The 288358-nt window shown below is 44.2% G+C and overlaps 1 protein-coding gene across 4 annotated transcripts; it reads left to right on the top strand.

Moving 5' to 3' along the window:
* Positions 1 to 53595: 53595 nt before the first annotated feature.
* Pdzrn3 (PDZ domain containing ring finger 3) lies at positions 53596 to 284227 on the top strand. Of its 4 annotated transcripts, XM_028872710.2 has the most exons (10): positions 53596 to 54432; positions 67883 to 67969; positions 74884 to 74991; positions 261181 to 261428; positions 264802 to 264889; positions 276356 to 276454; positions 277562 to 277624; positions 279309 to 279410; positions 280899 to 281015; positions 281801 to 284227. In XM_028872710.2, the coding sequence occupies exons 1-10, from the start codon at positions 53710 to 53712 to the stop codon at positions 283355 to 283357; spliced, it is 3192 nt and encodes a 1063-aa protein (XP_028728543.1). In that variant the 5' UTR covers positions 53596 to 53709; the 3' UTR covers positions 283358 to 284227. The 4 variants fall into 4 exon arrangements, with proteins under 4 accessions (XP_028728543.1, XP_037059843.1, XP_037059844.1 ...); XM_037203948.1 differs by lacking the exons at positions 53596 to 54432; positions 67883 to 67969; positions 74884 to 74991 and adding an exon at positions 216285 to 217599; XM_037203949.1 differs by lacking the exons at positions 53596 to 54432; positions 67883 to 67969; positions 74884 to 74991 and adding an exon at positions 232322 to 232345.
* Positions 284228 to 288358: the final 4131 nt, after the last annotated feature.

Genomic DNA, 288358 nt, shown 5'->3' with positions numbered 1-288358 from the left:
AGGGTTGAACAGCATTCCCCATACTCGCAAGGCAAGCACTTTATTGGCTAAGTTATTCCCAAGCCCCTGGACTATTGGTCTTGGCCATTTAACATGTCAGGCACTGTAGCGTAGAGAAATTCTAGTTCTTTCCCATATCTAACTAACAAGCAAGCAACACCAGAAAGACTCAAACCAAACAGACCCCTCATGCTTGACCTGTGCTCCCGTGGCCCTAAACCTCCTATGGTAACAACAGAATGACATGAATTTGCACTTTCCCAAATATCTCCTGCCTCGCTTGCTGCCATGCCCTGGTGGAGTGCCAATAGATTGCTTCTAGAGACCCTTCTATGGTGCCAATTATAAAACCCAATGCAAGAGAACCCCCATCTGTCAAAATGTTTCTCTAGCACAGTTCTGTTTCTCTTCGCCCCCCACCCCAAGTCATTTATCTCCATTCCAGCATGGCTTGGATAAAAGCGGGTCATCCATAACTTGTCTTGCTCTGGGTTCTGCAGAGGAGGCAAAGAGACAGAGATAAATGCATGACCCCCAGTTCATTTTTCTAATAACAGTATCTTGTCTTGACACAAGCGGGCCTGGGACTACTCACCAGGTTCAAGGGGAAAAAAAAGAGTAATATAGTGGGGGATGGATGGGGCGAGGCAGCAGAAGCGGGAACTTTCTCTGAAAACCCCTAAGACAATAAAAGCATTCACCTCAAATAGCACCAGAAGAGTACCACAGAGGGCCATGCAGGTTCCTGGGGTGGGGGTGGGAGTGGGGGGCAGGGAGTAGGGCTTGTTGTTGTTGTTGTTGTTGTTGTTGTTGTTGTTTTATCCCTAAGTTCAGACTTAATTGTGAGATAATAGCTCTGAAAGTAAGATTAAAGACACAGCAAGAAAGTTAGACTCTGGAGGAGCAAGCTTTTGTTCTAATTAAACAGCTTTGATGTGATGAAAAAAAATATATATACAGGGCAGATGTCACTTGCTATTTTATAGCAGCCATGTAATTGCTACATTTTTGAAGTGTAGAGGAATATTTTGGGGACATGAGAGTGGAAGCAAGTTCTTCTGAGAAAATATTCCCAACCATCTCTAAGCCATCTTCCGTGTTGGGAAACAAGCTGACATGTGAGGAGAAAAATAGACTTTCTGTGTGTTGCTCCACACCAAAGCTCTCATACAGCTCTGTGAACTCAGTTCCATTTAATGTCTTGTTACATTTTTCTAGTTTTTAGAGTGATAGAGAGAAAGCTACACTTTCTCCTCCTAAGTAATAAAGCTGGGGAAGGGAATGCAAGGCATAATGTTCCATAAATGGGTCTAAGTTTATTGCTGCATTATAAACTATATTAGGCAATCCAAATCCTGCTTGTTTCTTCGGAGTCTATAAATTAGGCAGTCATGCCCCGTAAACAGCAAATGAGCAGCCACAGAATCACTCTGGGACAAGATGCACACACAGACTCTGCAGAACACTCTGCATCTCCTCACTTGCAGGCATTTTTAAATAAATCACCAGTAGAATGAAGTCCAGGCCCCCTACTTTAAAAGGCACCCAGCAGGCAAATGGACTCTTATGTCACATTCCAACCAGCTAACAAGGATGACTAAGGGGGCCCATATGGTAGAGCAAGTTTATCATGTAACAAACATCATCCTCAAGATATGACTGAGATTCCATCAGAGATCTCTGTGCGCAGGACAGGAGGCAGCCTTGCAGAACAATAACAACAACAAAAAGTGTGCTTCCTTCGGTCATTATTATTGTACAATGAAAATTGTTCAAGGCCCAGCCATGATGTTAAGCCCAATGCCTCAATTATTTGTTTGTCTGATAGCCCTAAAGCTTGCTAAATAGGGAAACTGAGGCTTGGAGTTGAAATCTGAAATTATCTCCTCCCCAGTAAAACAGCTAAGTCTCTCTGTTCCCTAAGCCAAGGCATTACTTAGTCTATAATCTGTTATTTCTAGACAAGTTGTGACCCTGTCATGCCTAAGCAGGTGATAAGATGCCCTAGGTCAGATTCTGTGCATTTTATCACTCATTATAAATTTACCTTAGCCAAAGCAAGAGCAATGATATCATAACAGGAAGGAGAGGAGGGAAGAACTCTCAGCTTCATTGAGTAAATTCTGTGTGCCAGGCACTGGGGTAGGTAGTATGAGAGGGGCTTTGTCTGATCTCTATCAAGCTGCCCAGGCTAGACCCCTCTAGCCCCTAGATTTTGTTGTTTATTTTTTAACTAGCATAGAAAATATTTCATTATGGTATTTTCATAAAAACTCTGTTTTAGTTGGGTTCCCCCCCCCAGCTCCCTCCCCCCTTCCCTTCTCCCTCACTCCTTGTCTCCTCCACCCCCCCAACCCCCAACCCCCCCCAGTAGTCCCATTTCTGATTGCATGTCATATGGAGTCTACCACCCTCTTTTTAAAATTAATTTTCTGTCCCTTCCTGAAGACTTGTTTTTCGGAGGCTGGAAAGCTAACCCACTGTATTGGAGAAAATTATAAAGGTCACTCCACGTAGTTAAAAGGAAGATTTATTTAGTGGATGACTTACAAATGAAGGAATGGATAGGTGGCGGGGGTCTGGGGAAGCGGTATCGCAATCCAGCGGTGTTCTCTGGAGCTCTGCACAGTCAATGTCCACCGTCCAGGGTCCAGGCGCAGAGAGAGCGCCCAGAGAGAGCACTGGCCCATCCAGCTCTCGGGTTTCCAGCACCTCCCCTCGCCCCACCTCATAGGCGTGACAGTTGCCAGAGTCTCAATGGGGGTTGGAACTTCCAGATCCAAGCTGGAATGGCTACCCACTACACCACTGGGTTAACTGGCCACTGCACAAGCATGAGACCCCAAGTTCGGATCCCCAGCACCCAAGTGAAAGCCTGGGTATAGAGGCCACCAGCTGTATCTCCAGGGCTTGAGGGACAGAGATGGGAAGTCTGTGGGGCTTATGGGCAAGCCAGTTTAGCTGCACGCTGTGGTGATATTGTGTTCCCCCAAATATTGTGCACCCTAATAAACTTATCTGGGGTCAGAGGACAGAACAGCCACGAGATAGCTAGACATAGAGGCCAGAAAATGGTGGCACACACACCTTTAATCCTATCACTTGGGAGGTAGAGATCCATCCGGATCTCTGTGAGTTCAAGGCCACACTGGAAAAGCCAGGCGTGGTAACAAGAGCCTTTAATACCAGGAAGTGATGGCAGGAAGCAGAAAGGTATATAAGGCAAGAGGACGAGGAACTAGAGCCTGGTTAAGCTTTTAGGCTTTTGAGCAGCAGTTCAGCTGAGAGGCATCCAGTCTGTGGAAACAGGATCAGCTGAGGAATTGGCAAGGCGAGGTGGCTGTGGCTTGTTCTGCTTCTCTGATCTTCCAGCGTTCACTCCAATATCTAGCTCCTGGGTTTGTTTTTATTAATAAGGCCATTTAAGATTTATGCTAGAACAGGCTCAGCAGACACAGTATCTTAAAAAGCAAGATAGAGAGGGTCTCTACACACATGTATGTGAGCCGCTCATGTGCGCACACGCGCTCGCACGTGCGCACATACACACACAAACACACCACCTGGGTGTGATGGAATGTACTTGTGCACTTTGTGCACTTACAATCCCAGTGCTGGGGAGGTAGAGGCAGGAAGACATCTGGGGTTCACTGGGCTACCAACCTAGCCTCCTTGGTGAGCTACAGGACAGTGAGAGAACCTGCCTCAAAAAAATAAAAAAGGTACCCACCAAGGAAGGCAACTTCTGAGGAACAACACCCACACATACGTGTGTGTATACACACACACATATATATACACACATGTGTGCAAGAGGGAGAGATGGATGGGGAGACTCATGGCCTTCTTTCAAGTTTCATGCATAATAACAAACAAGTGAACAAATTAACCCTTGCTGTGGATAAGAAATCTGGCAGTGAGAGTGGGATGATTTGGGGGATTGCATAGCCTAGCAGTGGACAGAATCGTGGTTTGAAACCTCACCAGGATGCCGATGAGACACACTCCCTTTCTACTGCAGCCGACTGTGGACACCACAGTCACAAACGGGACGAGATGAGACACCTAACCATACATTCTGCATATTCCCAAATCAAAGCTCTCCTATCCCTCGTGTGTGTGGCGTGTGGTTCTATGGAACGGGGGAGTCCTGGTTGTTTGGACAGACCTTTGCCATGCTGATCAGCCATTTCCACTCCTCTCCAACTATAAGTGGAATTTTCTTTTCTCCATTGCCTGGTTGTTGCCATCTTTGTTGTTTTGTTTTAAATAATAAGGCAAGGGTGGAAATGGTCCCTTTCCCTTCCCTTCTTGTCCTGCTCTGAGAAATATCCATCTCCTCTACCTCCCCTTCACCCCTTACCCCAAAACAGGTAACATTTGTGGAATAACTCTGACCTACAATTGAACACGTTCTCAAAAACCTCAAGTGGGCCCTGTGGATTTTTAAAAGGGAGCACATGAAATTGGGTGAATAGTGTTGAGAAGAAGGGGAGGAATTTGATTGAAAAAATATATGCATGTATGAAATTCTCGAGAAAAAAAAATAAAAAAAAAAAAACCTAAAGAAATACCTTCATAATTTCATTTCGGTCTTGGATCAGCCCCACATGAAGTGACTCTTTTCCCTTTGTGCTGTGAGAGACAAGAAATGCCCCTTCTTGCTTATGCCAATTTGATCTGGGACTTGTTGCCTATAAACAACATGATCCCAAGCTTTTCCAGGGCACAATTTCAGCTGAGAGGTTGAAATTATTCCTTATCTCAACCCCTCCCATCTCCCAAAGTCCTATTTAGCATTTCCAAGCAGTTGGCACAAGAGTGTACATCTTTCATAAGAGGCGATCTTATTTGTTGTATTTGGCAGACTCTGAAACACTGTAGACCCATCCACAGTGAATCCCATCAAGACCAGATCACCAACACTGCTTTTCTTCTTCCTGTCACTGGTAACCAGATCCCTTGCACCTGTCTGCACCCTTGAACCCTGCTATTGTCCCAGGGATTAAGGACTGCCCGTGGAGTGTGCTCAACATTAATAGCTGTGGTTATTATGAGTGCCATGTTCAAATGTTGAAAAGAACAGAATAGTCAGCATATGTGGGTGCCTCTATTATGAAAAACAAAGACTAATGGATAAAAACCAGGTGAGATTTTCTAACAAATATAGCAGTTATACTTTGAAGAAATTTTCCTAGGTGATGAAGTTGAGAAATTTCACAGTAATGGTCAAACCCCACAGATAGTATGACAGAGGGAAGGTAGTGGATTCATGGACAAGCAGCTTGAGTTAGTCACTGTTAACAATATCATGAAATCTGCAACACTGCCTTCATGCAAATTTACCCAAGTGAATATCAGCAGGGCAAAAATCTTCAGGATACTCCAAACTCATATGTCCAATTGCCTGCCTAATATCATTTGAATAAACATCTCACAAGAATTCTTGACTGCACTATTCATGCTCACATGTCTCCCAATTCATGAGCACCAGTACTCACCTGTATTCAAAACCAACATTAAAGCCACAGCTCTTTAGCCCTTTCCTTTTCCTCATATCCATATCCACTCCAAGAGCAAGCTCTTCCACCATACCTTCAAAGTTTATACATCACCTGACCACTGCCCACACACTTTCTGGAAGCTTCTCTAATGCAGAATGCCAACCTTGCTTATGGACAAGAGCCCCCAATTTTTTTTTTGTCCCAGTATCCTTCCCTGTGCTTGAAAATCTGTCCTACACACAAAAGACAACATCATCTTTGTAAATTTCCAATCACGTGATTCCCCTTTGACTGCTAATCTTTCATTTGCTTCCCATCAAAGTCCTGAATTCTCTATGTAGACATGTGTGACATGTGCCCTACCTGCTTCTCCTGCCTCTGCGGTTCCTTCACCCAGCATCCCTCCTCTGAGAGTCTACCTCAGGCAGTTCACTTCTATCTCACAACTCTGTACTCACTCTTCCCTCTTCCTGGAAATCGTCTCCTCAAGTTTTCACATGGCTGGTATCCAGCTCCAGGGTTCTGTTCACATGTCACCCCATCAGAGAGTAATACCCCATCTGTACTCTTAAAACAGACCCAAGTGTCCACCACATGCTATGAATATATGTAATTATTCTCGGTCCCTACTGAATTTCATTTATTGTTTTTCATGGACCATATTAAGTTATACCTTTCTTTTCAAGATCTATTTATCTGTCCCCCTCATGAAACACAAGCTCTGTGAGATCAGGGTAGTTGTTTTGTACAATACTGGATCTCCCAGGTCCCATAAAATCTGTACAAAGCAGGAATCAATAAACATTTGTTGAAATAGTCAATAAATAAACAAGTACCAACTTCAGCTCCAGTGCCCTCCAAGACCCCATTTTTACCCTCTTCTCCCAATGCCTTTGGAAAAATACATCATTGACCCAACATCCCTTAAAGGATAGGCATGTTCACCTGAGTTTCCTAGGTAACACATTGGAGTTCGCATGCTGAGCATTGTTGTAGCAGCTGCTACAGCAGGCTCTTCTGCAAAATCTCATGAACTCACAGAACAATCTATGAGGAAAGCCAATGCAATTCTCTTGTCTTGGTGATGAGAAAGCTAAGATATAAAAAGAGACGCTGCATCTAAGGCTTAGGATGTGAAGTCACAGTGAACCCTAGCATAAAGAATTCCTTTTTTATTTCCCCTTCATCTCTAACACGTTAAGCAAGTTTCTCTGAGTCATAAAAAATGAACAGCAAAACAGGATAGTCTCCATTTTTTAAAGTTATCAGTGTGTTTTGTTGGCTTTTCCACAAAGTGACAAAAGAGAGTGGAAAAGTGTGGAATCTTTAAAGTGTGTTCTGAAATCTCCCCTTTACCATGTAACACAGAGAAACCACAGTGCACTATAAATGCACTGTTTACAAGGTGCTAATAGGATTATTAAAAGAAGGTGGCAATTTCAGTAATCTACATGCAGAGACATGCAGTTATGGGACCATGTGGACGGCCTCATTAGTGATCATAATTTGATACATCGGGCTGGTGGCAGGCTCATGCTAAACAGCCCTTCCTCCTGCATTCCAGGTTTCAGTAGACCTGACAGTGATGGAGACACCTTAACTAAGAAGCCAAATGGACCAGAGGCAGGCGCAAAGGCAACAGTCAGAACTAGTGATTGAGTTCCACATCCCCATCACTGGTCTTTCTCCCCTATTAAAGCTGTACTGTCCCAACAGGGGGACACATACACGGGAACAAAAGGCTTCATTCTTTGAGTTCTTACTTGTCCAACCACATAGCCAAGCCTCTGTGGCCACAGCTCATTCAGACTTCAGCCACACCCAATCGTGTTCCACACAGGGAAATGCTAAGAGAAGAAAATTTTAAGGTTTCCCTTCACTATGACTCATGCATTCCATAATTTTCTTTGTCTGCCCTTTCTCAATTATTTTCAGTTAAGTCAGGAGTTCAACGAGAATGGATGGCTGCGAGAGTTTCACATGGCACACTCTGAGCATCATTCATGACTCCTGCAGTGGGTGTCTGTAGTTCTGGGTGTGGTGTTTTGTTGCCCTTTAAGCTCTGGAGCCTCCCTGTTTCATTTGAATATGGAGATGAAACCAGCTTTATGCATTTCCTGTAGTTGTTTGGAGTGTAGTGGAGTAACACGGGAAAGCATGCCTTATAAATTAGGAAGTGACTTAGAGAATGTATGCAAGTAGATTGATCAGCTACTTTTGAATAAGCAGAGCTTTCCTGGGATATGTGTTTTAACCTCTTGTTCCCCTATGATAGAGGTCCTGAAACTCCCCCTCTTCCCACACCAAGGGCATGCTTACCCAGACTTAGAATCAATCTAAAGAAGTGACATTTGCATACCACCCACCCCCCCAAAAATGTATGCTAGATAAGATTAAATAGTGTGGGCCTGCCTCAATCAATAGTTGACGCTAAACCAAATAAATGCTCAAACGGCATACTCAGAACTCTGGGAGATCTTGGAGTGGGCAGGTCCATGTCCCACAAAATGATCCTAACATGCTAATCAAGGAAATGTCTCTTTCAGTGCGATTTTTTTAACAGTAAAATAAATGTTTTCAGAATGCATTTGATGAAACGGATATACTAATCAGAAGAAAAGTGAAATAGCCAAGCAAATCAGACATTCCATCTTAGCCCAGGCCAAACCTGCCCAGAAGCAATGATAGAGTTCTGCCAGCAGACCTGATGTTATCACTAGGGAAATAAAAATTTCTTGAGCCCATGTTTTGACTCTCCCCATGGAAGAAAGAGCAGTGTGTTGTACCCAGGAAATGATTCAATGCCAGGCTTTGGCCATCTGTGTGAGTTTTAAAAACAAAAGTGCTCTAAAATTACATGAACACAGTCACATTTTGAGCTGCCATGCCTTAGTATTTTCAATTAGTGAAAGAGTGGATGATTTCAGCTGCTCGGAGTTCTCTGCTCAATAAAGGCAATTCACAGCTACATTATTTTTTTAATTGATCTTCATTCATTAGTGCCAAATGAGAGAAATAATTGGGCTCTAATTACCCTGGCATCTGAGTAAGTAGTAGTATGATTTTCCATTTGGCTCCAAAGTGTTCTCCATAATTAAGTCATGTCTCTCCTGCTATCTAATATAGGAAGTGGAGCGCAATCAAAAAGAGGTGAAGGAGTGGAAAAAAAAGGACAAAAACTTAATCACCGCTCTTATCGATACGCAACTTCTTCCCTCTCTGCAGCTTCCTCTTGGTTTTAATCAGTAGTGAGGCACAAGGCCAAGTTCAAGGAAGTTCAGGGAAGATAGCATACCACATACAATGAGAGGGTTCCTCAAGTGCTGATTGGAGATGGAAATTTAATGCTCATACTATCTAATGCTAAGATGGACAGAAAAACAGATACCATCCCACGGCATGCCTAGTTGTTTCTGTTTTGATTAACATCAATTTGATTGTAATCCAATCCCTTCAGAAACCTGGATGAAGATGTAACACAAACAATTACGATAGTTATTAACTTATATTTATATAACCCTGTACGGTTCTCAAATAACTTTAATGTGCATTATCTCATAGGGGCCAGAAGCATAAAGGAAGCATAACTCTATGCTTAGGATGCCAGCCTTGGGGTCAGAGGGCCCGTTGTCAAAATTAGAGTCTACTGTCTCCTAGTTAAGTGCAACCTTGAGCAAAGTAGTTCACCTCTCTGGTTTGTTGTATTCATCTAGGAAATGGAAGTGGTGCGAGGACCTCCTTCATACGGTGTCTGTGACTATCACAGTTGTCAACATGCAAAAAAACAGTTCACCACATACTATAGGAAATGGTTGAGCCTTCCCGAAGATTTACAAACCTGAAATCAAATAATGTGGTATAGAACAAGGGTTGGCAAATTTTGGCCCAGGAACCAAATTGGTCTTCTTCCTGCTTTTGTACAGCTCATGAGCTAAGAATGGTTTTACATTCTTTTAACGGTTGGGAACAAAACACAAAAGAATAAGAGTAATTAGTGACACGTGAAAACAATAAAAAATTCAAATGTCTGTGTCTGTGAATAAGGGGTACTAAAACACAGCTGTCTCCATCACGTATGTGCTATCCATGGCTTTTCAAGTCCATGTAGCAATGATGTTGTGACAGAGTTTTCTTGTCCTGAGAAACTTAAAGTATCTACTACCAGGCCCTTTGCAGAAAAATTTTAATGACTCCAATATGTAGGTTACAGTTGATGCAAGAACAGAATCACCTAAATGCAATTACAAGCAGGAAAAAGAAACCTGGGTAATACTCTGTGGAGCCAGACAGACCTGGCTAGGATTCTAATTCCACCCATACACAATCTATGTAGCCTTGGACAAGTTCCCTAAACCTATTAGTGTCCAGCCTCCTCATCTGTAAATTACATAATTGTTATTATCCTAATAATAACACTCCTACCTCACAAGATGATTTCAAGGATTATACTAGATAACATATGTAAAAGACACTGAATACTCAGTAACTCTTCGGCAACCTTTCATTGTGATGGTCTTACCAAGCTAAGGACAGGTACATAGTTCAAGGTCAAGCATAAATGTAGGACAAGAAAATAGAAGTCGAGTTCAGGAATTTGGATCTGGGATCCAGAAAACCAGGTTACAGCTGAGAAGAGACAGAACTTGGGGTTAGGAAGTAGAGACAAGGTACAGGGAAGCTGATGTAAGCTGAACTAGACTCAGGACAGAGAGGCAGAATTTTCCTGGACGTTCTCACAATGTAGCCTCCACCTCACCCTGAAGCTATTTCCCTACTTAGGTGTGACATGTGTGAGTGGTTTCGGCTGTTTCTATTATCCATGTTTGTCTCCAAGGGTGTAGTCCAGACGAGGAGCCTGGAGAGAGGGACTGGCTAAATAGACGTGTTCTACCTGGGATCTATTGGGCTATAGGTGCCAACCAGACTTTCAAGGATACTTGAGCAGCAGACAGATGGAAATAAAGGACTGAGACAGAACTGCAGACAGAATCTACTGAGGAAGTGGGGCTGAGGTACTGAAAGGTCCTATGAAACAGAAAGCATGCTTTGAGAAGACGCTTGAAGAAGCCAAGAAGAGAACAGGGACGGGCAGTTGCTGGCCACATAAAAGCCATTGCCGGCATCTGGTGGTCTACTGCTATAAAGTCTGGAAAGCTATGCTCAGCTAGCTTGGATTCCAAGTTTTGGAGAATTCTGAACTCTCTGAACTCCCCAGACAAAAACTAACTTCCAGGTAATAGGAGTTAAAATAGGGAAGCCTGATAAACAGAAGTCCTTCCTACTCTGTACCAACTGAGAGATCAGATCAGAGAATTGATAATTCAAAAACCAGTGATCAACATCTGTTCACATCATCCTCCAAGCCTAGCATGGAATCAAACACATAGGTGAAATTCAGAATCAGTTCATTGAATTTGAATGTTAAGTATAGAAATGAATAACATTTTTGTCATACTAGGAAAGAAGTGCTTTTTAATGTAAAAGAGTAAAAATTTGAAGGATCAACACCTAAGAACCAGTAGCAAGTAATGAGTACAATAAACTTCACTCCCCCTCACTCCATTGTACTTCTATAGTGTGCGTGCACACATGTGTGCTGAATTTTTAGCAACAGAATGACTAGTTGACTAGATCTCCATAAAGTTAGAAAGTTCATTAATATAGAAGTTGGGTCTGTTTTGATCATCAGAAGAGTGTAAATATTTTCATCTTAGACTATCTCAACTACTTCCATAGCTACAGTAGGACAAATGAAAATGTAGAACATACTCAGTGAGTGACTATGGCTGTGTTCCAAAAAACTATATTAATAAAAAAATTAATAAAAAGGAAGTGATGCATATATAGTCTGTGTGCAGACCCCTGAATTAGAAGCATCTGAGAACCTTGATAAGGAATATAGACAGAGGTGAATAAGACTTACTGAGTGAATATTCCATGTCAGCTTAGGAAGAACCACCCCGTGTCCCAACAGAAAACAGTGGAAATGGGGTCTTACTCCTTTATTCTCTACCTCAAACCACATCAGAACTTCTGGTTTCATTACTAAATCTTTAAATCTAAAGGTCATTTAAGAAGAGGACAGAGAAGAAGAAAATAAAAATTCATGTCAGGTTAGATGACCTACTTCTTCTACACCTACCACTAAAGCATAGCTTGAACCAAATGTGAGAGAATCATTTGGACCCTGAGGTTCCCTTCCTGCTACTTCCTAGCTGTGTGGACTAGTGGCTTCCCAGCTGAGCCATCCCTGGGTCAATACTATAGAAGTCTTGAGGCCTTCCTTGCAATAAGCTGTGAGGACCAGGCAATATCACAGGGGTTTAACTCCTCTGGATAGACTACCAAAATATGTTTGACAAGTGTCACCCCTGTTAGTGCTGCTGCTATGTTTTCTGTTCTGTTCTGAAACCCTTTTGGGAAAATAGATTTGTTCTTCTCCCCAAGATCTGTAAAATGCCATTTGGCCTCAACCAACTTTCATGAAAAATTCAAGACCTCTTCTCAATGTCCACGTCTCCTTTGCCATCTCTCCACAATGCAGAACATGTGTGTAGTTACAAAGGAATAAACAAAGCGTGGTGGCATAAATTATTGATATGTTTGGGAGCATATGCAAAACGAGACATGGGGGAGGGAAGTGAAGTGAATAAAGAGATGGATTTGAAAGAAACTCGATTTATAAGCACAATTAAATCCCTATGCAATGATCCGGGCCAAGTAAGAATAATTTAAACAGGCTGACTATAAATTAAAGGAAAGTAAGTTCACTGCACTTGTTTATTGGCAAGAGCAAGTGGGTCTGATTGCTCTAAAGCCATGTACCTCATGTTATCTTTAACATTAAAAAAAAAAGGCCTTATCTTTAGCATAAAATAGCACTGATGTAATTCAGCATGTCTTATTGGAGAAGGAAAGGGATATTTGCCTTTTGGGTTTTTGCAGGAGCAAGCCAAACTACAAATGGTAAGAAAATAAGGCATCCTTTGGCTAATCCCACCCATGCAGGCACGCAAACACACACGTTTTATTGTTGTAATTAACAAGCTATGCTGTTTCCCTGGAGCTCCTTTTGCTATAGAGTGTCTCAATTAACAGCAGCTCCCGGGAGGAACACGGTAGGCAACTCTTACAAGAGTTAAGCCACCCTCCAGTGGGCTCGTTTCCCTGCCAATTGTACATTTCAGCGACCTTTAGCAACAAATTTCCAAGTGGAGCCACAGACAAAGCTTCTCCCTAACGTAGACCTTTCTCCCCAGCTGGGAATAAGTGAATCACACCAAAACAAATGGATCTTCCAATAAGAACTGAATTACTAGTCCTACAGAATTTGGAATGCTGTTCATCTTAGTTTTGTTTTCATCATTTCCTGGTTTTCCTTTTGCTTGGAATCTGAATGACAACATAGGGAAGTGCTCCTGTAACTTCTTAGCCTGAAATGGGGAGAAAGAAGATCACACAGTGTGTGAGAAACTGATGGGAAGGGAATGTCCCTTTGTTTTCCCACGATTCTAAAGCTGCTCAGACCTCATGCCCAGGGAGACTGACGAAGAATTACTGGGTTCTATGCCACGTTGACTCTTTATTATAATCAGCAGCCTTTCTATGTGCAATGAGTCCTAAGCCGCAGAATTTGCCATTTGCCTTCATGAGTATGGATGGGGCTGTTTTGCTCCCCAAAAGAGGACCTCACAGTCAAAGGCCTACTGGGCCAGCAGAATGTAATGTGATAGGACGTGAACACAAAGACATCCTCTTCACTTCTTTGAATAGATTCTCATCCATCTTTCTTGAAAGATTTGGTTGTCTCTTTTATTTTGATAGTTGTGAGTCACGAATACAGAAAATATTTCTGTAGTCAGCACTGAAGATTTTCACAATCTGGGTGCAAATGGGGGTTCGTGCTGGGCTGTGGGACCAGCAATGATGAGTGAAGGGCTCCTTGGAAAGCCCAACCAGAGCATGGCCTTACCCAAGGAAGGCAATAGTTGTTCATAAAGCAGACTAACAGAGGAGACTGGAAGCCTTGGGCCTAAGATGGTGAGAGGTTCCCTAGTTACAGCTGCAGCTGGCATAAAGAAATCAAACAGAATTAGCTGTCATTATGGCTGTTGTTATCATAGTCACTGGTTCAGAATGGGTGGGGTAGTGATGAATCAGGGCTGAGTTTGGTCAGGGTCTGTGATTGATTTCCAATAAAGAAACTATTCACTGACTCCTTCCATTCATGTACAAGTTCTTTATCCTCAGATGCCTTGGCCTGATTTTTCTCTCTTGAGAAGACTCTTCACCCCTCCTCCCCAGTGTCAAGAAACTAGATTCTGCATATGCATTTAAGACTAACTGAGGAACCCAGCGGCATCTTTTTGGCATATCCCATTATCAGTCACAAATCTGTACTCTCATAGCCCCTTATCCAGCCATGTACTTGATGAAGCTTGTAGCAGCTTCAGAATAGCACTGCGAATCTTCTAATTTTTCTAAGCATATAGTTAAACATAACATGATTAAAAATCAAATTACATAAATGTAGAGTTTTTTGAATGATATTAAAGCCAAAGATGTTAATGTGATTCTTATTTATTTTGCTAGTTTATTCCTGTGTTCCTGGAACTATTAAGAAAAACTATGTAGCTGCAATATATATAACAGTCCACAGCATTGTTTCTCTTCAGCTCTGTGTTCAGTGATTTCAGATTCGAAGCTTGAAATTGGCCCTAATCGGAATATTTTCATATTGCTAATTGGCCAGTGCTTCAAACTGGGGCTTCCTCTCACCTTGCAGAAGAGAAGCAGGCAGTAGAGGCACACTAAACAGCACTGCTTTTTTGAAATACTTATCATTCATCTATCTGTGTTCACGTGCCTGCATGCACATGTTCAGGATGGCGCACCTGCATGCACATATGCACATGGAGATCAGAAATCAATGTCAAGCATCTTCTTCAATTGTACTTCATTTTCTTTGTTGAGACAGGGTCCCTTACTGAAGCTGAAGCTTCCTGACTTGGCTAGCCTAGCTGGGCAGCAAGCCCTAATGAGCCTCCGGTCACTGCCACCCAACACTGGGATACTGCCACACCCAAATTTTTATCTGTGCACTGTAATTGAACTCAGATCCCTCATGCTTGCCTGGCAAGCACCTTTCTGACTAAGCTATTTCCCTAGCACTCACTAGATACTTTGTGTGTGTGTGTGTGTGTGTGTGTGTGTGTGTGTGTGTGTGTGTGTGTGTGTTTGGTCTTGGTTTTGTTTTCAGAGAAAAGCTAGACCTCCTTTAGGATGACATATATTATAGATTATCAGTTACAAATTCATAAAAGTCCTTCTAAACTGAACTTTCTTTAAGGTCAAGTTACATACCTTGCTCATGTTTTTATTTTCCAAAGCTTCTAGCACAGTATGTGTTCAGTGTTTCCTTACTAGTGGAAATCATCCTAAGTTATAACCCAGTTCTAGGGAAGTAGAAAGTTGTACTCCAACGTTACATTTAAATGATATGCAATTACATTGATATCTGAGGATAGTTGGGTCCACCCCTCCTAAGTTACCAAAATTTTCAGATAACCAAGTATCTTTTATAAAATAGTGGAAATTTACTTCTAATCTTTGCACACAACCTATTACTTTACAGCATCTCTCCATTTATCTCCATTTCTCAAAATATCTGATACAGTATAAATGCTATGTATGTACTATAGAATAATGAAAGGAAAAGGGCTTGAACATGTTCAATGCAGATGAAAACTTTAAAATAATATTTTCCATCCATTAAAAGAGCATTTCTCATTGTGGATGCTACCAACTCTGGGCAGGAGGTCTTAGGGTCTATAAGAAAGCAGGCTGAGCAAGCCATGAGGAACAAGCCAGGAAGCAGCACTCCTCTATGGCCTCTGTATCAGCTCCTGCCTCCAGGTTCCTGCCCTGTTTGAGTTCCTGTCCTGACTTCAGTGATGAACAAACAGTGCTGTATAAGACGAATAAGCCCTTTCCTCCCCAGGTTGCTTCTGGTCATAGTGTTTCATCACAACAATAGAAACCCTAACTAAAAGAGTTGGTTAGCTCTGCAGATACAGAATGCATTAATTCAATGGACCAAGTACACAGTCCATTCCACATACATGGACTGAGTCCGCAAACAAAGAGCTGCCTACAAGAAGGCATGCAAGAAACCACCACAAAGGAAGGATCTGTGCAGAAAGGAACAGGAGAACAGTGCTATGTTTAGTGGTGCTTTATTGATGGCAAATGACAGAGGGAGAGAATGAATTCAAACAATATTACCTTGAGGACTCTGATAATAGAGAAATCTTTGGTTTCTGTTTCTCTTGTATTGAGACAAAAATTATCCTTCATAGGGGACTATGGGTATAGCTCCATCATAGGGTGCCCTGGGTTCCCTCCTCAGTAGCATTATACTCTCTGCAAAAAGTCACAAGTCTCTTTGCTTCTTCAGCAAATACTTGTGTCTTCCGCATGATTGTGCTAATGTAGGAGAATAGCAGCTGTTAGGATTTTCTCTGCCAATTCTCTCTCTTCAGATGTAATCTGACTTCAACTTCATCCTCATGGGAGTTACCCCATGTGACTCACTACAGCACTCATGGTAGTATTTCATGTCATGTGACTTCACTTCCACAGCTAGTTGGCTCAGGGATGGATATCTGGCCAGCACTGTGCCAAATCCAAAAGGGCCGAGGAACCAGTTATGCCGTTGCTTACAGAAATCTCACCTGGGATACATGGAGAGCTTGAGACAATTAAAATTGGTAGGAAGAGCCAAGCATGCTGCAAAGATGCTGGAAGTTAGAAGTGGTGTCCATAGCAAAGAGAAGCCATCTGGTAAAGCCACAGGATGTTTGCGGAAGCAGAAAAGGACATTTGATGACTGTTGAAGTTTACAACAAAGAAAAATCAAAATGGGGTGGCAGGGAGAAGGGGGGCAGGTCATGGAGCTCCTTAGCTCCTCTGTTTAGCAGTTATATTGCATAGTGTTAGACACAGAGACTGTGATTTACCCAAGGTCGAATTTAGTAAGCAGTTAGACTTCTCAAACCCAGATGGGTGATTTTCTAAAATAGATATGTGATATATTTGTTTCTCTCCCACTCCGTGCCCACAATAAACATGGCTGATTAAACCAGAGACACTCGTTACAAAACTTGAATTTACAAAACTTTTCTCATACTGAGCTCTTGGTATCCCTTCCCTCTGGTTCAGAGTTAGTGACCGAGTCTGCTAACTTAAGTGCATGTCTCCCTGGAGACCTCCTTTACAAAACATTGCTCAATACTATTTGTAATAAACTGTCTCTCAGAAGTCAAAAGGAAATCAGTGAAATTGGTCACCCAAGATCCAAACTGAATGTCCAGCAAAGAGATGTAAGATTGTTTTAACAAGACTGGTCTTGTCGTTTTTGGTTTATCATAAACCATTGAGCTGCATGTGTTAAAAAAGCAAAACTGTTTTTGGTTTGGAGACACAGTAAAGAAATAAAATTAAGTCATCATTACAAAAATGATACTAGAAAATCATCAGGAAAAAGCAAATTGTGGAAAAAAATATAAAAAATAAAAAAAGAGCTTTAGCAAACCTCAGCAAACAGTAAACAGTCACTCACATAAGTGCTACTGTATCGAAGATGAGATGACTCAAAAGAGTTATAAATCAGATAATAGTTATAAATCTTTTAGCTTTAAATAATTTGTGTAAGACTGTCTATACTGTGTCTTAATGGACTTCCAAGTTTAAAAATAAATATCAAATCAAACAAAAACTTTAAACTTATTAGATATTTTTCAGCTTTTATTATTGCTAAGAAAGATTTTCAGCTAGATATGAAAAAATAGTTTCTCCCATGATGGATGATATTCAAGATAATTATGTCAATATCCAAGGTTAATGCAATTTTAAATGTTTTTAGTACATTGTAGGTGCACATGCATGTGTGTGTATGAGTGTGTGTGTGTGTATTCATACACCAGTATGTATGTTTATATGCCATGAGAGTATGTAGATATTAAAAGACTGAACTCAGAGACTGAACTCAAATCAGCTGACTTGACGACAGTTGCTCTTACCCACTGAGTCATCTCGCCAGCCCAGTTAGTGTTATTTCGAAGCAAAAAATGACTGAGACCTGTGTTGATTTGCTCCACTGTAAAATTTGTATTGAAAATATTTGCATTCAGTTTTCATTTTCTTTTTCAGAATAAGTACGTGTGTATGGTTTGCTTGCAAGCATACATGTTTGCATATATGTGAGCACATGTCAGCAGGGTTCATATGTTATTGTGTACATGTAGTGGCCCAAGGTTGAGGCCAAGTCTCCTTTAAACTGCTCTCCTCCCTTATAGTGAGACAAAGTCTCTTGTTATAGTCAAGACTTGCCATTTTGGCCAGTCTTGCTAGCTAGTTTGCTGTAAGGATTCCCTGCCTCTGGCTCCTGCTTTGAGATAACAGCTGCCTACCAGGCCTACCAGGTGAGCTCTGAATTCAATCTCCAGTGCCCATTGGACCAGCAAGAACTTTACCCACTGCCCCATCTCCCAACCCTGTTGTCATTTTACTAAAGCCAAGTCTTTGAAGGTATCATTGGTACATGATATCCAAATATCGTTCTAAATAGTAAATATATGTATAAGTTCTAGGTGTCACTGTCCATTTATGAAACTACTGATGATAAGAGAAGATAATAATAATTTCTAGGGGTCTTCAGTACCTCACCATTTCATTGGTTAAGTCCCCAGAGAGCTTCACAAAGACGTCACACCAATTCAAGATTTTCTTGAAACAAAATAAATGTTTTAGAAATTTTAATAATCAAAATCAAAAAGGTCACAGGATTATTTCTAGAGTTTACTCATATCATACTCTATATGAATGAGTTTAGTTTAGAAGTTGAAAAAGCAATAAGATTTAAGTAATAACTAGGCAGGCAGGAGAATTAATGGTGAGGTACAACTTTATAAAACAACTAATAATGATGATGTCCCAGATTTTTTGACACTAATCACTGTGTAGAGCTTAGTCAGAGTAATTGTTAGCCTCAGATAAATTGCCAAGGGAAACACTAAGAAAATAATTAAAGACTGTTTATTGATATTGACAAAGTCTATAGTTGTCTTCCATTTATGGTATGTCCTTTAAAATGCGATGTTAACAGCCATGTCTTAGTTAAGGTTTTTATTGCTGTGAAGAGACACCATAACCACATCTACTCTTATAAAGAAAACATTTAATTGGGGTGGCTCACTTACGTTTCAGAGGTTCAAACCATTATCATCATGGTGGGGAGCATGGTGGCATGCAGGCCAACAGGTGCTGGCTACACCTTGGCTTGCAGGCAATAGGTAGTGACTGAGACATTGGGAGGTATCCTGAGCATAGGAAACCACAAAGCCTGCCCCTACAGTGACACACTTCCTCTAACAAGGCCATACCCATTCCAACGAAGCCACACCTCCTAATAGTACCACTCCCTATGAGATTATGGGGGCCAATTACATTCAAACTACAAAAAGCCATAAATTGATCCCAAATGGTGAATTTTTAAAATTTGGACAGACACAGAGATGACTGGAATAATTTTGATCCAAAATCAAATATATATTAAAAGGTATCAACCAATTCTATTTGAACACATGCAAGTATTAGAGGATATATTCTTATATTAGGTACAGTGTTTGGAAAACATCCAGGTATGTTGGATTAGGTTAATATATGGATCTACTTATTCAAATATGAATTTTAACCAATCTACTCTAAATATAGGTCAAGAATTTCCATAGCCTGAGGATATAGCTCAGTGAAAGAGTACTGGCCCAGCATATCTTGCCATTTTTTTTAATTTCAAATAACAATATAGTATTTAAATTGAAATGTACTTTTAAGTGCAAATATCAACATTCAAGGATTTGTTGTGAAAAAGCAATATTGGTATTGTTTTAGAAAGAAAAGAATCTAATTGGTAAGATTTTGTGTTGACTATGTAACCATTTGGTAAAAGTGTGACTATATATAAGAAAGCTAAATATATTTGGAAAATGAATGTTGCTTATTTCTCTTTGTGTCTTTGAAAATGGCTGCTAGGGAGTTTAAAATTATACCTATAAGTCCTATTATATTTCCAAGACATTGCAACCCTGGAGATACGACTTTTTCCACAACTTTTTCATCTTCTAAGGCTCAAGCTCATATATATCATGAATTCTCTGTTTCTATCTCATCTAGCCCCTAGCAATTTCCATTCCAATTCCTGTTTCTATATGGCTCCTCACTGTACCTCATGCACTGTATGTCATCTTGTGTCTTTGAAGGTTTTAATTGTATCTTCTAGCAATATAGTTCAAAGTTTGATTACAATCCCATTTCCAATGGAGCATCCATGATTCCAAAGAATAAAAATCTGTATCTGAGTAAATGTTTGTACCCAGTTTCTGTGATACATTTTTTTACTACAGAGACTTTGGGTTTAAAGTCAGGAAAAAAAAAATGCTACTATTTCTACAGTCATACAAGGGAATGGTGTTAGGTGGATCGACAGGGTCTTAGAATTACAATTGAGCTCTAATATCTCTTTAAGCTATGTAGCTCATTGAGCCCTTCATGCTTGTTATTGAAGGCTTGGGTTGTGTATTGGACTTGATAGAAAAATCACATTACTTAGTCAAAATGAAGTTGGATGGTAACTCAAAGGGTTATAGACTATGAGTCAAAGTGTCCTCAGTCTCAGCAGATGCAGCTGTGAGGTCACATAAGGGTTACAGTGCTTTGAATTCTCTGTGATAGCAGATGCTACCACACAGTCACATACATCAATGTCTTTTTTGTTAGAAAAATAGGCAGGTGAAAGGATAGATTACATTAGATGTGGACCATACTCTGTCATGTTTCTTTGTCCTCCCTCTTTGATTTCTTAAAGAGAAAAGTTACATACCCTTAAATGTGTCAACAACCAACTCATTTTGAGATTATGTCTTTTCTGGACTGTACAATAATGTTTTACATAGTTTCTGCCTGTAGACACTTAAATACTAGTCTGTAGATTTAGAAACAACTAAAAGACAGAAAGACAATGGACCAATATGAGGAAAAATCAATAAACCTCTAATTAAATTTCTCAGGGCACACATTGAGTTTTGCTTTGAAAGTTCACTCAAAGGTAAAAGAAAACATAAAGTTAAAGAAAGTGAGGTGATAGGGAAAGAATGGAACTGAGTTCCAAGTTAGTATACAATGACATGTTCCTATTACTTCTGTTGGTTTGTCTCCTCTTATTCTTAATTAACATACAGAGTAAGAGGTTTCCTCATAGCATTTCATACATTTGATGCAAGCTAGAGTTATCTGGCAAGAGGAACCGCCAACTGAGAAAATGTCTCTATCAGATAGTCTATAGGCAAATTTGTGAAGCATTTTCTTTATTAATGATTAATGGCAGTAAACATGAATATACAAGTATCTCTGTTGTAGTTTGGGGTATGGGCAAAAGAATGATGTAGCTGAGTCATATAATAATTCTGTGTTTATTTATTTACTTTTGTGACAGAGTTTCTCTACAAAACCCTGGCTGTCTTGGAACTCACTATGTAGACCAGGCTGGTCTTGAACTCACAGAAATCCATCTGCCTCTGCCTCCCAAGTGGTAGGATTAAAAGCATGTACTACCATGCCTGGCTATTTTTAGCATTTTAACAAACCTCCACAGTGATTTCCATAGTGGCTACATCAGTTTATACTCCCACCAACAGAGAACATGAATTCCTCTTCTCCCAAATTCTTGCCAGTATTATTCCCGTGATGATAGCCATTCTAAGTAGAGTAAGATGGAAATGCAAAGTCATTTTAATTCCCATTTTCTGAGTGGCTAAAATGTTGGACACTTTTGAAAATATTTTTTGGCCATTTCTAGATCTTCTTTTGAGAGCTGTTCAATTCATTGGCTCCTGTATTGGTTGGCAGTTTTGTTTCTTTTGTGGTTAGTTTTTGCAGTTCTTTATGTCTTCTACAATGAGTCCCTAATCTCTGATCTACTTGGCCAAGGTTCTAGCCTGCCCTGTAGGCTGTCTGTTAATTCTGCTGTAAGTTTTGTTCTGGTTGCAATGCAGATGCTTTTGCATTTCATATGGCCTCATTTGTCAATTCTTGGAGCTTCTACCATGCTATTGGGGTTCTATACAGAACATTCTTGCCTTTCTCAGTATTCTAAAGTGTTTTCCTTATGCTGTCTTCTAACATTTTTAGCATGTCAGTTATTAAAGACCTGAAAATTACAAGATAAAGCAGCAGTTCCTTGTCATGATAACTTGTCCGGCTAGAAGAAACATCTTCACCCCTATGATGAGCTGCTTGTTATTTAGAGACATTGAGGCCAGGGTCGGGGGAGTAGTTTATGTGAATCATCCCTGGTGCTAGAGAGGAGCCACAAGCCATTGTCAGTCATCATTCACTCCATCCCACATGGCCTTCCGTCCGCATCTGGACCTGCAAAAACAAACAGCACTTTCATTTATTTTTTTTTCCTTCATAAATGCAGGAAGTAGCTGCATCTCCAAGCAAAATATTTATGTGTCTTTAAAGTGGCTTGGGAGACCAATGGAGCAAACAGATGAAAACAAAGAAATGTATTCGCCTGTTAGCCGACAACTTTCTGAGGCTTCCATTTTAATATCCTCGTGAAAACAGACAAAAAAAAAAAAGATTTGATTCTGATGAAAGACAGATAGTTGTATTTTATACTTTTGTTTTCACAGTAACAAATACTCTTGTCTTCCCTTTATATTTTCCTCACACACTGTTATCCACATTACACTGAGACAGGAGTGGTTTGAAAACCTTAAAGTTTCTATCTCAGTTGTTAAAGGAAAAGTAGATGGGTGGGCCGTGAGCACGTTAGGGTTCCATTTTCATTTCAATCCAGGATGGCAGACTTGTTAACCCACACTGTCAGCAGAGATGCGGAGAGCCATTTTTCACTGAAGAATGGCCAGCTTAGCTTTTTTCACTTTAATGGAACAATTACAAAAGCCCATCATGGGGCCAGGACAATAACAACTCATTATCTCAGCACCATGTGACACCTTCAGGGTAATAACCAAAATAATCTTAAGAAACGAAAGAAAAGAATGACACCTCAATGCACTCCACAAACATGATTAAAGCCAGGGTAGGCAGGCATAGAATAAGTTTGAGGGTAAGGTTTCAGTGTTTGAATAGACTGTTGACTTTGTAGCTGTGAGAACATGAGGTCCGGCATCTTCCCCATAGACATGTTGATTAATTAATAGGGTAATGTAAATTCCTGTAAATTACAAAGAGTCTCATTAGTTAGATTTTTAAAAAATAGCAGCAGGTCATGTTAAGCTTTAAATTAATTATGGAGCATATTCATCAGTTACAACCATGAAATTTATCTTTGTAATATTTTCCAAGGGCCAAATAAAATAAAGTGTAATAAACAAGAAGCCATTATAAATATTTCAGGGTTGCTAGGCCTCATCCAGACAAGAGTAGAAATCTTAAAAATACCCATTTAACTGATATTTGAGTGAGTTCTTTCTTTTCTTTGAACAAGCCTGGAGTCGCATGACTACTCCAGCATTAGCTTCTTTATTTTGTATGTATTCATTGTCACCTGCCTTCTATCAAATCAGGACAAAGGGTGTCCATCAATAACTTCTGTCATTGAGGCTTTAGCCACAGCTGCAAGCTATGGTCTTTGCCTGACCCCACATACAAGGTTCGTTGCTGGATGGCCTTGGTCAGCCTGAAACCTGCTCAACAGAGTTTTCCTAGGTCTTAGTCATTAGGCTTCCGGCTCCAAATCTGTTTGGGTCAGGGTCAAGAATTTGATACACAAGTTATTGCTCTCACCAGCATGGTTCCTTGAGCTTTCCTTTGACTTGACAGGAAGCCATCTTGCAGATGACAAACCAACTCTTTGATGTGATGGTTGTTAAACTTCAGTCTTACTGGTTTTGTATGCATAAGAATATCTCAGTTCTATTCTCGTGCCTAAATGGTTCAATACCTATCCCAATCTGATATCATCTCTCACTTAAATGATCCAACGATTGACCTCCTTTCTCACTGGTCTTTTTGCTTACAGTACCTGAGTGTCTTTTATTGGCTTGGCCCTACTACCCCATTTCCCACCTCTGAGGCATTTGTTTAAGGATTAAGTCATTGTAGCATTTCTTTATGATGCTTTTAAAATATTGCAGTGGAAGGTGTTAATCGTGCTTGTGATATGTCATGCTGTAGCACATCCACTGGCATGCTAGTGTGTGACTTACACCAGCCCACATTTCAGGTTATACCTTGATAACCGTTTTGCAGGGGAGGGGAAAAGGGATGAAGGAAATTAAGAAATTTAACCTTTTGCCAATGGTGCAGCCAAATCCCTGCCAGCTGAGCTCCCAGGTCTCAGGTCTTTTCTGTGCTAGGGAGTGCCTTCCAAGTCTGCACTTCTGGAAAGATGGCACTGAATGGCACTTGCTGCCAAACCACCTAGGAGCTTGATGAAAGAACAGAGAAGCTTCCTGGCTTCTAGAGAATCATATTCTTCATGCTAGGATCCAAAGTGTCAGGGCCTAAAAAGTCAAGGTCTAGGATGTCAGAAACTAGGGTTTAGGGGCCTAGGATGCCAAGGTCTAAGATTTTGAGGTCTAGGGTGTCAAGATGCAGGATGCTGGGTCTGGGGTGCTGGAGGTCTAGAGAATCAGATCTAAGATAACTGTGTGTAGGATGATGGGGTCTAGAGTACCATGGTCTAAGGTTTTTGTATGCAGAGTGCTAGGGTCTAGGATGCTAGGGTCTGAGATGCCAGGGTCTAGGATGTCAGGATTAAGGTATCAAGATCTAGGATGCTGAAGATTTAAGGTGCCAGGATCTAAGGTGTCTGTGTGTAAGATGCTAGGGTCTAGAATGCTAGAGTCCGAGATACCAAGGTCTAAGATGTCAGTATCTAAGATTTGGGGGTCTAGGATGTCAGGTTCTAGGTATTGGAGTCTAGAATGTCAGAGCTAGGATGTCAGCTGCTGGGCTGTAGCATGTTAGGATCTAAGGCATCTGTGTAGGAAGCTGGGATTTAAGATGCCAGAGTCTAGGATATCCCAGTCTAAGACTGTGATGTCTGAGGTATCAGGGCCTAATATGTAAGTATCAAGGATATTGTTGTCTAGGGTGTCAGGGTCTTAGATACTGAGAACATGGAGCTCTAGAGTACTAGTCAAAATCTAGGCATCTATGATGGTAGGGGTCAGTGGAATTGGAGACTATAGTATTGGGTTCTGGGGTACTGTTAGTAAGATACTGAGGTCTAAGGTATCATAGTCCAAGATGTTAGGTCTGGGATGTCAGAATCAAGAATGCAGGATATAGGGTGTCAGTCAGTTTAGGATGCTAAGGTCCAGAACGCTAAAGTCTAAGATATCGGGCCTCCCAAGTGAATCTTGTATAAAATAGTTTGAAAATGGCTGTGTCTTCTTCATCCATTTGCTTTCCTGAAGAATCTTCCTCTTATCTGATCCTTTCTCGAGGTAGTTCTGTGTTAATGAACTTTCTTTCATCCTACCAATAGCTGATGTAATCTGCTTGGGAAGACAATGTGTCTGTATTGGTTCTGTTGGGAGGGGCTCCTAACTATGGCTACTTTTGGAACATGTGATAAAGCTCTTCAGTGGGCTATGTAGTGGAGCAAGAAATTTACCTTATCACACCCAGGAAGAAAAAAAAAAAAGGCAAAAGATCACTATTCCCTTCAAGCGCTTGGTACCTATGACCAGAAGCTCTGCCATGACACTTCTTTTTCAGGTTTCTACCATCTCCCAATAGCACTAGGCTATGGACTAAGCTTTAAATATATAGACTTTGGGGGGAACCATATATATAGAAATGGCAGCATTTGTCTTCCTTCAACCTTAGCTTAAGGCTAACAGACAGTTCAGTAAGTAATTAGCACGGATTCAATGGTAGTAGGCTGTACTATTCAACCAGATGCACAGTGATCAACGTTCACTAATCCTTTAAAACAGAACCAAAGGAGATCATTTTCCCACACATGCTATGAAGCAAAATATGCAAAAGAAGGTCTTCAAGGCAATGATGTGCGCTTTGCATCTGCCTCCATTCACAGACAGTCATTTGTTATAACACATGTGACATTCTACAGTACAGCCCAGGGCTCTGAAGACCATGGGCAGAATGGCAGAGTGAATCCAAGAAGGTGATGCAAAACAGGCACTGAGATAAGAGCGGTTTCTGCCCTCCGGGCTGTTCACAGCATTTCGAGATCAGCCGCAAGTTCATAAGTCATGCCAAGCTTAAATGCAGTTTGAAATACTGCCTCCTGCCACCGTGGAAGTCTGCAGCCTGTGCTTTCCTTCACCTCATCACTCCTTGTCATTAGATCCCAGTCTTGATGAACTTTCTAAATACTGCGGCCTGATGTCATGTCACTACAAGTGCATTCTATTTTAATTGGTCACCCCATTTCACCTATATTTCATTCTCGGGATTCAGTTGGATCTTGTCCTCTAGGGGAACTACGTGCAAGCTTTGATTACCTCTTAACTTAAATGAGAATGGGGAAAGAGGACTACTTTTCAGAATGTCTATCTGCCTTGTAAAGTCAGAAGAGAGAGATGAAGTAATGGAATCTGGCTCTGAGGTATTCAAAAAAGTAGTATCGAGGGGAAATAAAAACACTGCCTTGATCCAACATTACAAGCACACCTTGTGAGGTCAGGGTTTATCCAAGAACAAATAACAAATACGTAAGAGAGACATACTATCAGGTTTACATTTGGTTTTTTTGTTTTGTTTTGTTTTTTTGGTTTTTTTTTTTTGTTTTGTTTTTCGAGACAGGGTTTCTCTGTGTAGCTTTGCGCCTTTCCTGGAACTCACTTGGTAGTCCAGGCTGGCCTCGAACTCACAGAGATCCACCTGGCTCTGCCTCCCGAGTGCTGGGATTAAAGGCGTGCGCCACCATCGCCCGGCCAGGTTTACATTTGTTAATGAGAATTGAGAACATAAAAAGCTCTGAGAAGATCTAGAATCATTTCTGTGTCCAAGAAGAGACTGGGGTGGACTTGTCCAGTCTCTTTGCAGAAGGAACTTCACTCTCTCAAAGGGCATGGTTTACTTCACAGAATTCTTTTCCATGGCTCAGCCAACATCGTGGGTCTCCCTACTTCTGCGCTGTAGTATTTGTATGTTCTGTCCTAAAAGCGCTCTTGTCACACTTTACACTTATCTCAAGGAGGATAGAAACCAGAGGTCTCAGCAAATGTTTAAGAATGGAACAAATCTGACTTGACCAGAGCTCAGGAATGGGGAATTTCAGAGATGGGGGGAACTGTCTACTATGGAAGGCGTTTGCTCAGAGCTCTCATTCCTACACTCAACCTCTCTCTTAGTCTATTAAAGACCAGTTAGGACTGTGATCATTTTCCTTTGAGGAGCAAGGGAATGTTGGGGACACAGTAATCTTTCATTGTTTCTCAAAGGCTACATTGCCTGATTCAAAGATGCTTGCGATTAGAAAACCAAATATAGCCTGTTGACTTTGGTAACTTCAGAGAATGTTTTTTGAATAGAATTAAAATGGCACTCACTCTCCTTGAAGGCAAAAATACAATAAACATTGGTATGAAAGATTTCTGGGAATGACATGAACATTTATTGTGGCATAAAACATAAATTTAGAGCCTGGTGATGGTGGTGTACACCTTTAATCCCAGCACTCAGGGAGGCAGAGAAAGAGGCAGACAGATCTCTGAGTTTGAGGCCAAACTGACTGTCTACAGAGTGAGTTCCAGGACAGCCACAGCTATATAGAAAAACTCTGTCTCAGAAAACAAAGCAAAAAAGGAAAGAAATTTAAACGATACCTACAGTATCAGACAGTAGACCTGGGTACAGTACCCATGGCTTTAAATACACCTGTATAATATTTTAGTATGCTAAGGCATATTTATTTTGTTTTAATATAGTGAAATGCATCACACTGGAATGTGAAGAATTGTCGTGCTAAGGAAACAGGTTTGCAAACCTGTGAAAGGGTAAAAGACTTTCTCTCAGCAGGCAAATATCACCCATATATTCTTCACAGAGTATCATTGTTTTGCATGGTTTCTTCATAAAAGGCCGGAATTATATAACTAACATTACCCCCACACCCTTAACCAGAGCTCTTCATATAAATCTATTATCATAGCTTTTGCTGGGACCATGACTATGTCAAGTAGAGATACTGCATTGTTGACAATCAGATAATGTAAATTACATTTGCTCTGAAGTAGCACTGGCTATTGCTTTTGAAGTTAACCAAGGTCAAACTTACAGGATGGGGAACATATGCATATTAGCTCACGCACTGGAAAAATGTCTCTTTAGCATCTCAGTTCCTTGAACCTATCAAAAGACTGATGCTAATGGGAAACCCTCTTCCTCTAAAGTCCTTAAATCTGCCTGCTTTGGGAAGTAGTGCAACATTATCTCACCTAGTGACCTGAAGCTGGGAAGAAAGGGTTTGCCATAAGACAAGAAAAGGGACACTACCCTGCACTGTTGGCATCCATCAATACTTAGATACCAACACAGTACCTTTCTTTGCTTTTGCACTTCACTGTTCCAAAGGAAGTGCCTTCATTTCTCTTGTAGTCTTAGTTTATACTTTAATTATAAGTATGCTGGTAATGCAACACTTGTAAGATAAAATCCATATCAAGCTCTGATAAACCTCAATGAGTCCCATCAAACAAGACTGGGTACCATCAGGTAAGTATTAGTGCCAATTAGCTGTGTTATCTGAGACAAGGATTCATGAATTGGCTAGAGGAGAGCTGTGAAATGCTGTCTTCTGGACATGACATTGCCATTGCTTCCATGGACTCCAAGCAGCTGTGATTATCTGCACAGTAATGATACAGGATGGGGCCCATCGCGATCCCATCATGGATGGCAAGGGACTCATGAGACCCCACTTTTCAATGAGAAGCTGTTGACAGCTGGAGTAGGAGAAGTCATTTTCTTCACTGGTGTTACTATTGCTAAGTGTTCCATGCTCCAGCAAAGCAAGCCTACAGAATCACCTCCTCCAGGAATTTGAATCACCAGTGAAGTACTACAAGGACATAAAATAATGAACATTAATACTGCCGCTGTGTTGATATAAGGACATAGTCACACTGCTCTTGTTCCCCAAGAGCTTCTTTGTGCTAGACTTTCTGGGGTCTCATTTTTTCCATCATATTCTTTGTTTAGTCTCCAAGTTTCTACTATCTAATGATGAATCTATATTATTATAATTTAAATTAGTTAGATTGCTATTACTTATTACTCAAAAACTGGGGTCAAGGGACTACAAATGAGTGATGTGAACCAAAGATGACAAACCTCACAGATCAGCTTCAGAATGTTCTCTCTTAATATTTGCACTGTTACCAGATAGCTGGAAAGTTAAATTGAAATTTTCAGTACATGGAAGTACTTCATATACAAAAGTATATGAGCTGGTTAGGGAATTAGGATGAAAATAACCCAACTTCTGAGAAAATTGGAAATAAGAAGAGCTTACAGATCAAAGCAATTGGCGTGTCTCCTCAAAGCACTATTGTTGGGGGGGGGGTCTTCCCAGCTCACTACTTTATGTGCTTCTCTTGATGCTCTGCTCGTGAGAACAAAAGGGAGAGCAGGGTGGAAGTGTTTTATGGAGAGCCAGGATAGAAAGGGATGGTTTATTCTGGGAAGAGATTGATGTAGAGATAAAAAAAAATATCCTTTAGGAACAGAACATTCTTGTGGGGAAAAGAATAAAGAGGGTCTCCATTTGTTTATTTGTTGCTTTGGCAACATGATTTTATTGAGATCCTTTTTCAGACAGTAAAATTGCAGACATGAATAAAAGGAAACACTGAAACTCTTAGAACTTGTATTCTGCAATAAATACCTGGTAGAAATAAATAAATGAAATTGTAAATGATAAGCACTCTGGAGGTAAGCTAGGTGGTCACAAAGACCTCTCATAATATAATCAGACACATGAAGTAATGTGTAGGAAAGACAGGATCCCACCATGACATAACCTAAAGAAAGATCATTACAGACAGAGGGAATGGAAACTGCAGAGGCTTTTATTCAGGGTATCCAGGCCTGATTAGAGAATAGTAAGAGAGAGAGTCAGGAAATCTGTTGGAGGGCAATTCAATTGCAGGGCTACCAAGTGGGTGGGCTAAGATGCACTGACATGTTTTAACTGATGTAATAGCATAATAGAACCTATCTATTGTTTTTATTAGAATACAGTCATTGTGATGGGTTTTGTAAAGACATTTTTATTCAAGTGTATCCCATACTTTTTGAATGAATACTCTTTTGTGTATTTCATAGACAGCAGGAGAAGGCAGGCAAAGATGAACGCATGGACCCCAACTAGGAGATTATTGCTGTAGTCCAGGCATGAGAATGAGACTGGCTCATACTAAGGTGCCAGACATAGATGAGGATTTATGAAGTTTGGTGTATTAGTTTCTTGTCTTGTTGGTGTTTTGTTGTTGTTGTTCATTGGTTTGGTTTAGTTTTTTAAGACAGGGTTTCTCTGTGCAGCCTTGGCTGTCCTGGAACTTGCTCTGTAGACCAGGCTGACCTGGAACTCACAGAGATCCACTTACCTCTGCCTCCCAAATGCTGGGATTAAAGGCGTGAATGACCACCACCTGGCGGTCTTGTTCATGTGTTAAAAAATACCCCAGACAAGGGCAGCTTAAGAGACAAAATGTTTCTTCTGGCTCACAGTTTCTAGGTGCAGTCCATCATGGTGGGGAAGTAAGGCAGCTGGTCACATTGCATCTGTCATCAGGAAGCAGAGAGTGATTAATGCTGATTCTCCACTTGTTTTCTCCTTTCTATGTAGTCCAAGACTCAAATCCAAGAAATGGTGCTGCTATTTTTAGGGTAGATCTCCCCATTTCAATTAAGCTACTCCAGATAATGCCTTACAGACATGCCCAGAGGCTTGTCTCCTAGGTAGTTAGATCCTGTCAAGTTGGCAATCAATATGAATGATCACATTCGGAAGAAATTTTGCATATAGATCCAGTGCTATGTGTGAACAGATTGGAGAAGAGGAAACAACATAATGAGTTTCACATTTTTAATCTGAGCGACTGGAGAGGTGATGGTTTCTGTCACTGAACGGTCCAATAGAGTAAACCTAGATTGATGTTGGGTGAACTCGGATCCTGTGGTCTTCTCAGAAGCCATGCCTGGCATGGAGGAAATGTATTGTATCTCGAAATGAAGAGCTGCATACACAGGAGTTGTCACACAGAAGCTAGCTGACAGTTGATGGAAAGAGAATGAGATGTCAGCAAGCTATCGAATTGAGTGATCTGAAACAACCCTTCTAATGGGGAAAATCCTACTCAAGATGCAGTTTACAGAACTGATAAGTAACTCATCATCTATTATTATAGCCCATCCCTGTAGACGGGAATGAAAATACAGCTAAGTAGTGTTTTTCCTGTTTCAATTATGGGCCAGCTGGAGAACAATGGTTGGTACATCTGTCTCACAACACACTGTTTATTACTTAGACATAAGACAATTCCTTTTCAAGTCAGAGCATCCTGGAGAAACCACAGGGTATGGTTTGCTGTTTTTTTCCCCTTTGGTGTCCTCAGTATGAAGCTAGAAAATTTTATGCATCTGTGTAGTCTGCTTCTGCAAAGGTGGTGGACTATAAAAAGCAGTAGCCAGGTTCTGGTTATGCTTCATTCCTTATGTCAGCCATCCTTGGGACTGAAGATTATATAGAACATCCCAGACTAATGAAAGGGGAGAAATAAGAACCAGGCCTGCTGACTTCACTTTTTTTTCCCTAAGAGACATGCCTTTTATAAACTTGACAAATAGTATCTAGGATTCTGTAGGACACATTTAAAGATGATTCCATTTATCCAGGGATGGGGTCGAGAAACCAAACTCTATTTCCCATGGATTCAGTCAGTTTTTCCAGTTTACATTTCCCTCTGTAGACATCCATGTATACCCTTCCTTTTAGGAGAAACCTCACAGTAACTTGTGCTCTCAACTCCATCTCATCTCTTTCATGGCTCTGGACAGAAGAAATCAATGGACAAGCATGTGCCATGATTCAGTCAGATTTCTGACGGTTACAGTACCCAGTTCTCTCTTCTTGCTTCTGACTAACACACAAGCCTGTATCCATCTCTCCTTGGCTCTCCTTGGGAACATCACTTACCGCCCATTCTCCCTGACTCCTTTGCATTCCATTCACCTTGTGTCCAGTCCTTTTGAACCTCTAGTCATGACTCACACTGCGCTGAGGTGCAGAACAACAGAACCACTTCTCCTCATTCTCCACAGCCTCCCTTCTGTGGTGGCCGAAGAACTGATTCCAGTTTGAGTGTGTGAGTGTGTGACGTCAACGTGTGATACTCCTAGTTGCTTTTCAGAAGATAAGGCTAAGTACACATGCACACCCAGTGTCAATGGTCCTTGGTAGAGTATATGCAGGAATTTTAAACCTGCAAAGTAAAGTCTAGCTATGAAGTAGGGAGGTGAGAGGGCTCACTTGATAGACATAAAAAAAAATCAGTAGAATTTGGGAGCAGATGAGTACTGGGGTGTTCAACTGTGATCAGGCAGACAGTATCCCAGGGTGTTGAGTGGTCGGTAAGGGCAGGGACATCAGACATTGAATCTGGAGTCCTCTCTGCCTACATTCTGGGTCACCAAAAACGTCTGTAAAAATCAGTATCTTCCCATATTTTCCCCCTAGATTCTTTGAGAGAAGACAGAAAAGGGTCCTGTCCAGGTGAGAGATGATAGAGAGAAAGATAAGATTAGATTCAGCAGGAAAAGAACAAAACATAGACAGGTACTACTTTCTGCCTCTTGGGTCACCATTTCGTTTCATCCATTCATAATCCTGTCCCCTCAGGCAACTCTTAATACCTACACACGTCTAACTGTGCCGCTATCCCAGGAATTCCCTGAGAGCAAGATTAGTTATTCATTCAAAAAGCATTTACTGAATGCCTACTGTATACCAAGCACAGAGATAGCCTCTGGTTGTATAAAGATGAAGAAGATCCAAAGTCCAAATTGATATTTGATGAGCTTCCAATCTCAAAAAATTGAAAGAATATAAATGTTCTTCTCCTTTCTTGTGTCTGTATGTATATGGGTTCATATGTTCATGAATGTATGTGTGCATATGTTCACATTCATAGAAAGGCAAGAGGTCAACCTTAGGTATAATTCTAGAGGAAGTGATCATCTTGCTTATAGAGTCAGGGTCTCTTACTAGCCTAGAACTCACCAAGTAAGGCTAAGATGGCTGACTAATAGCCATGAGGGATCTACCCACCTGCCTCTGCCTTCCCAGTACTGGCACTGAGTGCACACCACCAGGCCCAGCTTTTTCAGAGGTTCTGGGGCTCCAGCTCAGATCCCGGTCCTGGTGTGACAGGCACTGCACCGACTAAGCACTCTCTCCAGCCCTCTACTCGTGGCTTTATGGGCTAGAAGAAGGTGTGACTACAATAAATACTGAAGTGAGTATCTCTAATGAAAGGGGCGTGTGAGGGGCAAAACCACGTATAGAAAGAGGAATCACTAAAGATGTAACATGTGAAGAGAGTGCACTGGCTTCTCTTCTTTGGTGGTATGTAGGGTTTACCTTGTTTGCAGAAGCTAATCTGTGAATGTTTTACATGTTCTTAATGTCACTTTCATAATTCCTGAGACAATCTGGCATCTTCATTTCTGTTCTAAATATCACCCTCAAGAGACCCCAAAGCCACATTTTCTATATTCAATTTTAAAAACATCCAAGACAACAATGAAAATAAACAATTTAAAACTCCACATGGAATAGATGACATAGTGCTACCAAATCAATGAAAATTTAATAGAGAGAATGGGACAAGCTTCTTCCCCGGCTACTGTGACTTGGCTCCCTCTAAAGAAAGTTTTACTCACATCTTTAATGAGAGTATTTTCCCTCACTCTTGTGGCTTTAATCCCAAGCTTCCAAAATGCTCAATATTATAAACCAGATGAATTGAATCTGGACCACATTATATGGTCCAAAAGAAATGAGGAATGCAAGAAAAGTTTAAGAAATAGTAGAGTTATTAATTAACAAGTTTGTTTTTTTTTTTTAAGAGACCACTAGAGCAAACGTGCAGGTCATTGTCTGTGTTTCCCCAAGGGTCTTATAGTGTTGGTTGTGGTTCAGTGAATGGATACCCTCGAGGCCAGGACTGAACAAAAAGGAACATCACCAGGCATGGTCCAGTTCTCCAGCTCTGGCACACTAGGTAGGTTCTTGGTTATAGTCAACAAAAATTCTTTCTGGTTAGCTGATTCTGAGAAGACATTTATGGGAAGGATATTTGATAATTCAAAGCATCATAGAGAGCAGAGTCACAGCCCAGTTAGGAACCAGAAGTCAGAGCAAAGCCAAGCTCAGCCAGGGGAATGATTACTTAGAGAAGTCCACTCAGGTCATCACTGCTACCACAAGAGGTGCTGCCACTGGCGCCTGCCTCCATGAATCTAGGCTCTCAATACTGGGACATGTCATCTCTATCTGATGCTGTAGCTCATGAGACCCTGCTACAGTGTCCAGGAACAAGAAAAGATATGTCTCACACTTCAGTCCTTGTTTTACTCTTATTCTGGGATCTTCTAAAATAGAATATCTAGTATTCTGCCAGCAAAATGTCAGTTCCTTCTCCTAGATCACTATTGTGTCTGAAAAAAGGGCAAAGGTTGAGCCACATAAGCTTGTACAAAGAGGAGGTTGGAGCTAGTTTATGCCTGTTCAGGAACACAAGACTTGATAAATGAGAGCAAACAGTCTTGTAGCTAAAACAAATAACTAGTGAAAGTCATGATCAGGGGTTGGGACATACTGTATGGCCAAGACTAAAGACAGCTACTCAATGATTATGAACACTATTTGTGCTAATCTCAGGTATTTTAGAGTAGATACTGGTGTGTGTGTGTGTGTGTGTGTGTGTGTGTGTGTGTGTGTGTGTGTGTGTGTGTGCCCATAGAGGACAGAAAAGGGCATCAGGTCCCTTGAATCTGGAGTTACAGGCAGTTGAGAGTGGCCCAACATGGGTGCTAAGAATTGAACTCAGGTCCTCTAGAAGAGCAGAAAGTACTCTTGACTGCTGAGCCATCCACCTCCCTAGCTTTAATCCTGAACATTTCAAGCGTCAAAACACACTGTTGTCTATTTTCTTGACACTTCCAGGCATGTCAGCACAGCATGTTCTCCCAGGGCACTGTCTCCTAGCTGCAGTGCGGCACCATGGGTGCTATTGGTACCAATGTGTAGGCCGCTGTTGGGTAAACTCCAGCTAGGCCTTAATTTTTATGGCATTCAGAGCTAGACCTATGTAATAGGAAATGGCATTGAGTCTGTCTATGCACACTCAGCATCACTTACTCTTCCTAACAACCAGATGAAGTGACCAAGACCAAGAACCAAGACCCAAAGAGTGTAGCATGCTCAATGTCATGGGTAGTGATGGAGGGAACAAGGACATCCACATGGGTCGACTGCCTATAGAACCCTTGATCTCTCTAGGCCATGGAGAAGGCCTTTACTGTAAGGTTAGCAGCTATGGTGAAAAGGCTGTAATGTGTAGATGTAACCAACCGTCTTATTAAATAAGAAACACAGAAACAATGTAAAAGAGAAAGCCGAGAGGTCAGAGCTCAGATCTAAAATCTCACCCTTCCTCCTGCTGTCCCAGCTTCCTGAAAGAGAGCTATTCCTTTGTGTGTCAGTCATTTCCCTAGTCATTCTGCCTTCTCATTGGTTGTAAACCTGAACACGTGACTGCCTCGTCACTGTCTGAATGTACAGCCCCCTAGGTCTTAAAGGCATATGTCTCCAATGCTGGCTGTATCCCTGAACACACAGAGATCTATGGGATTAAAGGCGTGTGCCACCACAGCCACACTCTGTCTATGGCTCTAATAGCTCTGACCCCCGGGCAACTTTATTTATTAACATACAATCAAAATCACATTTCAGTACAATTGGAATACCACCACAGTAATGTATTCTTTTTCTTTTTAATAAATACAGATCAAATCTTTCTCTTCACTAACAGCCAGTGGTAGTGGCAGGATCTAGTACGGACCTCAGTGTTGGAAGCCATGCCAGTCACTGCCACAAGCGATGCATTTATAGTCAGTCTCAACCCTGAGGCCAAGGCTCTCATCATTTTCATTTCCCAGAGCAGAAACTGAAGCTAGGAGGTGTAGCTGCAAGCTGAAGTAATACAGAATAAGGGACAGGAAGTGGCAGAGCCAGGCTAGGAGTCGTGGTTGTCTGTCTTCAGAGTCTGGGCTTTTGCCCATGTCACATATATTGCCTCGTTAACTGAGTGCCTTGGGGATTGGAGGTGTAACTATGACCACATTGTGTAGATAAGCAAAGTAGATTGTCCTGCATCAGGAATTAGCAAAATTTCCTCTAGAACACTAAACAGTAAAGACTTTTTAGCCAATTGAACCTTAAGTTTCTGTCCTTACAATGTAACTCTGCTACTACAGCACAAAATTAGCTTTGAACAAAGCACAAATGAATGGGCTTGTTATGCTATAGTCAAACCTCATGTGTAGACACTGGAATATGAATTTCATTTAATTTTCACATGTGACAGATTATAGCTCTTCTTTTGACTTCCTTCTAACTATTTAAATATGTAAAAGTCTATTATTAGCTTAGGCCATAAAAACACAGGAGACAGACAAGACTGCCCACAGGTCATAGCCTATGGACTCTTGGCCCAGGTCACATGGCTGAATACAAATATGAATACAAGCCAAGGGCTTTTCTGCTTGGTTTTGCTTTTTTTTTTTTTTTTTCATTGTATTAAATTTTCAGAGAAAGAAAAAGACGAAATGCCCCTTCATCTAGGGACAAGTGAGAGGCTACACAATGACAGTCCCTTGCTGGCCTGTAGCTTCTCTAGGACCAGCTGTTTATAGTCACAAGAGTTGGAGCATTGTGGTGGATGGAAAGAAAATGCCATGGGCTAAACCGACCCAGCCAAAAAGACTGTAAATTTCTATCTAGCTAGAGCAGATCGTGAAAACAAGATATAAGACCTACAAGTAAGTAGATCTTTGGTCTGTGTTGTATAAAACACCCTCTAAATCACAGAAGTATTGAAAATGGTTTTCAGAGTCATGATGAAATGGAGAGTTTTGAACCACAGTCTGCGTTCTCCCCTTTGACTCCAAAGCAAATCAAACTGTAAAGGCATGACTTTCCCCAAGAGAGCTCTTTGCCCATTCAGCCATATCTTCTAAGGGGGTTGGCTTATTGAAAAATAGAAACTACTTGTGGTTGTAAAACCAGTGAACCTCTTTCCTTCATTTCACCTCTTGCCCTTGAACATTTGCTTTTTTATGGTTTGCACGTGACCTAAGCAGCCTATACCCAGCTCTCCTTATGCATGAACTCTATATAGAAGCACTTCTATATAGAAGGCAGAATGCTGCAGAAATACAAAGGGGATGCGTGGCTCAAATGCAATAAGAAGTCATGACAGTGTACTCCACTACCAAGTGCAGGAAGTTACTGAGACAGTAAGTCCTCAGTGTGTGCTGTGCCAGGCTTCCTCTCCCCCTTGATCACTTTGCCATGTTTGTACAGGAAGAGTCTCCTCTTGTGCCCCTGGGCTAGGTGTGAAAGCTCTGCCTACCTGTCAGACAGCAGAAATAGCTGGGAATGTATGCATTTCTCTTTAGGGAGCAAGACTCAGTTGATGACCAATAGCTATGAGTCTATAAACACTCTACTCTCTGGTCCCTTGCAGGGACCACTGGAGGTATTTGGCACAATGTATTCAGCACTACTCCTTTAAGTTGTGCAGGATTTGGCAGGAGGATGTGTCATATGGTGGCAAACTTGTTTGATCTCCTCTCATTTCATTCCTCCACTGACTTTTTTTCTTTCTTTTGAGCATTTCCTTATGAATTGTTTTCACATAAGTCCTCCTCAAAGGTTTTGTTTCTGGAGAATCAGCCAATACCACAGATCTTCTAGTATTTTAAAGTTCCACCTTCAAATATATATATATATATATATATATATATATGTTCTAATTAAAATCTATTAGTGTGCATAGTACAGAATTGCTTATCAAATGCTTCTGTGTCCCTTCTGTGTAGCCCTTGTGACACAGGTAAGAAAACAGGCTCAGATAGAATCAAAGACCTGCTCAGGTCATTCTGACAGGAACTAGGGGACCTAAAAGGCTTCTGGGAGTGGCACTGTGGTAACCAGTCACCAGATTGCTGCTGCTGAAACAGTGATTGCCACTGCAATGTTTCAGCAGAACATTTTATTATATGTGTGTGTGTGTGTGTGTGTGCGTGTGTGTGTGTGTGTGTGTGTGTGTGTGTATGTGTGTGTGTGCATAAGACAAAAGAAAAGAAATACTGCATGTTGATAACATTCATTCCTATTTATTAAGGCATAGGTAGTTCCCAGACTATTGCTGTCCAAGAGGAACACAAGTGCAAGCCATGTGTGAAACGCGGAAGTTTCTAGAAGTTGTATTTCTTAAGTAAAAGTAGGCAAATTTATTTTTATAATAATTTTTCAGCCTAATATATTTTAAAATAGAACTTTTGATAAGGAATCAATTGAAATTGGAGGAGGGGATATCTTCCTTCTTATCCTGAATCTCCAAAATACAGTATGCTATATATTTGATACATCAATTTCAGTCATTCAGTGTATTTCAAATGCTTAATAGTACATATGTTTGTTGGCTACCATTTGGGGAAGCCTACTTCTAGATAACAAAAATATATTACAGTTGTGAAACTAGAGTGCCACATCAGTTCTTGGGGCAGAGTTTTCATGTTCCCATCTCCATAAATGGAAAAAAATCACAATAATTTGTAACATAATAAAATAACCAAGGGAATATAAAATTGGCTATGTGGAGTGTGAACACAGAAAGTCAATTTATTACCTCTTCAGTGGTTACAAAAGTTTTCATTTATTACCCCTGTCAAGATACACAAGGAAGCCAATAAATAAAAATGGAGGCTTTTGTATGACATGGTTGAAGTTCAGCCTTCCATCCCCCTTCTTTGCCTCATTCAAGTCTCCCTTTCCAATATCACTTCCTCAGCAAGGTCACCACCTCACACTTAAACTCTCTGCGCGATGTGGGACACAGATGTCTGCTCCATCTTTGCGGTTTCAGTCATGTGGTTTCTTCTTGTTAACCGACCACCTGGAGACTCCATCAATACGAAAGTTTCTTCCTTTCTGGCAGTCTCTCAAGGGCTGTGTGTCACTGACACCTCGATCGTCTGCAGGAGTTCAGCTCTGGGTGTCTTCCTCCTTCCTCCTTTTCCCCACCAGACTCAAAATTCACAGAATTTGGTACCAGCATTCCCAAGTCTCAAGACACAGAAGATGAAGCTGCCTTTTGTTGACGTTACTGGTGCTCTGGATAACACACTGTTGCAGCCTTGTAAGTTTCCCTGTACTCAATGCTCTAATAGAATACTCTGAGACCTTGGTTTCCTAACTCATAAAATGAGAATGTTGGATGGGTTTCCTTACTCATAGGATGAGCCAGCTGTTACCAGTATTTTTAGGGATGGGGAGTCCCGATCTGCATTTTAAAAATTAATCCATTTAGGACTGGGGAGATGGCAAGCCAGTCTAATCACTTGTTGAGCACTGGGATCAGTGAGAGACCCAGTCTCAAAAGATAAAGTGGAAGCTGGGTGGTGGTGGTGCACACCTTTAATCCTAGCACTCAGGAAGGAGGCAGAGGTAGGCGGATCTCAGTGAGTTCAAGGCCAGCCTGGTCTACAGAGCAAGTTCCGGACAGCCAGAGATGTTATACAGAGAAACTTTGTCTCAAAAACAACAAACAAACAAATAAATAAAATGGAAAGTGATGAATGAAAACATCTGATTTTGACCTCAGGCTTCCACATGCTTACAGATACATGTTCACAGGCAATAAGTACACAGATACACATACACACATATACATGTACACAATAGTAATAACAGCAATAATCTCAAAGCATATAAAACAACATAGTTACATACAAAATTTACATTATACTCCCAAATCAATGCAAATTCTCAGCAATAACAATCTAACACCCATTACACAATTCCATGCAGTATTCCTCTTGGCCTTGAATGGAATGGCATGGATGTAGAATGAATAGGAAAATGGACAATGAAATGAAGAACTGAGGAGAGAGGAGTAGAAAGTATGAGTAAAGAAGGAAAGCCCCTTATGAATGAAAAGCCAGCTCCGACAGTGGCCACAAAGAGCAAAGATCCTGAGTCCAATATGCTATCACCGCCTTGGGAAGTCAGCCTACGCTAAGGTCCCCCTTGCTTCTAGTTCAGAAGTTCTCAGCTGTCGCTTTGTAGTGGAACACTGTGGGGTACAAAATTTTGTCATCATGAATTCTAAAGTCCCTTGCTTAGTTGTGTTGGACACAGCCTCTGAGACGTGATTGCTTGAAGCCACTAATGTGATTCTGATATGTAGCCAAGGTCCTTGCAAAAAGCAAGTCCTCCACCATGTAAGCCTGCATTTCTCCAACTGTGATGCCCTTCTGAACTGTCAGGGGATCGTATTCAAATGCACATTCTGATTCCATGTAGCCAGAGGCCTGCAGTTTAAACAAGCTCCCAGGTGAGGCCAATGAGGCTGACGCTGGGTCTCACTCTCCGTGTAGAGAGGTTGTGAGCTGCTTTGGTCAGTTTCTGTGCCCTATAACTGAAACCAGCCAGAGACAACACTTCCCAGCTTGTTTCTGGATCTTTCCACTCAGGATGCCTACATTTGTCTTTTAAATGTTTAAATAGAGGCCAGTGAGATGGCTGAATGGGTAAAGGTGCTTATTGTCAAGCCAGAACCGTCATGGAGGGTCTCTAACCTCCATACTTGCACTATGGCCTTTGTACATACATAATACACTAGACAGATAGAGGGGGGCTAGATAGACTGAGAGATAAAAGAAAAATTAATGATAACCCCTCTCTGAATATCTCTGTAACTGCTATACTCTGGTTGTACAATCAGCAGAGGGTACTAACACAGAACATGTAGATAGACTTTTGGTTCATTGTAAAATATTATTCATCTAAGAAGACGGTGTGACCTTTTGTCTCCTGGTCCATGTGTATATTTCAGCACTTTCTTGCTTGTCTCTAAATGTGCACACTTGTGCACTTCCTGTCTCTCTCCCTGGCTTCCTCATTTATCATATTCTGTGTCTCCTTTGTCTTCTGAATCCACCATCTTTTAACTGCACCCATCTTTATAACATTGCTATGTTTTCATTTCATCATACAGAATTGTCCACGCCTATTGCTAGATTGGAGTTAGGATATTTTACGTGTGTGTGTGTGTGTGTGTGTGTGTGTGTGTGTGTTCTGATGTTAACTTCATTTTCTTTTTTTGCCTCTGATGTTGTCTTCCCCATTTCCCAACTCCTCTCTCGTGCCTGTAATCCTAGCTCTAAGGAGGTTTGAAGCAGGAGGATCAGAAGTTCAAGGTCTTCCTTAGCTAAGTTCAAGGCTGATCTGGACTACAGGAGACTCTGATCACCCCTCTTCCCAAAACCCCTCAAAATTAACCCCCCCAAAAAAACAAAAAACTGTATTCTAGCTGAAGTAGTGCTAAAACAATATGCCATCTCTCTCAGGTCTATCATTTGTTGTACTTTCTTACCTAATCTGTAATTTTCATTTCATGGGGACTCATCTTTATTTTGACAATCTCAAAGTTAGAATACCTCAGTGGGAAATCCTTCATGAGGAGCAATGTTTTCCATTAAAGAAAACAGATGGGTGGTAGTTCCAGGGCTATAGGCTTGTACACATTACCAAGACTTGCTGGTGAAGCTGGAAAGACTGCATGTAAATAAACTCAGTATTTTAAAAAAAAATAGCAAAACTCAAATGCCAATGTAATTCATTAACATGGTAACGACTTAAGCTTTGATGCCTTCACTAACATCTGCAGATTTTGACAAAGGGATTGTGTATATGCCACACATGCTATTATTGTGTCTATAGAAATTGTCTTGGAGTTCCACATGTCCACATTATATTATCAGGTGCTCACCATGTGCTTGCATGGTGTTTGGTTGAGTGGTGAGACAGAGAGTCAATTCTCTTGCTGTGACAAGATACTAACAAATTAACTGAGAAACCATGGGCTACCTTGGCTCCTGGTTGAAAGGGATACAGTCCATCATGGTGGAGATGGCAGGATGGAAGGAGAGAAAGATGTCTGTTAGCATTTCATTCAGTCAGGAAGCAGAGAGAAATGAATGATGCTGCTCATCAGGCCTTCTTACTCTCCCCCCTTTTATTCAGTCTGGGTTCCCAGTTCATGTTTAGGGCATGTCTTCCCACTTCATTTAAACCTCACTGAAAATGCCCTCAAAGACACGTCAAAAATGTGTCTTCTAGATGACTGCAAATCCAATCAAGCTGGCAATGAATATTAGCCACCCTATCTGCCAGTGTTATCTCAAATGGGCAGGTGGAAGCCAGGTGGCAAAGCCTCCTGGGGACTGGATATCAAAAGAGCATAGCCATATTTGTCCCCTGCTCAAATGTCAAAGATGCCTGTGACCTATCTCAGGGCCCTAGGGAAGTCAGAGTGAATGGATCACAGATCCAGATAACATTTATCAAATTCTACAATGTGCAAAGAGCAGTGTTATCCAACGTACCTGTCACCTCAGGGCAAAGATCATCAGTTCCATTGAAAATATGAAGAAATTTATGTTTGAAGAAATGTGACTTCTTACAGCTGTCCCAGAAATTTTAAACTGATGAAAATAAGTCTTCAAAATCAGTTCTGATTTCTGAATACATGTTCTTGGTTTATTGGTAAAGTATCTTTTACACACACACACACACACACACACACACACACACACACACACACAAACACACCTAGAGTAGATCCTATTAAGTGAAGGCAAGGAAGACCCCACTGTTCTTAAACAGATGTGGAGAAAGGGAGGGAGACCAGAGAAAACTCTGACTTACTAACCAGAAAGTAACATGAGAGAAGTGGGCGGCACATGCTGTCCATCTGAGCTTGCGCTGAGGCAGCATGAAATCCTGTCTGAATGGCTGCCCTCTGACCTCAGGTGGTAGGAGAGGCTGGAGGACATAAGGGCACCTATCTGTCTGCATGCAAATTTAAAATGTGGTCACAGAAATTATTTTTAACTTCACTTAGAGGAGAATATTACAGGGTCAATAAATCACCTCCCATACCATTTAGCCTGCAAAGTACAGGGTTAAGAAGCAAACGATTTTGAAATGAAAGGCAGAGTATAAATCCATATGTTTCTCTGGAATATGGAAATGTACTAACTTGAGCAGATGTTTGGTCTCTATGGAATGAAGGCAAGTCTCTCGGCTCCTGGGAAGTCTGGGAAGAAAACCTAACTCTCCCCGGTTACTTCTCCTTCATTCTCTGATCAGCACCACGAGTTCCTCTCTGACTGTCTGGACCACAGTGAGTCCTGAGTTTGTTTCCTCTGTAATTACAAATCTCTGCTTACTCTTCAAATGTTCAGTGTCACTGCAGCCAGCCAGCCACCAAACAAATCCTGCCTGAATGCCTGGACATTGGTCGTCTACGCAAGTAGACGATAGCCAAGTGAGGAAGGACCCAGAACAATCTACAGTATGAGTGAGTGAGAGCTGTGGAGATGGCCCCGTCAGTAAAGTGTTCGTTGTACCAGCATTGCTGAGTTTGATGCCAGATGAATTCATTTGCAATGAAGTCTTGGTCTAGTGGTGTGTATTTATAATCCCAATGCTGGGGAGATCCCTAGTGCTCCCTGGGTAGACAGTTTAGGCTATTCAGCAACTCCAGGCCAATGAGGGAGCCTGTCTTAAAAAATAAGATATACAGTGCTTGAAGAACAACAGCTGAGATTGTCCTCTGACCTCTAAAGACATGTGCATACATGTGCACGAACACACACACACACACACACACACACACACACACACCAGTGAGCAAGTGTGAGTCCTTATCATGGCTCTGGCAGGTATGAGGAGACAGACATCTTGCATGGCTGGTTAAATTGCTATAATATAGAAGTTCTCAAGTGGGGATGTTTTGAACCAGGGAACATTTTACAGTGTCTAGAGACATTTTGGTTGACACATCTAAGAGATGAATGCTATTGGCACCAAGTGACTAGGCATAAGAGAGGTGTGCTTATTTGCCTGCAGTGCACACCCCAGCCCCTTCAAGCAAGAATTATTGGACCCTAGATCCAAATAAAGCAAAAGTTGACAAATTCTGCACAGACATCTGAGTAAAGAGAGCTATCCAAGCAAGACAGGCTTATTTTCTCTATGTGACCCCCAAATGGGCTCATTTGGCTGAAAAGACCATCTCTGTAGGGATGTGAACCTCTGCCCCTATTTCTTGATATGTGTATGCCCTGCCCCACCCCCACAAAACATACAACCAGGACAGGAAGTGACAGAATTTTCCAACATGGCTTTGCTGGCCAAAGGGAATCTGTTGTATCTTCTCAGGTTTAAACAGCATTCTGTAACTGTAGTCATGGTGGCACTGGGGTAAAGAGGGTAAATGCCCCACTCACATAAACAGAGAATGGGCTGAGTTGGGTCTATGGGCTTCTGTTGGGGCCCTGCCTGGTCAAAAGGATTTGGTCTACATGGGAGATGGTGGAAATACAGAGGAAGCCTGCTTACTTTTAAGAGAGAACACATGAGTTGTTTGCATCCATCACATCTGTGTGTGTCCTACTGGCCAGAACTCAGAAAAGCGAGACATGTGGTTTGGAGCTAGATATCATAGTTAGGGAAAACTCAGATGCTATTCCTTTTTTATTTGATTTTTCAAGACAGGATCTTGCAATACAGATTTCTCTGGCCTACAACTTGCTATGTAGTCCAGGGTACTCTCAAAATTTAAGGGATCCCCATGCTCCTGCCTCCCCAAGTGCAGGGATTATGGGCATGTGCTCTCACACCTGATCTCATCTTTATCCTCTAAAACAGAGAAGAATGGCTATTAAGGGACAAATGTCAGTGTCTTCAATCACCAGAATGTGGAGGTAGGAGATGCTCGAGAAACGCCAAATGATGCTGGCAACACAGGAGAGTGGATTACATCCAGCCTTTGAAGTGACATAGTAGTTACAATTTTTCTCTCATAGACATAAACTGCTCTGTAGTTTTTAGTGTCAGGACCAATGCTTCATTTTTAAGGAGATTCCTATTGCATCAATATGCAGAGTAAAATGGAATGGCCAGGCTGGGATGTGGCAGGGTGGGGAAACGTCTTTGGAAAACACCGCCATATTGTTGGTGAAGGAGAGGACAGCTTGAATAAACACGGTGGGAGGGAAATGAAGTCACTGAACAGAGGAGAAATTTAGAAGGGAGAATGGACAGAGAAGGCGTGCTACAGACTAAACTTATTTAAGGAATTTAGGAAAAGCAGAATTAGTTATTAATAGTAATAAAAACATAAATAAAATAATAGAATAATACACTTGTGTCACCATCGTGGCCCTGGGTTAGCCTACACTATCTTCTCTTCCTCTTTCTGGTCTTCGGCACCGAGAATCACCACCATTCTTCATGAAAAGCCATCTGCGTCTCTGAAGTGCGGGACCCAGAGCTTAAGCGGCTCGAGGTAGATGCAGCATTTGCAAGCTCCGGTTGTAATGAGTGGGCAACCCCAGTGCTCAAGAGAAGCATACTGAGGAAGTGGCATGCATTTTGAGACTGGCTGGCACCAAGGGAGACAAAAGCCCATGGTGTAATTATGCCGAGTGGAGTATTCAATATGATGCAATCGGGAACTGTCTCCAATATGCCCCGCAGTGCCGTGAAAGGGCTTTGAATAACAGAATGCTCTCTCGAGCTGTGAGGCTGCTTCCCTGAGAGCCTGAGAAAGCTGCCTCAGCCGGCATCTTCTCTTCCCTTCAGCCAACAGTGCCCACGGCCATTTATTGAACATCTTCTGGATGCCAGGGTCTATGTTCAGTCTTAGGGACGCGGAGAATTAAGACATGAGCTTTCAACTTTCTCAAAGATTCTCTAGTTGCTGTCACCGGAGCCAGTGAACAAAGGCGGGACAAGTATTTCTTTGATTTGTTTAAAGCCCAATTTCTAGTAATGAGAGCGTCTTCTCGGTGACAAGGTTTCTGCAAAGTTCCTTTTGCATTTAGTGTGCTGGACACTTTCAGCCTTAAAGACGTGCCGTCCAGTCATGCACTTTCAAGGAATTGTCTGAAAACTGTTGGCACCATTTTTTCCTAAAGAGAAAAGACAATGTGTTCTTTGTTGTCTGTCTTCAGTTGTTTACGTGTTGTCAGAATCGCTATGGTGACAAGCTGGCTAGTTCTCTAAATAATAAATAACTCCAGGCAGGAGGTGGCTCATGTGGAGCACAGATAGAGCCACTTCTTACTCTAATTTGTTTCTGCTAAAGTTTGTCAACAAACTGTTTTTGGAACCTCTCCATAGCCATCATCTTTATGTACTTTCTGATCATCTTCAGTTCTGGGCCTCAGGAGCTTGGGCTGGGTTTGTGGGCACTTCTTTCAGAAGCACCAGCAATACTGATATCTCTCTCTGTGTCTCTCTCTGTCTCTCTCTGTCTCTCTGTCTCTCTCTGTCTCTCTCTCTGTCTCTCTCTCTCTCTCTCTCTCTCTCTCTCTCTCTCTCTCTCTCTCTCTCTCTCATAATCTCTTTAGAGCCATTCATTCATTCCTAACACTATTTATCTCAGAAAGTTCTAGTAGGGTGCCAAACACTTTGTGCATGTGTCCTCATTTAAATGTTACAACATTCAACCAACCTACATTCACTCTGTGAAGCAGTATGAATAAGAATAAGGCATAAAGAATGTCTCCAGGTACCAGTGAAGAAATCTGAATGAAATGAGTGACCTTCAAGACTGTGTCATTGGTAATTGAGAGAATAAACATTTGATGTAGGCTTTTATGACTCACAAACACATATACTCTATGACTCTAACAAGTAGGGTTTTTTTTTCTTTCTATAATACTTTGGATTGCTATTGTGATTGTGAGTGCATGATTTGGGGTGGAAATGAAGAGCACAAATGGAGGTCAGTTCTTTCTTTATACCTTTACCTAGGTTCTGGAGATCAAACTCAGATTACTAGACTCCTCTGCAAGTATTTTACCTACTAAGTCATATCTATTTTTTTCCAATAAGATCTTTATAGTTTTTTTTCATGATGATAGCCTTAATGTCAAACATTCAGTTGGTTTTCTGCTTGCCAAAAAACCAATATGTTCATTTATAACCACTTTTGGCAAACTAATACCTATGGGTCAAATCCAGGCTTTTAGAAAATAAAGTTTTATTGGCACATACCTATACCCATTCATTTACATATTGGCTCCTGCCTCCTTGGCATTGAGTACTCCTGATAGACCTTGCATGGCTCACAAAATCAAAAGTATTTACTGGCTGCATCTTTACAGAAAGTTGTTGCCAATCCCTACTGAGAGCACAATCGTGTATTGTTTCTTTCTTGAAGTTGTTTCTACTGCGTAGATGAGTGCTCTTCATGATTGTAATTAGCTTAGCTATAAAATGAATATATATTAATTTAGTTCAATACACTGTTCAAGTTTTCCAAGTTTTGATGTGTGTGTGTGTGTGTGTTTTCTTCTCCTTTATATCCCCCATCTTTCCTTCTTTCATGCCTCTCTTTTCCCATTGGTCTTCTTTCTCATCTTAGACAGTTATATTTCTCTCTCTCTCTCTCTCTCTCTCTCTCTCTCTCTCTCTCTCTCTCTCTCTCTCTCTCTCTCTCTCTCTCTCTCTCACACACACACACACACACACACACACGTTTATGTCATTTGTGGAAAATCAGAGGTGCAAATGAAGATAACCACACTGAGTGAACTAAGCCAATTACAGAAAGACAAATATTATATATTTTTCTCATTTCTACATTTTTATAGATGTGCATAAAATCAATACTTTTTATCAAATGCCAAAAAAAAAAAAATGTCAGGAGCCTATCCACAGAAAGAAATGCACCATTTCCAACTGAACTCTGGGATGTATGTCTTGTTTTGACCCTTCCCAGCAAGTACATGGATTCGGCTAGCCTTGGGAACTGTGTTGTTGGTCCCCTGTTTCTTTTACATACCTGAGTGTTCTTGCCATGTCTAGTCAGTGATGGCTCCTCCAGGAGAAAAAACTAAAACTAAAAACCAAAAGCAGACTGAAAAGTGAGAAACTAACTCTCCCTTACCCTCCCTAGCTTAAAGAAGTCCACAAAACTTTGGAGTTCAGTGTGAGCTCTGCAGGCCCGGCTTTATCTTCATCTTGAAGCTTACATAACCCTCAGATAAATTATAAGTTACTACAAAGATTCCCACCAATGACAGACTGAGTCACTGTCCTCCGAGTCCTTTCATCTTTCTGGATTCCACTTCTAAGCCTCTTTCTATTCTGTCAAAATGGAGTATGCTTTTGCCAACATCATGCAGTGTATGCCAGCACCTGGACACTTTTTCCATTTTACCTGGAGAGAAAAACATGACCATGGGTGAAGTTTTTCCACCACTACTTTTTTGTCCCCGGCTCCCAAAGTTCTGAGCCAGCTCTGGGAAACATTTCATGTCTATACTTGTGCAACAGTGGAGCGAGAATGAAAGGTTAAAGTGGCTTTTGTTTTCTGAAACATAACAAAAGCTTATCCTTAGAAATGCCATGCTGTCTGAGAACTAATCTAGTGAGTGTTTTGTTTTGACTTTTTAAACGCCAAGTGTCCATTTGATCTGGGGACTGAGACCACAGCTTCAGGACAAGATTTCAAAGAACACTGATGCCACAGTTTTCTTGGTTGGCTGATGTCTCAAAACTCATTTGCCCAAAGCCATCCCAGAAGAATAGAAATATTCTTATTTAAAAAAAAAAATGATCTTTAAAAATCCCTAAGAAATAAAGCTAACAGTAAGCCTTTCTCTGAGCATGTGGGTGCATGTAAAGAGATCAACACTGAATGTCTCCCACAACCACATGCCATTTTATTTATGTATTTATATATTCATTCATTCATTCATTCATTTATTTATTTATCTATCTATTGAGACGAGGTCTGTCATCAAATATGGAGCTCACTGATTCAGCTAGACTTGCTGACCAGAGAGCCTTAGGGGTCCACCTGTCTTCAACTCCCCAACACTGGAATTGCACCAGGCCTTTCCCTTGGGTACTCGGGAGCTGAACTCAGAGCCTCACCCATGGCAAGCACTTTACACCTTACCAAGGGAGCCTTCTCCCAGGCTTTGAATAGCATTTAACTTTTAATAAGATGATTGTGTACTGTATTCAAAGAACAGGCGGCTCTCCAGAGAGCTGCAACTTTGTATTATTGATGCTTTGATCCCTGCAGATGCCCACACCAGAGCAAAGGACACTCTGCTGCAGAGTTCGTAGTTGTCCATAAGGCTGGTTGTGGCAGGCTCTTCGGCAAGTGCCACCTTACTGCAGGATTTTGCTTGTCAAACTAATCGCCGAGGAGATGATGCATGGGATGGGCTTATAAGCTTCCATTCCCATGGAGGGAGTAGACAGACACTGAAAGCAGCCTCCCTCAAATGGAACAGCGTTCCTCCTCACCACCAGACAATAATAATGCCTAGCACCTCTGTAATGTCTTCACAGGTTTCTACATATAAAAATTAGTTAATTAGCAATTATTACCGTATGCTAGGTAAGCAATGATTAACATTATCATAATTTTATAGACTGAGTAGATGAGAGTGGAGGAGAAAGTGCCAGGAGAAAAATTAAAATTATTAAGTTCCTAGATCACAGGCTTCAGCTGCAGGGCTTTCAAGAGGGTAGTTTTTGTTTTGTTTTGTTTTGTTTTTTGCAAAGAAATAACTGGGGGATAATACTAGAAAGAAGGTTGGAAAAAATTCATTTTCCAAATAGAAATTTTCCTGTTTATTAATAGCTCCTGGGATTCCAGGTTTTGTTTTTAGGTCTGAACCTTCACATGCAAACTGTGTTGCATTTTTTTTTTAATTGAGGAACCCTTGTAATTGTTGATCTCACTCTTGATGTCCCTTACCTTGTTTTCCCCCAAACACACACACACACACACACACACACACACACACACACACACACACCTGAAAAATACGTACTTGGAACAGCAAAGAGGGGAGTGATTGCAAGGAATAAGTCTACTTGGTTTCAGCCATGAACCGGGTATCAGCTGAGCCCTGGGGATGGCACACTCACCCATGTCATTAATACTTGTTCACACTTTAAAATGGGACAAGCTTGAATGTGCCGTAAGAAACTGTACCATCCTGTGGTTTAACTGAAGAAAGAGGGCCTATTATGTATTATGCAGTTTTATATGTATTTCGAAGAGCATTAAGCTGTGTTATCTTGTAACTTTTTCCTGTACAGAGATCATTGCTTAGGGTCAAGTAACTAATAATGGTTAGAGAAACAGATACTTGTTTTTTGAGGTGCATTCCATTGCGATTGGCATAATCATAAACATGGGCGCTCACACGTTTTATAGGTAGTGATACCCCCTCCCCCAGGAGGCTTTGCCAGAGCACCTATTTGGGAAACACTCTCCTCTACCTTCATTCCTTATGATCCAAGTGAAACTCTCCCATTGTCTGGCTTGAAAATGGGCAGACGAAAGGAGGCCAGCTAGGATCCACACTGTGGATGTACCACCCTGAATGCCTGCCTGATCTCGGAAGCCATGCAGAGTCAAACCTGGTTAGGACTTGAATGGGAGAAGAAAGCACAGGTTATAAAAAGAAAGGTGATGGTAGAGATGGCGAAGACTATAAAGATTTGCAAAGTAACCAATCTATCTGTCCAGAATTGTCCATGTTCCAACACTCGGATGCTTCTGAGACAGTTGAGTGAGTGTGTAATCCAGGTCAGAAAAACCGGAGCCTTTTCTCAGGAGGCTTGGCATGCCTCGTCTTCATCTTCCTGTAGGTTTGCTGCGCGTTTGCTACCATGAAGCCCCCCGCTTCTCAGTGTAGCACTCGTTTCTCACTGTGCTGCCATGTGATCCTCCAGCCGGCTGAGGGTGCCGTTTCTGGCAGGGCCTGGCTTTAGAACGGTGACAAGGTTGCCCTCAAACACTGCAGCGGTTCTCATTCTGGGGCAATTTTTCCTCCGGGGACATTAGCAGGTGACCGGATGTCATACATGGTGGGTTAGAGTGGTGCTTTGCCACTGCCTCTATGGGCATCACCAAGAGACCAGAGACCTTGCTAACTACCCCAGAGTGCTAGAGGACAGCCCCACAACAAAGGATGGTCCCGCCTGAACGTGTCACTAGTGAAAACCAACCAACCAAACAACAAAAAGAAACCTGAATGATACCCTGATTTCTTCCTTTTCTTAATAGTTTTGTCTCTTGTTCCTCCTGTCTGTTCAATCCAGCCATGGAACAATATGCATGCCCCTCCTCCCGGCTCTCACATTCCAGGAGGTTTATTTGGCTTTTTTTTTTTTTTTTTTTTTTTTTTTTTTTTGCTGACCTCCGAGAATTTTAATACTAAAGTTAACTAATGAGGAGAGGTTTTCTGAAGACTTTGCCTTAGCCTGAAGGGGCAGAATCACAACAGAGGACAGATTCTCTGCAGCCTCATCTGTGTCTCTTCCTCTATAGCCCCTCCCCTCCAAGTCTGTCACCAGAGCCAAAGATGGGTCAAGGGTCAGCTCTGAACTGAAGTTCAGAGTAACTCAGGTAAGTGTTAATTTCCCGTTTATGGTGCATTGTGGAGTTTTCCCTGTTGCTCAAAACCAGTTTGGTTTGAAGATTATCACCCTGTTGACACTAGCTTGTCTATGAAACTGACAAGCCCACACACCTTGGCCGAAAGAATCTGATTCTTACCTTATGTGAGAGCCCATTAATAAATGTACCAATGGAGAATTTCCCCTGCTGGAGCTTATCAGAGCAATGGTCATGAATATTTCACATCACTCAGAATCCTAGAAAAGAAATACATTAATTGATTAAAGCAATGAAATGAAAAGTATCACAAGTAGACACCAAATGCCATTAGTAAGGATTAAGGAACACCATTGGGGGACCTCAACCGTGCACTGAGCAATCTGGCTAGCAATAGCTAGCAACAGCTTTGCAGATGTCTGTTCAGAACACTAATCCTTATAGACATCAAGGCAATTCTTTCCCTCCAATGAAGCAGTTCAATAGTGAAGGTCATGGGTCTTTAGCAGCTCTGTAAAGGACAGAAGTAAAAATAATTAGACAAAAGGAATACTGTAATCCCATATTCTTGGGTCCACACCAAACACAAAAACTCTTAGCTCTCTGTTTCCAGATTCTCTAGAGAATCTGGCAGCAGATTCCAAATGAGAATTCCAGAACCTGACTTCACTCTCACAAGGACTGACTGCGTGTTTCTTAGGAATGTCTACAGCCTTTGGGAGGTTGAAAAAGAAAAAAAGAGGAGAAAGGAAGAAAGGAAGGAAGGAAGGAAGGAAGGAAGGAAGGAGAGAGAGAGAGAGAGAGAGAGAGAGAGAGAGAGAGAGAGAGAGAAAGAAAGAAAGAAAGAAAGAAAGAAAGAAAGAAAGAAAGAAAGAAAGAAAGAAAGAAAGAAAGAAAGAAAGAAAGAAAGAAAGAAAGAAAGAAACTATGAAATGCATGGGATGCATGGGCGATGTTCTGAACTTTCCCACTTGGGGTGGAATCCCGAGAGCAGTGGTGTTTTGACACTCGCAAGGGTTGCTGCAGACTACAACGTCAGGCTTGCAAACTCTGTTTGAGAAGCTGCCCAGGAGTAAAAGAGAAACGTCCCGAGCAAGGGTTTTTCAATCAAGTTGAAATTCAGGGTGTCTATAGACCAGCAGCTTCTGCATGGCTGGTAGGTTCTTTCAACGTGGACAACAGGCTCCATGCGGACCCCTGGCTCACAATCTGAAACTACACACAATTCTCAAAAAAGCTTGTCGGCAGCATCCTCTGCAGCACTTCTTTGAACTTCTCCAGTGGGAAGATGGAGATAAAATCGGGGGGAAAAAAGTGCACTTAAGAAAAACCAAACAACAAAAACAAGCCGAGGGATGTAGTTGTTGCCGAGATGGCTGGGTGGGCGTTGTTACAGGGACTCGGAGTTCTAAGCTCCCCCAGCTCTCCTACCGCCAGAGTCAAGTCTTTCGTAATCGGGGCAAATAGTTTTCAAGTGGAGCTAATGTGCGCTCTCACAACACTGCCTCGCTGGTTTTTAAAGGGACTGATTTAGAAGCTCCCAGCAAAACGCATGCCATACTGTAGTGCCCTCTTTTCAGAGGTGTTAAGAGAAGTGGACCCAGCCAACCACTCTGGCCTGTCCCACCCAGACAGCTGGAGGGGAGGTCTAATTCCTGAAGTTTCGCCCTCTGGTCCTAGAAACCTCCGGCTGATAAACTCTGCAGTTCGCAGATCCTCTGGTAGCGACCAAAGTTTCAGCAGGAGCGTCCTGCAGCGGCTGTAACTTTCCCCCTAGAGAAATAAATAAATAAAGACCGTAAATACAGGGATAGCGGGGTCTTGGATATTTTTCGCTCTTAAAAGCAGACACAAGAGAAAGGAGGAGGTGAGGAGTGAAAAGTTCTGATGGGTTGCAAGAAACTTCTCGGTGCGAAAGCCACAGATGCAGCTCCAAACCCAGAGAGATGCTCTCTACTGTCGTATTTTGTCATTTTAGCGAAGCCTCCAAGAGAGCGGAGAGGAGACCCCCTTTAGAGGGGGTCCATCTCGCGTTCCTGGCAAGTCTCCTTGCTTTGTGATCTCCTCAGCCTTTTCGGCCTCGCGGCCCCCTCCCTTTGGCAGAAGGAGGGTCGCAAGGCCGCTGAGGCAGGATGTGAGTGCGCTCGCGCTCGAGCCAATACGGCCGGAGGAGTCCTGTTCCTCGGGCATTTTCCGAGGAAGTCTGGAGCAATTAGGCTCAGTCCTGGGAGAGCTAGCTGGAGAGCGGGCGGCGTAGCCGGCGTGTCTGGGCCGCCTCGCAGGGAGGGAGGGGGAGGCGGCCGGTCGCCCGGCGACGACACCGGGCCCCGGCCGCCACCATGGGTTTCGAGTTGGACCGCTTCGACGGAGACGTGGACCCCGATCTGAAGTGCGCGCTGTGTCACAAGGTCCTGGAGGACCCGCTGACCACCCCGTGTGGCCACGTCTTCTGCGCCGGCTGCGTGCTGCCCTGGGTCGTACAGGAGGGCAGCTGCCCCGCGCGTTGTCGCGGTCGCCTCTCGGCCAAGGAGCTCAACCACGTCCTGCCGCTTAAGCGCCTCATCCTCAAGTTGGACATCAAGTGCGCGCACGCGGCGCGGGGCTGCGGCCGGGTGGTCAAGTTGCAGGAGCTGCCCGAGCACCTGGAGCGCTGCGACTTCGCGCCCGCCCGCTGCCGCCACGCGGGCTGCGGCCAGCTGCTGCTGCGACGCGACGTGGAGGCCCACATGCGCGACGCGTGCGACGCGCGGCCCGTGGGCCGCTGCCAGGAGGGCTGCGGGCTGCCGCTGACGCACGGCGAGCAGCGCGCGGGCGGCCACTGCTGCGCGGGGGCTCTGCGGGCTCACAACGGCGCGCTGCAGGCCCGCCTGGGCGCGCTGCACAAGGCGCTCAAGAAGGAGGCGCTGCGGGCCGGCAAGCGCGAGAAGTCGCTGGTGGCGCAGCTGGCCGCCGCGCAGCTCGAACTGCAGATGACCGCGCTGCGCTACCAGAAGAAGTTCACCGAGTACAGCGCGCGCCTCGACTCGCTCAGCCGCTGCGTGGCCGCGCCGCCCGGCGGCAAGGTAGGCAAGCACTCCCTGTGGCCTCCCGCCTGATCGGGCGCCTTAGCTGACCCCGGACCCCGGTCCTTTGAGCATAGGGGTGCCAGGGTCTTCCTGGGTGCATCTCTGACACCTCCTTGTTGGCTGTGCCTGCCAGCTGCATCACTCCGCGAGGCGTTACTTATCTGACCTGAGAAAGTATGATCCCAACAGGCAGGGCATGTAGGGCGAGGTGGAGCTATAGCAGTTTTGAGGGGCTGAGGGAGCCTCTGGAAAGTGTCTGCAAACACCAACAGGAACCCACAGCCCAGTGTGGGGAAGTGTGGCTCCAGAGTGCCACAGAGTGCAGGCTGGCCTGGTGATCCTGGGGAAGCTGCTCAGCCTGTCTTAAGATCAGAGCCATGCATGGTCCTTGTGGACGTGAGGTTGCATGGTGACCTGGATCCATGGATCTGCTGCGATTCCAAAAATAATGACGGGAACCCAGAGCCATTGTGGTGCAGCTTAAAAAGGATGCCAGGAGAGAGGCCCCAGTGTAAAGGTTGGATTCAAACGTGTGCTTTCCTGCCAACTCACTGGCTGACCTTGAGCAAGCAGCTTAACCCCTCTCGAGTTGGAAACTGTGGTTCCCAAAGGTTTAAAGCAGGAAAACACAGGCAGACAGGCACCCTAGGAGTACTCATCTGGGCAATCCAGAAAGACGCCAAGGACTCCCTTGCTCCAATAACTAGAAAGTGATCGTTAAGAGCCAGTCCTCTGGAATTAGAACTGATTTCAGATCTCCACCTTTTGATAGCCAGCTTGCAGCTTAGCCTCCACAGGTGCCTCAGTTTACCTCTAATGTAAAAGGAGGCTGTTTCCATCGAGGTGAGAATCAAGGAAACGGCCTGGCACGGTGCCCGTCAGAGAGTACCCGCAATTACCTTAAACTACTCCTGTGCCATTCCTCTGCGCTGCTGACCAGGGTAATTATGTCAGCCTCCGCTCCTGAGGGTTTTCCCTCCTCAGCTCTTCCCGGTCGATTCATTTCTTTCTTCTTCTTCTTTTTCCCCCTTACTGGAACATAGGTACAATGTTTGCCTTTTTGTAGATGGAGAAACTCAGGCTTCTTGGAGGGACAATCTTATGCTCCGATCAGGGCTTTACAGTTCAGAAGTGGGTTTTGACGACATGTGTCTCTAGTCCAGTGGTTCTCAACCTGTGGGTCGCGACCTCGTTGGGAGGGGTGTCGCAGATTAGATATCCTGCCTCTCAGGTATTTACATTACAATTATAACAGTAGCAAAATCCCAGCTATGAAGTCGCAACGAGATAATTTTATGGTTGGTGGTTACCATAACGTGAGTGTATTAAAGGGTCAAAGGGTCACAGCTCTAGGAAGGCTGAGAACCACGGCTCTAGTCCCTGTTATTAGGCACCTTTGGGATGTGTCTCAGTCTAACTGCCAGTACCAGTTACTCTGTTAGTGGCCGACGACAGTGGGAGGTGAGGTACTTTACGCTTCATCTAACCCTTACAGATGAGGGAACTGACGGCGGTTGCGGGTGGGGGATTATATAATCTGTCCAGACCCCAGTAGTGATACTCACGAGAAGGGAGTGGATTCGGGTTCTGCCTCCCCTGACAGGTTTTTACTAGACTTTGGTTCAGTCTAGGCGTGTGTTGACATTTGGGGGCTTGGCAGCTCTTGGTTGTTGGGGTGGTGTTCTGGGAACCTCTGTCGGCAGGTACCCTGTAGAACACTGAGCAGTATTCCTGGCTGCAACCTCCCTGATGCTGGTAGACTTTCCTCTCAAACCCCAGCACCCCCAAAACATGTCTCCAGATATTATCAGGTGTCCTCTAAGGGACGACATCCCCCAACTTGGGAACCGCTGGTTTGCCTGCGAGCAAGAGTGCCCCACATTTCCAACAGCTGGGTGCTCCTGCTTCCTGGTAAGGGGTGTGGACCCTGCTGCTGCCACACTGCCTGCTTGCTCCAGATGGCCTGGCAGAGAGGGAGCATATTTGCCCAAGGGGGCCCCGGGGACCTGTGTCTGCTCCGTTTTCCCCACTCCCCCTCCCCTGCTCTTTCTTCCATGCCTGCACACCCGGCCTGCAAGTTTCCACCCTTCACCCCCTTCCTGGCTTCTGGCCTGTCTGTCAGCTGCAGTCTCCACAGCTGGCCAGCTCTGGGCGAAGGGCAAATATTTACAGCTCCGAGGCTCACAGAGGACCGCACAGGCGCACAAAAGACTGGTGTGAGCTCACAACTCACCCAAACAGAGAGTTGAGCTTGCTTTTCAGTCGGGCGGGCGCCAGGCTTGGGGTGAAGGCTTTCCCAAGTGTCTCTTGTTTATGCTGTCATCTGGGCTTCCTGTGTCGTTTTACGAGTGACGCTTATTTATAAATAAGCCATTCACTCCTTCTGAGTTCATACATCATTCATTGTTGAGGTAGTTTGTTATTTCTTCTTGCCTTTCTATTTTCTTTCTGGGATGTTTGGGTAAATTCTCTCTTAGAATCAAAAATATGATAGTTGAATCAAACTTGTGGACGTGTTTTGAAGATCTGTTGGGTAAGTGGGGCAGAGAATCGAGGGTGTTATGCTTAGGAACAAGATGTTGATTTTGAGAGACAGAAAGCACCATCCTGGAGTTGGAGCCCCGCTCAGGACTTACATGAAACTCTGTACCAGGCCTGGGGACAGCCAAGGATGTCCTGATCCAAAAATTGCCCTAGCTGCCTTCTCTGGCTTGAACCCTTAGCCAGTCTCAGCTGAGGTCTTAGGGAAGCTTGTTCCTCCTGTCCCCAAGTTAACCCTCCATGGCCTTTGTGGAGAGGGTCAGCAATCCCTGTGGCAGCTGTAACTCCTCCCACTGGGAGCTGTTTAAGAACTTGTGTATTTCATTGGGCCAACTTTCTGTCCCTCCTAGGTTCTGTTTATTCTTTGCCAGAGGCAGAAGGATTTAGGTTGCCTGGAAACTCTCAGATACAAAACTTTTATTTCATATTTTTCTAAATCCCAGTGTTTGTTTCTCCATTGTAAACCAAAGCATGCAATAAAACTTGCTTCATCAATGATCTGGTGTTCTTCATATTGTCTTGAGATTCAGTTTTTGACAACACCTGAGCACCCTGGTTTGGCCAGACTGTACCATGTGGTTTGCTCTGGTTAAAGTGTTATTACTGTTTTTTTCAGACCTCAGTGTTCTGGGAATCCTTGGAGAGTGTGGTACCACCCATATCTCACAGTCTCACCCACTGAACGGTCTCAGGAGCCCAGAGTCTTATACATGCTAAGCAAATCTACTACCACCGAGCTACATCCTCAGTCCTATTTTATGAATTTTTTTCCCCTCTGTGCAGTGTTGGTAATGGAGTCCAGAGCCTCATAAATGCCGGATGAATTAATTCCTCCCCTTCAGATCATTGTCTAAACATTTTAAGACCAGGACAATATTTTAAAACTGACATCAACAGCAGGGGTCTAGGAAGATACCTCTGACTTGCCGGAGGCCACATCTCTTGGTAGTAGGCCTGACATGGGTGTCATACTTCAGTTAAAGATATGTGCTTCCACCCTGAGTTTCCCATCCTGATCTACCTAACTATCTGTCAGAGCAAAAGCTGGGTTTTGCTCTCTGGTAAAGGAGAAGCTCTTGGTAAAACTATAGAGTTGTTGAGAAACTTGAGGCTCATCCCTGTGCCTCTAGAGGCCCTTTGACTCCTGGTATCTGGTCAGTCATGGAATTCTGTGGCTCTTACCTCTAGAACCCATCTTGCACCTAACTATTATACACTCTTCTCTAGGTCATCCGGACAGTCTCTTCCATCTCAGTCAGAGGTTTTCAACCTCAGCACAGCTAATGTTTGCACTGGCTGACTCATGTTGTGCCTATGTTACTAGTGGTCGGGCATACCCTGGCATCAACACACACAGGAGAGCAGCGTTCCTCAGGCTGTGGCCGTCAAATCTACCTGCAGCTACTCCACAGCGAGGATCAAGACTGGCCTTTCTTTCAACCACTGCCATCCCCATGTCATCTGCCAGGACTGGAAGTTCCTCATTATACCCTTTTGTTTCACACCATTCCTTACCTAGCACTGGCAATAACTTCTTACAAATGCAAATCTCCTCTCACTCTCCATTGTGCGCTCTCTGCCTGGGGTGGGAGGAGGCAAATGGTCCAGCAAACTGCATCCAACCTGTCAAGGAGTCCTCCTTTCTCTTGTGTCCGATTCCTCCTTTCTCTTGTGTCTGCTTCCTCCTTTCTCTTGTGTCTGCTTCCTCCTTTCTCTTGTGTCTGCTTCCTCCTTTCTTTTGTGTCTGCTTCCTCCTTTCTCTTGTGTCCGCTTCCTCCTTTCTCTTGTGTCTGCTTCCTCCTTCCTCTTGTGTCTGCTTCCTCCTTTCTCTTGTGTCCGCTTCCTCCTTTCTCTTGTGTCTGCTTCCTCCTTTCTCTTGTGTCTGCTTCCTCCTTTCTCTTGTGTCCGCTTCCGCTGATTTCTGAGGACTCTGTGGGTAAGCCTCCAAGCTCCCTAACTAACTACCCCTGGGCCTTTGCTTTTTCTCTCCCTGAGGTGGTGTTTCCAGTTGCTTTACTGGGGAACCTGCTGGTTTCCTACCTCTCTCCTTTTGCCCTGGGCCTTTCTGTCTACTTAGGTTTGTCCCTTGGTAAATAACTTACTCCCTTTCCTCTCTATCTTGGTCCAGCATCACCACATTCAGAAGCTAGGCTTCTCTGATCTTCTAGATGACATCTGGTGTCCTAAAGCTCTCCCTTGTTCGTGGAATGTAGTTATAACTCTATAATTAGAAGGGTCTGTCTGGTTGAGGGCTGTCTCCTCCCTGTTAGAGTCCTCCTTGCCGTGTGCCTCGTAAGTTCTCGATGGGGACTCTTATCAGCCATAAAAACCTTTCGGGTTGCTCATGAAGAATGGACTTGTGTTACAAACAATATGTTTTCCTATGTCATCCACCCCTCAAATTGTTTCCAGGTTTCTGGGAGACATCATTTTTCTTCTATGAGATCCACCCAGATCAAGTTATATAAAGCTCCAAATCCCCGAAAATGCTTTGGCCATTTAGAAGTGGAGATAAGTTAATTTAACAAATAATTGTATCAGAAAGTATTACAGATGTGTGGAGGCTTTGAAATGAATCTATACAGTGTTTGCCGTTGGGTGTTCTTTATTTCTGACAAGTGTTAGCAAATAGCCATTCCTTAGTGTATTTAGCAAACAGCCTCTTTCAGCTGAAAGAAATGTGAGCTGACAGTTGTATTCTGTTTCAGTGATTTATAAAGAAGGTGCAGATTTGGTTTACAGATATATTAGCTATACTGGAATCAGTATGTATAACTGGACAGTTGGGGTTGGCTATCCTCCTGAGATTTATGTGTGAGTGGATCTTTTAGTGTTCAGAGGTGATGCTTGCCTCTCTGGGTAAGTATTTGATAAATGAGAATCTTTGTGTCAGGTAGTTCTCACTGTACTGGAACCCAGAATGCTGAGTTGAAGGGAAGAAAAGGATCCAGCAGTTTTCACTGGTTGCTGACACCTTAGCGTGCCATGCGCACAGACATATGTTGGTGTCTTGAGGCATCACCTTCCTTAAGCAGAATTCTCCTGCTCTTTTTTTATGGAGAGATCATAAAACGTTTTAAGTGAGGAGCTGGGGAGGTAGCTTGGCTGGTCAAGTGCTTGCTGTGTAAGTATGAGGACCTGAGCTTGAGTCCCCAGTACCCACATAAAAGGTGACCACCGACTGCAGTGTACACCTATAGTGCCGGCATGATGGAGGCAGAGACGAGAGAATCCCTATTGCTCGATCACCAGCCAGCCTGGCAGAATTAAGTGAGAGACCCCTGCCCGTGTGTGTGTGTGTGTGTGTGTGTGTGTGTGTGTGTGTGTGTGTGGTGGAGAAAGGAAGACACTGGACATTGACATCTGGCCTCCACATACATGAGTACATACTTGCATATATAGGAACAGGTACACACATGTGCATATACAAAACAAAATGAAAAACAAAAAAAAAAAAAAAAACAAATAAACAAAAAAAACTTCCGCCAAACAGAAACATTCTAAATCAGCATGGTTAAAACTAGAAGTGGGATTCTAAGGGCAAAGCTAGCTTTAAACCTAGTATTTCCTAACTTCAATCTCATGCACTTTTTTTCAAAATAAGAACGCTTTGTCCAATATCAATTAGTTGCTCCTGAAATCACATATACACAATCTTAAGCAGGTTGTATTTATATATTTATGTACAAAGCAAAACCAGAGCTTGGCTATCAAAGACACTCAGGCAAAATAAATAAAAGGGAATATAATGATACTGTCCAGGATGGATATAGTACTTTATTTCTCTCATTTTTATCCAAGTTACTTTAAGATGGGTTCATGGTGGGAAGTACATGAAATCTTTCCCAATATATTCCATTGTTCAGTTTCTCACATTCTTGTATCCTGAGTACCAGGTACTGTGGTGGATGTTGATTGGTACAAAGGCAAAAGTGAGCATCATTAGCTCAAGGGAACAGTCAGACACCTATGTATGAATTGAAAACACTCCTAACTCTCACTCTCTGCCTATCCAAGCTTTGTATCTGTCAGGCCACCACTCTCCCCCTGCCTCCAGTAAAGGTGCCCTAATAAGCTAGTTCCAATAAGAATGGGATTGGTGTCACATAATGAGTACTCTTGTAAAGAAAATAACTAACAGATGGGTTTGGGTGGCCGTCTTTCTCACCATGCCACATGTATAATTACCGGTGTGTAACAGGGCAAAGGCAGTGTGTAACCTTGGTGTGAGCGTGGCCTGCAGCAACCACAGCCTTGGGAACTGGGGATGGGTGTACCAAGATGCGTCCTTGGCAGACAGTTTACCCTGTTTGCTAGCAGCTGTTCTTTTGTTTGGTTGGTTGGTTTTTGCTAGCAGAGGTGGCCATAGCGCCCCTGCAGGAACAATGAAGAGAGGGACAGCCTGACAGCCTGAGGATCAGGTTGAGGGGCAGAGTTGGATGAAAGAGCTAGAGCTAGACAGAGCAGAGCTAGTGTGAGATGGCTATCAGACCTTAGACTCTGTGATCTGAAGGATGACACGTGTCTTTTCCCCTGATGTTCAGAAACTCTGAGAGGAACTCCCAGTTCCTATAAACAAGAACATAATGGTCTTATAGCTGCTGAGCGAAGTAGACTTTTCTCTCTCTAATTTGGCAAAGAAATACTTTGAGATGGGTCTTCAGATGTTTAAATTTAAAAAAAAAAAAAACTAAAAAACAAACAAACAAAAAAACCTTTTACCATTGTACTCAGGAGGCTATGGCAGAAGGATCGCTTTCAAGGCTTGTCCTGTGCTAGGTAATGAAGCCCAGTTAAAAACAAAATCTCACCAACTCTTAACCACCATGTCTTAGTCCATCTGAATGTCATGATTTGGGTAGTTTATAAACTGTAGAAATTGCTTTCTCAGGCTCTGGAGTCTGAGAAGCCCAAGAAAATGATTGCGGCACATTCCATGTCAGATGAGGGCCTGGAGCAGCCTTGGTTCACAGACAATCCTTTTTTTTTTTTTTCTTTTTAATCTTTTTTTCTTTTTTTCTTTCTTTCTCTGCCTTTATAGAAGAGGCAAGACCCTCTGGGGCCTCTGATGAGGGCACTGATTCCTAATCACATTTCAACATGCCTCCCCTCTTCCATTGATCGAGAGACTTAGGATTTCAACAAAACCAATTGTGAAATGTGTCTGTGTGTATACATATATCTACGTGTGTAGAGGGGGGAGCATAGGGCAGAGAACAGTGGTCAGTGCGATTCCTCGGGCATGTCCATTTTGGTTTTTGAGGCGAGGTCTTTGAGTGGTGTGGAACTTTGTATGCATGGCAGACTGGATGGCCAGAGGGTCCCAGGGAGCTGCCACGTTCCACATCTCCAGCTCTGGGATTACAAGTGTGTACCACCAACCCTCGTGACAGTCAGTTTGCTTGCAAGGCAAGCACTTTACTGACTGAGCCCTCTCCCAACCACCTGACGTCTGAATATTGAGGGCAAACAAACATTCACAGCATAACACACTCTTGATGGACACATTAAGGATGTCGCACTTGAGGTTATGATGGTGGCGGTGGTGGTTTGCATTGCATTTGGTTATTTCCATGAATCATTGCTTGTGAATAGTCGCTGGGAAAGCAAGTGAGTCAGTGGCAAAAATTAGAGATATGGATTTGAAACTTAGCTTGTGGAAATACAGAATTAGACGCTCAGGGATTTTGCAGTTTGTTTAAATAATGTGGCAAACTTTTGAGTAGGGCAGAAGTGAGAACTCTGTCTCTGTTCCTTTATTTTGCAAACACATGCTGTTTGGCTTGCAGATGTGTGTGTGTGTGTGTGTGTGTGTGTGTGTGTGTGTGTGTGTGTGTGTGAGAGAGAGAGAGAGAGAGAGAGAGAGAGAGAGAGAGAGAGAGAGAGAGAGAGAGAGAGATTCTGCAGAACTTAAACCTCTGCAAAAGCTGTTCTTTGGCCCCATATACCAGTCTTCCTGGGCCCTTCATCTATCTCTGTTCTCCCTACACCTGTCTTGGTAAGCCACGCCTCCTGCTCTTGCTCCCATGCCATCTCATCCAACTGAAACTTACATTCAAGTATCATGTCCATGGCCCCTCCCCCACTGCCTTAGGCTCACACAGTGTCCCCTTCTGTTCTTTCTTCAAGAACCCTTTCTTTCAACTGGAATTTGAATCACAAGGAGCGTGTAGTCTACGCTGCTTCATTGAGAATGGCAAAGTCTGAACTACAAAGAGGACAAAGCCTCCAAGTGCAGGGAGTGAAGACATGCCCAGCCCTTCCTCACAGAACTGCTGGCAGACGGCTCCGTCTCCTGGTCCCTCCAACCCCCAACTCTGCACATTCTTTGCTTGGCGACGACCAAATATACAGCACTTTCATGTCACTAGTCAACAGATGGGTCTGTTACCCAGCTGTGTGAACCTCAAGGAACATTGCTAATCTGAAGCCGAGAGGTGTCCTGTCACCCCCAGACAGCCTAGTGGTCAGTCAGTCCCATTTCCCCTATACCCACTGGGCAACTTTCCAGTTCAGCAAACTCCATTCCACGAGGCCACAACTGCACTGAGCCAGAAACAGCCATCACTTGGCAAAAAGGAGTTTCAGAAAGAGTTCACAGTGACAGCGGCAGGGATGGATAGGAGAGCCGTACTGATTAGTGATGGCTGGCGTCCAAGCTTCTGAAGCCAGAGAAGAGTGACAGAATCAGACTGAAATGCATAGGGACTTCGTCCCTAGAGGGCAGGTCACACTCTTCAGTGCTGAAGAGTGGCCCTTAGGAGAGTGTCTCTCAGACAATCAAAGTAGAGCAACACATCACTTAACGAGGAGATGATCTGAGAAATGTGTTGGGCAGTTCTGTCACATGAGAACATCATAAGGTCTATTTATACTCGGGTGATGCTAGGACATCACATCACATGGGACCACTCATATATGTGCCCTGACTTTAAGTGAAAAGTCATTGGACGAAAAACATCATTAAGAGGGTCACAGCAGTATATGCAATAAGTAACTTCCACCTTGAAGATTCCTCCCCTCCCCAAATGCTTAAATATCTGCCTGTGGAGTGGAAAGCTGAGCAGCTGCAATTTCAGATGTTCCACCAGGTCCATATTGGAAGAGGGTAGCGGTGTGTATTTTAAGTAAAATCACCTTTACGTTACTGGGAAGTGAGCTGCTATTTCTCATGACCTGCTGGCCTGGGCTGTTTGAGTGTTTCATACCCTTGAGTCTTGAGAGCCACAGCCCCTTCTCGTGACTTACCAGTGTCTTACATCTTGCTAGTCATGGCAGCAGTTGGCAGTGGCTCTTTCTGCCTCAGCCTTCCACTTCCCAGAATCCTCCTCTCTCCTTGTCCCGCCTATACTTCCTGCCTGGCTACTGGCCAATCAGCACTTTATTTATCAATCAATCATCCACAGCGACCTTGTTGTCTGCCAGACTAGTCTATGCTCTGCTCAGAGTCTGAGCTGCCTGCCCCCTCCAGTGCTAAATGTGTCTGCCGGGCATTTCTTCCATCAGTATTCTAGAATTATTTTTCCAGTCTTGGGAGAGAGAGAGAGAGAGAGAGAGAGAGAGAGAGAGAGAGAGAGAGAGAGAGAGAGAGAGAGAGAGAACAAAAAAATAGTATCTTCCTTTTGTTTATTTTTAAAATTCCTTTTATTTTTAGGTGCCAGTTCTCCAAGCTTACCTCAGTATTGACTAAGCTATTCTCCACTGAATAGATTTGGTGGAAGAGTGACTGATAGGCTAAAGAACATCCTAGCTTCAGTGCTGAGCCAGGTTCATCTCAACATTCAGCCTTGGTTGTGTCTTGAGAACTTAATATTGACCGGTATACTTTGGCATATATGTATCCTTGTGAGCTATTACCTGCATCATCCATCGTCATGGTACCTGGGGCATGAGAAGAAACTGTTAGCTCTTTGCTGTGGATCAGGAAAATGATGTCAAGTCATGATTCATAAGTGGAAGATCTTATCTATGGTGCTGTTGGTGTCAGGGGCATAGGACTCTCTGGATTTACCAAGCTATGAAGAACATTCTCAATCGTTGTAGTTACTATTATAAAATCCAGTATACTCCTTAAACTTTAATTATACAGGTGCCCTGTCATAGAACCCAGGGGTGTCCAACCTTTTGACCTTGCTATATGGCATTGTCCTCTGCAACTGTGTGGGACCGCATTGTAGCTATCCTGGGAGGCATGCAGCCCTCGGGTGTCAGATTGACATACCTGGTGCAGATGGATTTAGGGTGCAAACATCATCCTGCAGAGAACATGGGTGCTGGAGTTTCACAGACCTCGGTTCTAGTGTTCAGGCTCCCACTTTACTTCATTTAACCTTGAGCCTGTGTGCGATTGCCCCTGAGCCTGCTTCTCCAGGTGTCATGTGCTAATGGGATGCCCGTGTTGACAGGTGGCTGTGCCATCCAACCAGCTGTTCACATAAGTAGGACTCTTTCCCACGTCTGATCCCCCACATTGAATTTTGAAGAAAACTGCATAGCATGGCTTGTGATGAACTCCCAAATGACCTAGTGCTGCTCAAATATTCCTTTGAAATGAAAGATGCCACTGTAACAAAGTACGAAGTATCAGGAGGGCAGCATGAGTGAGAGCCCTTGAGCTTCTCCCATGCATATCTCTCTGTAGTTTGGTGAAATGTAACTGAATGGGAACCATTTCCACAGCTCTATTCTGAAGTGTTTTGAGCCCAGGAGCAGATTACACAGTTTCTCAGAGATGAATGTTAGTATATCTGACGTATTGTGTGGCATCTGGTGAGGAAAACCACAATTCGTATTTCATCTGCAGACTGAGGGAGTGAAGGTTGTTGGAGAAGGCAATAGCAAAGGAAAAGCAGAATGAAGCTCTTGGGAAAAGAACAGAGAATGGCCTTTCTCCATGGGGTGGAGAAATGAAAGAATTCTGTTCATACTGAAGTTCATCTTAGCCAGCTCAGCATCCCTGGTGAATCTTCTGCACATTATTACTGCTGTGACTCAGCCCTAGGAGATGAACTGCCATCTGAATCCAGTCTAGGCAGTGGACTAGTTCAAGGTGATTGTAAAGCATCCTTCTTTCTTCCCTTGGATTGCCTCTGGCAAGAAAGTGTAGGCCAACTTGATTATTGGGAACGGTTCTTTGCAAGCTGCTGTTGGGCTCAGGAATATTGTATTTCTGGCATGTCTTTCTTAATCACTCAAAAGTTACCTTAAGGCCATGTCTCTGGACACCTCAGATAGCATCCTTTGGAGATACATAGTTCAATTCAGACAGGATTTTGTTCTGTTTCTGTCTCCTGGGCAAACCTTCCTACGATGAATTCTTTTCCTGGAACTTTAGCAGTTGAAGCATATGGGACAGGGTATAGATTTTGCAGACTTGCATAGGATTATCTTCTACATGCTACAGTAAAACAAAGAAGTGTGAGAGATGGATAGAATTGAAGGGTGTTCATCTAAATACAAGCTCAACTTAGTGTTAGCTCATTGATAGGTAACAACTTTGGGGCAGTTTTCCACCTGTATTAGGAAGATGGTAATAAGTTCATAAAACTATGTGGATTAGTAAATGAACTAAAGCACTTCACTTTGAGTATAGTTTCTGGCACATAACAAAAACTGAAAATATTAGCTGTTATCATTGGACATGCAGCATAATAAAATTCTTTGCTTTTTACCCCTCTCCTTCCCCTCTCTCTTCGTCCATCCTTCCCCTTCCCTCCCCCTCCTCCCCTTCTCTGCTCCCTCCCTTGGTCCCTCCCCTCCATCTCTCTTCATGGTTCTCACATCGTAGATTTGAAAATAAACTTTGTGTTCATTTGATCATGCATTCTTCTTTGTACACCATTTGAGGTTGTCAAAGCACAACCATCTGCCTTGGATTAGTGTGTAACTGTACAGTTTCCATCGCTGATTGTTATGAAAGCCAGGCATGTCAGCCATGTACGATAACTTGTCCAAAGTACCATGTATTTCTAACTTTTCACCCTGCTAAGAGAACACAGGAAGAAATGGATTTAGTGAATTTCCAGTGTCCAACACAGAGAGCTGCAAACTGTCTGAAGAGAAAACGTTTCAAAGCTGTGTTAGTGAGCTTAGTGTGTTTGTCACAGAACAAGGAGTAACAGTTTGTGCGTGAGATTGCATCTATTTTTACTTTGCTATCACGTGAGAGCATTAGCTGAGCATCTCTGTCCCTTTTGGCTGCTTGTGTGACCTGTCCTAGGTGACTTGAGCTTGTTGGAGTGAAAGGTGTCACGATGTCCAGCTCTGCCCCAGCATGATTTGTGCTAACTGGTTCTACATTTCATGTACATCAGACAGGAATGACTCTGGAAATGAGCCCTCCCCTTGGTAGCTCGACTCGGGGTTTTCTCTTTTTACGCCACATTTTGTATCGGACAATTTCCTCCACACATGCTCTCCCGGAGTTTCCCAAACAGAGATGACTATTGACAGGCCATTGCGTGTGCTCACATTTCTGAGAGGATTGCCATTTGACCCTCTGGTGACATGACATGAATGCCGTCCTTGAGAGACATAGAGAAACAAACAAGAGAGTGGCCGTCTAGACAGCCAGCGTCCAGCGGGCCACTCGAAAGAAGACTGCATCTGTAGCTGAAGGAATCATTGATAATGAGTGCTTGGGGGCCTGTCTGGACACCTCCAGACATTCTTCTGTGGTCATCCCAGGCTGAGACAGTATCCAGGCATGTCTGCAAGGTCTTAAAAACAGGGCTGAATTTCAGATTGGGTTCTAGAATTTTCCTTGGCTGAATTTCTCAAGAAATAAAGGATTATAACATGGTTAGCTCAGTAGTCCCAAGTTTCCTTGTATAAGGAAAAAAAAAAAAGACCTACCCTCAATTTCCTGTTTGTAAATCAACATTTCAACTAATTTGTTGTCTTGCAGGGTGAAGAGACCAAAAGCCTGACTCTCGTCCTGCATCGGGACTCCGGCTCCCTGGGATTCAATATTATTGGCGGCCGGCCCTGTGTGGTATGTGAATTGCTAGACTGTCTTTTCCTTTTCTCTGTGGAGGCTGGCGGAGAGGTTGAGGGCTGGGGGGGGGGGGCTGAGGACTGGACACTCACTAGTTTTATTCTGCTGTCTGTCTGTGGTTTGTTATATGTGTGATGTTTCACACTCAGGGCTGTCCTTGTTCATCAGTGTCATGTGCCTGATGTTTCTCACTCTTGCTTGACAGCATTGGCTGAGTGGTACCTCTCTTTCTAACTGTTGACCTTTTGGGTTGCCTCGCTGATTGTGTAGCAGGAGGGCTGAATGAAGTTGTGTGCTATGGATGTAGTTAGAAATGGGTGACCAGTTACCTCCCAGCTGAGCTGGATCGTGGGCTCCCCGTGTGGAAATAACACCTTGGACTCGGTTCTTCCACCTTGGCATTACCCATGGACAAGGTTCCATCCCATCCCATCTTCTCATCAGGGTAGCTCTTTGGCCACCCCATCCCTCAACAGCCCCTCCTCTAGATAGAAGAGACCAAATTCCCCTCTGTCAACTTAGCTTTGAAGAAATTGTCTGAAGGAGGAGTTCTGGGGAATAGCAAAGGATGTTTTTCAGGCTCGTATCATTCAAGGACAATTAGCTGAGTGTCTGCTGTCGATTTTTATCTTCTAGCACTGACCATTTCCTTGTTTACCAGCTAAAAATAGCTCAAGAAAACAAGGTTTGCTCATTCAACAAATGCATAGTAAACACAGTTATTTGCTAGGGATGGGTAAGTCCAGTAGAGGCCAAGGAGATTAGAGCTCTGTAGTCATAGGGTGTGATTGCTGGATGGGGGTTTTGTCGGGCACAGAACAAGTCCACGTGTGAGCTGTAGACTGGGAAAAGTGTGATGGCAAAGGAACCAGAAGGGTAAAAGCAGAGGTCGGCACTCATAATGGTAGTCAGGAAAACCTAGAGAAGATGGTCTGCTGAATCCCAAAGCAGAAGAAGGGGCCAGCCCTATAGAGATGGGTAATAATTCCCCCACCCAAACCCTCCTGGTACTCACATCTCCATGGAGAGACTGATGGGGTAGGAGAGGACTGCCACTAGAGATGCCCTGAAGGGGAAAGAGTTCTAGAGAAGGACCACTGAACTGAGTTCTGAAAGATGGATAGAACTTTGCTCAATCAAAGAACATTTAGCTTTAGAGGCGGGTTCTTGCTGTGAGTCCACTCTAGCCTAGATCATGTGATCTTCTTGTCTTAACCTCCTGAGTGCAGGTTTTCTACATACGCACCACTGTGTCCTGGTCCGAGATCTGTGTTTTATCTCCACACACATTTACCCTCCGCACGCGCGCGCGCACACACATACACATTTTTGAAAATATTTAAAGATCACTAAAATAGAAAACAGTGGATTTGGCAGCGCTTACAAGACCTAGCAGAGGGACAGGGTGGGATTTGGGGCAAGTAGACATAATCAAGTGATTAGGGTTGAGGGATATGCAGAGAAGTGATCAAAAGGAGATGCAGTCAGTGCTGGGTCTAGAGTTTGAAATAATGTGGGCAGTGACTTACTGCACTGTGTTTTCACTCAAGGGGAGTGACATGAGATTTATGGTGGAATTCCTCTAGCTTTTAGCCAAAACCACAGTTTCAAAAACAAAGTTTTGTTTTTAAAAACTGACAGCTTTGTCATAAACGATATGTAGTAGATAAAATGATGAACGTCATCTGTCTGAGACAACATTTTAAATGTTGGGTGGGAGCAACAGCCCTTCCCACTTTACCCAACCAGAGCAATGAGCTCACAGATTCCCATCATCTTTGTGGAAATCTTACCAAACTGGAGAGCAGAGCGCCTGAGGCTGGTGCTTTTCCGTTTTCCCTCTTGTAGCTGATCATGACCCCAGGCTGTGTGTCCTCAGGTTGTTCTGATCTAGTCCCTTGAAGCCCCAGCTTTGGGAAGTAGGGAGGGAAACAGGCGAGTCTCAGTATGTAAGTGTTTGACCTCAGCTAACAACAAAGAGGGTCCGAGAATGTGGCAACTTATAAAAGACCCATTTGTAAGGGTGCGGAGGTGGGGGAGCGGAGTTGGGGTATTGGTCAGTGCTAGAGCCCTTGGCCAGCATGCACAGCACCCTAAAGGAAAAGACAAAACAGTAAGAAAGCTTGTAAGCTACTGAGCATAGAGAATAGATGGGCTTCCCTTTAATTGCATTTTTGATGAGGGTCCCTCCTCTGCCCACCTTCTGCTGTCAGTTTTAAAACAACCTCTGTAAACTAAGATCCACTTAGCTTACTAGATGTTTCAGAAGCTTCGACAGCAGACAGAGCCTGAACTAGGAAGACCTTTTCTCTGCCCCAGGTGGAACCACATCAAAGCCCAGTGTTTACAAAATCCTGGTGTGGAGAGGTGCTTCTCTGGTGGTGATTGCTGAGAAACCCAGTATGCTGAGTCCGGGAGGCTGTTTGGCAGGCTCACCCCAGGAAGGATGAGGGGTCATGCCTCCTCCCTGGAAAGATGGTTTCTGCTATTTAGAGAGACAGAGACAGAGACAGAGAGAGATTCCACTTTTCCTTTTAAAAACAAGTCCAACCTGATTTTGTAGCCTTCCTAAGAGTTCTCTGTTGATTTGGTCTTGAACTAATGAGGTGCATGGGGACCTGAGTAGATGGCTGATCAGTTAAAGCACTTGCTGTGCGAGCATGAAGCCTGGAGTTCAGCCCCCAGCATCCACCTAAAAAATCAGAGGTTGTAGCCATAATCCTGGAAGATGGGGAGAAACAGGGATTCTAGGTTCTGTCTGTCCAGGACAAACAGCTTGGCTCAAATGGCAAGCTCAGGTTCAGTGAGAGACTGTCTCAAAAAAAAAAAAAAAAAAAAAAAAAAACAGAAAAGAAAATGAGATTTGGAGCTGCTGGTGAGATAGCCCAACGATACAGGTGTTTGCTGCTGAGCCTGGTGACCTAAGTTTGGTCCCTAGGACCTACCTGATGAGAGACCCGACTCCCGCAAGCAGTCCCCTGACCTCCACATTCACATCCATATAAAATAAAAATGTAACCATGTTTTTAAAATGTGGAAAGCAATAGAGGAAGACAATCGATGCCCTCCTCTGGCCTTGTACGCACATGCACGCGCGCGCGCGCACACACACACACACACACATGAGCCAGAGCACTATTACGTATAAGTGCACACAAATATAAACCACACATCCCAAACAGCAGAAACCAGAGGGAAGTTTCCTTCCACATGGATGTGTTTACCATAGTGTTGGTTGTAAGTTTCCCGATGAGCAGAAAAAAAACTTATCAAAATCTAAATGTAGTCTGCACTTCACTGGGGGGGTCTGGCAGATCTCTGGTACTCTGGTACACAGGAAAAGCTGAGCTGAATTCCAGGCACAGTGGCCCGTGTCTTTAATCCCAGCACTTGGGAGGCAGAGTCAGGCGGATCTCTGAGTTTGAGGCCAGCCTGGGCTACAGAGTGAGTTTCAGGTGAGCCAGAGCTGATCAACCAGGCATATACGTGATCAGGTATTGAAGTTGAAAGCAGTGTAAACGGTGAGTGTGTTTCTTAAGGAATTCCTGTGAGCTCCTTGTTTGGGCTGTGAAATAGCCCACCCAGAGACTCTGACTTCAGGACTGACATCGTACAAAGCTATATACCGTGCTGTCAGCCAAATCACATCACTTATTTATCAATTCTATGTCCCCTAAGAAGTATTAACTGGTCAGATGTGTCCTGTCACCTAGGCCTTAGGCAAGTGCATTTTATATCTGGATACTCCTGGGATGAAAGCAACCCTTCCTTTTTTTTTTTTTTTTTTTTTGACTCAAGACAATAATACAAATCCCATGGTACATTAGTTCACCTTGATAAATAAATTCTACTTGGAGTATGTTAGGGAAGGAGCCAGACAGACTGAGAGAAGACAGATACCCAAGGGGAAAATCTGGCTGTCAGAAATAGGCTCCAACTGGTTTTCTTTCATTTCATTTTTGTGCTTTGTGTGTGTGTGTGTGTGTGTGTGTGTGTGTGTGTGTGTGTGTTTTCAGGGGTTCCTGGGTATTAATCAGGTCCTCATGCTTGTAAGGCAAGTGCCTTCCCAAGCTGCAATATCACCACAGCCTCTTTGTATTTTCTGCATCCTGGCCTCACCCTTCACCACCGTCCTACACTAATTCTGGTGTTGGGTCTTGCTTGTTCCTATCAGATTTTCTGCTTAAACTTTCTTGCATCCCTTTATAATAATTATTTAGATACAGCATAGTATTTTTCAAAGCAAACCAAAGCCCAGTTCCCATCCTGTCTCTTCTCTGGTCATAAAATGTAAAGTGGGTAAACAAAGGTATGCCCTTTTCTTAAGAGATGTATGCACATCTCCTCTACAGGAAATCCAGCTTGTTTATAAACCTTTGGCAATCCACTGAGATTCTTCAGCTACCTTCATTAGAATGTCATGTGGATGAGATGTTGGACCTCTGCATCCCTGTTTTTCTCACTGGGAAAGAGGATTGCCTTTGAAGATCTTCTAGCCTCTGTGAACTAATGCTGCTTTTCAGCTGTGTGCATTTAGCCTTTCTGAATTCAGGCTTTCCTCTTGTGGGATAGATGACAGTAGTTCTTGCTGCTGTGGTTATTGTGAGCATTAAGTGATGCAGGTGCCTGCTGCCTCATAAGTCTTTGGGAAATAGAAACCTTCGTGCATCGTTGTGCGGGCATTTGTGATGCTCATGTAGGAAGCTGGATTGGGATGCAGGCATGACTGAGGCTGCTGAGAGAGAAAGGATACTTGTAGCTTTTTAGCTGGTGAAGGGTTAGTGTGAGCTGAGTGCTGAGATGGTAGGCAGTGATGCCTGGTGAAGAGAACTAACCTCATGCAGCACCCATGCCAATGCTGACCCATCTTCTAAGCATTGGTGGAACTCGGGTGGCACTTAGAGATAGGTCTGTGACATACAGGGATAGAGAATGGATGAACACTTAATGTTCATGTTAACTTGGTGTTTTTGCTTTGTTCTGGCATATATAACGAGAGAGAGACAAGGAACAGGCAGAGCAAGAATATGTGTGTGTGTGTGTGTGTGTGTAGTGTGGAGAGAGAGGTGGAGATAAAGTTAGAGAGAAAAGAAACAGAGAAAGAGATACATGGAAAAAAATGAAGAGATACAAGGGACATAGAAACAGAGATAAAGTCTGGTGTGGTGGCACACGCCTTTAATCCCAGCACTTGGAAGGCAGAGGCAGGTAGATTTCTGTGAGTTGGAGGCCAGCCTGGTCTGCAGAGCAAGTTCCAGGACAGACTCCAAAGCTACACAGAGAAACCCTGTCTTGAAAAACCAAAAAAAGAAAAAGAAAGAAAGAAAAGAAACAGAGATGGAGAGTAAAAGCCAAAGAGGGAGGGAGGGAGGGAGGGAGGGAAGGAGGGAAGGAGGGAAGAAGGGAGGGAGAGAGTTATAGGGAGGGGAAAACAAGCTGTGGAGTGTATTCTTTCAGCCTTAGTTAGTGCTCTTTAGAATAGTCTCCCTCTCTCCTCCCTTCCTCTTCGACTTTCTCTCCTCCCTCCCACTCTGTTTCCCCTCTACTCCCTTCTCCCCATCTCTCCTGTTTGAAGAGGAAAATGTTATATTCTCGTAGTTGTTTTGGGCCATGGCATTTTTATATACTTAACACAGAGAACATTATTAAAATAGATCTTCTGGCATTGTGGGAAGGAATTGAGCATGGCGCTGGCTTTGAGTTCTCTTGAGTCCTCTGCTTGCTTTTCAAGTCATCTTGTTTTATTGGCCTTTTGGGTAGGATCAAGTATATTATCAGATGCCTTTGTTTGGAAACAGCACATGTGTGTGCCATGTCATTTAAAAACCCATCTGTTAATCACTAGAACTTTCTAAACACTTGGAAAGGACTTGTCGCAGTGCTGTGTAGAAAGAAGTTCATGAACAAGCTGGGGCTAGAACGAGCAATAGGATCCTTTTCTAGTTAGGGAAAAGAGGGACTTTGAGAAATGAGCTGAGCACTTCGTCTTTATTTGTAAGTACCTCATTTCATAATTAGATTGTGACATAGTGACTCCCATAGCAATTCTTAGCGTAGGTAACTACTGGGGGAAGTGTCCTCTCTAGAGGGCCAGTCAACAGTGTTTGTCCCTTGTATAAATTTGACCCAGTGGTTCACATAGCTAAGGCTTCTTCTACCTTAGGTGCCTGTGAGTGAAGATGTTTCGGAATGCTAAATCAGAGGGGTTAGTTATCACACCACCTTGTCTGATGGCAGGAGCTGCCAACATGGCCCATCCTTCCCAAGCTAGTGTCCTGTTCAGTCTGGGGGAACAGGGCAGTGCCGGGAAGTGGGGCTTAGTTGCTCCCAAAGCAGGGAAGGAAAGAGGCGTGGAGGAAGGGGAAGAGAGAAAAGAAGGAAGGAGGGAAGGTGGGGAGAGAAGAAAGGAAGGGACTGGAGGATGGAGGAGACAGGAAGGATGGAAAAAGGAGGGAGTGGAATAGAAAGTGGGGAGGAAAGGGAAATAAATGGGAACGAAAAGAAAAAAGAAAAACCAGCCGGGGCTAAAGAGTGGGCTTGGTGTGTGTGATCCTGCTTTTGTGCATGAAGAGGCCCAGACTCGTGTTGAGGAAGGTGATGTGTTGAAATGTTTTGGACGGAATGCAGCGCGCTGAAATAGAAGCCTCGTGGAGAAAGAGGATGGATGCTCGAAGATAGCACCCTCCTCCCATCCTCTGACTTTGGCTCCAGTTTGGAATATTTTTACAATGCATTATGAGCCAGTTTCAGTTTCAAACAGAAAGGAAACAAACAGCTTCTACCCTTAACGCTACGGCTGACAAGCTGGGGTCGCAGAGCACAGAGTTCGTTTTTTTATTTATTTATTTATTTATTTTTTTCATGCCAGTTTCCATGCCTAGCATTCATGCCTGTGTTTTCTTAACCCAAAGGACAATCAAGATGGATCCTCCAGTGAAGGAATCTTTGTATCCAAAATAGTCGACAGTGGGCCGGCAGCCAAGGAAGGAGGCCTGCAAATTCACGACAGGATTATTGAGGTATGTGAACGCTGGCTGGTGTCTGGAGAGACTGCCTGCCATCCACCTTGGCCTGGCTCGCCGAGGGATATTTAGGGGCTGGGGTTGGGGTGCCTCGTGTGGGGATGGCTGGGCAGCAGTATGCTTTGCCGGTGGCGTGTAACCTGATAGGGTGTTGATTGCTTTGGTGTGAAGTTTTGTTCAGCAACGAGAGGCTTGGGTTTGGAGGGGACATGTTCACAATTTGGCTCTTTCCACGGGGGACCTACATGTATGTGTTTGCTATGCCTCTGTTCTAGCTCTGCGCAAGACAACCATCGGTCGCGGCGGGTTTGTATGCTAGTTAGAAGCAAATGAGCAGCCCCTGGTTGGACGAACTGGGACTCCGTAGTATGGGGTTGAGTCTGTCAGCCCCCTAAGTTCTCTTTTCCTCAGTGCTCACAGCACAGTGCAAACGTCTACACAGTTTGCACTTTCACACTCCCCTCTTGGCTGTTCGCCTGAGGTCTGTTGTGCGACTTGATTGCCTGGAGACATGCAGGTCAAAGTTGATGTTGGTATCCTCTCCCATCACCCCCATCTGCTCATTTCCAGTCACTCTGTAGCAGGCTTGTAGATTGTCCCTGGTAGATCTCTCCGTAGCACCGTACGGTGCTTTGGAGTTAGAGTAGCGCACGGTAGAGTTCTAGGATGCAGAAAGGAAGCCGATTGCCTTTCACCTCATCGCATGGGCTCTTGTTGCCAACTTTGAAATTTGCCAAATTTGAAAGACCCAACTCCCTTTGGGTGCTGTTTTGGATCATTCAGATTTCTCATTTAATGAGCATTTCTGGGAACTAAATTGTTCAATCCCCTTCTAGAGAAAAAGTTAATATGAGATTCCAAGGTGACCTGCTAGATGCCACAGGAAGCCCATCTGTGGCCATGTCTATTGCCATAATCACCGAACAAGGAAGCCAGTAAACCAGTAGAAATACCTGAGGAGTTTGCTGTCCCAGACATCTTTGCACAGCATCTGTATTTCCCGGGCATTTTTATGTTATGCCATAGGTGAAGTGTCCATCACCTATGGGCATGTGACCACAGGCTTCTCCTGGGGGTGCAAAGTACAGAGAAGATGGAGAGCAGAATTCTCAATGTTCCAGTTTTACGTGAACCAATTAAGCATTGTGTAGCGTGGTTTTCTTCTGGGTAATTTTATGTCGTCTGGGGAATAAAATCAATAAAAAAAAAAATAGTTGAATCTTCCTGGGTAAACAGAGTGCCTGAGTTAAGGCTGAGAATAAGAGCCATGTGGTCACTTATGTATTTGGAGGATACTTGATTTTGTCTTAAGGATACTATTAATATTGGTACATGGCATTTGACCCTCAAAAGAGTTCTAAACTTGGAGTTAAACCTTGTGCTTTGGACTTTCCAGCCTAGAGTAGTGGATTTTTCCCTAAGAGCAGCTTGCTTGGGCACCAGAGCTCAAACGCATTACCATAGCTTTTGAAAGCGAATACATTTTCTGAGACTATTGTTCAAAAAGATAAGTACAGCTCGTGTTGCCAAGGCATCAGTGGGACAGCCAGTTTCTCCAAGTCCCAGAATTTCATTGCTCTTAAGTTTGCGAATGAGAAATCTCCAGCTGTGCAGGATTTTCTCTTGGCAGAGGGTGATCTGTGTGTGAAATGTTCAGGATGGTTTCTGGGAAGTCACACTCCCACTTTGGACAGTATGTAAAATATTAATCATGTTCCAGTGTTGAGACATAAAGGAGGGAGATCCTGATAGAGAGCCGCCACATACATAATCACAACTGACACAGTGTGCCCTTCTCCACTGCGTTCTAATCCCTCCTGACATGATACAGTGATTCTCATGACTGCAGATATGTTCTCTGGTTCACCTCATCTGTGTCCGGGTTTCTTACGGGGGAGCGGGAGGGGGGGGGCGCGGGGGGAGTCTGATGGTGGTGGGGGTGGTTATGTGTGTGTGTTCACGGGAAGAGTTAGGCTTCCTGCTTTCCTACCCTAAATCTCCCATTTTCAAGGCAGTGAGGTTCCGCTACTAGCTTACTCACTGCCTTGAAACTTTAGTTCTTTCAAGAGGCTGCTGCTATTAAATCCAGAGAGAGGTGCAACCTCATCCATACTGCAGGGTGAGTCTGCACTGTTCTCTGCCTGGAGTCCGTTTCTGAAACCAGAGCAGCATCCTCAGCCACACACAGCCAGATTTGCCTTCTTCTCCCAACATCACCTTTTACAACCATTGAGTTGAAATGAAATCAGTGCTGTCATGAAATAAAAAGCCACCAAACTATGTGTGCACACATCCACTTAGACTTGTAAAATGATGGATGATAGTGTAAAAGAGAATGGAAGATTATCCGCCGTACTCAGGAGTTGCTATGTGAACACCCAGGCACAGCGGCTTTAGAAGATGTGGCGATATTATCAGAAGCCATGCCTCTGTGTAGATGTGATACGCCATGCCAGCTGCAGGGTATCAGGGCACTGGTTACCATGACTGTAAGGGAACAGCCATCCTCGATGCAATTTTTCATGGTGTTGAATGGGTTACATTCGAGCTGCTCAGGGACAGAGCGGTCAGCTCCTGTCTCTTCTCAGACTGCCCGAGTGACAGACAGTCCCCAGTGGAACCCTTGTCCTTGTGCTGCCGAGGCCCGGTGAGGAAACTGGAGCTGGGTGTGTTGGGCTCCTTGCATTAAATGCCCTCCCAGCACATGTGGCAGGAGCACTTGCTGTCTGCTAGCACCATGTGCTGGCCGGGGTGTGTATGATACATTGCCATCCTCACTCACATCTGCCTCAGAGACACAGCAGGCTCCTGCCTTGTGTAGTGGTGGCTTCTGATTGTGTTGTTGTTGTTGTTGTTGTTTGTCTGTGTGTTTTGTCTTCCCTACTCCTCCACCTCCAAACCTCCTGGGGCTTTGTCTACTCTTGGCTCCTCCTTGAGTTACATATAAGCTTGCTCTCATTAGGAGGCTACAGTACAATTCTCTATATATCTTAGAGTCCTCTCATGAAACCCCAACTTCCCCAATGGTTTCAGTTTTCTGCCTCTGAGCTAGTTTTTTTGAGTTGTCTGGTAAAGATAATGTAAGATCCAAACCTTAACATCCCCAAGGTTCTCGGAGGAACAGTACTCTTGTTATTTCCAGCAGTTGGAAATCTTTAGAAGAATCTCCATAGTGCCCAAAGTGTGGGTTAGCTGATGGAGGCAGGATCTTCACAACCAGAACACGTTCCTCTGTGATCTAGAGTTTAGACTTAATCAGATTCTGCCCAAGTCTGATGTAGTTATGTAAGAGAGGGCAAAAGTTGAAAACTCACATAAGATCAATATTAGCCTCAGAAATGCCTCAGGCGTGTGCCAGACAAGGTACAAGCCATTTTTCTGCAGTCCAGCCAACATTGGACCACCTCCCTGTTACCCCAGTTGCTACTACCACATGTAGTGTGTTTGGCAAGGTCTTTGAACACCTCCTGTGGCTGAATTATCCATTGAGAGGAAAGCATAAGAAAGCTGCAGAATGGAGAGCCCGGCAAGCTCACTTTGAAGTTTTGCTTATTCATTCTCTCTCTCTCTCTCTCTCTCTCTCTCTCTCTCTCTCTCTCTCTCTCTCTCTCGCGTGTGTGTGTGTGTGTGTGTGTGTGTGTGTGTGTGTATCTATATCTCAAATACATAAATTTTTTTATATTTTTATATCTATCTTTAGATAGGTGATAGATAGATAGATAGATAGATAGATAGATAGATAGATAGATAGAGTTGTATCTTGAAGCTTTATGAATTGGAGGACTGAGCTCAATCTACTGTTGTTTAGGGCTTATAACTGGTGGTGATAAAACCCTGTAGCAATTGTGTGGATATCCCTCACTTTGTCTTTCTCCGTTTCTTATAAACACACGTAGGTCATGCATCTGGGTCAAGAAGCCCACAGAAGGAAATGTGTATCTTTCTTGATCCACTATATAAGGGCTGACATATCCATTTGTCTTTGTATTGGTCATGTTAATTTAAACCACTAGTCTTGGGTCACATGTTTCCTTGTAATTAATAATTATCTCTATAATATTCTGTAACTTGTCTCTATACTTAATAAGTATCATGCAGAAAGACCCTCGAAGGCTGTGTACATATTCTGCCCATTTCCAAGATGTCGCCCACTGGTTTTTGCATTCATTGATGGGTTTTGGTTGAATCTGTTGTTATTGATGGTTGACACATAGTAGTTGTCTACAAGTCCCATTCTGAATTTATCTATTAGTTGGTCTTCCACTGTAAGAAGGTGCATTATTTTCTCTATTTAATCTACCCATTTGTCTGTCTGTTTCAGTGGGGTCTCATGCATCTTTACAATTTGGTGGTCACATGGCTGGTTCGGGCCAGATGTAGCTTTTATGAATGAAATTTCAGATTCTGTTCCTTTGACATGTTCCTATCATGCGTGATCATTTTTCCACCTTAGACTTTCCTTGCTCCATTTTTGCAATCTGGCATTCACTGAAATTTTGCAATCTGAAAATCCCATTCACTTGGGAATTATTAGAAACTAAAATATAGGTGCCCATTATGCTAGACTCTCACTATGATTTCCTCTTCAATACTTTTTAATTTTGTGATGATGGGAAATGAACCTAGGGTCTTGGGACTCTTTAGGAAATGCTCTACTTGTAGGCTTATTTTTCAGTTGATTTGACAGTCTGATACGTGTATGCAATGCAGTCTGAGGACTTCCACATCTGCCACCTTCCATCTCCCTCCCACCCCTGTCACACAACCCCCAGCCCATGTCCCACATTCATGTCTTCTTGTTTTGTTTTGTGACCCACTGAGCTCTGCCAGGGTTGTCTGTATGCATGGGTTGGGAACTATCTGTTGGTTCCTGGTGGGCTCATCAATCTACCATGAAGCTTTTCCCAGAGCCCTCTTTTTATTTTATTTTATTTTATTTTATTATTTTATAATAGGGTACAATTAAGTTGCTGAGACTGGTTTTGAACTTGCGCTTCTCCTTCCTTGGCATCCCAGGTAACTAGGATTACAAGCATATGCTACCAGGTCCAGCTGATGGGAGTTTTCGTTGCTTCCAATCATCCTTAGTTGACAGAGTTTTAAAAAAAGAAAAAGGTCACTGTGTATGTGTAAACACACAGACACATCAGCTATTCACTCCCTTCTGCTTCTGCTGCACTCATCCATATGCATGGCTTGAAACCATGCTGACGTCAATAAGTCTAATCTTAGCCCAAGTCCATGTGGTTGACTTTATTCTTCCTCTGTATAGATTTTTCAGTTCTGGGTTGAGAACTGTTGGAAATGGTGAGCTGTGCACTTTTCCCTTTGAATTAAATCTCTTGTCTTTCAGTGACGAAAACTGACTGATGAAAAATCCTTAAAATGTTTCCATTTAGAGTTTGGTTTCATTTTAGAGGAAAAAAAAAAAAAACCATTCTGTGACCCGAATGACACTTTTGATTATAGTATTCATTAGAGAAGTGAGAAAAACTGGGTATTCCTTATGCAAGAACATATAGCAAGCAAGCATCCTGGCTGAACAGACGCAAACATAGGTGATCTATTTTTAGATAATGTCACAAATAAAGCCATGGAGCTACACTGTTCTGCCCCACAGTGACAGATCCCCACTGACCACATTCAACAAGAGAGTATGAAAAATTCAATGAGTTAGTCATTTTAAAAAATAAAAAGTGGGGTAGGAGAGATAGCTCAGTCTGTAAAGCATTCACCATGCTGTGATAGCATGGGGACCCATGTTCACTCCCTAGAACCCACCAATAAAGTCGGACAAGTGGCGGGCACATACAATTAGAATACTAAGGAGTTGGAGACAGAAGGGTTCTTGGAGCTCACTGGACAGGTAGTCTAGTCTAACATGCAAATAGCTGGCAAAAGAGAGACCCTGCTTCAAAATATAAGCCAGACAGCTCCTGGGGAAGAATAATACCCTGGGCCACCCTCTGACCTACACACACACACACACACACACACACACACACACACACACACATACACACACACACACACACACACACACACCCCTGCATATACATAAACACAAACCTACACACAAAAACTACCTGAGTATGGTGGTACCTGCCAGAAATCCAGAGTTCAGGAGACTAAAGCAGGTAGGCTGTGAGCTGAAGGACAACTTGGGCTACAGAGCAAGATTCCATGTGCAAGCAAACAGAGTAAGCAGAACTGACTTGTGCAGCTTAGAAACCTTTATCCCTATGTTATCCGCATATTCTATTTTGATGGAAGACATATGGTATAACCCAACCTGTGTTCAGAAGATTCTCTGCCAGCTGCAAAGCAGGTGTGGTCGAAGGACCAGCTGTTAATGTTCCAACTGTTTCCAGCGGTCAACTTTGGAACTTTGTCTCATACACCAGCTTCTGTTGGTGGACAGTGACATCTGTGGATAGGATTATGAGTAGAAGAATCCCGAATCCATGCACGACTGCGTGTGTATGGGTGTGGTGACCATTCAGCAATGTCAGCCATGGGTGTGAAAAAGGAGGTGGGTAGAGCTTTGGCAGTGCGTTTTCCGTTTCTGTGTAGACTGACTTAAAGGAGGTTTTCGGAACCTCTCTGTAGCCATTTGTATGTGATGACTGTCCCTTCATGGTCATATCTTTGTACTCAATACTACTAATAAAAAGACCAAGGTTTGGTTTTCAGATGTAAAATAAAGTGATCCCTCGTACCCTGTAGTGTCCGTATCAGCACTTCACACCTACACTACAGCAATAAACCGCCCTAACAAGTTTGTGTAATACTTTGCCACAGTGTAACTGATCTCTTTAGTGTCAGAAGGGACGACACATTGGGGCAGGAAGACTTAAATCAGGGAGTGTTGGCTTAAGGCTCTGCCCACTAGTCTCTCTGTAGTTTTAGTCTTTAATGCTGATCCTCAGATTCTATCATATTGAGAATGGGACACGTACTTACTATCTGTCATGCTGCCTGAACAGGGCAGGGAAATGGTGCAGGTCAAAAGATTCTTGCTATCCAAAACAAATGAGAATTAGTAGTCCAGAATTAGTAGTTCTTGTATGGGTTACAAGAATTTATACCAAAGTTAAATGCAGGACTTTTAAAACATGCCTTGGTCTATTTTCCTCTGTGTGTTTAAGCAGGAACGTGGTGCTGCTATTGGACTGTGGAGAAAACCCTGGACTGTTTTAGAGAGTTACCCTTTCTAGAACCAACATGTGACCAGTTAAAATAAACATTCCCTCTTTATTCTGCACTTTCCCTTTAGACAAGCAGCATTGCGTGGTAGGTACCCTTTCTGAGTATGCACTGAACTCTTTGTTCATGTCTCTATACTTTAGTAACTATTTATTACTGTTGTTATTATTTTCTTACTATTTTGCTTCTAGATGAATGTCTTTGGAGCATACAGCATTTTATGCCAGCCATGTTAACAAGCATAAGAGGTGAAAATGGTATGTGTGGTATGAAGCAGTTATTCATTTTTAAGACATTTATGAAACCTAGGCTCTGCAAAGGAGAAGCAGTCTGAGTTAATAAACAGCTTTCTATTGATATGGGGAGATTTGTGTGGGGGGGATCATAGAAAGCTTAAAATATTCAAGAGCATATTTGTGATGCCAAATTCTCTGAAGTATTCCTGCTCATATAATACAGAAAATAGTAAAAGTAAAGAATTGGAGTATTGGAAGTTTCTTTTTAATTTTATCACAGATAGATTTGGGTACTTTAACTTGTTCCTGTTCATGTCTTTCCTTGTGTATTTTTTAACTACTTAGATTGGAGCCGGGGGGGGGGGGGTTCAAAGGTGGAGCACTTGGCTACTGTGATGGTTCATCTGCACTGTCGATGTGGTTGGATTTGGAATCACCTGGGAGACACACATCTCAGTGTGTCTCTGTGAGCTTCCAGAGAGGCTTAATGGAGGAGGGAGGGTCCAACCTGAATCTAGGTGACACTAGCCCACAGGGTTGAGGTAGGACAAGACAGGAGGGGAAGGGGAGAAAGCTGGCTGGGTGCTAGCACTATCCCTCCTAACTGTCTTCCTGGTCCTCTAAGATGTGAAGAGCTCCAGCCACATGCTCCCACTGCCAGGAATTCCACTGTGCCTTCTCTACTGTGTAGTTTTACAGTCTTTACTGCTGATCCTCAGATTCTATCATATTGAGAATGGGACACGTACTTACTACCTGTCATGCTGCCTGAACAGGGCAGGGAGATGGACACTTCCCTGTCAAACTTAGGGCCCAAATAAGTTCGTCTTCCCATATGCTGTTTTTCTCAGAAGTTTGGTCACTTAAAAAAGTAACGCAGCTAGCATGCACAGGGCCTTCCAAAATAAAAGCTGCATTTTTGCTTGTGAAAGCTCATAACACACACACTGCATGTAGAGATGGATGGATGTCCAACTCAGGCTGAAGCTCTGAGTCTGGGTGCCTTGCTGGCAGCTTCTCTCTCCCATCCTCTGCCCGTTAATCAGTTTGCTTCCTGTATACAAGTTGTGCTTCCCAGGGAGTTCTGACTCAGTACCTCTTATTCATATCTTAATAAGATTTAATTAGATCCCAAGGCATATTTAAAACTAAGAATAAATCAGAAGTGATTAGTGTCCAATTAAATTTCTCAAGTGAATATTGGGTCCAAGAATTAAATCTTAGATAATTTCCTAAGGACTAGAAAGAAAAAGAAAGAAAGAAAGAAAGGAAGGAAGGAAGGAAGGAAGGAAGGAAGGAAGGAAGGAAGGAAGGAAGGAAGAACAACAAACCCTTGATGACAATACAGATAAAACACCTTTTACATTTACTCACCTCCTTTGCATATGCTAGCTATGTATTCATCTTCAAGTATGGAGGCTTTGAGAGCAGTAACCCACATGTGCTCAGTAAAAAGTTAAGCTTTTAAAAGTGTTGTTGCCTTTTAAATTTATTTGTGTATTTGTGTGTGCATGTGCAGGTCACAGCACATGTGTGAAGATCAGAGGACAACTCTGAGTGGTCATTTCTTTCCTTCTGACATGTGGGTCCCAGGCATTGAAACCAGGTCATCAGACTTGGTAGTGTGTGCCTTTACCCACCGAATTAAGTTTTTGGGGTGTGTGTGTGTGTGTGTGTGTGTGTGTGTGTGTGTGTGTGTTGCTAGTTGGGGGAGAGAGTTACAGACATTGGTATTAGATCTGAAGGGCATGTTTAGATGGTCAGACTGGGGAGCCCCTTCAAAGCACTAGCTAGACGTGGTTTTGAAAGCTCAAGCTAAGCAGGGTGCAATGAGGGCAGGACTGTCTGATGTGGGTAGTGAGAAGGTAATGCTGACAATCAGAGCTGTCCGTGGGGATTGCAATTAGGAAGAATTAGAGCACAATAGCAGCTGCCAGCCCTGAGCTGAAGTTATGCCACTTTCCCTGGGCACACTGAGCCCCCGCCCCAGGGTGGTAGCTAACAGCACGATTCTTCTAATGAAGATTAATGATTCCCATGAGCGGTACAGGGATAGGCAGCTGGTATAGAGTTAGTCCACCATGCTGAGTGCCAGTCTGCTCAATGAAGACCTCTGACTTTGATCCTTCCTTTGTCTGTTTTGATAGTGACTGAACTTGGAGAAGGCCAGTCCGCCCTTTTCTCCTGGTGGTTGTACACCATGCTGCTTTTCTGGCTTCTTCAATTCTCTTCATTTCTATCTTTCATCATCTCTGAGAGGCAAGAGCTTGAGGGGCTTGCATTTCATAGGCAAACTCTCTCCCTTTAAAAGAAAAATCCTTAAAAATTGCTAAGTGTGTCTTATGATTTACTGTTGGAGGAACTTGAGTGAGACAGGATTTATGTACATGTCACTAATCAAAAGAGAGGAATTTTGTTCTTATCCTAGAACAATTTTTGCTTGGAAGTATATGTCTGCAAACATGTTGGTTTCTGAATTCATTAGCCCAATATATCTAACCTGCATTCTCTCAAAATATTATAAAAATATAGAGAGATGATTTATTGCTTTCTCTGGTTGGGACTTGTGAAATCTCCATAACTTATGAGTTGTTAAGGATAACAGCAGAAAAGCATTTGTTCCTTTGTAGGATTAGCACTGAGTTCTGTGTGATGGGAGGTAGACCTGGGTGTATAGGGTTGGGGTTAGCACTGAGTTCCGTGCGGTGGGAGGTAGGCCTGGATGTATAAGGTCTCAACTGTGGGATGTTTACTTGTAAGAGGAGTTCAGTTTACATGCACAGAGGAGGACAGGTGACCTCAGATCCACTGGAAGGTTGTTTAGTGGGTAGTGATGAAGAACCATAGAGTCTGGAATAGACAAGCTTTTGAAGTAGAATTCTACTCTTGGTTGCCTTTCGGCCTGTACTACCTTCTGTGGCTATCTCTGAACTTGGCCTTCTTCTGTAAAATACGGATAACTTTACTTGCTCCCATGGCTGCTTTAAGAAAGAAAATACTACATGTGTCTAAAGACTGTAATTTGGGTCCCAGAATAAATGCTAGCCAGGTTTTTTCCTGGAGGTCTTTGAGGCCAGCAGGAGGGGCCTTCCAGCAAGCCAGCACTTTGATGGTGGCTTTTGTGGCACCATTTCATAAACCTGAAATTACAGTCGTGAATAGACTGTTTTAATTTGTTTTACATTTCTTGTTTGAAATCAGTGACCCTCTGAATCTGGATTGAATAAGAGCTGTCACTTCCTCAGGCCATATAAATGACGATAATTGATCAATCAGAAGTAATTCTTAATTTGCTTTTTAGTGTGAACAACACAGTAATTCATCACATATGTGCCAACTTAAGTGTTCTAAAAATAAAGGAAAACAGTTGCGTGTTCAATATCAGCTATTTTTAAAGTGCCAGAGCAGATCAGGTTCTCCCTTTATACATGGCTCATGAGGAATATTGGTTTTGTTTTTTGGATTTAATTCTGAGAAGTAGAGCTGGGGACATGGTCAGCTCTTAGAGCACTTGCCTTGTGAGTCTGAGGACTAGAGTTCAGGTCTCCAGAACCTGTATAAATGCCAGGGGGGTTTGGTGACATGCCTGTAATTCCAGCACTGGGAAAGTAGAGAGAGGATACCTGGAGCAAACGGGCCAACGAGACTCGCCTGTATTGGCAAATTCTAGGTTCATCAGCGAGACCCTGCTTCAGTCAAGAATCTGGAGAGTGACTGAGACAGACTCCTGATGTCAGCCTCTGGCCGCCACTCATTTACACACACCTGTATACGCACATATGGGAACATGCATACCCTCTTGACAATAATGCAGTTTGCCAATGTAGAAAATGTGAAAAATACAAGAAAAATGAAAACAGCAATGCTTGCTGACACGAAAACTTGTTTTGACAAAAAGGCTTTTGGGTTGATTGTTTCAAAATGGGTATAGTGGCCTATGGAAAGACTCTGACAGGGCATGGAAATTGCACATGGAACACATCTTTGCCCTGTTTGAAATTCTAGCTGAAATGAAATGGGAGGCAATAGGATTAAGTCAGATTTTGCAGCAACATGCCTATTAGGTTCCTGATTCTTCCTGTCACTCTTGGAAATACCTGGACCACTCAGTGCACATGTAAGAAAGTTTAATGAGGTAATACTGACATGCGATGGGGCCTTGGGTGAAATTTGCTGCCATCTGTAAAGTGAAGAAGACAAAGAGTTGAGTGGAAGAAAATCCTATTTGTATGGAAATCTTGAAGCCTCTGAGTGCTCTCAGTTTCCTCGCTATGAAAACAATTCTTTTGAGAAGTGCATACAAAGTACTCCTTCCCCCATTCATTTTAAATCTGTACAGATGCTGTTGAAGCCACTGAGGGTGACGGTGTCTCAATCCTACTGCCCTTCTAGGGTCCCTGGTATCAGCAGATGAATGCCCGTTTCTCTATGAAGCTACAACAGAGAAACAAGATCCACCAAGGAGAGAGACAGAAATGTAGAATCTGCTAGAATCACAGAGAAATCTCACCCGGCTCTTACTATTTCCATTTTGATCACATTCCAAACCTTACCTCAGTAGTTATTTGCCAATCATAAAATATGCTGTGTTTGAGCAAATAAGATTTTTCTTGATTGCTTGGAGTTAGAAAGTTTATAAAAAAAAAAAAAAAAAAAAAAAAAAAAAAGTAGACGTGTCAGGGTGGGGCTGTAGTACAGTGGTAGAGTTCTTGCCTACCATGCATAAGGCCCTAGGTTCAATCCCTAGTACTGGGGTGGGGTAGGTGGGAATTTCTGTGACTATGCAAGTGAATCTGTGGTGGAATTTTCATACTTGTGCGTGTGTCCCTTGTTTTGGCTTTCACATGAGCAGCTTGTGAGGCTCATTCTACCTATTAGAGACCTGTGAGGAACTGGATGACCCTGAGATGCTGACCATAGTATATGCTTAATAAGTTTTGTTCAAACTATGTCAGAAATGGAAGGAGACTCCTTGGGGCATGCAGTATTGTATAAAGTGGTAGCAAGGAAGTCTTTGTCTTGACAAGAAGACTTCGTTGCCTGTGAACTAATCACGGGGAAGTTGAGCTTAATTTGCCTGACATGTTAAAAACTCGGAAGTGAAATACAAAGGGCCTCAGATTTACAAGATTTAGTAGCATATATTAGGGATTACACTGAGTCAGAGAGGGGAGAGTAAAGAAGGAAGTTGCTGTTTTTATTGAAATAGTATCTTCCTGTTCTTCCTTTGTTTGATTGAAAGTTAAATCCATATTGTGTTTGCTGGGTTTTTTTTTTTTTCTTTTTGCCACAGTTAAAATATTGAAGGCATTTAGAAACATGAATGTGGTGTTGGTTACAATGCACCCCAGTTATAAGTGATACTATAGAACTTAAGATTTAAGAAGAGAGAAATCTGGCCAGGCATGGTGGCTCATTCAGAAGGCAGAGGGAAAAGAGTGCCAGCCTGGACTATAGAGTGCAGTTTTGGACAGTGGAGGGAGGAAGGGAGAAGGGGGAGGGGAGAGGGGAAGAGGGAGAGAGGTCGAGTCTTTGTCAGTGACAAGCATTCATTTCATGTCTAGTTAGCTGTTTTCAGTCTGTTAGCATGGTGTGTGAGAAATATATGCTGGAGGGGCATAAAAGTAGTACTACATCGTCACTGCCCACTACACTGGGAAGACTGTAAAAAGAAAGCTTGGTTCTTCCCGCTCTTTTCTGTAGATTAGGGTGAGGATGGGAATGCACCTTAGTCCAGGGAAGGTGACTGAATGAGGAGCAGTTAGTTATCTTCACTGGCTCTTTCCACAAATCAGCAAACTGGGGCAAGTCATTCTTCCCATTTCAGGCAGTCATAGACCACCTGCTCAGTTTCGGCTATATACATCACCTGTTTTGCTAATACTTAACATTTTTCCTGAAGCAACATTCTTTTTACTTAAATTTGTTTTAAAAGGAAATTGAGTCCGTATCTAAGCAGAAAGCCTTTTCTCACATTCTATAAATAAAAGACAGTAGTAAAAAATAAAACCATAAAAACAGATTTCTGAAATACGTTGCCTGCTGAAGACTGTGATCCTCAGGCCTTGATTTTTTTTTTTTTTTTTTTTTCTGTTGAAAAGTAAATTTTGTGGGGTTAGAAGTGAGGCTGGTGATGGGGAACTTTTGGTGTGAGGACTTCATTCCGTGCATCTTCTGGAGGATAGTTTGAGGTGCCAAAACTGCACAGATGCACCAAGGTGTGCACTGGTGGTCTGCTCACTGCCTGAAATGTGGCAGTTCGTCTTTAAAAATGACACCGTGAATATGGATGGAGCTTCACATCTGGCTTGCCCACTGGATGTACAGCCAGGTTGGTTGGAGGTGGGCAGAATAAGGACCTGACCCTTGTGTCAATCAAACTCCCTGACAGCATGCATCTCAGGCACCTAAGCAATGTGGAGCTGTGTGAGTGTCCGGTGCTCCCTGGCTCTGTCTTGTTGGTTGCCACCATGTAGCAGTCTGAGCTGAAAGCTTTGTGTAGCAACTTTGATTTCTCTGGTCAAGGATGAAACCTTTCAAGATGAGGATCCACACAGAGAGGAAGAATCCCACCGCTGCCAAAGAGTTCTAGATGCAGGGGGCCGGCTGGAGAGGTGGTTCAATGTCCAAGAGAAGTTGCTGCTCTTGCAAAGGACCTGGGTTCTGGGTTCTGTTCCCAGCATCCACATCAGGTAGCTCACAACTGCCTATAACTCCAGTTCCAGGAGGATCTGACACCATCTCCTGGACTCTACAGACCTACTGCACACATACAGATGAGCAGGATGCCGGAAGGGAACTATTGGTGTCATAAGCCAGAAATCAAAAGATTGTATTGTTTTTAAAATTAGATTTACATTAATTTTTTTAAACTTATGTGATGTGTGAGTGAATAAGTGTGATACATGTTTACGTATGTTTACAGGGGCATGTACCTCTGCATGCATGTCGGGAGTCCTGCTCCGTCACTTGCCATCTTATTCCCTGAACCTGTAGCTAGGAAGTCCCAGAATCCTCTTGTTTACCCACTCAGTGCTGGGGTTCAAGGCACATGTCACTATGCCTGGTTTTTTACATGGGTTCTGGGGCTTTGGACTAGGGTGCTCGTGCTTACTCAGCAAATGCTCTTACTGCTGGGTCGTCTTCCCTAGTGCAGTGCCGTTTTTATAGATTAAAAAAAGCAACTGTGCTATCTTTATGCATCCCAGTTACATTTATTGACCATATGTGCATTTTCAGCTGATATAAATACAGATAGGAGAACAACGAAACTGCTCCCAGTCTGGACTACTTTTCTAAAGATCTTTTCTGTGCAGGCTTCTCTCATTCTTACCTATAGCAAGACATGTTTTATGTGTGACACTGTGCAGTACTCCCAAATGCCGAGTGGATCCGTTATAGATGTATAAAATGGAAATAAGTTTCATGAGAGAGATCTATCCAAACTCCATGCAATGTGGGCTGGTATTTCTATGTGGTTCTTTTTTCTTTTAATGCTGTCCGCCTCCCACTAAGTGGATTTTATGGCTCACTGAAGGGCAGTGGCCCACAGGTTGGAAACATTTTGCTTTGGAAGATGGACTTGTACTTCCTAGGTGGCCAGATTTCTTTTGCTGATATTATACCCCCTAGTCTGCCAGATCTGCTGCTAGCAACTGTGAGTCCTAGCCTGTTGCCAGGAGAATAGAGTCAGATTTGACATTAGAATATATGAGTGTGTTTTCAAAATAAGCTCCTCTGCCTGTTGGCTTTCTCCTTAAAACCTCTTCCTGAACACACTGCCAAGAGATGGATGGCAGTAGCCAGAGATCACATGTACCATAATGGACTTACCACAAAGGCTGAGTCCAGCTTTAGAAACCTGAATTGTTTCTAAGGATTTTGATGTGCAAGGTGATGCCTCCTCTCAAAGGCAGTCAGGTACTGTGATTGACTTCTAGAAGCTGTTGGAAAGTCCTAAGTTTCATCCATACTTGCTTCTGACTTCACCATCTGTTACCCTATGGTGAGGTAGCTTCTGGGAGGTCATAGAATGCTAGAGAAGGACAAGGAGCCCCTTGGATATGTGAGCTCCTGGAGTGAGGGTCACACTAACTGGGTTGTTGTATCTATTGTTCCCAGTACCTAGCCCCACTTCTGGTGAAGTGTGTCAGATCAGTCAATATCTGCTGCCTGGCTCAGGGCTAGATTAAGTCAGATGATCAACTTCTGAGGACATATTGGCGGGCCATCTCACATTAGAAGCATTCATGGTGGGTGACAGTATGTCATGAGGCCTGGGAGGCATTTGATCCTTTGACAGCACATCCCTCAGACAGGTGGAATCTGCCAGCTGTCCACACAGGAATAGCAGCAACTTAAAATAGATCTCTGTCTCAGAGCCAGGAGGGATTCTGGAGCAGGGCTCCTTTATGGGAAGAGAGAATTGGAGATAATAGACTTCCCAGAAAGAAATCCTGAGGAAGCCCTAACTTTGTGTTTAAAATAAAACAATAAATACAGTGGCAACATGAGAAAAATCAAAAGTTTAATTTCTAATATATAGCATTTGGCTTTATGAACTTAACTTTAAATAAGGAAGTCTCTATTCATGAATTCCCATTTTGCCATTATTATTATTAATGTGTGTAGTGTATGCACACGTATATATAAATGTGGTGCACTGGCCTGTACATACTCATGTAGAAGCTGGATATCAACCTCGGGTATCTCCATCCATCATTCCTCATCTTATTTTCTGCGATAGGATCTCTCATTGAACCCAGGAGCTTGCCATTTTGACTAGACTGCCTGGCTCACAAGCCCCTAGCACCCGCTAGACTCCATCCCACCCCACCACTGGGACTGCAGGTGTATACTGCCGTGCTTGGCTTTTACACGGGTTCTGGCTCTCTACATTTAGATCCTCGTGCTTCCGCATTAGATATGTCCCCTGGCTGTGCCCACCCCGTTTGTGCCGTATAAGTAAACATATCCCTAGCCCTCCTTTAGCACCAATGCAGGAAATGGCGTTGCTTCTGGGTAGGCTGCTTTCCGTGAAGCAGTCTGAGATTCCTTCAATGTTTGGGTCTTTTGGTCATGAGGCTGTGGAAGGTGCCACCGTACTTGGAGACGGGTAGGCACTGTCACCTCCTCTTCTTCCTCACTTTCCCAGCCAGGCTGAGGAAGGTCAGACTGAGGACACCAATGCTGAGCTGCTGAATTCAGGAGACACTGTGGCTCTTTCTCTTTTCCACGTGGCATTTTCTCCAACGCAAGTTCAGATACCGTTGTCACTGCAGAATTTTCAGACATGCTCCAGGAAACAGTGCCGTTCTAGAGTCACTTCATGAAACCAAGTTCTCGGTGAAGTGATAAACCATAGTGGAAAGTGAGCTTAGGGGCCAGGGATGCAAAGGAGAGCGTTAAACAAGGAGTTCCAGAAAGGTCTCCATGGCTCCTAACTGCCACCACCAACTGAGGGGTGGATTTAATGAGCAAATGATGTTATAAATAGATTTGTGTTTACCTTTTTCCTTCTGTCTACCACAGTGTTTGAGATTTCTGTCCTGTGTGACAAAGGGAAGCAGCAAATAGAGCAACAGCGTCATAGCATCTTAACTAGAATGTGATGCACGTTGAGAGATTAAGCAACAATCCCTTGCTCAGCCTCCATACAGAGGGGAGGGGCTTGGTCCTACCTCAACCTGATGTGCCAGGCTTCCCTGACTCCCCATGGGAGGCCTTACCCTTTCTGGGGAGTGAATTGGGGGTGGGGTGGGAGGAAAGTAGGGGGAGCAGGAGGAGGGGAAGGAGAGGGAACTGTGATTGGTATGTAAAATGAATAAAAAAAAATTTAAATTAAAAAAAGAGAAAGATTAAGCCGAAATCCCCTTGCAGACCTGTTTGCTGGCAGTGTTTGTTAGTAGAAACTTTAAAACTTGAATTCCCAAGCTTCAGAATAATAAACCTAATATAGAACAATGTTTTAATTTTTCTTTCTACACTTCAGCCAAGAAAGAAAACTAAAATTGTTTCATCATAGAACACCCATCTGCTTGCATGTTATGTGTCAACCAACCAAAAACTGAAATGCTGTGTTTTGGAGGTGGAGGAATCCCGGACTCACTTTAAAATAGTTTATTTGGGGGGGGGGGGATAAAGCTGTCTTTTTGTTGTTAAAATCTTTTAAAATTGTAAAAAGTATTACATACTTTTGTCTCTAGGGACTTGGGATTGCAAGAGTCTTCCAAATGAATTCTTTTATAGTGAGGCCTCAGTGAAGAAATTAAAAAGATGTTGGTAGCTCTGCGCCTACCTAGCCCCTTTTGCCTCTGTCTGTGCTGAAGCTGAGCATGCCGACTGTGTAGCATTTTGCTCAGCTTTGCTGTGCTTACTTGAGTGAACATATTAATGACAATGCGATGGAGCATCTCTATTTACATTAGAGGCCCTGCTTTAGAGTGCTATTGATTCAGGACAGGCTACTAGTAACATGAGCATCTACACCAGAAGAACTGTTCTTGTAAAAGCTGTAATAAACACTTGTAAAAAAAAAAAAAATGAAGGGGCTTTATTAGTAATTGTTTTTCTTCTTTACCCTAAATCAGTCTTCAGTTATTTATTTTCTATACACACACACAATCAACACTGTTAAGAGCACCCAATTAGGAAGTACAAGTGACTTATTTGTACCGGAAATGTAGCCATTTTCCTAATTGGACACAAAGTGGTTTTCAGAACTCAAGTTCAACTCCAGAGTGAAAGGGGTCTCTGTGTCTGTCTTTCATTATCCTCTTCCTGGGGTGGACTTGGGTATTTTTCTCCAGTCCTCTGCTTTTCCTCTCTTCCTGGCTTCACCTCTGTGACGTGTCAAGTTCAGGTGCAGCTGTGAATCCTACTGTATGCAACAAAGCTCCCAAGAGCCCTCCACCCTTGAAGGGCAGTGGAAGCAACCTCTGTATTTGAAATGTGTGTCTTGTTTCTCCTTCTCTCTTCTCCCATCCCTTACTGAGGCAGACAGAGGGAATGCCCTGGCCCTGTTAGAGACAGAAAAGAGCCATGGTGGCATTGGAAGCAAAAGCAGAAAGCTAATTGGTGGTGGTTTAACATTTCAGACCACCTTGGAGACAGAGCAAGAACTAAAGGATTTTATACTTTTAAAGAAACTGAAATGCCATTTTGATTCAATTTAAGGAAGTCCTGAAAGTGGCAGTACACATTACCAAATGTTCCTAGAGACTGGAAATAAGAAGCTGATTTGTGATGTGACGGTAGCCTGTAGATTTAATAAGGTGATTGTAGGTTTCTCAGGATGGATGGGGCATAGGTGTGGGTGGTACCTAACATGGAACCATTCATTCCAAGATAAGTAAATGGGACAGTCATTGTCATAAGATAGTACCTAGGATACATATTTCCCTAAAGACTGAATAAAGATTTCTGGTCTCAGATGGAAGCAGCCTAGAAGGGTGGCCCATCCTATGTAACTTAGGGAGTTTTCTTGCCTCTTGCTTAGTAGTACTGGGGCGCATATGCAAGAAAGAAAATCTGGCTACTGTGTAGCTTTACAGAGTGTTACTTGATGGGCATATAGGGAACACTAGGAGAAAATGCTGAGCAGAACAGGTGGACTGGTTTGGGCTCTCCAAGTGAAGGTCACACATGTGTCCACCAAGTGAAAAGATGTGGACCAGTGTTAAACCTTGACTCCTAGCCTGAGGCTTCTTTGGCCACACTAATTAATCTGTGGTTACATGGTGCACAGAAGTTCTTATGTGGGAAGAACTTTCTTCCATGAACTCTGTCTGCAGCCTGAGTGGGAAACAGTGGTGCCACCCTGTTATGTGAGCTGCCTACATGCATTTGACCTTCAGCTTTCCTGCTGTTAGTGGCAGAGCCTTGGACAAACGGCCTTTCTTCTGGCGACTTCCATTTCTCATTGGAGAAGTGTGAATGAGAGCCCCCACTTTATACATCAGAGGTGCTGATCGCAGTGAGTTAATGGTCTTAGCATATGACGAGACCCAAATTAGATCATGATGGGGACGTCGTTGTTGATAGTTTTCTCTCTTTGTTGAACACTTCCAGAAAGTCATGTGTACAGATGCAGGGAGCTCAGACAGTGAGTATAACTGCCCCAGTGTGTCCCATCATGCCATGGTCCCCGTTACCCTGCAGCAGCCAGTAGTCTTGTCTTCATTTTTTAAGTGAGACCATTTAACTTCCTCATTAGGTCACACCAAGGCAATCAAGGTGACAGGATCCAAGTCAACATCTAGTGTTATGTTCTCCTTTGTATGTCATATTTCACTGTAGCCCAACGCCATGCCAGCAAAAAAGAGGTTGAAGCATACATACAATCAGCAACTGTTATGAAAATACGTAACTATGAATAATCCAGCTACAGCTATATGGGTCTACATTTAAGTATTTAGGAGTATCTTTGAAATTCAGAAATGTAGTCTTTAGTAGACCCCAGACCCTCAAAAGAGAGTGTTTTATGGGAATAAAATGGGTTTTTTGGTAGCTTCTGGTGTGTTCTGTTACAGTTGTTGACTGGATACTGTGCAGGTGGCTGTAATGTATTTGGCTGTTAGTTTGAGGTACGTTTTTTTGTTATAAAGCAAGATAGAGTTCAAGCTACACTCTGGACAAATAACAGTAATAACAAAGCCTAGCCATTTCTGAGAAATGACTCATTGCTGTTGTGCATAGAGGTAGAAGGAAGGGCCATCTGCAGTTTTTGTAGACAGGCTTAAGTCAAGATTCAATAAAAGCCCCATTTGAGTCTAAGGCTACATGTCAAGAAATTGCCTCATAGAGAAAATGGCCACAAGCCACAGAGAAGGCCCTGACATTGCTTGAGTGCCTAGACCACTTGGAAGGAGTTCAGCCCAGCCTTCTTTGTATCCAGTTCCCCTGTGTAAGGAATGGTGTGGTGACATCATAGGGTCACTGGAGTCATTGGTGAGAAGGGCTTTTAATGCAGGGCAAAAGAGGAAACCCTACAGGCCTGTGAGGAGGGGGAAATATAAAAGAATGCTGACATGTTTGTTCGCTGCCTGAGCCAGCATAACCTTACAGAAAACTCCAGAAGTGGACTGTATCTCACATGAGGAGTTCTTTGTGGACTGGGAGTTAGATCTCCATCAAGACCTAGTGAGAGTTCTGTATCTTCTTCCAAATATTTTGTCTTTTCACTCCCTCCTCACTTCACATGTTCATACACTACACTATTTAAGGGCACTCCTTCATTCCTTGGAGACCATCTACAAAGTTTCTGCAAAGAATCCTTCAGTTCTTTGAAGGGTCCTAGACTAACCTCAGAAACTGGCATTCTCCCTCAGTCAAGATCTACTGGACCATAATCTGGCCTCTCAGTTCTCCAGCTGACTGAATCAGCACACCCCTGGAAGAACACTTTGTAAAATATAAAGATAATGTAAGGTGTTCTGTAACAGAAAAAGACAGGTAGTGACTTAGGGGCATGGTAAGGGCCTCTCTTTTATGGGGTAGGTTTGTTGAGAATCATTGCTTCTTCAGTAGACTTTGAGTTTATTACATTTTCTGTTCATGTTTGAAGACACTTGATGCAAATCATATGTAAATGTGCCTGCACAAAGAGATACTCTGTAACCTAACAGGACGGAGCTACCAAGCAAGCAGTGAGCCTACACACATTGACTGGGTACCATACTAATAACCTTTGATCTTTGGTTGCATCAAGAACAAATGTTGGGACATTCCTGAAGAAACCCAGCTAACGTTATACTTCATTGCAGGCAAATGATGAAGACTTCTTTCTCCTGTGTTATCAGTAAGGACTAGTTCATTCCCTAAACTGATCCAAACTGTGGCTATTCACCATACCCAAATCATTATGACTTATACGGATAGCCATTGTCACCGGGGTGAAGTGGAGTGTTCATGTAGCTTTGATTTGGATGTCCCTAATAGCTTAAGCACATTGGCCATGTTTTCATGTATTAACTGGCCATCTGTACCACTTTTGTGTTGATAAATGTCTGATTTGAGTCCTTTGCCAGTTTTGATTGGATTATAGGGTGTGTGTGTGTGTGTGTGTGTGTGTGTGTGTGTGTAAATTTTTGAGTTGCTTATATATTCTAGAGATTAATCTTCTGTCAGATGCCTAGATGGAAAAGATTCTCTGGTGATCTTGCTGGTTGTTTACTTTGCTGTGCAGCTTTTCAATTACATGCTTCCCATTTGTCGTTTCTTGGAAGTATTTCCTAAGCCATTGGAGTCCTTTCTAAGAAGTCATAGCATATGCCCTTGAAGTGTTTCCCTATTTATATTAAGGTCTTTAATCCATTTCCCGTGTGTGTGTGTGTGTGTGTGTGTGTGTGTGTGTGTGTGTGTACACACACAATGTATATGTGACTACAAGCAGTACACATATAGAATTCAGAGGACAACTTTAGGAGTCTGTTATCACCTCCTTGTTGAGTCAGGGCCTCTGTTTCTGCTGCTTCACTGTGTGCTTCAGGCCAGCTAGCTGGGATTTCTCTTGTTCCTGCCTTCCATATTGCAGTATGGATGCTGGGATTACAGATGACACATCCGGCTTTTTATGTGGGTTCTGGGATCAAAACTTTGCTTGTCAAGTTTCCATGGCAAGCACTTTACCCACAAGTCATTTCCCTAGCCCCACACTTTTATCTTTGAAACACATCTGACAACTTCCTTGTCCTAGCTACAAACATTTTCAAGTATATTCCTTAATTTTCTATTCTTTGACTGCTGTGTTTTAGTTACTACTTGAAACTCCATTTCTGGAAGAGAAAGAAGAGATTTGAGTTCTAGGAGCGGCTGTTGCCCATGTGGCACTTCATGGAGCTGGTTGTAGGTATTTATAAAGAAGACCTGAGAAGGGGAAGTTCAGACATCACCCCTGAAGGGTTAGTTACTGCACTGACTGACTCAGACTGTCAGATGAACAGAATAAAAACCCTAATGATTTTGAGAACATGCTTAGGTTTGGATGCCACACAAAATAGGAAAACACAAAGGAGGACAAGATGACCAAGACCTCACTCACTCCCCTCTTCTCAGACGAGGGTAATGGGGGGATATAAGTAATTTTACAGGAATAGTGCATGATTCCGGGGGAAATGGATAAGCTCAGGAAAACAGGCAGTGGCCTGGATGATACTTGATTTTCAGTCTCTTCCTGTGTCCTGTGGACTTCATATTCCTTTGTCAATGTCACTTTAGAAAGAAGATTAAGGACACCTGTGGTGATCCAGTCTTAGGTAGACAGGGAAGCTGGAAAAAGCCCTTCACTGGAAGGTGGTGTAACAGATTTCAAGGCTGCTGTAGTGGAGCATGTTAAAGCACTTTCTTTGGGGACTCTTTCTGAGTCTCAACCCTGGCCCTGAAAACAAGCTTTCCCTGCTGTCATAGAGGCAGGAGTGTGACAGAAGAGTTGGACATGAGGGATGGTGGTGGCATTTTCAGGTTCTAGATCCCTTGGTGATATGCTAACCATAAGCACACTATGTTTGCTCCAGAGTCCTCTGAGCAATTTCAAGAATTATCTCTGCAATTATAAAGCACTGCTCTTGCTTTTAAGTATAAATAGTGCCATTTGTGCTTGTTGCTTTCATGGGCGATTATGCTGATAACAGACGTGCTGGTTTTTTGAGGGGTGCAAACTTGCAGAGCTTAGAGGTTTTCTGTTGTATCAGTTTGCTGGCTTTAAACAAGTTTACTTCACCATTTTGTACCCCTCTTTAAAGTTGGGACACCTTACCCCAGCCCCTTAGTGATCTGGGGGGCTTATAGCTCAGCCTCAGTAAGGCTGCGGATGAAGAGGTTGTTCTGCACAGCGCTGCGTGGGCAGAGACAGGAGGAGGCTGGGTGGAGAAAAGTGTAATCTAAGCATTGCCATCATGTCTTCTTGGTTGAGTGAGTGCTGGCCTGTGCCATTAGGCCATGTTGCAGTGACACCTGTGTTTGTTTGGCCACACTCCTCAGCTTCGTCTCAGTGTTGTAAGCTATGTTTGGGGTGGCTAAGAAACATCTCTTGGCTGTATCAGTTCCTTCTACCTAGTTAGTTAGCGCAGCCAATACCCAGGGTGCTTTTCTAAACTTCATTCCGCTGTATAGAGGAATGCTTCTCTCTCTCTCAGAGCAGTTAGTCTGATGGGGAAGAGATGAGCCCTTCAAGAGGCTCCCAGAGAGGGGGTTAGAGTGTACTTAGAACAGGGTGGCCTTTAACCCCAGAAGGTAATTAATAGCTGACATATTTTTTTTCTTCTTACTAGCCGAGTGTCAAATATCTGACAGGACTTGAATGGATTTGTTAATCCTGACAACTGCAAGTTCTGGGGTCCCTTTGTGTTTAGGGCCTTCTTGCCTCCTGTAAACCACTTGTGTCCAGAGGGTTTGCTAAGAGGGAAGCTCCATGCTCCTCTCACAGCCCAGCATTTGCATTTGTGGGAAGGCAGATGCCATCAGCTTATCTTGAGTAGGGTATATATAGTCCCCTCTATTAGCCGTGACTTTTTTTTTTTAAGTACTACATGTCGTTTCCAGTGTGGTAACTCCTAAATGTGACAGGAGTCCAGTTTATGTGTCTGATGTATTTGCATGGAGCAGGGATTGGAAAACCTTTTCTATAAAGGAGCTCAGCATTTCTAGCTTTGAGGACAATGTCACTGCTGTGGCAACCTGACTCTGCTGCTGGGGAAGCAACAATATACAATATTGAAGCAAATGAGCACAGCTGTGTTCCAATAAAACTTTATTTAAAAAGGAAAATAGCAGTAGTCAAAATAGCCTGTAGGCTCTATTTTCCTAGATACAACCAAAAAGTTCTTCTCCAGGAGCGTAGCTCCAGCTTGGTGGCTAGGCTCTGACTTAGAGGACAGTTTTGCTCTCAGGCTCCCTGCACATCCTCTGGCATGCATGCATTCCATGCCATCATCTGCTGCACCCTCTAATAAACACATTTGATCATGGAGTACTTATGTAGGTTCTGGTTTTTCCTGACAATTGGAGGCTTCAGAGCCCTTGCCTGACTTCTATTTTGATCTGGGGTCCTGTCCTGACAGAGAAGAAAACTGTAAGACCTCAAAGAAGTCTTTTGGGCGGCTAAGATGGATCAATATTTCTGTAAGCCACCACTGGTTTCCAGTCAACTATCAGTAATCACACATCCCGCGTCAAGCTCAGTGATAAGCCCACCCCAACCGTGCCCTACCCCCACACTGTGTACACAAAGCAGAGCTGGAAGCCCTCTGTGACTGGCAGCTTGTGTGGTAGTTTCTTGCAGGTCTCCAGCCGGAAATGCAAATCGTCTTCCCAGAACTCTTAGTCTTCCCAGGTGTCCCACCAAAACATTAAAATCTAAGCAGTGTGGGTGGGTAGATTCCCATGTATGGGGTTGGTGCCCTGTTTTATTAAAAGGAGAGATACTCTTCCAGTGAAAGCTGCTTCGCTGCCCAGCCTCACTTGGTGTGATTGCCTACCTTCTGATCCTTCTGTGTCACCTCTCTGGAGCATCAGGATTACAGTCATGTTCCACCACATCCAATTTAAGAGAATGCTGGGGATGCCGTACATGTTTGCAAAGCACTTTACCAACAGAGCTATCTGCCATTGGTTGCTTTGATCTCTATGACCATTTCTGTTGGTGTCCAATGTGTTGTCATCTGGAGACAGTTCTTTGGCGGCACTGCTGTGTCCCTTTTCTTGAAGTGACTCAGATATGCTTGGGAACAGGACACATCTGACTGCGGCTGAGTTACATACACTTTGACAGCCGGAATGTACACTGTGATTTATGGGAGTGGTTCACGCAGAAAGCAGAGATAGCTTTTTTTGCTGGTACCCATGTGAGCTTCTGAGACCTGTGAAGGAGGAATGTGATATCAGAAACCACTGATAGGAGTTCATGATGCAATGAATTGAACCAAAGCTTCTCCTTTCCTCCCTGTGAGCCCCCTGGGGTGTACTAGACTCAAGCAGGGAACAGAGCTCCCACATGACTGAGTTACCAGCTAGCAGTTTAACCATGGGAACTTTGGAGAGCTTATTAGAGACAATCAACTTATTGGTTTATTGAACTGGAAGAAGGAGCTCTGGGCAAATAGATTGATTTTTTTTTTAAACTATTGAGTTTGAGAAGAAAATGGCTTTGAATGCCCAAATACTTGCTCTTCACTCCATCTTGCTTATCTGATGCGAAATGGCAGATGCTAAATGATTTCGAAGAACCGTCCTGTGAGTCACAAGTTGTGTAGCCTCAAATCTCATTAACTTTCTGGAAGCTATCAATCATGCTGCCCTTTGTCTGGGTGAAGTACAAAATTGCCTGGGGGCATGTTTGCTACACCTAACTCCCATCTTCTAGTCCTCACCCTGCCCTGTCCCAGTTGGAACTCTCCAAGGAGGGATGAGGGGAACACACCCTCCTGTCTTCTCAGAACGGGAGTCGGGCCAGCACGACTCTTACCTTCCAACACACTGCTCTTCTCTTTGGTCTGAGAAGCCACCTTAAAGGTTCGCTGCTGGAACAGGGTGCACGGAGCTGAGTGCCGCCTTCGAGGGGAGATAAAGGCTGGGGGGGGGGGGCCTCAGGAGGCCTTCCCCCTGCCTGCAGGCCTCTCCCATGAGTAACTGCAGCTTTGATGGAAAAGGTATGTGACCCTTCAGAGCTGACTTCAACCAAATGGCATCGGCCTTTGAAAAATGTCCTTTAGCACAGGCTCTGTAGAATGTGTTGACTTAAGGATTTTGCTCTCACTTAGAAGTGAGAATGTGACTATGGGGACCGCCCCTCGCTAGAGACATTTGCTCCGAAAGTGTCCTCTGCTAATATGTTCAGGGATTTATAATGAAAACAAAGCCACTCTTAAATAAAAGGACTCTGACATAAGAAAGCAGCAATGGCCGATGCTATCTGATTATGAAGATAGGAGTTCTGTCACAATGGCGAGATTTATGGTGGGAGTGCCGAGCAGAGGGCTGGTAGCCGGTGATAAATCACTTTTCTCACCCCTGGAGATTGAGGAAAAGGAGACACAAAGACCACTTAAAAACAGGAAAAATAAAGAGCCCCTCCAGAGCATGCAGTGTACGGGCATCCGTATGGTACATTCGCAGTTGGACTAAAGCTTATGTGAGCTCACTCTCTCCCTTTGCCTCTTTTCCCCCACCCCCACCCCCACCCCGCCATTGAGGAATGCATCAATGTAGCATCGTTTTGAGGAAACCATAGGAGAATTAGCATGAAAGGTTTTTCCACCTTTAAATAGATAGCATCTTCCAAAGCTGATGAGGTCAGGGGTTTGTGCCTGCTGTGCAGGAAACCAGTAGCAATCAGAGCTAGCCTCTTGGTCCCTTGCAGGCCCACTGTTCAATTCTGCTCACAGCCTGGAAGAAAGAACTTGGAAGTGAGGCCTGTGCTCCTGTAGGATGTTAAGGCAAGGGCAACACTAGGGTCAGCAGAGGTGTTTTAGGTCGCTCTTGGAAAGCCTGAGTGCAGGGAGGAGTTATGGAGCCTGGTTCCCCTTCCTCCTCCCTTTTCCGTGCTGGTTGGGTTGGAGCATGACTCTAGGGCCACAGGGTGATGCTTTCAGGGTCACTGCCCATGCTTCTTTGGTAGGGAGGCTGTGTGTGGTGTCAGGAAAAGGCTTGGAAACCTCAACCAAGGCAGCTGATCCCTTGGAGCAATGGGGGTGTCTTACAGAAGATCTATTCCTTCCTAGGGGACCCTGTTGGAGCCTAGTTTCTCCTGAAAATGCCCATGAGTTCATGCTGTTTATTGAATCATGTAGAGTGTGGCGCCAAAGCAACTGCCCAGTCACCTAATGTGAAGCCAGAAACCAACTGTCTTTCAAGAACAGCACTACCCGTACATTGTGACCCATGAGAAACATGAACTGCCCTTGTGAATATTGCCATGAAGCAACACCCCACGGTCTTCTATCTTAACATTTGCCAAGTCTCTTCCTGACCTTGAGCTTTTTGAGTTGGCCAGTTTTGTTCATCTGTTTAGTCAGTTTTACATTATTCATTTTCCCCCTCGTTGATTTATTTCTGTACTCAAGAGACACTAGAAGCATTCTGAGTACCAGTCCGTGTCCTGGATGCCAACACAGAGAAGGCAAGAGGTCTGACCTCCTTCATGCCATTTACATTAGGCAGAGGAGAGAAGACCTTGAGCTACACCATGTGTGTGCCCTCAGGGTGAGTCATTAGAAAGAAAGTGGGGGAGGGGACCTGAGAGGGAAGGAAGACTACAATGGCGTCATCCTCTCAGCCACCGTCAAGAGTCTGTCAAGAATCTTTGACCTCTGCCCTTCTCCGTCTCTTGCCTTTTATCCTGCCAACAGTTCTGGGTTGGGGTGGGCAAGACTGTCATCCTCATTTATAGATGTGGAAATCAAGGCAGAGTGCTCATGAGATAGCCAAAGTGACTCAGCAGGTGAGTGTCCAGTCACCAAGAGCTGGTGTCCTGAGCATGGCTAAAAAAAAAAACCCTGGGAAGGTTTGTGTTGTTGCTACTGTGGCTCCGACTCAGCCAGCCCTCTCCCTGGGCCAAGCAAAGGCTAGTGAGTATCTGCTGGGCCTCAGGGCTCTAAGGCACTCTGCTAATTCAGCACCAGAGAGGAGGAGAAACCTGAGTCCAGGTTCTGCCTGAAGACCCCAGACTGATGAGGATGATACAGGGGCCACCCTAGGACTCAGTGGTCCAGCATCCCTGAAGTAGCTCGGTGGGCCTTGCTGTTTGTCCTAGTTTGTGGGAATGGAGGACTTTCTTCTTGGCTGATTATTTATGTAATTGTATAACAAGCATCATGCATTAGGAGCCCGTGCTATAAAAAGGGTACTGCACAAACAGGGTTTGGTGGGCAGCCAGCAAATTCCAAAGTGTCTTGCTACCTCCTGCTGTGGTATCATATGAGTTGCCCTGGTGTCCTCAGCTCGCTCTTGGTTGGCCTCCCTTGAGGGTCTGGCTGCAAGGTCATTGTGGAGAGTCATTCTGCTTAACTTTGTGATAACAGTATACGTTCTCAACAGTTCTGAGGTGGTATGCCATTCTGCTTAGGTGTGGAGGCACAGCCCACTGGAGCTCTGGCTATCTTGATGACAATCTTGACATGAAACTAGACTCAGTGTTTTTGCTTCAGAGACACAGCATGAAACACAAGAAGCAGTGAGTGTCTATTTTTGGAGCAACTAAGTCTTAACAGAAAACTAATGATCAAGGTGCTTATTTCCCAGAGGGCTTTGAACCTTAAATTGAAGGGAAAAAGTCTTTCCCTGTCTATCATCATGACCATATCCATGGAGATAGGCAGGTTACCGATCTGTTCCTGTATCTTATCTCAGATGGTGTTACCATGGTGGCTGATATCTTTGGTTCCAGGGCTAGTCTTTCTTGGCTTCCCGTGGTTCCTTCTGGGGTTGACTGCTCCTCATCCCTGAGACCTTGTAGCTTCAATGTCAGCTAGCAGGTGCTCCACCTCGTTCCATGTTGCAAGTTAAATCTTCAGCCCCTTACTCTTCTCTTGTTGACATGGATCACTTTGTTTATTTTTATGTATGCATTTGGGCTTTCAACTGTTGAATCCTATTTAATTTTATTTTCAGGTCAGTGTGGCCCCTAGGGACATTTGTTGTTTCTTTTCTGTTGCTGGTGACACCCCAGGGTGTTAAGTTAATAAAGTTAAGAGATTTCCTTACAGTATGAGCTCACAGTCATGCATGTGGAAGGTTGAGGGGGCCTCATTTCTTGATATCCTTCTTAGAAGAATGGCAGAGATGACACAGGACATCACAGGAGATAAGGTGTGCATGTGTGTGCTTGTTTGCAAATCTTATGGTCTCTTCCTCTCTCCTCTTAAAAAGGTGTCAGTCGTCCAAAGATCAGGGCAGGTTTCATGTTGATGGTGCTATTGGAATCTAATTATCACTCAAAGGCCCACCCTCTAGACAGGCTTCTTCCCTTCAGGAGTTCACAATGGGGAATGTACTTCATCACAGGAATCCTTGGGCGATGCTCTGGCTACACCCAGACAAGAGCAGAGCATGAACATGTGTGTTTCTGGGAGCCAGGAGTGCTTCCCATGCCTGCTCTCTGCCTGGACACAGGCCACAGGCCAGATGGGCCTGGCTTAATTCTTATAGGAGGAGGAGAGCAGCTGAAGTCCTAAAGGCCAAGCTAGCCCCTGAATACCTATGTTCAAAGGCAGAAAGCAGACAGGGAAGGCTTTGAGCTGAGAGGATTGTACTCAGGCGCATTTCTGTACCCAAGTACACCTCACTGTGTGCAAACTGCAAGCCACGTTTATAACCTCGCTGTGCAGACTTCAAGCCACATTTATACCTCACTGCAGACTGCAAGCCACGTTTATACCTCGCTGTGCAGACTTCGGCGAATAATGATTAGCAGATGCCGTAGACTGGCTCTGGGGACGTTTCTGTCCCTGGTGGACTTTGAATTAGAAGCAGTTCCAACGTCTGTCCTCCTTGAGTCGAATCGATAAAATCTGTTAATCATCAGTTTTGCTTTAAACCTTGAGAAACTTTTCAACTTTGGGAAGGCAGGCCTTGGATTTGAACTTTCAAGTAACTAGACCTGGCGTTTGTGTACAGATTTTTCTAGTTGCTAATTTTTAAATCTTTATTGTGTCCAAATGGGATTTGAGAGTCCTGCCTATAAATCCCATTCCTTGAGATGGCAGTGTGACACTTGTGGGAAGTAGCCAGGTGAGCTGTGCAAAGCCCCTTTCTCGGTGACAGATGGCCATCTTCTTCAAAGCACCACACTCTTAATCTTGTTCCTTTACCACACTGCCATATGGGTTAACCAGAAAAATGCAATTCTAGATGACCTTTGTGCAAGGCATGTCTAATGAGCAACTAGGGTTTTTCCTTTGCTTTCCCACCGGTCCAATTCCATGGCATTAGTTATTTTCAGCTACAAGTGATAGAAGACTTAAATCCAGACAGATTATTCATGCTGTTTTGAGCACAAGAACCGAGTGATTCCCAGGACAATGAGTTGAATGAGTCAGTGGCCTCGCCACAGGTCCATGTTCTCTGTCGTCCTCGTCAGCCAGTGAGAGTATCTCATAGCCAAAATATGTCTGCCAGAGGTGCAGGCAGGCATTTCATCTAGACACAGCAAAAGGATCTCCTCTGTTATCTCCAACAAGATGACATTTTCTTGACTGTGTAAACAGAAAGGAAACGTTTTCTTTTTAAAGAAGCCTTAGGTGGTTTGTGGGCCAGAACATGTCATAACTGTGACCATAAATTTCTGTGACTAGGTTGGAGCAGTCAGGATTTATTCGGATTCTGATGGTGAACAAAATATGGTTTGGAATGGAGAGATGGATCAGCAGTTAAGAGCAGTAATGCTCTTCCAGATGTTTCTCACCCAGCACCCACTTGGCAACTCACAGCTGTCTTGTGACTCCGTTCTCGGAGATCCAGCACCCACTTCTGCTTTTGCAAGCACCAGACAAACATGTCGTGCATATACATCTATGCAGGCAAATCATTCATACACATAAAATAACTAATATATAAAAAGACATAAATAGTATATATTATATGATCTAACACATAAATAATAAAGTAAATTTGTGTATTTATTTATTTTGTTTATATATGTCTTGTAACATCAAAGATAAGAAAAAGATAAACAAGGAAGAAATGGTCATTGCTCCTGGATTTATCTTTCTGGAATCTCCCATCACGTATGTGACGTTTTCCTCATAGATAATTCGTGTTTTCTAAGATTGTGGCAGAGGGACGGTTCTTTGGATGGAGTGTTACGCACCATAAATCCAGATTCCCAGCCCCCAGGACTTCTGTGGACAACAAAGCTACTGCATCTGTGTTTTCTCTACAATGGAAAGGATGTCGGCTCAGAAGTCATGAGAATATTTTGATAAAACTTTAAAATTGCATTTTAATCCAACAATCTGAGTACATGTCTATGGATGAGTTGAGGGTCTCTGCATCCTTGTTACTAGAAGTATACAAACCAGAAAAAAAAAAATGAATTGGTTTCCGTAAGTCCATCTACAAAGGTGCAAAACCAGTCTACCCATCTGAGTCTCTCTGACAGCTAAAATCTGCCTGTAACTTAAAATCACCGAACCACCACCCATCCTATCTGAGACAGCCGTCTTGGGCTCATATCCCCTTCCTTTTTCTTCTCATCATCTTAATAACTAATTATTTATCATTTCCAATGTTGGGCTTTTCTGAAGTTGAGAAAAAGCACCTGCTTTCTTTGTCCTTTTCCTGCACACAGAAATCCCCATCTCAAAGGATTAGCCTCAGGAAATGATTTGAGGGATGAAGACAGCCTTTCTGAGAACAGGAAGAGTTTCCTTGAAAGTGTAGCTTCCGTAGGGTTGGCTTGGAAACTGGTAGGGTTTATCCTGCCTGCCCAGGTGTGGTGGAGGTTGTCATCGGCCTGTTGGCAGATTGACCTTAACTCTTTGAGACAATGTATAAAAATATTTACCATAGGTTCAGTGAACTTCATCCCTTCTCACATTGGGAAGTTAGACCTTAAAGGATTTCATGACTTGTTGATGCTTTTTAATTTTTTTGTATCTACCAAAAATCCGTGATGGAAGAATGTGCCTGTTCATGACAGTGTAGGTTGTTGATCATGATTATGGCAGGGACCAATGACCACCGGAGTGGAAGAATGTGCCTGTTCATGACAGTGTAGATTGTTGAGCATGATTATGGCAGGACCAATGACCACCGGAGTGGCTTTAGGTTCTGAGCCAGGTCACTGGACCCAGCTACCTGGACTCCTAACTCTGCATTTTCCTATGCTATTTCAAGCAGATCGCTCTTCTTCCCCGGGCCTCAGCCCCCTTTCTCTAGACTAGGCTGACCATTGTAAGCATGGTTTGTGTTGCCTGGGAAGAATCCTTAGCAGTTTCTTCTAGGAGAAATGAAAGCGTGGAGCTTACAGGGAAGGCAGACATGCCTGTGACGTTTTTCAAAGTGACTGTGGGAGCCATGTTTGCTTTCAATCTAAGGAAACACCTTGTCCAGCCAAGGGTTGTCCTGGATCAGGGTTCTATAGGGAACACATCTCATGGCCAGTCTCCCAGGGGATGTCCTTTGTTCACGAGAGTGTATGCCACACTCACCTACTGGATTCTTGTTACTGGTCTTGACCCTGGTTGAGGTGGTATTGTGTTCCCCAAAATATTGTGCACCCTAATAAACTTATCTGGGGTCAGAGACAGAACAGCCACAATATTAAACACAGAGGATAGGCAGTGGTAGCACACGCCTTTAATCCCTAGCATTCCAGAGGCAGAAATCCATGTGTTCAAGGATACAGCTAAGCATGGTAACTCACGCCTTTAATCCCAAAAAGCGAGCCTTTAATCCCAGGGAGTGATGGTAGAAAGCAGAAAGGTATATAAAGCATGAGGACCAGGAACTAGAAGCATTTGGCTGGTTAAGCTTTCAGGCTTCTAGCAGCAGTTCAGCTGAGAGCCATTCGGATATGAGGACACAGAGGCTTCCAGTCTGAGGAAACAAGACCAGCTGAGAAGTTGGCCAGGTGAGGTTAGCTGTGGCTTGTTCTGTCTCTCTGATCTTCCAGTGTTTACCCCAATACCTGGCTTCAAGTTTGTTCTTTATTAATAAGAACTTTTAAAATTCATGCTACACCTGGTGAGTCTAATAAGGTCCTTGTGACTTTTTGCTGTCTGACATTAATGCACTAAATGTCTACTAGGTAACTCCTATGCTACACAATGGAGAGAGGCTGGAATACTGATTGATCATGCATTTCTAGGATGGTAGATGTCGTGGAGATCAGGACTTTAGAGATCAGAAATAAGTGCAGGTCAAAAGGAGGCTTTTCTGGTCGAAGTGTATAAATCCCTCAGGCTGTGCTGGCAGTGGGGTTTGGGAAGCAGATGTGTCTTCTTGAAATTCAGCAAGCTCAGTGGATCCCTCATGGGAAAAGAAGAAGAAGAAACAAAGAGCTTTTCTAGCATAAACGGTGATGTGGGTTGATCTGAGGTGGTTCATCTACCATATAGTGAAGTTTTTGTTTATAGATCATTTTGATTTTTTTGTTTTGTTTTTTGAGACGGGCTGATATTAAATTCACATTGTAGCCAGGGCCGATCTGGCCATGCTTACTGCCTCGGCCATCCTGGTGCTAGGAATATGGGCATGTGCTACCCAACCTGTCTTCCCTTCCCTACCTCCTTCCCCAGTCATGCCTTGTTTCCTTCTTTATTTCCCTCCATGGTGGTGAGTATTGATTCCAAGGCCTTATTGTGCTAGGGGACATTCTACTGCTGAGGCTGAGATATTCCACCCCAGAGTAAGAAATCAACAAAGGGAATTTGGAAACTGCAGGTCTGCGAATGGAGATACAGTATTCCATGAGCTCCAGGTACAGTTTCCCAAATAGCTCGCTTAGAAATCAAGCCCAGAGTGGCTCAGGATATTTGCCTTGAAAAACTGAGTGCACTCCCACTACATTTACAATGTAAATGAAACAGTTTTTTTTTTTTTCAAAAGAAGTTCAGCTCAGCATTTCTCATCTAATATCTCTATAAGAAGATGGACCATCAAGGTCAGAGGCTGAGAAATAATCAAAGCTTCCACGATCTGGTACCAGACGTAGGACACACCTGAGATGCCCCCCTTTAGCAAATGGAAGCAATGTCTCTTGCTGTGGAAGTTTGTGGCCCCTGCATCTCAAACTTGAGCCCTGATTTTTCTCATCATGGGATGTTGAGGAATCAGGGCTGTGATTCTCAATTCATCATAGCCTCGAGATAACAGGTGCCTTGCTCTGATCCTAGCCATCATGGAGCCCGGGCAAGATGTGAAGTGCAGGGATGTGGCTGGAAGAGGATGCCTGGCTGGAAGCTGTCAGTATGTGTCCCACTTCATTTCAAAGCAGCTTTTCCAGAGCAGCATGGCAAATGCCAGGACGAAGTGATTATCTGTTGAAAATCTTCAGGTTTACATCACAGCCAAATCTTACACAAAATCCATACTTGCTCATCCATTCCTTAATCAGCAAGGAGCGAAGTGTGCTCCGCTGATAATAGGAAAGTCATTTTATAGTTTTTTTTTTTTTTTTCCATATCTGGTTACATCATGCTCACAGGCAAAATCCACCTGATTTTCAGTTGCTTGCACCCTGTGTTTGTCCCTCCCTCTCTGTCCCTCTGCTCTGCCTCCCTGTTTCTCTAACAAACTCCCTAGACCCAGCAAGGAGATAGAATGTGCAAATGCACCACGCCTACTTTGAGCACATGAGCCAAGAAGTTTTTTGATGGTTCCCAGGAGCCTGGGGGATTTCTGAATTAAGGAATTTAAACCAAGACTGTGGCCTTCAGACCATAACTGAGGCATGGCCCTGTTGCTACAAACATAGAAATATCTGTGACTTAAAGATTCCATGTCTGCAAAATTCACCTGATGGGCAGGAATATGTCTCCAGAGGTCCACCCTGAGCTGAGAACAGGAGCAGATCGTTGACAGGCTTGGCAAAGTTATGTTGATGGTGTTTTGAATGAGTGGAGTGAGCATTTCTGATTATCCAGCAAGAGGCATCAGACAGACCATGGACTGGGGTGTATGGACTTTTTCCCCTAATGTCTTTATAGGGATAAGGGGGAGGGGAGGGGGAAAGGGCACTCAGCAGCCCAGCTGACTTTTGCTCCTATTCCATTTGCTTCATCTTTCTTCCTCTCTGTTTCTTCATTGCTAAACTGGCAACATCAGCAACACTGGTGATGAACAATAGTCTTCTGGTGGCAATTGAATTTGGAGGATCGGGGCTAGCACAGAAATAGAAAAAGGTCCTCAAGATGGCTCGCTGAGTAAAGGTGTGTGCTACACAAGCCCAGAGACCTGAGTTCAATCCCCAGGGTTCATGTAAAGATGGAAAGTGAGAACTGGCCCCTGAAAGCTGTCCTCTGAGCACAGGCATGCCTTGGCATACACACACACACACACACACACACACACACACACACACTAATAAAACGTAAAAGAAACTGTGCAAAGTGTTCTTTTGTAATTTGAAAGGATAGTCTGGTGAAGGAGTTTAGCCTTCTTAATATCAATAGATTGCTATTTCCCTTGACATCACTGGAACAGCCCCTGGTAAGATGTCTCTTGCAGAGACCATAGAGACACACTTTTGAACATTATCCGTGGTACAGACAAGTAGGCACCGTAAGGTTGCTTCTACTAGGACAGAAGATATAACAAGTGTTTTGTAAGCAGACGATGTGTTTACACATCCACTGTGAATGTAAATATTGTTTCTCAAAACAACTAAGATAATGGTATGATAAAGTATTTTCTAGTTCTTTAGGCTTTTGTGAGTGTGTGTGTGTGTGTGTGTGTGTGTACCTGTACATATGAGGTATATGTATGAGTTGTGTAGACAAGTGTTTGTATGAGTGTATGCCTGTGCATGAGCAGGCCAGAGCTTAGTCAAATGTGCCTATTTCATTTTCATTCCACCGTATTTTTGAGACAGGGTCTCACTGAACCTGGAGCTCTCCAATTGCCTAGACTGGCTAGCTAGAGAACTCTAGGCATCCTTGTGTCTCCACCTCCCTAGCATTGTGACCACAGACATTTACTCCCATACCCAGCTCTTTATGTAGCTGATAGGGATCTGAACTCAGGTCCTCATGCAGTCATAGCATGTAATTTACCAACTGAGCCAGCCCTCCCTGGCTTTTAGTTGCATGCATGTTAAACTTGTATCCCAGTACTGATAAGCCCCAGTCCATCAGATATCACTATCAGTTCTTATGTCCATTTTACAACTTGATACTCTTGATGTAAATGCCCACTTAAAAATGCAAAAGCATTTTAAAAGAAATAGTCTCTTCCATTAATGGTATCAGCAGAAGGCTCTACCCAACTGAAACCCTTGTGAAAAGGAGATTAACAAGCATATGCCAAAGGGTGGAAGATGCTTGCTCATCAAATTGAGCATCTTTCCATGGAAACACCTTAGACAACTTGTAGAAGGTGACTCTGGTTTCCTGTATTAACATATTTGGGAGATCAGATTTCATCTGTTATCAGAACATCTTATTTTACTAATGGGGTAAGTTTCCATCACTTCTGAAACCCCTATAACACAGCATTGGAAATAAAATGAAGCTTTATCACTTCATTCATTGTGTGTGTGTGTGTGTGTGTGTGTGTGTGTGTGTGTGTGTGTGCGCGTGCGAGACTCCTCTCAGCAAAAGCTTCAGGTTGGGAAGGCCATTGTTAGTAAACTCTGTACATCCCAAAGCTGCTGAGAGATGGGAATTGGAGGGAGAGCCATGGCTTCTGGCTTATGGTGCTTGGTTGTGACTGCCTAGGAGTTCTGGAGACATGGTGTTTGTGCCTAGACTCACTGAGAACAGGACCCCTGGTTTAACACTACTGTAGCATTTCTCCAGAGTTCTTAGCTTTGAGATATCCAAAGTCACGCCTGTCAATTCTAATTGGGAAGACTTGGAACATGTGATAGCTGCCCTGGTCGTCAGATATATTTCTGTTCTTCTATCCATAGACTGTATAACAGTGCAGAGCTCAGAAAGTCCTGATTTTGTGGGATGGGGTTGTCAGTGACAAACCTCATAGGCTTTTGAGTTCACTCTTTTGAGAGTTTATTGTAAGGCTTATGTAGCATATTTAAGTAATTATAGCTTTGATTTTTTTTTCTTACCACTTCCTTCCATTTGCAATTGTAAGAAGTCTGGGGGTCCAGCTGTGTCTGCCCTTGGAATCCCTAAAATTGGCTAGTTCCTTCACATCTGACCTTCTATGTGGACTGGTGCTCACCCCTGACCAGTGTACAGAGTCTAGACAGGAAAAGAACACAGAGTGTGTGTTCACACTTCTGTGTCTGGACAGCTGTGCTTCTGTCTGCACGAGGCCAAGGATGGATGAGTCAATCAGTTTGCCCAATTCTGGACTTATTTCTGCTATGGAAGGGTGTGTATTCCAGTGTTTGCCCCAATTTATATGTAGAAGTATGTGGTATACTATATTAAGAAAATATCCTTTTCAAAATTCATGCTTTGAACCCTCCAGTGATATTTACAGGCAGCAGGAACTGTCTCAAGCTGTTAAAAATATTAGGACCTTTGAATTGATATTTAATGTTGTTACTTTTGTTGCCAGAACAAAATCTCTCTCCATAGCAGCTTAAGGCAAGAAGGATTTGCTGTAGCTCACAGTTTCATGGTGGGGGGACACAGCAGCCTAGCTTCGGAGGTGGTGGCAGGAGCTCGTGACCTGACTTGTTACATCTTGGTGGATCTTGAAGCAAGGTTTCAGGCTGGGACGGAGCCTTTCTATAACCCTCTAGCCCCACGCCTTTGTTTGCCAGCTAGGCCTAGTGTCCAGAAGCTGGCACAGTTTCTCTCAACGGCACTACCAGCCGAGGACCAAGTGTTCAAGTACGTAAGCCTGTGGGGGACATTTTAAACCCAACCCACAACACATCCCTTCTGGCTTTGCAGATATGCTTCCGAAGATTATTTTTCTTTCACATACCCAAGCAGTTTTCCTCCCATAACACGGAGCTCCAGCAAGGTTTTATGTTCCTTAGATAAACATAACTGGCTCCACTACAGAGTGCTATTTTGGGAAACGGGGTTTCTATATTTGATCACTTCAGCACTAAAGGGAAAACAGCTATTAAAGACAAGCACTTCTTCCCAATCATAAAATAAATATACATTCCCATTTTCCAAAAACAAAGGAAGGCTGTGTGACAAAGCGAGAATCACATTGTATTTCAGTGACGTCTCTTATTTTTATGCTTAGAGAAATGAGATCATCAGATCACACCATGTCATCTTAGTCCACAAGTTATTGTGTTGCTTCTTTCTCTTGCACAGTCTGTAAGACACAAGTCGAACTAAATGGTATTTAGTTGTACAACTTACTGTTGATGGAATCTAATTACAGGATTTAAAAGAAAACTTATTAAAGTGCATTTTTGAATCATTCTGACAATGCAGTTTCCCATGTTATTTAAATATTCTTCAGAAACAAAATGTCAACCCTAAGACATAACATATGACATTTAACTATTAAGTGGAAGGAAGAACCAGTGATAGTTGAACTGGTAACATGCAAATACATTTCAGATTTGTGATTACTTTTATTTTATTTATAACCATTAGTTCAGTTGCATAGTGCGAGACAGGAGCCCTTGTATTATTATTAACCTGAATTGGGAGTAAAGACTAACCCTGAAATTTTTATTGCTGGTGCAAAAAGAAAGAATTCAGATCATCAGAGAAGTAGTCACAGAATCCAGCTCTCTAACTTCAAACTGCTGATCAAGTTCCAAGTACAGATAATTCAGATTTTATTAACCTAATGCAGCTGTTGTCCCTGCTGGGGCACTTTGTCTACCCCCGGAAGTGGAAGAGGTCTTAGAAAATAAAGCATGCAGATGTCTTTTTGCAAGCAGCTGGCTTCCCAGCAGTAAGCTGTTTGTGAATGCAGGAGCACTCTCCGTGTTATGTTTATGAAAGGCAAGGCTGGGGTCTCGGTACCTTGGTAATGAACTTGAAGGGAAGAAGAAGAGGGACCAAGCTTGGCCAGCTTCTAGACAGAGTCTGGCTGCAACGGTGACAGTCACATGTTCTCTTCCTGAGTGAACGCCAGATGTGCCGCCATGATTCACCATCATAAATTCCAGGAAGCGGGTGGTCATACAGCAGCGGGCAATCCCAGGAGGAATGGATGGAAGAGGACCCAAGCAGAATCCACAATGCAGCTGAATCATTGACCCAAGCCTTCTGGAACGATAGAACTGGGATGCAGTTGAGTTCCTGGCCCCAGGACACACTACAGGACTAGGTATCCTTCTGAGGGCTGCTCGGATTCCATTTCTTTTCCTTTGACTTTTGGCAAGGTCATCTCTAAGCACTTGATAGTCATTGGACCAAGATTTCTGGTTCTCTTTTAACATAGTGTTCCTCCCTCACCGTTATCTAAGTTTTCACTTTTCACTTAGTTACATGTGGTCAGCAAAAGTATAAAACCATTAAAAGAAAACAAAAAATAATAAAATAAAAATAAATAATTCTCATGTTAGAAACCATGTTCCATTATGATTTGTGTGATGAAACTGTGCACTTCCCTGCTCTAGCCTACGTCAGATGTGAACACATCTCTGTCAGGCGTATCCACACTGTATATGCTGCCTACCCGTTAGTTACTTAAGACCCATCTTGGTTGTCATGGTAATGCTGCCTCTGGTGCTGCCTGTGTAAATCACTGTGGTGATTTGCAGTGCTTGTATTCAAATCCCCCTTCAGTAGTAGCCTAACATCACATCATTAAGCTGTTTTCCTCACATCATCTCATCCTTAAAGTATGATGGCATTTCAGGTCATCAGCATACAAAGAAAGGTTAATTAAGTAGAGTGAGTTATTCTGAGAACAAGAGACCAACCACATCCACATGGTTTTTGTTAGAGTATGTATTATAATTCTGTTTTATTCCTACCATTGATCTCTTACTATACCTAGTTTCGATGTAATTAAGCTTTTCCATTAGGCCTTTACATATAGGAGAAATTAGCTAAGGAAATTTGTTACTTACAGTACACAGCACAATTCCAAACATCTTTTTTGGTGTTACAATATTTTTGTGTAAGGGTTCAATCGTTAGATCCTAAAACCTTTTTTTTCTCCATTGTCTCTTTCCCCCCAGCCCCTCAGAAGTTTTCTTTAACTGAAAACATGTCATAGATTTTTTTGTTGCTGTTATTATATTGAAGGTTTTTATTGGTGTTTAAGCCACTCAAAATATCAAAGAGGAAAGGGTTTCCGGTTGCACTCATTGTAAAGATGAAGATGATGAGAGCAAAGAGGCATCATGTTCTGTCAGGGAGATTTGCAAAGAAAGTTGAGTAGTGGGGAACATTTCCAGGAATTTCCTCTTAGGGCTCCTTTGGCATATTTTCTTATTATGGCTTTTCCCGAGTCACCCTCTTTAGGGATATCGGCCCTGTAGCTATAAAATACTGGACAAGCCTCTGAATTTATGAATATGTTAGTTACGGGTAAAGGAAGACGTAAATCCAGCTACAGACAGTCTTGCATTTAAGCCTTTTCTTGATTATTGTTATGCATTCATCGTGTGTATGTGTGTGTTCCTGTGTGGGAAGGTGCACATATGTGTGCGTGCATGTGCCCATGTGTCTCTGAGGGCCAGAGGACAACTTTGGCTGTCTTTCCTGAGGAGCTATGCTTTTAAAGACAGAGACGTTCATTGGCCAAGATCTCACTAACTAGGCACAACTAGCCAGCCAACTAGCCCTAGAGACCTCCACGCCCCCACCTCCCTAGACTGGGATACAAGCATATGCCACCACACCTGGTTTTTCTCTTGTGGTTTCTGGTGGAATCGAACTCAGACCCTCCTGCTTACAGAGCAAGCACTTCACAGCCCAACTTTTTTTTTTTTTTCCCAAGCATCTTAAACGACAGCTACTTTACAAACATTATCACCGGCCCTGTCTTTCATCCCTTCAGAGTTGAGAGCCTGAACATGGATCTGCCCTTTTGCCATGTAAACTCAATGTACGCATTTCCTGTGAGAGGGCTTGGCAATGCTCTTGACTTCAGCCTAAGCAGTGTGGCACCGGTGTCTCATCCCAGAGCCAACATGTATTTCTCATAAGGGATGGGCGTGCAGAGAACATTCCTCTAAAGAAAATGTCATGGCTAAGTTCTAATTACTTTAGAGAGTTGAGCTCTTTCTTTTTTTTTTTTTTTTTTTTTTTTTTTTTTTTTTTTTTTTTTTTTTTTTTTTTTTTTGGTTTTTCGAGACAGGGTTTCTCTGTGTAGCTTTGCGCCTTTCCTGGAACTCACTTGGTAGACCAGGCTGGCCTCGAACTCACAGAGATCCGCCTGCCTCTGCCTCCCGAGTGCTGGGATTAAAGGCGTGCGCCACCACCGCCCGGCATGAGAGTTGAGCTCTTTCTAAGCATCCTGGACTGTAGGTCTCTCAGCAAATGAGAGTTCCCCTGTGGATTCATGCATTCCGAGTTGGGTTCATACTGTTGATAAGCACTGCAGCTGTTTGTTTGGTTGCTCCACTCTGAGAACAAAGGTGTCCTTCTGAGAGCCTCCCCCAGAGCCTTTAACTCAACATTTCCTTGCTATCCTGGATGCCACAGCTAGGTTTTAGTGTGTTTTGGGGGAATTAAGTAGGACTTCCAAAAATGTTCCTTAACAAATGTCAGTGATTATGACATAATCATCTTCTCTAAAGAAATAAGTGATCGCTGGCTCTGATTTAAAAAAAAAAATAACAAAACTCCAGCTATGAATTCCTAATTACCTCTGAAAAACAAAGACAGACATGTTTAAATTTTCTCTGCAACTCATCTCTTTTAGTGAGTAACATAAGCAACAGCCAGTTAAGCTCTCTGGAATCTAGGCTTTCACTCGCTACAGAGGCCTTTGTTTCAGGCTTTACTGTATGCCAAAACACCAATCTAGTATACTACCAGCCCTGCCGTGGAGGGTCTACAAAGACCCTACGGAGATATTACTTAACACGGAATGATTAGTCTGAAAATCGGATGGTCACTTCATTCTCATAGTTAGTGGGGGTAGATGAAAATTGGTTTGTTTCTTTTTGTATCTGAGAGTATTTTGTTTTGTTTTTCCCCAGATTGAGATATGTAGTTGTCAGTTTTCTGCTGCTATAATGAAATGTCTGGCGCTGGGCACTTTATAAAGAAAGGAGGCTCACAGTTTGGGAAACAGAATATCTAAACAGTACGGCCCTCATCTGGCAAGGGGCCAGCATACCAGTGAACACAAATGCAAGAAGTACTTAGGTGGAGAGATAGGAAGGCAGGGTGCAGTGAAAGCCGGGTTTATATTTTGTAACAGCTTGGTCTTACCAGAACAAACTCAGGGGTGTTACAAGAACCTTTTCATTCTTTTTAGTGTAGTCCCCCAAACCAATTACTTCCCATTAGGCCCGATGTCCTCAGAGTTTCACCACTTCGAACCACCCTAGGGACTGAGTTTTCAACACATGAACTTCTCAAAGGCCGTGACAAAATAACTAAAACTACCCCAGTTTTAAAAGTGCTATATGATCTTCCATGTTATAAATATTCAGTTCGCCATTTCCCCGGTGGAGGTAGACTGTGGTTTGCTATAATTTTTTTCACTGCTTCATACAATTCTACAAACCATGAACAGTGATGATGATAATAGTAGACAGACACTCTCAAAGCAATGACTGCTTACTCGGCATAGGGGTGTGTGTGTGTGTGTGTGTGTGTGTGTGTGTGTGTGTGTGTGTGTGTGTGTATGTGTGTATGTGTGTCCGTCCGTGTCCACAGCAATTCTCAGGTGCAGCTTTATCTTTAAGTAACATGAGCCACAGCGAGGTTCTGTGAGCGAGACAATATAACAGCTATTGAGTTGCACAGTTAGAATTTGACTCTGTATAGAACTATATAAGTATAAATGGAATAATCCTCGTTACTTTTTCCGGTTCCTTCTTCTGCCCTGAGTGGTGGCTACTCTCCAACCTGTTGTTGACTCTTAAAGCTACTTATACCATTCAGTCGTAAGATCAGTACCTACAGGGACCACATTTCCAGGATCCATTGACTTCTCCAGTAGCCAGTGAGATGTGTGTATGCCGCTGGAGGCTACTTATTTCCCACCCTAATCCTCCTCACTCTTGTTGCCTTGAGTGGCTCTGGTTACAACGAATTCTTGACATGTATATGCATCCATATTTAAGCATTGCCCCATCATGTGACATCCCCTCTCCACACCCCACCAGTCCTAAGTCAGAGCTCCAGAGGACCTTTCTGCCCACCCCCAAGCATCTACTTCAACAAGTGTGGGTGTTTCTCCCATGTGCTCTGAGATCACCCAAGTGAATGCTGAGGAACAGGACATGTCATCAGGAGACCTAAATTGAGATGCTGGGTCTGGGTGGTTTCATTTTACTGACCTTGAGTTTCCTCAGCTATGGGATAGGAATAAGAGTCATGGGGGATGAAGGCGATAACTGTGAATGATGGCAATTATGTCTGAACTGCTGTTTTGTTTGTCTTAGCCTGTCCTTAGTCTATTTCATGTGAAAGTTTCTCAAGTAATGGAGCAAGATCGGGAGGAAACCAGGCCACAGCCATAGCCAACTGATGTTATTCTGTGCAGGACAGAACCAGACCACAGTGACATACCCATAGTAAGGCTTGTTTATCTCTCTGTGATTGTGGTAGGTCTTGATAGGACCAGAATTCCCAAGTCATCCTGGAAACTCAACTGTGCTGTTTATCCTGCAAGGAATGCTGGCCTTCACTATGAAGGTCTGTTTCCCAAATCTCTTCAAATTCTAAACAGTTTATTTATCATGCTTTTCCATGCAAAGGTACCTATTTTCCTTGGGCAAATTATCTGTAAACAGGCATTTGGACAGATTCAGTTAGAGCTCACTAACACAAACAGTGATGTCTAATCATTCGTGATGTACGTGTTCTTTCTCCTGCTTCCTTGAGAATCAAATTAGTTTGATGGAGCCATGCCATTGAAAGCTGTTAGGGATACCTATTAGCACAGATCTCATGTGTAACATGAGGATCTGCTATTTATATTTCATATTTTTCCCAGGGAAGAAAATATCCCAGTTTTATCGGATCGTGAGGAATAAATGAAATAATCTTGTGAATCCGTTCCCTAGATACGATCACTACCTGGTCAAGATTAGTCTCACAGCAGGAGGACTGAGAGTTCAGGCTTTTCCAGTGGGCTTCTGGTGTTAGAAGTGGGAAAAGAATTATGTAGGTTTCCAATGGAGCTGGAAAAGCACTGGCCAGCTAGAGCTGTCCTCACAGACAGCGAGGGTGTGGTTTCTGCCATACTGCCTTTCCTTTGCCACCGACTCTTCTTTCTGTACTCAAAGACTTTAGAGCATGTCCTAGACAGTCGAACATTGTGTTACCCCTCCGTGGTTAAATATGCCCACAAGAAATAACATTTCCTCATCAACACAAGGGGTATGACTGCTTTACCCCTCCACTGACAGTTGTTAGGAGCACACCTTTGGAAATGATTTAAAATGCAATGGCTGCATAGTCCTTGGTCTCACATTTGTAATAATACAGTCGCAAGGGTGGGTATGTATCAGCTTTTTTTTTCATGCTTCTCTTAGTCATCTTATGTCCAGTTTATTTTTCCATAGAACATTTAAAGTGTATCAAAGTTCAATAAATAGGAACTAACATAGATGCGTGCATACTCTAGGAAGTGCTGATGGGGCTGTTGGGTTTTTTTTGTTTGTTTGTTTTGTTGGTTGGTTGGTTTTTTTGTTGTTGTTTTGTTTTGTTTTTTGGCACTAAATCCTATAAAGACAGACACTTTGCCCTTTCTGGGTTTATCTGATCCCTTTGTCTCCCTTCATCCAGATGTGTAGACTGCTTTGGAGTTGAGGATTGACTTTTTCACGTTGGTGCTTTTTAAATGGTTTCTGGAATCAAGGGAAATTTTCACATGTGTGCAGGAGACAATATTCTTTCATCACCTAGGATAACCCCAAAGTAGGTCATATCACTGTTCCATTTGAGAGATGCAAAAACTGAGGCTTTAAAGAGTCAAAGCAGCCTTCTTAAGGGTACAAAGATAACTGGGGAGCAGACGAGAATAGGACTCCAGACTCCGTAGATCCAACTTGAGCCTGGCCCCTGTCAAGAGTTGTATTGCTTCTCTTCCTTGTGAACTACAAACTTAAAATGAAGATAAACACTCATTGCATTAGAAGGAGTTGATGTGATCAGAGTGAGCCTCACAATGGGCAACTTTGCTAGGAGCAGCAACGGCTTAGAGATGGATACTGGGGAACTGGAGAGCAAAGGACCCATTGGCAAGGGCTTTTGGGCTATGGTGAGCTGATGTTAAAGTTAGGGACATTTTAGTTCAAAACAAACACAGCCTTTGACCTGAAGGAATTTTAAATTTAATGGTTGAGGGTTATGACAAGCAAAGCAAAGAATGTATTTGTTGGACTGGAATAGTCGATACGGAATTGATGGCCCCGATGAAGAGTGATGTTAAGAAATAAGGGAAAGAAACTGCTAGGATTTGCATCTAATTAACCTCACCCATAGCTTATGTGTTTGAATGCTCGAGTTCCAGCTGGCATTGTTGTGGGGGCCACTGTGGGGGCAATGGGAGGGGTTGTAGGCTGCGGCCTGGGTTCAGTCCCAGTCAAGTTCTCTGAGTCCTGCTTGGTCTCGGTGTGAGGACAGTAGCCTCCTGCCCCTGTCACTAGAGATGGAAGCCACTCACTTATCACCATGCCTTCTCTTGCACTCTCCTTCTGAAATCATGAATTGAAACTCTCCTCTCTTACGAAGGTCTTTTGGTCATAGCAACAAATTTAGCTAATAAAGAACGTTTGTACAGTGATGCATACAGGAAGCTCTTAGGAAACCTGCAGTGAACCGGAAGTGAGGCAGGTGTTCTGTTTGCAGAGCGGAAGAGGGCACTGCCTTCCTCTGTGTGACTGTTCTGCTCACACACTTTGACTTACATTGCTGGGCACGGCACTTACCGTGTGGATGGATGGTGGGCAGGAAGGCAGCATGATCACCTGTCCAGTCTCCGGTGCCCGAGCCAGCCAAGCAGTAGCCAGCTGGAACCCCAAACGTACCAGGATGTCTAACTGGTTACCTGTATCCTGTGGTATGGTTGCAGTTGAATCTCAGTGAGGGACGTTACAGTTCTGTGCACTTTCTTAGTTGCTTAAAAGTACCCAAAGCTCGTTTCTGTTCAACTTAAACTCCTTTCTATCTGCTATCTAATTATAAACATCTGCAAGGCAGTGAGTGACATTGAGAGCAGTCACCCACTGACCCTCTTCCCAGCAAGCTCACAGATTTCGGAGGCTGACCCAAAGCTGGAAGGGAATGTTCCTGACCCCCATTCCCACCCCTCTCCCTTCCCTCCCCCTCTCCTCCCCCTTCCCTTCTACCCCCTTCTTTGCTTCTGCCCCCTTCTTCCCTTCTCCCCCACTTCCCCTCTCCCCCCTCCCCCTTCTCTTCTCCCTGATCTTCCTCAGCCCTTGCCCTCTGTGTCTGGTTATTACTGGCATTTGCTTTTCTTTATAGTCCACAAATCTAACCAGGTCATCCTTAGGCAGAAGCCACAGGACATAGGCAATTCATTTACTTTGAGATCTCCTGCTTGGAGATAGTTACAGCCAGTGAGCAGAGCAAGCCTATCTACTCACAAGTGTAACTTCCAGTTCTGCTGTGGCAGGAAAATGAGCTGAGAAACCTTTAAAGACAGAAGCCTGGTTTCCACAGGCAAAGGCTGCTCCCTTCATTGACTTAGAATGGGACAAAGAACTCAGTGGTCTCAAAGCATGGTGCCTGTTTGTCACAGGCAGGCTGGTTAGAGAGAGGTGACCTAGTGCTGTCACTCTCCAACTTGAGTTCCATCACAATCCCCTAACATAGGTCATGGGGCTGCACCCTGAGATTCCTGCTTCCATGTGTGCATAGCCTGCACAACTGGGACTCTGTGTTCCTATCAGGTCCCCACTGATCTGTAAAGAACTTTCTAGAAGCTGTGCCTGATTTTTTTTTTTTTTTTTTTTTTGGTTTTTCGAGACAGGGTTTCTCTGTGTAGCTTTGTGCCTTTCCTGACTCTCACTCTGTAGACCAGGCTGGCCTCCAACTCACAAAGATCCGCCTGCCTCTGCCTCCCGAGTGCTGGGATTAAAAGCGTGCACCACCACAGCCCGGCTCTGTGCCTGATTTTATAATAAGAAAAAGAAAAGGAGGCAGTGCCAACCCAGATACATACCCATGATTCTTTGGGAAAAGACAAACAAAAAACAGCTGCCTAATGGGGCTGGAGAGGTGGCTTAGTGGCTGGAGTACTGGCTGGTCTTCCAGAGGACCCGGGTTTGATTCCCAGCACCCCGATGGTGGTTCACAACCACCTGTTACTCCATTCCCAAGTGAATCCTATGCCCTCTTCTGGTCACTGTAGGCACATGGTACACAGAAGACATGCAGACAAAATGTTCATCAAGATTAAAAAAAATAACAAACCTAAAAAAAAAAAAAGCCTGCCTTATGAATAAATACTAAAAGTTCTTGCTTCTGTGTTCATATGTAAGTTGGATGATTCCTTTTTTCTCCATAAATGAGTATCATCAACTGGCTGAGGCCTGAGTCTGAAAAGAACTGGGTAGAGGCAGATGGGGCTCAGCTATTGCTTGTACTCGGTCTTAGCCAAAGGCCCCAAAAGGTTATTCTTCCACAGCCTATGCCTCAAGAGTCAATAGAATTATTTCAAAGACCGAGAAATTCTTTTGGGGCTGCCTGATGTTGCTGAGGTGCAGCCTGAGTAGAAATGAATGACAGTACACCCAGGGCTCCCAGGAGTGGTCAGCATGTGGTCACACTGTCACCATAAATGCAGCCAGTGCAAACTCGTAAACTGACTTACAACATTATGAGGGTTTTTTTTGGTTTTTTTGTAACTCCGTCCTCAAATACAAACTTTGCATATATGACAACAAGATGCCACAGTGTCCAAAGACCGGACACCCCGAGTCAGCTTGCAATATGGTCAGAAGTGCAAGCTAACTCAGATGTAGTACCTGAGCCCTCTAAGAGGGCATTTGATCTGCAGACTATACAGACTGTATGGAAATGTATCCATCTTGAATTTAAATAGCACCCCTACACACATTTCCCTGTGTCCGTTACCTGGACCTTGACTGCCATCTCCCTTTCAAAAACTTCCCTCAAACTTTAAGTGAACAGACCACAGCCCAGTGTCTAGAGTTCTAGGACGCCGTCTTTGCTAGGTACCAGGTGTAAACCTGCTGCACAACTGTGTTTTTCTTCTCCCCTGACTGATGGGCACATGAATGTGTTTATGTGCTGTTCTGCATCCGGAGACCTTGCAGGACTGACCTTTGAACCCAAGCCCACACAGACAGTGCAGCTTGGCCCCCTCACTCTTCCCTTCCTTCCTACTGTGGCTCTTCTCTCGGTCAAGTGCCCTTTGCTCATCAATAGGGGAAAAAGGACCCTATTCTGTGCGTTCAACAGACCCCTAATTAGTGGTAATCATGAAAACTGACGTCTGTGCTGCCTTTCCATTCTCCATTGTTGTGTTAGCAATTCCTGGGCTTGGTGAACAGAGCTCGCCTTATTCTGCAGCCATGCAGAAATCACACTGTGGCTTCAGCTCTAAGGAAGGCAGTGTTGGAGTGCAACTTCTGTATAATTACGCCTAACATTATCAACAGAAAGTGATTGTGGCTGCATTCCAAGGCGTGTGGAGACGTGCCACCAGGCATTTGGGTTATCAGAAAGAACAAGTTTGTTGTGATGTGTGATGTTCTGTGACAGCCAGCTCTCTACTTCCCATGGGGTGGGTACCACTTCCCACACCGTTTTCTCTCTCTCCAGCTCTTTTGGAGTTGTTTCTTATGTATTCTCTGGACTGTTGGCCTCTGCAGTACTCACTTGCTGCCTTCCATTTTTCCTTATCTTTTCCTTACTCCTATATGTTTCACTGGTTTGTTTGTTTGTTTGTTTTCCTTTTTAAATATACGTTTTTATCTTTTTCTTCTTTAGGGAAGAATCTCCTGGTGTGGACACACTGGCTTTCTGACATGTAAAATTAAAATGGTCTGGTTAACTTTGTTTTTAAACAATGGGTGTTGAATGACTGGGCCTGTCATGTGGGCTCTCTCCAGAAACCTCACCTGCTCTGAGCTTCTTTATTGCCTCCTCTAAACTTCATTAGCTTAGTAAGATGCTTGTGTGAGGAAGCAGAGGGAAAGGTCCTGGTGTGTCCATCTGTCCTACTTGCTGCCCAGCTCACACCCCGGACATCTGAGTGATGCTGAACTTCCGTGGGACATCAAGGCTCCAGGCTAGACCACTCCTTGAGCCTCAGATCCATGGGTGCTCAAAAGCTCCTTCCCTGTGGCCCACTTGCTCACTGTACCTTTCTCAGTGATACCACCTTTATCATTTTACTGAGATCTTGACAACATGGAGCTTTTGGGTGTTCTGCTTCATGGTGGCCACCAGCCAGCACATTATCTGCTCTTTGAGGGACAGCTACAGAAAGGTTTCAAGAACCCATAGGTCACCAAAGAAAGCTGGTCCTCAAGTGCCCTGTCAACTTGGGAATGCCGTGCTTTTGTGATCTTCCTGGTGCCTCGGGTTGGCTGGCGTGTGCCGAGGGACCACAGAAGACGATGGCGGTGTCATCTCCTCGCCTTCATTTAGGTCTTGAACACCCTTTCTTAACCTTTTCCCAAGAATGTGGCTTCATCACCGTGAGCACTCTCCCACCTCTTCCCTCTGAAACCCTGGCGTGTTATGACGGAAATGAGAGCCATATGTTTCTGATTCATTTACATGTAGCTCATCAAAATGTAGTTTTGTAAGAGTTCTTTGGTGTCCAAGAAGCCTTTGGAGCCTTTTTATGAGACTGTTAACCACCCTCCCCCTTTCCTCTCAGAACCAGGAAGTTGGGAGTTGCCAAGAGTAAATAGAATCAAGCCTCGATTGACTCTGGCACTGATGCAGCCCACCTCTGCTGAGATTCCGTGGTGGACTCACAGCTTTAGCAAAAGTGGAGGAGATGCTATGGTGCTGGAAGTATACACAAAGCCTAAAATCCACACCGGGGGTGGAGTGGGGTGGGGTGGAGGGATGGCTCAGTCCATCAAGTGCTCTCTCTGCAAGCAAAAGGAGCTGAGTTCAACATTCGCCTCCCCAAAGCAATATATATAAGCCAGCTGCCTTGACATGAACTTGTAATCTCAGCTGTGGATGTGGACACAGGAGGACCCCAGGGGCTCCCTGGCCAGCCAGTCTAGCTAAGTCTTCAAGTTCTTGGTTCAGTAAGAGACTCTATTTCAGAAAATAAAATGGTGAATTTCATGAAGAAGATACCATATGAGGACTCTGGCCCCAACACACACACACACACACACACACAGATAGTCAGATAGCAATACACAGACCAGAAGGTTAGTGAAGAGGATTTTAGAGCTGTGCTGCCTTGTCACAGTCCCAGGTCTCTTCTGCCCAGGGGGTTTCTTTGCTGTGACCCCTGTCCTCTTCTTTCTTCGTGTACATATGTAGTATACATATTTAGGTATGTGCCTATCAAGTGTGCATGTATCTGTGGAGGACAGAGGTCAACTTCAGATGTATTTCAGGAGCCATCTACCCTGTGGGTTTGCTTGTTTGTTCCTTTATTTGTTTTCAGACAGATTGGCTCTTTTTTTTTTTTTTTTTTAAACCAGGAATTCACCAGTTTGACTGGGTTGACTGGCCAGCAAGCTCCGGGGATCTTCTTGTCCCCACCTTCCCGCTGGGACCACACCTGTCTTTTTATGCAGGTTCAGGGGATTGAACTTGCATCTTCATGCTTGTGCAGCAAGCACTTGACTGAAAAAGTCCTCTCTCCATCCTGGCTTCTGTCTGTTTGATGGGACAATGTCAGAGGTACCAACAACTACAAGCTAGACTGCAGGGTGGTGCGTTTGGCATTAATATAATTTAAAGACATTTCTGAGTATTTAGTTTCTTCAGCAGAAAATGGCTTATGAGCTTTCAGGAAAAATCTACCTGCTGCCAGTAAGACTCCAGCATTTTTACTCTGTAAAACCACTGAAATGAAATGAGTCAGCCTGCTCCCAGCCAACTCAAAGAGAAGCTGTGGGGTATTCTGTACTTTGGGATGATGAGTTGTGGAAATCCATTGAGAGGTTTGTATTCCTCACCTAGCTATTTGTCTTAAGCAGAGTGAGAGATATTCTTCTTCCCCGATGTTTGCATGCACTGGCTTGCTCCTTCATCCAGGATGTTAACAAACTTCCTTGGGCCAAAACCTGGCTGTGTGGAAATATGTAAGCATCCATGGGGAGAAAAGCCAGTTCTAGAACCTTCTTCCAACTGTTGAACCCACTCTCTTTCCAGAGTCTTTATTTCATGTTATCCATATTATGAGATTAAAAATAGACCCACTCACTCATAAACATATAAATAACCCTCAACATATATTCATGTTCCGGAATAGAAAATTGGATGGAGCCACTGCTCAGCCCCCAAATGAAGACATTATATTACGTGTATATGCTTTGTCTGTTTGTGTCAGCGAGAGAACCATTCTCCATAGACTTTGGAAATGATTCATTAACTACAAAGTGTTTTAGGTTCACAGCAGCAGTGGTTGCCTGCCCAAAATTAATCCATTTAAAATGTATTATGGCGGGGCTCCTAAGGCCGCACTCCTAGCTGAGGCGATGTTGGCAGTTGATGGTTGCTGAGAAGAGTGTCACTTATCTCTCTTGAGAGGTGTGGTCACCAGTAGGTTGCTTGTGCCCCAACAGATGGCCCCATACCCTTGCATATACAATCAGTACTAATTGGACTCTGGATTATTAAAATTAAAAAAGAAAAGAGGGCATGAAATTGGGTGGTTGGGTGGGAGGCATGTTCAGGTAGAGGTTTGGGGGGTAGAGTTGGAAGAGGGAGTAGGGATGGACATAATTGGAATACAATATATACATGTATGAAATTTTAAAATAATAAATCAAAACATTATTTTTAAAAAGAGATAGGAAGCAGTCTGAGTTTCATCTCAGGAATCCTTGAACTGTGAAATTTAACTTGAAATTCCATGGCCAGATGAAAACATTACAGAAAAATGTCTACCTAAGTGATGTTTACTGGGTTGTGATTATTTTTCAACATGAGGAAGCAAGTGTTTTTGTGAGATAGGAGACCAATAGAGGAAGATACCCCACATACTCTCAGCCTGGGCATATGCACTCACAGGTGTAAGTACCTGCACACTCATGTGCATATACACATGCAGTTCTCTCTCTTCCTCCCTCCCTCCCTCCTTTCCTCCCTCCTCTCTCTCTTACACACACACACACACACACACACACACACACACACACACCACAAACCACAAACCATTCTTTCCTGGAGCTTGCACGCTATTGGAAGTGATTATCACTGCATACAGTGGTGGTCAGATTTCGTCCTTAGGTGTTGCCTGCACTTGGCCACTACTGCAGAGTAACACCACTGTACAGTTAATGAAGTGCTGGCCACATCATCCAGCCTCCTCTGGGTCTCCCAGGGGACTCCCACAGGCAGGGAAACAGAACTATCATCCAGTGAATTTTTCCCAGGGCTGTAACCATTGTGTGCTCACTTATTCAACAGATAGTCAGGGTTCGTTGGTGCTAGACCTTACTTGGGTGCTACAGGAACAGTGCCAAAAAAATAAGTTCTGCTCTGCCCCTCACCCCGCTGCAATTGATTCCAGATCATGCCTTTGTTCTAGGCAAAGGAGCTGACTCAGATAGATGGTGAACTGGGCTCTTCAATTTCTTGTCAGTTAGCTTTGTGACACTGTAACAAAATGCCTGAGATCACCAACTTTGAAAAGAATGTTATTTTGACTTACAGTTTCTAAGAAAGACTTTAGTCCATAGCTGCTTAGTCCATTGTCTTGAGAGAGAGAGAAACAGAGACAGAGACAGAGAATATATACACACCGGGTTCTCAGTACTCTTCATCCCTTAACTTCCACCCTCTTGCCGCCCCCCCCCCCCCGTTAGAGGTTTCACACACAGAGACTAGGCATCTATTCAAACCATAGTCAGCCTAGTTTGAAGGATTCACAGTTTCCACCCCAGCCCCCAAACACTGATTTTCCACTGAACAGTCCTTCTGTTATTGTGTAAAAGAAGCTCAGCCATGTAAAAGCCACACACTGAAAGCATTCTTGTTAGAATATTCCTCCAGCCGGGCAGTCTGGGGATGTAGGGATTTTCACCAGTGTATTTCAGGTAGTTTAGATTTGACATTGTCTCAAAGACCAGAACTGCAGGAGTGTCCCCTGTGAAATCTCCTTTCTCTCGTGGGTCTGAATGGCCACTGTTGGCCGTTCTCCAGGGTCAGGCTGATGTATTGTCTTCTTTGTATCCAGTATGTGATTAAGTGTTTAATAAACGCCCATCTGACAGATGTCAGAATCATCTGTCCTTTGTCCACTTGGCATTTTACTTACATAGCTGATACAAGATACAAGACTTTTTATTAGGACTTGCTTTCCATGCCCTTTAAGGCAACAGCTGGTAGGATTTCTCACAGTGTGGTCCCGCTTCCCCAAAGGGTTTCTATAACCCTCTTACCCTGGAGTGATCCTTTCCTACTGCTGTGACCTCTTGAAGTGTTAAGAAAAGGATCCCTTAAGACTTGGGAGACAGAGCAGGTGCATAGGCAGCTACCTTACTCTCATGAGACTCTTCTCCTCTCCTCCAGATCTGCCAGGAGACAGTGTTTGACCCAGTAAGGCTTAAGAAAGGGCAGCAGGGATGCTGGGTATTTCTGTTCAGTGCTGTGAAGTGAGCAAGGTGGTCTAGGTGGAAGCTGAAAAATGTCTCCTCCTGCAGATTACTGCTGGCGATGTTGTTGTTTCTGTTGATGTGTGTCTGTGCTTGCATTTGGGGGTGGAGGTAAAGCTGTGGTGATTTTGGCTTGCAGGCTGTGTGGGGCTCCTTGTTCCTACAGGATTTCACACACAGCCTAGTCTGTAGTGCACTGCACTGTAACTCCTCCCCCAAACCAAAGTATTTGACTTCTAGCATTTTCCCAGTGTCCAATTTTTAATGATCATGTACTTTTTTTGAGAGTAACAGATAAAAGGTGCAGAGTCTGAGTTAAGCAGGTAAACTCTCTCTCTCTTTTTAGTATACCTGTTCGTCTCTGGTCAGTTTCACTTGTCTGCCGGAGAACCAGATAGCCTGTGTTGTGGCCCCCAGGATTAAGTTTTCTGAGCCCATTCTCTGCATTGTGTTTCGTTTTTGAGTCAAGCAGTTGGTCTAGTTTTATGAGGCATGTCTCTGGCACCTGTCAGTGCCAGCTGCATAGCAAGATTTTTCTTAAAAATGGAGTGTGGGAGATACAAAAACCTAAAAGGAATTTAAAAACCTAGAAGTATCCATTTATCTGTTAGAAATGCCAGTTAAGATTTAAAGCGCTGGGTGTGGGGCTCACACCTATAACCACAGCACATGGAAGGCTGAAGCTTAGCGCCTAGCTTTGCAGAATTTTCAAAAAAAGTTAATTGCTGGGATACTGTCCTTCAGCTTACCAGGCACCCGAGTGTTTCTAGCATTGTCCAAACCCAAAGTGGTATCAGGGAGTGGCAGATGAAAATCCGATGACGCTCCAGTGTACTCAGGGCACAGTGACCTGTGTGGCACACTGAGTTAGGTCACAGTGTGCCTGGAATGGCTGTCACCACATGGAAGAAATAGTGTGGGTTAGAAGATAGGTAAGAAGGCTTTGACAAAGACGAGACTGCTGTAAGTTTATGGAGTTCTCAAAAGAAAAAAAAATAATGCACTGTGGTGCAGTGTTTACCTGGGCGTGTATGAGGGCCTAAGCTCAGGTCCCAGCGCCACCACCCCTGGTGGGGGGGGGGCTGGGGGAACAATTACATATAGCAGACAAATGCCTGGAAAGAGGCATCAGGATGCAGGTAAGTACCAGTTTCAAATATAATGGCTCAGCCCTTGCGCTTGTTAGTTCTAGGCCAGAAATTCCACCTCTTCCCTTTGTGGCTGACAGGTGATGTAACCATGGTAACCCATGAGTAAGTTTCCTCATTTGTAAATGAGGTAACCATGGTGTATAACTCACGGGCTTAGGTAGATGAAATGGATTAATACACATGAAGAATTTAGGCCAGTGACTTATATTGTGTGCTTAATGAATGTGAGCTATGTTGAACTTATCTGAAAGGTAAGATTAAGGGAGATTAGATTGTCTTCAGTCTTAAAATGTTGATACTTTCTGTAATGGACATGTGTCATTTTGATAGAACAAGGTTTTTCAAGTCGGGGTTTGAAATATGTGTGTACACACACACACACACACACACACACACACACACATTTTGCAACTGAGTCATACTTGGATTACTGGAAAGGCATCGAGAACATATTTTCATCAAATGAAGCAAAATTTTTTTTGCCAACATTCAACCCAAATTACTTGCTAATCTCTGTAAATGGAATTAAAAAGTCTCAGCAAATTCTCCAAACATCTTTGCTTCTCAAAGAGTTTTACTATATGTTAGACTGTTTGATCCCTTGATTACTTCAAACAATAAGATATTTTAAGAACTGGATAAATAGACATTGCTCAGGAAGTAATTTAACTAGCTGAAATGGTTTCTGGAAAATAAATATAAGTCCTTATATCTCTATAAGAGTAACTTCATGCCAACTACAGTTCTCAATCCTTTATTATGCTCCGTTGCTTTATTGTTTTCTAGAATACTAGGTTCCATTCTGTAGGATAATCACATCATTCCTCACAGGAGAAGATACAGAAACAAGTTTGGGGGCCTTAGTTTTGTTTTAGAGGGAGCCAACCCGTGTGGTGGATACCGATTTCAGACAGATCCCATGCAGAACAGACTAAAGTAGAAACACTTGTCTTTTAAAAGCTGTATTTCATGACCAGTTTCATGGAAACTCCCCATGCATATTTAACCCCAGCATCTTCATCATCTCAGGACAGCTTCCTTTTCTCAGCCAACAGGTTTTCAAAGCCTGCTGGGCTCACTTCTGCCTAAGTGCTTAGAAGTAGCACAGGGCTTCTGAAGTGGAATGTATTGCAGAATTTTCTCCACAGCCATAAATCCTCACTCACATAGCATTCCAATGTCCTTTTTCTGCTCATCCTGTGAGTGCATGTGTGCCTCTCATAACGACTCATCGGTTTGCTTTGAAAATTAATCCTCTGAAGACTTGTTTTCAGTGGCACCTGACACTTGGGATGGTGTAGAAATTCACATTAGAAATAGTTCCGTGTCAGTCTTTTTTTTTCCTATCTTATTTCAGCTGTCCAGTTTGCTGTGTAACAAACCAGCCGCAGATTTGTTACTTAAAGCTCACACCAAGGACTGGGGAGGTGCTTGCTCTGCCAGCAGAAAGCCCCGAGTTCAGATCCCATGTAAAAGCCAGACACAAGCAACATGTACCTGTAGCCCCCATATTGGGTATATAGAGGCAGGTGGGTTCCACAGAGCTCATTGGCTAGCTTGTCTAGCCAATCAGCAATCTCTAGATCCAACTTGAGACTGTCTCAAAAGGGAAAAAAAAAGGAAGAAGATAGAGGAAGCCTCTGGATGTCAACTTCTGGCCTCTGTCTAGCTCACATATTTATATGCACCCACACAGGTGAGTACATATGCCACACACAGCAATAACAGCATAAGGGATTTTGTGAATATGGAAATTAGCTGTGCTAGCTTCTGCTGTCTTGTTTGGGCCCATTCACGTTACAGCTGGTATAGATGCTTTGACCCAGATGGCCTCGCCCCATGTCCAGCCATCTGTGCTAGGTGTCAGGCCAGTCCTTCTCTGGGGTCCTTTCTGCTCCAAGAGGCTCACACAAGTGTCTTGATGGGACAGCTGCAGAGCAACTAGAGGGAAGGCTAGAAGCCACTTGAAGCCTCACTGAAAGGTGAGAGAGAGGCTACTCGATGTGTCTCCAGGGTTCTGATGGTCCTGTTAGTTATGAGGCTAAGCCAGACTTCAGTGAGGAAGCAGACTCCTCTTTCTGAGAGGCCAGCAAAAGCATGGGTGGCCATTTTCATCCCACTGTGACCTTGTTTCCACAGATTATGTCTGGTGGTTTCTGTAAACATCTGAAACTTCCCTTGAGTAGAAATGCCTTCGAAGTGGGCATGACTTCCTCCAGCATGTTTAGTGGTTCAAAACCAAGACAGTCGAGAGTGACTTATGCCATGAAATCTGTTTTTAAGGATGCCAGCGAGCCAACCCTTATAGTGTGAGGAATCATTACGTTGCCTGACATTTAAATAAAGGGGAAGTTGGTGAGGCTGACCCACGTCTGTTGTCCGTCTTGAAGAGTGGGGACAGGTTTTATGCTGCCTCCCCACATGGGAAGTAGTGCTGTATACTTTTGTCAAAGCCTCTAGGAAGGTTTTATAAAGTTAACATTTCTTTAAGGATATACTTCGATACAACAGAGTGCTTTGGTTACTATTCCTCTTTTGTAAGCAACCAGATTAAGACACCAGAGACACCTTCGAAAACCCAGCCACTTTCTGAGGCAGGGAGCCAGCCTTTCATTGTAATTAGCAGACATCTCATGTGCATCAGTGGAGCTGCCATGAGGGCATAATTACCAGGCCTAGAGTCTGCCTTTACCTACATCATCATGTGAAATGAAAACCAGATGAAAAATCAAATGTTCTATGCAGGAGAGGGAAAAAAAATGGATGCAAAATGAGGCCTGCAAAACTCAGAAGTACTTGAAGGTTAGCTCATTGCTTTACAGAAGGAAAGGCCAGGAAACGCTCCGAGTGAGGAGTCGCTTCAAGAAACCACAGATGAAATAGCTTGACATCATAAATACATTTTTAAAATGCATAGTGTGCAGCATAAAAGGCGGCCTGCAATTTGTGAATTATGTATACTATAAAAGCACGTAGGTAAATACGTGTAATTGGAGTCCCCGGTGCTCTGGCTAAGCTCATTTTTCCAACCAGAAAAAAAAAAAAGCAACCACTCCATTGCCTCTTCAGAGTATTAGATTGATTTGAAAGGCTCCTCTTTGCCAATGCAGGGGTTGGGTTGGGGGAGGACAGTATTCATAGAAAACAAGATGACCATGTTGTACTTGAATATGTGGAGAGCGTGTGTGTTGTGTGAGAAAATGAGAAGTCTCTGCTTTGCATTGAAAAGCAATTAGAGAAGGCCTTTTTGTGGCTGCTGGAACACAGATGCAAGACTCCTCTAAGTCTGAAGTACAAAATGAAGGTGGAAAATTAAATCTGGACACATCTCTGGGTGTCTGAGACCATTGGAGAAGTGGTCCAGGCCTGGGACAAGTGGACATGACTGTGTTTGCTATGGAAACGCACTCTAGGGATTCATGCCTAAGCCCACTTGAGACTGGATGGAACCTCAGGAATCATTCTGGTCCACAAACCCCCTTCAGAGCAGTAAACTGGGTACTGATGGTGACTCTCACCCCTCAAATTCTGCAGAAGCTAATGGTTAGGTCTCAGTGATTTTTCCATCAGCTAGTACTGTCTACTATTCCAAAATACTCTCTAGGTCAAGGGTAGTTGGGGTCAATGCCTGGAATTTCTTGTTGCCAAGTATCAACACATTTCCAAATATACCAGCTAAGCATCACCAGTGGAAGCCGTGACAAAATCAGCCCAAACCTTCAGTAGCTTAACACTGCAGATGCTCATTATTTGTTCAAGATGGGGCCAACTGCAGTGCAGTAGGAAATGGGGATTCTGAACTTTGCAACAATTCTGAAACATAATTCTCCCATCTTGTGGCCCCAGCCTGCCTGGGTCTTCTGTATCTCTCTGTTTAGATAGAAAATGAGGATATAGCTAGAGTGGGACAGGGGTGAATTCCAGGCTTGGCTTGGAAGCAATGCACATCAATTCTACATATATGTATACCTGTATCACTCTAGGTACCTGCAAAGCAGTACAAGGTAGGTAGAGCTCAGAGCCACAGCAGTGAACAGTGATGGTCCACTCCGCCACTGCTCTGCTGAAGACTGGGCAAGGGGTAACATAAGCTGGGACTTTGGGTCACGGTATCAGTTTGAGCACCAACAAGAGGTTGGCCCTGTATAGCATGCATTGAATATGACTCTAGTCATGTAAGGAGAGACTTCTAGCAAACAGTCTTCAAGAGCATCCACCCTACCTCTACCACCCATACCTTCCTCATAGAAATTGAGTCATTCGGCCATACTTTTCTTGGAGTCCATTGCTTCCTATCTCATCTCCGAGACAGTAGGTTTGAGTATAGAAAACATATTCCCTTTATGTAAGGACCTGCCACCATGGGTGATTTAAGGATGGGGACAGCTGAGGAACATGTGCGGCATTCTAGACACAGGGCCCTCCTTCCAGTCTGTAAATTATGGATATTGGTTTAAAGAAGCCTTTGTCTCTTAAAATAAGTTCTCCATGTTCAGGATTAGAAGCAGCTGGAAGTCTCTGGGCCGGGCAGAGCTCTCCCATGAGCCTCTATGTATGTGTACAGTAGGCACAGCAGATAGTCTGGAATGACTTGCACACCTGTTGTGCCGACAAAGCCACATCTTCAGGTGTTGATCCTGGGAGAAAGGATGCTGGGCTGTCTAGTCAGACCATGAATTTCCTCAGGGTTCACCACTGGGGAGCCCAGTGTGTGCCCATTTCCATCCTACCTACTCATTTGCAGGCAAGATGCAAGGACTAGAGGCACGCAGGATGAGCTCTGGCATCAGAGTGTGTGTTCTCGGTACTTTATTAACTGGTTTCAGTTAATGAAGGTTTAATGCCTCTGGGATGCACAGTCGTTGTCTGGCAGTCACCAGATGCTACGCTCTGTCACAGATGGCTCACTCTGGAGTGTGCTAGCATGGACCTTAGTGATTATTGCCAGGAGCAAAAGTTGTGCCTCCCCTCCAAAAAAAGATATTAATTATACTCTTTAGGACCTCTGTTGTTATTTTATCTCAGTCACTTTTAGAGAGAGGAGAGAGAGAGAGAGAGAGAGAGAGAGAGAGAGAGAGAGAGAGAGAGAGAGAGAGAGAGAGAGAGTGAGTTATGGGGATTTGTCTAGATCATATCATAGATTTCTTTTAGATCAAAATTTCAAATATATAATTAAGGAGTAACTCTCGATTCCTATCCTTGTAAACTCTCCCTCAGCCTGCAGTTAAATGGCAGGCTGGCTGTCTTCAGGGCATTGCTGGAGTCAGCGGGGCTTAGGTGAGCACTGTCTTCCACATGCGGGTGCACAGTAACTGCTCCTCTGGAATTGCCTTCCAGGTGTCCATGACATGCCAGGTCTGCACTGTGTGAAAGGACAGAGTGCAAGGGAGTGACAGTCCAGGGAGTCCGGGTACAAGCAGGCAATTATGCTAATTATGGGGCTAAGTGGAACTGGTTTTCACTGTGCGCTCCCTCCATGTGAATTATCAAGTGAAACTTTCACAAGCTGCTCTCTCCTGGAAAGCCAGCCCTGTGGATGATCAGAGTGTCTGGTTTTGTTCTTCCTGGGTCCTGGCTCTCGGTGTAGATGTTTGAGCTTTGGGAGTGGAGAGGCTGGGTAGTGCATGACTTAGGTGAAATGCTTTGGCCTTTGCTTGGCTGGGCACTCGGAATGATTGATGTTCATCTAGTCTCCCTCCAGGTGTAGAGCAAGTAAATGCCTCTTAAGGCCTGGCCAAGGCCTGATTTGCATGTCTCGATAACAGACTGGAACATGGGGAAATGATCACCGCAGTAGCCGCTTATCAGTCCACTGACCGGAAGTTCTTCTGTGGCAGTGAGCAAGGGTGCTCTATTTCCTGCTCATGTTCTGTTTCTGGAGTCAGCAGCAGGTCTGACCTGTGTCATCAGCCTCCAGGTGCAGGCCAAAGAAGCTGAGCCAGTGCTGTCTCAAGGGAAAGAATGGGAGCGTAGAGGTGCTGGTCCTTAGCCTTCTGCTCAGTGGAACACAGCTTCCCCCAGGTGCATTTTATCAGTGAGTGCCTCTCCAGGCTGACATCATCAGGCTAGGGAGGTACTGCCCTCTTGAAGGAGAAATGGATGTTCTCTGAGTACGTGGCTAGGCAGGACCAATTTTCTCTGGACTTGGCTTAGTGAACTAGAAACCATTTGTGTTGGCCATTGGAGCCTGAGGCGAGCCATTGTACACCAATGGTAGAACGACGAGCATAGTTGAATGATGCTCATTGCTACACAGGTGACCATGAACCCTTGGGGTCAGGGGCATGGTCTTCAGCAGGAGCTAGTGGAGGAAGCATGTCATTTCCCGTGCTTCCTATTCCCATAGACACATTTCTTCCCACGAACATTCCTTCTGGGAGGGTGGGGTGAGCCTGCTCCTTCCATTAATCTCTGCAGAGTTAAAATAATAAAATCAACATTTAAAAGATCTAATTAGCTCCAGAATTTGCCTCCAAAACAGTGGGGGTATCATACACCCACCAAAACCCAGGATGTGACTTCTATTACAATCTTTAAAAATACAGATATTGACAGTTAATAATTGATACATTACAGACTATGGTAGGATACTTTTTGGCATATGTGTACAGTGTGGCACGATTGTATCCAGCTAACATATTAGTGACTATCTTTACCTGTTTTTTATGGTGAGACATTTGAACACATTCTCTTAATTATTATTATAATTATTCTTCTCTCTGACTGAACTTTGACTCCTCCCCCATCTCTCTCTAGCCCCTGGTATTCATTGATCTACTTGCATGATTTCTACTTTATTAGATTCCGGGTTTATGTGAAATACAGTTTATTTCATTTATTCAAGTATTCATAAATGGCATACTTTCTGCCCACCTTTTTAAAGCTGACTAGTATTCCACTGGGTCTGTTGTTTCTCCACTGGAAACTTGATTAAGCGTGAATGAATAGTGTGTTCTTGCCAGTGTAGTTAAAGAATCTTAGAATAAACTAAAGAATGCCCTTCATTTGCCCACTGATCTGGTCACATCACTACCTGTCAGTCAGTACAAGGGAGCTTCAGGGGAGGCAGTGAACGGCAGCCCTGCTTCTGAAGCAGCTATACTGTAGTGCATGGAGGAGATCATTGACAATCTGCCATTCTCTCCCTCGCATATTAGTTTATTCCATGAATGTGAGCTGACTGATATACGGCACACTCATAGTCTCAGCACTCGGGGAGCAGAGGCAAGAAGATCACAAGTTCTGGTCTACATAGTGTGCTCTAAGCCAACAAGAGCTACCCAATAAGACCTGTCTCAGCAAAGCTAACAGAAGAAAAAAATCTTGTTTCAATTTTACATACCAATGCCTTAGAAATGAACACAAGATATAAAGGCACTATGCTGGTAGGAATGCCATTTCACTGGGGCATAGATGAGAAATAAACCTGGAAGTCAATGCATGCGATGTCAGTGATGCTTAGCTAAATGGTCTGATAAAAACCAAGGTGAGCTGGGGGTAAGGTGTGTGGAGCTGTGTGCTGTTTGGGACAGGGGTCAGGGAAGCCTTGATGAAAGATGACCTACCTGTGTCAGACAGGAGAAGGCAGGGAAATGTTTTTCAAAGGCTATTCAAGGTTAATGGAACAGAAGGCAGAGACTGAGACACCAGATGGTAGCTCATATAGCTGTATCTTTGCCTTTCTCCTGGTTGGTTTCTCTTATGTGTTACACATTTATAAGCTTTTCCTGGTGCAGACACAGTGGATGAGGTCCCCAAAATAATAGTGGTGACTATAGACATTGGTCAGATGTCCTGCCTGGTGTGTGGTCTATGTCATCCCAGGGAGCACCTTTGGAGCCCACAGCAGTTTCCTAGTGAGATCTGAGCTTGCTTTACCAGCAGGGCTGCGTAAGAGGATGATTGGACCACAGGCCTGGGTACCTACCGGGTGTTTGGAAGGGTCTACACTTGGTTGTATCTAGCAAGGGAGTGGGCTTTTGCCTCACCCCTTGGCACTGTTATAAAATGCCCTTTTGAATAAAGTTCTGGGCCGTTGGGTATTGACCCAGGTTCTCCTGACTATCCCGTGTTTCTGTCTTTCTTCCCATCGTCTAGGTATCTCTTTCTATCTAAATAGTTCTCATTTCTCCCCCCTCAAGAGTTCCCTGGACACAAATGTGGGAGCGGGTCTCTCACAAGCACTTTTGCTTCATAAAGTACATGGCCATGAATGCAGCCCCATGTAAATCTTCAAATTATAATATGCCACGCATAGATGTTTCATCATCATTTTTTGCTACATTTGGACCTGGAAATAAGGAATGGTTTGGTGGATGATTGGAAGCTTTGAAAATTCTGCAGGTCCTGTATATAATAGGAGCTTGTTTTTGAAATGGTCAGAGCAGGAGGTTGGAGGTGGGAGTTTGGGTGAGGGGGGTGGGAGGTGGGGGGGTGTCGCACCCTTCACAGTGGCTGTATTGTCCTGTGAAACGAAAGCAAGCTATAATTACAGCCTGCACACTCCTGGATTCCAGTTGCTTTTTTTCATTTTTGAAAAAAAAAAAATCAAGGAATATGGAAACTAGATTAAGTTAATTTAATTAAGGAGAACTGCTAGATGAAATTGTGAGACCTCTTTTGTAAAGTGCTTGGTTTCTGACCCATTTGCTGTTGACCCCTCTTTTTCTCTTTGATGTTGAAATAATCAGATTAGAATCAGCCGGTTACATGGGAAACCTATAGACATAAAGATCATGGAGTTAAAAGCTTCTCAAAAGAGTGGCCCGTTTTTGATTTCTTGAATTCTTACTTTTAAAAGCAATTTTACTCGCAAATGAACTAAACAGCCTGATGTTGAGATTACTTGAGCCAATGACCTACCAGCCAGCAGTCACCCCACTGAAGGTCATACATTCAAAGTGTGGTTGAACATGCTTAGACTCCTGCGTGGGCCCACTGCCCCCCATAACAGTGGGTAGCACAGAACATACCCCACCAGATAACCTGGAGGTGCGTGGTACTGTTTCAGCTAGTCCAGTTAGCTAGTTTTGCCTTTTCTGTGGTAAAATACCAGAGAAAAACAAATTTTAAAATACCGTGCATTTTGGCTCATAGTTTAAGAAAGCATATACTCCATCCCAGAAAGGAGACTATGGCTGCAGAAAGCTGAGGTGTTTGTCAAAGTGTCCTTACTGTCAGCAAGTAGGAGACAGTCAGGAAGTGAGGCCAGACTGGAAAAATCTCAAGACCCACCCCTCCAGTGACACACTTCTTCCAGTGGGGCTTTCCCTCCTCCGGGTACCCTATCCCTACAAGATGACGCCACTAGCTAGGGACCAGGTGTTTCAAACATGTGAGCCTATGGGGGACATTTCACAATCAAACCATAGGCCCTTTCTTTGAGGTTTCTTAAGCTTTTTGTTGTTGTTGTGACAAGATGCACGCCATGGGACTTAATGGAAAGCGGATAGAGTTTAAAGCGAGGCTGACCCAAATCCAAGTCAGCCTGGGAAAACTTGGGCAAGGTTGTCTCTGAGTACTCTCTTCAGTGGTTCAATGAGAGCGGCTGCATCCCTGTCAGAGTGTGTAAGCAGGATCAAAGCAAAGATTACGTGTGCAAAGCAATGAGCACACACGGTGCCCGGCGGCGGCGGCGGCGTTATTAGTTGTTCCTTTGCACGTCTGTTGCATGCGCGGTTGCTCTTCGTGTTTCCTGACCTCTGGGGGTGCCACCTCCACAGCTGGCAGCCTGGAGGCTGCATGTGGCCAATAGAAGTGTTTAGGCAAACCAACACCATGTTTCAAAAACTGTTCAGAATTTGTTGCCAGAATTTAAGAATCAGATTTTTACAGGAAAGTCTGGGTTTCTGGCTTTATTTGAAAATTGAAAGTCTGGCAGCCCACTGCCTCCCCCTCCTTTCCCACAGGGCCAGCAGTCAGCAGGAGCTGGCAGCTTCCCTTACATAGAGAAGAACACACTGGGCTCTTTTTCCTACTGATGTACCTGCTTGTACCCTTTGAGTGCCTGAACTATTGGCACTACTCCATCTAGACACTGGGCTGAACTTGGAGCAGATTTTCTGTGTGTGGGATTGGTACTCCGGAAGTCTACAAACAAGCTTTGAGATAGATGTATGTGGCTCTAGCCTAAGAGGGAAGATCCCTGAACACCTCTGAATACTGAGCAATCGCCTACCTGAGGGGAGGCTGCTTCTTCGGTTGAGATAGCAGCCATGGCAGCAACTAATTGGAAGTTATTTGGGGGAAGGGTGTTGGGACAGTGGGTTGGTCAGGAAGAAGATGAGCCTCTGTAACCAGCCGCCCAGTCTGACCATAGACTAGTCACCTCCATGGGTAGCATGGGCAAACATGTAAATGGCTGTGATTGTGAATGGGGGAAATTAAAGCAGTACCATCAACACAGTGAGGCAGATGAGTGGCTGTGGGGTAGCCAGGAGGAAAGACAGAATTCAAGTGCACCAAACAAGCATGGTAGTTTGTTACCAAACACCTCTTGGAACAGAATCGGTGCCCTTAATAAAGCTGGGTGATTAAAGTGGTGTTCCCTTTGCGTAGGCAGGCTTTCTTCTCGTCAGTGTTTACCTCTGTCTGATCTTTATCAAAACCTGTTATACTTGTCACAACAAAGTGACCTATCACCAACACACGGCTTCAGCGGCTTTCTTCCCCAAATTCAAGACTTGGGATACATTTTCAAGGTACATATTCAGTGACTGCAAGCCAAAGAGTTCCTTAGTTTTCCTCCCTAGGACATGTCTCCATGTCTTCTGGTTTAAATTCACTTAAAGAAGGGGGTAAAAAATAACATTTGATCTGTATTGTTCGCACTGCAATTTAAGAGGATACGTTTAGCTCTGAGTGACATTTACAATTTTATAGGCTGTTTGGTTCTTATATTTAACCCAGATTTCATTTAACCAGGTGATTCAGGATTTTTTACAAGGTCTCTTTAATGGTTACTTTGAGTTTTTTGTGTTTTTGTTTTTTTTTTGTTTTTTTTTTTTTTTTTAATTCTCAAGACATCATGTTTTGCTTGGTTTTAATAACAACTTGAATATGTGTCATGGATGTTGAGGCTATGTGTGTTCAATGCTAGTTCACAGCCAATGTCTGTTCCTCTGAAGGTTTTGGTAGTGAACAAATACATAATCATGGTTTTGTCATTTGATAGTGGTCTTATGTAACCACTTAATTTTTATTGCCAGAGTGTTAAGTCATAAAAAGTGTCTATACTGTGCTCAGTAAAAGAGCCAGACCTCTAGACATCATTGTGGTCATTGTTCCAGCATGCCAGTGTTAACTTGGGGCTGAGAGAAATTTCTGCTCAGCAGAACACATAAGGCCAAGCCTTTTGGAGTGAAAAGAAAATTGGTGTCCTGTGGTTCTGCCTTGGGCTTTGGTGAAGTCATTGGCAGCTTAAGGAATTGTGGCATAGGTGGAGAATTGAGAAGAGGTAAAGTTGCACTAGCCATAGCAAGGGCCGTGATGTGATAGCTAACCTATACATTGTTTCTAGGTTCTAGGCTTCCTGCTGAGGGCTGCTGTGCACTAATGCTTGCAGCTTCACTTTCTCAGCAATCCGAAGAGGGAGGTGCTGAGTGGCATTGAAGGTCCAGAGACATTAAGTGACTCACTCAGTCTGGTACATTTGTACCAAATTTGGTACATTGGTAGAGTGGTAGAATTCACTCTCAACCCAGTCTGATGGACATTCTTCATTTCCATGTCTGTCTCCTCTCAAGGGCAGGTGCAAAAAAGAGAAAAGAAAATCTGTCACATAAAAACAGACTCACTGATGGTCTTGAATGAGGTTAGTAATCCCAGTCTTGATTGGTAAGGGAGAGTAATTGAAACTCCTTATGACGCACTGAACTTTTAACAGTTTTATTCAACTCATCATAATCTGCCTTACACTTCCCTGTTCTCTTGAAGAACATGTAATGGGTGTAATTTAAATATCTGTCCATCACAGTGGCTCTCCAGAAAGCACAGTGCCTGCCCTGCTCTGCCGAAGGAGTTCTCCAGTCAGTTGCACTTTGGCGTTCACAAGTCTCTGGTTTCTGATTGTTGGTGTTTGTTTTTGTGGTCTTCGCCCAGCTAATGGACCACTCTGGTAGTTTTAGCACAAACTTCCTCCTTCCCTTTGTGTTTCCATGGTTCCGTTTCCACAGATTCAACCGACCGCTGATCGAAGATACTCAAACACAAAATGTTCTGTTGTTACTCACACGTGTTACACAGTTAGGTGTAATAACAATTAATGCAGCCTCCCCGTTGTGTTGGGTAACGTAAGTCATCAAGAGCTGATGTACTGAAGGGTGCTGGAGGGTGTGCAAGCTCGACTGCATTGCATGTAAGGGACTGAACATTCATAGAACTGGGTACGTGAGGATATCGGTTCTGGGACAGAAGAGCAAGTCATCTGGCTTGTGTTTCCCAAGAAAAGAGAATGCTGGCCTCATGGGTGTGATTTTCTTTTTCGTTTTGTTCTCCCACCCACTTTTTCTTTCTTCCTTCCTTCCTCCCTTCTCTCCTCTCTCTCTCTCTCTCTCTCTCTCTCTCTCTCTCTCTCTCTCTCTCCCCCTCTCTCTCTCTCTCTCCCCCCCCTTTTTTTTTTTTCAGAAAGAACTAATCAGTAAGTCAGTTAAGATGATGTAGATGGACCTAGGCATTTGGAAGAAAGTTCTTTTGCTTTCTGTCTTGCCCCTTACCATACCTTTAAGGACAAGTGCTCACTAGTTCTGCATCTTCCTTTCCCTTGTCCCCATCCCTCAGTGTCCTTTGACTCTGAGAAGGCAGAAAGGCATATTTCCTGGATTGCCTTGGAAAGAATTATCTGGGCTATGTTGGGCGAGGCAGGAGGACCTAGAGGTCCAACAAATATTGTCAGTGTATCCCTGGTACAGAGGACCTAGGTTGGAGGAGCCAAGCAAACCTCAGGCCATTTGTTTGCGTCTCTGCTTACAAGGAGGCCTTTTCCAGGCTAGTTCCAAGCTGTGTCTCCCTGCCTTAAACCCACAGGGAGGTGTGCTGGTGGCAGAGTGGAGCGTTCGGACACCTACATAGCTTCTGTTTTGCAGTTAAGGAATAGGAAGGTAGATCTCTCAGCCCTCAGGATTTCTTAGTTCTATGCTCAGAAACATAGTGAATGAAATCTAACTTGAACATCAAGTCAGTGACTAGTATTCTACCCAGAGAGGGACTTCATTTTTATTTGCACATGTGGGTCATAGTTCTGAATTCGTTCTCCACAACCCAAGCCATGGAACATTAAAAAAAAAAAAAAAAATGTGGAGGTAAATTAAGCAGCGTGTTGAACTGTCCTGAGGTTACCCGTTTTAAAGCAAGGCCCTGTTAACTGTACCTGCTTGTCTTGAAGTCATTCCCTTCCCTCCTAGTCCCAATTGACACTTAAACATAGTGTCACATCCCCACCATGCCAGATTCTGTTCAAAGAATGTAACCTCCCGCAGCAGGCCCTCACTCCCTCAGGCTGCGCTGTTTGTACAGCCTGTGAAGCAGGCCCATCCTATTACCTGGCTTGGCTTTTTCATCTTCCCTAACTGGCCCTGTTATGCTGTGAATCTGACCAAGGGTGCAGCCACACACAGAGCGAGCAATGCTTGCAACTCTTTACATGTGCTGAATTTGAAATCACCTTCATGACCTCAGAGTCATGTGTAAAGCCTCTTCCAATGCCTAAGTCATTTGTTTAGTCTTCCTTTGTAGCCCAGGCTATCCTTGAACTTACTGTGTAGCTGAGGAATGCCTAAGTCTTCTGATCCTCCTATGGCCATATTCCAAATGCTGGAATTACATGAGAGTGTCACCCTGTGGGGTCGTTTGTTTATTTTTGACAGTTTCCTGAGGAGTCTCTATTCTTCCTTGAGTGAAAACGGGCCACATAGTTGTTTTTTTGTTTGTTTGCTTGTTTGGTTGGTTGTTGTTGTTGTTTTGCAACATTAGGCTGCTGAAAATAGAGCACATTTGTTTAGTTCCTAGTTTCCTTAGCCCTAAAGAGCTTTGTTTGGCTTAGTACCTGTCCTGTTGGTCATTATCCCACAGAAAGGTTTCTTTCCATAGTGGTCAACTTCAGACTCCGTTGGAAGCATCTCTAGCCTTTAGAAGGGACACTGGGGAGTTTAGCTTCCTGTGGTGCTGCATGAAGCAGACAGGACTTTCAGAATATTGAAGAGCAGCCTTTTAGGACCTGTTGCTCATGGTGCAGGTTTCTGAGGCAGATCTAAAAGCTTCCAAGGCAGCCACATCAGGAGGAAGGAGAGCATGCCTTTCCTCTCCTTGTCTGTGCTGAACAGTTCTTGACCTCAGATCTCTCTGCACTTGGCCCTTGATCTTGACAGGAATGATTTGTCTGGATTTGTTGTGTGTGCACATGGACCGATGGGATTTTGCTGTAGGGCAGGAAGAGATTTCATGAATGGAACCTTCCACATCTGTTCATCAGAAGAGTTCTTCCTCATTTTTGTTTGTTTGTTTCCCATTCTGATTAAATCGGAGTTTATTTTCTTCGGTTGGTTTTTAGGTCAAGAGGTCTCTCTGGGTGGTCTGGGCCATGACATGTAAAGTGGTGATTTAGGGTCCCTCTTGTCTTTGTAACAATGCTGAGCTCCAGTGACTGCAGCTCTGGCAAAGGCTGTCTGTCTGCTAATGAGAGTGGTACATTCTTCTCATAATTACTTAGACCATTCCAAAGAGCCCAAAGACGCAGCCACTTTCCCCAGGGCAGCTTTATTCATGGCCTTGAGATTTCTAAGACCAGCTCACAGTGTGTAGGATTTTTTCTGTGTGCATGTCCTCAGTTTAGAGATTGAAAAGCCAGCCTGGCATTCAGGTCCAGTACCGATGAAATCTTTGAGTCTTCTATTTTGCCACAAGAGATTTCAAAAGCCCTTAGGAAGAATTACCCAACATACTATCTATTGCAAGTTCAGGGACCTCTGTGCTCAAGCTACCCTGAGCTCTGCTAGCAAAGGTGCCCTTTTTTCTGAACTGTCTGTACAGACTGGATGAGATTCCTGATAGTGTTGCCTGTAGTATAAAAAGCCACACACTGGCTTGTCTTCGAGGGAGTCAAAGGCTGAGTAGGGAGACCTGCTCTCCCTGAATATGTGAGTTGAGTTTTTAGACCCAGCCCTGAGGTCCCCTCCATGTGCTGTCTCCTCTTTTATTACAGTGTTTTGCAGCAAGTCACATTGTGCCCCGGCCCTTGTTTCAGGGAAGGGAAAGAAGGAGGCTTAGAGTTTGGGGAGTGTGTGTGCACGCCATCCTCAGCTCTTTATTGCGTAAACATCATTTTGTGAGCACAGATTTGCTTTTCATAGTCTGGGCACTGTTTCCCACTGCCTCTGCCCCTGGCCAGGTTAATGAAGACAAAAGTCTCACTCACATAAGGGAAACAACCTTCTCAGTTTAGGCTGGTAGGGCTGAGACGTAGGCACCGAAGTCTCCAATTGCCGGTGAGACACTGAGGAAGGCTTTGGTAATCTCTGTGTGTTCATCGGCATGCCCATGAAATACTCTGATGTGATCATATTCAAGTTGACTTCACAAGTATTCGTTGAACGTCACAGTGGTGAGCAATAGTTGAACTTATTTATGGCCTGCTTATTGTTTAGGGGCCATACTCGGTGATTTGCTTACAGCATCACACTTAATTTTGAGAAGAGAACATAATGCAGGTATTATTTGCTTCCAATGAAGATGGGAAAAAAAAGTGAAAGAAAACCCTGCCCAGAGAGGTTCCGCAGCATGCTGAGGTTGCACAGCTAGTGTGTAGTGAAGTCAGGACTGGCAGCTAGCCATCCATCTCTAATGCCTGTGTTTTCACCATGGTGTCATGATCTCTGTGTTCTGCCATCGGGAAGCTCCAGGCCCAGTGAGGGCAAAGATAAGTGCAGCAAGTGTAAAGCTGGTGCCAGGAAGAAAAGGGACCCATCAAGAGAGATGCGCAGAGACGTGGAGGCTGCTGAATCTGGAAGAGAGGGGCTCCCCGAGGGTATGAGATCTAGAAAATTCAGCCATGCGCCATGTAGGGTGCACCCTTCTGCAATAAGGAGACGGCATGTGTAAGCCAGGAAACCAGCAAATCCCGACCCCAGGGCCTCTGAATAGCTCCCCGTCACCAGTGAACAAGGGTATGGATAAAGGAACTTCTAAGCTTAAAAATATCCATAATCTGTCTAAAAAGGAATCCACAGCTGCCTGGCGGATTTAGTATGTTCTCCATTTTATTACATATGTTCAAATTTATAAACATGAAAGAGAGCCAGCCTTTTCAATGCCCATAACAGGCCGCGTTTCACAAATCCTCTCCCTGCTCGCAAATGTGGGAAAACAGAAGGAAGCGGGTTTTTGAAGTTGTGCCTCCAAATATTCCCCGAGTCGTCCTTTATGAGGTTTGCTTCTTTCAAACTTGACATGCATCCATAAAACATGGTGTTCCTCTGCCTTTATAAACTTAAAATCAAAAGACAGAACAGGCTCATAATTCTGAGCAAAGAGGCCCTCAAAAGAACCTCGATGTTACAGATGCTGACCCGTGCTCTTCTGGGCAAGGTTAATGAATGATAATTTATTTTGCTGTTTGTAACAAAACAAGACCACCAAAAAGCTTTCTGATTGTTCTTAGCCATGACTTTAGATTCTAGGGTAGGAGGCTGTGTGTGTGTGGGTGTGTGTGTGTGTGTGTGTGTGTGTGTGTGTGTGTGTGTGTACATGAAAACTTAACTGTACAGGTACACATGCATGTATACATAGGCTAAAGGACATCCATGGGTGTCCTTCATGAGACTCTTTGTTTTTATTCTCTCACTGGGCCCTGGAGCTTCCTGATTTGGCTACACTAGCTAGCCAGAGTCCTAGGGACCTGCCTGTTTCCACCTCTCCCGCCCTAGGATTACAAATATGGCTACCATGCCTGTTTGGTTATTATGTTTGTTGCTTGTTTTGTTTTGTTTCTGGTGTTTGCTTGGATTCTAGGGATCAGATGCAAGTTCTACATGGCAAATACTTTACCAACTGAAGTATCTTCCCAGCCTGAGGCAATATTTTTCAATATATTTAATTTTTTAGAAATTATACTTTTAGAAATAATACTATTTAATACTATTCTATTGTTTAAAAAAACAACTCTTGCCTGTCTGTGGTACATTTCACCTCCAGAGACACACTGGCCATTTTCCCAAAATGTCCACTAGGATTATGTTCCCTTTTAATTTGCATGCCTGGTTAACAATGTCACCAACCTCTGCTATTTCTTCATAAATGGAAATTAATTAAATGGGAGCTTGCCAGTGTAAACATATCCTTCTAAATATAGATTTCTGCTCTGTAACCCTGTCTAGGGGGGAAAAAAATCCCCTTTATTCGAAATGGCTGATCTCACATCAAAGCATCATGAGAAGACCCAGTCCTCTTTCATTTTAATACAGAGGCTTTCTGAGCCTCAGAGGTGCACCTGACTACTGGCTCATGGCATGGCCATCCTAAAGTGATCGCCACAGGGGTCAGAGCTGCCCTCCATGGTCATTGCTTTTTCTAAACTCTATCTGTTCTTCGGGGCTAATTTGTTCATCAGAAGAAACTCAAAATCTCCCTGTGATTTCCTACAGAATGCTGGAGATAATTTCTATTATTGCAGTTTTCGTAAATGTCTTTTTTTTTAAAAAAAAAAAAATATATCTCTTTAGGGGAACGGAGTTGTGTATTTGCTACCTAGACTATCTTTTTCTTTGAGTTCTGCCAGGTAGACTTTCAGCCTCCACTGTTCTTTGGTACATTTTTAACTTTAACTGCATTAAGAAGATAATGCTATCATGTCACGTCTTCCTTTTTGCAAGATAATAAATATATTAAAGTAAAAGTCAGACCTTTGAATCCAAATGTTTCTCATACACCCAGAAAACAAGTGTCTGGTGACAGGCACAGTCCCAGGAAGAGCAAGGAAACCCTCTGCTGTTGGCAAACGAGAATTAGTTCACGGTATTGAAAGCATCCATAGCCAAATTGTAAATTTGGGAAATTGGCTCCCAGACTCCCAACTCCTTTTACAAGCGCACTCTGGACCCTTTCCCAGGTCTCAGCAAATGCATCATCCCCCCCTCCCCTTCATTTCCTGTTGCTTTCCCAAAAGCTTTCTGCTTCCTTTCTGCCAGCTGAATATGTTTGCTCCTAAATGGAGACAGCTTCCAGAAAGCATTCCCCAGCAGTGCCCCAGTGACGAGGATTCTCGTCGCCTGCTGTGCTGCGCTGTGCCTGAGATCTGTTTGAAGCCTTTCCATCCCTGCTAGGTCACCATATTGCATTCTGGACCTTTCACCACTGCTCTGTTTTTGCACTCCTAGTTTTTAGTTATTTGAAGTGTTATCATCCATTTTCCTTCATCACATTCCCCATGTTCTTCCATGAAAGACCATAGGCTTTTTCTCCTGGCAAAGAATTGCTACACATTTTATTTGCTATTTGATGCTTTATGTGTGTGTGTGTGTGTGTGTGTGTGTGTGTGTGTGTGTGTGTGTGTGTATGAATACATACATGAACATATATGAACAGCTATTGTAACTGATAACTTTTAAAATAGCTTTTCTGGTATTTTTTTTTCTTTGCAGTTTTTGAGGGGTAGCCTCTCATGTCACCTAAATAAGAAAAGTTCTTTCTCATCAAATATGTCTACCTATTTATTCTTGTCATATCACATTGGCTAGAACGTCTTGTGGTTTCCCAAGAGCTAACTTTCATCTGGACAGGTATCATTGAGGTGTGAGTAAATTCACAGTTAACACTTCAGTCCTAGAGTATTCTTTAAGTTATTTCATTAAATATAAAAGCTATAGCCTTATAGAAGTAATTGATTTCTGATGTAAATTTCCAAAGAGCATGTCTTCCTTAGGGTGGTGTCACCCTTCACAACAACATTATGAGATGACAGTTAATACAGTTCTATCAAATGCTTGCTAGATAACGGATACCACATTAAGAGGAAAAATTTCAGAGTCTAACATCAGCCATTTGGCTTGAGATACCGTGTTACACCTCTGTGCTGACTGGGCAGGTATAGTAGGAGATGGACATGATGTATTCACACATTTTTTTTATTCCACTGGTTATAACTAAGGAAGGGCTACCAACCACCACCAAGTAACGCTATCCTGAGAAGGGAAAATCCATTCACCCAACAGCAGGACTAAATGTAAAACTAGGCAAACAACCTGAATTTAAAAAAAAAAAATAGATCTCAAAAACCAAAAGAGGTCAGATTTCACTGAACCATCTAATTCTCACAACTGTCTGAGAATAGGTCCTTCCGCAGTGCCTGTGTTGCTGCTGCAGAGACTAAGGCCGAGGAAGCAGATAGCCCACTGGGCATGGTCACAGAGTGGTAATAAATCTGAACATTTCTGAATGGCCCCTGTACTCATTTAACCTTAGAGCATACTGTTATACCACCGTGATGTATCAGTGAGGGGAGAGTGTAAAGTTAGATCCAAAATGACTACATAAGAGAAGATGGTTGGATGCATACCTTACGTAGTTCTCATTTGCTCTTGCTCTCTACTGGGGATCAGTAAGTGCCTTCAAATAGTCAGAGAATGGACATTTTGGGTCGGGTGGATTATTACACATCCATCACAGCTTCTGGGCTTTCCCAGTGGAGCAGGAAAACAACAAGCCCTTGACAAAATGGAAAACAAGTAGGCGTGGCTGTGTTCCAATCAAAACTTTATTTCTGGAAAACAGAAATTTGAATTTCATAGAATTTCACACATCACAAAGTAGGATTATTTCTGTCATTTAAAAGCTCCCAAGCCCCATAAAAATAGCCCGCATGCCAGATTTGACTTGCTGGTATAGCATGTCATCCCTGCCCTCTGCGAGGCAGTCTTAAACATCTAAGTGGATATAGAAAGGTGTGTTTAACCAGCGCTTCAAACTGCCCTTACTTGGAGGCAATTTATCAAACCTGTGAGATGCTGCTCCTGAGTGACAGCCCCGGCTCGGGTGGTAGGATTGATAGATGGGTGAGGTCACCCTTTTTCTTAGAGAGTGTCCAATGAGGTAGTACAGTAGTGACAGGGTAGACTACTAGACAGTGTCCTCACAGCATGAAAGACGTTAGTCTCACCAGGACATGTGCCTCTCCCGACTAGTGTCTTCCCCAGGGCTGAGTGTTTTTTTGTAGAAACTGGCTTGTTTTTAGGTCATAGGATGGAGGTCTTGGTTCCACTCCGCTGTGTTGGAGGCGACTCAGAGACCACAGAGCAGCGAGTGAACCCAGTGTCTTTTTCATCTGGCGCCATCTGACCGCCCACCCCTCCCAAGTGCACATTTTAATCCTCTGAAGCTTGGCAAAGCTTTTGTCAGCTGATCTCAGCTTCTTAAAAATAAGAATTAATGGGGATGGAGGGGCTGGCTCTGGCTCCAGCCTTATTCAGAAGGAAACAGTCTCATCCATGGCTGAGCAGGGCTGAAAACAGGATGTTAGAGCTGTGGCCACACCTGCCAAGTTGGAGTCTCCTGAGGGAGAAAATATGTTGACAGTGGATCTCTGGAGCCTTCTACATCTCCCTTGAGTTAAGCTCTTGACTCTCTCGTGCCAAAGACTCCCTAGTTTGATTCCCGAAGTCTCTAACTGCTGTCCCTGGGACAAACCTAGACTCAGGCTCCTGAAGGTATCACCACTTTGTGGAAATTCTTCCATATGGTCCTTCTCTTACGGTCTATGTGGGACTATACCTGGAACACACTGAGCATGTTTCTAAGGAAGAAAAAGCTCACACTCAATCCCCTTTTGATCTCCCCTCTTCTTGGCTCCACAAGTCAACACTCTTTCCAGTTTGGTATATATCCCTCTTAGATTCCATTCTGCATTTCCCAGGAGGAAGTGTCCTTATGATGGACTTCCCCTTCTCTTGCCGAGCATGGCCTTGTGCAGGAACCCCATTCTACAGCTTGCTGTGTTTCATTCAGTACTGTGGTTATTTTCCTTGCCATGATGGCACTTGTCTATCTGCCTGAATGCTGATGCTGCTCCTGACTGCTTGCCCTTCTTTCCCACTTATTTCCTGCCCATAATGCCCATCTCCAGTTCAATGTTCCCTGGCTTCCAGGAGGTATGACCAAAGAGAACCCTGCAGAAGAGGAGAGTGAGAGAGGAAAGTGAGGTTGGGGTACTTGTCCTCAGTGTTGCCCTGGTAAAATGGTCCCAGACTTACTAAAGGTAGAGAGGGAAGTTCACTGTCCCATTCAAGGTGTATTCTGCAGGACACTCCAGCTCTCCTTTGTTTTTGTTATTATCATCATGCATGGTTTTGTTTTATTCTGAAATAGGATCTCACCAAATAGCTTACACTGGTCTGTAACTGGGATCCTCCTGCCTCAGCCTCCCTAGTGTGAATGCTTGGGACACCACGAGACACCATGTTGGCTGCTTGCTTTCCATTAGATCAGATTTTTGCTGCTGGCACAGTTCTCATTCTGTTCTCTGTGGTCATCCCCCTGCTCCTACTTTGCAAGGTAATCTGATTGATTGTAGTAAGTATGCCACCTGTGTACTGTGGGGGCAGTGATCACACAGAGGCTGTGGTCTGTGTGCATTTATACAATCTCCTATACTAAAAGCTGACAATGTCCTCATGCTAATTAGCAAATGGAACCTTTGTGGGTTGGTGATGCTATAAGGGTGCTATGAAAGAGGTCCGGAAAACTGCCCTGTGGCTCCCTCATGTGAAGACAGAGATAGGGCACCTTCATACACCTGGAAGCAGTCCTTCACAAGACCCAGCATCTGCTGGTGACTTGATCTTGGACTTGTCAGCTTACAGAATAATGAGAAGTGCTTTTTGTTGTTGTTACAATAGCCTGAATGGACTGTTACAAAAGGCATACCTATTTCCTTTCCTGCTTTTCCTCTTCAGGTTGTTTTAAACTATGGTAAAATATGCACAACATAAAATTTACCATCCATGCCATTTTCAAAAGATTTATTTTATTTTTAATTATGTGTATTGGGGGGGGGGTGTATGTGCACATGAAGTGCCTACAGAGACCAGAAAAGACTGTCAGACCCAAGAACAAGAATTACAAGTGGTTATAAGACACCCTATGTAGGTGTTGAGAACCCAACTCGGGTCTTATGCAAGAACAGAAAGAGCTCTTAACCACTGGGCCATCTCCCAAGGCCCCCATTAGCCATTTTCAGTGTCCAACTTAGGGCCATTAGGGGCACTGATACCATTGTGCCACCATGGCCATCATGCATTTTTGTAGTATGTATCTTCTCAAACTGAGCCTATATCCATCAAGTGTCAGTTCCTGTTCATCTCATGACCTTGCCATGCCAAATGGCCATTCTTTCTTTCACTATGACTGTGATCTGAACTTCATCAGAATCAAAGTATTTGTCCCTTTGTGACTGCTTTGCTGCACTTAGCATAACACCCTTTGTGTTCAGCCGTCTCGTGATGCATGTTAGTATCTCCTTCCTCTTGAAGCCTCAGTTCTACTCTGCATGTGATGTATCATATTTCATCTGCTCATTAACTGATGAATGTTTGGATTGCTTCCATCTTTTGGCAATTTTGAATAATGACTCTCAGAATGTGGGTGTGCAAATATTTCTTCGAGACCCTACTTGCAGTTTAGGAGGAGGTACATCTCTCGAAATAGAGTTGCTGGAGCACATGGTCATTTCACTTTTGTTTTTGAGGAAATGCTATATCTTTTGCCTTTCTTGTTGTTATTGTTATTGTTTGCTTTGCCCAGAAAGACTTCTGCTCATGTTCACTTTATGTGGCATTTTATATCAGAGAGCCTTACCTTAGCTATATGTGTGAGGTCAGCTGTTTTAGTCTTATCTCATTTTGTTACATAATTATTTTGAGTGAAATGCATTGCAGGAACTCATCTACATCATTGTGCTTGTGAAATCTGAAGCTGTTTTCATAGCAGATATGTAAATTACAGATATGGACTCAATTAAATAATACACTGAACGTTTTAACTGCCGTGGTTTAAGACTCCACAAGTACCTTCTTGCTTTAGGAGAATCTCTGAGATACGTCACAACCATCCAGCCTATTGAAAACTTCTCAGCATCCTTGCAGGCTTAAAGCTGTCTGTGACTTTAAATTTGAAGACCATTATCATCTAATGTCTATTCTTTTGTAAATAAGTTATAGATGTTGAGGGTATTAGTAAATTAGCATGTTGAGGGTATTAGTAAATTAGTATGTTGTGGCTGAGTTGTGACTTGATTGTAGGGAGACCTGTTTGAGAAATCATTCATAAGGCAGATTATAAACTAAAGAGAGACATTGAGCTGTTTGGAATTATATCATAGCTTTCCCTAGATTTAGCCCCACATATGAGTTATCTAATGAAGTAATGACAAGTGCCACTTAGGAAACATAGACTATAGGCCAAGCACCTAATCTAAGGCAATAGTTACTACTTTATTATCACTTTCATAAACCTGAAAGATAAAAGAATTGTCTTCTTCATTTGCCAGGTACAAGCATTGAGAATCAGAGATGTGAGCTTAATTAGCCAGTCACGGAGGCAGGAAATGGAAGAACCAGAATTGACCCTGATGTCTTCCCACTATGTCACACTTGCCATGTGTGTGTATGCCCACACACTCCTGTCCCCAGTTGTTTGGAGCCTCCACCTCCATCCTTCTGTGACCATGGGACCTGATGGGCCAGGATTAATGACGTCTCCGAAACCCCAGCACAGCTATGGGAACAGCCCAGCCTAGCAGCCTGAACTTGCTTTGCCATTGTGCGTAGCTTTTTCTGTGGACTGTAGGAAACCTCTGCGCTTAAATCCATAGACAAATGAGCACAGCCTGCACCAGATCAAGACCATAAATGGATCTGAAGCAGGCAGCTCTGGAAGGTTTGGGCAGGTATCCAGAACACTCTGTCCTGTAACAAGTGTAGACCTTTTCTGGAGTGTTTGTTTTAGATGTCAGAGCTGAGTGTAATTCTGGCCAGAGTCAATTCCATACTTCTTGTGGGTACCTATTTATAGGCCTGAACTTCTATCTATTTTTCATCCTGCCTACCCAAAGCTATAAAGGTAAAGATTGATAATTTGACTACCTAAAGCATAAAACTAACATATGGCCAAAAAATATAATAAAAATTAAAACAAACTGGCAAGGACAGAGGGAGGGTTGGTTTTCTGTTTCCTTAACATGCTTCTGCATGTCAAATAAAAAGACAAACTGCCCAGTAGGAACATAAGCCAAAAATGTGATCAATAAACTTGTGAAAAGTGCTCGGCCTCATCAATAAAGTGCAGAGCAAATGAGTTTGACAGCGATGCATTTGTCTGATACTAGGAAGCATTGATGAATGCATCAGAACATGCATGCTTGTAAATCATTGGTTGGAGTTTAAACTGGAGCAGCCTTTGGCAATACCCATAGATACTAAAATGCACATCCTGTTTGGGTCATAAATTGTGTAATCTACATTATGCATATAATCATGAAAGGGTATGCCAAGATGTGTACACACACACACACACACACACACACACACACACACACACACACATTGCTTGTAGCATTATGCTGTGAAATAAAACACTGCTATGACAATATAGATCTGCTTAAAAACAATCAAAATGTTAAGTGAATGACAACTTAGGGCAGGAAAAATGGATCAGCAGTTAAGAGCACGTGTTGCTCTTGCAGAGGACCAGAGTTCAGTTTCCAGCACCTATGTGGTGATTCATAATTATGGTTCCAGGAGATCTGGGTACCCTCTCATGTCCTTTGTGGTCACCATATGAACATGGTACACTTACATACATTTAGTCTAGACACACACATAAAATAAAATAATCTGAAAAAAATGACAACCTATCCATGAAATGGGAAGGTCCACTAAAGAAAATGAGGTAGATCTGTCAGGGCTCAGTTGGACAGAACTTCAGGCTTTGTGGCAAGGGTTTGTAAGTTGTCTCATCCAGCCATGAGTACTAGCACTTGCCTTCATCCAGAAGCACACAGTCCCCATTCACAGTGTTAGTTAGGCGGGTGTTGTTTTAGGGCTGTGCATAGGCCTGGACTTATGTCATTTAAGTTATTTCCTTGTGTGTTATAGTCGTTAAAAAATCAAATACATTTGAAATCTGTGTGAATGTGCTGTCATATAAGGTAACCACATGTAAACTGATCTGTTCTGGACAATGCAGTTGTGCCGAGCTGTGCTTCTGAGTGGGAAAATAAGAAGTTGCCCATTGGTGACTGCAAGCCTCTCTCCAGTGTGAACTGTGACCAACTCCTGGGCTCTGCCTCTGAATGGAAATACATCTGTTAAAAGTCTCCGGTCGAGTCCCACTTGAAGCCAGGGTGGAGTGATATCTGTGAGGTCATTTCCTTCTTACCAATTTTGTCTTTGGCATCTGTGTGTATGTGCTGGTGTGCTTATAGGTGTGTGCACATACAGAAGTCAGGGCACAACCTTGGATGCTGTCCCTTAGGAATCATCTGCCTTGTGTTTGGAGACATTGTCACTCGCTGGGATCTGGAACTCACTGACTCAGTTAGATGGGCAGGCCAGTGAAGCCCATGGATCTGCCTGGATCTGCCTCCCCAGCATTGCATTTACATCCTGTCACGCTTTACCAACTGAACCCACCCCACCCCCAGCCCCTTTATTGCAAGTTTCCGAGTACTAGGGGAAGTACATTTCTTTCTAGGTGTTTCCTCAGGATTAATTCTCTTGGCTAACCTGTCAGAAGGGGATACCTGGGCTTCCCATCCTGGAATTCCTGTGGTGTATGCTGTGGGATGTTCTTTATGGCAAATGTGTTGCTCTGATTGGTTAATAAATAAAACACTGATTGGCCAGTAGCCAGGCAGGAAGTATAGGTGGGACTAACAGAGAGGAGAATTGAGGAAAAAGAAAGACAGGGATATAGACCGTAGCCACCACCAGGACAAGAAAGATGTAAGGTACCAGTAAGCCACGAGCCATGTGGCAAAGTATAGATTAAGAGTAATGGGCTAAATATAAGAAAAAGAGCTAGACAATGATAGGCCTAAGCTAATGGCCAAACAGTTTAAATAATATAAGCCTCTGTATGTTTATTTTATAAGTGGGCTAAGGGACTGCTGGGGATTGGCGGGACCCAGAGAGAAAACTCTCAAGCTACAGGTGTAGACATCTAGTGAGATTTGAGGGTAATCCTCTCAGGGAATATAGTTTAGGGACCTGTTGCTTTGCAGTCAGGTTGACTGGGTTTAGACATAGCTTCCACTGGTCACACCCTGTGTAATAGTTCACCTTGCTTCCTCATCTATATTCCTGGCCCTCTTAGTTCAAATCAAGAGCCCAGAATTTGCCTGGAAAAGACCATTCTTCTCCAACCTGTCCTCCAATTCTACCCTTTTGGTATTAACTTCCTAAAACCCCAAATCTTGATTTAAAAAAAAAATTCTTCATTACCTCACACATAACAGATTATACACCTCATGTTCCAGTTTCTCTAGCCTGAGCCAGTGAAAGAGACTAATTGAGGATCACCCTCCCAGACCTTTATAGTGTCAGTCCCAACTTAAACTTAGCAGAACAACAGACCCCAGACCTCCTACCCTGGAGACCCAGCTTTTCAATCTTTAAAAAGAAAAAAATCTCCCTTTTGCCATGATCAAAGCAGCATCCTCTAATCCCGAAGACAACACAAGTCCTTCTAAGCAGCCATTGTTTGTCTGGCTTATCCACCCAAAGGTGACTGCACATCTGCAGGACTAATCACCCTCTTCAAATGCACTGTCCCGAAAACCAGATTAAATGCCCCAAATGGCTCTCTCTAGTGTTTGCCAGTAACAGTCTGGCCATTAAACATCCTCGAGGCCTATCAATGAAGGCACTAACTAGAAGGTCATAGAGGGTATGTGTATAGAAACAAATGGGATTCTTCCAAACAGCCCGTCATTCCTTATCATTATCAGTCTTACGGCCATCCATATCAATACCGTCACTCATCTCTGGTCCACACTAGTTTAATGGGGTCAACGGTGTCAGGAAAGATTGACGACTCCTCCAGAACCACACAAGCTCCCCATTAGTTCAGGACACAGGTGCTGGAAACCTAACCGAGGAAACAGCAGAGGCAGTTATAGGCATGTGAACGTTCACAGGTTTGCTTCCATAGTTAAACAACTTCTCAACTGGCCAGAGTCCAGCATGTTAATCCTTAACCTAGGCTGGGCGGCTGCTGCCTGCTCAGAACTGGCTTATCATTACCTCTAACGACCACCTTTTATGGTTCTGAAGAGCTCCTAAGCAGGGTCTTATCACCACCAAGCCTAATCGTCATTAATGGGGCAGTGCACTGATAATTCTCAGTTGCACCAGAGTTAAGCAGTTTATGGTCAATTGAAGAATTTTTAATTAGAGCTGTTGAGGCGGGGAAAGGGATGAAGGGAGGAAGAGAGGGGACAGCTCACTGGAGACCACTTTGGGGTTGTGTTTAGAGACTTACTGGCTCATGGAACTCTTTCATATTTAATTCTCGGAAACTCCTGGCCACTCCATTTTCTTCCTGCCTCCAAAAGGTGGTTAAGGTAAAGACAGGACCCCCTACAGGCAGGCCTGGTGGGTGAAGGCTCTGCCAGGAACCTTCTGAGAGCTGAGATACTGGTCCTGGGTACTTTTTAGACACAGCTTTCCAGACCCTTAGTTTTCCCACCACTCCACCCACAAATGCTCTTTTCCCCCTTTCTTTATTTAAAGTGAGCACAGCAAGGCATCTGTTGTAGATGCCCTGGATGTGTAAGATGTTTCCATGTATGCAGTTATCACTGTATCCATTAAACTACAGCAATGCACCCCACACCCATAGCCTGGCAGACAATTTGGAGACTACTAGGTTAAAAATGGCTCTTCAAAATTGAATTTTCAGCATGGAGACAGAGCACATTTTCATTTTTAGAGTTTAAAACAGCTTTGAAAACATTGTAAAGGGTTCAACATGTTGAAGTACAGGGCGTGTTGGCTCTGAGGCTGCCAGTATGGCTCTGCCATGTAGCCTTTAGTATGGCTCTAGCCTGTAGCTGGGTTTTAGTAATCAATACAGTAAAGCTTTGCTAAGCCTCCAAGATCGTGTTTCTGCCTCTTATTTACTATAATAGGAGCGTTAGGACAACTTGAGTTGAATGTATTTTTCCATTCTGTTTTTCCCTGCATAAAAACAAAGTAGGGCTTGATTTGAGCTTTATTTATAGATGCAGAGAGAGTTGTGTACCCCTGGAAAAAAAAAAAAAGCTGCACTGAAATTCCCTTATGACACTGTTAAATGCCTGCCTGTAGGTTTTCTATCCCCAGGATATTGTCCACACAAATATATGCAATGTTGAAAGAATGCGGCCCACTCGTAGTGTGTATGCTTTAGCCTTCTGAGCAAGGGTTTATGAAACTGGCCGCAAAGTGTTTTATTGAAGCAAGACAAATATTTATGAACAATTCCGAATCATCTGTTTTGAAATGTAAAGTGTGTTCCGAGTGGGGGTGGAGGCCCAGGTGTTTCCTGTCTGAACTTGGAATGAGTCTCTGCTTCCAGGGGTTTGTGGGACCCTGCCTTTTCCTAAGAAGTCCCGAGTCCCACTGCTTCCCTGTGAATGCCTGCACAGTGGACCCCACTCCCAGGAGCACTGGGGGTTCAGCACATAGGAAGGCTTCCTGAGAGCTGGGGAGATGGCTCAGTCAGAGTGCTTACAGTGTGAGCATGAGATCGTGAGTTTGACTCTTAGAACATACATTTAAAAAACAACAACAAAAAAAAAAAGTCAGGTGTGGTGGGGACGTACTTTTAATCCCAGCCCTGGGGAGGCAAAAATAAGTGGATCCCTAGGACTTCCTGGTCAGCCTGCCTAGCTGAATTGGCTAGTTCCAGGACAGTGAGGCATATATCTGGGGAAACAGACAAGGTGGATGGCTTCTGAGGAAAAAGCCTCCTCGGTTGGCCTCTGGCCTCCACAAGTGCAAATGTGCATGCCCGTTCTGTACCCTGCATGCATGCACACGCACACGCACATGCACACACACTCACACACACAAAGCTTTCCTTAGCCATGCATGGCAGCTATAGTCTAATCTGTTAAATGTGTCACTTAATTAAAAAAGAAAGAAAGAAAAACCATGAGCAGAAGCTGAGCGTGAACTTCTGCAAGGCCATAGCTCTGGTCTTGAACACAGTCCTGTTAACGAGGGGTTTCCATTCTGGCCTCGCTGGCTCCTGCCTTGTTATGTCCCTGGTTCCTGTGAAATGGAAATATTATGTATTCACGCAGACGTTTGGAAGCCATCCATGTCAATATGGGCCGTTGTGATTTAACTGTCAGCCCCACAAGGCCCTTCTTCCGAAGGGCTCCATTTAAACTGAGCACAATGAAGTATCTGTTTTAGATGCGCCCAACGAGCTTTGGTCCAAATACGTGGATTCTTTTTCCATTGGCCAGCGAGCTTTTTTTTTTTTTCCAACATGCCCTGCTTTGTCTGCTGGTGATGTGGATGGAACTTCAGGGCAGTGAGAAATAGGGCCGTGCTCTGTTTCCATTCCCTGAGCTGCCCTGCAGCCAGCTGCCCCGGGGATGGGGTTTCAGCGGGGTGGGAGTGCTGCTATGAATCAGGACTATGGGAAATGTTTGTGTCCCCAGTGCCGGGGAGCAAGTGAGAGTGCAGCAGGATTTGCCCACTTGCAGCCCAGCGTGGGGTTGCCTCCGGTCCTCTGGCTGAGAATACTGGACTTCATTGGTCATAGGTATTCCAACACAGACAAGATGGAACTGAGGGGGCAGGGCTGTCCCTGCTTCCTGTGTGGGCCCTTTTTTTTATTTTTATTTTTTTGCGTTGGCTGAGGTTCCTTCAGAGACTTCATTCTCCTCAATGCAGAGTCTGGGAGGGCACACAAGGCTAAGCGCTGGCTTACTCGTTTTTTGTTTTTTGTTTTTGTTTTTTTTTTTTTTTCTATTGGGAGAAAAGGATGGTTTTTAACCGAGAAAAGCAAATGGGAAAAATCAAGTCGCCAGGATGGTTAGCATGGCTGGTAACCTTTGCTGACCCATCTTCGGTGTTTGGCTTCTTTCCCTCCATTCGTTGAAAGATGAAAGGTGAAAGTATGTTTACATTTTTTTGTTGTTGTTGTTAGAATTGTGCAGTGTGTAGAACTTGAGCCATCTTTCCACAACCCACCATCCCCGCACTCCAGACTCCTCCCCACCACAGAGGTCAGTCCCCACTGTGCGTTTGACATGTGTTCTTTCTGTCTGTGTGGGGTACACACACATGTGATCTCCCAGCTACCTCCCTGGCTTGGGCACCTTTGTGGTCACCCAACACTACCCACTGGCTTGTTGCTGGGTATTGAGTTTGCCTCCACGCCTGCTGGCTTTGCCAAGCGGTGCTGACCGCCTCACACATTTTTCTTATGGCACTAAGGTGTTTCTTCTCAGGTGGACAGTGACAGATATGCTTGGGCCCTGGGTAAAACCAGAGTGTAAACACCAGCGTGTAGGACATTTGTCTTCCATTCTTGAGAACTGCATTCATTACAGCCATACTTGATTCCTGGCTAGTGGGCAGCAGGAGACGTGGAAGACATCCAGGTCAAATGGAACCTTAAGCCAAGAAGTTCACCAAGCGGGTTGCAAACCCGTGGGGGCAATTCTCCCCATTATCTAAATACTTGCCTTTGAGAGGAAACATTTGTCGGAGGCCCGCCTTTCCCTGGCCCCACCCCCAGGGCCCAACAAATGAATCAGTCACCAGCAGAAGAAGCAAATGGCTCTGGTAGTTGCCACTCCTTTCAAGATAATCTGCTGTTGTCAAAACATTTGCATCTGTGGCTCTCAAGGAAAGGGTGGGAGGGGGCCCTGGACCTTGTGTCTCCAGGTGGAAACATTTGCCATGGTTTTCATACCACCGAGTACAGCCCCTCGCCAGAAGGCAGAACCAACCGGAAGTGGCTGCTTGGTATTTATTCAGGTGTCTTTTGGCAAGAATTGATTGTCCAAGCAGAGCCGAATGAGACGGCTTAGAATTGCTCCTAAAGGGCACTCTGCCATTTGAGGGCATCGATGCCAGCATCCCCATTGTAAAAGGAAGTCTCTTTGTGACTCATCTCTTGGAGGACATGCTTGTGTCCTTTCAACTACCAGCAAGGCTTTTCAGTGAGTAAGTGTTGCAGTCAGGCCTGTCCTGAGCCGTGACACCACAAGACCCAAAAGCCTCCACCAGCTCTCCAGCTGTTGAGGAAATTGAGATGGGCAGTATGACATCAAGAGTTTTTCTCTCCGGGTCCCGCCAAGCCCTGGCAGTCCTGTAGCCCCCTTATAAAATAAACATACAGACACTTGTATTATTTAAACTGTTCGGCCATTAGGTCAGGCCTACCATTGTCTAGCTCTTACTCTTATACTCAGCCCATTTCTGTTCATCTATATGTCGCCATGTGTTCCGTGGCTTTACCTGCTGCCTTTACATGATGCTCCCTGGACAGCAGGCTGGCATCTCTTTCCTTCCACCTTCCTGTTCCCCCAATTCTCCTCTCTGCTGGTCCCGCCTATACTTCCTGCCTGGCTACTGGCCAATCAGTGTTTTATTTATCAATCAATCATCCACAGCAATGAGCTTCATTCACAAACAGTGGAGGCGTTCAAAAGCCTACGGAAGGCAGAGGACCATGCCTTGACCTCACCAAGGCTGTGATCACGTAAGTCTGTGGCCTGTGGAATGTCCCCTAGCACCTTGCTGGTGCCTGTCACCTAGAAGATGCTCAGGAATTGTGCCTTTCTGAGGTCCCTCCAAGCCTAGGGTGCTTGATTTCCGGTGTGATCAGGAAGGAAAGCCGCTTCCTCTATGGGGCTTGGAAAAGAAGAAAGGAAAAGTCAAACACAAGAGAAATGTAAACACCCAAGTAAGCCTGTGCGTTTTAAAAATTATTATTTATAGCTGTCCTCCTTTCATAAAGGCTTTGGGACAGGCAGCTTCTGAGAGCTACGCCCCCATAGTGAGGCCCCCACTGGGCAGTGAGGGGCTAATCGCCACAAAAAGCTTCCAGATAACGAGTGAGACAGGGTGGTGGGGGCCGGGAAGGGGGAAGTTAGAGGGGGGATGGAGGGGGGGATGACGACTTCTTTTAGGTCCGTTTCAAACCACAGACATAATATGTAAATAAAAACCTCAAAGGGACACAAGCTTCTCATTCGTCGGGTTGGTGGGGTTGGTGGTTTATTTTCCTTTCTTCCCCTCCCCACCCGCCCCGACCCACCCCTGCTGGTCCACCCCTGTTTTGGAAGAAGGGGCCTTGGTTCTGACTAGGGGAGTAGACAGGATAGAAAAAATACTTTTCCAACTTCTCGGTTTTAACTGCCATGTCTTCCCAATTTACCAGTGTGTAACAGGAAGCCCTTTCTGATTGCATTTCCAGTGATGTTAAAAAGGTAAAAGTATTTTTTTCATCATAATTCAAATTAAAGAAGTGCCTGTGTGGGGACTGATACCTTTAAGTGACAAGTTTGGGAACTGGTGGTTTCTTGGCTCATCTCAGGATGGAAAAAAACGCCCATTCATGGATCGCCCTCTAGTGGCCTCTCTGGCCCATGCTAGCGAATGGCCTGGCTCATCCCAACTGAAGTACATCAACCTATTGCCTCGCTCAAGACAGGGTGGAACTAGCTGTCATGTGACAGCATACGTGTGGAAACGCGTGAGCCAGCTTTTTTGTGCAATTTCACTTGCCTTTTTTTTTTAACCCATTCATTCCTGTCACCAGATTTTTTTTGTTTTGGGTCTCCTGTAGCCCAGACTGGTCTTGAACTCACTTTACAGCCAAGGATAGATAACCTCCCTTCTCCACATTCTGAGTGCTGGGATTACAGGCATGTATGACCATGCTCATTTATGTAGTGCTGGGAATAGAATTTAGACTATGTTAGGCAAATGGACTGCAACTAAGCCACATCCCCAGATTTTTGAAGACTGATGCAAGATTGGCTTAATGTGCCCAGCCCGGGATCAGAGTGAGGGATGCCTTCCCAGGAGATTACTTGGGCCAGCCTTGTTTCTAACTCACAGCAACGTGGTGAATGGGTTATGGGCTGGCACTACAGCTCAGCGGGGGTGTCCTGCCTGTGTCGATGGAGATTTTACATTGGAAGGTGAGGGGCAGGTCAGGGACCATGTCTCTGTTGCAGAGTCTGACTTGGAATGTCTCAAAGCAGCCTTCCTCGCCATGAGCGCTTGGAGATTGACTTGGGCTTCATATCAGCCCATCTCCTCTTCGCCAAGTGTCCAGCTGCCAGCAGTGACGTGTCCTCCAGCTGATTCTAATTAGATCTGTCATGGTAAAACTCTGTAACTTCCCCAAGTTACTGACACAGTGCAGTTCATTTTTTAAAAAAAAACATCAAAACCTCACCGTGAGAAACATCTCACGAGGCAGAAGGAAAAGTTACTTCAGTGTTTGTCTTATTGTGTGTTACAGGGTGCATGTGTTAAATGGTGAGGACGAAAATGGATGCTTGCATACATCTTGCAGACTAGAACAGCCCTACTTGTATGTAGCCTGTGTTTGGTTAGCAGCATACCATAAACCATGAACCGTATCTTTTGTTTCAGTTGGGTTTGGGTTAGTGAGTTTTTAGTGGCTACATAGTATTCATGTGCCCCCACTGAAGATTCCTTACCTGTTGCTATTGTAGTCATGACTGTGAGAAACAGAGCAGCCCTGAAGATCAGGTAAGCCTTTTCTTCCGTGTTGGGCATCTTCCTTAAACAAAGTGTTTAAAGGAAATAATCAGAGTCCTTATGCCATTAATATGATATCACCCCCAGAAGAGTAATGCCCTCCATGCTCCTGTTGATAACATCTGGAGCTGGACTTTTTCATGGGCTCAGGGGCACTTTTACTTTTAACCTCTGCCGTATTGTTAAGGGAAAAAGGTGTCCCTATTTAATTACTGGTTGTTGATAGCCTAGTGAATTCAGCTGTTGCTCCATTTAGCAGTAACCAGTTGCATTTCTTGTCTGCTGGAACACATGTTAGTCCTGTGAGTGGGCTGGTGAAATCCTCTTGTTTAGCTTTTGAAAAGTATTTAGAAAAGCTGTTTTTTGTGTTGGATATCACCCCTTTCACTTTTGCTATAGACATTTATTCTCAGTGTATACTTTTTCTGAAGTAGGAGGAAGGAAAATCATAAATTACATGATCAGATAACAGTTGACATTTCCTGTCCCTTGGCCTGCACATCAGAGGTATGCATGATAAGTTTGGCTCTATTAGCCTGGAACCTAGAGGTACCCTGCACACTGCCTTTGCAGTTGGCTTTCGTGCGTTGCCTCTAAAATTCAAATGTTGTCAAGGTCGTTGTGTTAAGAGTTTGGGACCTGTAAGAAGTAATTAGCCCATGAGGGCTTCTCCATCATCCACAGAGTTTCTCCTGCCTGTGGCTATAGCTCGGTTGATAGAGTGCTTGTTTAGCAAAGCCCTAGCGCCAATCCCTAGCACAATGTAAAGCATGGTAGAGTGTGCCTGTAACCTCAGCACTCCAGAGATGGACGCAGGAGGGTCATAAGTTCAAGGTCATCATCAGCTATATAGAGAGTTGAAGGCCAACCTGGGCTACACAAGGAAGGAAAAGGGTAGGGAAGGAAACAAGCTAACTTCAGAGAGCATAGGGCTGGCTCCCTTTCCATCCAAACATGTGCAGACACGGGGAAGACCTTCACCACAGCTAGTACCCACCCACCCCTTGATCTTAGAGTTGTGGGTGTCTGGAGCCTGGGGACATGCAGCGCTCTTTATAAATGCTATGCTCTGCCTGTGTGGCTGTTTGGCTTTATAATTGTCCCAAAGGCACCTTGAATGTGTTATCTCAATGGGTACCTTCTCCTGAATGGGAACCACAAGGGATGCCATCACATTCCACTTCTATTCCCTACCTGCTGGCACCACAAGCCCATAGTGTATGGCCATGTCAGTTGAGGTGGTCTTGGGGTGAATGTGGGTCACATATAAATGAGCGTATTTACCAGCTAGAAGGTGTCAGATGGTTCGAAGATGTTGAGAGGGTGTTAAGCGACTGGAACCAAGCTGAAAGCTGATCATTCATCAGGGAGAGATCGGGTTGGAGAGTCAGCTGCGAATCAGTGGTGTCCTAATCCACTGCAGCTTCTTCTGTTGCCTCAAATGTTGGAATGCAGTTCATTTTACCTCGTACTGTTAATATGTCCAACTTTGCAAAATCACTTACAACCTTTAATAACTTAAAAACTAAGGCCCTCCAATACCAATATGCATCAAAAACTTTTATTAAGTTATCCGGTGGTGGATGTGCCTCCCCATGGGAGGCCTTACCTTCTTGTGGTGGTGGGGGAGTGGGAGGGTTGTGAGGGGAGGCTGGGGGGTGGGAGGAGGGAAGAGGGGGATCTTTGTGTAAAATGAATGACAAATTTTTCTTAATAAAAAATAAAGTTATTCAGTGGTATGATTTGATAAGTTTATCAGAGTATTTTTCACAAGGTGTACAGTTGGGCAGTCCTGATTTAGGACCTCATGGATCTCCTGGTTTGTCAGATTTTCTTCCATAGTTTAATTCACTGGTATTCTATAATTTTTTATTAGGAAGGAGGTACTTTTTGTTATTTCTAGCTCACCTATTGTGGTCCAATGCTCTTAAAAATAGCAAGAAATTTAATATGGTAAAGAAATTATTGTTATCGAGGCTTGCAACTTTGAGTTGTGAACACAGCCCTACCTACACCTTGGACCCTGTAACAAAGGCTGTGAGTCTAAAAGACTTAGAGTGTGTTTGAAGTGTTCTGTCAGAGGGGCGCCTTTGATATCATTCATGGAAGCCAGCTACATAAAGTGGCATGCGTGTATAGAACGATAACTTATTTCTTAATTAAAAGAACAAAATCTTTGCCTTCAGCTCAGCAATCTCATACTCTTAAATTCTGAGCCTCAGCCTCAGGTGTCACGCTGTCTTAGAGGGCAGATGGGATTTGGCCATAAATCAAAACCTTGATGAAATATCATTTGCAAAGAGCCAGGGGCCATTGCAGCGAAAACTATTTTCCCTATCACAATCATATTCATTTAAGAATATGATTGCTGTGATTCTTCAAACTTATTTTGAGGGAGTTTTCCAGGAGGCCTTTCGTGGAGCCAAGCCCTATATCAATGAATTGTATTAATTAATATTATAAAGTACATGACCTGCACCTACTTAACTGAAGTGGCTACAAGTTGTGATTTTCATGTAAAATCTAGTGACTTAGATGGGTATCAGACATAAAAAGAAGATGGCAGCCAGGTGGTGGTGGCACACGCCTTTAATCCCAGCACTCTGGAGATAGAGGCAAGCAGATCTTTGAGTTCCAGGCCAGCCTGGTCTACAGAGAAAGTTCCAGGACAGCCAAGGCTACGCAGAGAAATCCTGTCTTGAGAAAAAAAAAAAAAAAACAAAAACCAAAACTGAGACTGTGTTGCTCATTGGTGGAGGCTTGCCTGGTATATGCCAGGCCATAGCCACGGCTCCATCCCCAGCAGTCACCCCTCCCACCCCTCTGCACATGTGGTACACTTTGGAGATGAGAAAAGTGGGTGGTGCAGGAAGTTGTTGAGTCAAACAAAGCCTTACTTCACTTCTAGAAAATGCATCATCACCCAGAAGTCTGAGTCGCTGCAGAACATGTCAGATCAGTAGCTGCTGCCCAGCAGCCGCTTGGCGAATAAGCGCCTGTTAATAATAATGGTTGTCCAGGAATGACTGCCGAGGTGCATGGCAGGCCCTAATCCAGGCTGCTGCCTTGTTGGAGATGTCGACTCCAGAAACATAACAGTCACTGTTTGGAACCAGAAAGGTTGTCATGGAGATGGAAATCTTCCTGGTACCATAAAACCCCACTTGTCATCAGGCTGAAGCCCCTGTGTTTGCACAGGTGGTTCTGCTAGCTGAGAAGGGCCGAGCAAAAACAAATCTCTTCTTCCTGAATGGAGCCTTTATGTGTCCAAGAAAATGTGATTCCTTTCCTAAGCCGTTCAATTAACGACCCATTATCAACTAATGAAATCACATGTAAATTTCATGTGAGTGCCTTTGCCCCATGCACCACACGGTTGCCAACAAACCCTGTGTTCTGTACTATCAGTGCATTTTTTACATAGAGCAGTAGTTCTCAACCTGTGGGTCGTGACCCCTTTAGGGGTTGAATGACTTTTTCACAGGGGTCATCTAAGACCATTAGAAAATACAGATCATTACATTATAATTGGTGACAGTAGCAAAATTAGTTATGAAGTAGCAATGGAAATAATTTTATGAGTGAGGGAGTCACCACAGCATGAAGAAATGTATTAAAGGGCCATAGTATTAGGAAGGTTGAGAACATTGTTATGGAGGGTCAGATGAAAGTATGGTGAGGAGAAAAATGATGCACCCATGAGACATGGACACACATAAACAACCAGCAGTGAGATACTCGTTTCCATGTATGAAAAAGGTAAAGGCATGAAAAGCTGCTCATCTCACACATGCCTAAAACCAGCCTTCTCCATCCTCACCTCTGCTCTGGAAAAGAAGTCACATGGTTGGGATTTCTACCTCCCTGGGTTATATCTCAGAGACAGGTGCTGTGTACACAATACAAAAGCACATCTGTTCATATTCTCTCCCAGCTCCCTCCTGCCTATGTGTTGGAGTGCAGAACCCGGTCTTTGGATAAAGTTGAGATAAAAACCCTAATTGTAGGGGTTTCACTTCAATCTGAGATGCTTTTCTGTCCCAAAGAAGTTCAAAGCTTTTACCAAGTTTCTCAAGACGTGTCAGTAGTGGTCCAAGACAGCTGACTTCAGACACAATAAACTCTGTGTTGTATTTTTGGAAATGTGCTTGTATTCTGTCATTTAACACTTTGCAAAGTGGGGGCACAACACCTGAGGTGATGTTCTCTATTATAATAATAATAATAAACTACCACACTAAGCAAAAAAAAAAAAAGTGGGGGGATTTTTATTGTTCACCAGCTGAGACTGCATGGATGTCAATAGGAATATTTTGAATAAAACATTATAGCTAAAAATTGATTTAAAATGAAGAGACCTTGATTCTTTGGAAACCTGTTGTTTAAAGAATAAAATAAAATAAAAATAAACCTGTTGTTTTAAGGTTTTAGAAATAAAGAATTATGTGTGTGTAATGCTAGACTTTGGTTATGCTTTCTCACATGGCTAGCACCCTCTCCCCATCACTTGTAAACGCCACTCCCACCAAACTTATGAGCTTTTTGGGGGGATGCTTCGGGTAAACACAGGACCACTTACGTGTTTGCTTGTAAAGATGACACCGAATAGGAAAAAAAAAAAAATCTAAAAGGCGCCATTAAATCAAGTCTAGATTTTGCTTATAAAGGACACCTAAGTGTTTAAGAGCAGTTGGTTTCTTTTGGAATTCTTTGGTGAGCAGTCTTCTTCATGGTGATTGTTAGTCATTGATGGTTAAACTTTAAAAATCACTAAAGCATGCAGATAAAATTGCTCTGTTTAAAACAATGAAACTACCAACTGTTCGTGTAACATTTTTTTACTGAAGAGGTATCGTTACCTACCTAGTCCTAGAAATGAAGAAAAGCAGCCTCGCTTCTCATTTGTCTGTGTGAAGAATCCCTTCTTCCTCCTGTTTTCCCTGAATTGAAATCCACATCCTCTGAGATCAAAAATATTGGCACAGTTGTACCAGAAGGTGGCGCTGCGATACCATATGTTTTCACAATTCCTTTCCCCATAAAGTGGGCTGTAAGGCAGTGAGGATCTTGAAGGATTCCTGGCCTGAGAGGCTGATTATGGCCCTTGACCAAGCTGCCTGTTCTGTGGTCATGTAGCTAAAGTGTGTCACTTCTGGCCCTTCCCTGATTTCCTGACACAAAGACCAGGATGTAAAACATATCACTTAGGAACTCTGCCTGATCTCTCAGAAAGTTCTGGAGCTGGCTACGGAGAGATAGCTCAGCAGGTAAGAGTGCTTGTCATACAAGCATGGGGACATGATTCAAATCCCCAGAACCTGGGGGCGGCGGTGGGTGAATATGCTTGCCTGTAACTCCAGAATTATGACAGAATGATGGCTGGAACTTGCTGGCAACCAGGCCAGCACCAGCAACACTGCCTCAAAAGAGTAAGGCAGAGTGTTAAAGCATGGCACCCCACAGCCTCCTCTAGCCTAGCGTGCGCACACGCGCATACACACACAAACACACACACACACACACATGCACGCACGCGTGCGCGCACACACACACACAAAGAAGATACAGAAACAGAGATAGAGAGGGACAGAGAGGGAGAGCTTCACAGTCAAACTTCAGGAAGATGAGTTTTAAGTCGAGGTAATGAATATCAAAGGGAATTTCAGTTGTTTCTAGCTTTAATTTACAGAGAACAAAGTGTCACTGGACAGGCCCCTGAGATAACTCTCTCCCGAAGCGAAGCCATATATTTAGACACTAAAGGACATCATTATGGAGCCTTCTTTTACTATGAAAACGTGTCATTCTGGCTGCAGCCACACTGTAATTTTGGCTGGAAACATAATAATTACCCCAGAGAAAGGTCTCACACGTGATTCGCGGCCACAAGCATCTTCATCGTTGGTCCTCTGTGCACCGGCTGACTCAGGACTCTTGTGTGTGCCTGAGTGCTGCGCCTTCTCTTATTGCTTGCCACGGTGTGTGTCTCTTCTAAATAACACGGCTCTCAGGAAAATGCCTCAGGTCGTCTGCCTGGCAGAGACAGCTGAAGGGGCATCATCGTCAGGGGGCAGGTGGTAACATTTAGATGGCAGTTATCACCAGCCATAGTCATACCATAGGGGGAGACAGAGGGCCAAATTTATTATAGCGTTCTTTCCCATCCATGGTAGAGAGTTTTGTTTTGATTCGCTGTTGTTGTTGTTGTTGTTGTCGTTGTGATAGCACTGGGAATCTCACCCATGTTCTTGTGCGTGCTTGGCAAGTATTCTGCCGCTGAGCTAGTCCCCTTGAGAGCACAGTATCATATCCACCTCACTTTCTGATATTGTTCATGCTTTTTACATTGTAGGCACATATGTGTACTGAGTCAGTCTTAGATTAGAAAAGGAAAAGGCTGAAAATTCAGGGAGGGATTGGAGTACATTTGTCCCTTCCTGTCTACAGGTTCTGCATTTGTGGATTCAGCCAACCTACAGTTTGAAAGAATTCACACACATACACAATACACACTAGTTGAGTCTATATTGCTAATATACTGACATGTGTCTTGGCATTATTCCTTCAACATTGCAACTATTGACATAATATTTATATTTTTATCAAGCACCTAAAGTATCCAGGAAATGTTTTTTTTTTTTTTTTTTTTTTTTTTTTTTTTTTTTTTTTTTTTTTTTTTTTGGTTTTTCGAGACAGGGTTTCTCTGTGTAGCTTTGCGCCTTTCCTGGAGCTCACTTGGTAGCCCAGGCTGGCCTCGAACTCACAGAGATCCGCCTGGCTCTGCCTCCCGAGTGCTGGGATTAAAGGCGTGCGCCACCAACGCCCGGCCCAGGAAATGTTTTAAAGTGCACTGTAAGATGCACATAGGTTACATTCAAATACTGTACAATTTTGTATAAAGGACTTAAACATCTCTGCACTTTGTGTCCATCAGAGTTCCTAGAACCTCTAAAGATCCCAATTAGCTACAGTGACCAAGGAGAGTAATGTAGCAGCCACCACAGAGATGTTAGGAAAGTTGGAGGCAAGATAATATGCCCAGGTCAGGGAAAAGCTTCTCCAGGACCTTTGAACATGCAACAAGAATGGGTTTATACAAAGTAGATGGGCTCCTGAGTGGAGGGCATCACATTGAAGCTCATGTGTGTCCCACTTGACAGGATAAAAACTTGGGTGGATGCCGACCAGCTCAGGCAGAGTTGGCATGGTTTCCATTGGAAATGGACATCCAGTGCAGAAGTTGGTTGTGTTATTAATAGCCCCACAGCAAACCAAGGCAGCTGTAGTTGGGTGTTTATATTTTACAGCTCTAATTAGGTTCATGGAAACATAGCCAAATCGTAGCAGGAGCTTATAATGATAACTTGTCCTTGGAGTTTGGAAGAGTTTAGATATGTCTGGATTGTCTAGCTGGACTTTGGTAAGGAAAAAGAAGAAGAGAAAGTGGCTTACCAGAAGAATCTATAGTCCCCGGCTTGATTTTGAGAACTAAAAGGTATGTCATAAGAAGCCAGATTTGCATTGATAAGTCAAGATCTGCTTAGAATAAACAAGGAAAAAAAAAATATGCTCCAGTTCAGAATTGGCAGGATCATCACTGAGTCGGTTCACACAGACAGCAGTGGTGGCTGAGACTTTAAGCAGAAATGAACGCTTTAGAAGAGGGAGTTCAGAGAAAGAGGTTCCTTTAAAAGGCTTGGACAAATGTGGAAATTGCCTGTGAAGTATTTGTAGGTGTTTTAAGGGGGCTGACCTGGGTAGAGGTTGCAATTGGAAGGTGGCCAAGCTAGAAAGATGTCCCGTGAAAGAACCAGGATTTTGCTCTTCATCCAGTCTGCGACAAGGAGCCACTCTGTTGGCCACAGCAAGATGGGGCTGTGTTTTAAGGCCTGAGCTGCGCTTCAAGGCCAGGGCTGTGTGTGTCAGTGGCGGGGCTGTGTTTTAAGGGGGTCAGGGCACTGGCATATCCCAAAGCCTTCATGGTTAATTCAACAATTAACTTCAGAGCCCAGAGTGGAGCGTGGCACATCTCACGAGGAAAGGCAGTAGGAAGTGATAATCAGAAGGAAGCAGGGAAGGCCAAGTTCAATCTTAATAACAGCCGTGATGGTTTTTTAAGATAAGAGCTTCCCCTGATGTCCTTGTGACCCCCCCCCCCTTTCCTTTGATGATTGGGTTTTCCAAGTAATAACAGAAAGCTCTTGTTCTGGATGACAGCCATGGCAGCAGGGTCAGCCATCAGCCATTATGCTTCCTGGATAGCCCGCCCTGGTCTAGGCACAGAGTGTGTGTGTATTAACATCCATCACAACCACACAAGGCAGAGAATGTCATTGAAAGCCCAGGAAATGGCTTTCACGGGAGAGATGTGGTAACTTTCCAGGTAGACACAGCCAGTGAGTAGCAGGACCTCACCCCAACTCCGGGCTTTGAACATTTTAAAAGAATCTATTTGGGTGTCACATCAGTTTCTTACCATCTAGGGAATGACTGGGATAATTTTAGAATAAGGATCTTTCTGGAACATCAGCAACTTGTACAGTTTTTGTACTGAGAGAACTCACCTCGGAGGTTTGTGCGAAGGGTGATAGGAGTTCTGGAGTATTTCTGATGATGAGTTGGTATTAGGACTCGCAGGGAGATGAATAACCGCAGATCAGAGCTGAGTAGCCATGGTTCATCCTCTATGTGTGAAAACAGTAGCTGGTGGCCATGTGAGTTCCCAGTATCATCGGGAACCAGACTGAGTATTGAAGATCCGAGACTAGGCCATGGGTAATCCTTCATCACTCTGTGGAGAGCTAAAACCAAAGTCAGTGAGGCCAAGATTAGTTGGTCTTGTTCTATGATGTATCTTTGTACCCACACTGAGAATAGTGGCTGGTGTTTGTTGAATGAAGGCCAGGAGGAGCCATGCTGTTGGCCAGTTGCTAAGGGATCCCAGGCCCTCAACTACAGTCCCACTAAGCCTAAGAAAGGGCTCGTGGTCACTGACCTCCTTCATGTGGTGACCCTGGCCCTGGGAATCCCCTAGTTTCATCTCGTAAAGTTAACAGTGTGGCTTCTGCTCACGCTGAGATGTTCCTCTCCAGTTTTACCTCAGAAAACAGCAGCAAGGCAAAGCAGTGACTCATACAACTACTGCTGAGCCCTACCTGTAGGTGTTGAAAAGGAAGATCATCGGTGGATTGCTTGGTGCCAAAGATGGCGTTCGATTATAGTGAAAATTAATGGCATATATTCTCTGTTTCAGATGAACCAGTTGGGCGAGCTTACATTTGCTGTTCTGTTTTTGGAGATGCCGAGTTGTGTGTGTTCGTTCTGGAGTGAAAGCAGCATTGGCAGTTTGTTTGGGCTGATGAGAGACAGTGGGAGTTTGGGTGCCACCATAAGGCCTGTTCTCACGAGAGGGACTGATAAACACCCCTCCTTGTGTGGAGGGAGGCTCTTTTCTGGGTTCTTGGGATATGCATGGGGCCCCTCCTGGAAGGACCTTAAACAAACAGTGGTGTGAGAGGACCAGGGAAGAGAGTTGGATGTAGCAGGCCTTGACCACTGGGGATGAGCCTCCGTGACTCACCACATGTGGGAACATGCCTGAAACGTGATTTCTGTGTCAGTGTGTGACAGAGGCAGACTGCCTCGATCTGGGTGCTCTTCCTTTCTCTGAGGTAAGCTTCAGAAACGGAAGATCGTCATGAGAAGAAGGGATGAGGACTTCCACAGGCTCAGGTGTCAAGTAAGTTGGTTTCTCGCCATATTCAGGCCATCATACCAAAATTCCTTTTCCCTTGTGGAAGAATGAAGAAAAAAAGTTCTTTATAGTGTGCGTGCGTGAGTGCGTGCGTGCGTGCGCGCGTACATGCGTGTTTGGGGTGTGTGGTGTGTGTGTGTGTGCGTGTGTGTGTGTGTGTGTGTGTGTGTGTGTGTGTGTGTGTGTGTGTTTGGGGTGTTGTTGTTGTTTATTTGTTGTAGCCAGAGGTCATATGTCCCAGGCTGGACTCACCTTGTTATACAGCTTAGGCTGGCCTAAAACTCCTGATTTTTCCTCCTTCAGACTTCCAAGTGCTGGCAGATGTGAGCCACCGTGATGGGCAGGGATGTTGAGGGTGTGGCCCCACACTGCACTCAGCAATGTGTGAGACATTCAGCAGTGTCCACTCTAGGAGTTTGCTGGCCTTCTTACGTTCGTAAAGATATTCACAGAGGCCAACAGATTCCTCTGTGGTATCATCTCTATAAAATTAAGGTATACTTGAGAAAGATTAGCAAAGAGTTAAAAATATTTTGGGATAGGTAATGGGTACATGGGATTTTGTTGTTTTATTCACTACTTTGTATGTTGAAATTTTCCATAATAATTTTATTATTTATCTGTTTGTTTGTTTATTATTTGAGAGTGCTGGGGATTGAACCCAGCATACCTCACATGCTCAGCGTGGTCTTGACCATTGAGCTACACTTCCAACCACCCAAATACTTTTTTATGATATCAATAATCACCATTAAACTGTGTGCGCGCGGTTCTTGGGATGGGTAGGTGTGATGTATGCACATGTGTGTGCAGAGGCACTGGCCCAGTGAGCACATGGAGGCCGGAGGTCGTCACTGACTATCTTGCTTCCCCTCTGTTTTTTGAGAGAGGGTCTCCCACGGAACCCAGAGTCCGCCATTTCACCTGGACTGGCTGGCCAGCCATTCCTGGGATGTTTGTCTTTGGGCCCACAGCAGTGGGGTCTCAGTCGCGCACCCCTGTGCCTAGCTTTCACAGGGCTGCTGGGGATCCAGACTTGGGTCCTCATATATGTGCAGCGAGCACTTTCCCTACTGGGCCATCTTCCCTGTTCCCGTCCTTTCATTTGGGGGCCTTTCACATTTTGTTTTGGGGTTTGCTTTTTTTTTTTTTTTTTTTTAAGTCAAGGCACATCTATACTTTCAATTGTAATGAGGAGCTTGCTTTTCTGAACAAAGTACTAGAAGTTACAAAAAAAAAAAAAGATTTTGATTATGTGACTTCAAGATGAATTTCCCTATTTTCCCTCACTCTTGATAAATCTGCCCAGGAAAGGAGAGCCAGCCCCCCCAGAAGCCTTTTGTCCCAGCTTTAACCCAACAATCTGCCTGTCAAATGCACATGTGCCCCAGCTCCGCAAACACTGGTATTTTCTTTCCTTGGTCCACAAAGCAAATGGAACAAGGAAGCAAATGTCCCTGAATGGCTGTGTTTAAATTAATCATATGCTTTCTCAAAGAAAGCAAAATAAACAAGCCCCAAACCCAGCTACTGTGGAGTATTTACCCAATTATTTTTAAGCTTGGAAAATAAGGCCCAGAGTGTCTATTAGTCACGTCGGTAACACTACAGGCATGTCATTTAGTTCATCTGTTGACCGCGTCCATACACTTGGGGATTTGTAAATCCTACCAATTGCCGTCCCCGTTCCTTAATGATTTGGCCGTGCGCTATGGTGGCTGCAGGTGCGGTGCAGAGGGCCGTGTCCCCTGCGGACTTCTTTGAGTAGTAGAGCTGGCAACGTTCGGCCAGCTATTGATTACATAGTAAAACTTCACTGTTGCATGTTATTTGAGGAGAAGATTGGCTCTTTGGGAAAGCTTTAAGTAAAATCTTTTTTAGACTAATACCGTGTTGGGTTTGTTTACTAGTTTGTATCCTGACTTGTTTACCTCGCCTTTTGACTGACCACGGAGAGCATTTGCATTCTTTGAGGAGGTCTGAGCATGGGCAGGCATTGGGTGAAACTAAGGAGTTAGGAATCCTGTTGTGTAACAATGTCTTAGTGGTTATTTATTTATTTTATTCTCCCATACTCAGAGACATGGTGGGAAGGATTTCTGCTCGAAACCAAAGGCCTCTGGTACTTGCCTTAAAATACTCCAAGAAATAAAAAGAAATGGGGTAAGGTCAGGGGTAGACAAGGCAGGATGACAGAATAATGAGATGGGCACATGCAGAGTTCATTACGCCATTCTCTGTAACTTCATGTGTACTAGAAGATTTTATAATAAAATTTAGGGTTTTTTTTTTTTTAAAAAGGTGAACGTAAGGTCAGAATAGCAAGTCCCCCTGTGAAGGCATGTGGAAAAGTTTGGCTGGACCCTTCAGCAGGCACCAGTAGTTCAGAGGACATTCTTATGTTGGCTGGAGAGCACAGAAGTTTATTGTCACCTTCCTTGTGCAATTGTTTATGTTTATTGTGTGTTTTATATACATAAAAAGTGAAATTTGAGCATGGTGGCTCACATGTATACTCAGTTATACACACACACACACACACACACACACACACACACACACACACATTTTTAATATAAAACCAGTCCATGAGAAGTACTTGACTCATATGTATGAATTTTTATGTGTACATGTGTGTGCCTATATTTGTGTATATGTGTGTATGTGTGTGTGTATGTGTGCATGCTTGTGTGAGTGTGTGTGCATGCATGTGCTCACGTGCTCTTTAGATGCTGTCTTTTGCGAGGGGAGTGAGCACAGAACTAAATAAGTAAATGGGACAATCTAAGTATCTTCTAAAATAATGCCGAAGAGAAGACCATGAGTAGATATAAACTGTGTAGTAAATTAAGCCCCTTAAGGAAACAAAAGAAAGCATTAGATCCTAATCAACTTCTCTTTAATATAATAAATTTAGAGCATACACAAAATGTAATTAATATACATTAAATATATTTCAATAGAAACAATCCATGTGAAGCATCCTGAAGCCCTTTTTTTTTTTTTTTTTTTTTTTTTGGTAAGGGTTTAGACATTTCCCTTCATAAATGCTGTATGAGATATTTGAGTTCCTTTATGGCGTTTTGGCTGACAGCAAATGACCTTTCATGAGACAGACATAGATCTTACACCTTCCCGGGAGCAGCAGGGTATAAATTCACCAGGCCTGTTCTGTTTTGAGCTTCAGACAACCAAGGAAAAAGTGTTATTTCAAGGAATGGCTAGATGTGAACATCTGGCCAAAATTACTTTTCTAATGAATGAGGTTAAAGATCTACAGCAACTAACACAGAGATAATGAAGCAGCCTTTGGCCTTTTAGTTCTCTGATTTTAATCTTTGTGGTTTGTAGTTATAAACATAGTGTGAATATAGAGGTGGCCAGTGACAAAAGAATAGGTTGGTCTGAAATGTATGTCACAACCCTAGTCACTGACTTTCGCCATGTAAAGATCCAAGGTATCTTTAGGTTCAGCTAGGTCTAGACAGCCATTGTGCATCTGTGTTTGCAAAAGAAGACCAAAATCTGAATGTTTCTGTTTTAGTATCCTACTTATTTTGTGTTACAAAGATCTTGTCACTAGACACTGGTCTCTTTGCATGCCTTAAGTGTGGTGAACTCTGGTGGCTTCAGGATATGGGGACACTTCTTCCCATAAACCACAAAAAGTGACCTCTGACACCTTCATGATCAATCCTGTCGGCTCAGCAACCTCACTGGTGAATTCAAACAGCTCTCTTACAGAGGATACCCAGTGCTTCAGTTTAGGTCATGTGCCATTCCTACAAACCAGTCACTACACCAAAGGTCTGTGACAATCTGACTGGCCAGGCCTCTGGTGATGAGCTATAAGCTTATCATTAAAGTTAATACCAATGGATGGACTCAGGTTCAGCTAAACCACGTGGAGAGAGGACGAAAGGATAGGTGCCCAGGGAAAATGAAGTGAGGAGCTTTTGGCTTGACTGACTCTGGGGCAGACAGAAATGAGAGGTTTTCCAGTCATAGCATAAGGACTTGTCAACAACCTGACTTCCACAGCATGTCACCTTCTCAAGTGTAAGTGTGAACTGACATGAACAAGTGAACTGACACATCCCCCTGTTCCTCCTCATCTGCTAGAGTGCTAGCTCACCCACACTTAGAGCGGCTACTTTACCCCACATTACTGTTTAGGGATCACATGCTCCATGTATAATAAGGCCATGAGTGTTATCACTCTCTGCCCAGTTACTTTCTTCAGTGTGGCACCAAGAAATTCTTTTTATAACCATGGCACGCCATCCCCCTTTCATGAAGCTTTCAGAAACAAGGTAGAGTATGGAGAGAGCGCAGCCTTCCCTGGGTCTCGGAATGCTCAGCCTGAACTTCAGAGAGCCTAGTGTTCCCTTGGGAGCCCTCTAGGGCTAAAGAAATGGAAGTCTGGCCACTCTCCTCCCACTCTGTCAGATTTCATTCTGTGTCACGCTTCCCATGAGAAATAAGTCTGCACAGTTTAAGAGGAAAAGAGAGTTGAAAACCTTACAGTTTACCCTGTACATCCTCATCCTTCAGGGCTCTGGGAGGCCAAGTAGGCTCGACTGCTCGGGCATCAAAGCATCAGGACCACACTGCATTCTCCACTGCCTCTCCTCCTAAGTAGGCCTCTCCTCCATCTGCCTCCCTCCAAGTTCCTACAAAGAGGAGGATTTAACTTAAATGCCCTAGGTCACTGACGGCAGCTCTGTGTATGCAGGCATTGGATGAAAATCCCTCACATAGCTTTGGGTAATCTGCCGAGTCCATATTTTCCAGGACAGGTGTGGAACCAAAGTCATAAGCTCAAATGCTTCTTAAAATCGCAGAGGCCAATCCCAAGTATGAGCATGGTGGGAAGATTGTGACAATGTGGGGAAAGTCCATAAGCCTGGACTCACAGCTAGCTGCTGTAGTGATGAGCAGACAGCCATTGTGCATCTGTGTTTGCAAAAGAAGACCAAAATCTGAATGTTTCTGTTTTAGTATCCTACTTATTTTGTGTTACCAAGAAATTTAGAAATTCTACAAGTCCCTTGAAACTGGTAGGTAGGGTGGGGGGGCTGGTGAAAGCTGGGAGAGGACTTGACTCTAGGGGTAAAAACGGAATAGTCACCCCAGTTCTCAGAATCAGCATGCTGGCTCTTTTTACTACTTTGTATGGTTCTCTTTTGGAAGAAGGGGTCTGGAGAGGGACAGATTAGATGGAGAAGTTCCTGGTTTGCTGTTGGAGCACAAAGCATCCTGAGCAATTGTGCCTGGAATTCTGGGTCTCTGGTCTGATGAGGCACCTGCTTCGTGGGGTACTGTATTCTTCCCAGTGACCATGAGGCTTCTTGACCTGAGTCAGTTCTTACCTCCCATGATGTTGTACTCACAGTTTAAAATCTCTCCCAGAGCTGGAGTGTGGCCCCCCGGCTGGCAGCTGATTTTATGTCCTGTTGAATGGGACGTAGAAAGCAAACCTGTTGTCCGTAGAACCCACCTAGAACCTAGTAGTGCAGCAGAAAGCATCTAGACACCAAGACTCCCCTCCTGGACATATGTGCCATAGGGAGAGTAGGAAAGTGTCCGTTCCCCCCCCCCCGTGTCCCCCCGTCCCTGTCCCCCCCCTCCCCCCGTGAACCACTGAGTACTTTATGGGCTAATCTGAGTTCAGTTCTCACAGTTGCAAATGGCATGGGCCGCACGAATTCCTCCTAAGTACCCCAGAGAGAATCATGATGTAAAACATGAGTTTGTAACATGAGCAGAAGGCTGCGTGGTGCAGGAGTTCTTGCTGCTTGTGTGCCAGGAGGCCAGAGGGCCACACTTGTGAACTGAGGAAATGGGGCAGCTGGGAATCACAGCCACATCCCTGAGCTTTCCTGGAGAGAGCTGAACTGACCCTGACCCTGGAGTGTTTGCCTGGCAGGTTCATACTGGCTCCTGATGTCATTTCAGCATGCATGTGAGGGGCAGGAAAGAGAGGCTGTGTGCACTGAAGGGCTGTGGTGCCTGGGCTTACTTCTAGCCAGGGAGCCCTTGAATGCTGCTTTCTTTGGCATCAAACTGGGCCGATTCCTTTGAAGTTCTGGGGTTTGGGGAGCAGTAGCCTGGCCTGCATTCCTTACTCCAGAAGGCAGGCACGAGGGTCTGGGGTTACTGAGCTGCCAAGAACCAGGTCTTTGTTGGAAAGGTCACTTCAGTGTGACTGTAGCTTCAGAGACTAGGCTTTCTCCCTCTGGTGGCTGACAGGCTAATTCAGCAGTAAAGCAAAGCCCATATCCTCAGGCCTTCCTTGTTGACTTGCTCACAGTAGAATGTACAACTGGAGAATTGTTGAAGAAAAACCCTTTGTATGCTCAGACAAGGAGAAGGATTTGCCCACTTTGCCTGCTGGGTAGGTGCTGATGTAGAAAGAAACCAGGAGTGTTCCTACCCAAACAGAGGGACTAAGAGAGGGCAGAACCCTTTCCTGCCCCAGCCCAGGAGCACCCAGCTCTAAACCCACCCACCACCTGTTGATTGACACACACATAAGAGCAGTCTGTGGAACAGCAGTGGGCTTGTGGAGTGAGAGGTTCACATGTGCGGCCTGGGAGTCAGCCTCTGGGACAGAGAGAGTGGACGGTATCACTTCAGCCTTTGAAAAGTATTGTACCTGGGGCCCTTGAAAGCCAATTCCCTGAGAAATTGCAGGAGAGGGAGGGGGGCCAGCCTGGGAGGGGCTGGTGCTGTGCCTTGGCATAAGGAGGCAGTGAGTTAAGAGAGAAATGTCTGTGGAGTTCATTCACTAGTTTGTCATTGTTGACTTGACACAAGCCCCCATATATCTGGGAAGAGAGAATCTGAATTGAGGAATTGCCTCCATCAGACTGGCCTATAAGCAAGACTGTGGGGCATTTTCTAGATTAATGATTGATAGGGGAGAACCCAGCCCACAGGGGCAGTGAGAGCGCTGGGCAGGTTGTGCTGGGTTGTGTTAGAAAGCTGGTTGAGAGCGCCTGTGAGCAGCACTCCTCCATGGCCTCTGCTCCAGTTCCGGCTTTGCCTTGCCCCAGTGACGGACTGTGATCGGGACGTGCGAGCCAAATAAACTCTTTCCTCCCAAGTTGCTATTGATCATGCTGTTTAATCACAGTCTTGGAAACAGAGAGAGTACAGTTCAGTAGGGCAGACAGCACCAATTAAAACGAATTCATCAAAGGATTTTATTTTTCTTCAGTGAGTCTGTACTTCTACATTGCAGGGTTGTGATCATAAGGGACACACCTGTTTCCACAAACTGTTCATGAAATTGGATTATCATTCTGTAATCACATGTGTGGGCTGGAGATCAATTCTGAGCCATCTCTTGTGCTGGGCACATGGAGAAGGTTGGGACCTGGCTTTAGGCCATGCTAAGAGCAGCCTCCTTTTGATTTTGTCTGCTGTTGAGTATCTCCTAGGTCTCCCTTGCTGCTTTGACCTGTTTCTCACAGGACGGTGGGGTAGGGTAAGTGACCCTTATTCACAGAGTTTGAGAATCAACACTGCTAGTTGCTCGCCATACAGGAGTCACTAGGGACCAGCCATACTATTTGCAAGCCTCAGCATGAAGTAAAAACAAGATGCTCCACTGTTTCAAAAAGCAGGGTGGGTAGGAGTTATGAAAGGTAATAAAATCTAAAGCTTTCTCTTTGCTTCCCTGGTCTGTCTGCTTGTCATGGTTTTGTTATTTGGTATCCTGCTTCCTTGGGCAGGGAGATAGGAATGAACTGGGCATGTGTCAGGGGCCCCTCCCTGCACCAGCCTACCTGCTGCTCTGTCCTGTTGGTGCCTGCCCCCTTGGTAGAGACTGGGCAAGTCTAGCAGGGTTATCTCCCCAAACCATGGGCTCTTGGCTGTGGTCCACAGTGTGTGATTGATCCCCACAACTGCTCCAACCATGTGCCAAGGGGTGGGAGGCTCACAGTGACACCGCCTGCCCCACCCCAATGTGCCACAAGTACAAACATCTGACCCCAACCATTTCCGTGCTCAGGCCCCACCAATGCTGTAGATAAGCCACAGAAGCAGGAAGAAGAGGCCAGGCAAAACCCGGAGGGACCTACCCAAGACTGTGTAGCCACTGTCTATTGCATGCTTCGTGGAGTCAATGAATTTCCCTTACAAACCATACATGTGCAGATAAAATTCGAAGAGTTTCAAGGAAGTTACTTTACAGCATTGAACCCGCACACAGGGTCTCTTCAAGTATAAGAAACCAGCTCTGTTGGTTAGAGAGAGAAAAAATGTACCAGCAGAGCTATCCACTCCAAGTCCAATGAATACAATTTCCACTAGTTAGGGCTAGATAAGTAGTAAGAAAGTTTGGACAAAAAAAAAAAAAAAAAGATTTAAAAAACTGAGAGACCTTTATAGCTGGTGGGCAAGCAGGCAGCCTCCTGGATATGTCATTTAAGGCAAGATCTAAGCTCAGGAGTGTTAGCCAGGGGAAGAATTGGGAAGGTTGTCCCAGGCAGCCAGCGGGAACGGCAGCTTTGACAGCCGTGATGTGGGAAAGAGCTTGGCTCGTTGGAGAGACCGGAAGGAGGAGGAGTTGTTTCTGGTCAGTAATAGAGAAGAGGCATCTGGGAGAGAATGGGATAGAGTGAGAGGTCAGGGAAGAACTGGGAGTCAGGAGTAGGTTTTATGTGAGCTGTGCTTCTCAACCAGACTATCCCCGCCACGGTGGCCGAATCCACTGGAACTACACTCACAAAAAGAACAGTTTTCATCATCAGTTTCCCTAAGTGGTCCCTCTGTCGGTCTACCCTTCCCACTTCAAGTTAATTTGTTCCTTGAGAAGCACAGCTTCCCATCCCAAGGAAATCTCTAGCAGAAACATTTAGAGTTGAGTTCATTTAGTTCTTCCTTCTAAAGGGGGTTTCATTGGATAGATAGGGGACCGGTGCTGGCTCATCTGTTAGGAGGTAATCTGAAAATCTGAGCATGCTCTGTGCCTTCCATTTACCTTCTTGAAATAGAAAAACCCCACGTCTCCATCGCAACCTCACAAGAAAGTGCTTATCTGAAATTGGAGAAAGTCAGCCCACAGCAGGTACACGGTACAGCTCTTTGCCTAGTGCTGCTGTGAGATAAGAGAGCAGTTTCTAGGGTTCCCACCAGGGGATAGTGCTGGGAGCCTTGCTCTGGTGTGAAGCAGCTCGAAAGGTGAATGCTTTGGGTAATGAGAAGGAAAGGTCCCAGTCTGGGCACGGGGTGAGAAAATGGGCAGATCACGTGGGCTCTGCTGAGGGCCTGCACTTGCCCCAAAGAGAGGCATGGAAATTACTCAGCCTGCACACAAGCTGATTTGAAGATGCTTGGAGAAAGTCGTAATTGTGGGTGCTTTGACTGTTTAATGGGATATCTCTGTCCTGGATTTGCAAGAGAACAAACAAAAACGATTTCAAACAGAGAAGAAAGTTTAGTGTCACATGAGAATGGGACTCTGAAATGGCCAGAGAAGTCCCCGAAGTAATTAACTGGGATCCAGTAATTGTTACATCTTCATCCTATGTACTGAAATGGACTGATGAGGGCATCTCTCAGAAAGTGGAGAGTGGTACTGCCTGGGCAGCATTAAAGAGCAGTTTCCCCAGCTCCATTTTAATTTTTAGGTTCTTACTTTATGGATAGCTTTTTCCTCCCATAGCAAAAGAATCATTTGTTTTCTCTTAAAGACCATGACCCCATAATCAGACTGAATTCAATGCTATTTAAAATCAATTCCATTTTTTTTACAAGAGAAGATGCCTTAAATTTAAGAACATGATACTATTGTTTAGAAAACACCTCTGTGCATTTACACATCAGCAAGTTGACACGTAGGACACCCTGTCCAAAAATAATTAATAAAATTGGATTTCATTACATTCACTATGAAAATCTATTTGAGTTCCATGTAGATGGGAAGTTTTGAGTGCTTATATGTTCCAGCCCATTTGTTGGGAAATTTTTTTTCATTAAATACACATTGGGCAACAGCTTTGGAATAAATAGAGATTTGGTTTATATTAGACCATAGGTTTAAGACTATTTATTAGTCCGATTCCTTCATATCTTTCCAACCTCTTCAACATAAGTAGTCTTCCCAACATGAATTAAATCAGCACATTTCAGCGTGTCTAATGGTGATGTTACATGTTGCTAAGTTGCCCATTCCAATCTGTTACTGGAAGCTTTGTGATCAAAATATATCCCAGCTCTGCCACTCAGCTTACCCAATGCTGTATTTTAGAAACTTTTACTTACCCAAGGAGTTAAATGCATGGTGTTGCTTTTATTGTTAAAAAGTAATGGTAAAATATAGGTAAGACTCAACCACCTTGGCCATCTTTCTGTGCACACTTCTGTGGCCTTCATCGCTTCTCTGTGGCCTTCATCACTTCTCGGTATTGTGCGGCCACAATCTTTTCTCTCCATACTCTCTCACACTGCCCCAAACAGAAACTCAGTAACCTTTAAGCAGCATTTTTGTTTCTGTTGGTTGGTTTAATGGGGCTGTTTTGAGATTTTTCTAAAAGCTGTCTTGGTCGGTAGAGTGCTTTTTTTGTTTTCTTCATTCTTTCTCCTGCCTCTCTGGTCTGTGTGCCTCAGGCGCTCACTCATGTCAAGTCCCAGCAGTCCACTTGTGCCTGGATGGGAATCCCAGCCCTCCCATCACGGGCTTGTACAGGCCATAGAGCTTGCCGTTATTGCCCATCAGAGTGCGGTTTGAGCCGTTGACCTAAAAGCCAGCCACTCACGTCTCCCAGGCCCCACTGTGGTCATGCACCTATTATTGGTAACTTCTTCCACCACTGCGTCAGCCAGGCCAGCCTTCCGCCAGCTTCATCCACTTAACCTCCTCCGATGAAGATGAAGGTTTTCTGCACAAGTGCTTCTCGGCCACCTCCCGTGCTGTGTGCTGGCAGGGGCATAGCTAATAGGTTGAAAATTCGCTTAAAGAAATTGAAAGCAGCAAGTCACGTGCATTCATTGCCAGACACATGGTTAATTACTTGACATAGATGTTTTGCGGACGGCCTCTTGGTTGCTGTTATGTGTTTCCATTATGTTTGCCTTGCTTGTGTGTTTTTCCTAATTCTTTGCTCGACATTGACATGGAGATAAAACAGCTGATTCACATCGGCCACTGTACTCCAGTTGACTTAATTTGTCATGTTTTGTACCCTACATACATTTCTGTCCAGCTTTTAAAAAAAATAAAAATAAACATTTTCATCATCTTACAGTTTAAAATGATCATTTTCTACTACCAGGGTATTGGTGTTGGCAAAGATCATATTTTGGATCTTGACAGGAGATTAAAGCAGTAACACTGTCTTCAGGTTAGAGCTTAATTCATGCATTTATATACATACATGCTTGGGTGTGCACATGTACACATCTGCTTAATCCATTTTGTGTTGTTCACATGTACATGCATTTAAGGCTGACCACTTAAGGTTGGATAACCTATCATGGGGACCATCTCTGGGGAAGACTGATGTCTCTCAGCAGCCATTGATGGCCTATAGCTCTTCATCTAGGGGGTCAGACCTTAGGATGTTTCCCACATACACATTGGAATGTCAACTGGCATTGTCATCGTCCAGGTCTTGTTTAGGCAGTCATGTTGCTGAGGCTCATGGGAGCAGCTTCCCTGTCCCGTATAGAAGACACTGCCTGGAAGCAGGTGTCCTGGTCCTCCAGCTCTTGCAATCTTTCTTCCCCTTCATCCTTGGTGGTCTCTGAGCCTTAGGTGTAGGGGTTGTGTTACAGATGTGTCAGCTGGGGGGGAGGGTGGACACCTTATGGTCAGTTGTTCCCTGCTTTTGAGCAGTGTGGGTTTCCATGGTAATCCGCATCTTCTGTAAAAAGAAGCTTCTCTGATGAGACTCGGGAGCCACATTTGTCTGTGGGTATAAGAGTAAGTGTTTAGACTGCAGTTCGAAAGTGTTCTGGCTTAGGAAAGTGGCAGCAGTAGCTCCTCCTCGAACCTAGGTGTATAGTACCAGACACGAATCCCTTCCTATTGATCAGCCCTTAAGTCCAATTAGACAACTCTTGATTACCCCAAGTTATAAGTGCCACTGTTGCATTGTGGCACTCTTGGGGATATCTTGCCAGGCTGAACTTCATTGTCATTCTTAGGCTTGATAGCTGGGTAGGAATGGTGGTTGTTTTCTTCCTTGGTGGCTTGCATAGCACCTTCTGATAGTATGAGGGCTAGTCCACAGGGCGAGGCTTCCGGGTCAGTTCCAGCCCAGTTCCCCCTCCCTCTCTGCCTCTTAGCATACTCTTCCAGAATGTACCACCACAACCTGTGCTGCTAGATGTTTCTAGTAGCCAGATAATGTAGGAGAACTCCTTCAACCAGGAACACCCTGGATTGAGGAGTGGTGTCTGAACTCCTGAAATATTCTTCCATCATTGGCTTGGATTCTGTAAGGATGCCATTCTGCAAAGAAGCTAAGGGAGTCGGAGTGAACTACCTGATTGTGAAAGCAATGCTATTGAAATATTAAAGGATAACGTTATCAAGTGGGTATGTGCGGATGCGTGGATGTCCTTTCTCAGGCTCCCAAAAGCCTATCAAGTCTCATTTCGTGCTTATGGCAGTCTTGAGGCAGGTGTCCTCATTCTCTGTTTTATAGAGGACTAACTCCAGCAGGCAGGCTGTTTTCAGGGCTCCTTTGGGGAAGAGGAAGAAGAGCTGGAATCTGTGCTTCTTCTGACTTCATGTCATGTTCAGCTCACTCTAATCTCACGTCCCTTCCTCTGGGAGATCATTGGCTCTCCCGATTTCCAGGACCATTCTCTGTACTCACAAAGAAGCCAGCAAGCACCCAGTTCTTGGACCTGAACACATGAGACAGACTCACTGTGAAGAGACAAGTTAGGTTCATTTCTGTGGAGGGCTTTGAGGTTCTGAATTTGTGACAAGCTCACGTGTGCAGCATATGCAAAACTAGACTGTATTCTGAGCATTGAGGCTCTGTACTTTGCACCTTCCCAAGGCCCTTTATTCCCGGCCAGGTAGGACTGCTCTACTGTCCTGCAGTAGAGCAAAGCCGAGTAAAGCCACTGACTCCTGCTTGCCTGTCTTTCTGTGCTAGAGTCCACCTTCCTCCCCCAGCATCTCGGAAGCTCTTTTGGTTAAGGACATGTGTGTCGGACCTTCTACGGTCATGTCCAGCAAGCACCCTGTGTCCTCTAGGGCATCTGAGCAGCTTCTCACTTCCCTGGACAGCAAGCCCTGACCTCATTACTCCCCTGCGTGTTCAGGTCATCTCATGGTATTTGTAGCTGCCAGGTCACCATAGCCTGCTCCAGAGCCCAAATCCAAAGTGCTGCCTGTGTCTGACCCATCTCTGCTGCCAAGTCGCCACACCTCAAAGGCAAGCGGGGTAAATACAGACTCCGCTGCTCCCTGCTGTCTTTCTCCAGTTCCTCTACCTCCCTTACAGAACACAGTACATCTTAGAGATGTTCTAGATTCTGTGTCTCACTCACCCTGTTTGCTTCCTATTTCCTATTGCCTTAGCTTTTGCCAGGACTATTATCCTTTCTGACTCTCCTCCTTCCTTCCTTCCTTCCTTCCTTCCTTCCTTCCTTCCTTCCTTCCTTCCTTCCTTCCTTCTTTCCTTCCTTCCTCTCTTCCTTCCTTCCTTCCTTCCTCTCTTCCTTCCTTCCTTCCTCTCTTCCTTCCTTCCTTCCTCTCTTCCTTCCTTCCTCTCTTCCTTCCTTCCTTCCTTCCTCCCTCCCTCCCTCCCTCCCTCCCTTCCTTCCTCCTGATTCCAGTCCTTCCTTCCATTTTCTCCTACCTCCAGTCTTTTCTTTGAAATAATCTCAAGCATTATGATTTCCCTAAATCTCCAATTTTCTGTCTCTTCCTTCTGAGAAGTTCTTAAGTCCCACTGGAGAATACAGTTGGTTACTTGTCACAACTTCCGAGTCCCTCCAGAGCCTCCCCCATCTCTATTTTCCACCCTTGCCTACTCTGTGCAGCCCAAACTTTATGAGGCATCCGCACTGACTCCCAAATGCAGCAGGGTATGTCCAGAGTCTTGCTCTCCTCCACTGGAGACACCCTTCCTGACCTCTCCTTACACCAGTCAGGTTGTACTTTTTGTTTCCAGAAAAGGGACTGAGCTCATTGACTTTCTGTCTTTCCCTAGAAAACAAATCAGACGGAAGCAGAGAGAGTTTGCTGCTAGCTCTGAGGCTTATGTGGGTCATGACTAGGTCACTGATACGGTTAGCGGCCGCTTTCCCACTACAGTAGCTACTTTGATCGCTGTGATAAAATACATGAGAAAAGCAACTTACAGAAGGAAGGGTTGGTTTTCGCTCACAGTTTGAAGGAAGCAGGGTGTGAGGTGGCTGGTCATATCTCATCAGGTCAGGAAGTAGAGAGAGATGGATGTGAGTGTTCAGTCTGGCACCCAGCCTGTGGAATAGTGCCACTCACATTCAAGGTGGGTCTTGTCTTTCCTGGTCAGTTAAACCATCCAGATACACCCTTACTGACACATCCAGAGGCCTTCTCCTGGGTCAAGTTGACAATGAGATTAACCACCGTCACACCCATCAACCCTCTTTTCAAGTGTGCGCAGTCCCCAAAGGGACCGTAGACAGAATTATGACTCTGCTGTCTCCTAAATCCTCCCACACTATTCCTCTGTGAGGTCTGTGCTATGAGTCATGTGATCAGCCAGATTACTTGCTTTACTTGGTGGCACATGTGCCTGTTTGGTGTCTCCACACCCTTTAATAAGTAGGTAGGTGCCTGATTGCATGGCAGCCACTTTCCCCAGACAAGAGAGCGGGGTGGGGAGCTTAAGAGAGCTTTCACAGTGGCCTCTGGGGAACACAAAATGAGTCTCTTCCCTTTGTAAACACTGCAGAATATGGGGACTTGGGGCACCCTTCTTTCCTGGGATGGTCAACAGTACTATATGGTAACATCCCTCTGCTTGAATTTATACGGGACTGAAATCCGTTTTCACCTTAAAACATCTCTTCGTTATGTTACTGCCCCAGATGGGGACAGTTAGGGTTACTATTGCTGGGATGAAACACCACAACCAAAAGCAAGCTGGGGAGGAAAGGGTTTATTTAGCTTACACTTCCACATTGTAGTTCCTTCACTAAAAGAAGCTAGGACAGGAACTGAAACAGAGTAGAAATCTGGAGGAAGGAGCTGATGCAGAGGCCATGGAGGGGGGCTGCTTACTGGCTTGTTCCTCATGATTTGTTCAGCCTGCTTTCTTATAGAACTCAGGACCACCAGCCCAGGGATGGCACCACCCACAATCGGCTAGGCCCTCCCCCATCAATCACTAATTAAGAAAATGCCCTACAGGTGGATCTTATGGAGGCATTTTCTCAGTTGAGGTTCCAGCCTTTCAGATGACTCTAATTTGTGTCAAGTTGACATAAAACTAGCCATCACAGGGACAGATCAGTTCACGAAAGCCCATGTCTGTTACATCCCACAGATATCTTCAAAATAAAGCTCTTTCCTTCATCCTTGTGGGGTTCCCCCCCCCCCGTTGTTTTCTCTCCTCTGAGTGTCCCAAGAAGTCACTGGGGTTCAAGCTATTTCTGTGAGAATCACGATCATCTTTCCTTCGACCTCCTCTAAAGCACGGAGAAGTGTCATCTTCTACTCTACAGAGTACGAAGTTAAAGCATGGTGGGGCATGCGTGTTTGTTCTCTTCTGCTCTCTAATGCACTAGAGTTTAATTTACTGTAGAATAAGTGCCAACAAGAGCAGTCCCCTAAGCCCTAAAGTGTCCAAAGGAAAGCTGTTTGTGTGTAATGATGAAAACTGGAAAGCCGTACTCATTCTGGATTGAGCCAGGGCAGGTACAGTGGCTCCCGAATCCGTCCTGCTGAAAGATGGAGTGACCTCAGAAACTTAGAGTTCATGACTCTGAGCTATTCAGTGTGTATGCTGTCTGCAGCAAACTCAGTCCTTCACTCTTACTGTTGAAGCATGGCCTAGACCAGTCCTACCCCAAGGTGTATGGATTTAGATATTTAATTTCACTGACCCGGCAGAATCTAAAAATCGAAGAGAGCTTTCTCTTCGTACATCTCATAGGTATTGAATTATCTTTGGTGCAAATAATGTTTCGTGGGTTTTTTTAAAATGAAGCTGAAAAGTTATCAGATGTTTTAAAAAATTATAAATTTGTGTTTTAAGAAATTAGGCATGAAAGTGTTTTTTCTATTCTGAAATAGCCTAAGTGAGTGATGGTGAAGTGTGGTAAGTCTCTTACCTTTTTAACAGAATGAAGACGCGTTCAGACTCTCCAGTGGGTTTGTTGTTAGTGATTGCTTCTCCTCCCAGAGTTCACTCTATGGATGAGTGCAGAGTTCTGGAGTCCTGTGGAACACATCAAATCTGTTTTCCCTTACTGAACTGTAGCAACCTTGTAATGATATTAATAAAAGTGCTCTTCTGATAAACTATGAAATTAATGCAGTCAAATAGGCATGACCCATTAATGTAAAACATGGACTTGATAGGGAGCAGCCAGCGTTCCCATCTCCTCCTTCTGTACCCACGTCAGACACAACTAACCCGTGCATGCGGAGTCCTCTCCTCTCGGTGTGTCAGTCCAAGCCCCAAGTGCAGTCAGTCACAGGGGCCTTTGGTGTTGAAAACTATTTATCAGCTTTGCAGAATGGGAAGAGCACTTATCTTAGACTTAAAAAACAAAATTCATTTGTTTTGTGTGTGCTGATGTATATGTGTGCATAGGCACATACTTGCTATGGCACCTATGTGGAAGTCAGAGGACAACCTGAGGGAGTCTAACATATGGGTCCCGGGATCGAACTTGGTTCATCAGGTTTAGCGGCAAGCCTCTGCCTGCTAAGCCATCTCTCTAACCTGACCGAGATGCTTTTTGAGCCGTACCCTCTAAGTTCTATGAGCAACTTGTTCATAATATTTGAATACTTCTCCCATTTTTTTCCAAAGATAAGGAATAGAAGTAGAAGACTGATGACTGAATGTACATCTGTGTACCCAGCAGTTTGTCCTGAAGAAAACAGAACCCTGTTGCCTCACCTTGCTATGTTTAATCAATTGTGTTTTCTCCATTCCTTGTTATTTTACAGTAAAAGGAAAAGACTTCTGTGAATTGATGTCATACCTTGGAATGTGACTGCAATTAAAGAAAAATCTCCAGTCCCTCTGTGTGTGTGTGTGTGTGTGTGTGTGTGTGTGTGTGTGTGTGTGTGTGTGTTGGGGGGCAGGCAGACAGTTTATGGATTTGATTATCTCCTTCTACTTTTACCTGGATTCCAGGGATCAAACTAGGCTCCCAGGCTGGTGCTATAACACATGTTGGGAGAGTGGGAGAACTCTCAGCCTTCCTTCTCAATGAGGTTGGCCATTACAGCAGGCATCGTGAAAGTGAGACAGCATGCCAGAGAAGGGTCTCTGTGGTGAGCGGAAAGCAGAGAACATGACAGAAAGGGGCTAGGGACAAGATACCTTCAAAGAACGACCCATAGTGACCTCCTTCCACCAACCCGGTCCCAGGTCCTGAAGTTTCACAATCCTCCAACACACGAGCCTATGAGGGACATTTCATAATCAGGCCATAACAAATATTGACTAGACAGCATGTCCAGGAAGGATGGAATATGTGTGGACGGCATGGGCTCGAAGACAACTAGACAGCACCCAGGGAGCTCTCCAAAGCATATAAACGCTTATGTTCAGAATGCCAAAGACATGAGCCAACTTTCTGGATACTGGGCTAGCTCTATTTCAACAGAGTCAGAAGGTCAGGTGAGATAGCATACCAGATCGCAAGGGGGCCACCCCAGGTGCAGACGCGATAGTCCGTGGGTCAGAATTTTAATAGCAGGAGCATCAGCCAAGATTGCCTCAAGCCCCAGTTGTTTGGGGACCATGGCTTTGTTTAACAGGCAGTCACCTGGTGAGGAGGAGTATTAATACAGTTATTAATAGTTAGCCCCTGGCCTTGGGTCTCACCCCAAGGATGGTGGTTTGAACTTCTCCATAATTGGATTGCTGCCAATAAAATTGCATTACAAACAAAGGGGTTTATTGGAACACCTGGTGCCTGTGTCTGTATTAAAATTATATTCCAATGCACTACGCTGTTCCTTGCACCTACCCTAATTATCTTTCCCAACCCCACCTGCCATCTTGGCCTTCCTCTTCCCCTACTACCTCTAGCCACGTGAGGATGACAGCCACTGTTTTTCTTTTTTAAATTGCATGCACTACAGGGCTCCCATGTTTGTGAAGATGGAGCTGAGCTGCCTCTACATTCCTTCTAGGAGCTTTGCTCAAGGCAAGACAGGACAGGGGACACAGAGTTTCTTTGAGTAGTGGGTGGAAGTGGAATCTACAGTAACAAAGAGAGGTTTGACCCCATTAGTCCCAGTTCTCATCACAGTGACAGTCTCCAGGTACTCATAGGTGGCCTCACAAGTTTCAGGTAGAGTGCACATGTCAATTATGGGCTTGACTAGTTCCAGCAGGTGCCTGCCCACAGCAGAAAGGGGGATACTCCTTCCCCAGGCTTTCTTGGTGTTATCGAATATGGTGAGTGATTGGGGGACAGTAAAAGGGAACACCCAGGGAAGATTATGCTTGCAAAGAGAGTGACCCGTCCAATGGATCCTTTACAACTGAAAAATGCTTAGAAACAGAGCAGAAAGGGTTTAACTGTTTGATTTGAAGTTGCTGGGTTATTCTGATAAAAATGATAGCATCTCAATGAGATGAGATCAGAGAAAGCCAGAACCTTCTCTGAGCTGTGTCCATGAAATGAACAGAGATGTCTGGAAGGTAGAAGAAAAGGGCAGGGTTAAGGTATCCCCAAGGACCTGCCAGCAGTGGCCTCCTTCTACCATCCTTGTCCAACCTCTGAACTTTTCCCCACAAACGCTCAAGATCAGCAAGCCCCAGTGGAGAGTAGATACTCTTTCAGCAGCAGGAACCTAAATTTCTGCTCTGAGAGTCAAAGCTGTGTTGACCTTAAAGACTTGCTCAAGTGTGCTCTTAATATGTCTTATTCCTGTTGATCTTGTAGAGTTTCTAAGGAAAAACTAGAATGGGGATGGAGATCTGGACCTTTCTTTTGACTGCTTCAAATTCTGCCACTCCCCTGAACCCAGGAATATAGGCTGTCAATCACAGTTTCTCTGAAGGTTTGAGATTTGGCCAGAGCAGTGATCTTTCATCTTCTGATGTAGGATTCCATCTCAAAGATGGCTAGCTGGTTCCTTGCTCCAAACATTCAATGAATTTCTCTACCAAATAAAAAGCTTCATGGTTATGGACTTGTTTTGCTAGTGAGTCCTTGCTTCCCCTCTTTTTGAATGTGAAGGACTGTTCCTGGAGATCAGGAATACTGTTGGCTGAAGACTTCAATGTGATGAATGGAGGGTGTGGTCCATCTGGTTGTTTGTCTTTGCTTGTTGGATGGATGCTTGCTTTCTTAAGGTGCCATTATCAGAGATGGTGTTCTCCTTTAAGTTTAGAGGCCTAAGGGAAAAGGGGCATCTGGATTTGTTGCTTCCTAGCTGTGTAGGCAGAGCCAGTGAAACTACCTGAAGGTTGGTTTCCTCCTCTGTCCATTGGGTATAACTAACATCAATAAGTGCTTCTTACTGTGTGCCAAGTATTGTTCTGAATGCCAAGCATGCCCCTCAGTTCTCTTTACGACCTCGTGAGGTGTGTCTAGGAATAATAATGACTCCTGCATGATCGACTCTGATGCATTATTAAGTAACTTCATGAACAGCACTTCACAGGCTGTCCGTTTCATTCTCTCAATGCAATATGTGCTGTCAACAGTAGTTCTGATAGTCATCTATTGCTGTGTAACAAATTACCCCCAAATGTAATGCTTTAAGAAACAAATGCCATCTATCCCCCACAGTTCCTGAGGGTTAGGAACCTAGGAGATGTTTAGGTGGGTTGTTAAGTTCAAGGAACCTTGCTGTAGACCTGGGACTTGAGTCATCTAAAGGTATCCATAAATGATGGCTTCCTCACAGGGTTGTCATGGCCTCAGTTCTTCATCACATGGATGTCTCCCAAGGACTACCTGGGATGCCCTCTGCTCTCCTCCGTATCAAACGATAAGAATAAAGGAGAGGAATGGAGGAAGGGAGCCAGAACATAGGATCGAGCAAAAGATAGAGCCACCATATCTTTTCTGACCTAATATTAGAAGCTGAAGACCAACACACCTGCCACCCTTCGTCATTCATGCAGAGCAACTTTGAGATACAGTGGGGGAGACAACCAAATGTGCACAGATGTGAACACTAGGCGTCAGGAGTCACCAGAGGCCTATGTGGAGGCTGACTACTGGAGTCACATTTGTGCACTACACTCCTAAGAATCACATACCAACCCGTGAAGGTCGGGAACTGATGAGACCTTCGGAAAACTTCCCTGGAGTCAGATACCTGCAGAAAGCCTGTTCGTCTCAGCGGTCCATGTGTGCGCCATCTTACAGTTGAAGCAACACCGCCCTGCTGTTCTGATGGATGCTCTCTGCGACTTGTCGTCTGCACCAGAGATGTGCACACGGATGTATTTGCCCCTGTGCTGCTTGCTCACCCTGGCTTATATTTTAATATTCTGGTCCATATTGTTTGATCTCCTTCCACTGTGGATGCTGCTCATCTTATAGTCAGTTTTAAAAGTATATAGTAACCCCTAGCTAACGGTTCATTTCATTACAGACTGGCTGAAGGCAGTGAATTTATATTCAGTCATCAGACTGAGCATTTCCCCCCAATTTTCTGGGGATGGATTCACTGTGATATTCCCCTAAATGGATTTTTTGGCCTTTCTCTCAGGCCTGCCTTTGACATTTTCTCAAGAATGTTTATTTTTTAATTTACAACTTCTAGAGGTTTATTTTGAGATGGGTTTTATGCAACAAAATATAATAGGTTCAGAGGTGGAGGGGGACCCTGTGAATTTGAAATGGACTGCCACGAGGGGGAATTACTCATTTCATTTGTAGGAGAAAAATGACAGCGAACATGAAAGGAGAAAGGTTTCAGGTCTCAATTCAGACAGAGCAAACCCCCTTTCATCAGTAAGCACGCTTGGTGTTGTGCGTTTGCCATGAACATCTATTTGTGAGGCTTTGGGAAGGCCATTGGGAGGGTGAGAGCCCTTGCTGGGGGACTTCCACTTCGTCCCCTTGGAAAAGAGGAACTTTGAGACCCTCACTTCATCACAGCCTCAGAGACTAGGACAGCATGGGCATGTGGCACCTCGCTTTCTTCTTTTCTCATGGATGAGGCTCATAGAAGACCCGGATAACGTTCTCTGTTTTCTTTCTCCTTTGGGAATCTCTGTTCCTTCTGGGATATCGCTTGCTTTGTTTTTCAAACAGAAGATGCTTGGGTACTTGATGGCTTGCAATGATAAAATATCACCTTACCAAAGTTTGGGTACCTAATCTGCCTGAATCTGATCCCAGAGGACGTAGGGGAAGTGTCCTGCTCCACTCCTGGCCCTCACAGCCCACATCACTCCGTTAATTTCCAGGCATCACCCTTCATTAGCAGCCCCGTGGCTGAAGGGCTGCATGATGAGGCGGCAGGGTCATGAACCACACCATCCCCTCCATGGTTCATTTCACAGCTTGCTTCTTTCTTAATACCTCACGGCTCATTTTCCCCCCTTCACTTGGCCAGAGGGACCTTTCTCGGGTCTGAAATGGATGGGGGCTCCTGCTGATCCTCTTTTGTTTAGTGCCTAGCTAGTCTCTGGGATTAAAAATTCACACTGTCACCACAACAGCAGCACCTTTTACTCTGGGCTTGTGGTCTAACTGAAGTTAGGATTTCGAGGACATTGGGACATTAGGCAGTGTTTTAACAGGCTTTAAATGAAGACAGAATACATGAGATGATCTTATCATTCAGTGAATTTGCTCTAATGTGTGAACCTCTTGGTAGAAGATGGTATTTGGTGAGCTGAATCTGCTCTGCCTTTTTTAATAAATGAGTTAATGAGGGGATGTGATTATATTTGCTTATTGGAGCTGTTTGCTGTAGAGAGGCAGCCTGTGTAATATAGCCCTCCTAACGTGATCAAGGCAAGAAGGCGGCACACCTGCTACATGCTGGGATTCCTCCCATCTGTGTGAATGATAAGCTGCCTTACCCCTGACCTTTACTTCGGTGACTGACAAGCTGGTAAAGACCAGAGCTACTTCTGAAAGTCCCTAGTTGGGTGGTAGTGGGAGCAGGATTAAACTGGGCTTGCCCTCACAGAGGTGAAGAAAGGGGTGGCTTAACAACACCGGGCGAGCCGGGTAGCTTTGTGAACATGAATGTGGGCCCCGTAATCAGCTAGATTTAGGGCTAAGTTCGGGGTTTAGCCTTTGGGAGATGTGTGACCATTATATTACTTATCTGTTGCTGCATAATAAGCTGTCGCAGCCCCTAGTGGCTTCAAACAACTGCCATTTATTGCATCTTGCAGTTGCTAAATGTCAGGAATCGGGATTGGCACAGCTCTGAGTGATTCTGTTGCATGGCCCCCATTGAGGCCGTGTTGAAGGCACTGGCTCGGGCAGCCATCACCTGCGGTTTGGCCAGGACAGAGGGATCTGCCTTTAGATTCATTCCCAAGGCTGCTAACAAGAGGCTGTCAGGTAGCTCTCTATATCTGTTCATCACAAGACTTTAGCCACCCAAACTAGCAGCCTCTGTCTCTTTACCTGTAAAACAAAAGAAACAGAAAACCTTCTAAGGCTCCAACTAAAGTGTAATGAAAGGAATTATAGTCGACCGCTATAATTTTATCACTTGTCTCATCATCTACCTGTAAATCCCAAAGCATTCAAATGGTCATACAAGTTTCATGTCCTATTTTTTTTTTCTCTGCTACCATGTATTTGCCCATTGCCTTGAATGGCACTGTCACCTACATCTGGCATGCTTAGACCTACCAGGATATTGATTGCCTGAAGATAGGTAGGGAGCTGTGCCCATCACTGCCAGGGCACAGAATATTGAGGGCACAGTTAACTACAGGATGCATGGAGAATTGCATAAAGTCAGGGGCTTGCCGATAAAGCAGCAACAAAGTAAAAACAACAACAGCAAAAACTGTCAAGAAATTAGTTTTCAAATCAGAGGGTTAATATTGGAATTTGAGAAAAAGAATCCAATTACAGCTGGAAAGAGTTAACAGGGAAGGTGTAAAACACTCTGTTGTCCGCAACACCCAGCCTTCGTTCAGGGTCTCATGGGATTTCTGGACCAAACATCTTTTAGAAATAAGATCCCCATGCACATATCCACGTCTTCTCTCAATTCCGAGAGGGCCCCAGGTCCCCTCATCCCTTCTCAGTTATCCAACACTGTCTGTATAAAAAAGGCAAGAATGAAGTCAAGGTCAACATACATGTCAAATTTTAATGCACATGTTTATTGGGCAGGAAAATGGCAATTTGGTGTTCCTCTGTACATGTCAAATAATCATTTATGCGCCCACACATATAAACTTCTGGTATTTATGACAACATCCTCGCTACTCCAGCATTCTGAATGATACCAGCTACCCCCATAATTTGTTTTTCTCGGCCATGATGTAATCATTAAGTTGCAGTAATGAAGATTGAAGGTTTAATAATGGAAAGTGTTACAAATTTCAATTTAATCATTCCTAAATTGATTAGCAACTTTCCCCCAAATGCCCGGCCATGGAAAAACAGAGCGCTAAGAGAGACAAAGTGCTGTGGCCCGAGTTTGATCAATGGTGCTTTGGTACAGCTGTAATTGGGTTATTGAATTGACTCATCTTGCAAATGATGTTTGCATTGTCTCAGCCATATGTGTTGAGGGCCAGGGAAAGGTCATTAGAAGCTTTAGACCGAGGGCACATGTGGGTTACGGGGGTTTGGAACAGCGACATGGAGGTTAGTCAATTAAAAGCAACACCCAGCAAAGTGTCCCCGGAGCTGATCACTGCAGAATGGTCAGTGTCAAAACCCCAAAGGTCTATTTAAAGGAGTCTGAAGATTCTGTAAGTAAATGTCTACTCGTGGCCTCGGGCTATTTAGCCCCTGACAAATGACATGGGTGAGCCCCTGCGGGCAGATTGGAAGGAAAGGACACCTATAAACAAATCCCAGGCTGGCAGCTCTAACAAAGCCAGGATTGAAATAATTAAGTAGCAGCAGCCACCTCGCTCAGCAGAGGAGCCATGTGCGGTGTTCTGCACTGCCCCAGTTATTCCAGATGGAAACTTTTTAACTTCTCATGGAAATTTCTCTTCATGGTAATATTTTAAGGACTAGTAAATCAGTATTCCATTATACAGTTTGAAAGTTTTTTGAAACAAAACGAAACAACTTTTTCACCCCTCCCCCCAATATCACTAAATCATTGCTCCCTGTCTTGACCCACTTTGCAACCAAATGTAAACAGGATTGTTACTGCACACACAACCCATTCAGTAGAGTCTTCTGTTTTTCTGAATCTATTTATGTGGCTCTCACATGTCTGAATTATTAAAGCAGCCTGTGGTTGTCGCACATCCCTCAGAATAATCAGCAAATGTTCTAGCCCTAGGAATGGCAGCACATGGGTTCTTTTGGCCTGGGAGCTAGTAAAGATAGGAGGGATGTGGACAGAAGAGGTCATGGAGGCAGGAGAAGATGGGGGCAGACAGAAGCTCTTCTAGAGGGCAAACTGTGGGGAAGACTGAGTGGGGCCCAGCTGCCAGTTGGCATGGGCAAGGGACCCGGGCGCCATGGCACTTTGCCAAGTCTTGCATATGGCAGGCACAGCTCATTGAGAAGCCCCCTCAGAATACTCAGTGTGCTTCATACTCATAAAACTACAAGTGCAGTCGTCGCTCTTATCCTAGGAACTGCTTCCGAGAAAGAACACTGATGGCTGCCTGAAATTACTGCTATTATCAAACGCTCCATAGATAAGCATGCCTATAAGTGCAAATATATGTGTATATACATTATTTTCTTACATTATCATGCCTAAGCAATCTTAATGCCTTTCCATCTTTTATTATTTCACAACACTGGCCATTGAACCTAGTTCTCACACATGCTAGGAAAGTTCTCTACCACTGAGCTGCAGCCCCAACCCTGCCTTTTCAATCCCAAGAAAGCACTGGTCATGCTCTGTAGCCGTGACTCTCCTTTTGAGGTATGATAGTAGAGGGAGAAAAAACACGAATTTCTTTATCTTCCTTCACACAAAGAAATTTCAGATGTGTATAGACCTTGAATACCCAGGAGACAGAAGTCATTCTGACCTTAGACCTCAGACACCTCAGCATCCTTTTTTTTCTTGCCATGGTTTTACCTCAGCTCTTAAAGACATCACCTTATAGCTTCTGTTTAGCACCACAGATTGCTGTCCTCATGGCTCTTGTGTTTCAAGGTCATTATGAAATAAAAGAGTGCTCCTTGAATAACACTCCAGGTAATCTGTTCCCAGTAGTGTGATAATTTAGATAGATAAGTGACTGACGAGCAGGTAGTGTATACAGGGTGGATACACTGGACAAAGAAGACAGCTAACATCTGCAGTGGAAGAGAGTAGAATGATGTAAGATCTGATCATGCTACTCAGGATGCCACATACCTTAAAACATGAATTACTTATTTTCGGAATTTTCCATTTAATATTTGTAGATGGTAGTTGATTGTGGATAACTTGGAGGCCAAATCCTGGCTGGAAGAACAACTGTCACACTTGAAAACCTCTATACATTTGGTATATAGAGTTTTCTGTCTCTGGTAATAAGCTACCATCAGCTGGACAGCTAGGATGACGGAACTTTAGTGTATCGAAATTCTGAAGACTAAAAATCCAAAATGAAGGTATTGGCAGAGCCGTGTTCTCCCTGAAACCTATAGGAGAATCTTCCCATGATCACTCCCAGTTTCTGGGTGCTTTCTTGCAGATTTGACGTGCCTCACTCCAGGCCGCTCTGCGCACTGTCTTCCGCCGCTCTTCCCTCACCTTCCCTGTGTGTCTTTCTCCACATGGAAATGTTCTCTTTCGGTGTCAGGACACCAGTCACATTGGATTAGGATACACACTGATAGCCTCACTTTTACCTGATAATTTCTGAAAAGACCTGACTTCCAAATAAGGTCACATTGTGGTAGTTTGGATTCACACATGTCTTTGGAGTAAGGGCAACACATTTCAATGTGTGATAGACACTCAGTTTAAAAATTGCTAAGTAGAATCTGAGTTCTTTTTTCTTTTTGTTTTTCTTGCCTTTTTTTTTTTTTTTTTTTTTAATGTGGATCGGTGTGATTCTCCAAAAATCATCATTGATGTTAAAGGGGAAAAGAAAGAAAAGTGAATACTGACACAAGATCCAAAGATGTTAGCTTATAGCTGCTTGGCTTGGACCACTGCTCCAGGTCTTCGGGTCCTGAAATTAGGCTTGAGTTAGACATTCAAATAGCATCATCTCCATGCTCTGGTTTACACACTGGACCTGTCTGGCTTGTGATACATCTGAGATACATGTGGGATGGGCTTGCCAAAGCTCTTATGTGTATCTCCTGCCAGACCATTAATGGCAGCTGTAGCATATGGCTGCCTGTGGATGGGAGACAATAGGCTTGATAAGTTAGAGTCCTAGATTCAGATCCTGCCACCACCTCTTAGCCAAGTGACCTTGCTCATCCTACTGGGCTTTTCTGACCTTCTGTTACTCCTCTGTCAAAACAGAGTCTGCAGCTCATATGAGCCTGTAGGAAGAAAGAATTTAGCATATAACACAGGCTTAATAAACAGTTCCTCCAACAGTCTGTCCTGCATATACTCCCTGAGTACACTGGTCTAATTTTAATACTCATTAACACTAGACAGTTTACAAAGCAATTTCATTTATCATTACATCTAATTTCTATGTATTGATTGAGGGGCATGGTTTAAATCTAAAAAATGCTTCTTTTAAATTATTCACAACTGTTGGTCATAACTGTGAATCTTCCTATGTTCAATATTTTAATTATTTTTTTAGCCAACAGCCATAGTTAGCGGCCGCAGAGCTGATGCCATGCCCTATACAGTAGTAATCAACTGGAGGGAGTTTTGCCTCCAGGGATGAGTGACAATATCTGAAGATGTGTTTGGTTGTCACAACATGGGTGTGGGAGAGTAGTGGCATCTGAACAGAGCCCAGGGATACTTTCAAATGTGCTCCCACACACAGTATAGCAACACAGGCGTATCTGAGGCAGCACGTTAACAGTCTGGAAGGCGAGACTCCTTGCAACATGGTAGCAAGGTATTTCCGTAAGGGCCCCCCTTCTGTCATTGCATCCAATCATAAAAGTAATTGGGTGATTTATTTCCATTCTGTCAAGAAAAGTATTTAAAACAGAGGTAATATTTTTAATATTTTGAAAGAAAAGAAAACCCTGCAGCATCAGTCAATAAGGATTTGATGAATACATCCCTCCAGGGAATTGTGTTGCTCAGCAGTGACAGCTGTGGAGAGACCTGGCACTCGGGCTGGCCTTTCAGCATGAAGTGGCTGAGGTTCTTGGGCTGGCATGTACATGCACAGTACACAGAGAAGTGGTGGGTTTCATTTGGCTGATTAAGAAACACAGTCATGTTCTAGAGTGTGTCTACCTGGCTTGATGGAAGATCACCAATCATGACTCCCATGATGCTTCAGAATATCAGAAGGCTGATGGCCAAGAGTACTCAGAGCTCATTCATATTGTGTGCTGAATCTATTTTTGAGACAAGGTCTCCAGTAGCCTGTGCTGACTTTAAACTCAATATGTAGCTGAGGATAGCCTTGAACTGATCCTCCTAACTCCATCTCCCCAGTGCTAGAATTTTTGGCAAGTACCACCATGTCCCAACCTCTGAACTTGTTCTTAAGAGAAAGAAAACTTATATTTCATAGACTGACAATAAAAATAACTGTAATCACATTAGAAGCCAGTATTGCTTGAATATATGCCAAATGCCAATTCTGAGTCAAGAGCTGATACACATCTTTTTGTTGTAACAGCTCGTGTGTGTGTGTGTGTGTGTGTGTGTGTGTGTGTGTGTGTGTGTGTGTGTGTAAGTATTCATAGCAGATACAATGTATGGGAGGGTGTGCATTCACATGTATACTTTTGGAGACCTGAGGTAAAACTTTGGTGTTGTTCCTCAGGAGCTTCCCACTTTGGTTTGGGTGGTGAATTGGAGGTTTTGTTTTGGTTTCCAGACAAGGTCTCATATGCAGCCCTGGATAGTGGAACTCCCTATATAGACCAGGTTGCTTTCAAACTCAGATATCCACTTGCCTCTGTATCCCAAGAGCTGGGATTAAAGGCATGGTTCACCACATCTGGCTGACCACTTTGTTTTTGTTTTTTTTTTTTTGTTTTGTTTTGTTTTGTTTTTTGAGATACGGTCATTCACTGGAACCTGGGGTTCTCTGATTGGACTAGGTTGGCTGGCCAGCAAACTCCAGAGATCTGTCTGTCTCCATCTCCCCAGCACTGGGATTCCAAGCACTTATCCCGACACCTGGCTTTTTTCTTGCATGCTGGGCATCAAACTCAGGCCCCCATGCTTGCTTAGCAAGCCCTTTTCCAACTGAGCCACCTTCCCAGCTCGTTTGGTGGAAATACTAACTATCCCATTTCAAAATTGCAGCAGCCAAGGCTATAAGATTAGGTGGCAAGTCAAATTTTGTTCAGCTGGTAAGTGGCAGAGCCAGCGTTGCTGACTACAAATTCTCAACTTAGCATGGACTGTACATCTGCCTCAGTCAACACAGTGGGAGATTTGTGGGGGGATGGTTCTTGAGGAGCATTTACCTACAGTTGAGTTGATGGGAAGCAGTGTAAGTGCATCTTAGCAATCTCTGTCCAAGGTCTTGATTTTACCTATTAATCCAGGGTGGGGAATTTTGTCAAATATTGGGGTGTCTCCTTGCTGTCCCCATGGTATCTTCATAGACGATTCCCGAATTAGTGGTGATTGACTTAAAGGCGGGGAGCATGGAGTGACTGTATTCGGGAGAGTGTGGAAGGTGCGTTAAACAGCATAAATCCTTAACACTGTAGTTCTGGAAGCCTGAAGTCAAGGTGTACTGTGTTAGCCAAAAGGTGTGATGGCAGAGCTGCATTCTTTCTCAAGGAAAGCACCTGCTTGTTTTGTCTGGATCCTGCGATCTGTCCTTACTTCCTGCCTCATCCTCCTCGATCCTCGGGGCTGGCAGTTTACGTGTCTCTTTCTTGTGTCCCTAGCCATAGCTTCATTTTGATTTTTTTTTCATCTGCTTCCCCCCAAACCCACTTTATTTTAGTAAGACACACACAAAATTACCCATCTTACATACCTTCACATCATTGTGCCACCAAATCCCAAGATGTTTTCATCATGAAGAAAATAGAACTTACTTCACACCCAAAAAATAACAGCTCCCGAGAACCCCCTCACCCAGCACTGGTGACACTTCCTGTGTCCATGAACTTGACTGCCGATATCTCCTGTAAGTGGAAGTGGAGTTAGACAGTGTTTATTTTGTGGTTGGCTTATTTCACTTAGCGTGGGTATTTTCAGTGACGTAGAAAAGCAGTTACTAGAGGGAAGAATCCTGGAAGTAAACACAATGGAAACAACTGATCAGTAAATGCTAGCTGGGTTCTGTATGGCACAGGCTGCTGTTTGTCTCCCCCTTTGAGTAACGGATGTTAGCAAGGTGCACTAGCTATTGAAGCGCTCAGCTGACCCTTCTCTAACGTGAGGGTGGCAAGGCATTGGAGAAAGCAAAGGCTTCTCCCTTCCCTTCTTAAAAACAGCCTGGTTTGGGGAGATTTCCTGAAGAAAGAACATTGGGCAGGAGAGAAAACACAGGGAATAGCAAACCAACAAAATAATGTTAAGTAAAGAAACACCAATTGTTCTTGGAGGGGTGTGTGTGTGTGTGTGTGTGTGTGTGTGTGTGTGTACGCGCGCGCGTGCACCTGTGAGGTGTGGGGAGAAAGAGAGAAAAGACCAAAGTACACTCTACAATCTTACCCCTCTCTTCACGTAGGCAGAGTCCAGTGCACTGCCAGTTAACCGTCACCACGTGGCATCAAGGAGTGGTTTAATTCCCCATGAAAATCAGGACTTCACCTGATTCCACACCTTTATTGCCCATACCCGGTGCTTGGAAGCTCCTCATTAATCCCTCCGTGTGATGCTCTTGAGATCTGAGGCTCTAATGTGACTCTGCTTCGTGCCTCATCTCTGCTGCTAGGGTCAGGCGGAACACCAACCAGCCAAGTCTGCTAACAGCCTGTGGCTGGTGACTGGAGGCAATAAACTCTGGGTATCTTAGCAGCGAATCCAGGATGCATTCCTGGGGACCCATTTTTGCCCCCTTTTAGAAGCTACCCACATGGCCTTCTGAGGAAGAATGAAATGATGCATCACTTAATATGCTCAAGAGGAGGGACACTCGTCAGGGTTCTTTTCCTGAAAACTGTGCATGCATTCCTGCCTAGCATTTTATGTACCAGAATATGCTTGTGTTCCTTGTGTCCCTTTGTGAGTTAAAACAGAATCCAGAGCCCTCGCTGGGATATACGGTTTTGAATGAAGAATTGCAATGAAGCAGTCCTTCTGGGATTCACACCAAAGCAATTCGACTCTTCCTCACATTGCATTCTAGAGTTTCTGTGTGCTTAGGAAGGAGAAAGAGATAAGCCCAGAACTTTTTGATGGGCCACGTGTGTTTCTGTAACTCCAAGTCACACCCATTCTAGGGACCCACCCCACCCCAAATGCCATGGACCCACTCAGACTTCTCTCCTGTGCCTCCGTCCTCAGTGGCATCTCATAGGCATGATCAACCAACGCTAATGACGCTTGGTAATCTAGGTGAGGTCCCGGCTGCCACGTCATCACTGGCTCTCAGAGACACATCCACCTGGGGTGTCACACCTCCTTCTCTTAGTGAGTGCGTGATTGTTATGATCCCAGATTGAAGGTCTCCCTAGAGCTCCAGGGGATGCTGTCTTTCTGCAGATCTCATTGGCCCTACCCGGGGGAAACTGTTTGCTGGGGAAGGAGGAGGAACTTTCGTCGGCCATTTCACGCACGATGCCATGTGTCAGATTTGTAAAATCCTGTTAACATTGTGTTTCCTCCACTAGAGAATTAACCCTGTAGCAGGGAAAGCAGAGCTGCCAATTACGGCAGTCTCCCGCTGTGAATAAACTGTGCTATATTCCCAAGCATCAGGCTGTTCGAGGACAGAGCCCTCAATTGCCTTTTCTTTCCTCGCTGATAAACAAAGCTTTTGAGTAAAGCATAATTAGCTTGACTGACAATCAGGAAAATACAGTCTTCAGTGTCTGTTTTTATTCCAAGGCCTTCTTGTTTTGGAGATATATTCTGAAGCCACTTGGTGATTCGTCTCTTTATGGAAGATTTAATCAATTTCAGGGCCTTATTTTGCTTAAAACCTTCAGTGAGTATTTCAAAAGATAGATAAATGAATCTACCTAGTGACCAAAGAAACTTATGGTATATCTGACCATACCTATTAAGAAAGCAACCATAAGTCCCTCTGACAGCAGAACCAATAAATTTTTTTAAGCTAGGTCCTTTGAGAGGTATTTGGAGCCTCCCCCAAGTTCTTAATTTTATTGAGGCAGAGTTATTGCAAAAAGAAAATCGTTTCTCTGGCACTAAACACAAATAATGTACAACAATAATTGTGACTCCCAGAAGATTGTCCTGCTCAGACCAGGTTAGCTTTGTGATTGCACAGACCTCAGGGTCTTGTTCTTCGATTCCTGGCCCATCCGAAGTTTTCTTTATGAAATATAGAAGGGGCAGCTTATTTTGCTTTTTCATTTGGGGTTTTATTTTTCCAAAAGCCCCCAGCAAACCCTGCAACACAGAGACAAGTGAGTCTCAGTGCTCACGCCACACCCTCTCTCACTGTGCCACGGGAAGGCAGTTTAGCTAAGAAAGATGCTTAAGCCAAGGGAAGTGCAGAAGGAGGAGGGTGGGGTTCAAAATGCAGACAGCGATAAAGGGCACAGAGCAGATCCATTTTATTCTCCATCAGACATCTAGTGAGGCCATACCATGGCCATACCATATCAGGCTGGTCTCTTGAGGTCAAGTGGTAAGTATTAAACCTATTCCACCTTTTAGGGGGCAGATCATACCTGCCTATTTATTCCTGTGGACTTTAGACTCATATGTAACAGTTAGTTTGCCCAGACACAGTTCAACAGCCAATACTCAAATAAATACGATCAATCATGTTCAGAACTTGACAGAATAGAATCAGAAATCCAGATTTAAGAAGATAAAGCTTAGAAAGGCTTTGCTGAGGTAGGAAATTGCCGTGTAGCAGATGTGTGTGTCTATGAAGTTCACAAATAATGAGGACTGTGGGTGATCAGGAGGAACATCTAGACATGTGCATGGCACATCTGCAAGTGACCCCTGGTGATAATGGTGTCCTGGGTCATCTTGGAAGCAACCGACTTAAGAGAAAGACTAAGCAAGTGGCTCCCGCTCTCTGTGTCTAGATGCTCGGCCTCTTCCTCTTACCCATCTGAGCTCTCCACTTTGTGCTTTCCCAGCCCTTTCCTCTCCAGGTCTCACAGAATAAGGTTGAGCCTGTAGGAGGCAGCCAGGTAGTGAGGTCCCTGAGGGCAGGAATTCTGTCATCCTCTCACCAATAACACAACCACCCCTTTTTGCAATCCATACGCCAACCTTCCTTGTCTTCCTCTTTTGTCTTCCTTTCTAGTAGTCATGATCCCCACGTTAACTACTCAGAAAAGGAGTAGAGAAAGTATATTGTAAGTAATACCTATTATTTTGTCCCAAGCACAAGCTTGGAACCAGAGCTGACCCACAGTGAATCTTGACTGAGCCTAAGGGTTCCCCTCTTGCCATTTGTGAAAGTCTAGCCAGTACCACTATAGCTGAAGGTTGTTGGGAAGAGTAGATGAGATACCACGTGCAGTGGGCTCTGCATCATGCATACTTGATACTATTGGTGACCACTTAATCAGTGACTGCAGCGTTGAACTGCTGTGAGGGGCGGGACCAGGGACACCCTGTACAGCATACAGAGAGGAATGAAAAACCCAGTCAAGGGCTTTGATTTTTCTTGACCTGCCATTACGCCCAATTGGAAATGTGCAGACTTACTTCTTGTGACCTCACACAAAAGTGAAGAAAACATCTTGACCTTAGATAGCTTCAAGAGCTCATTTTCAGACTCACAAACTCCATAATTCTTTGGTAACAATACAATTCTGTACCTCTAGTATGCCATTCCATTCACATGACTCTGAGCCGATTACCCATGCCTTTCAATTGCAAGCCTTAACAATCATCAATGTGAACATAAAGAACAGTTTCAATGCAACCTGGACCATGCAACATCTTGCTGTTTGGGTAACTGAAAGAGTATAATATGCCAATTTATGCTCAGACAAATGTATGGTACTGATGTAAAAAAAAAAAAATGAATGATGAACTCTAATTTTCCCTCTCCTTAATGAATATTGAGCAAATAAGTAGAGTATTTGAAGATAGCAAAACATATGAGACTCTGTGTATTTATTTTTTTCATTACTCTAGGCCCAATGTCACCCTGGAGTATCTGGGAGATGACAACCAGGCAATTAAAGACTGTGTCCAAGCACTGGCCCTGCCACAGTGAATCATGACCCTTTCTCTGGCCGACCCATAGCTGAACCCGTGTCCTTTGGGCTCTTCAAGCTGTGAATGGCTTGGCAGTAGCTGCAGCATGTACATCTTTCTTCGTGTGTGTGACACATCTGTGGCATGGTACATCTGCTGTCCTTAGAACTATCCAAATGCTTTAATATCCTCTCTAGGTCTTGCTTTAAGAGAGAATATAGCCTACATGAAAAGTTACGTGTGTTTATGTCCAGATTATCATGAGAACTTTGTGATCAGCAGATCCGGGTAGGGAACTGGTATCTCTAAACAGACAACTGAAGCCAACAAGCCATTTTTAATATAAACACATTTGTGCTGATCAGCACCTAATATATTCATGAGATGTCTCTACTGGCACAGATCTCCCTGGTGTCTATTTAATTAAATGGGAGAAGTGTCCAAATGATTCCTATTAGGATTTCAGCGGTTTCTAAGCTCACGTTACCTGTCCTTAAGTTTAAGTAGCTTCCTGAATTATCTACAAAATTGACAGTGTGTGGCTGTGATATGCTAAAAATAAAAACATATATATGGAACATAGGCCTGACTAATGGTTAGCTCTTTCAAGCATGGCTGTTTTCACTGAAGTAAATGACAGGATTTAGATTTCCAGCCATTTCCTGACACAGTTAGATGAGGCCCACTAACTGGTCTGTTGATTCTGAAACCAACTGTCACTCGTTACAATGAATGATAGTTGAAGAGAAATGAACGCTTGTATTCCTACTAATCCACAAAGAGCCTCTGTTAAGTTCCTTACCAGATGGAAACAGGCACCATTCATTTGTTGATCAATTTCTTATTAAATAAAATGGGCGGGCTACACTTGCTGGAAACCTACTGTGCTTTCTGGGAAGAATGTACATTTTTCTTACATCCTGAGATGCCTCTGGTTTCCAACCAATGGTCAAGATCAATCAGGATGCAGAGCTGCAGAGCGCTGTACAATCCTGGTCTTGAACTTGGATGGATGAGGGGGGCTGGATGGCTCGCAGACTAGCCTGGCAGAGACCTGTCAGGACAGGATTCTCATGCAGGCACTCAGAATCATTTGGCCAGCTATCATTCTCTCACCCTTCCTGATAAGTTTTATAAAAGGGCAGGACTCTTTCCTTGTTGTTAATTCTCACCATCAACAAGCTTTTACTTAAATAAGAACAAAAAGAACCCACACAATGTGTATGTGAGAGAGACCTCTAACGATAATGGATTCTACCTTCTTCCATGAAATTTGTCATGCACTTGTCATTTGAAAATGGATATGCAATGAGCTTTAGCAAAAAGGCATGTGTGGGCTCCCATGGACAGACATGTAACAGCTGAATAACCTTGGCAAGTTACCTAACTGCTTTGAGTCCCAGATTTGCATTCTGTCAAGAAAGAATTTTAAAGGATGCTAAACTCATAATGTGGCTTGGGATCTATTATCATGTAGTTGCTTCTGTGATCATCCCTAGCACATAGTAGGTGTGCAAGAAACACTAGTTCACCATAAAAGTTTGGGGACATTTTTCTTTAAGTATAGATTAAATGACTTAAAAGCATCGGTCCTTGGGTATAATAGCACTTATTCTCAGAAAGCAAGTAAACTCTGGGTGTTTTGTTTTTTGTTGTTTCTGTTGTATTTCCAAGCAGTGGAAGAAACCATTCTGAAAGACAGCTGATGGCATTGGCTTTGGGAGTGGTTAGTTGCTTGAAGTACAGGTGCCTGCTAGGTATCAGAGCAGATTCTAGGCATGAGGATGCCTGTGGTATTTGCAATTTGCTGAGCATATTGAGGAAGAAAGAAAAGCCAGTGTGAGCTGAAGGCCACTGTTAAGGGCCACATTTAGAGAACCCACCATATTCAGAGTCTTTCAAGGGAATAAAGGGTAAAAATTAAGAGCAGACCACCTTCCCCCACTGATAACCAGACCCTAAGTCCTGAATCGAATACACCTCTCTGGTTCCCAGGCTGACCCTGCCCTTCCATCTTCTGGGCATTCAGTCATACAACAGCATGCTAACTTGTGAAAATCAGGAATTTACCTCTCAGGCTAGAGGTGCAGGTAAGGGATCTGGTGTGGGCCTGTCTCATGCTTCATAGCTGATGCCTTTTCAATGCCTTTTCGATGCCTCCTAGTCTAGAGGAAGGCAGAAGAGAGCTCTCTAGTCTTCTATTAGGGGACTGATCCCATCCCAAAGGTACCACCTCCTAACTCCATCACGCTGATGATTATATTTAAATATACTTGTTTGTGGGAACCCAAACATTCAGACCATAGTGATATCCCTAGAATGTCAAACAGTGGATTAGCACCACTGGCCAAGATCTCAGTGTGGATAATAACATGAGAGTGAGTCCACAGGCACACCTATACAGCAGGCTCTGTAACCATGTGAAACCCAACATTTTCTCTGTTCTTAAACTAGTTCACTCTAAAACCAGACAGATGTCTGGTGGGGCCACTCTTCCCCAAGACTTTTGTTCACTGGTGCCATTTTTCTGTTCCAAGTCCCTGATAATTCCCTTAAATGTGAGCCAGAGTGGAAATACATTCCTCCTTAATTTGTGTGTGTGTGTGTGTGTGTGTCTGTCTGTCTGTCTGTCTGTCTTGCAGGTGTGTGTGTCTTGCAGGTGTGTGTGGGTGTACTCTGGTATGCATGCACCTTAAGGCCAGAGAACAATCACCAATATATTTCTCAGTCCCTATTCATATTCTATTTTGAAACAGAGTCTCTCATTGACCTAGACTTAAGTAAGCTAGGCTGGCTGGCCAGTAAGCTCCAAGGAGCCTCTTATGCCCACCTGCCCAACGCTGGGATTACAAGCACACAACAGCACACCTGGCTTTTGTTATGTGGATTCTGAGGTTTGAGCTCGGGTCCTTGTACTTGAAAAGCAAGAACTTTTGTAGCTAGAGTTTTCTTGCCTGGCCCACAGTCAGGACAAATCTCTCTCACCCGCCAGTCCCACAGCCGCTCAGACCCAACCAAGTAAACACAGAGACTTATAGTGCTTACAAACTGTATGGCCATGGCAGGCTTCTTGCTAACTGTTCTTATATCTTAAATTAACCCATTTCCATAAATCTATACCTTGCCATGTGGTTCATGGCTTACTGGCATCTTTATGTGCTCCTTCTGCCTTCCTGTTCTTTCTTTTCTCCTTTCTGTTAGTCCTGCCTATACTTCCTGCCTAGCCACTGGCCAATCAGTATTTTATTTAATGACCAATCAGAGCAACACATTTGCCATACAGAACATTCCACAGCAAACTTTCCCAACTATTTCCCAACACAAGGCATCTCCCCAGCCACCATTAATCTTGAATAGAAAAATAGTAGCAAAATACACATGCTTTAAATGAAGATATACATTATGTAACTTGATTTACATTCTGCTTTATCCAAATGAGGTATAGGAAGACAAGAAAACAAATGTGTAACACAGAAATCAAGTTATTTACAATATTTATTTCTTTGGCTAAATGTTATGTCATATGAGGTGATACTAGTGTGTTTAATATGACTATAACTATATTGTAAGCAGTTGGCCTACTTGTGAGTGTTTAGGCCCTAAATTGCCTACCCAACCTATGCACAAATGTCCCTCATTTCAACTTCTGTTTATACAGTGTTATTTTGATGGGTTACATAAATCTTATCAGCCATAAAGATTGTGAATAGCATCTGGCTCAAATTAGTAAATAATGACCATTTATTTCAACGTTAACAGTACTTAGGGCAGATTAGTTTTTCTTAATTACACATAATAAGGGGTTTCATTCTGACATTTCCATACATGTACATAATGTATTTCAATCATCTTCATCCACTTAGCCTTTCTCATCCCCCTACTAGATACAGGTTCTTGTTTTTTGTTTTCAAAGAATGATTTCATTTTTCTTTCTTTGTACCAACAGCTGCTAGTTAGTTTTACTTCTGCCCACTCTTTTCAACCACAAACAAATCTTGATTGTCTCTTAAAAGAAAACTGGCTCACTAATACTTGAGTTTTTGTCTGGAACAAGCAAGTTGAAAACCATGCTGATGTGGGGTAAATAAGAAAGTGTCTGCCAACTCTGCAGGTCTCACCATCTGACCATAATAACTGCACCAGTGGGGAGGGTACCGCTGAGAAACAACAGAGCACGCACACAAGCTCACACCATCTTTCATTGTCATAGATGCACAAGAAGCCAGTATTTACACCTGAGACTAGATGGACAGTTTGTTTGATTTTTGCCTCACCCTGTCCCCGGAAAGCTTGGACCATCTTCTGAAGCTCCTCATTTAATCTTCAAGTATATTTCTCTCATCTCCATAACCGCTGTTCTGAAAGACACTCAGAAGTGGTTATTATTTATGCAGGGTTTGTGCTCCCTCTACTGGCTTTGTAATTAATTAATAAGTCTAATTCCCATAACTATGCTGATGTCATTGATTATTTTTTGTTTGTGGACATGGAATTATCTAAATCAGTATGTTCTGGTCAAACAGCATCAGGAAAATTAGCAGGGGGTCAGATGAGGACAGTTGGGCTAGTGAAAAAAAAGTGTACATTTTGCCTAGTCTGAATCTAAGTTCAAGAAACTTAACAGGGTGTGGCAGCACACACTAACACTTGGGAGATGGAGGCAGGAGAATCAGGAGTTGCCTCAGCTACACAGTGAGTTCAAAACCCTCCTGGGCTGCCTGAGACAAAACAAGCAGGCAATAGAACAAAGAAAGCTCACTGTTTGTTTTGTTTTATTTGCTTGATGCTAGAGAAAGACGGTCTATCATTGTTTAAACTGATAAATCTACTACCGTGGCATAACATTGTACATGGGGGGGGGCTCATATTTAAAGCAAAATATATACTGTATAAGTGAAGAAAATAGAAATCTATATACCTGGATCCTGAGAGCTTCAACAGGCAAAAATAGATTTCTGTAGGTGGCAGGTGGGTTAGCCCTGTGACTTCCTGCATCTGATGTAGCCCTCCGCAATCGTGGGCGTTATGGAGTGGCCGTTTCTTAAAGGCCAGCCTCTCATGTAAGCATTAAGAATCACAGTTGGGTTAGCTGAAGTTACTTCTAGTTCTAGCTCTACGTGATCGTGAGTCATTTCCTCATCTTTCTGTCTACACATGGGAATAATAGCACAGACCAGAGTATTCCTATCCTGTGGAGTCATTGAAAAGAGTAAGGGAAGTTAACTCAGAGGACCATGCTTGGAGAAAATCAGCACAGATCACCAGGATGGGAAAGCTGTCATGGGCCAATACTTGTGATTTTTTTTTTTTTTTTTTACCATGTGAAAAGCAACTCTTTCCCTAATAATCTAATAAAAACTAAACTTACCATGCAAGCTTGGACAAGGCTCCCAAAGATATATGTTCAGTTCACCAGAAAATATTTGTGCATTTCTGAGCAAATAGCTCAAAGGAGGGTGGGCAAAGCTGGAGAAGATGGCAGGAGAAAGCAGTGAAGGAAGAGGGTAGATGATCAAGACACATGTCCTAAGAATAAGTCAGTCAGACCAAAATAGTGACAGGTAAGAACATTTAAAGAGACTTAAACTTGGCTAGGATCCCAATATTCAGAAATTAAATTTGAATAAATATCCTCTTTCAAGCATGTCTAACCCTTTGACATTGCAACGTGAAATTGTTCCCTATAGAGTTCATGCTTGAGAATTGTGCAATAAGTCATAAAATCAGTACACATAAACACACAAACACACACACAGAGAGAGAGAGAGAGAGAGAGAGAGAGAGAGAGAGAGAGAGAGAGAGAGAGAGTTTTAAGTCAGTTTCCAACTTACATTGGGTTACATTCATTGCTAAGCTTGGCTTTAAACAATCCAGGACTCAGGCTAGACATACCTGGATGTTATGGATTCATTTACTTATGATTATTAAAACAATCGTCTTTGTTTATCTGTAAGATAACTGGTTGCTTTCCAGGCTTGTTCTAGAGCCTCCTTTTTGTTCCTGACAGACTCTCAGTATATAGCCCTGACTGTCCTGGAACTTGCTCTGCAGACAAAGCTGGCCTTGAACTCATAGAGATCCACTTGCCTCTCCCTCCCAAGTTCTGGCATTGAAGATGTGTGCCACCACACCCAGCCAACTCCTTTTGGGTAGCAGGCGGGTTGTTCGGCCATCTTTCTATAATGGTAAAGGTAGTGCTTCGTCTGGGTTATGGTCACTATTATTCTTGTCCTGCAAGGTTATGTCACCCTTAGCATTTGTAGAAACTGCTCTATCTGGCTCACAGTCTTCTCAGCTCACTCAGATTGAATTTAGTAACAACCAAGGTAAGACAGGGGAAAAAAAGAGAAAGAGGGAAATGTGGAATCAGGGTGGGCTTCATGTATTCTTCTCACGATAGATATCAGTAAGTCTTGGGCTGTTCCTATGATTTCCTCCAACGGACCATTCTTTGGAGATGCTTGTCAGTACACTGTCTCCCTCTTTCCACAGGCTTTGGAGAGGGAAAGAAAGAGGCAGGAGGAGACCTGTCACTTCCTCCTCATACTCTGAGTTTCTTCCAGTTCTCTGTTTTCGTCTTGGCTGAGCCTCCCTGGGTTTATGAACATGGTGGTAATGTCAGCCATGTGTGTGAAACTCTTGTGAAACATGGGCGCCTGTGGTCCTCAAACCGAAGCTGGCTATCTTCTCCAGAAGGGGAAGGAAGGGCTACATGAACATTTGTTTGCAAGCTGGTTTTAAAATAGGGAATTATGTGCTGGAATGGTTCACCCTGACTGGGTTATTCAACTTTGATTTTTAATTTTTTTTTATGGTGCTTTTCATAGGCCTTGCCTACCCTCTGCCATGAAAATATTTGGAATTTCTACTTTAAACAGCATAGGCCACTTTGCTTGTTGATTTAAAGCATGCTAGAGGTTTTATAATGGTTATTTATATTGGCTGACACTGACCCCTCTCTGAATGACCTGTTGATGTTGGACAGGGATAAGAGGCACTGAGTACAATGCAGGAAATGGAATGAGATCAAACAGAATGAGCATGTTAGTTTAGAAACGATGCTGCACGCCTTTACATGGAGATCAATTGTCTGCATAGGGATCCTCAGAATTGCATTATTTGGCCCCACTTACAGGAATGAGGCATTCTCTTCAGGGAAATCTAAGAGGGGTCTTCAAGCTGTGTTTTGCATTACAATATCAATATGCTTGGCGTTATAAAATCTTGGGTTGTATAAAAATTATATGTAAATGTCATACATCTTTAAAGCAGGATGCAATCATTGTTGTTTAGAAAGAAAGACCATAGTGCCATATGGCAAAGCAAGCCATTCTGTGAAGTAAGTCCATTTCTATACACAGTGGCTCACTGGTGAGTATGCCTGCTGGGAAAAAAGAAAGAAAGAAAGAAAGAAAGAAAGCTCTTGCTTTCTCCCTGCCATCATCTCTCATCCTTGTCCTCCTCTTCTTTCATTTATTCAATGGCCCAGTGTCAGTTTGTTCATAGCCCATTTCCTATGTCATTTATCACCGTACAAATGTCAGTTATGAGACAGGGGGACACACATATTTGACAGCTGCCCAATAAATTATGCAGAAGAACAACTTAAGGACAACTGCAGATGACTTTTAAAACAACAGAGCTGTGGCCAGTTAAAGAATTTCCTTTGAAAGCTTGGCGCAAGCCCTTCCCTCGTGAATATCTTATAAAATACAAATTACTCATCCATATCCACTTAGTGATGGATGAGTATTGTTTGGGGACCACACCAGGGTTGCTTAAAATTTGGAAACAAGTAAAATGGAGTGCCCTGTAGAGAGAGAAAGGGAGGTATATGTGTTGGAAATTTAAGTATTAAATCAGTTTATGACTAAGAGCACCAGTTGAATGATTCTAGAAGCCTGTTCCCACAGATGCAACTTGGCCATACATAGTGTTATTTGGTGAGCATAGAGTTTCCATCATAATCTCTTACCTTTAGTGGAGTTACAGGAAAAGCAAATTGAAATAGATATATTTGCACGGTTAAAATATACACTGCCACACTAGTTTTAGAGAACTCTGTATAGTAGCAAATATGCAGTTCCGAGGAGGAAACATCAAGATGATCTTCACATTGGTGGCAGTCAGTTTTTCTCAAGTTCAAAACCCTGTCCTCACCCCACCTTGGCTGTAGATAGCATTACTAACCTAGCATATTGATGGTGTCTTTCTTTGTTTTCAGTTGGATAGCTCTTATTCTGCCTCAGTGTATGGACTTTCTGTAGCTATTCATGCAGTTAGCCAATCACAGATAGTACAAAAACAACAACAATAAAAAAAAAAACCCTAAATCCAGAGCTGAGAGAACATCTCAGTAGATAGAGTATTTGCCACACAAGCATAAGAACCTAAGTTCTTTCAGGTGCTGATGGCGCATGCCTTTAATCCCAGCACTCAGGAGGCAGAGGCAGGTGGATTTTTGTGAGTTCGAGGCCAGCCTGGTCTACAAAGTGAGTTCCAGGAAAGACACAAAGCTACACAGAGAAACCCGGAACCTAAGTTCCAATCCTTGAACCAGAGTAAATGCAGGACAGTTGCACATACATCTCTAATTCCAATGTTCTTACACCAAGATGGGAAGTGGAAACAAGAAAACCCCCAGAAGTTTACCAGTCAGCTAGCAGGGATTAAACAGCAGTAAACCAAGGAGATCCAGCCTCAGACAAGGCAGAAGGTGAAGATTGGTACCCAAGATTGTCCTCTGACCTATGAACACATGTCATGGCATGCACATGTCCATACTCACACACATGAATTTGCACACACAGATGTATCCCTGGGTAGAGGTCTAGCTCAGTGGTAGAATGCTTACTTAGAGTATGCAAAGCCCTTGATTTGACCTCCAGTAAAACACACACACACACACACACACACACACACACACACACACACACACACATCTGTATAAACATTTACAGATTTTTGCTTCTTACTCCATGAACAGCACTTTGTAACAACTATTTGCATAGCATTTCAGTTTGGTGTGTAAGTAATCAGAGTGTTCAGGGGGATAAGCTGAGGATATTATAGGCAGTTGCTAGATAGTTTATGTAAGGAACTTGTGCATCCACAGATTGGTATACACCAAGAGCCATGGAATCATTTTGCCACCACTAACCAAGATTTAACCAAAATTTGGGGTGATAGTTGAAGACCAGGGATTTTGTTTTATTCTGTAGGCAGCAAGCCATTTTTCCTCTTCCATGGGGGTCAAGAACATCACTGTGGCCTGAGATACATATGTCCATGGCTGCACCAAATCCACTAGAGGGCAGCCCCAAATCCAACAGATCACTTCCTATGTGTCCTGGTATAGATCTGATTCAGTTTGGTCCTCACAGCGTCCTTTCTGTATTGAGCACAGTGCAGGATCCCTGCTTCTCAACAAAGCCACTTCCCAACAAGCAGCTCGCGCATGTTTATCTTACCGTCTGTTGTTTATAGAGCTCTGTGTGTTGGGAAGTTTCAGTGTCTGTGAGATTCTATAGAGAGAAAGCTGATGACCTCATATAGAACATGCAGTGATTACAATGGGTGGAGTCACTTGGCGTCGGCAAAGCCACGGTTCCTTTAACAAATGGGAGGAAGCTGTGTTTTGACACAAGTGGGCAGCGGTGCTGGACAGGTAGTTGGTCACTCAGCCGCTCTCTGAAACCAACGTAGCTTTGGCGGGTTTGTTGTGTTGTGTTGTGTTTTAATCCCACTTATTTATTCTCTTTAGTGACCCTCTTCAATGTATCTTTGCACTGTGTCCTAAGTGGCAGGCCTTGGCCTCAGTTGGATTAATCCGCTCTCATCCATGTCATGTGTTCTCTGGTGTTTATGGTCTACAGTTCAGAATCACTCACGGGACTGATAGACTGGTTTGAGTATTTGCATCCCTAAGACTTCCCTCTCCATCCCACTCACACATCTATCCACACATCCACTCCCAACAACACAAATATTGACTGTACCAATCATTCATTAGCAGTGAAAAATTGGAGAGCAATTATTTTTTACTGCGCTTGCCCTGAAAGACACCATTAATTATTTTATTGCCTGTGGAGCTGAGCCAGTTTCGGTGTCCCAGGAGCCTGCTCCCCACCTCGAGAGGTATTCGCAGCTCGGAGGAACACAGCCCAGGGTGTCATCTGGCAGGCAGGGTGCTTACACTGCCTTCTGAAGTGAGATGTCCCTGCCTTGGTGGTGGAATCCTCATGATAGGGAGTTCACAGGTCTGGACCAGCAGTGACGACGGTAGGTCCCCTGAGGGCTCCACCCTGAGTGGAGGTGGGCATGTGTAAAATTTGGAATGTGTCAGCTTTTTAATTTTACTTTTTTTATAAAAGTGCAAGAAATCCTTGAAATCCCATAGATAACTGACGGCCAGGGAGATGCTTTCTGATCCTCAAGGTGGTCTCCTAAAGAGTGTCGAATGAATTCAGACACTTGCCAATCTTTCCTGAACAGCCTGTCACAGCTGGGCTTTTGCAGGTGGGCGTGACCCCAAAGCAGCCATCATGGTGTTGTTGGATGATTTTCCTCCTCTTCCTGTACTAGTTAGCAGACATCCAGAAAAGCCTGGAGGAATTTGCACTTGGAGTTGAAGCAGCCTGGTGATGCGTGTCTGTTCGGTCTGGAACCCCCTCCTCTCTGCATTGTATAGCTGCGCGCGCGCGCGTGTGTGTGTGTGTGTGTGTGTGTGTGTGTGTGTGTGTGTGTGTGTGTGTGTGTTAGAACTGGATAGCTCTTTGACACACAGATTTTTGCCTTATGTGTATGTGCCATCTTCCATGGAAGAAAATGAACTGGAGCTTGTTAATATTTCTTATTATACACCAGGGTCCAGTGTCTGTGGGTTACAGTGAACACCCTGAATCTGGCAAGGCCATACCATTTGTATTTGGTGTGTCAGTGGTTTGCAATTCCAGTCTGTCTGTTCACTAGCAGTGTTACCCATTTTTTACTATATGTTGAGATAGTCTGACAGCAATGGAACAATAGGCTAAGACTGCTGAATAAGCTCTGTAGGAAACAGGATGGAAGAGTTGATGGGGCTGATGGATGGCCAGGGTAGTCCTGGAGCACTGTGGAATGATTTACACTGTGAGCCTTACATCTTATCTGTTTAATTCAAAATAATTTAGGAAATGTTTCCTAAAAGTGAATGCAATAGCACTCAATTGACTTGTTTTCTTCTTTGTTTTATTTTTATTTTTTATTTTTTATTTATTTTTTTTTTTTTTTTTGGTTTTTCGAGACAGGGTTTCTCTGTGTAGCTTTGCGCCTTTCCTGGAACTCACTTGGTAGCCCAGGCTGGCCTCGAACTCACAAAGATCCGCCTGCCTCTGCCTCCCGAGTGCTGGGACTAAAGGCGTGCGCCACCACCGCCCGGCTTATTTTCTTCTTTGTAAAGTCTTTAATAAATAAAGAGTAAAGTCAGAAAAGGAAAATTCCTCCTGAAGTTCCTGTTTTGGCACTCTTTTAGAAGCTATAGGCACACCTTATGCCCTGGATTCAAACATCTTGTGCATGTCAGTAAAAGTCTGTACTAGTATCCCTTTGTAGCTCATGTTACAGGAACAAAAAGTTGAAGTTACCGCTAGTGACATTCAACTAAATGATCAATTCTAGCCTGCTTTGATTAAGTTACATACTAAGTTATTTTGTTTGAAATCACAAACTTGACTATGTCACCACATGCTATGTAATTTTACAGGTGCTGTTCACTTATTTAACAATAAGGCACCAAGGGTGATTAACAAGGTGGCTGCCAGAAGAAAGAAGCTAAATAATTATTTTTTCAATATACAAGTCCTCATCATGACTCACAAATCAATATGCGTCTGTGGGGATTTGTTCTCACTGTGGATTGGGGACTTCAGGGTGGCCTCCCCTCATTTCCCTATGAATGTAAAACCTGGACTCTTAAGCTTGCCAGGCAGGTTTTTCTTTCTCTCTCTTTTTAAAGACTGATGTTTAACTACAACCAGTGGGACCTAAATCAGAGCATCCTATGCCTAAGTATGAATATTAATCAGACACCAGGCCATAGAGTGTCTCGCCGAGTTTGACAGTTTAAAGGATCAGTTAGTTAATTAGAAGATGACATGGTGCACCAGGTCCCCAGGCTCTGTCCTGCATTCTGTCTCCTCGTCTCATTTTCCTTTTTGACAAGTTGGATTACATCATTACCCGCAGTTTCACTTGTTAGCCCCACCACGAAATGAGAATATTTTCAGCTTTAATTATCTGTGATCTCCTCCCCTACTTCTGCAAAGACGAGGCTGAAAACGAAACTCAAAGAAGCATAGGAGAATCAGAAGTTCAAAGGCCCGTAGAGATCAGCCCTGCTCATCCAGCTGTACCACTTCACAAGATGAATGTGAAGGTCTCTTCTAGCATTGGAAACGGGGTTGCAGTAGCCATGGTGATGGCTGTTCACTATGAAGGTACCACAGGTGTAGACATGTCATGTCAGGTGTCCCCATGGCTCCTCTGGCTTGAGGTGAGAATCTTGTGAATACCTTCACAGGATGGCCACCAATTATATTGTCCCATGTTCCTTATCCATCACTGTACCCACAAACATCACTCCTAATTATTTCTGGCCATGATCTTTCCCTCTTGGGAATCTTTACATGGCTCCTATGGAAGCTAAGTTTCCTCAAGGGAAAATAAGATGTAGATTGGCATTTAGTATTTCAAATGATACATTCTCTGATAAACCAAGTGTAATTAACTCCTAGGTCTTGTCTGTCCATTCCGTTCTCCATGCATCCGCCATGGCACACTGAAAGCTTGATTAGACAGTTCGTTTGTGTGTCTATGGGTTTGCTAAGATCCTGAGATTCCCAAGTGAAAGAGCTAAATATTGCATGTGTCACCCCTAGTGGGCATGGAAAAATGGAAAAGTTTGAAAAGAAAGAAGGAACTCTGAAATCTGCCGCTGGTGCTGGGAGCCAGGCACTCTGCTAAATAATTGAATACAAGCACTTCTATGCGGTTCTGTGTGGCTAGATGAAATGGTAACTGAGAGAGAGACAGACTGTGCTGAATAGTCTGGGGTGGGATTTATGAGGAAACACCCTGGGTCCAGATCCCAGGTACGCAGCCTTGCTAGACCTTGCTTGTCGGGTGATGACAGGTGTCTTTAGATGGCACCAGACAGTTCCAATTGCTATCCTCTCCAGGACAGAGCACAGAGATGAGAGAGGGGGCAAGATGACATGTGTGCTAGGTGTTATGCTGTGGAGAGGAAAGGTGGTGATTTCTGAGAGGTACCCCATTATTTAGACGGAAGAGGGGAGCCGGCGCATGTGGTCAGAAGGGCATATGTTGATCTGCTGAGATCTAACAGGAATCTATATCGTTAGAGGGGCCAGAGTGAAGATCTGCAGCTGACAGGAACCAGAGCTGGTAGTGGTGTTTAGATGGAGGCGGCTAAGGACACATCGCAATGCTGCCACGAAGTAGTGAGATGACCTCACCCTACAGGACCCTAACCATCTCGGACAGCAACTCAGTGATTGTTTGAGTGAAAGTGCAGGCATGTGTAGGCTGTAGAGAAGTGTGAGGGGAGGGCTGGGGGAAGAGGTGAGCCACTGCAGATGTGAATCTGGAAGATGTCTAGGGAACAGCTTTGGGCTTAAGGAGAGAGACAGACAACAAGAAACATAGTCAACAGTCTCCTCAGGATGGATGGTGGCCCAGGAGTGCCTGTCTGTTAATATGGAAAGCCTGAGGTCATGGGCATAAAAGGGAGCCCACCTTCCCGTGTGACTGAGTGTAATGGCAAATACTAAGAACTTGAAGGCATCTAGAATCGTGTGAAAGAAGAAACCTCTGGGCATGTCTTCGAGGAACTGTCTAGATTGTGCTCATTGAGGTGGAACTGGGGCAGCACCTCCTATGGGTTGGGATCCTGAACTGAATGAGAAAGAGTAAACAAGCTGAGCGCCATCATTCATCTCCTTCTGCTTCCTGACTAGCTATCTCTTGCTCCTGCAGCCATGAGGGGCGGTCCCCTCAAACTATGAACTACAGAGGCCCTCCCTCCCTTAGGTTGTATCAGGTATTTGGCCACATCGATCAAAAACAGAACTAATATCCTGGGTGAGCAGCACGGAGGAAGCCCAGTGCAAGAATGTGGGATTAAGAAGAGCCTCAGAGGTTGTTCCCCATCTAGAATAGCAACACAGGGCAGGGCAGTAGCTGAGGGACAGATACTAATACATGGATGGCAGAAAGCTTGCTGCATTTCAGGAGGTTGGCACGAAAGAGATGAAGCCCATGCCACTCATAATCAGTCAAGAATCCTGCCACTCTGCTTGCTGTCACCACATAGCAGACGCAAGTAGGAAAGAAATGTGGGAGAAGGTAGGTCTGGGACACTGCAAGATGGGGGACACTTAAAGCATGGGCATAGAGAACAGCGTGCCTCAGTATGTGGCAGAAGAGGCTCCAGAGCCTCCTTTCTTCATGAGCATCCCCACCCCTCCTTCGTCAGGTGGGGAATTTCCCATGTCCAGTAGCATTCTGTTCCTCCCTCTGCTCAACACTACTGGGTCGTGTTGCTTTCTACACCTGCCGTGGCCAGATGCAGAGTCAATGGGTCAGGCTAGGAAGAGGATACTGAGAATTTAATATGCAGTTATTTATACTCTTTTAAAAAAACCTTAACTTAGGTTGAGTATGTCTTTGGAGTTGGTTGAGTTTTTGGGATTTGGTTTTTTCCAAGAAAGGCACTGCCAAGTGAAGCCTTCTATGATGCTTATAAGACAGTGTGCTGGTAGATACATTCTTCATCCTCAGCACATTTCCTCTTTAGTTATGCTAGTCCGTGGTATCCAAATGATGGTGTCTTACTGCTCTAGAGAGCACAAAGCATCAGTAATAATTAGTGGATGAGGTGGTTTGAGTTGGGACCATGGTATGGCTTTCCCAAGAAGTACTCAGTGCCCACTTACCTATCAATTTGTCCCATTTCCTATAATAACATGGCTCACCCCAAGGTAGGTCATAGCGGGACACAGAAAAAAGTGAGGCGGAAATCATTGTCCTCACAGGTCTCCCCTACCATGAAAGGAAGATGGTAAAATGGGGTCTTAATGTTCTTCCCTTCCTTCCAAAAACTAAACTGTGGTTTCATAGAACCCACTCATCAGCTTTCTAGTTGATAATGCCCAGTGCACCACTGTCTGTGGGCACAGGCAGCTTCCCTGAAGGATGTCAGCATCAAGGCCTCCCAACATCTGAACGCACTGTAATGGCTTTCACACCTCTGTATCTCTCTGGTATTACTGTTTCGCTTCAGCAAGCCCACTAATATCAAACGTATCTTACCAGAGACTGTTCTAAATCACTTCCATTTTCCCTGCCTCTAGGCTCTGGCCATAAGACCAGAATCCTAAGTATGTATGTTGCCTGTGATCTAGTGTTCGGCTTCTCCCCATTTATAGTATAGAAAACTTTTATTAGTGTTTGGACACACATATATCAGTTTTTAAGATTAAATACAAATGTCACTAGTTCTTATCTGGCTCACAAATATACTAAATTGTTATATTTTCCCAGAGAAGGTTTAAAAATTAGTATGGCCATTTGTTGGCAGCATCTCCCTCTCAAAACAAACCATTGGTCATGATGGCATTTACTAACTTACTCTGCGAAGTGCTGTTTTATATAGAAAGTAAATCCAGGGTAGAAGCGTCGTAAGTAATTTCAGACTCGATGGCACTTGAACCTCATAGGTACGGGTGAGTTATGAAGCCTCAGTTGGCAATATCTTCTTCCCCCAAGTGTCTTTTGCCCCTTGTTTATCTCCTGAGAAGAGCTGTCTCAAACTACTGAGCCAGCTTCTAATGCCCAAGTCACCCCGCCAACACACGCTTCCCCATCATCCAGCTTCTTCAGACCTCCCAGCCAAGCAGCCCATGACTCAATTCCAAGCTCTTAGAAAGGACAGTACTATGGGGACATGTCCTGAATTCCAGAATCTGGCCAAAAGGAAAAGAGGAAAGCTGACAAACTCTCCGCTGGAGCTCTGGTCCCATCTGAGAGCCTCTGAAGAAAATACAAAGCTATTTGCCAGTGGGATGCCCAGTTTGAAATGAAGATTTAAGCTCCCTCTGCCTCTAGCTTCATGCCACTTTCTCACTCTGTGTCTGTGTGCACTTACGTGCCTGTGTGTGTGTGTGTGTGTGTGTGTGTGTGTGTGTGTGTGTGTGTGTGTGTGTTTGAACATGTGTACATATGGATGTGATACCAGAGAGCAACCTTGGGTTTCATTCCTCAAGACACTAGCCGTATGTTGTGGTGGTGACAATGTTTTGAGACTGAGCCTTTCACTGGCTTGGCTCTTCCCAGTTTGGCTAGGTTGGCTGTCCAGTGAGCCTCAGCAATCTACCTGGCTTTACCTCACTGGCACGGGGATCACAATAACTTGCCACCATGCCGGGCTTTTCCACACATGTTCTAGGGATCAAAGTCAGGTTCTCGTACTCACACAGCCGAGCTTTGGTTGATTGAGTCATCTCCACAGCCCAACCCTTTCAGTTTCTTCAGCCTTCTTGAGGCACCTTCACTCTAGCAGAAACAACTCTAGGCTCTTTCTCAAGCATCACTTCCGTCTCATTCTTTATCCTTCAAGTGCGCAGTTCTTTGAGGACTTCCTTACCTACGCCCCATGCCTGGAGACTCCAGCACCATCTCCATCAGAATGTTCTCTCTCTTGTTGGTCCCTGACTGGTCCTGGATGCCATTCTATCCCAAAGCCTTAGCGTAACCTGTGTCTCTTTGAAGTAAATGGTCAGGACTATAGATGGCCATGCCTCAAGAAGGTGGCAGAATGCAGATGGAGGCAGATGCTGTGGAGCTTCAGACCAATGTTGATGCTGAAGCTGGTGTTGGCTTTAATATGCATGTGGGAGCTGAAGGATGGAGTTCGGACTGCAGTGTGCAAAGGCAAGGGATGATAGCCAGTCCACAAATGGGTGGTAAAGTGAAAGAGTCCAGACATCCTTCAGGAAACAGACCAGAACACAGGAAGTTCTGGAAGCCAAACCTACCGAGCTGGTGAGACAGTGTGGGGAGAGTCACAGTGAAGCTGGAATTGAGCACCAAGTGGGAACTCCTCCTACCCCTGAAACTCAGCAGGCTGTCAGTATTATGTGGTATAGCATGAGTCTTCTTATTTTTAAATCCATACAGTCGCTCTATAGCATTTTCACACATCGCAAGTGATTATTTTTGTACATTGAAGAGAATAGATCTTACTTCACAAACACACATAAGCAAAACCAAGTGAGCAAATTCAAAGGGAATGATTACATAAATGGTAGCAGAGGCTCTGATGAACGATCCTAGCAGTTCCCCAAAGTTGGAAGTCACAGCAGGAGAAATGGGAAGACCTCACGGGGCAGGACACTGTGGACGTGTCATCTAAGCTGAGGACCAATGGAAGGAGTGTGACAACTGGGAGAGCATCCGCAGTCTCAGCCAGAGCAGCTGGGGCCCCACGGAAACCACACGTGAGATACAGTGGGCTGCAGCATGAGGATAGGGATTGTGCATGCCATGTTAGTCAGTAAACAATGGTGTCTGGTTCGCAGTGGGTGATGAGTAACGACCGTGAGCGAAGGGACGGAAGGATGAGAGAAGGCTTTGACTTCTATCCATGAACAGACAGCACCAGTACTTACTCTCTGCAGCCCTAGGCTGTGATGGAGTGAGGCTGGGAACAGTGGAGTTCTCACACTGTCTCGGAAGGAACTCCCAGGAGACACAGGAGCCTCCCTTTAGTGGGCTCTACCTGCCACCTGTGGCCTCAGACAGAGGTTTTATGTTTATATCATAATATATAACCAACCTTGCATAAACCCGGCACCTTGGCTCTCTGTAGTTTCCATAAGGCCACAGGACCTAGGAGCAGCTGAGCCGAGCAGTCAAGACCACACACCCCGTTTCTAGGGAACAGCTTTGCCCTGCTGCTACTCAGTTTTGTCACATGGGGACACAAGGTCCCATGTACCAGAGCAGAGGAACTTAACAAAAGATTTTTTTAACCCATATTTTAGATTGCAGCTGTTGATGTTTAATTGTTTCTGATTTTCTGAATTACCATTTAATTAAAAAAAATTGAAGAGGCTGCCACTGTTTGAAAACAGCATCCAGTTTGAAACCCCTAACTTAATTTTTAAAATAATGAGATGAGGTCACATCTGCTCTCCTGCCTCCCATGGTTTTGTAGCTTTTGGTTGTCTTCTGGGCATTCTTCACAAGCTTGTTACTCTGTGAATCTCCACCACACACCAGTGATGTTCATGTGCCCCCAGAGTGTCTCCCCTTTTCCTCTCTTGTGCTCTGATCACCCTGACACTTGCCTTCCTCCGTCCTCCGGCCAGCCCTCTATACTCATAACTAAGCCGGTCTTAAGTCCTCTAGACCCTAAGGTGTTGAATCTTGTCTGAGTCCCCACCACTCTTGACCTCTACTTCCCATCACTCCTCTGTCCCCATGACTCACGTCTCCTTTCTTCTCTAACCTGGGCTTTACTGCCCAGTGGAACCTCATATCCAGGGACTGGAGCACATATACAAGTTTCTCTCAGGTCTGTGATCACTGGCAAGATGGGCTAGGAGCCTGGGCAGAGGGTCCCAGAGCCTCTTTCTGTCACTTCCACACATCATGCAGAATGAAACCTGTGACACATCCACCATGCTCCCTAAGCCCAGAGACCAGAGGCAGATCTGAGACACTTCCTAGCTCCCATACTTAGCAGAGACTCCTGTGGACCCAGCTGTTTGGTGGCTGTACATGTGAAGAAGGAGAATTGTCCGGAATGAGACTCGATATCGCATAGTGCTGGCCATTCATGCCTGGTCCTGTTGGCCAGCTAGATCCTCACACAACACATGTGTTGCCTGGGATCATTCTGTGAGGACATTGTGTTTCTTGAGCTGTTTTCTTTACCAGACCCAGCCCTTTCCCAACAAGAAGGTAGTCTGTAAAGCCTGGTGCATACATCAGCATTCCTAATGGACAGGCAAGGTCTTACCTGCCTGAGGGGTAAGCAGTCCAAATTCTGATCTCATTGCTGCCAGGTGCATGCTGAGAGTTCTTGGGCACAGTGCTTTGACTCCTTCAGCCACAGTTCCCATTGAACAGGATTGGCTGGGTGGAGTGGTGAGGGTCACTGGCTCATTCTCTCATTAGTATCAAAGAACTTTTGCTCAAACTCAGATGTCCTTATTGGGCAGTTATAGTCCAGAAACTAAATCCAGAACACAGCCCATCTTGGTAGGGTCTACAAATAGTGGATGCATTCTGTTTAGGGGGGTTGTTATAATATGCCAGACAATGTGATCATCTTAATTTTGCTTCTCGCCCCACAAAAGGTATTTATTTTCTCTTTGGTCTACCCTTATGGGAAGAGGTTGCTGACCCCTAACTAGAGTGTGCTAAAAGGGTTCTTCTATCCTTCAACATTGTCATTTTTTCCCTTGCTTCATTGGCCACTTGCAGAATATGTTCTAAGAACTCGGACAGGCTTTTGTTCTTTAACAAGTCCTCCCCTACAACTCTGGAGCAGGTGGTCACCCTGTCATCAGGTAGAGAAACCCAGTTCCCAGATGAGCTCACCCTACCCTTCTGCAAGTTGCTCCGTAGTCTGAGCTGAGTCATCTCAGCATACTTCCCTGCCCTATGCAGATGCCCACACCACAGCCCACATGATGCCCTTGTAGGAACTCAGACTTGTTCTTCCCACATGCTTTATGGGGGTCTTCTGGGGCTGAGAATCGCTTCAGACATTTAGGGGAATCCATTCTCAGGAATTCCAATTCAGCTAGGGAAAATAGAGACACTCATCTATCTATCACCCATGACAGGAAGAGGTCCAGGCACAATCACAATGTTTTGTGGCCATCCAAAGACCAGACGTCTCATAGGAGTGACCTCATAGCTCAAGTTCATCAGGAAACTTGTTCCTCCTGTTGAAGCTGAAGACAGGGATCTTTTCCATCACTTTCATGGACATAGCAGATGCATTCTCCCCATTGCTGGTCTTTATTGCATTCTTGTCCAGCAGCCTCTTTGTGGTCCACTAGGCAGGTCTTAGAGACAGATGCTCATCTGTCTGCATGACATTTGAAGGCAGCTGCAGGATATACTCATCAGTCTGCTTGCCTCTTCTCTTACCTAACCTCCTTGCAGGGCCCAGCATCTCCAAGAGCTTCAAGCGCAAACAAGAAGCCATCAATCTCCAGCAGCCAGAGTATTCTATGAGACTCCTAGATCCCCAGGCAGATGCCCTTGAGACAGCAGCCCCCCAATCAATTTAGAGAGGAAAAAACATCTTTTCATTGTTCAGAATTAGATGTGAGAGCCTGAGCTGATGTTCTAAACAACAGAGCTTCTCAGAAATAAAACCACACTCACAGCTACTCTTCCATGTCTTAGGTCATCTCCTTTGTGTTTGCTGATGTCTTTGAAGATGTGTTCTCCTCAGCTAAAATGGCATGCTGTCTTTCTATCCTTGCTTTTCAAACAACTTCCTGCTTCTCATCAAGCCCAGGGCAACTCGCTAACTGTGGTTCAGGAAAGCTGTCAAAACCTTACCTTGCCTGGTTGGGGTTAGCTAGAAATCACTAAACCATTTTCTCAGAGCATGACTCTAAATCCCTGGCCAAGACAAGAGTTTGGGACTTAGATACAAACACAGGCTAGAGGAAGAGGAGAGTGATGGAGACATGGGTTAGAGGAAGAGGAGAGTGATGGAGACATGGGCTAGCTCCTCCTAGGAGTTACATAGAAAGTTCATCATTGCCTGTAGGATGGTGCTGAGACAAGGGAGGTGAGGTCAAGGGACGTACTGATGGACATGAAGTTGGCTGCTCCAGGCAGAGAGTGCAGCACCTAACTGGGTTAAATGCTATGAGACGCCATTGTGCATATCTCCAGCAGATGGAGAAAAGGAGGACAAATAGAATGGTTAGCCCTTTGTTGGAGAGTTCGCACTTTGTGCTATGGTGAACTCCCAGAAGGATGTTCGTGTGCACATGTGCATGCATAATAAATACTCTAACTGTGATGTATAATAGTAAGAACTGAAGGATGATTGGGGCCATGAGGAAGATGAGTTAACAAGTGTGAGCTGAAAGGAAGTTGAAAATAATCCGAGGAAGGGCCAAAGCAGTAAGATCAGCCCGAGTAGCTGGGAGATTTGGGGTAAGACAATTCTGTCCCATCATCACCGATACAACTGTTCTACATGGCATTTTTCTGCCTCGTGGCCCCTGTCATCCCATGTCTATTTTTACAGTCTTCCAGGAAGTCCATAGGGAAGTTTTTGTCTGTAGTTTGATGAGACCTGCATTTCTTATACACCAGAGAATGTATGAAGGTCCTATTTCCAGTATCAGACCAGATAACACAGTTTGTGTGTGGAAAACAACACGCTTACTTTAGAGAGCTTACTCAGCAGTTGCGTGCAGATAAGTTCACATCCACCCCTTCTGACCCTGCATAGCACTCCTGTCTTAGTTAGGGTTTTTACTGCTGTGATGAAACACCATGACTAAAGCAACCTGGGGAGGAAGGGGTCTAGTTCATCCCACAGCTTGGAGTCCATCATCCAGGGAAGTCAAGGCAGGAACTTTGAGGCAAGGAACTGAATCAGCGGCCAAAGAGGAGTGATGCTTATTGGCTTTCTCTGCCTGCTTTCTTCTGGCTCCCAGGACCACCCGCCTAGGAGTGGCACCACCCACAGTGGGCTAGGCCCTCTCATATCAATCACCTATCAAGCAAATGCTCCATTGGCTTACCCACAGGCCAGTCTGGGGGCGGGGGTGGGGTGAGGGGCATTTTCTCAACTGAAGTCCTCCCAAGTAACTCTGGCTTGTGTGAAGCTGACATAAGAACCAGGCAGCACAATCTCCAACCAACTATGGATGTTCAGAGACCAATTACTAAAGACATGCCCTGGGCCCCTTCAGGGCTTTCAGATGGGCTCCTCTGTCTCATTGAGCACTCTGCTGACCCTTCTTTGCACTTTATTTTTTTCAGTTTCCATGAAGGCAGAAAGAGGCAGGTGTGGGATGGTACAGGGTAGCTGAGAAAAGTGCCTGGTCCTCTGGCGAGCTTGTTAGCGTTTTTCAGAAAATATGGTCACAAACTTGGGAAAACCTGTTGAATACCTTCTCCAGACAATGTGTGTCTTTGTGCAACATGCCGCTTTTCATTTTTGCCTTGCAGTCTCTCACAGTGTGTGTCCTCACACTGCCGCTGGGGTCAGTGTGGCCCAATGCTTTGGTGCGTTCCATCACATAGGTGGACCTTTCTCGGGAAGACCATGATTCTGACAGGCTCAGCGCAAACAAGATTTTGAAAATGATACTCACATTGTACTTGTGCTGGACGATTGGCCGAGTTGAAGGGCCAATGTTCACTTTGTTAGTTTTGTTTGAGGCACTCTGGGTACATGAAAGGTTTTGCAATGATAATTCTATGTGATGTTTTAATACCAAGAATGGGAACACTGTCCTCTCTGTCCCCTCCCCACTGTCAGGCAAGGAGATGTGCGACATCCAGCTCATGGAAATATTCCACTGAGACAGGGGTTTTCAGAGTGTGGCCTGGGCACCCACTCGGGCCCTGGATGCTTGCTTCTCAGCATCTGCAAGGCCAAAAGCATTTGCCTGAAAATGCCCAAGTATGCTTTCTCTCTTTGACTGGCATTCTGTTAGTGGTAGACCGCCCAGTGGCATTTCCCAGCATCTACATGATGCTTATGAGAGGCACTGGGTACAGCAGCAACTGTGACAATCTCCTGTCCCCCATGATCATCAGAGAACGTTGGTAAAGTGTAAAGTTCTGCCCTCCCCCTTTAAAATTGTCTGTTGTAGAAACTATAGTCACTTCTTTGCATTATACTGTTTCTATTAATATACTGTAGGTTTGTTCCTACTGTCTGTGTGTGACAGACAGACAGACAGGAGTCCTCTCACCTTCTACCCTGTTTGAAACTGTTGTTCGCCACTGTGTATACCAGGCTAGCTGACCATGAGCTTCCGTTTTCACCTCCCGTCTCACTAGAAGAGCCCCGCAATTCCGGACGCGTGCTTCCACACCCAGCTCCATGGGAATTCTGGGTCCTTATGCCTGCAGATCAAACACTCTCCTCACTAGGCTTCCTCCCCATCTAGTTACTGCTATTTTTAAATGAACTCATGCACACATAACTTTTAGGTTTCTGGTGGCTTGAATTCTAATAAATACTTGTAATTACATCAATAATACCTTCATACTTCCTCACATTTTAAGACAGTGTGTCTTGTTATATACCCCAGACTGACCTTAAACTTGTGGCCGTCCTCCTGCCTCAGTGCTAGGATTATAAGTGTGCACCTACAACTTGCTTCAACATTTTAAAGCTTCTAAAAGGCTCCTAAGACCAAAATGTTTCACAGGCACTGTACTGAAGTCCAGTGGAACATTCACCACAACTCTCTTAGCTTGGGGTTATAACTTGAAAGATTCATAACAAGACATATATGTTCTCTAACAACTCAGCTTGGGTTTGTTTCAACATTTATTTGTGGTTGTTTGCAAGTAAGTAAACAAAGAATGACCGTGAAGCCAAGGGTCCTTGTAACTTCGGAAGAGTCAGGCATGATTGCAAGCCTTCCCTTCCCATGGACACCTGGCACTGTGCTCTCTGTTTTGTGATGGTGCTCGCCAGCTTACACTGGCATTCATGGGGCATTTGTGGGGCTGCCTGGTGGTCTTCCACCTAATTCTCCCAGCTAGCTGACTGTGTTTCCTCAGCTCCCAGGGTTGGAGATGGTACGACTGCCTCCGGGAGCTTAAGCCTCCTGTAAAGAGACAATAAACAAGTGGTCATCTGTGAACAAGATCGTCACTGCTTCTGAAGTTGTCCCAAGGGCTGGGAGATGATGGCTGATGGGTAAAGTGCTTGCCACACAAGTATGAGGACCTGAAGCTGGATTGAGCACCCCTGCAAAAGCTAGATGTGGCTGCGTATTACTGTAACCCTCGGTGCTTGAAGTAGGAGCAGGTACCAAAGACAGGAGGATCACTGAGGCTTGCTAGGCAGCCGTCTCAGTCAAAAGAGCAAACTCCAGGTTCAGGGTAAGAGGCCCTATCTTAAATATTAAGATAGGAAGTGGTAGAGGAAGATGCTGGATACCCACCTCTGGTCTCTAGAAGTACACACGTTCGCATTTACATGCATGCACTCACATATGCACACACACACACACACACACACACACACACACACACACACACACACACACACCACAGAGCAGGGGAGCAGTAGTTATCGGCATCCTGAGGAGAGGAGTGTGGTAAGAGGGCACAGTGAGGAGCCCACTGGAAAGCAGATGCCTGTAGGAGACGCCTGCAGGTAGCCTAGCACAGGCTGTCCTCAAGAAGGTTCCTGTAGACTGAGATGGGGTAAAAGGTTGGTAAGAAATGGAGGGGTAGAGCAGTTTTGGAAGTCCATGAGGAAGAGTGTGATTGGTCTGGAGTGTGCTGAGAACCAGAGCTAGGGGGAAGAGGAGAATGCTGACTAGGTGATAAGCGAGGACCAATTTTTGCCAGGCTTTCTGGGTCCCTGAGGTAAATTTTGTGCTTCCATCCCAATATGATTAGAAGCCACTGGGAGGCTTTTAGGCCAGTGCAGTTGGTGGTTGAGCAGGTCAGACTTACTGATGGATGTAGGGGAAGGACAAGGGCGTGGCTAAGCACAACCTCTGCTCTGTGTCTCGAGGAGCTTATCTTCTCCCAGTTCTTGGCTACAGTGTGCTGTAAGACAGCTGCTTAGCATGGCCATGATGACAAATGAGGAGACTGAGGCTCCAGGAGCTGATAGCTAGATAAGACCCTTCCCAGAATCCTCCACCGTCGACGACCAAGGCTCCTGCCCAGACCCACCCTCCAGTTCAGTCTATGCCTGCACCAGCTGAGGCAGACACAACAGGTAAGGACCCAAAATGGAAGTGGCCATCCCCCTCCTCCAACCATCAGAGCCGTGTGCTGGCCCAGTCAAGAGGCAGGACCTTATTTTCTGTCTGAGAAACGGGACCCTACCCACCTGTTGGCCACCTGCCTAAGTAGGAGTTAACTGGCACAGGTTTACTCACATCTCAGGTGTGTCTCGGCTCCCAGAAAAAGGAGGCATTATTCTTGCGCTCCCAAGACGCCTCTTGACAGGGGGTGTGGGAGTCTTTCTCAGACAGTTCACCCTTTATCTAAGGAAGGGGGTGGTGATGGCTCTGGGAGCAGTGATGGGAATTTTCAGCATTGCCATTTTAGGTGAGGAAGAAACACCAATGTGTCCCATTCGGGCAGTAGGGCCAGCAGGGATTTTTTGTTGTTGTTGTTTTGTTTTGTTTTTGTTTTAAGTAGTTTTAAAAGCCAGGACACTTGTTCAGTGGGACAGGAACCAAATGAAGAAGCAAGAAACGTTGTCTTAAGACAGAACCTCCCTGGTGCTGTCCACGCTCACCTTCCCGTCTTTACCATTGCCTCTTCCTGCTTCCGTGACACACAACACGAGGCACAGCTACCTACCCCTGGGCAGCCATGAGATACCAGAGCATAGGTGGTAGCAGCCGGTGACATTTGTCTCTGAAGTGTCATCTCCCCATTATCTGTGACATCTGCAGAACTGAGGAGATGGCACGAGGCGGGCTGCTTCTGTCGCTTCTGGGTCACTTTGACAAATAAGTTTCTGCCTTTGGGATTGGCAAGGTATGTTGGTAATAATATCTGCCTGCTCGCCTGTAGGGCAGCCTCTCTCCTTACCCCGCCTACTACTTTACATACTCACGGCTCTAAAAACTTGCAATTTAGATTTGTATATTTTATTCATAGGTGGAACATTTCTTTCCTACAACTTTGTACAGTGCTAAACATTATTGGAATATTATTCAAAACATGTCCTTTCCATAAAATCTGTTTATGTGCCGTCATTATCTGCAGCATTAAATACATTTTATATCATCAGAAATTTTATGATATATTTAAAAATGAATTTCTACTTAGCTGAAATGCATTAGGGATTATCCTAAGAGACCCCTGCTGGAAAAAAAAATGTAGTCATGTTTATTTGTAACTGCCAGAAAATGGCTTGCAAAATTGTTAGTGTCTTTTTATTATTCCCTACCACTGGAGCACTTGCTTGTTAATTAGAGAAATTTCAACTGTCATAGTTGGCAATTATAGCTTCTGTATCATTGTCTGTTATGAATAGTCAATGAGACCTGATTAATATGCATGAGCAGCAGTATATATAGCGTGTGCATTGGACCACAATCCAGCTGCCAGAGTCACTCGGAGGAGGGAGCAGGGTGTGTGTGTGTGTATGTGTGTGTGTGTGTGTGTGTGTGTGTGTGTGTGTGTGTGTGTGTGTGTGCCCCCGCGCGCGTGCGTGCATGCTGTGAGGGAAGGAAAGGAAGCGTGGAGGAAGCAGAGAGTTGTTTTGCAGCCTCAGAGAGCCATGCCTGCATGAGGCTTTGCAGCTGCCTGACTCACCTGAGGCTCTCAGAGAGCCCTCCAATGCCTGCATGCTGAGGGAGCGGCTTCCCAGGCACTGGCGGTCCCGACGGCTTTCTTTGACATTCCTCCAAACATGGGATGCAGCTTGTGCAGCGCGCAGAAGCAAGAGGAGCAGTACAAATTACTCTATGAAGTTTGCCAGGTAACGCACGGCAGGTTATTCTGCGGTCCTCCACCTGGCAGCATCTCTCCCAGGGCAGGAATTTCTGTGTGTGTGTGTGTGTGTCCTGCCTCAGCCAGCCTTGTCCACTTCGGCGGTGGCGGCGGCGATGTTCTGTTAACTCCCTTAAGCAGTGTGCTTCCTAGCAGCTTTCCGGTGCTTGCTTTTGAGAGTCTGGATAGCTGTTGATAGTCTCGCAGTGTGTTGGAAGCAGTTGTGTCACAGAGCTCCATGACAACTAAGTGCTCTGCTGAGCGGCCGCGGCAGACAGGAAGGGTCAAAGAGTGGTCACGCCGCCTTTGAACAAGTCGGGGAAGACAGGGGGCAAGGATGGATGCTTGCAGTGTTTTGTGTCTGTTTACAAACAGTTTCAAGCTGCTGCTTTAGCGGGGCAAAGTCCTCTGTTGAGCCCTCCTTTCAGCAGCTTCTTGTAACGGGACATGTGGTGCTCACCTCTATGCCTCGCCCTTGCCACGTCCGTCCGATACAAACGATGGCAACTTCTGAAGCAAGTGACTTTGTCTTACAGACCGTCACCCACAGCAGGTGACTTGTCATGGCTTCTACGTCAGAACATGAAATTTCAGTTGAGATGTAAGGGGGTATTTTCCGTACAACCCAGCTAGCTTATCTTCATCTGTGCTGAGTGCTTTCTTTTTAAATATTCAGCCCCATCTTGAGCAAGGAGCTTTGACATGGTTCTTGGTAACCTAACTTGGCAGTTAAGGATTTTCCTCCTGAATCATTCTGACTCTTTTTTAAAAAATATCAGTAAACAGAAAATCACAGTCTTGTAAGTTTTTTTTTTTTAATCAGCATGGTAAAATAACATTATGGTGAGCAAGAAAATGGGTGTGTGCTTCTTGGTTTATAACAATAAATGGCAAATTAATACATTTTTTTTGAGAGCCAGGCTTGACTTTAAAAAGAATTTGATTGTTAGGTATGTGTCATTTTTACATAAGCCACCAGAGGGCGGGTGGTCCCAGCCAGACAGCCGAATGTGCTGGCTGCTTCTGTGAACAAAACCTAATGATACTATGATGACCCCGGGGGAAGAAAAGGTGTGTCTGTCTGACTGTCAACTTTCTGCAGTGAGACATATAAAACATTCTGAGGTTTGGAACTGTCCCACCTGCTAAAAAGAGGCCTCTTAAGTCTTAGAAATATGCCTGGCTTCCAACTCCATGCTCAGGACTTAATGGGACACACATCCTCTTGCCAGCAGTTCAGGGATGTGTGGGAGGTCTTGGGCAGTAGTGCTGCCACTGCTGATGATCTGGCCCCCATCCCTCATGTCATCATGTGTTCCGTCCTAATCCTCAGTTTGTCTGATGATCTGGAGGTTCTCTTTCTGAGCCAAACATTTAGAAGTGAGCTGAGCAGAGTATGAGACCCCATCACCTAAGCAAGGCTGCTGCAAAAGGAGTAAGTTAAATGGTAGTTTGCAAAACTCCATGCTTGGTTTGGTTTTTATCAACAGCATTCTTTCAGGTGAGTTTCAGATACATCTGTAATAGTGGCACCTTCCAAAATTCAACTCTATGATATCTAGAGTAAATCTATGTCAACTTATTGTTTTATTCAGCTATATTATTTGTGCTCTTAAGACTCAACAACAATCCCAAAAGAAGGAATCTGGACTCTGTTTGGTTTTTACTGGGTGAATTTTTTGTGGGACTATTTCTGTATGAAGCTTCGTTCAGTGAGTTGCTGATAAATGACTTCCATCTGAAATACATGTTGTCAGCAGTTTAGGGAGCCATGCAGATTTATTTTCAGGAAGCCCAAACTACTTTTCAGACCGACGACCCTTGTGCCAGCTAAGTAAAATCCCTCCTTCCTCCTATTCTTTGGGCGTCCTGAACCATAGCATAGAAGAATTCACAAAACACTTGCAGGAATTAATATTTGCTTCCTCACCCTTATTATGCAAAACCTTATTAGAACAGTGAAATTAAGGTTTCCATAAATTACAGTTCCAGAAAGTCCGGTGTGTCTGGCTTCAGTAAGCCTTCATAACAGCAGCACAAAGAGGATCAAATATTCTAGGGCTCTGGCTTGATCCTTCCCTCATCCAGAGATAATTCAAAGAGATGCTCTTCATTAGGGCCATTGGCAAGCTGCCTACAGTTTCTTTGGGGGGCTGCTGTGAGCTTAATGGTGCAGAACAATGGCTTTGCCTCTAGTTGCACACATACCTTATTGTACCTTTAATCACATTAGAAAAACAACAACTCACCAACTTGCCTGCTTGTTAAAGGGCAACACAAAGAATCCAGACACATCAGCGGTTGGCACCATGCATTCAAGGATGTGCTGAGATCTTGGGGAACACTTGAGTGCTTCTAAGGAGACAAGGCAAGCCTCCTCCTGCCCTGGGGCTTGTCAGATCAGTTGAGTGCGGCAGTTCCTTGGGCTTTGGGATCTGCAGTATTCTAGTGGGAGCTTCAGCATAGAATCTGCATCTGCTGAAAACGTGGCATTTAAGTTAGCAGTGGAAAACATGTGCCTATCGGATAACTTTGACCCTAATTGGAGTGAAAGAGAGAGAAGCAGAAAAGAAAGGTATTTGAAGGTGTTCAAGGGTGCAGTCTTCTGCTCCGGGAAATTGGACAGCACGGAGAGTCTTGGTTCTGGGGCTAGGGATGGGTGCCGAGTTCTGGGTGGGAAGGAACGAAATTAGGCATGGCAAGGTCTGTGACTCTTTTAGCTGGACACCTGTGATTCCAGGGTAGGGTAGGCACAGAAGGAGGAGTGGAATGGGAGTCTGGGTATTTTACAGGTCTTCCTGTGGCCATCCGGGGAAGGGGACACAGGCACTCAGAGGCAGTGTCAGTTCTAAAGTCCCTGCAGAGTCTGAGCAGTGGGAGTAGTCTTTGATAGTTTGATGAGACAAGGAAATAACTCTGATAGGAAATTCTGCGTCCAACTAGAAATTGTACTCTCCCACCTCTCTAAGATCTGCATGCCAGTATTTAAAATGACAAGGAAAACACACTTACAAACATCTACATTACCTGTAGCATGCGTAGTATGTATTGGCCATATGCTAAATGCCAATCATCTGTTTTCCATCAAATCCGCACACCAGCTTGAAGAGAGGTGATATTATTATCCCCAATCAAAGATGAAGCAATTGACATGCAAAGGGATTGTAAGTGGGGTTGGGTGTCACATCGACACCACGATTCTCAGGTCTGAGAACCTTTCTTTGTACAAATCCTTTTCAGCACCGCCAGTGAATCCATGAGCAAGATGACAGAGAGTTCTCCTGGGCTAGAGAGCTGGCCTAGGAAAGCCCCTCTGTGCCAGCGTGAGGACCTGAGTTTGGTCCCCAGCACGTACGGCAGCCTGGCATGGTCATGCTGGCTTGTAATCTCAGAGCTGAGCATGCAGAGACAGGACCAGCCCACAAGCCCAGATCCCAGAGATTCACCTTGGGTCAGAAAACAAAGTCGATAGCGTCTAAGGAATAGTGCTAAAAGTTGACCTCCGGCCTGCATCTACACAGGAACACACATTCACACGGACACACAGTCACACGGACACACAGTCACATACACACAACAGAGAGAGAGAGAATGTGGAGATTGCTGTCTTTGTGTGGGTGAAGAGCCTGTGCTATCAAAGCAGATTGCCCTGCAGCCTGTCACTTCATGGAAAGACACTCTGAAGCCATGAGGAGGGTGTGTGGTGGGGAAAGAGAAATGACCTCAAAAGTAGCCAAAGTTCCCCCCCTAACTTCCCAGACACTTCCCAGAATGGATCATCTTTAAAAGTCCTGGTCCTTTTGCCCCTCGGCAATAAGATTAAAGTTGTGCCTTTTCCTATAGAGTTGCTGGTTTTTAAAAGCACATACTTCACCCAAAACACAAGAGCTGCCCTTGTTTGTGACCCTCTCCCCATCAACCGATTAACTAGTAGGCTAGAAACGCCCAGATTTCCCTGGTAAATACAAATTAGAATCGGCAAGTTTATGAGGCAGGCTGGAAACCTGACTGCACACAATCCTGTTTTCATATTTAATTAGCTGTGTGCAATACTCAATTAGATGAGTTTACTGCTGTAGAGCAACTGTGAGTCTGCCGTGAATCAGCCAGGCCGTGGTATGATTAAGTATGGACGGAGTCAGTGGCAGTTAATTGGATGAACATAAACTTGACCTCCACACAGCAGTGCTGAACCAGGCCAAGATTTCCTGCAAATAGGAGTGTGTTTGCTTAAGCAGCCTGTCAATGCTAAAAGCACTGTTTTTGATGCTGTTTATCCCTCTGAATTCAATTTGGGTGAAACAGGTCTGAAAACAAAGCTTACCCAGGCTTAGTAGCAGGCCTGTCATCCCAGCTGCTGGAGAAGGCAGAGGCAAGAGGATCACAAGTTTAGGACTACTTGGGTGCCAGAGTGAGTTCAGGGCTTGCCTGTGTAACTGGTGAGACCCCTTTTGCAAATGCAAATTTTTTTAATTAGCTTATCTCTTTCCACGTAAGTAAATTGAGACCCCCATGAGCATGGAACTATTTATGGCCATGAGAGTCACTATTTAAATGTGTGTATGTATCTGTCACTATATGTTATTTTCTCATTGGTAAACAATGAACCACAGATTGCTTTAATGTTAAGAAATGAAAACAGAATGGCCTGAGGTGGAACCAGGGCCTGTATGCCTACATGGAGTCTTCCCATCATGCCCTTCCCACTGCTATATCACTGCATGGAGCCTTTCCACCATGCCCTGCCCACTGCTGCATCCCTGCATGGAGCCTTTCTACCATGCCCTTCCCACTGCTGCATCCCTGCATGGAGCATTCCCACCACATGCCAGCCATTGCTGCATTCTTACATGGAGCCTTCCCACCATGTCCCACCTACTGCTGCACCCTTTCCCCCATGCCCCGCCCACTGTTGGATCCCTACAGCCAGCCTTTCTACCATGGCCTGTCTATTACTCTATCTCCATAGGAAACCTTTCCCCCATGCCCTGCCCACTGCTGAATCCCTGTGTGGATCTTTCCCACCATGCCCTGCCTCGTACTGTATCTCTACATAGAAGGTTTCCACTCTTCAATGCCAGTATATCCATCCCTACACTGAGAGTTCCCAGCGTGCCATACACTACCACGGTGTCCCCACAAAGCATGCCACTGTGCTTCCAAGCACTTTGGTGTCCTGATATTGAGCCTTCCTACAACGCCATGTAACACTAATGTATTCTTACAGAGTGTGCCTGCCGTGCCCTGCCCTCCGCCATCTCGCCCATTACTCTCTGCTTCGTTCCCATGTTATCATATTAATGTTGCCTTTCCCACTACACTGTGGGGTTAGGAAGTCTCAGTATTCTCCAGACATTTTCACCTGAGCACAGTGGTATTCTTGAGGAATAAGAACAAGAAAAGAAATGGGTATAGTAAGTAAATAGGCATCTAGAAAGAGAACAAGATGCCAAACACAATGGCTGTGATTGGACCCAGGCAGCGAGAATGGAATATGGAGGGGGCTGCACAGCATTTGTTATTTTGTTCACTCAGCCCTAGGGCTCAATCAACCAACCAACCGTGTGCCAAGGATCTTCCTCTCAGTCTGTGTTCATTGACTCCATAAAACCAAAGTTCTCCAATAAAGGGAACTGCTTAATGGTGGCCTTCAGAACTGTGTGTCCCTGTGCCCCTTCTAATATCTCCCTAAGCTTCCATCTATGTTCACCTGCCCTGGTCCTGGGGTCTCCTTTCAGTGCCCATACCTACCTTCTTCCCTCCCTCTCAACACTGTGGAGTAAGTTTTCCCTTCACAGACCTTCTCTGACCAAAAAAGTCCTCTCCCAGTCCCATTAATGGCTGTATAGCTTCCTTCTAGTACTTTCCACAGCTTCCTTATCACCTGTCTCCAGCCCTGCCTCCTACCCGCCCCCCAGAAAAATGTCAACCCCCTGAGATGCTTTGCATTATTCTCTGGGGTGCCCAGTCCTGCCATGTAACCCAATAACCACCAAGACCTCTTTACCAAATTCTGAATGAGAAACGTATTGAATGGGTCCCACTTTGGTCTGAGATGGGTTTTAGCAATGACAGATGAACCCATGTCCCTCTAAAATGCTGCATATTCCCAAGAGGCAGGTGTTATAGAGGAAACAACAGCCCTTTGCTCTGGGTCCCTGTCACCCACCCACTTGCCAGGGTGGGTAAGAAGGAGAAACATAAAGTGAAAAGAAAGGCAGGTTTAATAAATGAACCTTATTGTGCTCACTAATAATGCAGGAGGGGTCACGGTTAAATGGCAGGGGTCAGGGATACGGGAAAGAATGCCCACAGCTGCTCCGAGTCATGGCATACACCTGTGTTCATGCCCGGTGTTCCTTGACCACTGTGGGGTCAAGCAGGAGAACAGCTCGGGTCTCTAAGGCTGGAAAACCGACTCCTAACAGACACACCGTCATTTATGTGACAGGTGTCATGATGTTGGTGAAATGTAGTAGGGCTGAGCTGTTGACCGTCAAGTTCTGCCTGACAAATGTCGGGAGTGAATTTGTCCTACTCAGAATGACCCACTTTTCCTCAAGCCACCAAGGGCACGCAAGGGCACAGTGAGTTATGAGTCCATTGGTAAACTCCAGAGAAAGGGTCCCTTTGCCCTCTCTGGTCACCTGCCTAGCAGAAAAATACTTTTCAAATGTCTAAGATTATACACATACGTTCACAATAAAGAGTAAGCTGAGATAGGGAAGAAATGAAGGGAAATTGTTGGCAGACATGTGCAACTGTCTTTGCACACGACTCTTGTGTTAAGAGTAAAGATGGAAGACAGTTTATCTGACAGTGGGGGACTCTCTATGTGTCTCCTTTCATCACTAGTTGTCAAAGGTGGTCCTGGAGCAGCAGGACCCTCCCCTGAGACCTACCAAGTCAGCATGTCTGGGGCTGGGGCCACCAATCCATGTCCCATGAGCCCTCAGGAAGCACGGTGCTTGTTCACAGTGGTCTCGCTTCTCAGTTAAAGCTGGAAGAAACTGGACTAACGCTTTCTGGCAGGTTTGCGGAAGTCCTTGTTAGATGCGTAGGCAGCACAGAAGTCACATTGCAAACACTTAGCTGCAGACGGAAAGTTTAACCATCTGTTGGCTTTAAAAAGTGATTTTGCTTAGGAACCTGTTGTTTTTCAGAATTTCACTCAAGGCCTCACACATACCAGGCAAACACTTGACTGACTTATCCATGGGCCATCATATCCCCAAAGCCTTGCTCAATAACATTTTTTTAACTAAGGAATTTTTTTATTCATTTTACATACCAATCACAGATCTCCCTCTCCTCCCTCCTCCCGCCCTTCCTGCCTTCTCTCCCCACCCTCCACAACCCACTCCCCATTCCCTCCTCCAAAAAGGCAAGGTACATTTAGTAGAGGCAGATCCAAGCCCCTCCCCCTGCATCAAGGTTGTGTGAGGTGTCCCACCATAGGTAGTGGGCTCCAAAAAGCCAGCTCATGCACCAGGGATGGATCCTGATCCTACTGCCAGGGGGCCCTTTAAGCAGATCAAGTTACACAACTGTCTCGCTTTTGCAGAGAGCCTAGTCCAGTCCCATGGAGACTCCACAGTAATCAGATCAGTGAGTACCCTAACTGGCATCATAGAGTCTTCATCCAGTAACTGAGGGAAGCAGATGCAGAGATCCACAGCCAAGCACCAGGCCAAGCTCCAGGAGTCCAGTTAAAGAGAGAGAAGAGGGATTCTGTGAGCAAGGGGCATCAAGATCATGATGAGAAAACCTACAGAGACAGCCAAACCAAACTAGTGGGAACACATAAACTGTAGACCAACAGCTGTAGAGTCAATAACATTTTTTAAGTAAACTATCCAATAATGTCCAGTTCACACATGCAAAATAGAAGGTCACTAAAGTTTTGTTTGTAAAAGTTAATGGTACTTAGCCTGTGTGCAGCCACAATGCCGCCATTTGCCTTCTTCACAGCATCCCCCTCTGTAACAGCATCCTCCCTCCCACTAAACCCACATTTCCTCCTGCCTGTGCAGACACTCCCCTCCGAACAGTAATTAGGACAGTAATGTAATTAATTCCCATCAATGTGGATGGTGATAGGCAGACTTCTCCTGCCAGCACAGAATTATTTTTAAGACAGACACTGCTACTCCTGTGAATCTTCATTTTCAGGAGTCTAGGGAGGAGTAAGTGTGGGTAGGGGCATCCTTCTGGTTATGAGCCCTGCAGCTATGACCATAATGGCGATACACAGTAGCTGACTCCACTTCTAGGGGAGGCATTTCAGGTTACATTCTCACTGGATCTGCCAATTAAACATCATTGGCTGGGGCTGGGTTGTAGCTTGGGGCAGAGAAACTTCCCTAGCATGTGTGCAGCCCAAGGTTCTATTCCCAATACCACAAAAAGAAGAAAAAAATCATCGACCAATTTTACTACTTTTCCCCTTTCTATGATATACCTCATCAAAACTATCTAGGGGAGAAGAGCTTGTTAGGGCTCACTGTTTGGGGGTACAGTCCATCATGGTAGGAAAACATGGCAGCTAGACCAGGAGGCAGCTGGCACACATCTATAGCCAAGAATCAAAAAGATATGAATCCAGCTCTCTTTCTTCTTCCCATGCAGCCCGGGACTCCAGTCTGTAGGGTGGTGCCACCCACATATCCAGGAAGGGGCTTTACTGCTTAGTTAAGCCTCCTGGGAACACCCTCATACACACACTCAGAGGTGTGTTTCCATGGTGATCCAAAATCTGGCAAGTTGACGGTATAGGTATAGGAGGAAAGCATTGAAGGGAGAGTATTTATTACCTACGTCAGGCTTTCCTTATTCATACATTCACTTTGGGAAGATACACCTACAACTGTCCTTATCATAGCTCAGGGATACTTCTTCTGAGGGATGATATTGTCATCTACAACTCTGTCCCCCATGGGGAAGGTCACTCACATCATCACCAAGGGAAAAGTGAATATAGTCCAGCAAGAGTTTCCAGTAGGCCACACATGTATGAGTTCAGTACAGTATGTGGGATTTCATTAGTTGTTAATTCTTTATTGGGTCTGACTTATAAATTCAACATTGCCATAGATATGATCATATGTGGGAAAAAATACAGCCTGTCTAGTTTGGTGGTTTCAAGTGTCTAGTAGTAGACTTCTCAAAAGAAGTCTCCTGTGGATTGGGAAGTTGGGTCATGAGAGACATTGTTGCCAACACTTGGTGTCGCTGGACTTCTTAACTCTTCAAGTGACTATGGAGAGGTATATGGCCATTTTGTCACTTCAGCATGATTTTTAATAAGGCTCCAGATTAGATGTGCTATGTATATTTTCTGTTTTTGAGTTTCCTTTCTGTGTGTGAAATGCCTGCTGAAGTTTCTATTTCTCTGAGTTTTCCATCTTTTTCTCTTAGCTTTCAGGATTTTTAAAGATATAGCCTGTGTACCAACTCATTAAATCGAAGTATTGGAAAGTCTCTTCCATACTTGCAGAAGTCTGTGTGTCTTTCTGACATCTTTCAGGGAACCAAATACATCTTTTTTATTGTGGTTTGCATTTCGTGTCTGTTAAGAAGTGCGTTTTCTACCTCGAAGCCATAAAGATAGCCTCCTTTATTCTCTTCCATGCATATTTTATGAGTTTATGTACAGATTTACATCAGTCTTGTCTTCCTCTGGTTTTTTGTGTATGATACAATGTTGGAGTCCAACTTCATTTTTTTCATACATGAATTTTCTAGTAGCCCTTCAATAAAAATCCAACTCTTCACCCATGAAGAGGAAATGCCATTTCTCCGTGTATTTGAATCTGTCCCTGGCTTTTCTATTCTGTTCTTTTGACCATTGCAATTCAATGGCTATTGCATGGCACTATAGTTATGCAGTAACTCTTGATGGCTGGGACAACAAGTCCTTCCCCAAGGCCACTTTGTTTGCCTGGAATTTTGCTCATCTGTGAACATGTGATGCTCACCTTGTCAATTGAGCTGGCAGTGTGTTGTTAGTGTTTTTCTCAAGAGGTAGTGAGTTCAAATGGGTATCCTTGTATCATTCTTTATATATCTATCATCTTGGAGGTCTTTGCATTTATTCAATACAAGTACTAAGAAGAAATCCAATGTTTAGGGGGCTCCCAGGCAGTGGGAATGGGACCCATCCCTAGTGCATGAGCTGGCATTTTGGAGCCTAGTGCCTATGGTGGGACACTTTGCGCAGCCTTGGTGCAGGGAGGAGGGGTTTGGACCTGCCTCACCTGCATGTACCAGGTTCTGCTGACTCCCCATGGGAGACCTTGCCTTGGAGGAGGTGGGAATGGGGGGTGGGTTGAGGGGACAGTGGGGGGGGGGGGGGGGGAGGATGGGGGAAACTGTGGTTGGTATGTAAAATGAATAGAAAATCTCTTAATAAAATAATAATAATAATAATAATAATAATAATAATAATAATAGATCCAAGAACATATATATTTAAATCTCTTCTTACTCCAAATTCTGAAGGGATCTAAATCATAAATAGGAATAGAGGGAGATGAGATCTTTTAAAAAGTATAAAATGTGCTCCCAAGATGGTTCAACAGGTAAAGTACCTGCCACACAAACCTGATGACCCGAGTTCATCAAGGTCCAGAACCCACAGAAGGGCAGAAGGCGAGAACTGACTCCACAAGTTGTCCTCTGACCTTCCCACATGTGACGTGGCACATACATGCCCGCTCCCTGCCACTGCCACACATAGGATTCACATACACAATAAAAAAAAAAGTAAAAATTGTTTTTGAAAAGTAATAAAACATTGGATGGCAGCCCACCTGTAATCCCGGTGCTCAGGGGTGTGGGGTAGAAACAAAGGATTCCTGTAGCACTCTGGCTAGCTAAAGCTCTAGTTTAGGGAGAGACTCAGCCCCAGTAGATATAGAGTGGACTGTGATCAAGGAAGATGCCTGGTGTTAACCTCTAGTCTCCACACACGTGCAAATACAAATGCGCCTTACACACATAAGCACAAGCACATGTATGCATCCATATACACATGCATGTATATAGATGTTCGGCTAATGATATAGCTCAATAGTAAAGTGCATGCACAAAACCCGAAGTTCAAATCCCCACAATTGCAAAAGAAAGAGAAAGGGGGAGAGAGAGAGAGAGGTATAAAATGCTGCTTTAATTTTTCTTAACATGAAGTGTTAAGCAGTAAATTTCTCTCCCATGCTATAGCATTTGTTGCAAAAGAAAGAAGGCATCTGTCAGACTCCAGTTAAAACTCGTCTTTTTATACACACTTTTCCTGAATTTTGCATGCTTCTAGCTAAAGAAATATGAAGGACCAAACATGTCTCTTTTGTGAAAAGCAGCAACACATGACCTGAATAACACGGGCAAGATTTCCTATGCACAACCTCCTACCAATGGGAGCAGAGTTAATTTGAGAGACATCTGGGGGAATCACAGTTCTTCTCCGAGTGTGTTAAGCAGTTTACCCTGACAGACACGCTCCTGTTTTGCCATACGTGGCAACCATTTATTCCCCCACCCACCCACAGTGCCAAGGCATATTACATTAGAAGTGGCATGCATCTTAATAAAAGGAAACTCTGAAGATTACAAGCCAATTTGCTTTATCAAACAGCTGTCTTCTATTTGAGGCATCACAGAAAGATGGAGGGAAGTTACTCTCCTTTGTGGCAATATTTTCACCAACAGGAGGTAGAAAAGCACATCAACACTCCCCATCCATCGTCACCGTACCGTCGTAACCTGCATTGCATTCCTCCTTAGCTAGTTATGAAATGACTGTCGGGTATAACTTGCCATGCATGGTCTCTGCATCTTAGACACCAGCTACCATGCTCTCCATATATAGGCCAAGGCCATGTGTTGCTGACAAGGGATATCTTCTGTTTTCCCTGGACCTGGTATCCGCCCCCCCCCCATTTTTTTCTTTCTCTCCCTGGAAAGTTTGTACATCTAACGTTTATCGGGTTGGGCTAGGTGTTTAAAGTCTGTGTTGTCCTGGGTGTCTGTCTCGCTTCCCTCTAGCTATGTAAACTAAAACATCTCATTGAAGGATCTGGGGCCTGAGAGGAAGGGCCTGTTCACCAGGACAAAAAGGCGGGGGGAAATCACCCATGAAAGATGAGCACAAAAAGTTGAGCCTCTTCCCAACCAGCTGGGGATTTCAGAACCAACCTGACTCCCTGTCTAACCATAGTTGAGAAAACCGGAGGGAGGTTCGGTGCTGTATTGATTCATCCTTCAATGGCCAGTGAGGACCCAGCACAAGATCTTTGGTTGTCATCATCTTCATGATGCACTACTGTGGAGGATGGCGGTCGTGTACATACTTTATGACAGGCCTCTCGTGTCACCCTTACTGTATGTACCCTCCATGTACAGGCACTCTTGTTATCTCCATTTTAACGATGAAGTAGCTGGGGTTACAGAATGGCTGACTTGCTGGGCGTCACCCAGCCAGGGGGTAACAGAGGCAGGATCATGACACAGGACTGTCTGACTCAGTGACAGGGACCTGGGTTCCTCCAGTACACATAAATAAATCCCTCCTGCCTGGCATCACACCATACAATGGGGAGGACAGTCCTTGTCCCCGGGTGATTTGCATTCTAGAGAGCGGTGAGGTCAGCGAGGAGATGTTAGGCCGGTATAAATGCCTCGGCTTTGTGTGGTTCTTCTACAGCTGCCCCGCAGCATGAGTACAGGAAATAGTGCCGTTTCCTTCCATAGGACGGAAGTGATTTGCAGCTTTGCAGGTGAAGTGGGCTGCTGGGGTGCTACCTTACAACCATGGGAGTCTGGATGTTGCAGAAGAAGGAGAGGGATTCTACTGCACATGGTCCAAGTCTAGAATCACCAGGTTGTCCCGAAAAACTGTTTGATGAAGGCCTACTGCATTCGCCCAGACACAGCTGAGGGAGACACGGAGAGCCCCGGTGTCATGGGCTACATCAGGAGGTGCCCTTTCTCTCTGTGTCAACTTTGTTAGGAGATCTGGGGTCTCCTTGTGGCTCCGTCATTGAGTAGTTGTGGGAAGGTGCCTGGGCCTCTGTGTGCCTTAGTCTTCCTTCAAAGTCTAAGTGAAAGCTCTTCTACAGGGTGCAGGGAGCGTTCAAGTCTGTGCTGTCTGGGGACTCTAACACATGTCAGATAAGTCGTCGTCGACATTCTGGGGACCAAAAGAGAAAGCAGCACTAGAGAGAGTGAGAACAGCCAAGCTTCCAAAGTTGGGGGTTACAGGTACCCATGGAGACAGGTATAATGATGGCTGTGCATCTGGAAAGGCCGACTTCCTTGGACATCATCGGGTATCATTGGTGCTAAGTCATTTCTTTGAAAGGAACAATGGAGAACAGGCTTTAGAGGAGATATGTAAGAGCAAGACTTCTTTGAAATGCATAGTTCACTAGGAGAAAAATGTTCCGATTTTGGCATTTCTTCAAGTTATTTGTTGAACGCTTCCATTCTACCAGGTAGGGACAGTCCCTGGGCACAATGTCAAACTCTCAAGGTCACCGTCTTCACCCAGGGCTTTCCACCCAGAGGAGAAGAGACATCCATCAAGTTCTCCCAGAACAGTGATGGCCCATGACAAGGGCTAGGAGCACCAAAGGGCCTGAGACCCAGGCATTGTGGCTGGAAGCATGGAGCTGTCAGCTGGCCAAGGCTCCGGGACAGGAGACGCTTGTGCTCTTCAAGGGCAAGTGTCTCAATAAGGCTTTCTCGTGTGCACATCTCACATGCTGGCTCCAATCCAGGGAAGGTCTTGTTTCCTAGGACAATCTCACTGAAGAAAGAGAGGGATTCCACTCCACTCCAGTGAGCGCCTATGCAAATCCTTAGGAAAATAGACAGCACTGTGTTACCACAATGTATGTTTAAATGAAGGAATGTTTGGGAAAAGCAATAAAAATATTAAACACATCCCCATCGTGCCAAAGAACAAATATAGGGGAAATGGGGCTTGCAGTCATAGACCTAACATGCATATTTATTTAGAGATACACATCCACATAAATCAAAGATAGCCTATATCATACAGTCTACATTGCAGTGCCCAGGACAAGGACATGGCCAGAAATTTCCCCTTTGTACATTAAGCCATGATACCAGGCTTGGCCGTGAGGTCATCTGTGAGGTTGGATGGAAATGAGGTCAGAGCCAAGCTTAGAGAGCTTTATACTGTTGGCTTCAGACTCCTCTAAGAAGAGATTTAAAGAAAAACAAAATCCCAGACCCAAACAAAAGCAGGGGGAAATTTGCTGTTGCCTAAAGCAACTAGAGCAATGTGTGCATCCTCCCATGGCTGTCTCCACCGTTCCCTGTGATGGGAATCCAGGTTTTTGCCGCTAGCAATCTCCTTGCTTTGCTCAAAGCCACACAGCACTCCGCTGAAGGGGAGCTGAGAGTCTGTCTCCACCCAGCTGGGCACCCTGGCTCACTATACTGGATCATCAGCCCCATGTCCTCCTCCTCCCTTCAGATGGCTATACTCTGTAAACAGTTAGTTACATTTCTTTTTCCAACCTCAGCCTCCAAGTTCTCACCCGACTCGCCTGTCTCTCCCCTCTCTCTGGAAAAGCCCTCCATTTCCTAGTATTCTAATTGCATTATCAAGTGTTTTGTTTGGTTCATTAACTCCTTCCCAGATGATTTCCTCCTGGTAGATTTCTAGCAAATTCTACCATTGTCTAATAAATCATCTTAGAAATGCTGCAGGTTTTTCTCTCTTGGAGAGGTTGTGTCCACAACGCTAATTCCTACATCCCCATGAACACTTGTATTCTGCCTCCTTTCAAAATAGCAGTCCTTTGGGGTTCATGATTAAAACAATTCAACAGTAAATGAGAGGTTGCTGGATTGAGCCAGGCTAACCCCTAAGGTTACCCTAGTGAGAACTCTGCTAGAGCATTCCCAAGGTTATTTCATCATCTCAGCAGACTTTCAGGCTATAGGCACAGCTCAGTTAGTATAGTGCTTTCCTGGTGTGCACAAAGCCCTGGGTTTGACCCTCAGCACTAAATAAATCAGGTGTGGTGGCACATGCCTATAATCCCAGTCCTTAGGACCTAGAGCCAGGAGGATCAGAGTTCAAGGCCAGCCTTAGCTGCATAATCAATTGGAGGACACCCTGAGCTAAATAAGACCCTGTGTCAATAAAAAATAATAAAGAGACCCTCTTCCAGTGACCTCTGTTAGGATGCTTCTCTCTATGACTGCTGCTGGACCTGGTAGTCAGGGGGTTCACAGAGGACCCACCACCCAGATTCAATGTCACCACATAACCAAAACGGGGACAAGAGGGTTTAACTGAGTATCCGTTGGGAGGGAAAGGACTTGGGGTCTATATCCCGTTTCTAGGATATAGCAGGATGGTTAGGGCAGGAGGTGTGGAATTGTGTCTAAGAAGATGGCTAATGTTCAGGCAGCCCGTTGAGGTAATTGGAAACAATGCAGGAGGCCTTGGGTACCAGGCTAACAAGGCTCCTGACATAATGAAGAATGGCTGGTGGGATGGCTCAGTGGTTAAAGTGCTTTCTATCCAAGTATGAGGACTAGAGTTCAGATCACAGGCACCTATGTAAAAGAGTAAGTCAGAGGACCAGTGTCTATAATCCAAGCCCTGGGGAGGCCACGGCACTTGGATCCTTAGTACTCTCACTGGCCAGCCAGCCTAGCTGAATTACTGAACCGTAGATTCAGTGAGAGACCCTGTCTCAGGAAACAAGTTGGAAAGGACAACCTCTGACTCCCCCCCCCCCTCTCTCTCTCTCTCTCTCACACACACACACACACACACACCTGCACAAACACACACAAAAACACTCTTCAGAGCCCAGGAAGGCTCTGAGGTTTCTTTCTATGGCTGTGTGCTGTGTTGGTAACTGTCAGGATAGGTTCCTGGCACTTAAGCACCTGGCACACACCTCATGGATCTCAGAGTGCTTTTCAACCAGTTTCCACTCTCCACAAGGAGCCATTTCTTTTTCTAATTTCTGCCTCGGTCAACAAACATGTCACCACTCCTGCATCCCTGATGTTCTCTGCTGCTAAAATATGGAATTATTTTACCATTCTCATTTTCAGGATCTAATCACAAAAAAAGCAAGAATCAATTATTATAATGCGCCCGTTCTTTAAAGCCCTTCAGCAACTGCAGAGTTGAGAAGGCGAGTCAAGTTATTTCCTACTTTACAGGTGACAAATACCCGAGAATTGTCACCATCACTCTTTCTGTTCCATTTGTCAAGCGCATTTATAAATCTCAGAGAAAGAAGTACAAACTTAACTTTGTTTTTGATTCATGGTGGTTCTAAATCTTCCCCCATAGCCATCTCCAAAGTCAGTCATCCCCACTCACTTTCACTGGTTCCTCATGCACAGCCAATATTTCCCAGAACTCTGCATTAATTTCTCATGGTGGCCATTCAGTACCTGCATATTTCAGTGGAGACAACTTAGGATTTATACATTCTAGTAATAAAAGTTGTCTCTGTTTGAAGGGAAGGGCTCAACAAACGATGAATATTTTGGAGGTTCAGTAAGCACGCATCAGGTTAGTGCTCATGCAAGCCCTGCAATGTATTATATGTATTATTTATTGGTAATGATATTGTAATAATATTATTGGTAAAGATTATATGGAAATGATATTGGAGCTGCGAGATTAAAGGTTTGGGGTTTGGTTTGTTGGAGTCAGGATAAGTTGGTGTTTTGTTTTGTTTGTTATTGCTGTTGTTTGGTTCATGAGACAGGGTTCCACAGAGCCAGAGCTGGCCTCAGACTCACTAGATAGTTGAAACTAGCCTTCAGCTCCTCATTCTCCTGCCTTACCTCCCATGTGCTGGGATTACAGGCATGTGCTATCATGTTTGAATAGATCTTAAAAACAAAAAGAAAATCAAAACAGGACACAAAGTTGGTATGGAAGTGTGAGCGGATCTTAGAGGAGTTGGGGGAGGGGAGTATACTTGATCAAAACACATTATACAAAATTCTCAAAGAACTGATCAAAAATTAGAAATGATTTACACACAAGGGAAGAGAGGAAATATTTCCCTCTCCAGCCTAAATTTCCCTACCAAGCTGAACAGAAATTGCAATTAAAACATACAGAATTTGAGCAGGGTTTGGGAGAAACCAAAGTTTTATGCTTTAATTTGGTGTCCCTTCCCCACACTCAACACTGCTCTCCATAGTGACCCCACTGGTGTGACTGAAGAGCCACTGTTCTAAGAAAGCCTGTGTAACAGGGGTGACCTCCTACCTGCAGATTCCAGACCTGTAGTTTTCTGCTTGGCAAAGGGTGATGGGAGAGGAAAAAATAAAATAAAATAAATAACATTTTTTTGTGGAAATCATAATGTGACATTGTTTTGAACTGTGAGTGTCCATTAAGAATGCTGCAAGAGAAGTCATAATCAAAACTTATAAACTCCACTTTCTTGGCAAATTTACATATATTATAATATTATACATATAGTACATAATATACATATGGTATGATATTAAATATAGTTAATTAAAAGATAGGAAAAAAGAGTAGTAAATAGATGAGGTGCTAGACAAGTTGATATGATTATAGTAATTGCTTCATTTTATATATATATATATGCATCTATATAAACATTATATACTTTCAATATACAATGTAAAAACTAGTTTTTAAAAAGCCATTTCATGTGTTCTTTCTAAGGGTCCTAATGTGTTTTCAATCTCAGTACATAACAGCCCTCACTTCACCATCCCAATCCTTCTATGCCCAAGGTTCTCCTCATAAGCGTGCTGTGTCTTGCCACAGGACTTTTGAAGGTGACTGTACCCCGATCTGAAGTATTCTCTTCCTCCTTACAGCTCTCCTCCTTGTCCTATTTGTGCTCAGCATCTCTTGCTCATGGAAGCTCCCTCTGCCTGGCACTTGCTCCTCTCGGCCCTCCACAGTGGAATCATTAGAGTCTATCTTCTTCACCAGACTATGAAGTCCCTAGGGGCAACTCCCACTTCTGGTTTTGCTTGCCTTTGGGGTCATAGTATCACGGGTTATTAACTAAATGAATGAGCCACTGCGTGTAGAATACTATGCATAGTGGGTGGTGCATAGAAGATGCTTAGAAGTGCTGAACACCATCATTAACTCGGAGAAACAAAAGGTGGATGGCTGTCAGTAGGTACCTTTGTTTGGCCCAAAGAACATTTAAAATTCTTACCGTAATTCCTAAGTATTATAATCTATTTCAAATGTTGTTGGAAGGACAAGATGACAACTCTTAAAAAGAGAAGGGAGAAAATCTATCCCCTCCACACCCGGCAGTCTACCTCTAGGCTGGCATCAGGCTATCTGCTGATCTGGGGTACAGCGTCAGAGGGTGTGCACTGCAAAAGTGTGTTTAATACAACAGCACTTTCGGGGAGGATCAACCACAGTCCTCCCAATGGATGTTTTGCCTCATGAGATGAGCCATTTGGCTACGCAAAGCCAAAATTAGCTTTGAACCAAGTGCTACATGTCATAATTCTGTTTCTTTGGAAGAAAAACAAAGGAAGAATTTTAAAAAAAATACCAAATCACTGGTTGTCTGGGTTACCCTAAAATTTTGAGAAACAAATCCACATGAGCTAGGAAATCGGTTTACAGTGGATCTTCGCTAGCTTTGATTTTTCCTGGCGTCCACTAGTGTGTCACTGACCTTTGCATTATGTAAAGAGAGTTAGGCAATTTCATTATCCTTTTAAACAGTTTTTAACATTTGCTTTATGGCCCTGCCTCTCTGTAGGATTGAAGGACTTCTAAACGTGTGATGTTGGTCCTTTTTTCCCCCTGTTTTAACAGATGACTGACATCACTTTTGTCCTAACTGCACCATTTTAATTGGTGTGCCATCCGAAGAGCTCATAAAACACCTGGAGGGTGTTTGTAGGGCACATGCACATCGAGATCTGATGTGACAGCTCAGTAAGAAATGCATTGACAGGCAGTGTCAGAATTCCCTTTGCTTTCAGCTTCTCTGCCATTGAGCAGGAGGGGCTGGGGTAGGAGTGGATATCCAGAACTGCTGCTGATTAAACATGGTGCCATTATGAAAATGACTCCTGGGAAGGGTCATTAAACTGGGCCCACTGGATCCCATGGCTCAGCCCAGGCATCTGCACCAGGACACATACAAACAAGCACTGTCCTTTGCAAGAGTCTTTGCTCTTTACCCAGGCACCCTTTGTTGTTGTTGGTGGTGGTACTGGTGCTGGTGGTTTGGCTTTTTATCTAGAGTAAACCTCTCCTCTCCACATTGCTGATGAGGGTGCCTTTCCCTACACCTCATACCTTTGGCTCAACACCTGAACCTCCCAGGGCAGCCTACCAGCCATGTGGCTCAGGGGTTACAACATGTCTGGTGCACATCAAATATCAACATCCACGAGCACCCTACCATATAGGAATTACTTAGCTACCCGGGCTTTTACTTCCTCATTCAAGATGCAAAGGTTGTTAATACTACCTCCTTTTTGGTGGGCCTTACTGTGAAGACATGACCGTGATAGTCATCTTGACTGTCAACTTCTTTACTTTAAGAAACACCTAGAGTATTAGGGGAGTACATGCTTGGGTATATGAAGAAGAGTTTGTCCAGAGGAAACGAAGTGATGGAGGAAAGTCCACCTTGAATGTGGGTAGCACTATCTCTGGACTTGGGTATTGAACTAAATAAAAAGGGGAAAGGAGAAAGGGTGTCTGAGCAATGATGTTACCTAGTCAGTGCTTCCCGACCCTCCCAGATGTGAATAAGAAGCCTCCTGCCACCACAGCTCCTGATATATGGTCCCTGCCCTGGGGACTGTACCTCAGGCTGAGTCACAAGCAGCCTTTTTTCTCTTCAGTTACTTTTTGTGCGTGTTTTGAAGACAGCAATGAGAAAAGTAGCTGATACAAGGATCAGATCATATATGTAAAGCATTTAGTTCTGTGTGCAACACAGAACAGGCATCGAGGAGATGGGGTTCAGAATGTCAGACCTCAGGTGGATCCCAGGACCCAGAAACATGGATTTCCTGGGACTTCTTGGGTGATTTGTTGGGAATTTGACTTTTCCTCACATTTGCCAGGTGGAATGTCCAGTCCTGTGTACTAATAACTCCCGGGTGGCTGGGCCTCTGTCACTGCTTCATCAGCACATGGAGGGTTCCCTCTGTCAATTTTTCAAGTCATTGAAGACAATAATTAACATTCACAGAGCACTTGCTATGATCCGGGTCATGGACCTTTAGCAGCTTCTCTGCAGAGTCTAGTTAATTCTATCAACACCCTAGTTAGCTGGGCTCTGCCATTAACCCACTTCACAGATAAGTAAACTAAGACACCGTGATTTGAATACCCTGCTCAAGATGACTTAAGTGCTACTGACTTCTAACCAAGCACTCAGGCCACAGCCCAAAGTATGAACTTGACATTGGCTTTAGTCCAGTGATACTCTGGCTCTTATGTATCTTCCTGAGGATCCATGAGGATCGTCCCTGACACTTAAATCATTGTGGTGACATAAATGTAAAATACTACTCAATGCTCTTTTTAACATTATTTAAAATTTCTCACGTCAACAGTTCTGTGGATGGAGAAATCTATCAGTGTGTGTGTGAGGGGGGATTGATTTTTAGAGGCTTGGGGGTAGACTTTTTCCTTTAGGCAGTTCCTGAGGAAACCACCTAATGAACTAAAAGTTTATGTAAGCTATTTCTGAAAGCAGCAGACGTTTACACCAGAAAGATGAAAAAAATGACAGATGACATTGTTGCTATGCGCTTCAGATACGATGCTTGCATGACCCCACCAGCCTCTCCTCCCTCAGTGTGCCCACATGTGCTTTCCCAGTTAGATGGAAAGCCAATAATGCTGACTTTCAAAATAGCAAAGCTCAGCTAATCTCAGCTCTTGGAAGACTGTGTCTGGATGATCAAGAATTCAGGGCCATCTGAGGCAATGTGGCAAGATTTTCTCAAAAACCCCAAGACTAGAGAGGTGGCAGGGCCCTTGAGTAGCATGTATAGGGCCTTGGATTGTTTGGTTTGGTTGTTTTGTTTGTTTTATTTTTTTGTTAGCGCCTCAGAAATGCTTTTGAAGCTCATCAGTGTCTGTCTTGAACTTGGCCCCAAGTGCGACCCTTGCCAGCCCTTCTGTGCTGTCCTGCTGGTGATGACAGCCTCTGGCCATTACCTGACTCACCTCCCTGCCAAGCACACCACTGACTGCTCAGCCTCCACCCCGAGGCAGTTGTCCTGCAGAGCAGAGGGTCTGGTGTCTTGACTTCCATTGGGAGTATGTGGAGAGCTGGCTTTCTTCACCCAAATGACCCCGCCTTGTCACCGACAGTTCAGAACCCAGGGACAGGAGGCGAGCTTGGCCAGAGCCTCCTTATTCTTTTTCAATACGCCAGTTCCTTTCTGCAGCACCGTCTTAGCCCCAAAGCAGAGAGTACTGTGAAGCTGTCTTGATCATATGAAGCAACGATCTCATTGGGATCACTGGGCATTCGTGTGCCTTATTCGAGAGCAGTCACTGGAGTGTCGACACAGACTGGAGGGAGATGGGCCTGTGGGCACACCTTGTTCCAAGTGTCCAGCACTAGAAGTCCGAGCAGATGTTGCTCAGCTGCTTTCAATATCACCTATCAATAGTATGAAACCATGTGCATTTTGAGCACTCATCAGACATGCTGACTTTAATGGACATGTAGAGGCCATATTTAAAATGAGATTTTGTGGTAATGATATCACGGCTAGATGCTAAAGAGGAGTGAGATGCAGATCAAAATAGGACTGTCACTAGAGAAGGAAGCATTTTTAAATATGTAAGACATATTTGAGTGTGTATCTGTGTGACTTTTAGTATCTATTACTTTAAAATACATCAACTTATGATTCAGTGGCTAGACATCAGATATAAATATTCTTATTTAGGAAAAACGTAAATGATTAAAATGCTCAGTAGATAAGTTAGGCACCAGGAAGACTCTTTAGAAGGAAATATCCACTAGGAAAAGAGCTGAATGACAGAGCACTTACTAAGCTGATCAGGTACACTGCCCCGAGGTTGATCCCCCAATATCACAGAAGAAAAAGGTTAGCCAGGCCACAAATTCATTGGTGGAGGACACTGGAAAAGAACGGGATGGCGGGGGTGGATTTTGCAGGTGAGGAAACTCCTAAGGACACTCTCTGAGGTGCCTGTTAGAGTCTGAACTAACCATGCAGGTTCAAATTGTTACTGTATAGGAACCCAGATCTACATAAGTATAGTCTAGATGTGTGTGTGTGTCTTTGACGGGTAGTGCCGTTCACAGCAGCATGATCTTTAAACACCATTTGTTCATCAAGGCTCATATTTTTTCTTAACTGCCATAGTACCTACATTTTAGAGATGTCGCCTTCCCCTCCTTCAGCCCTGGAGCAAATCATAAATTTGAAATAAATTAAGACACACAGAAGTTTCCTGAATTTAAAAAAAAAAAAAAATTTTAATCCAGCCTAAACCAGGTCTTGAAACCTTCCCCTCTCTCACCGTGGAGTTTATCATCACCTCTTAATTCAGTGGAATCCAAGTTTTAATTAGTTTGAAAACAGAGGTATGATATTTTATAAAATAGAATCGGTGCCCCTCTATTTAATTAAATGATCCCTATAAAAGTTGGGTTTTAGCCAGGGGCACAATTTATAGCAGTTCGGCTTTAAAACTACATTAGCATTTTACACTGGGGTCATTTCCATGTGTCATAGAAATGGAGGTGATCGTGATAGGCTTTATCCCAAGAAACCCAGTGGCTCCCTGTGGAAAGGTAGTTTCTAAGTTCCAGAGGGTAAGACGTGTCTCTTGTTTGGGTCACATTTCAGTTTTGGAAAATGTTGAAAGCTGTGTCGGTGCCTGGGTTTTGTTTCTAACTTTATTGATTCACTTTGTCTGGGTGGTGATGCAGGCCCATGCTTGCCGTGGCGCCCGTGTGGGGGTCCGAGGATAAGGCTCAGGGTGGGTCGTCGTCACCTTCCACCTGGTTGAAGCAGGGTCACTTGCTCCTGATGCTGTGCTGTATACTCCCGGCGAGCAATTCTCTTGGCTCTACCTCCCATCTGACCACAGGAGTCCCTGGATGACAGATGCATGGCACCACATGTGGCTTTGGGGTTTCTCTCTTTTTTTTCTTTTTTAACATGGGTACCGGGGATCAAACTTGGGTCATGTGACTCGCACACTTAGCACTTTTAGGTGCTGAGCCATCACTCTGGCTCACTCCCAGATTTTGAGATAACACCGTAGGACAGCAGCAGGCAGTGGTATTTCTTGTGACAGTCTGTGTGTTGGGGAAGCAATTGTCCTAAGTCTCTGGGATATATGGTCTCCAGAGCCAAATCAAACCGTTCCTGAATTGTCTTAGTAAAATGCCATCTGCCGTGCACTCTTCTGGCCATTTCTGAAGTAGCTCCCGTGTACTGTTGTTTTATGCTCCCTAAGAAACACTTGCGGTGGCATTCAGCCAGCCAAGAGACAAACAGTCCCAGCCAATACTAGCTGATTGAGCAGATGACTAAAGATAGATGGGTTGTCAGTGGACTTCAGCCCCAGATGGGCTATCCACCAATTTTGTATTGTCGTCATGAGCAACTATAGAAATGACAGCCACAAGTACCTCTTTATAAGAGCAGTAGCTTTATCCAGCCTTCCTTGGAGCCAGGAAGGAATCCGTCTATGCTCTCAGCATTAACTATCTCTTGTCACAGAAGACCTTATGTTAAAGGACCTCTTTAAGGTTCCTTAGTGTCACGTCATATTTTCCCTGGTGCTGTTTGCCCCAAGACTCAGTGATTGGATTTTTTCCATAATTGTACCTCATTCCCTGGGGGAGGGGGGGAACAAACCAGAGCCTTAGGTGAATAACTTAGGCATTTAATTTATAATAAAGATAAACTTTGCAATCAGCATTTCTTGTTCCAAAACATTCCATTTACTTGGTTTTAGAGCTGCATAAAGTGTTTTAAAGGCAATCTGCTCAATTGGGCGAGTTAATGATATTTAATTTGACTGGGCCAAACGTCACTGGGTGTGCGTCCCGTCCCTAATCGCAGCCATCATCAGCACCGTTGTGTGTAATGTAGATGCCATGCTAATCCCGAGAATAAAGGTTGTCATTCTCGGTTGGCTGCCAGCATGCTCCAGAGTCATCACTTCGCTAAGTCTCTCAGTGATGTGATTGCAAGATGACAGTGTAATAAGTGTTATGTGCACGAGGTAATTCAAAACAAATTTGGCTGCAAAAATGGATCGTCTAGGATAGTAAACTCCCGCCTTGTCTCATCGTCTTTTAAAGCAATGTAATGATCCTGAAAATACCTTGTCAAGAAGCTTGTGTGGCAGGGGTCAAGTCCTCTGAAATTTATCTGTTGCAGCCCCCACTCCTCACCCCTGAGAATCCCAAGCTGAAGCTTAAAAAGATTTATGCATATATTGTTAGTTTAGGAACACAAGATGGGCAGGAAGCTGGAAGCCTTTCAGTAAACAAATCCCTCTCCAGGCAATCTCACCAGGCTGGAGCTTGCTAAATGTGGTTTGTGGATTGTTTTCTCCTGGGAAAGGAACTATTGTGGTGTAGGCTGACCTTCAGCACTGGGGTCTTAACACATGTTTACATCAGCATGTTACACCATTACATATATTATCTTAAACGTCATAATAATCCAAAGAAGCGTCACACTATAATTAAATCTTCCTTCAATGAGGAAATAGACCCCACACTCTCAGCCAGGATGCCACCTCTGGCCTGACCCCACAGTTCTATCTCTGGTCACCCAGTCGCTAGATGTAAGAGAGGAAATCACTGGGCTTTTGCAGTCATGAACTTGAACTGTGTTTGGTGGGAAAACACATGGCATTAGACTACTGCACCCTTAGGTACGGGTGTCAGAAGTCCCCTTTGGTGAAAGCAAGCCTTAAGTGGTAGTGACATTCTCATGTCTCACAGAAGGACATACATTTCTCAGACACAGTTCTGGACCACTCTCTTTCCCCACAGCTGAGTAGAAGAGATGTGACGGGTGCCCCACAGTTCAATTCAGAAGACCCCTACCCCCACCCAATGGACTTTTAGTCATTGAGTCCATCAAGCTGTGGGAGAGCTCCTAGTTCAGACTGATCTGTACAGGTCCTTCACACATCCCTTTTTGGGTGTCGTGTAAATGTTCATGTGGTGATTCTAGCACAGGTTTATGGAATTTATGTAAGTAAAGCCTTCTCACCATTGTTCCATAGAAATAAGCTGATGAAGATGCAGCCCTCAAGGACACATGTCCACAAATGCTTTCTACACAGATAGAAGAACATTCTAAGGAAGCATTGGGAAAATGCAGATGTCTACTTTCATAGTAGTTCCATGCATATTACACCTGTTATGTTGTTTTGGACTATGGAAATTTAAGATGCAAATCAAATAGCTTAAAATGTAGGGAATATATCAACAGAAAAGATAATTGTCCACCATTTTTCCTCTCCACCATGGTCCATATATTAAGTTGGCTTCACCAGTTAGTTCTCCATATGGTCCTAGGAGGCCACCACATACAGAATGGCTTTCCTAGAATCCAGGAATGGCCGTCCCCATTTCACATCTATTTAAAAAAATAAACTAACCTCAAGCTTCCTACCAGATTCCTCCTCTCAGCCTCAGGCCTCTCCATCAATAGACTGAAGGCACAAAACCACTATGACGGGCTGTAGCCAATCAGTCAGGACACACAGCTCGGCTCCCCCGTGATGGCAAGACCCCTGATCAGATGGGAAGGGAGACCGATGCGAATCCCCTTAGCAGAAAAACACAAAATAAGGGGTGAATGGATGGCCAGTCTGCCTGCTGCATTAGTGCTAAGATCTAAGTATGTGCGGGGGAGGGTGTGGAGAGAGAGAGAGAGAGAGAGAGAGAGAGAGAGAGAGAGAGAGAGAGAGAGAGAGAGAGAGAGAGAGAGAGAGAGACTCCTGTTAAGAATTCCTTCTAAATACAACTGGGAGACTCCTGCCGTCTAAGTTCCCCCTCTTGCGACTCCTTCATTCTTTTATAAACTGTAGTGTTGCTGTGTTAAGAAAACCCCGTGTTCACTCCCTCTGGCAAATGGTCTGGTGTTCATATGTAACTGTGTAGTGCACAGACATCATCTATTGTGCAGGTCCCATTCAAAATTAGCATATGGCTGGGTATATCCCAGGAGGGGTGTGCTCCAGCCAGGGGAGGACATCAGCTGTATTGTTCTGTCACTTTCTGTCATTTATTCCCTTGAGGCAGGGTCTCTCAAGGTTTCATCTTGTGTTAGCTGTGTGGAGTTAGTATTGATAGTACCACTGGGAAAGCCTTGGACCCTGTGTCCTAACTCAGCCGGGAATTGCCCGTGGTTTCACATGTGGCATCCTGGGGGCTGCAGCAGAGAGAGGGGGGAGATAAACACAGCTTTACCCTTTCAGCTCCCTAGAACAATGAGTTGATAGCGGGCAATCGGTAAAGAGAAACAGGGGCTACAGGAGCAGCAACATGTTGTGTAAGTTGAAAAGTGGAGCAACTGAAATGTCAGCGAGCTGTTACCTGCCCAGCACGTGGTCACTGGAACTCTTTCCTCATGTATAGCATATCCAGCCTGCACATGCTATCTGCTTGATATCTGCTGTGGACTTTTTAAGGGAAATGAAGCCTTGACACAAACTAGAAAGACTACATGCATGAAAACAACACAACATAATTAATTTCTAGTTAAGTTATCTTTCCCTGATGAAGGCTTGGAGCCCGAGGCTGCTCTTTTCTTCCATGGGGAAGATTAGCAAGTGATGAAATTGCATTAAAGATGCTCTGGTTGGAGGCCAAGGCATCCTTGCTGTGTGCTTTATAATTCAATGCCAGATCTGTACACCTCTGCTCTAGCCTCTTTCCCCACTAGCTACTCTTTGTTCTCTGGCACCCCCAGCATTCTCCTTCCACTTGGCCGTTTACACCTAGAAGCCCTCAAGACACTAAAAGACCTCTCCGGTTTCTGCTTTCTGATAATCTTCCCATTCTAAATGTGTCTTAATAGGTCAACGGCAAAGACTTATCCCGAGCAACTCATGACCAGGCTGTGGAAGCTTTCAAGACAGCCAAGGAGCCCATCGTGGTACAAGTGTTGAGGAGGACACCTCGAACCAAAATGTTCACTCCTGCCTCAGAGTCACAGCTGGTAGACACAGGCACCCAAACCGACATCACCTTCGAGCACATCATGGCCCTGACCAAGATGTCTTCTCCCAGCCCACCTGTGTTGGATCCTTACCTGCTGCCTGAAGAGTAAGTATCTTGGCCATAACTTGCTAACTTGCTACATATGACAAAGGACTCTGGGAAAACTGGCTTCTTCCTTACCATGAAGAGAAAGAAATGAATGCATCTTATAATTTTCCTCCAAGTTGCCTGTGTTTAACTTTATTGTTTATAGAGGCAATAAATCGAGTCCTGCTCAAAACTGCTCTGACATATTAATGACTTTATTATAACCCTGGAGCAGAGTTATTCAAATTATATTCTAAGAACAAAATTACTTACAACTGTTGTAAAAGTTGTGTCGGAATAAAATTTAATCACTGCAAAGGGTAATTTAAAGATTTTCTAGTTACCACTGGAGGGAATGCTGATAGTCATTTTAAATAGACAACAAAGTAAGCTGTTGAGTGTAGAAAGTACCCTAGAGGTTATGCACTCTGCTTCCTTGGGTCTCATTTCAAACCTGCATCCATGCACTAAACCCAGACCTACCCCATATAAATAATCACTGCCATATACCAATTGCATAGTAGCTGTGATCAAATAGACCTCAGTAATGTCTTTCTTCATAACTCTATCTTCTACAGAAAGCATGAAGCAGTTCAGAGAATTCATATCTCATAGACATGATGCCCGAACTAATTTCTACTGTGGAGCCAGGGTCATTTTGCTTTATTACCCTCAGCCTATTTTTTCTCTATGCTGTATTAAGATACAGATGCAAGTCATACCTGTCTCATAGGACTGTTGAAGGAGTAAATGAAAATATGTAGCCAGTCATCTGGTAAGCCTTCAATTAAGTGGTGGCAGTGACTGTTAATTTGGGAACAAGTCAAGAATGAGAAAGCTACCAACACCACTGGCTTAAAGATGCCCAGCTAAATTTAGCTTTTTCCCATGTAACCGTGCAATCTGAGGGCACGGATTCTTTAGCTGACACAAGGTACCCCTGTCTTTTCCCATCTCGGCTCCATCTGGGTTCAGGTAATTGCTGGGATGCATTATTTCAAAGGCATTTTCTGCTCTTGCAGAGAAGCCTCTGAGCCATACCTGTTGGATTTCTATTAGTCATCCGGTAGCTGGAATACCCACACATCTCCTGTGGTTCTGTCAAATCCCGGACAAAGACTTGCCTTTCATCTCATGGGTTTAGTGGTTAGCTGTCATCTGCAACCGGGGCTAATTCCCTAGTTGACAAGAGTGGATTCTGGTACAGCTGACAGCATGAAAAGGGAGAAGACAGGACCTTCATGTAACACTCACCATTCACACAGTCTGCAAGCTTGCAATGAACTGTCACCTCCCTTATTTGCCTGTAGAGAATGGGCACTCTAGACTGAGGACCTGCTCCGTGCTCCCTTATTTACCTATAGAATATTGGTTCTCAACCTTCCTAATGTTGTGACCCTTTTAATACAATTCCTGATGTTGTGGTGACCCCCCCACACACACACCATATAATTATCTTGTTGATACTTATAACTATAATTTTCTGCTGTTATAGTTCATAATATAAATATCTGATTGCAGGATATCTGATATGTAACCCCCAAAGGGGTCACAACTCATAGGTTGAGAACCACTGCTAGAGAGACTGGGTGCTGTAGTCTAAGGACCTGCTTAGCACTCCCTGGTTCACCTGTAGAGACTGAATGCTGTATACTGTGGACCAGCTCAGCACTCCCTAGGGAGACTGAATGCTGTAGACTAAGGACCTGCTTAGCACTCCCTATGGAGAATGAATGCTGTAGACTGAGGTCCTGCTCAGCACTCCCTATAGAGAGTAGGCACTGTAGACTGGGGTTCTGCTCAGCACTCCCTATAGAGATTGGGCCCTGTAGACTGGGGTTCTGCTCAGCACTCCCTATGGAGACTGGGCACCATAGACCGGGGTTTTGCTCAGCATAAAGCAATGGCACTGGTGGGAAGGCAGGGCTATCTGATCTCACCTTGCAGCCATGACACTGCAGTGTCCCAGCTGCTCCTGGGAAGCATCTGGCCCTTTCCCTGGCCATGGCCTTAAAACCAGTTACTCAACACTACAGACCAGACCTGCTTGTGTTATTGATGAGCAAGCCCTTTAAGGCCATGTGTGACTCTCAGATGTTGAAGTGTCAGAGTGACAGGCTTTTTAGAAGCCAAACCCCTAATTTCCTCTTAAGTCTAACTAACATGACATGACTTATCCCCTTGAGGGAACTTGAGAAATGTCACCAAGTCCAGAGGTCAGGCAACAGCAAGACTGCATGTTGGGTTTGAGCAGGGGGTATTGAGTTGATGACCAAAAGCCCAGGACTTCCAAAGGATCCTCAGGTCTAAAAGCCCCGTAAGTGCAGCCAGTATATATTTGCCTGATTAGTCTGGAGACAAGGCCTGCCCTTCCACCCACATCTCATCCATTGTTTCAGAACTAAATGGCTGGGAGGGACTGCCAGAGACCCCTGGATTGCTACCTGACCTGTAAGAATGTGGAGCTTTGGGGCCGCAGCCAAGGGCAATTGGAGGCAGGAGCTTTTTATCTTCAGCCAGTGTGCAATTCAAAGCTCCTCCAGAGCCACTGGCCAAATGTGTTTTAATTCCCATTGCTGTTGTTCCTGGAGGTTCCATTAACACCATTTCCAGGAGATGCCAGGCTCAAATTGTGTTTTACATGTGTTGCCCTAAAAACATATGTGTTCTTGGCTTTCAGATAGAAGAGATGTATACATACACTTACCCAAGTACCCATGAGTACTGACGTCTGCAAGAGGGGTACATCACACACACACACACACACACACACACACACACACACACACACACACACACGTGCAGACAGCTGTGGTGGCAAATACATTTCTCACTGGAGGACCAATGCAAAAAAAAAACAAAAATGAAAATGCACTATCCCAGCAAATGGCTGAGCACTTGAAATTGGTCTCAGAGACCAGCACACATCTGGGTGTTGCTCACATTTGAGCTTTTGCCATCAAGATTAAAAGTACACAGTGAGATACAGTAGCAGTGAACATGGACCTGTCTTCTGTCTAGAGACCAGTTGCAAGTACTCAGGATGAATCCATGATGCTGGGCTAGGGGAGAGACTCCGGAAACAAGGTCTACACCATCCTTAACCTGCACCTTCACGCTTTCCAGAGGAAGTTAAGCTTCACCAAAGTAGTGGGTTCCTTGGTTCTTTTGTTTTGAGTTTCCAGTACTTTTGAGGATCTGATGAAGGCAACAGTATGAGCTTACATACGGTTTCAAATTAGCACAGAGGTAGCCACACAGGGATGGAGGTGTTAAGAGCCATATCTGAAGAGAAAAGGATCTGGAAGGGATCGTGTACTGACGATGGCTGGGGACAAGACAACAGATAATTATCCAAAGACCAGGGTCTTAACCTTCTGTCTCTCTGCAGGCACCCCTCATCCCATGAATACTATGATCCGAATGACTACATGGGGGACATCCATCAGGACATGGACAGGGAAGAGCTGGAGCTAGAGGTAGGAACCACAGCTGCTTCCTGTTCTTAGGGAGTCTCCTTTGGGCTCATAAAATGCTAGAGCTCTCTACAAGTGCAAATGTGGTTTATGGATGATAAAGAAATTATCAAAATCCCAACCTCTTAGTAATCCCCCCTTGAAAGGCACAGCTCAGCTTCTTCTTCCTTCCATTAATTCAAGACAGGGTCTAACAGTCAGGGCCCCAAATCAGACTGTCAAAAGGAGGTCCTGGGGACTGGGAAGGTGGCTCCGTGGTAAAGTGCTTGCTGTATAAGTACGTGTACTTGAGTTTGGATCCCCAGCACTTACATAAAGGCCAGGTATGGTGACATGTGGCTATAGCCTCAAAACTGGAAGGAGCAGGGACATGTAGATCCTGGAGGCTTACCTTCCAGGCAGCTTAGCTGAATCAATCAGCTCAGGATTCAGCAAAGAAACTCTTTCTCAAAATATAAAGTGGAAACCAACAGAAGGTATGTGATATATATGGCCCCACATGTGCATGCACAGCCAAGTACACACACAAATATACATGAAATCTGCACACGCTGGAAATCTCATAAGCCTCCTTACCTTACCATTGTTCACATGATCACCACTTTTTAAATTTCTTTCACTTTTTGAGATTTTAATATAATCACATCATCTTCCCTTCCCTTTCCTACTTCTCCTTACTCTCTTTCAAATGGCCTCCTTTTGTCATTGTTGTTCCATGTTTGTATGAATCTGTATTATCCCTAAATACATAAAGACAGCCTGCTTGAGCTGCATAATGTTACTTGTAGGTGAGTTTTCAAAGCTGGCCCTTGGGACTGGATAACCAATTGGTACACTCTTCGCTGGGGAAGGCTATTTCTCCACTCTCTACATTCCTTACTGTAGTTCTCATGTAGGGCTGAAGCCTCGTGTTCCTCCCTCCATCCACTTAGCACATCTATTGTTGTCATCCTTGTTCAGTTCCTTTTCAGATTGGTGAGACTCTATGGGGTGAACTCTGAAATTGCTAGGAAACTCGGTCTCACCACCAACCCCCTGTTCCTCTGGCTCTTACACTCTTTCCATCCCCTCTTCCACAATAATCCTTTAGTGTTAGGTGCAGGAATTGTATTATACATGCATCCATTGGGACTAGGCTATAGAATTTTGCATTTTCATTAGTTACAGGTTACTGAAGTGGGCTCTGTCTATTGCAAAGCGAAGTTTCCTTGATTAGGAATAAGGACTACACTTATTCCTTATCTGTGGGTATAAGGACAAACATTTAGAATATAGTGAGGGATTATACTGGTTGAGTAATATGGCAATTGTAAGTTCTCCTCAAAATCTATAACTCCACCAGCACTGAGTAGTTATCGAGGTTTCCAGTGCCAGGCATAATTTTCCTGTTCTTGAATGAGTGTTCAGTTCAATTAAAGAGGTGCTGGTTACAGCCAAGGTATGCCTGCCACTACTGCACCCTTTGGGTGATCAGGCCATGGTTGTTGGATCACCACTTTTCCCTCAAAGACAATACTCAACAATAGGGTGATAAATAGGATGACTGAATGTAGCCCACTCCTTTTTTTTTTTTTTTAACAAAAAGGAGCTATTCCCATATGCAATTACTTTACATTTCCTAAAGTCCTTTTGACAATGTCATAAAAATCCACAGCTCTCCCCCAAGTATTATAGTGGCCAAAGAGTCTAGATGTCATACAATGTCACATTGCCCTATGTTGAGTTTTAAAATACTTAGCAGACACCAAGTATCCAACCGAGTTCCACTTCTTGCTTTCCCTTTAGGAAGAATGGAAAATAAAAATAAAAATAACATTAAATTCTATCATGTGGTCCTTAACACTTTTGAGAAAGCATTGTGTCAAATTTCAATGTGTTTTTTTAAAAAAAAAAAAAAAACTTCAGGGTTTATATGAAAACTAATTTTGTAAAGCAGGGTCAAGATAGCACTCGATACTGTCAGGTAAGCGTTTTGGCCCTATGTGAAAGTCAGCCCAAGGAAATCCATCCATTTACCTTTTATCTACTCTCCTGGCCCTTTGCTATGTAATGCATGCCGCCCTGCTGAACAACAGGTACTGTTTGGCAGTGGTGGCTCTTTTCACAGTGGAAGCAGCTTGATAGCCTAAAATATCTGCATCCTTCTTACATCTTTGAGAGCTACCTGATTCTCACTGCAGAACAGGGTGAAGGTCAACAAAAGAATAGAATCAGCCAACGAAAAGGTTGCTCACTGACAGCTGGGTATGAGCACATCTTAGTATTTGTCCCTAAAAACATGAGTTGGCATTTTACAACTTGAAGCAGCCAATGGCTCTTTCAGGACACTTGAATACATCTTCTGGCTCTTTCAGGACACTTGAATACATCTTCTTCCAAGAGAGGGCTCAGTGATCAAATGCTCTAAGGGAATGCCAAGATGGACAAAACTAAAAAGATTTCATAAAGGATATTAAGACCTTGAGTGTTGGATTAGCACGGGCAATATACTAGGGGAGAGGAGGGCATACAGATTCTGCAGACCTCTTTGGTGAACAGTGGACCTGTTAGCATTTACTCTTCAGTCTGGAGTTCTCTAGGTACTGTAGAAGAAACAGTGTCCTCCCAGAAGAGTCCATTATCCATGGAATGGCACTGCTGTGTGATGGGCATCATAACAGGAACAAGGAGAAGTCTTCTACAGGCTGCCAAGTATCTCAGAAGCTAGATTTATGAAGTAGCGTAGATGTTGTGGCTTGGGGTGTTTAGTTAAGTGGGCATCTTTTGTCCCTCTAAGGAGCAGATAGAAGCAATAAGATCTCCCAGAAACACAGTCTTGCCTCTAAGAGCTTGCACTTGGTTTAATGGTCACAGTTCACTGAAACACCACAGTACCTGCCCAATTTGAACCACTCTCCCTTATGATATGTGCCCATTGATAGTTATCACCAGAACTGTAATTTTCTTTTAATTTCTCTTCAATTCAGTTAAACTAAGGTAGTTCCTATACCACTACCTCAAGCAGAAAGTCAACATCAACTGTCACGGATAAAAGTTAATATAATTCAATGTGCCAAATAAATATAAGAAAGACAATGTTATTAAACCCTGTGTTTACCATGGGTGCCTTGCAAGCACTAGCAGCCCACATTCACTGTGGCTCTCTTTGTCTTTTCTCAGAAGACTGGGTAAATATCAACAGTGTAAACCTGCCCCAGACTGACTTTTTCTAACTAAAGTATACAACTTTCTCAATATTGACAGCCTGAGAGCCTCTTGAGTGCCCTAGAAACTCACTGTTCAGAGTATGAACCAAAGACCAGCAGCCCTGCTTCCTCTTGGTTTTATAGATTTTTTGGGGTACTAGCATGCATGTATTTATCACTCTTTGCTTTCTTTGATTCATATCTATTATTAACGTGTGTGTGTGTGTGTGTGTGTATGTGTGTGTAATATATGTGGATGTGCATGTACCACACCATACATGTAGAAGCCAGAGGACAACTCCATGGAATCATTTCTCTCCTATCTTTATGTGGTTGGAGAATCAAATTCAGGCTAACAGGCTTGCATGGCAAGCACCTTTATCAGCTAAGCAACCTGGCTAGCTCTCGGAGTCCAGCAAGCTTGGTATTTTGACACTAGGAGAGTTTTCCATCGTGCTCATTTTGAAGTCTGTTCTTGGGTTTTTCTGAGCATCTTGTTATATGTAGCCTACCATTTGCCACTTAGAAATACACCATCAAGAAGTCATCATTCTGCTTGGCTGAAGGAGCCTGTAGACCATCAGGACCCTTGAACTTTTAGCTTAGCATTTCCTGAAAAGCCAGCAAATAGACATGCCTATCTGTAGTTCCTTTGAGTGGTGGTGACCACTCAGTCCTGCAGGCCCACAGCGGGTGAGAAGGCTGTTCCACCTGTGGTCTTTTGCTCATGGTAAGTTTCATCACTTAAGCACTGTCTCATAGTGTACCTCTCACTTTTAAGAAAGCAGCTGACCTAATTCATGAAATAATGACAGCAGCAGCGAAGAGGAAGCCACAGGGCCAGGGTTGGGTAGGGAGTCTCTGTGCTGGAGGCTTGGTCTCCAGAATGACTGTGTGTAAAGAATTAGGTAAACCTTTAAGGGGCTGGGCCTAGTGGGTGGTAATTTAGGTCATGGGGGGCTTTGCCCTTAAAGGAATTAAAGACAGCCTCATGAGATGCATCCGTTTTGATGGGAGAGGATTGTTACAAAGTAGTGTCACCCCTAGACTTGGCCTCTCGCTTCCTACTCTATCATACGTTCTCCCCCTCTCAAACACGATTCTGCCATGGTGCCCTCTGCTATGCTGTGATAGAGCTAAGCAGATGCCAGCAGCATACTTTTGTACCTCCCAAACCATAAGGTACAAGAAAAAGACCTCTGTTCTGAATCAAGTCCCTAGCCCCCGGTGTTCTCTTACAGCAGCCAGCCCCGTGAGAGAGGTGGACGCATTCAGGGTCTTACTGAGGTTCACTGTGGGGCATCTCCAGTTGAGATCAATGGCTAGACCTCTAGTCTGTGGCCAGGGTACGTCTGTAGAGGGGTACCAAGACAAGTTTACTTGTCCATTTAAGGGGGTCATTTCACAAGCCCCTGCTAAGATCTGACTTTACTACAGCAGACCTAGTTTTCAGAGGATACGCAAATACCATCTCTGCTCCTCAAAGGATTTCTTAGACCTGCTGCCAGTGTCTCTGCTAGGTCCCCACCTGTCTTGTTCCAGATGTTGGATCTGATTTCAGAGAGATCAGGTTTGTCTTCAAGTAGAAAGCACCTTCTCAGTGTAATGCCGATCACCCAAGTTGAATGAGATAAAAAAGAACAACCGATCTATGCCTGTTATGTGTGAGGAAAATATATACGAGTGTGTTGGGATGTTATCAAAGCCAATGCAGAGGGGAAAACAGATGTTCTTCCTTTTAAAGTACACAAAATGATCATATTTAGGTAAGTGTCAAATCCCTGTTATTGTGAAATTGCTTAGCGTTAAAGGGCTTATTCCCAAGTATACCCCAGAGCTGAGCAACCGAATAATTACCCCTGAATTTTCAGGTACTGAACACCTGCTCCAGGTCTTCCTGCAGGCAATTAAAAAAGAAAATAGATGTCTGATGAAGCTTTTTTCCCGTACTCTATTGTTTTAATTTCCCCCGTGATTCTGCAGTGGCGTGCTACCCAGCCTGGGAAGCTGCTGTCACCTGTTTTGTTTTGATGATATCCTTAGGAGACCAGCAAGGAAAGGCCAGCTACAGTTTTGACGGGATTGGGGGTGGGGGATTGGAAGGAAATATGTCTGAATGATTCTGATTTCTCAGAATAACAGAAGTAGACCAGATGAGAATTGGGATGGTCCTGGAGGTACCATGGGAGACTGTAACCAATCTGGAAATTTCTCATTAAAGCTGTGAAGCAAAAGGTGAGCCCTCACTGGGCGGCAGTGGCACACGCCTGTAATCCCAGCACTCAGAAGGCAGAGCCAGGAGGATCTCTGTGAGTTCGAGGCCAGCCTGGTCTACAGAGTGAGATCCAGGACAGGCACCAAAACTACACAGAGAAACCCTGTCTCAAAACAAAACAAAAAATAAAATAAAATAAAATAAAAGAGAAAGAAAGACAGACAGACAGAAAGGTGAGAGCTCATTTGAGGAACCTGGCATGCCCTGTTCTGGTTGAGTCGGCCTCCTCTTGACTTTCCAAGTATCATAAGGATCTTCAAGTTTCTTTCTTTGTATGTATATCCACCTAAAACCAGGACCTTGACAGATAGAGTTTAGACTTGCCTAGCAGCACACCTCTGAGAGAAGGTTTCTGGACTATACTAAGGTCCAACAGCACCATCATCTTCTTGTCTGATGACCCTGCTAGAGTATAAGCTCCATGCAAGAGCTGACTCTTTTAGTGCTCACTCCCACACAGTGTCTGGAAGAGTCTATGTAATATTTTGGCACCTAAATATTTATTGAAGGGAGAAATAAATATTTTGATATGAGGCCTTAAGTAAAACTGTAATCTTGTTAGAGACATCACTGCGTCCCATGACACAGCATGAATACATATAGGAACAGTTTTGATACCTGGCAGCCATCCTGGTCCAGGAAAGTGAGAAATTATGAAGGAGTGACTGAGCTTCTCGGAGAGGAATAAACCATTTGAGTTAGGTTTAGGGTATCTTCCAGTTTAATTCACTGAGGCTAAAATAAAGACCTTGAATCATGAGGGTGGTGCAGCCCTCTTAATACCGCTAATTGGAATACCATGTACGTTTCATCTGAAATGTCAGACTCAGCCACTCATTTTTATCAAATAGTCCATCTAGACCAGTAAGCAACAGGATACCATAGATGGGACTGGTGTAATCCAGCTAATGCTGATGCATTATTCATACCTATTTGATTAGTGGTCGTCTTTGAAATCCTATCTCCATCATCGCAACAGCTATGTATTGATACCCTCTATGCCTTCAGCTAGGCTGCCTCAGAAGCAGAAATCAATTGAAAACTGACCAATTGTCCAGTAACTTGGAGGAAATTTTGCTTTCACCAAGTCTCATTTAAGAAGAGTAAAGTGGCTGAAGTTGGTTCAAGAGAACTTGGCACATTGGTTGGTGGCCGAGACAAGCTTAAGTTTTCATTAGATCTTTCTTCTGCCTTAAAATCTCAAGCTCATTCAATTTTGTTGAGAACATACCATGCCTCCATGGCGAGGCTGAATGCTGCTGATGTAGTATAATTCATTATTTAGCTATGAACATCTCCCTGTCATCATCAAGTCAAGGTAAAACATATGCAGATACAAAGACAGCAGGAATCTTATCTTTCCTTCTCTCAAGATCATCAAAAACCTGTTAAGGTCACTCTGGCTTAGCCACAGACTCTTCTCTGGGCTGGAGATCCATCCTTGAGAAACAGTAATTGAGGTTAAGCAGTGTCCTGTGCCTTCTAGAAGGTAATTTTATCAGAGACTTATGGCTAGAGTTTCTAAGAATGTCCAGATAAAGCAAAGACCTAATATAGCCCAAGCCATGATATTTAACACTAAGGCCAAGCATATTCCTAAATCCCAGATGCTCTTGCTTGTTACTCACCATGTATGTTGCCAGCACTGGCTTACCTCCTACCCTGAATTATTTTAGAGCAAGATGTAAAATTGCTCCCACAGTACCATCCTTCAATAGGAATGCTACTGCCATTCTTGTACTTAATGATCAAGTTGTAAGGTTTTGTTTCAAAGGCAACTCAAGTGAGTATGGAAGAGAGAACTTTGACATCAAGGCAAGTATTTAGAGCAGGTGCCTCCCCTGCCGTCCCCTGGCTGAGGATCTGTGTCTCATGCTGGAGCCAGGTGGACCACATACCCATCTGAAAGAATGGAGTCTGGCCTCCACAGCATTTCAGTGATATCCAGCCAAACTGAGAATGGGACTGTCTCCATGAAAATCTGTCCTGGGAGAATTGGTAGCAAGGCTCAAAGGCTAAGCACAGTGTTAATCTCTACCTCAGTCTGCTGTTGTGAGGGACCATGTGTTCTAAAAATAGCCCTAACTGGGAGCGACTATAGTAAGAGAACCTTATTCTCTACCATGCAAATTATGAAACAGCAGCTATTGTAGCATCTTTTTCAGGTTGAGCACCCTGTATCCCAGATGCTTGGGACAAGCAGTGTTCAGATTTTGAAATATTTGCATGTAAACAATGAGGTTTACCTAGGAAGCAGGTCTAAACATAAAGTTCATTTATGTTTCATAGATGCCACATACATATAGTCCAAAGGTAATTTTAGGACAATATTTTTAACCCACTTCTATTTTAATTATGAGCAAACCCATAAGGTCAGATATGAGGTCTTCCATGTGGCCACATTATGTCAGGGTTCAACTCAAGAACTTGGAGATGTTGCTGCATTTCAGGGAAGGTATAGCCAACCCCAACTTGCTCCCTGAAAGTCCAGTTAATGGCAACACATCAAGAGTTTTGCATGCACATGCATGAGTGGTCCTTGATTTGGAAAATACTGTAAATTTCTTCAGGATATTTTCTGAATATGTGTATGTGCACTCATGGGTAGAGGTCAGAGGTCAGCTTCCAGTGTTTTCTTTTCTCTATAATTACCTTTTTTTTTAAAAAAGCAGGTCACTCTTTCAGCTAGACTAGCTGGCCAGCAAGCTTCCAGGTCTTCCTATATCTGTCAGCCCAGTGCTATGGTCAAAAAAACACCCAACCACACACTCAGCTTTTATATGGCTGCTAAGGATCTAAACTCAGGTCCTCATTCTTCCATAGCAAATGCTTTACCCACTGAGCTGTCTCTTTAGTATTTTCAATTCCAGCCTGAAAATTTGTGCTAAAAATCTCCCCCTGCTTATAAAAGGTTTAGAATAAAATTGATAAGGACAAGAAAGAACAAAATCAGACCAACAGTAATATGAACTAAAATCTTTTAGCTTAATGCTTCTCTAATTTTGTCAGTTAAAGCATTGGCCTAAAAGTAAAGAGGTACTTTTCAGGGTAGGTATTATCAAAATCATGTGCTAAAGACTTGCATTAGGGTACCAGGATAGATAAAGCTAATCCTTTTCAGTGTAGTAGAGGACCAGCTATCCCCTTTCTTATGAGTCCTTTTTTTCTACCCAGAAACCCCTAATCTACTACATAGTTCCTTTCTATGATATGACTTCCAAACATCTTCCTGGTCTCAAATGCCACTCATAGCGTGTGTCAGAGTCATGCCTGACTGTGATAGAAGACCCCAAGAACAAGCTTGGCTGCCTAGCTGTGTGTCTGTGACTGCCTGGCTGTGGGTCTGTGGCTGCCTAGATGTGGATCTGTGACGGCCTGGATGTGGATCTGTGACTGCCTGGATGTGGATCTATGACTGCCTGGATGTGGATCTGTGACTGCCTGGATGTGGGTCTGTGACGGCCTGGATGTGAGTCTGTGACTGCCTTGATGTGGATCTGTGGCTGCCTGGATGTGGATCTGTGACTGCCTGGATGTGGATCTGTGACTGCCTGGATGTGGGTCTGTGGCTGCCTCGCTGTGGGTCTGTAACTGCCTGGATGTGGGTCTGTGACTGCCTCACTGTGGGTCTGTGACGGCCTGGATGTGGGTATGTGACTGCCTCGCTGTGGGTCTGTGACGGCCTGGATGTGGGTCTGTGGCTGACCGGTACAGGAGTATTTAACTGGCCCTACAGACAGCTGACGTGCACCACCTTTGTTAAACTGCCATGCCTTTGGTTATCAGGAAATGTCCTAGAACTTTCTACACACTTCCCTTAACTTCTTTGAGTTCTTCATTTGTGACCATGAAGCATATAGTTCAAGGGGTGTAAGGCACACTGGGGCTACAGCGTCTCCACTAGTTTAAGAGACTGTCCTCTTGGAACCCACACAGACAACCCATTCCCTCACATTGAATCCTACTGGAAGTGGAATTTCCACACTGGTTGTGTGTGCGTGTGTGTGTGTGTGTGTGTGTCTGTCTGTCTGTCTATCTCCAGTCTTCCCTATGGTCTTGCTTTCTGGTCAACCTCTTCCAAGACCAAATGGGTCCTGCAAATAAGAGCCCAAGGCTCAGTGGCAGCATTGGATCGGGACCTGTCCTGGGGGACCTGAGCCACTAATCATGAAATTTCATTGATTCAGAGTGCCCACTCAGGAAGGCCCAAGAAAGGATCCCTGTGGCAAAGTCTTAGTCACAATACAACCCAATGGGGGTGCCTGAGAGGTGTTTGAAACATAGAACATGCCACTTGTATTTGTGGGGTGAAAACTTGTTATTCCAAAGGATCTGGAGATTACCCTTGTGATTAAATACACCCCTTAAATCCAGCCTGACTAGCACACTCACAAACAAGGAAGGAAATTTCCATCTAATGCAACTAAAGCATCAGAAATTAAGAGTTTCATTTAATGAGAATTTACCATATTGTAAGAGCTATCATTAGGAAGTCACTGAATTAATTAACATATCAGTGATCAGAAAATAAACTAACAGCATCTTATTAAGGAGAGGCACTCTCTTGTTGTAACCACTGGTTCCTTTTTGTGACCCAAACACGATTATTAAACTGCCACACAGGGCTGGGAGCACTGTGTGCCTCACCTCCCTGCCTTACGTGTGCTAGTGAGCAAACAAAGGCCCAGGCAAATCAACAAGCCCATGGTAAAGCTTCTGAATGAAGACAGACTGGGGATTTGCTTATATGCCTGCCTTTGTAATCATTTTATATGGGACAGGTCAGCTAGTGAAAAGTCCATCGGAGCAGGGCAGTGCCCACCTAAACCTAAAGCCAAGCTCCTTGCCCTGGCCTATAGAGTGCCACCTGTTCTGGCCCAGCCCCATGTCCACATCCACCTTCCTTCTTTCTTTCCCATTTACAAGGCTTTGACCACACTGGTCCAGAGCCTTTACACCTCCTGTTCTTCCGCTTTGAAGGTTATCAGTGGTGTTGGGCACCCTGTCTTTCATGAGGAAAGGCTGTCTCTACAAAGACTGCTGTGCCCTTCCCCACATCCCAGGAAAGGCCTCTAGAGATGCCACTTGGAAGTGGCTCTGACAGAGTAGCCTGAAGACCTCATCTCAGAGCCCATCCCACCCTCCTGGTTATCCAGCAAAAACCATAAAAAAAAAAAAATCAGACCGAAGAGTCGGCTGGACAACTTATTAGCAGGTGGTCCCTCAAACTGACCCGCAGCTTGCAGCTGCGCAAAGCCCACGAGTCACTGGCAGAGGGAACGGCAGGGTGAGTAGGCTTGTAAACACCAGCAGAGAACCTGAAGGGTCCTCCCGGAGCTCCCAAGACTTCAGAGCTCTGACTTCTTTCCGAAGTGCAGACTAATTGGCACAAACAATAACATCGCCTGTCATCGTGTGTCCCAGCCTTGGGTTCAGTTTGCTTTTTATCTTATTTAATTTGCAGTAACAGTGGCTGAAACTAATTTTCGACTGTAAATATCACAGCTGTTATAGAAGGCATTAATTGCACACTATCACGTTACTCTCCTTTCTTGGATCAATTTATGCGTAATCTGTTTGCAACTTCTACGCCTGTGCATATTAAGGGGCGCAGCGTGAGATAATCTAACCCAACATGCTGGAAACATTTGTGCCGAGGTGGCTGGAGCGTTCAGGGTGTGGAAATATTATTGTTTGTGGCAGACATTGAAAGAATGCTTTTTAAAAGCCCTACCCCTGAGGTCTTGACGCTGACTGAAATATGGGTAATTTTTCTTGGGGAGGATCAATAAAATAACTATTTTCAAAATGACTTTATATTGACTGAGAGGTCAGAAATGCCCAGGGCATTGATCCCCTGTCCATAATCACTTTTTGTTCAGTAAGTTAACTGGCTCTACACAGTTGAATGCAAAGAAATCCAGTCCATCATTTAAACCAAATATTTTCAAAGCATTTGACATGTTCCTGGCCTGCTGGAGTCTCACAGAGGAGGTTTTCTTTGTCTAGGAAGTGGGCCTCTACAGGATGAACAGCCAGGACAAGTTGGGCCTCACCGTGTGCTACCGGACAGATGACGAAGATGACATAGGGATTTACATAAGTGAGGTACGAAAGCTAAGGTTGGAAAATTAGCCTCTCGGAGCCAGAAGGGCTGGGCCTTTGTTTTTCTTTGCATTTGTTCACACACCCTAGACCTAGCTCCTCAAGAATATCTTTGGGAAGATACAGAACACATGCCCCTTTCATCGCGCTCCGTGGAGTCACATCTTACACAGAGGTTAAGTTCTAATGTCGGTACATAAGGCAAAATTACCCTTGAGAAGCCGCAAACCAACCATAAAATGGAGTCGTTTACATGGTCTGTGTGCTCACCCCCGAGGGAAGAACAGCCTCACATTTCCCAACTCAAGTGCAATGGTAGACAGAATGGCTTATATATTTTAAAGTCTCTCTCCTGCCTCCCTGTCATAGTATACACAGTTGAGTTCATATACATCCAACATAACTTAATGTGGACTTATCAAAGTACATAGATAAAGGATGCAATGATCTTTCTAGAAGAGACAGAGTAGAGGAATAGATTTCAATGTGAATACTTTCCTATGCGTGCATCCTTCCTTGTAATTGCAGAAACCCAATTTCCTGAAGACATCAACTCTGCCTCTCTGGGCTGAGCCAAGAGCTGTATCTGCTATAGACTTCACAGTTAACTCACTGGATAAGCACCACCTACCAGGCTTTGAATGTCACATCAGCATGTGTAGGGCACCCCTGCCAGCCTCAGTCTCACTCGCCCCAATTATACATTTCACTTTTAAAGCTCTCTTCCAAAAATTTAACCACCAAGGGCTGGTGTAAACCCACCAAAGTTGGGCTGCCAGACAGGATACCTGCAGGGGCCCCCTTCACCTACTCCACGTCACTGGCCTGCTTCTGATGACACTGTGTCCAGTGAGAGGCCCCTCTGCCTCTTCAGCAGCTCAGCTCTGCAGCTCTGAACCCAGTCCTTGGTCACAGCACTGCCAGGCAGGGTTCTGAGAGGCCCCGGGAAGGGCATGGAACAGATCAGTCCGTTTCTCCCTGTGCACGATGCTAAGTCCTGTGTGTAAACCTGGGCAGCACAGAGAGGCAGGGGTGGGTGTGGCGGTATGTTAAAGATGGCCTTTGGAAAAGTGCCTGTGTTTGTGCTGAGGTGTCCGCTGTGCGTTTCAGATCGACCCTAACAGCATTGCAGCCAAGGATGGACGCATCCGTGAAGGAGACCGCATCATCCAGGTAGGTTCCCTTACCCAGGATGCATATCTTCAGCAAACAAATGAGTTCCAGGAGTAAGTGAGGTTGTCAATGCAGGAGAGATTTAAGGTCAGGAATCAGAAATTCAGCTGTGCAGTCCTCCCCTGTGTGGTTTGTGAATAAGACTAATTAGCCAATCACGTACAAAGGGCGAAATGAGAACAGACCCAGCTGTCCCATATTTGGGACCAAATACCTCTGAGAAGTATAAAATTTCAGAATTCACTGTTTACCTGTCCTGTGAACTCAGTTCTAAGAGTAACATCTACCTTGAATCCTGTTATTCCATGCAGGCAAAGTAAGACTGCTTACTTCTTTCTTTCAGCTATAATCTTTTTTTAAGGGGGGGGGGGGCGTGTTAGTGTACCTTGTTGGTATCAAACTTACTACATAAAGATGACCCAAACAAACTTCTGATGCTCCTGCCTCTGCCTCTTGCACACCTGGTTTAATGTGATGCTGAGGATGGAGCACAGGGCTTCATTCGTGCCAAGCAAACATTCTATCCTCTGAGATCATCTCTGGCCCTGTAGTTGTGTGTAGGGTTAGAGAGCCTTGGCTTTCTTGTGTCCCACAGGCTTGCCTTTCTATCTCTTCTCATTTTTATCTTCATGTTTCTAGTCTACCAGTTTACTTTTCTCATTTCATATGCCACTATGTGCAGTTTTGGTTGTACATACAACCACTCTGTATTCTATTTCTCCAGCCTCTATCCAGAGCCTTGGTAGCTGAGTTTCCCTAGGAAAGAGACCCAGACCTTCACACCAAGGGCCCTAATCCTCAGCATACTTACTTTTGTTGCTAGTTTTCTCTAGTTGAAAACAGGAAGTAGTAAGGGTGCCCCAGAGAGAGCCTTGCCTGGGTTGCAGACATCCCCGTCATCACTGTGTAAACAGATTGGATAATGACAACCAGTAGTGTCTCCGCTTTGCCGCCTCTTGGTTCTTTGACATAAAGTGGCAAAGTCAGATGAAGGGCTCAGTTTCCAGGTCAGTGGGACTACCGTGGTATCACTGGAGGAATATCAGCCCGGGAACTAAAATTTGCAGAACTCAAACGTTGCTGAGACACGCAGGCAGACAGCCGGCCGGAGGGTTGTCAGTGTGAAGGTGAGAGAGTCGTTCCCACTTGACTCTCTAGCCAGCCTGTTAAACTACGCATGCACAGTGAAGGAGAGAGTCATTCCCACTTGACTGTCTAGCTAGCCTGTTAAACTGGGCATGCGCAGTAAAGGTGAGGCGTCATTTCCACTTGACTCTCTAGCCAGCCCGTTAAACTGGGCATGCGCAGTCCACGTATACACGCCCTTCCCCGGCTCCACTCCTCATGATCCCAGCAGCCATCCTGTTGCTTTCTCCCCTGTTATATATAGGAAATATCTGTTTTATGTTTCTTACTTATCCTCCTGCCCAAATATGAGATTCCAGGGCTCAGATGTGTCCTGAGCAGCAGGAGTTTTCTGGATCATCTGGGTCCTCCACATCATGGCTACCTCCGGCTAAGCAAGGCTTTCTTTCCTAAAATCAGCACTTTTTGAAAGCTGAATGGAATTTCCATGTCATGACTGTGAGCGGTGGCGACTGCAGTTCTGAAGCAAGACAAGAGGCTGCCGCTCCATCCAGTCATGTCCCCGTCTACCTGTCCCCACCTGTCCTTGTGCTTTTAGATTAATGGGATAGAAGTGCAGAACCGTGAAGAGGCAGTGGCTCTTCTAACCAGTGAAGAAAACAAGAACTTTTCGTTGCTGATTGCAAGGCCTGAACTCCAGGTAAGTCAATGTCCTAGGGATTGAATAGGTAGGGTTTCTGTAGTCAAAACCAGACTCTCCAACCCTGCAGAACAATGTCAGAGTGTCGCATCTGAGCTTAAAGGTGCTGGCTGCCTGGAAGGCAGTTGAACCTGTTGTGATGTGGGATCCATTCAAAGGTTTAACCACCTGGCCAGGCCCCATCAGTCTGACTAATGAAGGAATCATAGCAGGATTTACAGATGCCCCTTCCAGCCTGGAGCTAAGGCCCACTGATTAGCACATTGCGGGGGGGGGGGGGGGGGGTCAAAAGGAAAGGAGTTGAGTCTTTCAAATAGTAACTAACAGCATTAACCAGTGAGTCTGGATATAAAAAAGTAGCAAAGCAGGGGAGGAAGTATTAGAAGCTTCTCCAGTGTGGAGTAGGGTTGGGGGTCTCTTCGGTCTCGTGGGGGGGGGGTAATTTTTCCAGCCTATAGAGCAGAGGTTCTCAACCTGTGGGTCATGACCCCTTTGGGAGTTACTTAACAGATATTTACATTATGATTCATGACAGTAATAAAATTAGAGTTATGAAGTAGCAGTGACATAATTTTATGGTTGGGGGGGTCACCACAATGTGAGGAACTATACTAAAGGGTCGCAGCACTAGGAAGGCTGAGGACCACTGCTCTAGAGTACCTGCATTTTGGTGACTATTCCGGAGAGAGCCCTGCAGTTCCTGTTTTCTGAACGTAATGTCCCTCCTTGAAAGAAAGCTTTTCTATGGCCTGTTAAATGAGTTATTTTTCTCCTTGCTGTGACAAAATACCCGCCCAAAGCAACATCAGGAAAGAGGGGCTTATTTTGACTCAGTTTGAGGGTACGGTCCAGCACGGCAGGGGAAGGAAAGTGGGGTATGAAGCGGCTATCTGCAAGGTGTGCAGTCATGAAGGAGAGAGATGAATCTTGTAGCTACAGTTTTCCTGCCTTGCCCACAGTCAGGACAAATCTTTGTCACCCGCCAGTCCCACTGCTGCTCAGACCCAACCAAGTAAACACAGAGACTTATATTGCTTACAAACTGTATGGCCGTGGCAGGCTTCTTGCTTACTATTCTTATAGTTTAAATTAATCCATTTCCATAAATCTATACCTTGCCATGTGGTTCACCAGTGTCTTCACATGCTGCTTGTCATGGCAGTGGCTGGCAGTGACTCCTCCTACCTTCCTGTTCTCTCAGTTCTCCTCTCTGTTAGTCCTGCCTATACTTCCTGCCTGGCCACTGGCCAGTCAGTGTTTTATTTATTCACCAATCAGAGCATTTGACATACAGACCATCCCACAGCAGAATCTGGTATTTAGCTTGATTTCTTCTGTTCCACTGCCCAAGTTCAGAGGGGCTCCTCCGTCTCCAGCTAACCCTCTCTGGTCATACCCACTCTATGCCATCGATGTGTCTCTATGGTGATTCTAAGTTCAAGCTGATACTAAAGCCTCTGGTGTGTGTGTTGGCCATTCTTCTCCTAGCTGGACGAGGGCTGGATGGATGACGACAGGAATGACTTTCTGGATGACTTACACATGGACATGCTTGAGGAGCAGCATCACCAGGCCATGCAGTTCACAGCCAGTGTGCTCCAACAGGTAAAAGCCGGGGTAGTCCCACACCACCGCCACTGAGGAGCGCTCGCACCCTCCACGATGGTAAAGGCCATCAACAAACCCATGCCTAAGAGCTTTTCTGCTTGAGCATGGGAGGGGTGCAAGCTGATAGGTTCCCTCGCCAAGCTCTTCCCCGGAAATTACCACATCCTTTACATAGTGAGTTCCAAACTCCTATCAGTCTAGCTCCCAAGTGCTGGGATTACAGGCACATACCACCTCATCTAGATTATGATGCATTTATGGTTGAAAAAAAAACCAAAGCAGAGACATTGATACCACTAGCCTGGTGTTCGCCAGGAAAACATATGCATCAGTGTTTACTGAGATCAGAGAAAAGTAAGTCATGCCTTTGAAAGTAAAGCAATTCTGTGATTAACCTGAGCTGCTCCGAGCCCTACAGCTCCCTCCCATGCCACTCACTGTCAGAGTCCTAATTACCTGCTTGTTGAGTCTCTTATGAGTGCTTATGCATTCTTCCTGTGTACCGGTTCCTTTACCAGTTAGTTATCGGGATAACTGATACTATCTTCCCTGGTATATAGACTGAAAAAATGAGAATTAAGCACCTGCCCAGATGCACAGAGTTAGGGCTGGCCACTTCCTGGGCCCTGGGTCATTCAAATGCTGCCGGTCAGCCTTGGGACATTAGAACTCAACCCAAAACTCCTGTCCCGCACATAAAGGTCACACTGGGTACCTGCCCCCCTTCCCCCAGAGTCCCGTCACCACGAACCGGTTGTTCTTGTCATTTTCCTCTGATGTAGAAGAAGCATGAGGAAGATGGTGGAACCACAGACACGGCCACCATCTTATCCAACCAGCACGAGAAAGACAGCGGCGTGGGTCGGACGGATGAGAGCACCCGCAACGACGAGAGCTCCGAACAGGAGAACAACGGTGAAGACGCCACGGCGTCCTCCAACCCGCTGGCGGGCCAGAGGAAGCTGACCTGTAGCCAGGACACCCTAGGCAGTGGCGACCTGCCTTTCAGCAATGAATCCTTCATCTCTGCGGACTGTACCGACGTGGACTACCTGGGCATCCCAGTAGACGAGTGTGAGCGTTTCCGCGAGCTGCTGGAGCTCAAGTGTCAGGTGCAGAGCAGCAACCCCTACAGCCTGTACTACCCCAGCAGCCCGGTGGACACGGCTGCCAAGAGCGACCCGGAGAGTGTGGACAAGGAGCTGGAGCTCCTCAACGAGGAGCTGCGCAGCATCGAGCTGGAGTGCCTGAGCATCGTGCGTGCGCACAAGATGCAGCAGCTGAAGGAGCAGTACCGCGAGTCCTGGATGCTGCACCACAGTGGCTTCCGCAACTACAACACCAGCGTGGACGTGCGCCGCCATGAGCTCTCGGACATCACTGAGCTGCCCGAGAAGTCAGACAAGGATAGCTCGAGCGCCTACAACACCGGGGAGAGCTGCCGGAGTACCCCACTCACCCTGGAGATCTCCCCAGACAACTCCTTGCGGAGGGTGGCTGAGGGAAGTAGCGAAGGGGCCGCGGCCAGCATCGAAGCTTACAGGCCATCCCCCAAGAACCTGCTCGCCATCACTGAGGACCCTGAAGTAAGCACCCCCAACTACAGCCCTAGCGCCAAAGAGCTGGACCCCAGCCAGGCCCTGGAGAGCAAAGAGCGCCGAGTTAGCGATGGCAGCAGGAGCCCCACCGCCAGCCCAAAGCTGGGCAGTGCCTACCTGCCCTCATACCACCACTCCCCGTACAAGCACGCGCACATCCCAGCGCACGCGCAGCACTACCAGAGCTACATGCACCTGATCCAGCAGAAGTCAGCCGTGGAGTATGCGCAAAGCCAGATGAGCCTGGTGAGCATGTGCAAGGACTTGAACTCCTCTAACTCGGCCGAACCCAGGATGGAGTGGAAAGTGAAGATCCGCAGCGACGGGACACGCTACATTACCAAAAGGCCGGTGCGTGACCGGCTGCTGCGGGAGCGTGCGCTGAAGATCCGGGAGGAACGCAGCGGCCTGACCACCGATGACGACGCCATGAGTGAGATGAAGATGGGGCGCTACTGGAGCAAGGAGGAGCGCAAACAGCATCTGGTGAAGGCCAAGGAGCAGAGAAGGAGGCGCGAGTTTATGATGCAGAGCAGGCTGGATTGTCTGAAGGAACAGCAGGCGGCCGACGACAGGAAGGAGATGAACATCCTGGAACTGAGCCACAAAAAGATGATGAAGAAGAGGAACAAAAAGATCTTTGACAATTGGATGACCATCCAAGAACTCTTAACCCACGGCACAAAATCGCCAGACGGCACTAGGGTATACAATTCCTTCCTGTCGGTGACTACTGTGTAACTCTCACTGTGTACAGAGGAGAGACCGCTACCGTTGGGGTAGACATCCTTGCCTCGTTCAATGCGGCAAGTTTTTGTATATATAAGCCCGGCCATCATGTTGATAGTCTAAATTTGCCACTCCTACAACTTTGGGTGTCCTGGCTCTGTTTTCAGTGAAGGGAAAAATACACCCTTACTCTCTTAGAAGGCAATATTAACAAGCAGCTTTTTTTCAAATAGCAATGGTAATTTTTTACTTGTTAACCTTTTTCATAAAGTGTTTAAATTTCCAAAAGATCTTTTATTAAGCATACTTTCACAGAATAATTTGTTTAAACTATATTCATATAAAAGAAGGTTAAACACGCTTTTTTTCTGCCTAAGACACAAAGTGCAACTGCCAGTATGTATTTTTAATGGGACCCTATTTTGTAATGTCACTTCGCTGAAAGGTGTTTCATACGAGTCACCATTCACTCCTACAGCTTATGTCAGTTGTGGTTTCAATGCAAACCCGCCAAAGTCTGCTTGGTGATTTCACACACACCTACACCCAAACTAACAATGTTTCCAGTCAGGATATCCATTTTTAACATTTTTCTGGTTAAGGTTCCCAAGGAGAGTGTCAAGGTTTTAACAGCGAGCAAAATTTCCTGCAGCTGTATGGACGCTTAAAGCATGTTTGCCAATATTACCGCCTGTTGGAAGAATTTGCATGTACAGGGAGTTGTGGATGGAGACAGTTTGTGGAGTTTTAAGTGCTCATCGTTGTAGACCTTTGCTTTGTAGATTGGAAGGGACAGACTTAACCAAGCAAGTTCACAGAATCATGATTAGTTACAAACATCAAGTAAAATGAAGTTAAAATAAATTATTATTTTCTATTTGATATGTGTTGACATGGGTGCTTATTTTACAGTGTTAATTCCTGACCCCTGCCTGGGGCATCACCTGCTGCTTCTTAAGTCTTTCAAACTACCTGATCCCTTCATCCAGCCTAGAGCCCGGTGACAGATGAATAAGTAAGGTCTGGTGGCAAGTTGTAGGGAATCAAATATACCATATCATATACTCCTGGGCTTGGACAGTCTGCCTCCCAGGACGCTTCCACCGTGCCTAGTGTCCTACAAATAGGAAAGCTTGTGGGCAAGCGTCTTGGCCAGGATTGTGTTTACAAGGACAAACACTACTCTCTGCCTGTTATGGCAAACATCTTGTCCAGCTTTCCATCTCTGAGATGTATCTGTCCACCAGGCAATAGTTTCGCAGCATTAGCAGAGGTCACTAAAGTAGCTGGGCTTGGAAACAGGTTTCTTTTAGGTTTCTGTGACTGTCAAGGTCTTGAGTAACTTGTTGCCAGGGTTCCCTAATTACCGTGTTTATATCAATTTCAGCTATAATGCCCACTGAAAAATGAAAATAAAGATAAGATTAGGAAGGGCATCATTTTTTATTTGCCATCACACCAGCCATCTGGTTTACTCGCTGATTTAATTAAAATGTTGATTGAAAGGGCAAGGTGTTTTAGGCATCTCAGACAACAGTTTCCTCACACAGACTCCTTTTGAGCCCAAATCCCTCTTTTGGGGCTGGGATCTTAAGACTAATTATGAGTTCCACTTGTGTAACCAGTCTTTCTCTGTCCCACCAGCCAGCTCCCAAATAATGACATGGAGACTTATTATTAATTATGAAAGCTTGGCTATAGCTTAGGCTTGTTCCTAACTAGGTCTTATATCTTAAATTAACTGATAATTTTTTTAATCTACATTCTACCACATGGGTTTTGACCTTCCTTTCGTTCTGTACCTCCAACTTGTTCTGTATCTCATTGGCATCTCCTATGTACCTGGAGTCCTCTTCCTCTTCCTTTCTCTCCCTGGAAATCACACCCAGGCCTCCTGCCTAGCTATTGGCCATTCAGCTTTTTATTATACCCATCACAGCAATACATCTTCACACAGTGTACAAATATCCCACAATACACTTGTAATAAAATAATTTAATGAAAATAAAACATGGAGATAATGATTTCTCACCAGTGAAATATCTGGTTGCTATCTCTTCTCAAACCAGGCATTGCTAAGATAATTGCATCTGCTACATCATTCTAATCAGCTCTGTAAGGTGAATCAAGTTTTGCGAAGTGCACTGTTAGGCCATAAAGTCCCAACAGTCCCCGAGTTCAGTTTTCAATGGTGTGCCATCCGCAGCTCCCAAGCTGCTTTGCAGCCCCAGGCACTCTGACCTCCCATCTTCTAGTAAATATTTCACAGAACACAAACACCTGTCTGATAAATTGCAAATCACTATAAAGCACAGAAGAGCATGCAAGTGACTGCTATTTAGAAAATAGCTTTTCTCTCATTCAAGGCATGAGCTGACTGCATGGCACATGAGCAAAGAGGGTGCTTAGGATGGAACCTAAGGTGTCACAACGTGTCGAAGGCAAATAGGGGCGCCTCTCATCGGGGTTCATAGAGTACCTCCACGTGTAGGATTTAGCCTGCACACTTAGGAAAAACACCTTAAAGTTACCATCTTAGGTTTCCAACTGTGCATTGTGCTCAGACCTAACCTGCACTGCAGTCTGAAGTTTCTCTAATCTAAGGTAACAACTCAGCTAAAATATAAAAGGCATGACAGTGTCAACCAGAAGGAAATAGGAAGCTGAGAGATACAAGGTAGCTCATTTATAACCAAGCGAGAATTCAGAACTCAGCACCCGGCCCCACATCTCTTAGCAGCTCAGACTCAGGGGACAGGTAGTAAAGCATGTGAACAGTCAACTTCCATGCATCCGTCCTGCGCTCTCAACCAAAAAACTGCAAGCATTTCACTAATGGATGCCCCAGAGTGAGTCTAAGCCAGGAAACATGAATCTACCATTTCTTATGTGAGCTTGTGCTCCCAAGGGCCTCATGGTACAAGCCTTTCTGAGCTACTAGGAAAATCCAGGGGTGTCTCAGGGTAAGAGTGTGAACACTTGACAACTTCCATTGAGAACCCCTAGAGTCCATGTAAACATGTACTGTTACCAAGACATCTTTCTACCAGCCCTCTTGCCCTGCTCCTAGGGCTCATTTGGGAATCGGAGAGAAGCGTCTGATAGGGTTCTCTCTTCTGGCAGTGGGGGTGGGGGTTATAGAACATGTAAATAAATTGCACTACAGTTTTGGAGGTGTTGCATAGCCCTCGGAGCCACTGATGGACTCTTCTTACTCACATAGGAAGCCCAGGTTTGGAAAAAAATGTGAGCCCTCTACATTTCTTTCTCTTCATTTGGCCCTTGTGTGGTTGAATCTTGCAGCACTGTTTGAGCCAAATCCTTATTCTGAAGAGCAACAAGGAAGCCATTTTCCCTATGAACGCCATGGCCTCTGAGACCATTAAAATTCAGCTAACCACTGATCCCTGCAATCTTAAGGGCATTGTGCTAACGGTTTGCTCATTGCTACTGAACTTTAGGAAGCGTGATGCAGGCTCCTCATTCTCCACTATCCCACTCCACTGTCTGGATAGCTCTGGTCTCAACTCTTCCTAGAATGAGTCTTTTCTGAGCCCCAGAGCTATATATACTGTTCATTCCAGTAGCCACTAGCCACATCCAGCTACTAAACAGTTCATGTATGGTAAGTCCAAAGCATGAGGCTAAAGGTGGTATATCCACCACTAAAAAAAAAAGAAAAAGAAAGAAATCAGTGAATAAAATATGATTAGTCCAAATGGAAATGTTCTGGGAAAATAGATTTCAAAATTACCATACTTTTTCAAAATGATACAAAGTTTTATAATAATTTCTATGGAAATTTCAGTGATTTCTATTGCAATTACGGTAACTTCACATATGTTGGGTTGAGTAAAATATGTAATTAGAATTTACTTTGTAACTGGGAATACAACAAAACTTCTAAATTCTATATGTAAGGGCTAGGGAGATGGTTCAGTCTGTAAAGTGCCTGCTGAGGAAGCATCAGGACTCGAGTTCAAATCCCCAGTACCCACATAAAAGCTGGGCACAGTGGCTCACATCTGTAACTGTAGAACTTAGGGGCAGTGGGGGGTGGGAGGGAAGGGAGAGATAGCAGAGACAGGTGGAGCTCCAGTGCTCACTGGCCAGCCTGCCTAGCCAATCAGTGAAGCTCTAGCATCAGTAGGAGACCTTGCCTCAAAAATTAATTTAGGAGCAATAGAGGACTAACATCAATCACTGACCCTCATATGCACATGTGCACACATACATACAAGCACATACATGCACTACAAACAACCAAATTTTCATATGTGCACCACATTATATTTCTACTGAACATCACTAATATAGACAGTGTTGGGTCTTTATGTGCAAAATGCTTGCATCACTAAACGCTTAGGTCAGTTCTTCAAGGTTGGTAGTTTTTATCAAAAATGTAAACTCACGATAGGAATTTTACCCAGAGCTGGAGAGATGACTCAGCCATTAAGAGAACTTGCTGCTCTTACAGAGGACTGGAGTTTAGTTCCAACATCCACACACATTGGACGGCTCACACCCACCTGTAACTCCTTCAAAGGTTCAATCATCCTCTTTTGGTTTGTGCAGGCACCTACATCACATACACATAGCCCCCAATACATGCACATTTACATGTAATCAAAAATGTAGGGTTTGAGAGATGCCTCAGGAGTTAAGAACATTGGCTGCTTTTCCAGAGGACCCAGGTTTGATTCCCAGCACCCACATGACAGCTCAGAACCATCTGTACTCCAGTTCTAGAGGATCTGATGCCCTCTTCTGGCCTCTGTGAGCCCCAGGCATGCATACAATACATAGACATACATGAAAGCAAAACACTCCCATACGTAAAATATCAAGGAAAAAAAAACCTTTTTTTAACTTTTTGGAAAAGAATTTTCCCAGTAAGAGTGACTGGAGTTGGTATTCCCAGATTCTGGCCCTTGAGATTTCACCACTGTTCCACCATCTACTCAGGAAACAACCCAGCATTGCCCTGATTATGTTCGTTATATTTGTAACACA

Source organism: Peromyscus leucopus, chromosome 3 (genome assembly GCF_004664715.2).
Source record: "Peromyscus leucopus breed LL Stock chromosome 3, UCI_PerLeu_2.1, whole genome shotgun sequence".
Taxonomy (NCBI): domain Eukaryota; kingdom Metazoa; phylum Chordata; class Mammalia; order Rodentia; family Cricetidae; genus Peromyscus; species Peromyscus leucopus.
The sequence above is the reverse complement of the archived record's forward strand: the minus strand, read 5'-3'. Positions and strand labels throughout refer to the sequence as shown.

What these genes read in the sequence shown, in the direction of transcription:
- Pdzrn3 (XM_028872710.2), top strand. Translation starts at nt 53,710, where the DNA reads ATGGGTTTCGAGTTGGACCGCTTCGACGGAGACGTGGACCCCGATCTG. An exon ending in TTCACGACAGGATTATTGAG is followed by an intron (nt 74,992 to 261,180) that starts GTATGTGAACGC and finishes GTGTCTTAATAG; the next exon opens with GTCAACGGCAAAGACTTATC. An exon ending in TAGGGATTTACATAAGTGAG is followed by an intron (nt 276,455 to 277,561) that starts GTACGAAAGCTA and finishes TGTGCGTTTCAG; the next exon opens with ATCGACCCTAACAGCATTGC.